At 43.0% G+C, this 223162-nt stretch overlaps 9 protein-coding genes, 2 long non-coding RNA genes and 2 other non-coding genes across 35 annotated transcripts; 7 read left to right on the forward strand and 6 right to left on the reverse strand.

The window, feature by feature from the left end:
* Positions 1-34449: 34449 nt before the first annotated feature.
* SLC31A2 (solute carrier family 31 member 2) lies at positions 34450-43361 on the forward strand. 2 transcript variants are annotated; one of them, XM_032478218.1, is made up of 4 exons: positions 34450-34749; positions 38325-38391; positions 40729-40918; positions 41966-43361. In XM_032478218.1, exons 1-4 carry the CDS (start codon positions 34744-34746, stop codon positions 42132-42134), a joined length of 432 nt encoding a protein of 143 aa, XP_032334109.1. In that variant the 5' UTR covers positions 34450-34743; the 3' UTR covers positions 42135-43361. The 2 variants fall into 2 exon arrangements, with proteins under 2 accessions (XP_032334109.1, XP_032334110.1); XM_032478219.1 differs by lacking the exon at positions 34450-34749 and adding an exon at positions 34812-35139.
* On the reverse strand, positions 35146-42083 carry LOC116663231. Of its 3 annotated transcripts, XR_004319418.1 has the most exons (4): positions 41945-42083; positions 41060-41273; positions 40639-40764; positions 35864-36726 (listed from the first exon to the last, which is right to left on the reverse strand). It is a non-coding gene; the product is annotated as an uncharacterized LOC116663231 (long non-coding RNA). The 3 variants fall into 3 exon arrangements; XR_004319419.1 differs by lacking the exon at positions 35864-36726 and adding an exon at positions 35146-35421 and having other exon boundaries at positions 41060-41970; XR_004319417.1 differs by having other exon boundaries at positions 41060-41970.
* Positions 43362-45479: 2118 nt separating the features above from the next.
* Positions 45480-91414, reverse strand: FKBP15 (FKBP prolyl isomerase 15). Of its 2 annotated transcripts, none has more exons than XM_014557520.2 (28): positions 91260-91414; positions 87405-87520; positions 82427-82511; positions 81912-81981; positions 78781-78855; positions 78354-78452; positions 76440-76589; positions 75470-75538; positions 74251-74397; positions 71982-72124; positions 71457-71514; positions 69189-69296; positions 67072-67174; positions 66497-66603; positions 64736-64850; positions 63183-63292; positions 62774-62881; positions 62229-62323; positions 61314-61386; positions 56539-56710; positions 54803-54939; positions 52969-53124; positions 52256-52408; positions 51138-51260; positions 50384-50491; positions 49414-50096; positions 48436-48532; positions 45480-46119 (listed from the first exon to the last, which is right to left on the reverse strand). In XM_014557520.2, the coding sequence occupies exons 1-28, from the start codon at positions 91310-91312 to the stop codon at positions 46042-46044; spliced, it is 3591 nt and encodes a 1196-aa protein (XP_014413006.1). In that variant the 5' UTR covers positions 91313-91414; the 3' UTR covers positions 45480-46041. The 2 variants fall into 2 exon arrangements, with proteins under 2 accessions (XP_014413006.1, XP_006182649.1); XM_006182587.3 differs by having other exon boundaries at positions 61284-61386.
* TRNAA-GGC lies at positions 58880-58951 on the forward strand. Its single transcript has one exon. It is a non-coding gene; the product is annotated as a tRNA-Ala (tRNA).
* Positions 91415-91501: 87 nt separating the features above from the next.
* On the forward strand, positions 91502-130844 carry SLC31A1 (solute carrier family 31 member 1). 2 transcript variants are annotated; one of them, XM_032478215.1, is made up of 5 exons: positions 91502-91710; positions 124248-124401; positions 124907-124979; positions 126216-126384; positions 127514-130844. In XM_032478215.1, the coding sequence occupies exons 2-5, from the start codon at positions 124282-124284 to the stop codon at positions 127713-127715; spliced, it is 564 nt and encodes a 187-aa protein (XP_032334106.1). In that variant the 5' UTR covers positions 91502-91710; positions 124248-124281; the 3' UTR covers positions 127716-130844. The 2 variants fall into 2 exon arrangements, with proteins under 2 accessions (XP_032334106.1, XP_032334107.1); XM_032478216.1 differs by lacking the exon at positions 91502-91710 and adding an exon at positions 92527-92550.
* A 2176-nt stretch (positions 130845-133020) lies between these two features.
* Positions 133021-140893, reverse strand: CDC26 (cell division cycle 26). 4 transcript variants are annotated; one of them, XM_032478238.1, is made up of 4 exons: positions 140701-140893; positions 138675-138782; positions 137980-138096; positions 133021-133452 (listed from the first exon to the last, which is right to left on the reverse strand). In XM_032478238.1, the coding sequence occupies exons 3-4, from the start codon at positions 138058-138060 to the stop codon at positions 133276-133278; spliced, it is 258 nt and encodes an 85-aa protein (XP_032334129.1). In that variant the 5' UTR covers positions 138061-138096; positions 138675-138782; positions 140701-140893; the 3' UTR covers positions 133021-133275. The 4 variants fall into 4 exon arrangements, with proteins under 4 accessions (XP_032334129.1, XP_032334130.1, XP_006195070.1 ...); XM_032478239.1 differs by having other exon boundaries at positions 140697-140893; XM_006195008.3 differs by having other exon boundaries at positions 137980-138100; positions 140701-140891.
* A 22-nt stretch (positions 140894-140915) lies between these two features.
* PRPF4 (pre-mRNA processing factor 4) lies at positions 140916-156110 on the forward strand. Of its 4 annotated transcripts, none has more exons than XM_006195011.2 (14): positions 140916-141069; positions 141843-142020; positions 143367-143553; positions 147466-147553; positions 147964-148043; positions 148220-148313; positions 148819-148913; positions 150077-150135; positions 150590-150713; positions 152097-152186; positions 154147-154269; positions 154380-154487; positions 154579-154697; positions 155207-156110. In XM_006195011.2, the coding sequence occupies exons 1-14, from the start codon at positions 141043-141045 to the stop codon at positions 155398-155400; spliced, it is 1566 nt and encodes a 521-aa protein (XP_006195073.1). In that variant the 5' UTR covers positions 140916-141042; the 3' UTR covers positions 155401-156110. The 4 variants fall into 4 exon arrangements, with proteins under 4 accessions (XP_006195073.1, XP_014423492.1, XP_006195072.1 ...); XM_014568006.2 differs by having other exon boundaries at positions 140942-141075; XM_006195010.3 differs by having other exon boundaries at positions 140950-141069; positions 141840-142020.
* Positions 145444-145573, forward strand: LOC116663404. Its single transcript, XR_004319655.1, has one exon. It is a non-coding gene; the product is annotated as a small nucleolar RNA SNORA11 (small nucleolar RNA).
* Positions 156111-159051: 2941 nt separating the features above from the next.
* On the reverse strand, positions 159052-165674 carry RNF183 (ring finger protein 183). Of its 7 annotated transcripts, none has more exons than XM_032478235.1 (3): positions 165250-165362; positions 162011-162097; positions 159052-160289 (listed from the first exon to the last, which is right to left on the reverse strand). In XM_032478235.1, the coding sequence occupies exon 3, from the start codon at positions 160249-160251 to the stop codon at positions 159679-159681; it is 573 nt and encodes a 190-aa protein (XP_032334126.1). In that variant the 5' UTR covers positions 160252-160289; positions 162011-162097; positions 165250-165362; the 3' UTR covers positions 159052-159678. The 7 variants fall into 7 exon arrangements, with proteins under 7 accessions (XP_032334126.1, XP_032334122.1, XP_032334123.1 ...); XM_032478231.1 differs by having other exon boundaries at positions 161884-162097; XM_032478232.1 differs by lacking the exon at positions 165250-165362 and adding an exon at positions 164469-164606.
* On the forward strand, positions 164682-180913 carry LOC116663232. 2 transcript variants are annotated; one of them, XR_004319432.1, is made up of 3 exons: positions 164682-164850; positions 167144-167240; positions 180804-180913. It is a non-coding gene; the product is annotated as an uncharacterized LOC116663232 (long non-coding RNA). The 2 variants fall into 2 exon arrangements; XR_004319431.1 differs by lacking the exon at positions 180804-180913 and adding an exon at positions 175138-175435.
* WDR31 (WD repeat domain 31) lies at positions 175801-190244 on the reverse strand. Of its 4 annotated transcripts, XM_032478226.1 has the most exons (11): positions 190121-190208; positions 187448-187542; positions 183953-184096; positions 183378-183510; positions 181844-181918; positions 181001-181145; positions 180801-180901; positions 179545-179612; positions 178431-178572; positions 176887-177049; positions 175801-176669 (listed from the first exon to the last, which is right to left on the reverse strand). In XM_032478226.1, the coding sequence occupies exons 3-11, from the start codon at positions 183997-183999 to the stop codon at positions 176509-176511; spliced, it is 1035 nt and encodes a 344-aa protein (XP_032334117.1). In that variant the 5' UTR covers positions 184000-184096; positions 187448-187542; positions 190121-190208; the 3' UTR covers positions 175801-176508. The 4 variants fall into 4 exon arrangements, with proteins under 4 accessions (XP_032334117.1, XP_032334119.1, XP_032334118.1 ...); XM_032478228.1 differs by lacking the exon at positions 187448-187542 and having other exon boundaries at positions 175801-176688; positions 190121-190244; XM_032478227.1 differs by lacking the exon at positions 187448-187542 and having other exon boundaries at positions 183378-183507; positions 190121-190242.
* A 6583-nt stretch (positions 190245-196827) lies between these two features.
* On the forward strand, positions 196828-214932 carry BSPRY (B-box and SPRY domain containing). Of its 2 annotated transcripts, none has more exons than XM_032478224.1 (6): positions 196828-197062; positions 200318-200416; positions 205366-205596; positions 206767-206792; positions 211119-211243; positions 212476-214932. In XM_032478224.1, exons 1-6 carry the CDS (start codon positions 196868-196870, stop codon positions 213000-213002), a joined length of 1203 nt encoding a protein of 400 aa, XP_032334115.1. In that variant the 5' UTR covers positions 196828-196867; the 3' UTR covers positions 213003-214932. The 2 variants fall into 2 exon arrangements, with proteins under 2 accessions (XP_032334115.1, XP_032334116.1); XM_032478225.1 differs by having other exon boundaries at positions 206770-206792.
* Positions 214933-215273: 341 nt separating this feature from the next.
* Positions 215274-218523, reverse strand: HDHD3 (haloacid dehalogenase like hydrolase domain containing 3). Its single transcript, XM_014568004.2, has 2 exons — positions 218393-218523; positions 215274-216347 (listed from the first exon to the last, which is right to left on the reverse strand). The coding sequence occupies exon 2, from the start codon at positions 216183-216185 to the stop codon at positions 215430-215432; it is 756 nt and encodes a 251-aa protein (XP_014423490.1). The 5' UTR covers positions 216186-216347; positions 218393-218523; the 3' UTR covers positions 215274-215429.
* Positions 218524-223162: the final 4639 nt, after the last annotated feature.

Consider the following 223162-nt stretch of genomic DNA (forward strand, 5'->3'; position numbering starts at 1 on the left):
AGTTTCAGAGCAGAAATGAGGGAAAGTACAGAGATTTCCCCTGTCTCTTCTCCCCACACATGCATAGCCTCACCCCGTAATGTACAGCATGGTACCTGCGTTACAATTGATGGATCTGCATCATGATCACAAGTTCATGCTTGATTTTGTACTTTCTGTGGGTTTGGACCTTAATTTTTAATGATAAAACTTCATGAGGGTAAATGACATATCTCTTTAATAACTTAAAGACAGATACAATTTTTAAATATTTAATTCTAGAACTCCTTTTAAATTTTTATTAGAATAATTTAATAATATGCATAATATTTTACAGCTGTAGTACATATATAATAATTTAAATTAAAATAAATGGAGGTAACTTTTCCAATTTTTCTGAAAGGGGTACAACAAAGGTGAAGGATCCAGGGTTCGGGCAGCATCTGATGTGCACAGAGACAGGCCCCTCTGGGACTTCATTCAAGCTCATCCCCAACCATGTACAGATGCAGGGCCCGCTGGACGGGGGGTGACTATGACACATGTAGCCCCGCCTGGCCTCAGTTCCCTGCTCTCCTCCAAGAAATGGAGAAGAAATAGTGGTCCCTAACCCACCCTGGACTCAAAGCTGACTCTGCCACTTGGCAGCTGTGGCCCTTGGGCAAGTCACTTCCCTGCTCAGAGCCTCACACTCAGATGGGGTGTGTGAACGCCCACCCCGTGCATAGGGAGGTCAGGGCCTATTTTCAACTCCTGCACTTCCCCTGAACTGGCCTGGTGTCCAGGCTGCGGTGATAAGTCCCAGCTCAGTTAGTAACTGGTGAAGGTGACACCGCTGTGGGGCTCCTGGCTGGACCCTCACCTGCCTTTTCCTAAGTCCCAGCCCTCATGTTCTCCCTTCCTCGTCTGGCACGTGGGAATCATCATCGCACTTGCTCAGAGGGTTCATGTGAGGATCAAATGGCGACAGTAAAATGGCATAAATAAGCCTCCGGAAAAAACCAGTGTTGTTGGAGGTCAGGAGAGGGTCAGCGTGGGGGAGGACAGGTGAGGTGGCCCTAATGACTGTGACTGTGGGAACACTGCAGAGGCTTCAGGTGTGGGGGAAAGCCCGTTTTTGACAAGCTGGTGGTTTCACAGTGTGTTCAGTGTGCCAAAATCACCTTGTACTCCTAAGATATTTGCACTCTTTCCAAAGGTGATTTTTAAAAAAATACTGCCAGAGGATTAGGAAAAATGACAGACATTCACAGGGGGAAGGGGAACCATGTAATACTGGGCTTCTAGTAGAGTGAAGAGAAAATGGTATGTGTGTGTGTGTGTGTGTGGTGTGGACCTATATATCCTGAACGGTAGACAGTGGACAATAGGAAGCCCCACAGAAGGTGGAAGAACCAAGAGCCAGGAGGGGCGGTGGCCGCCGGGCAGGATGGTGACCGAGTGACCTTGGGAGCAGGGTCCCTTCTGCCCCCTCCCAGGAGTCAATACCCCTGTGTGCTGTCCCACGGCTCTGTGATGGGGCCTGGACCCCCTGACAGACACACTGTCCACACCTGCCTCGCGGGGACCGCGGGCTGCAGAGACAGAGGGGCCGCGTGGGTCTCCTGCCTGCAGTGAGCGAGCCCCGGGGGTTGGGTTTGGCTTCAGCTGTGAGTGGACTGTGTGTCTTCTTCCTACTTCTTAATTCAGGAACATCCCTCTTTACCAGCATGTGGGGCAAGCACAGCACCACTGAGGTGAGGGAAGCCGGGGCGGGGGCGCGGTCAGTAGTGGCTCTTGTGTTCCTTCCCCCGTCGCCTCTGTTGTAAGCCAACACCAGAAGCGAGAGGAGTCGGCTGGGAATTCTGAGGATGGACTGGATCCTGACCCCAGGGGAACAGGGCGGGCCTGCAGGCACCACAGTGGGGACAGGGCTAATCTCCAAATGCCACCGGCCCTAGAGCCTCCTGAAAGACCCCTGCTCCCGCCTTCCCCGCTGACCCTGGGTGCCCAGCCTGCAGGGACCCCTGAGAGGCCCTGGGGCAGCACAGGAACAGGAACAACCCTGTCTGAGGAAAGGTGAGGGTTCTCCTCCATGACTCAGATACCCCTCTTCCTATCCAGACCCCCGAGTTCCGGCACAGCCTGGCCTTGACACAAAATGGGAGAAACACTGAGAAGGGGCTGTGAAAGCAAGCCTTGGGGGCGAGATGAAGGGGTCATGAAGCCAAGGCAGTGACGTGGGGACCTGGGACCCCTGCCAGGGTTGCCTGTTTCCGTCATACTCCTGGAGCGCTGGGCACCTCCTGTCCCCTGCAGGCACCCACACGAGCCTTCTTTTGAAAGTCACATCTCTGCTCTGAGGACTGAGACAGAGCAACCGTGGGAGCAGACATTCTAGGGTGGGAGGAGCAAGGGAAGAGCGGGCTCCATGGGTGTCACCTCGGCACCCAAGGGGCCTCCATCCTCCAGTGCCCACCCCCTCACTCTCCATATCACCACCTCCCCCACAGGTGCCCCTCTGCCCTGATCCATCTTCCACTGACTCCACACCCATCAGGAACCACCTGTCAGCCCCTACACTTGCCTTTTCCCTGCCACCCCCAGCCTACAGCCAGATTCTGGAAATGGGCCCTAAGGGACACCCCATTTTATCTCTGGGGTGTCTCTCCTCACCTGACACCACACTCTCTCAGGATCCAACTTCTCACAAAAACGTCCCCATCCCAGGGATTCCAGGGGCCAAGTGGGTCACGTGGCCAGGAGAGGGCCCCTCTCACATTGCTCTGAGCTCTCAGAGGTGCTTCTGACTTGGAAGGACAGCAAACAGGACAAGAATCTATCATCAAGTCAAGAGAGAGAGAACCCAGGAGACCCTTAGCAGGAGAGGATGAAAGAGGGGAGGCGGGAAAGGGGACCCCCACCTCAGGGAATAAAGCCCCTGGGGCAGGACAGAGGACAGAATCCTTTGAACACGGCTTCCCAGTGCCCGTCACGTGCTCCACTGAAGGGCACCTTCAAAATGGAATGAGGCCTTTTTTCCAGGGGCTTCACCACGGGAAAGCAGCAGAGGGTCCAGAAGACGCATGTCACAGAGCCAAGTGTGCCCCACTCCGTGCAGAGCCCAGGCCCACCAGAAATCAGAGGTGTTTCCAGAACACAATGGATGCTCAAACTCTGAAGAACAAGTCAGACATGGACTAGATCCTCACTTACAAAACAGGGGTAATTCGTGGAGCTAACATAATGAGAAAAGCCCACTCAAGGGTGTACTCAGAGCCCAGCAGGGCACCAAATAAAGCTCCTGTGATGACAGGCCTCCCTCCTTCCTTGAACAGGACATCAAATCCGTATCTGCTCCTGGAGCTGTCTCGAGGTTGAACACCCCGACCAGCAACAGGAAGGTCAAAGACAGGGATGCGAGCACGGGGAACTGAGAGGCTCTAGAATCAACACTTGTGTTAGACGGGACCATCTCCTGCTCCCCAGGGGCCTCCTGCCTCGAGAGAAGAGGCTCTGGGACCAGACCCGGGAATCAGCACAGATTCCCGGGGTCAGGAAGCTCCAACTCCAACACAGACTCTGTCCAAGGGCAAAATAAAAACGGGCTGAGGTGTTTGTTTCAGGGTCTTCATCCACCGAAACGAGGGAAAAGCAAAAAGAGCCTTGGTCCAAACCAAGATGGGTCGGGCTGCGTGCAGAGCCCAGGCCCCTAGACATCAGAGCTGCAAATCTGTGAGCAGTGGGCCAAGGCCGGCGGGTCCCGGCCACCCCAGCCAACCTCATGGCTTTGGGGAGGTTTTCTGTCACCAGCCCGCATCTGGCCAGACGTGGGCTCTGTGGCGTACAGTTTGTTCCGTGTAAAGGAGTGGGCTGGCAGCCTCTGAGGAGAGTCCCCAGCTACTACGAGCAGGGATTTTTAGAAATCCTGTTTCTTCTAACAGCCATGAGCTGTGCGCCGCCTGGGCTCAGGCTGGGGCTGCAGATTTAGGGTATCCCAGGCCTGGGGGCTCAGAGCCTGGAAGGGTCCTCTCCAGCCTTCCTGAGGGCCTGCTCTGGCTGCTCCTCCAGGGCCATGCGAGGGGGTGACAAGGGCCTTTACACTCACCTATTTCTAGGCTTCTTGTGTACCTGCTCAGAGGTCCGATTCCTTTAAAAAAAAAAATCTCATATTTTTCTTAGTAAATTTATATAAGTAAATACCACATGACATCAGAAGCCTCTCCTGGTGAGATGTCTAGGGCTCCACCCAAAGACAGATAAACCAGACCGCGTCCTGCTCCCTCACGGCCTTGAACGCACACAGCTGTGTGACAGGGCGCAGGTGAGGAGATCACAGGGGGCCAACAGAACTGGGGATCCCTTGTCCCCTTTCAGGATGGGAAAGGGACAAAGAGCTTCTCATTTCTCATTATTCGGAGGCAGGGGTCTGAGCAGCTGGGCCTGCCCTCACAGAGGCAGGAGAGAATGGAACCCACTGGTGAGGAACAGTGGCCAGAGGCCCGCAGAGCCCTGGCCACCCTCCTGGAGGCGGGGCCACCTACACGGGTGCCCTCCTCCCCCACTCAGGCCCCCAGAACAGAAGGGACCAGAAGCCCAGCTCCAGGCTGTGAGGTGCGGGCACAGGGGGAGGCGGCTGTGGCTGCCCCTCCCCACCTGGCCCAGCAGACAGGCGGCCCATTCAAGGTTCTGGAACAGTCTTTCCTCTCAGAGCCCCAGAGGGGGTTTGGACACCTGGTGGGAGGGACACAGGGTGTGACTACACGTGGCGAGACCGTGGGCAGCTGGGGTGAGCCCCACCACCAGGGTGGGGCTGGAGGAGGCCAGCGAGAGCCCCGGCTCCTCTTCCTGTCCCTGACAAGAGAGCGGAGAGGAGGGAGGGCAGAAACGCCTTAGTAGCAAAACTGAGAGGAGAGGCAGCTTCACTAGCATCTCGTGCTGCTCCCAGGAGTTCAGGTGACTTTCCAGCCACTGCTGTGCGGTGTTCTTCAGGGCTGGGGACGCAACATTAGACCTCTGCCCGGAGCACGTCTCCCTGCCAACTGCGCCCCAGAAGGGAGTCGGGACAGCAACAATGTCCATTGCCCCACGGACGCAGGGCTGGGTCAGTGCTGACTGGGGCGTGGGGGTCCTGGATCAGGTCAGGTCCTGTAAGTATCTGCTCTGTCTCTGGATTTCCTTGAACTGCGCAATGAGGTGTCCCCGCTGAGCGGGCACCTTGGAGAGGGATCCCCTGCGTACAGACTCTTCTCACTGGCTGGACAGCCTGTCGCAGGCTGAAAGGAGCCCCAGCCATCAGTGGTGAAGATGTTCCCCCTGAGTCCCACATGCACTTGGGAAAATGAGGCAGAGATCGAGCGAAAGGTTTTGGGTGGCCAAGTCCTCTGCTGGTGAGTGACAAGGACATGTGGAGGGCAGGATTCCACGTTGGCCAAGTGAATTGTCCCTGGGACCATAAAGACAGTGCCTGAAGGGAGGTCTTCAGACTGGAGACTCTTGTGCCCTCCCTATACCGCTGTCCATGACATCTTCTAGGAGCTCGTCCTCGGTGCAAATAGTGGGCCTTTGGGATGGAGGCGCCCCTGTGATTTTGTCTGAGTAGAGCCTGGAGAGATCTTCGGGGACAGGCACAGCTCATTCTCCAAGGTGAACCCACTGTCTGTCACAAGGGCAGTTCCTCTGGGCTCCTTCTGGACCACCGCTCTGCCCAGGGGGCCCACTCACCCACCATCACAATGAGACTTCTTACACCTGCACCTCCTCCTCATCTGCTTAACCCCATGGAAGGGCAGTGGAGGCACTGCTGAGAGAGAAGAGCCACAGGAGTGAATCGCCAAAATGAGGCACAGGTGTCCTGGGAGTCCCCATGAATCAGTAGAGAAAAGAACCACTGGGGCCACCAGTGTGCCTTTTATGCCAAGAGCAGAGGTGGGGGCAGTGTAGCTGGTCCTCAGTAGTTGTGACCAGGTAATACCTCATTTTCCCATAATTACATATTATAATTGCAATTGTCTCGCACTAATTACATCATTTTGGAAAATTTGAAGAAAATTTTGCAGGACTGAGGAAGTTTGCAAATTACTAGTAGGAATCTGAACCTAGCCAACGACAGCTGCCCTTGGTACTAATACAACCCACCTGGTCCTGGTCTCTGCAGCCCAGGTTCAAGGACAGAGAAGCTGTGGTGAGGGGGAGGGGAGCCCTCGGGGTCAGGCATGTTGGCACCTCCCAAATGGAACCTCCAGGAGAGGGGACCATCTGCAGGCCTGAAGGAGCAGGGCCCTGCTTCACGCTGGGAACTCAGTGCCTGCCGCAAAGCATCTGGAGATGCTTCAGGAACCAACTGGAAGACCCCATATTTGCATATTTTGCCCTCATTGTAGATAAGTTTCTCTGGATTTATGTCACCATCTCTCCCCAGAAACAATCCTGAATACGGAAATATAGCACAGCATGTGATGATTTCCAGCCTCCAAAGGTCTCAATAAATGAATGCTTTTATAAAATAAGCCTGGCTGAAATGTTATATGAGAAAGTCGAGAGTTAAGTGCAGAAAACGGGAGGTCCTATGCTCAGTATTTCAAGTAATTATCCCTGGAGATCTCAGCCACGGCCAAGTTCCCCTTGGGCAGTCAGAGCAAGAGTAAAGGTCGCTTTTTACTCACTATTTCCACAACCCCCAAGGAGGTCGCACAACCGGAAGGGCGACAAACCAAGCAGAGCTTCTCACTTCGGAATCAGGGCCACATCGCCAGGACCCAGGACCCAGGGCGCAGGCATGTTCTCTAGGCGAGTCGCGCGCCCTCTGCTGGCCAGTTGGTGAACGGCAGCCGAAGCTGTGTGCTCGCTGTTTAGTGCTAGTCGCGCGCCCTCTCGCGGCCGTCTCTTGAAATCATGGAAATTTGGGAGTCCTGATTCTCTGCTGACGGCCCCAGGGATGCTCTGAACCAGCCATACTTTTCCTGCAACATCACTGAGATGGCGAAAGAAAAGTGGAGAGGGACGTCCCCCGTAACAACATCTTGTTTCTCATCCTGGAATTTCACACACTGCAAGTCCAATCTTTTTTTTTTTTTTTTGCAAGTCCAATCTTGAAGAAGATATGTTTGTAATCAAGTAGCTATTTCTTTTTAATACTCTGCATGGTCTTCATTTATCACTTCTCTTGTAGAGACATGGAAAGTCACGATGTGTATTTACATCAACTATCTTTCTCTCAAATCCTCTATATGGTACACATTAGTATTCTTTTCTTATTTTTGCCATGGTTATTAAAGTATATTGACAGAGTCCCCCAAATGGTATTTATGGGCTGGATAGAGGAAACAAAGACTGGTGATGTGTTCTCTCTCCCTACAGGTACCTATGGACTCCCAGGGAGCTATTCTAAGGATTCACCAGATCAGGTCATCAAAAGCAATACTCCTGGCAGTAAAAAGAAAGAACTCAGCCACATTTAATCTATAAATGAGAATGAGCACATTAGTAGACAAACACAGTGAACCCAACTCTCTTGTTCCAGCCACCTGATTTTCAGCCGAAGTGGTGTCTGGATTATTACGTGCATAATTTTGGTATTTTGGATGGAAACGTAGTTCACTATGCCATACCTTGAATAAATGAATGGAAAGAACAAGAAGCAAAGTATTACCATTCATTAGCTTTAAAAATATTAATAGTTCTCTTGAAATATAATTCACAAAGCATACAAGTAATCATTTTAAGGTGGACAATGATTAGTGTATTCACAAGTTGTAGAATCATCTTAGCTATCTAATTTCAGACCATTTTCATTACCCTCAAAGAAACCCCATAGCCACTGAGCCATCACTTCTTATTCTTCCCTTTCTTTAGCAACCAGCAATCACTACTATACTTTCTGTTTCAGGATTTGCTTACTATGTACATTTAATTTAATTGTGATCAAAAGCAGGCTGCACAAAAAAAACAGGCACAGTTAGAGCAGAGCCTCCCTGGGGCCATCAGCAGAGAAGCAGGCCTCACCAATTTTCATAATTTCAACAGGGGGCATGTGGACAATCCTAAAATGCAAGCCTACAGCTTCATTCACCACTCACCAATGGCCAGCAGTGGGCCCTCACTCCCTTCAGGATCAGCTGGCATAACATTTTAGCTAGACACAAAAGCATCCATTTGTTGAGATCTTTGGAGGCTGGAAATCATCACAGGCTGTACTAATTTTCCATATTCAGGATTGTTTCTAGGGAGAGATCATGGCACAAATCTAGAGAAAGAGAAAACATATCTACAATGGGGACAAAATATGCAAATATGGGGCCTTCCAGTTGGTTCCTGAAGCATCTCCAGATGCTTTGCGGCAGGCACTGAGTTCCCAGCATGAAGCAGGGCCCTGCTCCTTCAGGCCTGCAGATGGTCCCCTCTCCTGGAGGTTCCATTTGGGAGGTGCCAACATGCCTGACCCCGAGGGCTCCCCTCCCCCTCACCACAGCTTCTCTGTCCTTGAACCTGGGCTGCAGAGACCAGGACCAGGTGGGTTGTATTAGTACCAACGGCAGCTGTCATTGGCTAGGTTTAGATTCCCACCAGTAATTTGCAAACTTCTTCAGTCATTCAAAATTTCTTAAAATTTTCCAAAATTACCTTTTATCTTCACAATTTTCTATGGGACTTACTGAAATTATTCTTTTTGGGTTTTTTTTTTTTTTTTCAGATGAGAAGTGAGAAAACTGTGGTCATATAACTGTGGGAGCCACCACCCATTTATTGCAAAATTGGGCCTTCTTCTTTTTTCTCTCCATTCCTCTTTCCTTCCATCCTTCCTACCTTCCTTCCATTTTCGCCCTTCCTTCCTTCACCAACAGATGAGACTGAGGTGGTGGCAGAAGGAGGGTGGGCCCCGGGGTGGCTAATGGGAGCAGCCGTTGTGGCTTTGCATGGAGGACAAGGGACAGGAAGGCCAGGTGACACCCGGGCACCAGCTGGTGATCAGGAGGGTGGTGCTTCAGAAGGGTGTAAGGGGAGAGGCGAGAGTGGGAGACTGGCGGCCTAGAAGGGATACAAGTGTATAAGTATCCCAAGGTTTATCCCCATGGAGGAGGGAGGCACATATCTGGAAAGGCAGTGGATGTGAGTTGGGTGGGTGTGGGTGGGTGTGGCTGGTGTGGTCACATATCCATATGCATAGAGACACTTGCTCTTGCCTTGCGCTGACTAGACCTACAAGTAAAAATACAGAGGAGTAATGCCTTCACGTGTGTGCAGATCATGCTTTAAAAACCAGTCTCCACTAATGGGAACCAGGCCTCCATGGAAGTAATTACATTACAGCCTGTGCCAGGGAATGTGCAAGAGGGAGCTGGAGCACCTGCTGTGGCCGTAAGAGGGCGCTCACAAAACCACAGGACGTGGCCAAGGACACGGACGCCTATTAAGGAGATCTGGCCCAGCGTGAGTGTAAAAATAAATAATGATGGTAACAGTTTATACCCCATTAAATAAAACAGCATTTCCGTCTACACTTATCTGTCTATCTATTACTGGGGAGAATACAAGGCTCTTTCTTTGGAATAGTAATTAATGAGTGTAGAATAAATGATGTGATTAGTGGAAGACAATTGCAGTTATAATGTAATTACTAGGATAATGATGTATTACCCAGTACAACTACTGCCGACTAGCACACTGCCCCACCTCGGCTCTTGGCATAAAGCGCACTTCTCGTGGCCCCAGTGGTTCTAGTCTCTGCTGATTTCATGGGAACTCCAGGGACACCTGCGCCTCATTTCAGTGACACTCCTGTGGCTCGCACTCTCCTAGAAGCCCAATATTAGATGGTTTCCCTTTTCCCTTGTGAATGTCTGTCATTTTTCCAGGATTTTTCCTAACCCCCCGGCAATTTATTTTTTTTTTAATCACCTTTGGAAAGAGCGCAAATATCTTAGGAGCACAGGGTGATTTTGACACACTGAACACACTGTGAAACCACCAGCTTGTCAAAAACGGGCTTTCCCCCACACCTGAAGCCTCTGCAGTGTTCCCACAGTCACAGTCATTAGGGCCACCTCACCTGTCCTCCCCCACGCTGACCCTCTCCTGACCTCCAACAGCACTGGTTATTTCCGGAAGCGTATTTATGTCTTTTTACTGTCGCCATTTGATCCTCACATTAGCCCTCTGAGCAAGTGTGATGATGATTCCCATGTGCCAGACAAGGAAAGGAGAACACGGGGGCTGGGACTTAAGGAAAGGCAGGCGAGGGTCCAGCCAGGAGCCCCACAGCGGTGTCACCTTCACCAGCTACTAACTGAGCTGGGACTTACCACCGCAGCCTGGCCACCAGGCCAGTTCAGGGCAAGTGCAGGAGTTGAAAATAGGCCCTGACCTCCCCGTGCACAGGGTGGGCGTTCACACACCCTGTCTGAGTTCTCTCCTCTCTCCAGGCTCAGAAGCCTCGGCGGGTGTGAGGCTCTGAGCAGGGAAGTGACTTGCCCAAGGGCCACAGCTGCCAAGTGGCAGAGTCAGCTTTGAGTCCAGGGTGGGTTAGGGACCACTATTTCTTCTCCATTTCTTGGAGGAGAGCAGGGAACTGAGGCCAGGCGGGGCTACATGAGTCTACAGTCACCCCCGTCCAGCAGGCCCTGCATCTGCACATGGTTGGGGATGAGCTTGAATGAAGTCCCAGAGGGGCCTGTCTCTGTGCACATCAGATGCTGCCCGAACCCTGGATCCTTCAACTTTGTTGTACCCTTTCCAGAAAAATTGGAAGTTACCTCTATTTATTTTTATTTAAATTATTATATATGTACTACAGTTGTAAAATACTATGCATATTATTAAATATATTCTAATAAAAATTTTAAAGGAGTTCTAGAATTAAATATTTAAAAATTGTATCTGTCTTTAAGTTATTAAAGAGATATGTCATTTACCCTCATGAAGTTTTATCATTAAAAATTAAGGTCCAAACCCACAGAAAGTACAAAATCAAGCATGAACTTGTGATCATGATGCAGATCCATCAATTGTAACGCAGGTACCATGCTGTACATTACGGGGTGAGGCTATGCATGTGTGGGGAGAAGAGACAGGGGAAATCTCTGTACTTTCCCTCATTTCTGCTCTGAAACTTGAACTGTGCTAAATAACATCAAAGTAATTTTTAAAATACTGAATTACTATTATTTAAATAATTGGAAAAATAGGAAACAAGTCCTGAGTATAATGGTATTTCAGTGACAGGGATGATTGAGAATTCTTCAGTTCCCTCCCTTGTGTTTAATTTCTGAATTCACACCTTAGGTAAGATATACTTAGGATAAAATGTTTACACCAAGAAAATTGACATTTTTCCCCCCTAAAATCAATATTGGCATAGACACACAAAATTATTTTATGTTGAAAGAAAAAGGAAAAAGTGACCCGATCCAGGGTGATCTCTTAGGATGCTTGTCACCCGCTGTAAATAAATGACGTCCCTCCCCCACCTCTACCTGAATATCCTCCTTCACTGCTTCTCAAACTGGAACCTGCATCAGAATCACTGGGGCAGCTTGTGTGACACAGATCCACGGCCCCACCCCCAGTGCTCTGCCCCAGGAGGTCTGGGCTGAAGCCAAGTGATGGTGATGCTGCAGGTCCTGGGACCACACTCCATGAGCCCCTCACCTCGCTGGTAGAACTGAAAAGACAAAGGCGCAGTGTCCTTGAGGGTCCTCAGCTCCCATGGTCCCATGACACTTGGGCAGAAGTGAGCACCACAGGCAGGAGACCTGGGGCAAGGACAGTCCTTTCCTCTCTTCACATTAGCACAGATTAGATGGTCCTTTTTCTACTTAGAAATGCTGGATGCAGAGACTATTTAAACAACAACAACCACCACAATGCCAGATGCTCCCGTATAACTGCCTTTTAGGGTACGTGATCAAAGCACTTTTCTTCCTGGAAGGGTTTCTGATGCTCATGCATGTGGTTGAGTGAAAGCAACACGGCTACCATAGCAACGGTGATGTGACCCCACTGGACACAAAATAAACCAAAACTCTGAAGTCGGGAGATTCCAGAGTGAATGTAATAAAATGATCCCATAATTTCTCGTGAGAAGTGAATAATGCGTGGTAAAAGAAAGAGATGTTGGCCTCATACTACTTACTGTTCTGATAACCTGAAGCCCACAGGGCTTCCCTGTCTTGGCTGTTCTGCACCCGCAAGGGTCCTACAAATGCAGGACCCGCACTTGCAGTTGGCCGTGACAGTAGCAGGATAAGGATGGTAAGATGCTAGTACCAGTTCCAAAGTCTCCGTGGGTTTTCCCCACACCACCAAGCACTTTCTGACACCAGTCTGGTGTCTTACAATCCTGACGCTATCTACCCAGAGGTAGCTTCAGAATCCCCAGGTTAAGGGAGGACCCACTACTGTCCAGAGGTTCCAACTACCCATCTTGGGTTCAACTGATTTGCTCACAGAACTCAGGGAAACATTTTACTTAGCAGATTACAGCTTTATTATGAAAGGATATAAAATAGGAACAGCCAGATGGAAGTGATGTCTAGGCTAAGACACGGGGGAAGGGCACAAACGTCCCTGTTCTCTGCAAGCGGGCCACTCTCCCCAGATCCCCACATGTTCACCAACCTGGGAGCTCTTCTAAACTCACCCTTTCTGGGCTGTAATGGCAGCTTCATGACTGATTAAATTATTAGCCATTGGATTCAGCCTCCAGGTCCTCTCCCCTCCCCGGTGGTAGGGGCATGGGACTGACAGATCCAGTCCTCTAATCACATGGTTGGGTCCCCTGGAAAGCAACCCCTATCCTTTGATTACTTGGGTGTTTCCCAAAAGTCACCTCATTAACATAACAAAAACATATTTATCACTCTTCTCTCTTAGGAAGTTGCAGTGGGTTTCAGAGCTCTGAGCCAGAAGCCAGGACAAAGACCAAATACACATTTCTGATTACAAATCGCTACGTTCCTGGCGAAGAGACAGCACCTTCACTCACTGCACGTGATCTTCCACATAGTACTGCTTTTATCTGTGAACTCTGGGGGTCTAAATTGTGTGCCCATTAAAGGCAAGTGTTTGGGGTATGTGAACTTAGCATATTTTGAGCAAAATTATGAAGAATACTGACTCCCCATGTGAATCTGATTGGGGAACCACATCGGATCATTGGATTTTAAAACTTCAGGAAGCCTGCTTTCACCTGGCCAATCACCAGGATCACAGTTCAAGGATTTACTTCCAAACATGGGATCCAGTCATAATGGTGACCCTGGAATGTGGCAGATCACAACCTTCCACACACCTGAGCGCTTGGAATTAATTCCCACTCTTATGACACACACACTACCTAGGAAGATTGTGACACTCTGTATCAGTATGTGGTCCAGGGTAACTAGCGCAGAAATATTATGCTACCGCGTGCAACCCCAGTGCGTGAGGAAGCCTCAGAACAGGTGGAGCGCTGTAAGCCCCTGCAACCACAGGACATTCTCATTAATGCGACTCAGCTCCTCCCTCTGAGGTCTGGGTACCTTGAGTCTAATAAGAATAGACTGTGATTGGCTTGTGCTGGTTCAGCCACAGGCAGCAGCATCCTGCCCTACAGGTCCCACTGACGTGGCTGGAGGCTGCATTGATGGAAAAGCAGCTGTGCAAAGGGACAGTGCGGTCTCATCCATACCCTCCTTCTGCTCATTCACCTGGGGTATCCCCTCTACAACTACACTGTGCCCGACTCTAGGAAACAAACATGCCCGTGGCATGCTTCAAATAACTCATGGACTGTTGTTCTCAGTGCTGTGCCCTAGGTTATTTCTGTCACTCTCCTAGTATGTTTTCTTTTTTAATTAGATGAACAGCTTTATTGAAGGAGAACAGAGCCCCTCTTCCCCCAAGGTACTGGCGGCATCAGCCTCAGGCTCTGAGCATCAAGGCTCCCTGCAACCTGAGCGTCTCATTATGGTTTGTTGTCCCTTTGGACCAGGTTGAACAATATGTCCACATCCACTCCAAAGAAAGAAGAATGAAAAAAAAGAAAAAGAAAAGAAAAAACCCAGAAAAGTTAAATGCAAAACTTGATACTTTGTGGAGAGCAGAGGTACGCAGCCATGGCCCTCGGGCTAAATGCGTTATGTACCTATTTTATAAAATACATACATTTGCAGCCTAAGTGTGTTCCTTCATCCCGTAGAGTCTATGGAGATATACCTGCCATGACGGCAGACCTGAGTAGGGGCCAAAGAGACTGCACGGACGACAGTCCAAAGGTTTTTAGTGCTAACTACCAACACCTTGTTGAGCCCTGGCACGGAGTGACCCACGCTGACACACACGGAGACACACAGAGCTGCTGAAACAAATAGGTGAAAAGCATGAAAGAAACAACCAAAAACGGCCCTTTTGTGAACTCAGCATTCAGCAGAGAGCCGAAATGCTGTGAAATTAGCAGCTAAAATATCCTGAGGCCCAAGAAAGTCAGCTGGACCCCAAAAACAGGCCTAATCTAATCATTCACTAACCTTCGGTGGGTGTGGCCTCCTACTGGCGCCAACCCAGGATCCAATCAGGGGGCCGTGGGGAAGTCATAAAAGGCCATGTCCCGGGCTCATCTGGCCATTCCCTGGTCTGCTCCTCAGGCCTCCACACGTGCGGCTCAGGCCGGAGGCTTGGAGACAATGGAAGGGGCTACAAGTGGCAGGAGGCCTGACCAGGAGCAGCGGAGGAGACAAGGCCTCTCCCACAGGAGAGATGGAAGGATTTCCTCCAAGGAAAACCTGGCTTTCAAAGGGAAGGGAGGAAATCGACATCCTTCAGAAAGACTGAGAGAAAAAGGAAGCGTGGAGACCCGAGAGGGCTCTTGGAGCGGAGTAGGTCAGATTCTAGATTCTGTTTTGAGAGACAGTTGGGAGGCTCTGAGAGACACAAGAGACTGGGCTGGGCTGGGCAAAGTAGCAGGTGCCAGCTGGGACCCTCACACCACTGAGGGTGGGAGGGAAGCCCAAGGTGAAGGCCAGGTTCCTTGTGGTCTGGGCTGTACCAGCTGTGCCATTCGCGGGGTCTGGACTGGAGGGAGCATTTCCAGGATCATGCTGCCAGGCAGTTCAGGAGCTGCCATGGTGACAGGGAAGGCCCGTTGCTGGGCAGCTGCCCAGGGAGGCTGTGAGCAGTTGGAGGAAACCGGTATTTGGAGGGGGGCTGTTATGGAGGTAGGGGGAGGGGTGGGACCAGGACCCCCTCTAATCCAGTCTCCCCCAGCTTCCAGAGGTCAGGCAGGGAACACTCACTCCTGTCCTCCTCTGCATTCACAGTGGTCACCAGGCAAAAGCGGGGGAGAAGCCCAGATGGCTCCCCTGACAGTTGGCACAAAAGAAAAGGAAACGGAGAAATGAAGGCGAGGGGACGACCATCCCCAGCCCACGAGACAGCTAAGGACAAGCCTGACTCCTCCAGAGCAGGACTTCACCGCAGTCCAGGTACGTTTCTGGGCTGGGCTTTGGCAGAGCTGGGGATGTGGTCCAGGGCCTGAGGGGCCAACCAAGCCCCCAGCTGGCAGAGAAAGACACTGGCCCTGGAAAGATGCCTCTACAGCCATAAGAGGCTGAGAGGAAGGCACCCAGGACTCGGTCCCGATTCCCAGCAGATCCTGGAAGCGGTCACCCGAGTCTTGCGCGGTAGGGAGTGTGTGGTGGGGGTGGTGGAGTCGCGACAGGGAAGGGGCGGTGGTGACCTTGACAAGGAATCCCCCAGGGCGGCGCGCATCACCAGAACCCCTCCCATTCTGTCTCCCGCGCAGGTTCTGCCCACATTCCGCGGCGTCTCCAGGACTGGACGACCCGGTTCCGATCGCCCCTGTGGGCCAGGGGCGGGCGACGCTGCCAGCCGGTCCCCGAGACCCAGCCCTCCTCCCCCAAGCGCCGCCGCGGCCACCTGTCGGCCGAAGCCCGCTCGCCCCTGGCGGCGCTCACGTCCAGGCTCTGCAACCAAGTGGGCGCCCTGGAGGTGGGCCTGGGCGAGCTGCTGGCCCCGGGGGGCGCCTTCCTGCCGGTGCCCCGCCGCTGCACGGAGCCCACGGCCTCGCAGCGCGCCTGGCTCACCTGGCAGCTGGCGCACGCGGGCGCCGCCCTGCACTGGGCGCTGGCGGCGCTCGACTCCCTGCTCGCCGCGCGGCCAGGACCCACCAGCCCGCTGCCCTCTCCGCCTGGCGCGCCATGGCTTTAGAGGGTAGTCACCCGGCAGCTCCCCGCCCTTCCGGGGCGGAGTTCCTCCCACCCACAGCCACGGAACACTGAGCACCCACCTCCGCTTGCAAGGCTCCGAGGCAGCATCGTGCACCCCGAGGAGACGAGCTTCCCCAGGGCCGACAGAAATCTACCTGTCCCGGGACCCACCCACCATACTGCGCTCTTGCCGCATCCCAGCTAAGGGAGATGGGTCCACATTTCCAGAAGATAGCCTGCCAGGATGAGCATTCAGAGGAAAACACTTGTTTTATTCCAAGGCTTAGATTACCACTTTACTGATGTGATTTGTTTCTCTTCATCCCTCCGTATTTTCCTATTGTATTTGAAAACTGAAATACCGGGGCGGGGGAGGGGAGCGGGGGGTTGCGGAGAGGGAGAGGGGTGTGGAGGGAGGGTAAGAAAGAGAGGGAGAGAGAGAGAGAGAGAGAGAGAGAGAGAGAGAGAGAGGTTCCTGAGGAAGCTTCCACTGAAAAGAACAATTGTCTTTCTTTGGGTTTTACCAGAGATTAGGTTTTTTCGAGGTTATTCATGGAAACCTATCTTGAACAAATCTTTACATGAAATGTGGGCAATCTCGCTTTTATGACCTAGCTTGTAGGTTTTTGGTGTTGAAATTAATATTACATTTTTACTTATTTGTGGACCAGTATGGCCCACATGTACAACGATAAATTGTTTAATATTGCAACCCTTTGTCCTTGTGATTTTGTGAGTCTGCTTGCAAGTGTTCTATGGGCGTCTTGACCTTTTTATTCATCCTGTATGTTCTTATCCAGTTTCTTCACTGCACCAACTTAAAGAAGTTTTACTTATGCACCTAGATTCCATAGCGATATAAGTGCGCACATCAATCAAATGTTCACTAAAGTGAGGATGATTAGCAGTTACTAGAATCAAGTGCTCCTACAGCTGCTACAATTTAGAACAGCATTCTGTTTATAGATAGGTTAGAATTTGTTTGGATTTGTGAGGAAACACTGATATCGTTAAAGAAAAGCCTGGAGAATCTGGCCTGCTCCCCTCACCAGCGTCACGGCCCACTAATCCTCTAATTACTGCAAATGGGGCACCTACTCAGAGCTCTCCCCCACCACACCCGAAGTCTGAGACCCATTGCCAGCCCCCAGCTTTCAGGCTGTCTTCCCTCTCAGCAACCACCAGCTGTCTCTGCAATGCCTTCCATATGTGTGATGCCAGGCAGTAGTAGGATCTAGGGGAAACAGAGGGCTAGGGGATGCCTGTGGGAGGTCTACAGGACTGCAGTTTTAGATATGGTAGTCGGGAGACCCTCTCCCACTGGTAATATCTGAGCTGGAAGGGTGGGAGCGAGCCACTGGCTCTCTAGGGAAAAGGCGTCCAGACCGAGGCACTCAGTGAGCAGGGCCATCCCTTGCTAGGAAAGGGAGAGCAGAGTAGAAGAAGTCATGCCGGAACAAAGAAATCATTAGCTGTGTCAGGCATTACCTTAATCTTAGCACCTAGGTTACACCACCCAGGACCAGTTCAGGACCTGGGACCTGACCAGGCTCCACACTGCCCATATGAGGAATCAGATTCTAAGGAGATTTGGAGTCGCACCGAGCAGACTTCCATTCTTCCACTCAGGATTTTAGGCAAGGATCCTGTCCACTTAGACATGGTCACGCCCTGACAGGTACACTCTCCTCCCGCCACCTGTAAGGGAGAAGCCAAATTCTCAGTCGTTCATGATTATGATCAAAGCTGGAGAGTGACGTAACCAGGAGGGTGTTATCCCAGGCAGCACTGTAGTCCTCTATTAAGCCGATTGAAAATTGGCTGGATGGTGGAAACAGGTGCCTTGTGTCTTCTGGATTTTGATATCCCCTCTGTTTCTCTTTAAACTTGAAGTCGGTCCTGACATTAGGACATGGACTTAGAGGAGATACTGTCCAGATATGTTAAAGGCATGAAGATTTTCTTGCTTTCCAAGCCATGGCTCAAAGGCATGTCCCAGGAAAGAGAAAAGGTATGACTGGAGCAGAGAGCAACCTCAGGGCCATTAGCAAAAACCGGGCCCTCAAAAATTTCCGTGATTCCCCGAGATGGTCGCGAGGGGGCGCTTGGCCACCGCTAAACCGTGAATGGTCTGTTAACAAAGCCTGGGTCTTCTAGCTTCAGGAGTGATTGCTAATGATAGGAATCTTTTTCAACTGGGAATGGTAGAAGGTTGTCCAAAGACTGCAGAGTCTGAGCAGGACCCCTAGATTGCCTTCCCATGGCTTAGAAATAGATGCTTCCTCGGGCAGACTCAGTGTTGTGAGGGTGGAACATCTGAAGACAACCTTACGCTGAGTCAAAGAACCTGGTAATAAACCACTATAAACATGTTTAAAAATACAAATTATATGTGTCCTTTGGATAAAAGTTGCAATTATTCAAAAGTGTTTAATTGGAAGTCCAGTACCCTCAGGCCCTCAGGGTTGAAACTGTTTCTTTCATCCCTCCCTGTCCCCAGTGCTTGACACTCAGAAATGCTAACCCCAAGTGGCATGAAGATCTGTGGGTCTGGTAATAAACAATACAGTTCCTCAGTCAACCAAGAGATCCTGTTCTCCTTAGACTGGAGTGACGCCTGACAGGCCTTTGAGTTCTGTGTCTAACCCCAAAGACTGATCAGACCCTCTCCAGAGTTTGAACTTCTTGCCTTATGAAGATGCTCAGGGACAAATTCTGCTGTTTATTTCTTTCCTCCTCAAGGATTTTCTTCTCCAGTCTTGAAAACATTGAAAATTTAGTAACCTGAATCAGTTAACATCGTCTAACAGATTTCATATTTTCTTTTTCACTTATTGTCCTAACAGCTGTGTGAGTCTGGAAAATAATATTGAGTCAGTAATTTTGTTTCCCACATTTGCCAAAATCATCACTTTGGTTTTGTTCAAGACTATAGAAAAGAGTTCAGAATCAGCAATTAGAGGACTCTCTTCTTGCTGATATGCTTGTAATTAACTTCATCATGGGAGACTGTCCCCATAATTGCTTCATGTAGCTCCTCTGAATCTATTTAGTAAACATTTATTAAGTGGTTACTGTATGTCAGACACCATGTTATTAACCGGGGATATGCAACCTGACCTTAAGGAGGTTTACAGTGTAGCAGGGCAAGAGGTAAAAACAGGTGCAGTAGAGTATAGTAGAGGTGTGAAGTGTTTGTAAGGTATGGTGTCCGGGGGTGGGGGGCAGAGAAGGGAGTGATCAATTCTACTGGAGATAATGAGTTTCTGCAAGTTCTTCATAGAAAACGTGTTGCTTCAGCTTTGCTTGGGGGAGGCACTGGGGAGAGAGCCGACTTGAAAACCAGTATCCTCAGTCCAACTGTGAAGCCTGCAGTTTTCTAACGGTGTTAACACTGAGCAAGGGAACCTCTGAGCCTGCTTCCAAGTTCTGTAACATTAGGATCATAGTAACAATCTCTTAGTGTAGTGATGAAGGTTACCTTAGTAACATATATATGAACATTGTTGTTAAAAAGCAGACAATTCGTGGCAGAGGAGGTGAGTGGGGAAAGGATATTCAGATCCAAACTGCCAGTGCTTGAAGAGACTCCTTTAAGTCAATCTGGTGTCTGAAAACTGGCTGCGCTGGGAGCTGTCCGTGGTGCTGATTTCATCTGGGCTTCACACTCATCTCGGGAAGGCCTGCTTCATGCCCTGCCTGGGTCATTCTCCTGGATTTTGAACTGTTGTCTCCATCTCAGCCAGAAGCCCGAACTGCAGCAACTGTACTGCCCCTACCTCCTCCCTGCCCATCCCCTGCCTGCCAGTTCAGCCCTTCTGTGAGCCTTGTGGAAGAAGTGCTGACACAGAACCATCATAATGGGATAGGGGTTCTCAGCATCCATACCAGCTGCCTGAGAGGAGTGCCAGGGTCCAACTCTAAACCTCTGCAAAGGAAACTCACCACACACACCCCAAAAAAAGACTAAGAAGTATTTAGCTCCTGCTGGAGCAATTAGGGGCAATTTTGTCCCCCCAGGGCACACTTGGCAATGTCTAGAGATATTTTTGGTTGTCACAATTCCCAACTCAAGGGTGAAGGAATTCATCACTGGCTACTAGAAGATAGAGGCCAGGGATGCTGCTAAACATTCTACAATGCATAAGACAGCCCCCTACAACCAAGAATCATCTGGCCAGTCTGGCCCAAACAGTAGTACTGAGGTCGAGAAGCCCTGCTCTAGGGGTTGAGGCAATTTGGTGTGGTGACTAGAATTTTACTGGATATTGAGATCTAGGTCCATATTTATTTACCAACTATGACCTTATATAAATCACTCAACTGCTCTGAGCCTCATTTCCTGTTATATGAATGTTTAGGTTCCTGGACTGGAAGGTCTCAAAGCACCTGCCAGTTCAAACTCTACATGTCTTCAAAAATACTTCCTGAGTACACTGCTAGGAACCAACATTCTGTGATACCATGAATACAAAATATAAGGGACTGTATAAAATATCCAAAGGAAAGGAGCAGAATGGGGGGAGGTGAGAGCTGGTAAAAGTTTACTACCCAAATATACACAGAAATTATGCAAGTATAAGTGTTTGGATAAAATACAGGCTGTCAATCTTCAACTGGTGACAAAAAAAACAAAAAAACAAAAACTTCACTAGCAACTAAAGAGAAACAAAATAAAATAACTATGCCACTTTTGCTAATCTTTTGGAAAAAACCAACTCAAAGTTCTTGGGACTGTGAGATAATACATGCACTTAGATATTCCTCTGTTTCCCTCTGAACAAACTCTCAGCCTGGTACTGTGAAATAGTAGCTACAAAATCGGTTAAGCTGCACAATCAAATCATCCCATCATAAAGAGTATAAAGTTTCTTTTTGTATCTATATAAAAATTCGTGCCAGCCTTTGGGCAGGAACTGAAACATCAGCTCTCCCGGCCCTCAGACTCAGACTGGAACCACGTTATTGGCTCCCTTGGGTCTCCAACTTGCTGACTCACTTGCAGACCTTGGGACTTGTCAGCCTCCAAAATAAAACGGGCCAGTTCCGTATAGTAAACATCTTTCTGTATATATAAAAAATTAATGGGAACTTGACATTCTAAAGTAAAGAACAAGGTGCTGGGTTACCCCACTCCTTATTCACCAAACAGTAAGACACTGTTTAAAGAATCAGTTTTCAGAATTAGGAATAAACCCCCTTATCACACCTTCCTCTAGTCTGTTAATTATCTTCAATACCACCTTCAGTGTTGATAGGAGTTGCAAAGGATGTAGAGATTCCAGAAGGAAAGGCGAGACATCCTGGTCTGTGAGTCCACTCTTCAGGAGGGGAAGATGTGATGCTGTCTCTCCTTCCACGTAGGGATCCCTGTGTGAGGCAGTCACGTGGATCTTCCCCGTGTGTCCCTGTACAAGAGGCTCTTTTATAAGAAAGACCAGAAACAGGTTGTTTCCAGAAATGGAGCTTTCAAGTTGAAGCAATTTGGAGATGAAGACCTCTACCACACTGATTTCAGTGATTTGACAAGGATGGGCGATCCTAGCTGTGCCAAGAGGGAGAGAACACACACCACGGTAACACTGTTAATTACCTCTCTTAAAACCATCCTTCCATGAGCCTCCATGGCATCACCACTGAGGAGTGTGAGAAAACAGACTTCTTCACTCTGCCTGTAGGTCAAGGAGAGAGAAGCAGCTGCCCCCTCACCCCAAAAGTCCTACCAGGGGAATGAGTCTAGTAAGTGTCCTTCTGCTGGGCACAGAGTGAAGGTGCAGGAGTTGCACATATTTGGGCCTGAGTGACAACAGAGGTGCTGTGGCTCACCGAGCAGTCCTTTATCTGGTACCTAGGACACTGCACGATCTGGGGAGTGCCAGCTGGGCTAAGGTAGAGATGTGGCTTCCCAGTGAGCTGTAAAAACCTGCCAGGGCTTGGGGCTTCACTCCCTCGCCAGGCTGTGAATTCATGTAGACAGGGACCCATGAATGACTTGGTCACCGTTGAGTCCTAATCACTCAGCTCTGTGCTTGGCACATACATACATTCCGTAGATGCTTTTAAAATATATGAACATATCATGTGACCTCTAAAGGAGTGTTTTCGACATGAAAGACACTTTTACTCATAAAACTGACCGTACTTTCAGCTCAAATCATGATCATATTTTGTCTTTATTTTCATAGGGGATATTCTTGTACCTCAGAGGTTGCTCACACATTCCCCAAGTTACACTGAAGGTAGCAGGGCTCTACAGAAGATAAGAGCAGTGATTATCCTTCCAATCATTGGCCTTGCTCAGCTGGTTTGGGGTGGATGCCCCAGAGAGGTGGTTTGGTGGGAGGGGAAATTCTATGGCCTGGGAGTCAGGAAACCTGTTTTCCAGGTGGCACCAGGGGTTGTGTGCACTGAGGCAGGCCCAGCCCTGGGACACAGATCTGTGGCACACCCCATCTTTCCCTCCCCAGAAGGCCCATCCCTTACCAGGAGCTCACACACAAAACATCCCTGTACCAGAGCCACGTGCAGCCCCTCTCCATGTACCTGTGAGAGAATTACTCAGTGAAGAAGCTGCCATGCTGGGCATTCTCAGTGCCCAGTGTCTTTTCTAAGTCAAGTGTTACAGATTTGTCAGCAGCAAGACTCTGGCTGAGGCAAGTCACTTCCTGGTTTCTCTCCCCGTGAAAGAAGAGCTGATTCAACTTCACAGTCCAGATGGGGAGGGCCAGCTGGAGCACCAGGTAGGACGGAGAGGCTTCTGGGTTAAGTCATTTCATAGAGAAAGAGCCAGGGGCATTTGGAAGCCTTCTGCCGGTAAATCAGGGCTGGGTTCCAGCTCAGCTCCGCCTCTAGTGCTCCTGGGTCCTTGACAAGCCTGCTTCCTAGATCCCTGGCCGGCACTCCTCTCTCCCTCTGCTGTGCCTCTGCCTTGGGCTCACCTGCAGAGCCACACCTAGAGGGTCACACTTGCGGAAATAAACTGCCTCCTAAGAGAGAACCCAGCTTGATCAGGGGCTCCTAACAAATCCAAGAAGCTCAAAGAAGGGTCACAGTGCAAGTGGTGGGAACTCACCCTGAGCTTCCTTTCACAGATGGTGGCAGGTGTTCTTCATGGACCCTGAGTGGGAAAGGAATGGAGAGTGGCCCCCTCAGCCTTCTGAAAGTTGGGAGCCAGAGTACTGCCTCCACTGTGGTGTCTTTTTGAAGATTCAAATCTCATGCTAGTGTCTGAAACATAGGAAGCTTAGGAGAATGTTATCTATAAATCAGAACATAGATGAAGTACTGAGGCCGTGTGTGTTTCAACCTTTCCATTCAATTCACACTTTTTGGGCTGCCTATAAAATGAGTACGAATACCCAGACTCAGAACACATTCACAGAGCTGTTTCAGCTTAAGAATAATGAATTTCCCATGAACTGTCTTGGGGTGAAACTAGGCAAACTCCATTTCTAGGCATAATCTTCTTAGATGCAAAATACATTTGTAATGAGTTTCTGTACGCCTGTCTCAGAAAGCAAAGAAAATATTAAAGCTTGTTTGCAAAACTTGCACAAGAAAGGACCTAGTGATTCCAGAGAAATTCCAGAGAACTCATGGTTAGCTAGAATTTCCTATCAGATTATCTAGCATCAGGCTTCTTTTCAAACAATTTTTCTTAAAAAATGGGTCACAGGTGTCTATTCTGCCTTAGATAACATCGGCTTGGATATCCAAACTCCTTTGTTAAATTCTGCACAAGTTTCCCCTGGGCATTGTAAGATGGCACTTCCCCTTGTGTAACTTGGAAGCCTGACACAACTGAAGGGCTTTTGGCTCCAGCGGGCATCTCTACCTGGCTCTGCTGAACCGCCCTAAGCCCCAGTTGCCTATGAGAGGTCACCTACTGCACTCAGGGAAATCTGTGCCTGGGCCAAGCTGCAGATCTTTCTAGTGGGTCTTCTGAAGGGGGATGGTGGTGGAGGAGGACAGGGTTGAAATACTTGTTACCTTGCTTTGTCTTTACTCCTGTGTCTGATCAAAATGGGTAACAGCTCCACCCAGTGGCCAATCCGCATTAAAACAGCATCACTTCTCTCTGGAGATGCAGCCACTAGCCACTCTTGACTATAATTACTTGAAATGTGGCTAGGCAAAGCAAATTCAGGCAGAGAGTGAGGCCCACGGAGTGATGCGGCATTCTCTTCTGCACACTAAGCACCTTGATGCTCTGGGAAGAGCTGACCCATCGTCAGCGAGCCAGGGCTGTAAACCCAGCTCTGCCCTTGCTTCCTAAGTGTCCTTGGAGAAAGCATTACCTTTGCTGGTATTAATTTTCTCTTCTATCAAGTAGAGAGAATTTAACAAGGGGATCTCAAGGCCCTATTAGGGCAAAATGTCCCATAATCTCTGTCGTTTCTTCTGTCTGCTCCTGACCAAGTGAACAGGGAACTTGTAAGGAAGTGCCTGGTTTCCTGCTCATTACAGGTTCCCAGCATTTCCTAGAGTCTTAGGAGTCATGAAGAGACAACAGATACACACACTCAGCATCTCAGCACAACACCCTCTTCACAGGATGCTGTCACAACAGCCCTGCAGGGAAGACTAGACAGAGGGTGATGGTCCCATTTTACAGGCGAGAAAACAGCTTCAGAATGACTATTTGACTCATCCAGAGTCAGAGATGGATGCACAGGAAGCTGTGCTGGAAAAGACATCAAAGATTAAAGGAAGATGGTCCCCACTGTAATTTTACTGATAGGGAAACTGAGGCCCAAGATCATGTGACCCAGTAGCAGCTTTGTTAGTGACAACATGGAATCCTCAGTTTCCAAGACTCCTAGTCCAATGTTCTTCCTTTTAAACTGTACCTCATGTTCCTCGTCTGTAAACTAAGGAAAATGCCCAACTCAAGATGGTGGTGAGCACTTAGCACTCAGAGGTAAGCTCTCAATAAATACAGTGAGTGGGAATGTTGCCTGAGCTCAACTTTTATCTCCAGTTAAGTTCATCTATCCCTGAAGTCTTTGGCTAGAACTACCCACAAACAGACTTTCCAGAAAATATTCACCCTTTTGTCATCTGCAGGGTGGGCTGAGAGTGAGTTGGCGATGAAGACCAGTGAGGGGCAAAAGAGTTGAAGACATACTGCCTGGAGGGAGGGGAGGTGGCTGTGATTTGGGGAATGATTCTCTTGCACGTGTAAAGGAATAAAGAGCCTGACAGTCCTCCTTTGCAGAGATGAACACGATGGAAAGAGACATCCATGCCCAGCTGGCAGTTCACAAAAAGTTATTGTCACTGCGTGTCTGACCTTTCCAGAAGTCCCCCGAGAGCCTGGCAGCTGGGTCCTTGCAGCAGTGAGTGCCAGTCATCAGAGTACAAAACAAGCTCTGTGTGTCTTCCCACCTCTCTCCACGTGGTGCTTTCTCACATTGCACAGCACTCTACAGTTTATCAAAGTCAGATTTCGACTTTATCTTAGCTCAGCTCACAGAATCCCTGTGCAGGGGGCAGAGAATGTCCATCTTCAATAAATCAATAGCCAAGACATGGAAACAATCTAAATATCCATTGATAGGTGACTGGATAAAGAAGTTGTGGTATTGTCTTTATTCCTGTCAGGGCCCAGAGGAGGAAAAATGACTTTTTTCCAGGGCAATGGCACAGTCTGGAGTCAGGCCTTCTGAGTCTTAGCCCAGGAGGGCTATCCCTTACTGTTCCTCCCTCTGAAGGAAAAAGACATATCTATCTTTGCTCCTTCAAATTCCCTAGAGCTCTGATTATAGTTTTCTGGAAACCGATGTCTCTGGGACTAGAGAGACAGGTTAGGTGACCCCTTTGCCTGGTCTTTGTGCTCAATCCATTTCTACAGAAGCAACTCTAGGCTGCTTTCTGGAAAGTGACAACACATCTCCCTCTCCGCAGACCAGGCAGGGGCCTGCAGATGGGGACTGTCCATAGAGGCGGGGTCTCAGGGCAGGAAGGATGAGAGGAGGCTTTCAAGAGCTGGTCTGAGAGTAGGAACAGACAAGCTGGCCTCGGGTCTAGAAAGGCACATCTTAGTCAACCCTGGCTCTGGCTGGGAGCAGTCCCAGCCCTGGGATTTGCCAAGTAAGAGGCTAGGGATATAGTTTGCCCATCCATCCTGCAGCATTCATGCACCAGATTTACCTCCTGACCCACATTCTCAACTCACACATTAGCTCACACTCACCACTCACTCTGACTCACAAGTACAGAACCATAAATCTACCCAATGCACATGAACAGTTACACACAGACTCTAACATACAAACACACTCACCATACACATATCCACAACTTCATTCACACGCAAGTGGCCCCTCATCCCCAGTGCTTTGCTGACTTCTCCCTGCCAATCACTTGTGATTACTCAGAAGGGGACATCCAGGCACATTTGAAAAAACTGCCTGGACCTCTGGGTACTCACAGCAAATAATCTCCCTGATCTGTAAACCTCCAGGTGGTTCTTTGTTTTGTGATACCAAACAGCACAAAGTGTCTGTTGAGTAAACAAATATTGTACCAACTGCTTATCATCTGACTCTTCCATTTGCCTCTGAGTCACTGTTGTGACATGACATCACGGGCCAATTTCAACTTGACGGAAACCCTTCAGGGCCTCTCAGTCTTCCTGCAGGAGGTAGGTGTGCAGGGCCTGGGAGCCCTCAGCAGCTGGAGTGGACAACTTCATAGCAGGTGCCCAGGGGAGACTGTCAAGACAAGTCCACAGTCCCCGTGAAGTTGGGCAGGGTGCCCGTGCCTAAGATGTCTTAGAGGTGTTGCCTCCTCAGCCCTGGCTTCAAGAATGAACAGATCTACCTAGAACTTCCCTTTCCAGTGAGGCCAAGACAAACTGTTCTTTTCTCTCTCATCTGTTTGTAGTCCTGTTGTTTGCTCTAGTTTGGTTAAAGGCCATTCTAGACAAGCAGGAAAGTTGGCAATGTTGATGTTCCCTATGATGGGCTGAATAATGGCCCTAAAATATATCCAGGTCCTAATTCCCAGGCCCTGCAAATGTTACCTTAGAGGGCAAAGGAGACTTTTGCTCATGTGACGAAATTAAGGGTCTTGAGATGGGGAGGTTATCCTGGATTATCTGGATAGGCTCTAAACGTAATCACGAATGTCCTTAAAAGAGGGAGGCAGAAGGGCTCGACACAGAGGAGACAAGGCAATGTGAGATTTGAAAAGAGATTTGAAAATGCTACACTGACAGCTCTGGAGATAGAGGAAGGTGACTGCAAGCAGAGGAATGCAAAGAATACAGCTCTAGAACCTGGAGTGTCAGGGAGGGGACTCCCCCACGGAGCCTAGGGAAGCAGTGACATCTTGATTTCATCTCAGTGAACTTGATCTCAGACTTCTGACCTCCAGAACTGTAAGACAATAAATCTGTGTTGTTCGAAGCCACTCACTGCGTGGTGATTAGTTACAGCAGCCCTAGGAAGTGAACATGCCCCTCGGGGCGGGATGGCAGGCCCACGCCCTCCTTCATCCCAGCAGGCTTCAGAGCCACAGAGGAGATGAGTGGGGAGCCCAGAGGCCCTTAAGTGCACCCTGCATTCCTGGGGGCTTTCTACAGGACCATGGGGGCACAGAGGCCTGGGGGATGCGGCATGGGAAGTTCCCCAGCGAGAAGAAAGCACACCAGGGCAGTCCTGGCTCCATGAGAACTAGGAAACAGGTAACTGGGACCCTCAGGATCCGCCTTTGGGTGCTCACTGGCCCAGGGTGAGTAGGGTCATGTTCAGGAGAAAAGAAAAGCTCAGGGTCCTGGTGGTGGCAGAGCCAGTGCAGAGCAACGTCTCAGTCAGGGAGGAACTGGAGCTCTGACCATCATTCTTAGGAAGAACAGAGCCCAGAACCACAGCTCCCAGTCTCTGGAATGGAGAGTCCCCAGGGTTGAAGGTAAGGCACGGCTGCTCACATGCGACTCCTCCTAGAACATTCCCTGCGGCCACCCTGAGTGTCCTCACTGGGATGTGCCCCTGCAGGGCCTGGGGGGGCCCTGCCCCCAAATGCTGTTACAGCTGCTGGTTGATGACTCCCGTGTGTGCTCAGTGCTAACGTCACTATCGCACGGGCTCTTCCGAGTAACTGTGTTGCTTCCCCGCCCCCCCACCACTGTGAATTTTCCCCCCACTTGTTTTCGTTTTTTCACCTTTTATTAACTGTCTCTCTGTGAGCTGCCTTCAGAGCCTTTGTGAGCAGGCAGGACACATTAGTAAATAAATAAAGTCAATTAACAAACAAATGAACATTCAAGAAAAAGAAAACGTTAAGGACGCTCTCTACCCTTGGCCTCGTCTCACCTCCCTTAAATGAACCCAGGGAGTGAAGAAAAAATTACCTGGATTATAAGTATTCCCGTTCTTTATTAATGCTTAACAGATCACCCCCGAACTTAGTAGTTTAAAACAACCGTTTTATTTTGTTCAAGATCTTGTGGGACAGGAATTCAGGAAGGGCTTGGCTAGACAGTTCGTGCTTAGAGTCTCCCACGCAGTTTCACGGAGATGTCCACCGAGGCTGCAGGCATCTGAAAGTTCACCCCAACTGGACCTCAAAGCTGGCCTCATTCACCTGACGCTGGCTGATGGCTGGGAGACGAAGCAGGCTGTCAGCTGGAGCACTGACCCACAGCCCCTCCATGTGGCTTGGGCTTCCTCATAAACGGTGGCCTCGGAGAACTCCAATTTTTTTTAATGCTTGGCAGCTCAGAGCCTCCAAAGTAAGAGACCCAGTACACAGAATGGAAACTTTGTTGCTTTTTAAAATATATATATAAATACATATAACAATTTTATTGAGATATAACTCACATACCATAAAATCCACTCCTTTAAAGTGTACAATTTTCGAATAGTCACCGAGTTGTGCAAACATTACCACTAATTTCGGAATATTTTCATCACTCATTACCAGTCTCTCCCTATTCCTCCCTCCCTCCAGTCCCTGGCCACCAATGGTCTGTTTTCTGCTTTGTAGATTTGCCTATGCTGGATGTTTCATATAAATGCAGTGATACACTATGTGGCCTTTTGTGACTAGCTTATTTCATTTAACACAATGTTTCTGTGGTTTATCCACATCGTACCATGTATCAAAACTTCGTTCCTTTGTATCGCCAGATAATACCCCATCATATGAATGGTGCCTGATTTTTTTTAATCGTGGTAAAATACACATAAGGTAAAATTTACCATCTTAACAGTTTTTAAGTATAACAGTTCAGTAGTGTTTGGCACATTGGCATGGTGTGCAACCCGCCTCCAGAACTCTTCTCATCCTGCAGAACTGCATTTGATGACCCAGCCTCAGAAGCCATGTAGCAACACTTCCGCTATAGTCTACTGGTTGTAAGTGAGTCATGAAGGTTGGCCCAGAGAGAACAGAGACTCCACTCCGGATGGGAAGAATGTCGAAGAATTTGCAGTTTTAAAACCACCATGCAAGGAAAGCAGGAGATCTCAAGGCCCTGTTTGGGGGTATCCCAGGAGCATCTCAGCTACATTTGGGTAAGATGTATATACCTCTGTCTCCCACTGGAGTCCGAGCTCTTGTCTCATATCCTACACATGCTAGGCTGGGGTTGTAACAGCTGCTCACAGCCTCCCAGAGTGGGACACAGCACTGGGCCAGGTGCAAGTAGAGAGGCCGGAGCCTGCCAGACTCACTGTAAACCCTGACAAGTCCCACCCTCTATCCGGGTGGCCATGTCTGACCTTCTGGCCCCTGGATTTCTACAAGGATCCAGGTTGACAGCAAGAGCCTCTGCGCACAGTGGGAAAGCGATTACAGGGGAGATCGTGATGCGGATCCAGCTCGAAGTTGACAGGAGAGAAATCAGGCTGATCTAAATGCCCTCAGTGATCAGTGAAAAGCAGTCACAGCACAGAATGTGAACAAGGGAGAGGGCTGAACGGTAAGGCGCCCTCCAGGGCACCTGCCTGTCCTCTGTTTTCCTAAGACCTCACAACTCAAGGCCAGGGCTTCTGAAAGAAGTTCTCGCTTTTTTTTTTTTTTTTTTCCAAAGCCACTCTAAACAGGTGGTATATTTATTTGTATGATTGGTGGTCTCTCTCCCCCTGGTCTGTGAGTTTGGGAGGCAGGGCCACAGTTGGGTTTGCTATCATTGTCCCGGGCTGTGAGGCTTCACTACATCTCAGCTGCTCCTTCCCTGTGCTGGGGCCCGGCCCTCTGGGGCCCTCCCCTGGTGGCCCTGCCCAAAGCTGGCCCAGAGCCCCCTTGCTCCAGGCGCCTCAGTTCTCGCTCCCTCTCCTATAAGCGGAGATATTCGATGGGTTGGGAGAGGGCAATCCTTCCTCTTCTCATGCTTCTCCATAAATTATTTTCTCATTTCTCCCACAAACTGCCACAAACCTGCCCCAACTTTCACAAGAAACAAAACCACCCCATCTCAGAGGCTGCCTCTCTTTCTGCCACTTCCTTCCTCTGAAGCAATGAAGCCCAGAGCGCATGCCTGCTGGGGTTCATTCACTCATTCAACAAATGTTTATGGATCAACTGTGCTGTGACATGAGCTATTTCAGGAGCTGGGAGTGCCCTCCTGGACAAAAATACAGAAACCCCTGTTCTCCTTGAGCTCCCATTTGAGTGCAAAGAAAGGAAAAATGAATAAGCTAATTCAACAGTAGGCCACAAGGTGACACATATCCTGGAAAAACAATAAAGCAGAGTAAGCAGGGTGAGAGATACAAGAAGAATTGCAGTTTTAAATAGGGTGGTCCGGGCAGGTCTTACCAAGACGGCGAAATTCGGGAAAGAAAAGGGAACATGCAAGGAGAAAAACCTACATTAAAAACACTTTAGTGGCTCTTTGTCCCAGAACAAGTTTCTGACTTTAAATGTGGCCTTCAGGTTGCCTGTGGCCTGGCTCCTGCTTTCCCCAGACTCACCAACACAAAGTTCACACCATACCACACACATACACACACACACACACTCTGTCTCCACACTCTGGCCAACCTCCAATGTGCATACTCTGCCTGCGCCACACACAGCAGATGCAGAAGGCTGTGTTATGTATTACGTATTATACGTAACGCTACTCATAGCATAACTGTAACATAATAGATGTTTGTGGGAGGAGGTTAGCTGAATGGAGCAACATGGCAAATGTGCAAAAGTCCGAGCCATAAAGTGTTCAACTCCAACCTCAAGCTCACTTATAACCACAGATTGGCAAGTGAAGGGGCAGTTAGAAGTCCTCCATTCCACCCCTCACTGAGGCCCAGAGAGGGATGGTGTTGTCCATGGGGTCACACAGTGTTATCTGAACATCCAGGCCAGACAGTCTGCAGAAATAACATTTTGGTGCATGTAAGCTTTTCATGAGACCTCAAGTTCCTCTGCTGAGCTTCAAAAGGAGAAATGACTGGTTGGATTTCCTTTCCACCAACTGACCATGCCTGAGCTGGGCTCTCTGTTTAAAGGGCCCCTGGCTGATCTCTGTGACACTCGAGGCAGCACCATCTTTTCCGACTGCAGATTCTGTCCTGTCCCCTGTCTCTAGGTGTGTGCTAGAAAGACAGGGCAGACTCCGTTGTTCCTTAGGAGGAGGGGAATCTACAGGCTGTCAAAGGACAGAATCTGGAAAGAATCTCTTGCCATGGGCCAAGGCTTGGCCGGCTGTGGTGTTATCTTGTGAGCTGGGATTCTGTGGCTGGCATCCGGTTCTCTGCCTGGGGGCCGGAGGAGGGGAGTCTCTGGTGGCTCAGAAAGAAAAGGGGCACTTTAGAACTTCAAAGCTGTTATAATATAATATACTCAAGGAAGTGAGAACAAAGTATGAAGGTCATCAGATTGTAACAAAGCCAACAAAAACAATCAAATGAATAAAGCTGTGTTGAAAATCCTTTGCTGGGTGATGGGGGAGTGGAGGAGTGTATGGGAGCCTGCTTGTGTGAAGGTCAAGTCTTTTTACTTCTACTGCCCAAAGAGGTGAAAAATGACATCCAAATACCAAGCTCTTGGGGCCCAGATGCGTCAATAATACGTCTTCTCTGCATTGCTTCCTTCATGGGCCCTAGCACATCCCTGACAGCAGCGGACCTCCCTCTCAGACCTCCTTGCAGTGTCAGCCCATACTCTTTCCCTGCCCCAATCCCTGACTTCCCTCTACCCCCACTATCTCTCAGCTTGAGGCCCTTAGAAGCCGTGTAATCCCGAGCAAGTGGCTTGACCTTTGCAGTGGCTTCCTCTCATAGTGTTGCTGAATCCAAGTCCCTATGCCTGACCCACAGTGAGGCTGAATAACCTGAAACATCGGAGTTTAGAGCAGAGAAAGGTTTATTGCAGGGCCAAGCAAGGAGAATAGGGCAGCTCACACTCAAAAGACCTGAATTCCTCAGTGGGTTTCAGGAAAGCATTTTTTTTTTTTAAATTGGGGAGGGGGGTAATTAGGTTGATTTATTTATCTTTAATGGCAGTACTGGGGACTGAGCCCAGAACCTCCTAGATGCTAAGCATATGCTCTACCACTGAGCTATACCCACCCCATACAGGGAAGCATTTTTAAAGGCAAAGTGAGGGAGGGGAGTAGCAGGGTGTGTGATCAGCTCGTGCACAATTCTCTGATTGGTTGATGGTGAGGTAACAGGGTGGTGTCCCTAGGGGTTAACATTATCAATCCTCAGTGTCCAGTAGGTCTAGGGGCTACTGCTCATGGTCATCAAGTAGTTAACCTCTTCCATTTGATGGGGGTTTTAGCATCTGTGAAAAAACTCAGGAAATGTGCATCGAATACTGTTATCTAACTACTTCAGGGAGAAACTAAAGATTCTGTGATCACCATATGGCTGATTTACTGTTTAAATTCTTACCAGTTTTCCTGCCCCAATTGCTATTTTTATCACTACAAGTTCACATCCTTTCAGTCACTAATTCTTGAGCCAGGCTTTCGTGACTCAGGGGAGGCCTGGAAGACTACACCTTTTCTACGAAGAAGAGATAGGCTGAGGAAACGGAAGGAGGGGTCTCTCCCAGGAAGGCCCTGTAGGGTACTGCTCAGTTACAATAGAACAGAAATATTTGCTGCTTTTGATGACAGTGGCTACCATTTTTTGAGCACACTCCCACTGCCAAGTCTATGCTGGGACTTTAACACACGAGTCTTCATTTAAGACTTACAATACCTCTATGACATAGATTCTATCATTCTTTCCATTTTACTGACCAGGAAACCAAAGCTCAGAAATTTAAAGCCATTTGCCAGAGGTCCCACAGCCAGTATTTGCTGGTTCAGGATTTGAACTGAGGTCATACTCCTGGTTCAAGGTCCTCTAGCACTGTCTCTAGTAAGGTTTTCCTGAGGAGCCACTTTCCTCATAGGAAGACTGGCAAAGAGTTACTAAATATATTTTTAAATTAAATACTGCTAAAATTCCCTCATCCCCTATAAAATTTACCCCCTGAAAACTGGATGGATGAAAATGGACGACAATACACAAAAATAAAAATACCAATAAGAAAAGAGCCTACCACCCTGGTTATCAAAGAAGTACAGATTAAAATTACAACTGTGTAGATGACTGGATAAAGAAGTGGTGCCACATGTATACAATGGAATACTACTCAGTCATAAAAAGAATTAAATAATGTCATTTGCAGCAACATGGATGGACCTGGAGATCATCATACTAAGGAAAGTAAGCTAGAAAGAGAAAGAAAAATACTATATGATATCACTCAAACGTGGAATTAAAAAAAAAAAAAAAGACACAAATGTATTTACAAAACAGAAACAGACTCACAGACGTAGAAAACAAACTTATGATTACCAGGGGGGAAAAGGGGTGGGAAGGGATAAACTGGGAGTTCTAGATTTGCAGATACTAACTACTATATATAAAATAGATAAACAAGTTTCTACTGTATAGCACGGGGAACTATATTCAATATCTTGTAGTAATAAAAAGAATATGGAAAGGAATATATGTATGTATATGTATGAGTGAAACATTATGCTGGACACCAGAAATTGACACAACATAGTAAACTGACTGTACTTCAATTAGAAGAAAAATACTACTGTGTATTGTTTTTCACTTAGATTGGAAAAGACATTTAAAAAAAGACAGACAGAATGGCTACATTTAAAGCCTGAGGCATAATTAATTTACTCCTAGTTTGTTGCTATCCAGCCCATAGGATGCAGTTTTCAGTATTTAACTCAACATATGTTAAACTTCGCACGGTTTACTACAAGGAGCAATAAACCTTATTTATGAGAATCACGAAGACAAGTGCAAAACAGGAAGGGGCTAAACGGAACGCGGGAGAGAGCCCGCTGGGCTGGCGGCTCTGGCCCCTCGGCTGTATCTGCTAGCGACCTGGGGTTCAACGGCGGCTTCGGATGCGCCCCAGGCCGCGGGGAGTGAGGCGCGCGGCGGGGACCACAACTCCCAGGCGCCCGCGCGCTCGCCTCGCCCCGACCACGTGACCTCGAGGCCCAGGTAGCGAACGCGGCGGCGGCGGCGGCGGCCGGTCGAACTCGGAGCCCGAGACCCGAGCGAGCACAGGCAGCCCCGGCGCCCGGCCGCCCAGCGCGCTCACCATGGCGGTGAGTCCCGGCGCCGCCGAGAGCAGCGGACGCGGGGTGGGCGCCGGGGCGCGGGTCCCTCTAGCAGCCGACCTGGCGCGCTCCCAGGTGCCCAGCGCCCCTGGCCCAGGGCTGGTGAGGGGTGTGTTGACAGCATTGTCAACAGCGGGAGGTGGGTTGCGGGGACACGGCAGGCAGAGCTGGCCGTGGCTTTGGGGCTTTATTTGTCCCTCCTGCTGAGAGTCATTCCGCCTCGACGAGCAGTCATTACTCCGCTGCTGTGGCTCAGCTGAGGGTGGAGGCGCGGTGGGTGAAGACAGGCGAGTCCCGGGGGAAGACTCCAGGAGGGCTCCGGCGAAGAGGGATTCCCCAGAGCATTTCAGCCTGCGACCGGGCCGGTCCCCTGTCTTGGCAAGTTCGTGGTCTGATCCTTTGCGGGGGGAAAAAAATACTAGACCCAGCTGCTTTCCATCCTCCCTACATCTGGGTCAGAAATAGCCTTTCAGATAAACTACTTTTCTAGGTAGAGTTCACTTGGGCTGGGGAGAATGACAGCTTGCAAAACTCCTTGGTCTTTGAATAAATCGTATACGCAATTTTCTTCATCCGGTGAAGTCTGCCATGGAACTGAAGATCCAGGAAGCCAATGCAGATCATTTATTCAAACACCCACATTCACCTCCTACTGGTCCTCTAAAAAGGGAAATGGATGGGAAGAGCTTATATGTAAAGTTCCCCAACCAGTCAGCAGCAGAACAGGGACCTTAAACTTCCCCTAAACTCTTTGGCTTATAAATGAGGGCACTTTTCTCAAAGTTTAAGTAATTCCAAATGAGAAAATGAAAGAAACAAGTCCTATGACTGCTCTCTTCTTCACCACAGCCCTTCCTGAGCAGGGTGGGGCCCTGAATAAGGCATAGATATATTAAATTCAGCTGCTGGAGGCCCAGATTTATCCTAAGCAGCGAAACAGTGTAAGAGGTCAGCCCTTTACATATCTGACCACAAAACTTTTTAACTGAAAACTGCAGCCCCAAGTCAGGGTGTGCTGATTTGAATTTTTTTCTCCTGTGAAAAGGCAAGAGAGGTGAGTCTTTGTCCCTGCCTGGCTCCTCACTCCCCAGTGGGGTGGAACCACATGCTCTGTGTGGACACTTCTACTGGACTGTCCTGCTTCCCCTGGCTGCCTCCTGCTCTTCCTGCTTCAGAAGATGTCTCAGCCATCTGCCTCCCCCGCTGGTTAGGTGTCTCCCAGGGTTCTTCATCCCCGGTACCCCGAAGGGCTCAGTGCCTCCCTTTCACTGAATACATACACCTCATTGTAATATTTGTTCCCTTCCTTCTCCCTTAACTGGCGTTAGCTCCCCGGGGGCCAAGGACTTGTCTCATTCATCTCAATCTCCAGCACCTGCATCCCTAGCACAACAGTTTATTGATTGAATTAATCCCACTGTTTTGTGGCTGTTGGGGTCTGCTGTTGATAACTGAGATAAATGGCCCAGGACCCAGGATGATAGAAGGAACCCAGTTATGGAACCTCTCTAATTAGCCACAGGGGACATTCCAATCATGCCACCTGCTTTATCAAGTGAACTCAGGGAAAAGCTAAAGCTGGGACACCTCCCTCCACCTCAAGTGCAGAGATGGTACTGGAGGCTTCTGCTAGTGTAAATGGAATTTCACAGGATTATTTGTACCTGTTTGTTTTTGCATATTAACCTTTTGTGAATATTTTGCCATCTCAACAGATACTCTTTTTGAAATCTTAACAAGAGATATTTCTGGAGTAGTAGGACTCAAAATGATTTTTACTTTCTTTTTGGTACTGTTCCAGCTTTTTACATTGAGCAAGTATTATAAGCTTTTATATTAGCGGGATAAAAAGCCATTTTTATTTTAAACTTCTTCAACATGATTTTTAAGACTGCATGGGCTTCCATTTTCTTCTGATGAGGTCTTGGACAAATCCCTTTCCCTCTTGGGACTCATTTTCCCCATCTTCAAATGAAAAGGGGTTAGAGAGGGACCAGAGTTGGACCAGATCAGTGTTTTTCACACTGAATTTCAGCAGAGCTCAGAACTCTCTCCCCATTTCACCCAGAGCCCTGTGTTTTATATGGTGGGGTTACAAGGAAGATTTTATTTGCTGGTGTTCCCTGGCAAAAAAGGTTGAAAACGAGGGGACTAAAAAGTCTCTGAGAATATAAACAAGGGGATGTAATGTAACATCTTGGTAACTGTAGTTAATAGTACTGTATTGTGTATTTGAAAGTTGCTAAGAGATCTTCAAAGTTCTCATCACACGAAAAAAAATTGTAACTGTCATAATGGATGTTAACTAGACTTCTTGTGATCATTTTGCAATATGTACATATATCGAATCATGTTATACACATGAAACTAATATATGTCACATATCTCAAAAAAAAAAAAAACTTTCTGAGGACACGTTTAGCTCTGACCTTTGAGAATTTTAGTATTTAACCATTGTCTTTGAAGGCAAAGGCTTTCACCAGCTGATCCCAACTCAGCCAGGATCTCCTTAGCTGGGTGAGCACCTACGGTGTTTGTAGAGCTGCTTCTGCTGGCTGAGGTCTTATTTGGTGACAAGAGGGAAACTTCCCTTTTCTGAGAGGGTAAACTAGGTTGATCCTTCTGGCTTTAATCTTGCCAAATACAGTCATTAAACCTGGTGTGGGCATTTAGAATCACCGTCCAGTTCCCATGTTGTCCTCCTTTCTTGGGCATTGAGAGGCAGCATAGACACATAGGGCTTTGGCATCCTTCTAGACTTGGGTTTGAATCCCAGCTCTGCCAACTTAGTAGCTTTGTGACCTTCAGTAAATTACTTAACTTTTCTGGGCTTACTTTCCCCCATTTTCCTTCCTAATTGGCCCTGTCACACAGACGACTATTGTGAAATGAAATAATGTGTGCAAAGCCCTTGATGCTGCCCTGAACACAGGGTGGACCAGGCACTGTTTGAGAAGAGCATTCAGACAGGCGCTGCATGGTCAGTACTTCTACCTTCGTTTTTTTCTAGAAGACTGAGCTCATTGAGGGCGAGACATTAACCTGTATCCATAATGCGGGGCACAGAATTGGACTCAGCAATACTTTGGTGAATTTCAAGTGAACAGGTGTGGGGCAGATTGAAGACAGCTGCCCCTAGGCCCCTCCGTGATAAACACCACTGGAGCGGAATGGCTGGAGCTCTGGGGGCTAAAAAGAGGCAGTCGTTCCTCAGGCTAGTGCTTCCCCATTGGTTTTGGAGGGCATGGGGAGTCATCTCATTGTGACCTGAGAGCACTGTGACCTGGCTGGCCCAGTGAGGATGGGTACCCCGCCAACACCTCACTTCTACCTGGAGCAGGGCCAGCTCAGTTATAGCTCTGCTGTTGACCCGCTGTGGAACCCTGGGCAAGCCCGGTCCTGTCTGTCCCCTGCTGTCCCTGATGACCACTGATGGCCCTTCCAGCACTTAAATCCAGTGACCTCATTTTCCTGCGCCTTTAGAAGAGGTTGCTGGAGACCACTACGGGACACAACTTCCACTGCCCTAAGCTACCTGTGATGCAAAGTCCTTTCTCTTTCAGATGCATTTCATCTTCTCAGATGAGGTAGTGCTTCTCTTTGATTTCTGGAAAGTCCACAGTCCTACAGGTAAGAATTGGGAAGCCCAGACTTGTAGATTGAGAAGCCTTATATCCAGACAGTGGGAACCTAGGTTCTCCTATTGTTTTGCTCTGTGGATATTTTATTTTGTTTTGTTTTGATTTGGGGGGAGGGGCAGGATAATTTGATTGATTGATTGATTACTGGGGATTGAACCCAGGACCTTCTGCCTGCTAAGCACATGCTCTACCACTGAGCTATACCTTCCTCCCCATCTGTGGACATTTTAGTGAGCCTGACTCCTCTTGCATAACCATTGGGCAGGAACTCTGCACTTATAATTCCATTTGCAGCCACTGCCCTTCAGATTGTAAAGGGCTCCGTTATGTCACTGATCCTCACTGATCTGCCAGAGAGAGGCTAAGGGATGCAGTTTTCCCCTCTGTTACAGGAGAAGGAACTGAAGCCTAGAGAGGGGAAGAGACTTTTCCAGGGTCACACAGCAAGTAGGCATCAGAGCCAGTACTAGATCAAGGCCTCTTGTCTCCCAGTGCCTCCTTCATACAGGGTTCACTGTCCAGCATCAGCTCAGAAGCACCGAGCAGCTGCTACAGCAGCCTTTGACCTCAAATGAGACACCAATTTGAAAGAGAAGAGTATTCCTTTGACCTGAAAAGGCAGAGCCAGGCACTAATTCATGATGGAATTATATTTCCACTTAAGTAATTGCATCTTTAAAATAGACTGGAAACAGCCCAAATGTCCATCATTGCAGGTACCGATCAAATAAATTATGGTCCTCCCTACAGTGTTACCATTCCAGTAATCTGTTGTGGAGCAGACCTAGTGGCTTAAGAGAACAGCAGTTGTTTTATTATTCTTTCTCAAGGTTCTGAGTTGACTGGGTTCAGCTAAGCGGTCCTCACTCAAAGTCCCTCACATGGGCAGGTGTAGTCAGACAGTGGCTGGAACTGGAGTCATCTTGAAGATTTCCTCATTCTCATGTCTACTGATTGATGCTGGTTGTTAGTTAGGACTTTAACAGGGGTTGTTGGCTGAGCACCTACATGTGGCATCTCCTATGGCCTGGGCTTTCTTGTGGTGGGGCAGCTGGGTTCCAAGAGCAGGCGAGTGTCCCAAGAGAATAAGGCAGAAGTGCGTGGGGTTTTTAAGACCTAGCCTTGGAAGTCACAGAGCACCACTTCCACCTTAATTGGTTGAGACAGTCACAAAGGTCTTCTCAGGCTAAAGAGTAAACACCCCACCACTTGATGGCAGGAGTGCTGACACTGTTAGAAGAGCATATTGGGTGGGATATAGTGAGGTGGCCATCTTTGGAAAATATAATCTGTCACAGATGATCTGAAGTCACAGAAATAAGGTAGATCCGTGTGAACTAAGGGGAATCCATGTGCCAGGTACAGTTGGATGATGATGTCAGATGCAGAAGAGTGTGCACGGATAGGAAGCTGTCATTTAGACAAATAAAGGTTTATATATACTTTGAGTATCCCTGAAGCTATATATACAGGAAACTGCTAGCAGAGGCTGCTTTTGGGAGGGGAACTGAGGTTTTGGGAGACTGGGCTGGGAAGAATACTTACTTTTCATAGTATACTCTTTTGTACTATTTGAATTTGTACAATGTGCATGCAATTACCTGTAATTTTGTACTTTAAAAACCTGCATCTTTTGCAGATGATTTCCTCCTGGAAGCCCAATAAAATATTATAGCTGGACCATTTAGTATCCCTCCACTTGTTAAGCAGAAGCAGCAATTAGCAGTTAAATTTACATAGCAGCTCTAGTAAGCATTTACTGTTTTCTGTAAAGTAACTTACTGGCTTTTTTGTCCACTATTATAAAAGTAATACACACAGTAGAAACTTCAGAAAATTCGGTGAGCAGAAAATGAAAAACTCCTGTATCCTAATTTGCTGAAATAATTATTACTCTCTTGCTGTATCTTTCCTTCCAGACTTTTCTGTATGCACACAGGTAAACAGAAACTTGCTATACATGCTCCTCCTTCACAAGAAGTCAGGACAGAGATTGGGGCCTCCTGCCAGGGGCACAGCTGGGGTGGTGGTATATGGCTTCGCCACCCTCGGCCCCAGGCTTTTCTGGGTGGCTCCTCCCTCTGATCTCAAAGCTACACTCCAGGAGGCCACCCCCACTGAGAACGGGCTGGACTGGGGGAGACAGTGAGGAAGTTCTGAGCCCAGCGAGGATGAGGAAGAGATGAGAGGGAGAAGTAGAGGAATGGATTCAGAGAGGGTAGGGGGAGGTGCTCACCTGCCACCTGTGCCAGGTCCCCGGGGAAACTGCCAGAAGGGAAGCAGTGCTTGCCTGGCCCAGCCTCTGTAACTCAGCTTCCTTTGACAGGCATGGCCCTTTCGGTGTTGGTGGTCCTGCTCTTGGCTGTGTTGTTTGAAAGCATCAAGGTTGGTAAAGTCAGGCTGCTCCACCAGGCCCTGGCAAGCCTGCCCATCCCCACCAGCCAGCAGCTCATTGAAGAGACAGACCAGGATTCTTCAAACTCAGACTCACCCCCAGTCAGCAGATCCCACCTCAGGTAACAGGCATGGCAGGTGGGAAATGGGAAGAGTCTTCACATTCACCCCGAGAGGTAGGCTGGGCCCCCAGGACATTATCCCCATTTCACAGAAAGGAAACTGAGGCCCAGGGAAGGACCCAGATTCGCCCAGGTGCTTACAGTTACTAAGTAGTGCGGTGAACTAGAGCTCCGGTCTCCTGCTGTCCAGGCTGGAGCTCTCTCTGAGCAGCTACTCGGGAAGCTCCAATCTTCAGAACTTTGGTGCAGGCCTCAGCCTAGCAACAGGGGTGGCTGCCCAGCCCTCCTCCAAATCTCAGCAGGCTTCCTTAGGTCACTAAGGTTTCCAAACCCAAGATGGAATCTGCGGCTGTCTCTACACACAAATGGTAAGAGTTACTGTCAGCAGTGTATCCAGCTTGGTGTGGGGCACCCCTTCTCTCCTCTCTTCCCTCCCCATGCTGATAGGACAAGCCCTTAGGATCCCCATTCTGCCCTCCTGGCAGCTCCAGCTGTGCCTAACCCGCCTGCCTGCTTTTTACATGGGTGTCTCAAATAGTCACAACCCCCCCGCAAGGGAGGAATTCTTATACCTGTCTTACTAATATATCTGTTTTACTGATGAGGAAATTTAAGTTCAGAGAGGTTTAGACATTTGTGCTAAGCTACAGCTAGTAAGTGGTAGAGCTAGGAATTGATCTGTCACTGAAGTTCATTCATTTTCCATTATAATACTGCCTCTTACAGTAGATTTGGGGGGGAAAAGTCTGCCTTACTGAGGATTTCATATTATCCCTTATCAGTATTATTCCTTTTTTTGCCTAGGACACCAGGAAGCTCAGAGATAAATGTGGTAGAGAAGTGATCACCCTAAACTTGTTGTACAGGTCTCTCTCCCCTCTCTCAATGGTTTCTGATATGCCTCTTTAAAAAGAAATCTCTCCTGGGTCAAGCATACAAATTAGAAATAAGCTGGTCCTGTAACTCAGCTGCTCTTTCTACTCCCTGACACCAGCTCCTAGCTTCCAGCTCAGGATGGACATTAACCTGGCTCTCCTTTTTATCTAGGTGGTTTTTGTGTCACTTCGGCCAGTCTCTACTCCACGTCACTCAGGTGGTCATCGGCTACTTCATGATGCTGGCGGTCATGTCCTACAACACCTGGATTTTCTTCGGCGTGGTCCTGGGCTCAGGTGTAGGCTACTACCTGGCCTACCCACTTCTCAGCATGACTTAGCTGGTGAGAACCGTGCAGGCACTGAGGGCTGGAGAGAGCGCTGGGACCTCTTCTTCCAGACACTGAACTTCCAGCCCCGCACCTCCTTTTTCTCCTGATGGCTGTTCCTCACCGCTTTCCCAGCTCCTGGAGACCCACAGCCGAAGCCAGCACTTGCTCCCTGGAGTTCGGAGGCCACTGCAGCTCCTCGGCCAGCCTGCAGAGAGCTCAGACAGTCTTTCTGTGCCTTAAGAAAGCGTCTGTGACCAGAGGGAAGTTGGAGAGGCCAGAACCTAGGGGCAGGTTTGCTGAGCCCATAATGACTTCTGACTCAAACTTAAGCATATCCAAAAATCTTCAAGACAGGGAGATGGTTCTGGGTGATAAGGGAACGGACCCTGGATACTCTGCTCTCCTGATCTGTGCCTTATCTAGAGGAGCATCTTCGAGTGAACTGACTTCTGTCCCTAGGGGACAGAGACCACCGGCTCCTTTTTCTTACCTTTCTGCCTTGGGATGGGTGACAATTGTGCCTTCTTTGGATCATGTTGACAAACTTAAGATTTCTCATTTTTCCCATTGAACTCCTGGTTGGCAATTTTGCACAATAATACAAAATTTTTACTGAAATGATTTTATTTTATTCAATGATGATGGCAGCATCTGCTGGGACCTGCTTCCCTTTCTTGGGGGAGAGAGTAAGTAACAGCAGATTAAAGGCAGAAAAGGACTGTTATCAAGGTCAAGGCTCTGACTTATCCTCTGAATAGAGTGAGCCCCTCACATTAGAGGAAGAAGATAGTTTAATGGCTTCAGGTGTCTGGGGAGCTCTTCATGGCCTTGATCCCAATGCCCCCTCTAATACCTGATCCTTCTTTTATGCAGAACCAAGAACTGCACTGAATAATATTCAGTACTGATGTTCTCTATTTATTACTTACTGCTCACCCATAATGATCTGGTGGGGAATCATGACTCACTCACTTAAAATACTGAGTAAGCCAAGGAGGGTACTGACTGAAGATGCAATAAGCCATCAAACCAAAGCATTACATTTGTAGAGTTAGGTGGGGCTCTCCAGGTATTTGAACCTCTTCCCTTTAAAGAAAAGGAAAGAACAGACCTAAAGAGAGGCAAATCACTGCTGTGTACTGTCTACACTTAGGTACCTCATGGGTTAGATGAAAGATGGTCTAAAGCTTTGAGAATGAAAAAAGAAATACACTGTAATAAACATATGTTTTTAAACAATGTGTGACCGTTCGTCTGTTTCTCCTCATTCAAACAGCAAGCACACGTAACTCTGATAACAGCTGCAGGAGCTGAGAGGGGCCAGTGGACCTGGTAGTGCTGGCAGGAGGGCTGTCCGAGGACTGAGTCAGTCTGTCTGTCTGCTATGAGGACAACTCTGTGCTCAAGGAACCCGCAGCCCTGAAATGCTGTGCCCTCAGGCAGACACCCCCGATATCAGCCAGCTCATCAAGCTGTTCTTTGGTTCATAAAATATTGATGGTGAACCCATGAGAAAAATTAAGTGTCACGTGGACTCAAAATGCCCATGTTGGCACAATTATTAGCACCTTCTCTCCCTGAGGGCAGAAGTAAAGATGTATCAAAACCACTTTTCAATTTACAACAAGAAAAAGCTATAACAGAAAATATAGTACGTGATGCCTTTGGTATTGATCAGTGCATTGTCCCCACATCATCGGGGAACTGGAGAGCTGCACAGTGTCACAACAGGTGTACGACTTCCAATGTCCAGTGGAGTCTGGCTGCTGGAGGCGCATACATCCATTTATGGGTCCTGACCAGCTGAGGCTCCTCCCCTGGGCACTGCCGAGAAGAGCATCTCCATGGGTGATCAGTAACCTCTTCAGTTTGATAGTCTCTTCAAATGTGGTAATACCTTTGAGGTTTCATAGCAGGCAGGGCGTCTTAAAATAATCTGTCCTCTAGGGAAATGGATTATATGGCTAGACAAAGTAGGCATTTCAACCTTCTTCAAAGCTAAGTCACAAAAGGTGGTATTTTCTCTACTTGAATTTTTTTTTTAAATTTAACAAACACCCGTCTAGTGTTTATTATGTGCTAGGCAGTGTTCTAAGCACTTTACAGTATTAACTCACTGAGTCCTCACAACAGCGTAGAAACTCTGTCCTTGTCTTAGAGATGAGGATGCTGGGGCACAGAGAAGTTAAATAAAGTCACCCAGCTCATAAGTGGCAGAGCCAGGATGCAGTGTCAGGCAGCCTGGCCCTGAGTCTGAGTCTGTTCATCATCTCAGATGGGGGTTGAGGCTGAGAGAGTGACTGGCTACGGCCACACAGCACCCAGTGGAACAAGGGTGTGAGTGCAGATTGTGGAGACTGAAAAGTCTATGCTCTGTGTATTTCACCCTAACAGAGTAAATTCTGTTTCAGGAGATCTGGGGTGGGGCCTAGGAGCCTGTATTTCTGACAAACATCACTGCCCTCCTCCCTCAACCCAGGACGAATGCTGCTGGGGTGGCCAAGAGCCCAGGCTCTGGAATCTGATGGTCAGGATTTGAATCCTCGTTCTGCTGCTTACTAGCTATGTAACCTTGGACAGGTTACTTTACCTCCCTAAGCCTCAGTCCCAGCTATAAAATGGGGATAACAGTATCTTCTGCAAGGGTTACTAAAGGTGAGACAGTCTGTGTAAAGTACTCCATGATAGTGCCTATTTATTAAACAACAAAGTTTAGTAAATGGTAGTTCTTATTGCCTTCCAGGCCCATATGGGAGACAGGCTCAAAGTTGTCATCACAAAGGATGACGTCAGGTCAGATGGAGTGGAATTTGAGTTCCTATCTCATAAACATTTTAAATCAAGGGACATTTTTATTAAAATTATTCTACTTTTTGAAGATTGGTTGCATGGTCTTTGGAAAATCCTGGAGTAAGTAAAATGATCACAAATATTTTCTCACTACTATTCCCTGCAATAGTCCTGGCCTTGAACTCAGGGAATGGAAGCTGCTCTCAAAGTGAAGACTCAATCTCTCAAGTGCTATGATGGGTAACAGAACACTGGGACCCTCCCACCTTCTCTGCATGGCTTCCTAGGGTGTAGGAGTAAGCTTGCAGGAGCAGGTGGACGACAGGACTGGTCCTCACACAACCATGCTGCCCTGAGCCTTGAAACAGCTGGGATGAGCTGGGATAGCAGAGTGGTGACTTTGAAAGCCTGAAATACCAGGGTTAGGTACCAAGAGGAACATGTTACAATGCCTTCAAGCATGTTAACTGACCCAGATCTGTTACAACTCTTGACTCTCAGATTCCCACAGAGGAACACAAATGGCCCTCAGAACCAAATTCAATTTCACCCCAAGAGCTTGAGTCAAGTTTCATTGCAGACATTTATTTTAGTTTTGTTAAAATCAAATATTCATTGACCTCTTATATCAGATTTAAGGCAAAGAAAAGACGTATGTCCCAGGACTGCAGGCAAGGCTGTTAACTGAACCGGGTTTAGATGGTGTAACCTACTCTCGGTTCTACTGGGGAGACCTCACCCCAGGTGACAGTCTTGTTGCTGGGACACAGCTGAGCACTGAGAGGCAGATCAGTCTGAGAGTTAAGAGAATAAAAAGCTTGGGAGAGGGCAGGACTGTCGTAGGGACTGGCTGGAGGGGAACCCCCCAGCCCTTACTCCATGGGGGACTCTGAGGTGGGATCATGGCGGGCTGTTGACGGTCGCCAGCGTTCTGAAGACAGGTTCATACTCCTCTTCACCCAGGCAGGCGGGGCTCAGAAGCTGGCTATCTCAGATATCTGAACTACTGTCCTCAGAATGCTCACCTTCACCTCACCCTGTGCCTCGTCTAGACCCAGGGCTGTTGTGCAAAATCATGCTTAGGGAAGGGTCAGCAGAGAAACCTTTGCACCAGTTTCCTGGGTCTTCATCCCAGCCAGTCAGTGTCATCGTCATCATCATCATCTCCAAAAAGGGGTGTTGGGGGCGGGCGTCCCTTCATGCTCTGACAAAACAGGAAAGAGTAGTCAGTCCTCACTTGTCCCGGCACCAGACGGACTTGCCACCTTTGTAAGGTGAAGCATGTGTTCCTGGCTCCGAGTTGAAAAGAGGTTGTTGGTTAGGGTCTTACTGAAGGGACTAACCCTGAGGCCAGCAAACCTAGGCTTCCAGAAAAGCTAAGACAAGCAGCCAGAGAAAGGAGGCAATCTCTCAACACAGAGACAAGAAGACCAACTTTGTTTGGCTAATTTTGTCATTTATTTATGAAACACAGGTATTGATTTGATAGGTTTCCTCTCATGCGGTAACTTATAAACATTTCATGTGGGAAAAGGAGAGAGTGGGAGGAAGATAAAGAAACAGAGAAGCAGAGCAGCCCTAAAAGAAGAGGATGCAGAAAAGTGAAGGGAGGCTGGGAAGAATACAGTCACATCTGAGAAAACGCTGTCATGGTCTGTCTAAGGAGGCCTGTCTGGCTCTGGAAGAGGCCCCACCATTTGAGAGAGAGTTGAATTTAGAGGCCAAATGGAGAATCCCAACAGATGAAGAAATCCCAGGGACACAGGGCCACAGCCTCCCACCCCTGGTCTCACTGACCCTACCCTCACTCCCTCTAACCAGGTAGGAGGATAAGGGGGAGTAATGGGCCTCAGCCCCTCGTGTTTTTCTTCTGGATTGGGAGGGAAAAGGTTCCCACAGGGGCAGCAGGGAGTGATGCTGGAGACAGGCACGCATGAGTGTCCTCTACTAAGGTATTTTCTACTCTGGTGAACTACCCTGGCCCAGGATCAATCTTTACAGGGCTGGCCAAAGGGAAGGCAGCGTGATGTGGTCAGAGGTCCCTGGGCTAATTCCATCTCCACCACCAACAGACCTTGTTCCTCTCTCTGGACATCAGTTAAGTGGTCTCTAAATTCTGATGGTACAGGATTTTAGAATGTGGCTCACTGCTTCTGTTTTGTTTCAGCTGAAGTTCTGGCTCTGCATTTACCAACTATGTAACTTTGGACCAGCTCTATAACCTTGGACATGTTATCTAATCTTCCTGACCCTCGGTCCTTTTTTCTGTAAAATGGGATAAAAATGCCTACACCAAACTGGACTGGTAGAGGATTAAGGATTAAGTAAGAATGTCTGTGAAGTAGTTTTCAGACTACCCAAGAAACAGACATTAACTTGATAATACTAGTATTAATACAAATAATATACTGCTAATGTAAAAATTCCATCTATATTTAAGGCAGTCACTTGAGACACTCAATTTTTTTTAATGCAGAATTCATATTCAGAGTTCTCAAATGAAAATTTAAAAATTCTTGGGAAGACAGACTAATGGAGGAACTGGTGCGCTCGCCCCCAGTGGAACGCAGGTGAGAGGGGAGGGTTCTGGTACATGCAAGCTGGATCCCAGCTCAGTCACAGCCATCTCCCCAAAGTTTTGGCTAAAGGAAAAACCCATTCTGGTGGATACATGAGAGAAAATTTGCCCCCATTCACCTCTTATTTCTGTTCCTGGGACAGACTGGCCCTGAAGCTGATCTGTGTTCTCCACCCGCGTTTCACTCCAGTGAAACTGCCATCACAACACTCTTGGACAGCCAAGGATGCTTGCACGTTGTGCACTGAGCACGATGGCGACAGTAGATGCAAGAATGAGGGTTCTGATCTAGGTTCTATTAGCAACTCATCTTCCTGGCCTTCACTCTGGTGCTTTGTAAAACGAAGTTGTGCTATCAGTGCTTAACCCATCTTCTGCCCAGGGATGTTGTGAGGACAAAACAAGGCAGCAGGTTGGAAAGCAGACTGAGGAAGCAGAAAATGCTCAGAAACAGGTGGTCTTATTAGGAGCCTGGGGTTTTAGTCCGAGCTCTGCCATTAACTCACTCTGTGGCTTTACGTAAATAAATCATCCTTCTGAGCCTCAGTTTCCTTGTCTATGAATAAGGATGCCAGAAAAAAAAAGATCTTCAAAGTCTTTTCCAATTCTAAAATATAAAAAATACCCTAGCAAATGTGAGTAAACCTGAGGCTTCAGCATTTTAATATAGGACTAAGCAGCCTGACTGTCTTCACTTAAAGCAGAAATCATGCCTGCATGAACGGAGATCATGATCCTTTCTCAAGAATAAAGTGGTATCTGGCCATCCCCACCATGCTTACAGAGCTGCCCCCTCCCAGCCCCGAGTCTGCTCCCACAGGGCCCTGTGCACAGAGCCCAGGGAGTGGGCCACAAACAGGCTCCATTCCTCTTCTCATGGCCAGCGGGGAGGGGCCCCCACGTGGTGGCGTGAGGACTCGGCAGCGCCTGGGATTTCCTTACCACCTCATCTTCATCCTCCTCCTCAGCCTGTGCTTTGGGCCTTGGAACTTTCCGAGTTGCTCCTTTAAACAGTTCATCCTCTTCATCCTCAGAGAGACTGAAAGAAAAATCAGGAACATCAAGTCACAGAAAAACGTTGTTTCTGCTCCAGGCCACAATGCCCACCGGCTCTGGGGTAAGAATGCAACAGGTGTGGTGACCACCCAGGATTCCTCCCATCTCCACACCGGCCTCCCAGCACTCGTGAATCCTCTGTAACCTACAGCCAGAGCGATCCTTTAAAACTAGTAAATCAGACCATGTCACCCTTCAGCTTAAATCCGTTTAACGGCTTCTCACTGCCCTTAACGCCCAAACTTCTAACAGTGACAACAAAGTCTCACAGGAGCATGGGAGACTCCTTTCCATCCTGCAGGTCTCAGTTTAAATCTTATCTTCTCAGAATCCTTCTCTAATCACTCTATCTAATGTAGTTAATAACTCCCACTTTATTCTCTATTACACACCCTGTTTTTTTCCCTAAGCACTTATCATAATTTATAACATACAGCTGACTCCTGAACAGGTCTGAACTGCGCAGGTCCACTTACAGGTGGACTCTTCAATAAATGCACACTGTGGTACCACACGACCCGCAGTTGGCTGAATCCAAGGATGTGGCACTGCAGCTGTGGAGGGCCAATCGTCAAGTTATACACAGAGGGTCAGCACCCCTACCCTCCACACTGTGCAAGGTCAACTGTGTAAGTGTCTGTCTTCCCCACTAAACTATAAGCTCCTCAACTCAAGAACCAGCTCTGCCTTGCCTACCGCACTACCACAGTGCCTACTGCAGGGCCTTTTACATAGTAAGTGCTGAGTAAATACATGAATGAATCAGCCAGTCAGTCTCTGAGGATGAGTCACCAGTCCTGGAAAAACCAGAGACAACCTCCACAGGCACCCAGCTGTTCCTGAAACTCTGCTCAGGGGACATACCTGGAACGCTGAGCACAGTGGCTGGATCCGGGCGCTGCTCCTACGGCCGCAGAGGCTGCCTCTGTGCTGCACGGCTCCTGGGAGGGAGCAGCAGGGCTGGTGACATCGTCTTTCTTGAGCCCTGGAGCCTGAGGCTCTGCTCCTGGACTTTCAGGCCCTGAGGTCAGTGGGTCCCCCTTCTCAGGGTCTGAGGTCAGGGACAACCTCATGGAGCGTTGCTGCTCCCCAACACAGGCATTTCCCAGCGGGCTGGCAACTAGTGTTTCCTCGCACTCAGAGTCCACAGTCACAGGGCCTGGAGGCTCGGGGGGAATTGAAGTCGGGGGCCTCAGAGCTTTTCCAGAGGGAGCGCCAGCCAGTTCAGAAGGGAAGGAGTCATCTTTTGCCTCTGAGAGCGCCTCTGCTTCTGAGGAGTCCCTTTCCCTTCCCTGCACATCATCCTGGGGACTGGGGAGGGCCTGAGGAGGCAGCGGGACAGCTTCCTGGACCCCATGCTCTGGTGGCACCGTGGGGGGCTCCTGCTTCTCCCCATTCAAGGGCGTCTGAGACCGTCCAGAACTGGCCAAGACAGGCAACTCCTGGGAAGGTGTCTGAGGTTGCTCCCCTCCCTCCTCTTCTTCCTCTTCATCGCTGCTCCCTCCCTTCTCTCGCTCTTGTTGGTTTAACAGCTCAAGAGTCACCATCTGTTCAAAAGCCACGGAGATAATCACTGAGAGAAAACAGGAGGCTCTCCTAGCCCCTCAGTCCTTATTAACACAACTGGTCATCTAGTCCAAGTAACTTTGTTTTTCTGCTTGTTTGATTTTTCTTTGTTCAAATGACTCTGCTTCTTCCTCCCAATGGAGGCTGCCCGTATCTGTCCAGATAAGTCGTTCCAGGCATCCTAGTTACTGATAAACATGAACCATTTTTTCACTTATGATCCCTCAGATGCCCACTTTTCAAGGAAACAATCAACAGCTGGCCGTACCTTGATGGTGTTCATGATGGTCCCCAGAATGGTCCTGCCATTGTAAGATTCCTCCAAGTCAAACTCTCCCCGCAAGGACTGAAACACCTGGTTCATGATCTTCTTGACCTGCATGAAGATGTGAGGGGAGAAAAACATTATCAAAACGTATGCTACCAAAATCAAGTGACTAACAGGTACATATAAATTCCAGAGAGAGGTTTGGGAGGCTAAAATGAAGCCCTCTTAGAACTCTGCTGTGGGACACAGCTGGTCAGAAACTGAGACACTGAAGGCTGCCACTACCCTGGAGAGGACAGTGTTCAATAATGAGCAGCACTTGACAGAAGGGCTGTCAAGGACGGGTAAGCTGTGGCACGTGTGCCCCAGACTACTTAAAGACCATCTGTTGATGCCTCCCTCCCACCATGGCCACCACTAGAGCTGCCATGGGCTATGAGGATTCACAGCTAGAAGATGCAGGGCACACTCCCCACGCTTCTTCTGCAATTTAGAAACACTTCCCTTATTTGTCAAAACCTTGGGATAGGGCCCTTTTGGGTTTGCCACCAAAAAGATAGGTTGCAAAGGGTTAAACTCTGACTTAAGTCAGACAACTGGTGTATGGATAGTTAGAACAACAAAAACAACAACAACAACAACAACAAAACTATCAACACAACAAATTGACCACATTCTTTCTGAAGGCCTGATATACCTTCCTTCAATCCCCTGATATGATCTGGTGTATTTCTTCTTTGAAATACCAGCTCACCTTCTCTGAGGGGTCAGTAGACGCAGCTTCAGCCGTGGACAACTGGGACTTGTTCTCCAGGTCCTTGATGTACTGTGCATTTTTCTCTGTCAGGGCTGTGACTTGGGCCTGGAGGGCTAAACACTACAAAAGGAACAGACTGTGGCTACGGCCTCAGAACCAGGACTTCCAGATGAAATTCTGGAAACCCAGGAGGAAAACCACCCTAAGCAGCAAGTGTTAACCTCATGTAGGTCTGCTGACATCCACACACTCCACCCCAACCCCGGGCCTGCTGACTCAAGAGCATTCCATTTCATTATCACTCAACCTCAAATCACAACTTCATCTCCTCTTTCCCAACAAGGTCACTTGCCTTATTCCTAATTAAGTCAAGAATATAATGAAAAAAAAAAGAGAGTTAATAACCCCAGTCACATAAACTTATGTACAGTGGACATTAGAAGCAACCTATTCACCTACAAGATTGCCTTCATCATTTCGGAGTCCAAGATTTTCAACTGGGTAGTTTAAGGAAAGAAACTGACCTCCAGATAAGAGGACTTTGATAAGTCCTAAGCCATCGCCCCCCTCTCTTTCCGGTCTTTGTGCTAGATGATCCCACCATCCCCGTGCTCCATCCCACCTCAGTGCCTTTGCCCAGGACACCTGCCGCCTTCCCCACCTCACCAAAGCTACTTGTCCTTCTTGGCTCTGCTCCCCTAGGCACTCCCTCTTCTCGGCCTCACAGCATTAAATGCTTATCTTTGTTCCTTGCTGTCTCCCTTTCTTGACTATGAGATTCTTGAGAAGAGTTCTGTGTAAGTCTCTCCCCCAGCCCAGTGTCTGGAACACAACTGGCACTCAATAAACATTTGCTTAAAAAATGAAGGATCACATAATAATGGGAAACACAGTCCAGAACACAAATGCTGCTTCTTCGTTTTCTAGGTCACTGACCTGTCATCCTAAGTGAGTATGTGAAAGATTCCTGACAAACTGGAGAGAGAAACAAGTATGATTCTGTTTTCAAGCTGTTAACATCTTTTAGGTTCAACAGGATCTACAAAACTTGAACAACCTGTTTGCCTCAAGCTAACTGGGCTGCCTGAGCTGTCTGGCCCAGGGAAAACACCCACCTTCTTTTCAAGCTGGAGCAGCTTCTGCTGGCTGGCATCCCTCTGCGCACACACCTCCTGGTACTGCTGCAGGTGTTCATCCTTGGCAGAGGCCAACAGGTGTTCACACTTGGCTTCCCACTGGGTCTGCAGCTCAGCCTGTACTAGAGACAGCTGCCAACAGAAAGTAATCACTGTATCCCGGGGGGCCAGGTGCAGCCAGGGAAGCCCACCTTTCACAAGGCCCAAAGAATAAGCCAACAGCCCAGATTTAACAGGGAAGCAACTGTCTGGAAGACTAAATGAACACACAAATGTGAATTTACACACTTACAAGGAGAAAGGATGCTGTCAAATGCACGAGAGATCCACTGCATCCTGCCACTACCCCTAGTTTCCCTGCCTGGGTACCTAAGTAAGTCCCTTCTTTTCAAGGACGATAATGTGCCTGAAGGATGGTGTCTGGTGGGTGAGGACTTTGGCCTTACCATGCTAGGAATGTTTTCATAAAGACTTTTTTTTTTCATGTTTTACTCATATAATTAAATTTTCAGTAAGCTTTTAAAAAAAAGGAAGAAAATTCTCCATTTGATTCCTGGCTCTTCTTCCACCTTTTTCCAAAATTAGAGCATCAACTATGAGAAATGTCATCCTAAAGGATAAAGAAGAAGCTAGAAGCTGTCCTGAGTCCTTCATGTCTTCACTTTATGTCAAAGCACTTCGGTTCCCATTACCTGCTCTGCAGCTGCCTGGTCTGTGGACACCCGAGCTTTTTTCAAGAGCTGTCGAAGTTTGTCCAATTCCTCCTGGTGTGACTTGCGAATTTCATCTATCTCCTCCTCAGCCTGACAGCGCTCTTGAGCTGACTTCTTTTTCCTTTCTGAGAGGTTCTTAGGAACAAGAGAACCATCATCAGCTCTAGCTGTTCGACAGAGGATAAACGGAGATGGTAATGGTGGTGACGGTTTATCAATATCATGGTGTCTTTACTTCGTTTCTGGAAATGATTCATTTTTCACTTTTGTTTCCCCTAAATATTTAACATTCTTGGCTACTGGAAGAGAAAAATTGTGACAAGAAGGAAAACAAGAAGAGCCTTGTCTACCATTAAGAGATGGGGAACATCTAAGCAGTGGTGAGGGTATAGGGAAGTGGATACTTTCATAAACTGCTGGTAGGAAAATCACAGTCTTGTGAAAGGACTTTCAAAATATGCACACACACCCAGAAATTACACAAATTATAGTTTGTCTTAAGGAAGCATTAGACAGTCTTCATAAAGATCGTGTGTTAGAAGGATGGTCACTGTAATGGTATCTATAACAAAGAAAAAATAAAAACAGCCCCCAAAATCAGAAGGAACTGGTTAAAAAAAAAACTGATGAAATCATAGAAGAAACTGAAAATACAGACCAAAATTTATCCCCTAAAAAGGAATTAGGCAGAAAGGGCTATAATATAGTTTTATTAAAACTTCAGAAACAGGTTGTTCTTTTCATACTTAAACTGTTCCAAAACATAGAAAAAGACAAAAATTGTCCCAATTTGTTCCACGGGGCTAGTAATACCTTCATGTTAAAATTTCAAAACAATAAAAGATACTATAAATAAAGTTAAAAAACAGCAAACTAGAAAAATATTTGCAACATCTATGATTGACAAAGGATTAACACCTTTAATAGTGTTTATAAATCCAACTAATATTACAATACAGAAGATAGCACAGGACATTAAAAAGAGAATTCACAGAAAAAATACAATCAGGCATTAAACATAGGAAAGCTTTACTACTAACAAAAACACATTAAGACAAAATAGCATATTTCACCTATTAGACTATAAAGGTTAGAAAAACTGATACATGCAGAGTTGAGAAAAGTACAGAGAAATGGGCTTGTTCAGACAGTGCTGGAAATGTAACACATTCACATACTTTTCTTTGAGGATAATCTGACAATATTTACTTTAAAAACTTAGGTGTGCAGCATGTCCTCTGAGGCAGCAATTCTACTTCAAGCAATCTATGCTATGGAAATGCTCGAATGAATTTTCAAAAATAGTTACATAGTACAAAGATGTCGACAACATCAGTGCTTGAGATAGTGAAAAAAATAGAACCATAAATATCCATCAACAGGTGAACAGTTAAATAAATTATGATAGTCTCACAGCAGACTACTATGTAGTAGATAAAAAGAATGAGAAAGTTCTCATTCTTATTAGTACACTCTCCACATTACAATTTTTAAAAAAGCATTAGACCTGATCCTATTATTGTTAAAACATCAGCATGTATACATATATGTATGTATGAGTGTGTATGTATGTTCTGTACACAGAGGATATAATCTGGAAGAATAATCATACATGGTTTATAGTTGTTGCCTCTAGTGTATGAGACTAGAGAGGGGAAAAAGATAAATTTAATTTTTTATTTTATATAATTTTCTGGATTATTTATATTTGTTACATGCTACTGTAACTTTTAAAAGGAAAATAAAAATGTTTAGTAAATAGCTAATCCTGGCCACTTGGGCCCAATAGAGAAACTTCGGTTGTAGAACTTACCTTTTCCAGAGACTCCTTCTCAGCTCTAAGGTCAGTCAGCTCCTCCTCCAAGGACGTCACTCTGAGTTCCAGCTGTCTCCGGCTTTGCTTTTCACTCTTGAATTTGGACTCTGCTTGCTCAGCGGTCTCCTGGAGCTCTGGGATACAACAGCAGGGAGACTGGCTGCAGAACCAGAGCTGCAGTGGGAGATAGGGCATCCCCCCAGCTCCTTCAAAGCCGCATTCTGCGGTCTCCCAATCCTACCACACGAGCATCTTCCACTCACTCCTTCCTGCATCATCTCACTGACCAGCAGTAGGTTTATCAAACCATAAACTGACTCCCTACCCACCTATATATATCTCTGTACATACATGTCACCTTAGACATGTACAGAATAGAAGAGAAGTGTTCCAAGCAGTCAGAAATCACCTTTGAATTATATCACTCCCACAACTCCATTCTAGTCACCACCTCAACACAATGAGATCTTTGTTTAGTATTGGTCCAGGCCCCTTCTCATCGCCTGGGTAAGAGATTCTCAGCTTTCTTGGTAGTTGGGACATTCCACCAAAAGTTTGCCTTCAAAACATCCCTTCTCAAATAAAGCTATTTGAAATGTTTCTTAAAAAGGTAATGCATCAAAATTAATTTTGTTTGGAAAACTTCTGAGACCTTTATGGTGTTTTTAATGTAAGTGTCACAGGTCACCAAAAAAATAGAAAACAGGCTATCTGTACAACATTCAAATCTAAGATTGTCCCTCATGTGCATCCAGGTGGTGCTCTAAAAGGGCAGGGATTTATCTTCAAGGTATCACTTTACCAACTGACATCAGTGTTTTTCAGCTTTCTTTCTGGGCAAGTGAATTTTGCTTCTTCCTAACCCTGCTCCTGTTCCAGCAGCACCCCGCCCACTGGTCCCATCTGGGCCTTCCAGGTTTGTTTCTATACACTGCGGTGGATGACTCAACATGCCAGTCTTCACAAATCTGCTATTTAGGTCACCAAGTCTTGAGGGGCACCTTTGTACCAGGCGCTAAACTAACACTAATTTGGAGGGAAGGACTTTACAAAGATGAGCAAGACACTGCCCTTGCCCTTCAGAGGCTTGCATTCCAGAAGGGAAAACAGACAAACAGTGCTGATCAAGCTAACTCTGACAATGGTCATAATAATGTACTCAGAAATAAAGGATTTTAGAGGAGGTCAAATAGTCTAAAATAAAAATGGGAAAATTTCTGAAAGAGGGAGATTTGGAGAGAACTGGAGGCAAATCTTAGTGGTGCTGGGCACACCAAGTCCAAAAAACAGCAGACAGGAAATGCAGGATGCGCTGAAGCAGCAGGTGGGCTAGAATGCCCAGAGCCATGATGAACTGAGAACAACATAGCAGGAAATAAGCCAAGCCGGAGGGGCCTTGAGTGCCGGGCTGATGGGTTACAGTCCATCCCCTAGGAAAGGGGCAACCACTGCAAGAAGCACTTCCTTCTTAAGCTTCTACTGAGTCACAAGTCCAATTAACTCTGCCCAAACAAAGCAGAACTATGGCCACTGATCAACTCTAAATGAACAGTCAGTTAAACTTTTGTCCTTTATGTCAAATAATCATGTAAAGTTTACACCAGGTCCACCTTAATTTTTGGCTCAGTCCACAAACTTCATGAGCATTATGCCAAATGGATTGAGAGGAAAGAAAGAGTTTAATTCCTGAAGTTTAGATGGTCAGAGTACCAGCCCCGCCCCCAAGGGCATACCGGAGAGCTCTGTCTGCAGTTTGGCGAGCTGGCTCCGGAGGAGGTCAGCCTCCTTCATGCTTTCTGTCAGCTGCACCTGCAGCTCCGTTTCTTTCTTTTGGTGGGCGGTCATTTTCAGCTGCAGGTGGGACACCTGCGCAGTGGCTGCTGCTAACTCTTCCGTCACCTTGGCCTGAACAGAAACAAAGCATGACATCACTTTAAACATGGTGCTGGCCCAACCTCACATACTCTATGCTGATGGAACTGGTAGGAAGGGAGCTAAGGCCACATTCAACCTGCATTAAACCAAAATCAAGCCCTCAAATGTGCAGTTTCTGACTCAGAAATTCCCTTTGCAAAAATTTGTCCTTAGGAAATACTTGTACAATCACAAAAATGTTGCTACAAGGATGATTGATGCAGCATTGTTTACAGTTACCAAAGGATGGAAAAATAAAATGATAAAAAATGGGCTTAAACAAATTATGACATATCCATCCTGTATGCAACTATTAAGAATAGTGTTACAAAAAATACTTAGTGACTTGGGATACAGTCACAACCTGTTATTAAATGATACTAAACTGACACATGAAAAATGGTATTCCTGCCATTTTCTAAGTTTCCTATGATGAACGAGTATTTTTTCAATAAGAAAAGGTTATTTTAAAATTTAAATGGAATGCCTTCAATGGCAATCAACTTCTCAATCTACAATTTTGCCCTAATACTACTATACTAATAGTAACACTATAATGTAAAGATCCACGATATGAGAGTAACTGCTTTGGGAGGTTCTTGAAAGAACAGAGATAATAAGAGAAGGGAATACTTCTTTGACAGCTCAATGTATTTTAAGTGGTGCTCTGTACTAGCCAAACAGGACCTATATATTCTTATGTAACATCTGATGAAATCAAAATGACTAGCCTGCAAAACCGTTTACTGATATTCTGTGTATTAAAGGCAATGATGAAAATGATGATTAAAGGATGGTCACTGAAAAGGAATGGTAAGCAAATGACAAATACCACACTCTCATGTGCCTGTAGGACACATGAGAAATCAGATGACAGGAAAGGCAGTGAGTGGCCACTCTGCTCGTATTGATTTCTAGACAGCAGTGTATTTACGGGGTTGGACCAGCTCTCCTACACCATGATATTGCTACTCCCATTACTCCCCCTATGCTACTATACTTAACATGCATTTTTACAGAAGTCTACTTTCTCATTATCATTTGTCCCTTCTTAGAGTATTCATTGCGCTCATCTCAGTTTTAAACTTATTTATTCCAACGTCTTAATCAGTTTTCCACTTTCCATTTAAAACCTGATATTTTGGCTTTCCGAAAGGTAGGCGAGATAAAACAAATAAAACAAATTAAGATTGTATATAAAATAAAGAGAAATAGGCTATGAATTGAGTAGTAGAGGGTCCACTGGCAAAGGCTCTCTCCTTGACTAAACTTCAGTAAGGCTCCTCTGAGCCCTTGACCTTGGCCTCCCGTCCTGTGTTTGGCCTGACCAGCCCCGTTTTAGCAAGAATCCTGCTAAGTCAGTTCAGCAAGAATCCCCCTATCCATTGGAGTTGAGCTCAATCATTCTTCCTTATTGCAACAATCTTGAATAGTGTCTTCCTTACTGTCTTAGTAAGTATTAGAATAACTTTTTAACAATACACAACCTTTAGAGTAAGCTCTAAGATACTGCTCAGCAGCCTCAGGTTTTCATCTGTTAAACACAGAGGATAATGGCAGCTTGAACTTCCTAACAGAAGAGAGTTTTCATTGGCTGTAAGTAGGATAAAAGTTTTACTCACTGTCCTAACAGAACTAACACAATGCTCAGAGAACTTTGCATCTATCCATGACTCCAGAGTTCACTAACATGAGAGAGAGGACCACTTGCACAAGACCTCACAGCAGCTCAGACAATTGGAGGGGATGAATTCCAGAAAAGAGGCAGTGGGGGGACAGTCACTTTCTCACCAAAGAACAAGCAAAGTAGAAGGTCATTCAAAAGCTCTTTTAATCTAAGGTCTTTATGGAGAAAGTCCTATTAGAAGCATGAAAAATAATACTCTTATCCAAACACACACACAGAGAAAACAGTGAAGGAATGAATAATACATTTAACAATGGCTATAACTGAGTGGGAGGATTATTGGTGGTTTTATGATTGCTTATCTGTATTTTCTAGAATGAACAGATGAAATGCTCAAAATCAGAAAAAACTATGTGTCAATACATATATTCTGTGTGCATATGTGAGTATATTTAATTATGATTTTTTTTAACTTAGGGTTTGCAAAATTAAGGTAGAAAGAAAAACATTAAAAACCTACACAGTAGTGGGTGGTGGATATAGCTCAGTGGTAGAGCATATGCTTGGCATGCACAAGGTCCTGGGTTCAATCCCCAGTGCCTATGTTAAGGAAAAAATAATAGATAAAAAACAGAAACTTTATAAAAAACAAAACAAAAAAACCCCCTACTCAGTGGTTATGATGGCTCCCTGGTTTTCACCCTGGATCAAATTCTGCTGTTGACATGGAAATCCGGGAAAAGAAAGCAACGACAGAAAGAACTAAGAATTCAGGAAAACAAGGGAAAGAGCATTCAGGTTAGGAGGAAAACGGCACCAAAGAGAGGTGGCAGTCTGGCAAAGGAAGAACATAGTTGACTGGAGGTGAGACCCTGGGCAAGTCTTTTACTCTTTGGGCCTCCGTTTACTCTTTTGTAAAATCAGATTAAACTAGATGACCTCTAACTTATCTTCCAGTTTTAACCATTATTCCATAGTTTTTATGTAGAAACATTAATACTGTCATAGAGAAAAATAACTAATTTCATTTACCAAATATTCATCGAGCACGTAACTAAGTTTCTGAGCTGTGTTTGAAGGCAGAGAACTGCCTCCAGGGATGAAAGGACGTTGATTATTTCCCTTTAACGGGAGAGATATCACAGGGAAGAGCGTTAAGGAAGAATGAAGTGAATCAAAAGAAAAACAGGAGAGTGTCAAGGCTTGAAAAGTTCCACTACAATAAAGGTGACCAAGTGAAGCATGTGGTACACGGTATCCCACTCGTCAAGAACAGTGATACTCAGCCCAGGAGGTGCCCTCAAACAGATCTGTGTAAAGCATGGTGCCTAGAACCTAGTAGGAGTTTGACAGGTGTTAGTTGGTGGTACTATTTTTGTTATTTGTTACTACTGTTTTTGCTATTATAAGTAAAACATCTACCAGGTTCAATGCACTGTTTCAGACATTTTGGGGGTTTATCAACATGAACATTTGGGTGGAATAATAAGATAATTTAGGGGATTGGCAAACTATCACCTGCAGGCCAAACTGGCCTGCTGTTTTTGTAAATAAAGTTTTAATGCCCTCCCCCACCCCACTGATACTCAGCATGAGTCACATGGTGAACTTGCTGAAAACAAAAGTGTCCAGCTGCCACCTCCACAGAATGTGGCAAAAGAGATCACTACTAAGAGCAGTGATTCCAACCTAGCTATGGATCAGGATCAAGGGGAGCCATTTAAGAGTTCAGATTCAGACCTCGGGTAGAAACCCTAGATTAGAATCTTAAGATGAAATTTTTTTAAAATTTAACAATTTTAAAAACAAAAAAATTTTAAAAATTTAAAAATTAACAACTAAAAAAAAAAAAGACTCTCAAGGTGAAATTTAATAACACGTATTTTTAATTAAGCTCCCCAGGTGATTCTGAGACAGCCAGACCAGTGTTTGGGAACCACTGATCTAGAACAAGTTATAGTAATCATTTTAGACTTGAACAGTAACAGCTAGATCAAACAATGTATTCACGTGCCCCTGTTAGGAAAGAGAGTAAATAAAAGCAGACAAAGGAGAAACAGTAAAAAGTACATTTAGTGGGGAGTGGTGATCCAGGCATTGGGAGCCAGTCACAGCAAACAAGGGATGGTGACAAGCAGCAATGGGAAAGAATCGGGGCAGGGCCGGACAGGGTGAGGCACTGCTTATCTGAAGATAAGGGGTCAGCTTTTTTTAATAACATGACTGGATACTACGGCTAAGAGAACAGCATGAGACCAAAGTCAGGAATCCTCATTGTTACCAGAACATGAGAAACTGTGTAAACTCCGCAAGTTATAAAGTGCCTTCCATTCAACTTTTCAGGTTTTCAAGAAAAATTCAAATACAAAATACAAACTATTTCTTAAACCTCTGAGAAAACAGCAGATGAAAGGGTTGCCATCTCCCATGGATCAGTGGGAGCGCAAACAAGAAGATACCCATTCCGGATAAACAGTGTCACTGGAGCAAAGATAACAGGAGTGGCTTCAGAATCAGTCGATCTCAACCCAAGACCCACTAGAGTCTCCCTTAGAGCTACTCCAGGAACAGGTCAAGATCCCTAATTCTGAACTGACTGAAGACAAACAGCAGTACTTTAAATATCTGCTACAGGGCATAAAAGATATTTTCAGTTGACTTTGTCAGCAGAATAGGTTTAGTTTTTAATAAACTGTGTAATCCTTACCTCAGCCAAATTACTAAGATCGGCGATTGTTTTTGAGTCAATTTATTGCAAAACATATTGCACAACAGAAATCTGGATTGTGGATATATTAAGATTTGTTGGAAGATTTCTAGTTCTCTTCCCAATGACAGCAAAAATTCTGCTGAAAAGCAGACTGGTCAATACGTACACAGGACATTTTTTAGCTCTACACATCCTGACTCGGGCTTTTCTCTCCCCAGTTACGTTACCTTCTCTTGCTCAGCATGCAAAACTCTTGCCTGTGTGTTTTCTGTGGCTGTTTGAAGTGAGTTGTTCCTCCTCTCCATCATCAGGTTACTCTGCTCAACATACCTGTGAAATAAATAGGGGAAAAGAAAACATTTCTCAAGCACTCACTGTATACCAGACACAATCCAATGTGCATTCAGTTGTCACAGCACTGCTCTATACATTCATCAGAAACAATCTGAAAGCATTTGTCTCCCTACGATCTGCAGTAATTAAGTTTGGAGGTAGGAACCTGAGCCAGGGATGAACTACTTTGAATTTGTGTAATGAGGAGGAGAGGAATTTAAAGATGTTTGGTGAGGGGAAATGAGAGAGGAAAGAGCCAGAAATCCGAAGGAGGGAAGAAAAGAAAGCTACTCCCCTTTCCTCTTTCACGTGAGAGACAAGAGACACTGGAGAAGAGAAATACGGGAGAATGATATTTTTAAAGTAAAATGCTATATGCTGTGACAAATTCCCCGACCCCTCCAACCAAAAAAAATCTTCAGAAGGATCTAGAAAAATTATAAATGCTTGGGTTTTATATGGAAATCAGTGAAGTTCTGGTTGATAAAACAGAATCAGCCCACACAGAAGAGAGAAGAGCTAACATCAGTTTTCCAGGCATGAACACCACTCTTACAGATGCGGAAACTAGGGCCAGCAGTAAAACACAGAATGCCCAAAGCCACAAAACAAATGAGGAGCAGAGCCAGGATTCAAACATAGGTCTGCCTTATGTCATGGCCCACTGAGCCCTTTCTCCTGAAATCCCTCTCAATCCCCAAAATTCACATGACAGGTAGGAAACAGAAAGAACAGAAATACATGTAAACTTTCCTAAACAGACATGTTGTTCAACTTGGGTATTTACAAATTAAACCCCTTTTCATCTGGCCGAGCCCATGCCCCGTACCTGTCATTACCTCTGATTTCGTTCAATTAGTTCACTAATCTTGTCATTCTGTTCTTCTATCCGACTGCTCTTCTCAAGGATCTCTTGTTTCAACCTTTCATTTTCCTAAATTCAAAATAGATAATGTGTAAGTTACATTTTAAGAGAAAAGCTCCAGATAAAAGGGAATCAATTTGAACTGACAGGTGACATTGATACGTATTTGAGACAAAAATCTAGAACTTAGGTCCACATAGATATAATACTTAAAACAACACATCAAGTTATACCTGATGGATACAAATCACTACACCCAATAGATTCAACATACAAATGGCTAAAAAATGAAGCAAAAGTTTGGAATATAGTTGAAAAAGAAATGTTTCCTTCTGACTATATAGTGATTAGTCACTTGGCCCAAGTTAAGCCACATGGATTTTTCAGGACTTCCCAACTCTGTGTAGCATTTATCACATGCTCTTATTCCTGGAGTTGAAGTTTTAAAGGGTAGTACATGCCTGGATAGAGCAGGGGCAAGATCTCCAAGCTGAGTGTTCTGTTCTCAATCATTCTCACCTGAACAATTCGCTGGATGTTGCTCATAATCATGCTTGTTTCCATTGTAACTGACATGCTAGGCATGAGCAGAGAATTGCCAGCACTATGTTTCTGTAACTCTTCAACCTACAAAAGGAGTGTCAGAAAGACTTTTTATGAAATTTTTACATCGAAAAATACGATTTACCCAAGATCTGACCACTCTTTTGAGGGGGCTAATGAGTCTCTGAGACAATCTCTAATATAAGCTGGAGTTTTATTCTACTAACTGGATCCCTAAAAAAAACGACCCTTCCAGGGAAGTAAGTACTAACTCTATGAATATGGGAAACCAAGGAAGGGTTTACCTATAAGCCCTAGTTGCTCCCTGTTTGTACCCCCATTTCTACCCCCACTTTCAACACAGCCCCAGCCCTGACTCAGTCACCTTAGTCATGAGATGATCCATTTTATCAGCCACTTTGCTGACTGCCATTCGAATTTCAGTGTTATGTTGCCGGGCTTCAGTCATGAGAAATGAAGCCATGTCACCTGATCCTAAACAGACACAAGCCAAGAAGAAACTTATGAACTGGAGCAAAGGATACTGTACAACGAAAAGCCAATAGCTCTTTTAGCAGGGGAAAGAAAGAAATTAACATTTCCAAATACTAGGAAATGCTGTAAGTGATTCACACCATCAGAAGACGTAGCAGAGACAGAGGCAAAAGGGCTCCAAAGCTAACAATAACGAAGCTATGCTCCTGCAAAATGCATCAAGGGATACAGTCTGGCTCAAGGGCACAAGCAGTGCACTAGCCACTCAGATTGCTTCTCCTTTCATCAAACTGCATGCCAGGTATTGGACCCCGTATCAGGGATACAGCAATGAATAAAACATGGTCCCTGTCCTTGGTGAGCTCAGTCTGGTGGGGAGACTTACATGTAAATAGATCATTACAATGAATGTTGTTAAGTGCAAAAAAAAAAAAAAAAAAAAAAAGGACCATGTACGCAGTTACAAGGTACAAAAGGATTAGAGAGAAAAGTAAGATTAACTCTTTGGTGACACACATATACAGTTATATCCCTGGGAGGAGAGGAAAGAGGGATGGTAACAGTCAGGGAAGACTTTACAGAGGACATGATAGATTTGATGGTTTCTCAGATGGAGAAAGGGCAGGGCTTCCAGACAAAGGACGCACCCAAGAAACTCTTACCATTCCAGGACCACAAATTATGTTGTGGGATACACTTGCTTCTTTCTACCACTGTCCTAATACCAAAGGTGATTACTATGCAAAAGACAAGCTGCAGAACAAGAAGGGAGGATACCATGCCAGCTTTGTGCATTTTATTTTGTTTTGTTTTTTTACACAAGACAACCACACTTGTACATACACACAAGATACCTAAAAAGTTAGCCAAATGACTGTCAACAACAGCTTCCTAAGGTCAGGGGGATTTAATGATGGAAGACAGTCACTTTTCATGTCACACACACCCTTTTGTGTTGTTTGACCTTTTTATAATAGTATATTCTTTATACAATTTAAAAATTTTAACAAAGTAGCTTTCATTTAAGACACTGAACAGTCATCATGCTTTTTCCCAACTTCCTCCAATGTTTTGCTCTTTTACTATTTGCTATGAACCCCACAGAGCCATTCTGACAGAGGAATTAAAAAAGGGCTGGTGGGAGAAAATGTAACAAACAAAACACAGAATGTGGGCGTGAGGGTTATGGGGAGGATGATGGAAATGTTCTAAAGTTGGATTACAGTGATTATTGCACAAGTCTGTAAACTTACTAAAAAAAGATTGAGTTGCACACTAAAAATGAGTGAACTGTACGTTATGTAAATTATACCTCAACTAAGCTGTTTGAAAAAAGAAAAGATAAAAAGGACAGAGATCTATTGGAATAAAAATGAAAAAGGGGATGGGAGGAAGGAGAGCACAGCAAGAGCAGAAGATGAGAAACCGAGGGGGTCATCCTACCTTGAAAATGGGGAGACTGCGAGAGAGGTGCTGGGTACAGGGGCCGAACGGGCTGCAGCTGGGAAGTGACAGCTGATGCCTGGGGATAAGCGTAGGCTTGCATACCTGCGTAGGGCTGAGAAAATGCCAAGGTACAGCTGGTTTATAAAACATTTATATCGCTCTTTTCTGCTTAATTTGTCTTTGATGGAATAAAGTGGGTAAGCTGGAAGGAGACTCAAACTGAAGGAAGCTGGGGGTGAATGAGTCCTGTGTTTGGTATTAGGTAAGAATCTTAGCCGGAGAGTTATGTATGTAATCCAGTGGTACCCAACCCAGTGACTGAAGTCCAACCCAGAGAGTGTGGAAAGTGTGCCTCAGGTCACTCCCCAGTCCTCTTGTGATATAATTCAATTAAGTGGGAATTCATCCCCCGACCACTGGGCCTATTGATGGCCTAAGAAATTTTAAAACTAAGCAAACTCTGCTTGGTTTCGCTGAGGTAAAAGAAGAGGTGTTCACTGTGATTCTGAACTAAATCCATCAGTTTCCACAGGATGCCTCTCCCTTGCTGGATTCTGATGCTTACCTGTGTGACCAAGAGTTCTCATTTTCCTGAGCCTCAGTCACTTTGACTATAAAATGAAAATAATAATACCACTTCTTAGGGTTGTTGCAAGGAATACATGAAGTGATATAAATGAAGCGATATGGTAAGTTAAGTGCCTGGCAGATAGTAAGTGCTCAATAAACAGCAGCTATCATTTTAATGATGATGGTTATTCTTCCTTGAATTAAGGAAATCCAGCTCATTTCCAGAGACGGATATAATTACCCATCCATTACTAAAAAATGAATCTTAGTCTACAGTAACTCTCCATTAGGTGCATTCTGGAGCGAGAAGAGGGCAAAGCAGGACTCTTCTCAATTCTGATACACACCTCCCTAATGGGGCATAACTTGGCCACCATTACTCTGACCCCTCCATTAAGAATCAAGGAAGAGAGGGCCTGTTATCATTGGGAGTCACGTCTTATGCAACAAATGTGTCAGGGCAAAAGAAAGAGTCCACTGTCCTGGCAAACAGTCAGCAGAGGCAGACAGGCTGTTGCCATAGTTTTCTGTGAAAACAGAAAAAAAAAATCTGCTTTTTTTAAATTATGATTTGTACAGGACAGTTCTTTTTTTGAGGGGGGGTAATTAGGTTTATTTATTTGTTGTTGTTATTATTTTTTAATGGAGGTACTAGGGATTGAACCCAGGACCTCGTGCATGCTAAGCACGTACTCTACCACTAAGCTCTACCCGCCCCTCAAAAACCTACTTTTGAGGGATCACTTTTGAAGGCTAACTAGACAACAGAGTTCAGCTATATTTCCGTACACCTTCCACCCACTGCCGCTCCACAACTCTTCTGCTGAGTGTAGTGCGGAATCTTAGCCTATTAACTGTTTGACAGAAGAGAACACAGAAGACTTGAACATATACCCCTTAACTAGCCAAGTGTGAGAAGGAAACAAACACTGGCTGGGCCTTTACTACGTGTCGGGCTTTGCTTGTTCCAGATGCTTTGCTTGTTCTTGCATTTAATCTTTACAACAACCTGTAAGGTAGGTTATCCTTTGCCTGTTTAGAAATGAGAACGTGGTGGTTCAGAAACGGGAAAAAATGTAATCTCTGATTGTGGGGAACTGCTACTGTATGAACTGTGCAAGAAGAAAGGAGACTGACGAGGCCCATAATAAATTATAGGTTATAACTGATATGGTTTAAAAGTGTTACCTGAAAGGACTGGGCATTTCCAGACACAGCTGAGTGGGAATCAAGAGATGCAACTTGCATTAAGGCAGGAGATGGTGCTTGGAGTCCAGAAACGGATGGCTGAGGTGCTAAGATAAAGCAAGAAGTTTTCACTGTTATCCAGCCCTTGTTTCTTGGTACAAGTCTGGACTACCTCCTTATATATCATCACCCTTCAGACTTGACCACTTTTCTCACCTAGTTGCCTAGAACCAACTCTCCTGGAGTCTCAGCAATGGGCTAGTGGAAGGAGACTGGGTGTTCTCAGGTGCACGTGACTCAGACCTACGATCCCATCAGCTGACAGGACGTGCAGAATTACACACAGGGAGATGTCTCATCAGCTGAGTGACAGTGCACCACGGCAATAGATACAGCAATCAGACCAAATACATCTCTAGGTCTGAAAATGCCCTAACCAGGGACAAACTGACAGGTTTTATACTCTAGTCCAGTCTTAATACTAAAACAATGCAGTCTAACAATTTCAGGAACAGTGATGACAACATTGGTGCTGACCCAATTCAAGGCCACAGAGCCTCAGAGAGGTTCCTTACCTTGTGAGGTCACCTGTGGTAGCACTGGATGGGCTGGCTGAACAGAGGGCTGGATGGACGAAGTCACCGTGGGCTGCCTGGCTCCTCGAAGAACATTCACATCCTGAAACAGGCACAAACATTTGGGTTATTATGTCTACGGGTCTTTAACTGAAGACTGAGGCTGACTGTCCACCCTAAACCTGCTTATGACCAGTGTTCTCAGGCAAAGAAGAGGAAGGGAAAGTAAGCAGAAAGGCAAGAGCTGAAGGCACCGGCTACAGAGAGAAAGCACTCTATTAAGTACCAGAGTAAAACCCCTTTTCCCTGTACATTACATCAAATAATTAAATATAGTTAATTTCCTCAAACAGTATAAGCTGTTGATGTTATTTTGTCTGAAGCAGCTAAAGTGACTGCTCCCCACGATGTACCATTTTCCAAACCAGCAGCTAGCTACCTTAAGACTGACCTGGTCTGTTCCTATAGAATCAGGGCATCTTACAAGGAAACCCAGGGAACAATGTAGCCTCTTATCTTCTGCCAAATAATCTTCACAGACCTCAAGGTACTCCCAGAAAATCAGACAGCATAGATTCACTGCACCTCATTACCCTGCTGTTTTTGACAGTAGAGAGTGTTTCCCCTCTCCATTCTTTCTTCTCATAAAAGCAAAGCAATGTTGGTCTCTACTGTAATTCTAATCAAAGTCAACATACAAATATCTTCCTGATTCATACAAGGAAAAGAAAAGCTTGAGTCATGATATACAGTGACTGTGATCTGCCATGCTACAGTTCAAGGGTTAAAATCTCTCTGACATTCTTTTACTTAAAACTTTCTCTTACTTTCCGATATTCTCAGAAGTGTATTATGCGTTTCTGGAAAAGTACCCAGTTTCACATCATACATAAATCAACCTAAATATCTAACAACAGAGTGAAAGGAATTATGATAAATAAGTGTAACAGAGCACTGGGTTACCTTTAAAGGTGATAAAGCTTTGCTTTATTTGTTTACATTATTTATATTATTGATATTAACATAAATGGTCACTATACAACATTAAGTTAAAAAATTAGATTACAAAGCAATATATAAAGAACGCCCTTTTTGTTAAATGTTTCTTTATAATTTAACTTATTCTACAATGAATAAGCAGTACTTAAAAATTTTAATAAGAATATTATCTTACCCAAATTTCATTTCCAGAAACCAGATAAAAATCAATCCTAGAACAATAGGCCCCAGAAATCCTATCTGCCTTTAAAATATTACATCTACACAGGGCTTTTCCATGAAGAAATAAAACAAAATTGTGAAAAATAAAACTTATTTTGGAAATGTTTTTTCTCAAGAGCATCACCTTTGCTCTGTTTTACATTAAAGTCAAAGAATCTTAAAAATTAATCACTGTTAAGTGTTTCAATTCAGCTGAGAAGTAATTATATTAGTCAATAAGGAGCTAACCAATGGGAAAAGAACTTAGTTGGAATTAAGCTACTTCTTATTATACACCAAATTCCAAACGGATTAAATATGAAATAATAGATCAAAATATAAAATAACAATAAATATTTTAAAAAGATATATATGTTTACAGCACGTGGAATTGGACGGCTTTCAAAGCATAATGTCAAAAGAAAAACACAAAAGGAAAAATTGATAGATCTGACTGCAATAAAATTCATGAAATTCAAAAAAATCATACAATGTACAAAGCCAAAAGATACAGGAGTATAATCTTAATATTAGGTTACATCAGTGGAAAAACCAACATTTTCCAAGAGAATCTAAACATTCAATCAACACATATGACCTGAACATTCTTTTATAGGTCAGGGAACATGCTGCATACACAGTGATTTTTACTCAAAATACAGATTCCAGCAGAAAGCTAAATTAACTACTTAAAACTGCCCAGTTCTTGTGGCAGAGGTACAGAATTGCTTCCATTTCTCAGGGGAAGTGCTAGTTACGGGAGAAACACATGTACCAATGCCAACCTGAATCATTTTGAATATAAGCTCTCTAAGTAGTGTTTCTGGGTTAGAGGCAGAAGAAGCAATAATTTCGATTAAAAGAACAGAAAACAGCAATGTCTGCACTATTCACTCTAGACAGCAAGTGGGACATACTTCAATTTCTGAATCGTTGGAATCCAGCTGTGGTGGAAGGATGGGCAGCATGGGCTGGCCCATTTTAGCCATCCGAGAGATCAACTTGGCCTTGACTGTATCAGGACTCTAAAAAGAGAGGAAAGCCACAAAAATCACTGTAATCAAGGTTCATTACCTTCAGTCAACTCTATGTCTTTGGCTCTTATATCAAATCTTCAATATCTATTTGAAATCAATGCTTCTAGAAGATGAGAATTAAAGATTAATTGCCAAAGAAGCATACACAGGTCACAGTTAATAACTGTAGTAAAAATAATTCCCTATATGTTGGAATGGACAAAGTGGCTTTATTTGTATTACTTCACTGCAATCAAGTCTTCCTACTAGGCATATGTATTTTCATTTTACAGATGAAAAACTAAAGTACAGATTAAGGGAGGAAGACATTTTAGATGACAGTACCCTCTCAAAAGCCCAGGAGCAATTCAGGAGATAAATATTCAGAAGAGATTTAGGGAGAGAAGAAAACAGGAGCTCTGTGTTCTAAATCCAGGTTCATTTAACTGTGACTTGGCATTGATGATACACTAGCCTCTGTGCTAGAAGCCTCTGCATCCATTAAGTGATTCGAAGTGCAGCCTTCAGAGTGGAGAGTACATGTCCTAAGGGTGCACAAGATCATCTATCGAGTGTGAAAAGAAATGATCATAATCTATATTTTAAAATTATTTTTAAGCTATAGTAAACATAAGACATGAAGTTTGTTTACAGGCATGGACAGTATATGTATATATGTATGCATATAATTTGTAAATAAACATATATTATGTGTGCTCATTTTTTCTTAATTAATAGAGACATATAATCAAAAAAAGCTGGGTCCATCAAAAGAGGACTAATTATATAAACCAATATCCATTTGCTTGCCCGGTTCTTGTATAAAGAACCATTGAAAAGAGTATGTAAGGAACTAACAAAAGCAGTTACCTAAGTTGGGGGAGTGAAATGAACAGGGTATGCAGGGGCAGGGCTAGGAATGAAGCTTCTCAATGTGTATCTTGTTATATTGTTTTGCTAACTGTACCACAAGAATGTAATTATCTATTCAAAATGAAAAATTAAAACTTAAATGTAAAAAGAACAAAAAGATGGTTCATTTTATGTGATGCGAAATTTATCTCAATTAAAAAAACAAAGATGTAAAGAAAGAAAACGTTGGAGACCACTAGCCTACCAGGAGTTACTGAAGCTGAGAAACAGGTAACAAAAGCAGCTGTGTCTAGAGAGTACAACAGAGCCAATACTGAACAAACTTTGTGACTATTCAAAGATCTGAGATCATAAATGTTTTTCAATTTTGATTCTTTGGCTTAACCTTCTGGGTTTAGATCACTTTTTATACATATTGGGTCAATTATTTGCTTAATCAATTTCTGCTTTGGACTGAATATAAACAAGTAAACTAGGGTTGGAGAGAAATGGATCATCAATTTCATTCCAGGCAATTATCCTGTTTCCCAGGTGGAGAAGGTGTGGTAGGTGAAGGCCACAGGGCTTGAGAACTTGAAGTGTGTCACTGTCATCTCACCCACACATAGCAAACTCAGATGCCTTCATAGACCAGGCAGGGCAGCAGCAAACTACAGTGTACGTCCTCCTAAAGGCCTTTAAATCCAAATTTTACAACAGAATGCTAGTCTTCTCATCCTAAAGTTGGGGAAACACAGAAGCCCAGCAACCTGCTCAAAGTCACCTAGCCAGGGAATTAGTGTAGCACATCTCTGAGCAAATGAAAGTATGAAGATACGTAGTGTTAGCAGCAATTAGGAGAACAAGAGCTAATGTTAATGACTTCTTACAACATGCCAGACACAGTACTAAAAATTCAGTAGGCATTATTCACTTAAACCTCATAAAAATCAGAGAGGTTACTGAAGACATGCTCTATGTAGGCTCTGAGCTTCACAAACACATCACAAGAATCCTATAGAGGGGCTGCGAGAATTATTCCCATTTAATAATGAAGAAGCTGAGGATCAGGGAAGTTAGATAATTTTCTCAAGGCCACATGCTTATAAGAATAGATTTGAACCCAGGTCTGTCTATGCAGAAGCCCAGGCTAATTTATACTGACTCCCAAGTAAAGAAAAATGAATAAAGTAACCACTGACTTCTAGCCTAAATCAACAGTTCTCAACACTTTTTTTTCTCTCTAACCTACCATACCCTAGGCACACGAAACCTTCCCAGAAAACTGGGGATAAGGAGACAGACTTGTATACTCACTGTATTCATTGTAAGCTGATCACTGAGGGAGTTAGATTTGGAACGAAGAGCTGACTCCCTGAAAGTAAATAAGACATATTCTGAGATTAAAAACAAAATCCATAATCACAAATCTAGATTATGCTGATAAACAAATTGTTTTTAAAAATGATTGCCAATTTAATGTCTGTAGAACAGAATTTTAACTCTTTAATTTGCACAATCTCTAAAAGCTAGTGAAAATGAAAATTTTCCATTCAGATGCTTATTTACATTTTTTCCCTAGAGTACATATTTTGTTATTTATGCCTTTTGCGTGATTTTCTTCCAAAGTTCGACAGGGATTCTTTTATATCTGAGTTTGCTTTTTATAGACTTTGACTATTAATCCTTTCTCAGAAAAATCTGGTGCAATTATTTTCCTTCATCCTATTTTTCCCAATTATTTAAAATTATTTCAGTTTTTAACTGTATCTATATTTCTGAACCCCTCTAAGAATTATTTTTATGGACAATAAAAGAGCTTGATACACTCCGGTATCTTACCCTGGTTTGAAAGGCACCGATGTGGACGGTGACATAACAGGATCAGCAGACAGGCTGTCAGCACCAGGTATGGGAGAAGGGGCTGCAGAATCCCGGGAACTAACACTGTGTGCATCAGAGCCAGAATCTCTAGCAAATTTGACCTAGGAACAGAACAGATCAACCACAGGTGGAACAGGCTAACAGACCATAAAAAAGGCACCCTTACCTGTTCACTGTAGCCAAATCAGAAAATGTAGCTAAGCAAAAAAAAAAGGTAACAATCATCGGCAATGCAACTACTAAGCAATAAAATTGTTAGAATTTTGGATTAGTATTTCATAGTTATATTATCTGAGTGTGTGTGTGTGTGTGTGTGTGTGTGTGTGTGTGTGTGTGTCTTACAAAAATGGGGACATATTGTTTTGTATCCTGCTTTGCTCACTCACTGACACATTAACATAGTTCCATGTTACTAAATTACTAATCAACAAAAATCATTTTTAACTACTGAAGACTGTCTAATCTCAAGGGTCATGCCTTAACTGCTATCATCTACAAGAAGTCTCCAAAGGATTTTGGGAACAGAAGTCACAAAAATCTAGGCTATTACAAAATATATTTCACCAACCCCTAGTTGTTGGAGATTCAGTTTGTTTCTAATTTTTCCTATTACAAACAATACTTCGATGAGTAGCTTTATCTCTGTATCTTTGCACATAATAATTTCCAAAATATAAATTCCCAGAAGTTAAATTGTTGGATAAAAGGTATACTTATTTTTTAAACTTTTGCTGCATACCATTAAATTTCACACCAGAAAGGGTGAACTACTTTATACTCCACAAGCAGTATATAAATCTTTCTTAACACTCTTGTCATCCTGGGTATTACCATTCTGTATCAGCCTTGTCAATTTAATAAGCAAATCAATTCATAATTCTTTGACTATTGGTAAAAGAGAGTATTTTTTCCCTTATGTTTACAAAGTGCCAGTCTTGATGGATTCAAGTTGGTTTGTTATCTATCACCAGCCATGATTTCCTCAAACTCAAAGGAAAACTGAGAAATAATATAAAAGCTGTGAAAAAGGAAGCTGGAAGCATGTCGGTCAAAGAAGGTTGGAATGCCCAGCAGAGATAAGGGTCTCCTACTAGGAAAGAGTCCTTGAGAAAAAATGCATATCCTTTGTTGCAAGCAGGAATAATAACCACAATGAAGATGACCGTAATATTTATTTGTATTGTATTCTATAGTTTATAGTGGCAAAACTATCATATTTGGGCCTAACAATCACAATGTAAAGCAAACAGTCTTTTTTTGGAGGTGGGGGAAGTGGAGCTTGGAGGGAGAGCATTAATTAACCACGATTTGTTGCAAATTTTATTATAGAAATTATTCACGATAAAAGTTTAAAATGGTACAGGAGGGTAGAATGTAAAAAGAAAAAGTTTCTGAACTTCGTTTCCATTCTCCAGAGAAAATCACTTCTAATCACTTCTTTTAATGCCTCCGGAAATTTAATACGAATCTTTGGGCACATATATGTATTTATTTGTATATACACATACATATAATATCATACTATCTACACTGTTTTGCAACTTGTTTCTTTCGCTTAAGAATAGATTTGGGGTACTCTTTAAGAACTACATTTAAAAAATTTTTTTAACTTAAAAATAAAAATAAAAAAGTTGGGGAGGGCATAGCTCAGTATAGAGCACATGTTTAGCATGCATGAGGTCCTGGGTTCAATTTGCTGTTGAACTTCATTAACCAAAAATAAATAAATAAATAAAATAAGAAAAAAGAATTACACAGACGTCCACTCTATGAAAACCATAATTTAACCAGTCTCATAATAATGGACACTTAACTGTTTCCAGTTTTTACTATTATAAACCACATGTCACAGGGAGGAAACTATATACCTATCTTTATTTATCTATACACAGGTATCTTTGCATTCTTATGTAAACATATTGATAAGATAAATTTATAGCCATGGAATTACTAAATCAAAAGGTATGTACTATTGGGTAGGAATCATTATTTTAAAGATAAAATACAAAGGTTAGTGTAGAGAAGTTACTATGAATACAGAGCCGAGAAGGACATAAACCTTGGCCTTTAGATTCCAAAAATGTTGTTCTTTCCAAATGTACCATTTCTACTTAAAAAAAAAAAAAGAGGTATCTTCAGAAGGCATTTTTCAAACATACTTATTTATTCATTTTACTTAACTAGCAAAGAGGACTCATCAAGCACAACACAACATGATTTCACTCACCCGCCTAATCTCCACCTCAAATACCAGGATTGAGTCCGTTGATTGAGTCCATCCTATTACTCCTTCAGAGCCAACAGCACAGGCTGGAGGGATGATAAGCAATCGCTTACCTCCTTTCTTCATGCCTACCATTCCATCCTCCCAGCCCTTTAGGAATCAGAGAAGAGGAAAAGCTCATCAGATACAAACCTCCTCATAAGACAAAATAAAGGACAGGATCATCAGGTTTATATCTCTCCCTCTCCCTTAACTGGTTATAAGAACATCCAAATCACTGCTTTTCAATTCACTTGTAAAAGCTAGCCTACCCAGGGCTATATGAAATACGATGAGAGAAATTGGGAGAAACAGAAGAATGGCGTTGAAAGAGAAATAAAAGCTTTCCTTTATTAAACATGTTTTCCAAATACCATGGTAAGTGCTTTATTTGCATTATGTTGTTTAATCCCCTAAATAATTTCATCAGGTTAGTAGCAATATCCTCACTTTTACAGATGAGAAAACGGAAGCTTAGGGAAGTTAAGTAACTAGTCCAAGATCAGAAAGTAAGTGAATTGGTAAGCCAAGATTACACTAGATCTGTCTGGCTTTAAGGGTCACATCCTAACTGCTATGCTCTACAGGAAAAAGCCTCCAAAGGATTCTGGGAAAAGGAGTCATAAACAAGCTATGGAGAAAACCGTTCTGCCACATGGATGACATGAGGACTTCACAATACATCGTATGTCCTGACACCATGATACCTACATGTGTAAAATACTCTTTATTTTATAAAACACTTGCACAGTTGGTAAAAACCCCAGGTCCTTGGACTCCAATCCCGGTGTTCCTCCTGCTATGTCGTAGTTGCTTCCCACAATGATTCAAAGCATTCCACACAGATTAGAATCACCCATTATGACACACTTTTAGAAGAAACAGTTTCACCTCTTTTCCTATTAGGTGATATGAAGGATATAATAGTTTCCTCAGAGTCACAGGATGAAAAAGAAAAGGTAGGGACTAAAGAAAAGAAATATACCCTTCCTCAATATATTGTCTCATAGGTAAAAATCTCCCAAATGCAGATAACGTAACACATTTGTCTCTTCCTATTTTTTAACCAAGCCTTTCCAAAGTCTCAGAAAATACTATCCAGGTTAGAAATTTCACAAAAGCCAGTCTAAATCAAACCCACTGCAACTGATAAACCCATATAAGAACACAGTTAAGCCTTTACCTTGATGACTTTTCCTGATCCTAATTTCAGACGAAGCAGCTTATCTTTGTTAGCAGTGGAGTCAAAAACCTGCAAGTTGATCAAAACAAACAAGGTCAGCCAATTTCAAAAATAATAATAATCATTATGATACTGAACTTCACATATACCAGTACAGTACTTCTGAAATAGGTAATGTCAAATACACTGGGAAAATACTTCTTAAAAAACCTGAAAAGAAGGAACCACATCATGGCTAAAGGGTTAACACCCTTTAGTGTTAATCACACTGAGTATCTTGGAGGCAAGGATATTCCAGGTTTGGGGGAAAATAAGCTTCTATCACCAAGTATTTAAAAAAAATTTTCATCTGTAAGTAACTTTCATAAATTATCTCATTTTATGCTGACAGCAATCCTGCCAAGAAAGCAGGGTAAGCACCACTAAGCTCCATTCACAGATGGGGAAAAAAACTTAACCGCTTAAACGACTCGACAAGGTCAAGTTAGGATGCAACTGGGACTTGAATCCATGTGTTTTTTTGACTCGCAGTCTAAAGCTCTTTCTATCATACATACTACTTTTGAGGGCTTAATAAAATAAAAACACAACAAAGCAAATTTATTCACAGAATCTAGTATAAGAAAAACAGAGAAATAACTGTGAGGAAAGTCTAAAAAGAAGTTTTTTAAGACCTAATCCCATAAGAATATATTCAAGTAGGAGGACAAGACATACATGTGAACAATTACTAAAAATGATACTTGGGAACTGGTTTCCATTTCTCTAAGAACAGACACAGTGGTACTAAGCAGATTTTATATATTAGCATTTCATGGCTATGCCCCAAAAGCAGCCGTAGAGACTAAAGCAGGGCTCCTAAAAGCTTTCTATTTGCCAAGAGCAGCAATTTATAGTAATTATACCTTACATTTGAATAGCTCTCATGCTATTTCAATTACAAAAGAACCTGCAGGGTACATTTTCTTACCTGGCCTAGCACATGGTTTTGAAAGAGCCAGCTAGTATAAGCCACTTCCAAAGAATCTCCAATTTCTACAGCAGGGCCCTCTGCTACAATGAGGTCCTGTGACAGCACTGAATCCAGGGAAGAGGTGCTGTTGCACTTGGCAATGCATACCTGTGAGACGAAATCAAAGCAGCATAAAACTTAGTTTAAGCTCAGCTAAGTACTCACTCCGTTATTGCTAATGCTCTTTTCCAAACAGTGGTGTCTACTAGCAAAACAGATTACATGTTTACATTCCAAAGTCAGTAATCTTGCCAGGAATCCAAGTGCCTAAGAGTATAGCTTTGGAGTCAGACTGTCTGGATATAGATCTCAGCACTGCCACTTATTAACTTGTGACCTCAGCCAACTAACTTAACTTCTGTGAACCTTATTTCACAGTGGTTTTTTGTAAAATGAAGATGAAAGCTTTGCACATTTCCTAGTAGTTATGGAGATTGAGCTAACACAAATAGAGAACTTGGCACAGTGCCTGGCAAATAACAGTTAACTACACAATAAACCTTAGCTACCATTACTATACTGATTTACTGCTTCAGTGTTTGGGAACCTATGAAAGATGCAGGGGGTTAAAAAAATTTTAAAGAGCATTTCTAAGGATAATAAAATAAAGGTCCTTTACAAAATCATGTTGCATTCCCAGAATTCGTATCTCTACCACCTACAGATTTACCTGTATTATCTAAATTATCCTAGCACTGATCCTAGGCAAAGAAGTCAGATACAGCTTTATGAGTAATTATTCTACAGTCAATGTTTAAACATAGTATACATTAGAAACCTGCTACTCATTTTCTTAAAAAAAAAGTTTCATTACTGTAATCAAATAAATGCTAACTAAAATAATGAGAAGTCATTTTTTTACCAAGCAAGTAAGATTAAAAAGAAAAAAAAAGATAATAATTCTAATTGTTGGCAAAGGTATAGTGAGAACTGATATGGATGCAAAAGCAGTCTCTGAAAAGCAGTATGCTAAAGTGTATACAGAACCTAAAAATTTAGGACCCCTTTGACTCAATCTTTTGCTTCTAGAAATCCAGCCTAAGGAAATAATCAGAAGGAAAAAAAAAACGACACAGACTTGTGTACAAAAATGCTTACTACAGTATCATTTATTCCAGAGCCTGAAAATAATCTAACTGCCTAAAAGTAAGGGAATGATTAAATAAATTGAGGAACATTCAAAGAATACGAAAACAAATATATGTGTGTATGTGTACACTACACACACATACATATGTATGACTGGGACATTATGCAGTACACCAGAAATTGACATTGTAACTGACTATAGATCAATCAAAAAAAGAAAAGGAACATTCACGTTATGAAGCTTTCAAAAATGTTTATAAATGATTTTTCATAAAGCAGGGAAAGATGTATTTTACATCATTAAATAACCAAGAACTCTTAAAGGATTATGACTACTTTTGTATATCATGCATATAAAAAAAAGAAACATAACATGTTAATAATGGTAATTGAGTCATTAAGATTATACATGATTTTTTTAAAAATGCTTTTCTACATTTTCTATAATGACTATGTAATAACTTTTAAAAAACTATTTTAAAACACTATTTTTAAAAGATAGTTTATGCCTTAAGATAATTTAAGTAGAAAATGTTTTACAGACATAAGTTTACATTGACCTTTTTTTCTTTTTTAAAAAGAAATTGCATTTTTAACCAATTTCAATAAGTACCCCTACTGTTTCCCTAAAATACAATAAGCTCAAGGGATGAATTTAGTGGGTTTTTTATGCTTGTCCCTAACAAAATGTAGCAAGTTATGGGTTTTCCACATACTTTCTTAAAATCAAGGGAAATCCAGACTAATGTTTGGCTTTTCACAGGAAGAATCAGATGGTATTACCTGTTTATTGAACTCCACGGCAGCCTTTTCCGACTCAAACATGATGGACCAGTTTTGTTTCTGGTCATCATAAAAGGTACTATAGTTATTGGGCCGAACCTGGGGAAAGGAGAAATGTTGGGGTAATTCAACCACAGGCAGCACAGCAGACGAAGCTGACTGCCCAAACTCACGTAGAAGGGCCTTGACCCAGTAGACCCAAAGAGAGTTATCAGGGAACTTTCTTCTTCCCTCCTACCCTCCACCAATCACCCCTTAGTCCATATTCCCAGAAGGCAGCCAAGAGACCTTTTCAAGAGGCTCTGGATATCCACTCTGATGTCCAGAGAGGAAGTAGTGGATCTAATTCCCACCAGGTATGTGAAGGCCAGTCTCTCCTGTATAGCAAACCCAGAGTAGCTAATGATTCCAATATGGGAAGTCTTACCATTAACTCAAAGTTCAGATGAATCCTGGCAACAGTGACTGGCTGTTGTTGACTGATATAAAGAAGAATCCTATACTGTACTCAAGCAAAAAAGGGCAGGAAAAAAAAGAGAGAACAGAAGTTAAAAGGCAGTACAAAATCAGCAGTAAGATGTCAGGGGTTGTGCTTCATACAGGCATAAAACTTAAAACTCAGTTCATCTCTTAAAGTTTAGAGTTTAAATTACATCTTCTTACTATCCATTTTAATCTATTCTCATTTTGACCTTTCTCTTTAACTGTAATCAGCAATGTCTTTATTTTGTTCGTGTTTTTATTTACATGAGGGATGATTAAGAGAAATACAAATGGCAAACAGGTACATGAAAAGATGTTCAACATCACTGATCACTATGGAAATGCAAATTAAAATCACAATAAGGCACCACGTCATGCTTATTAGAATGGCTATTTTTTTTTAAAAAGGAAAAATAATGAAGTATTGGCCAGGTAGTGGAGAAATTAGAATCCTCATATATTGTTTGTGGGAATGTAAAATGGTATAGACACTGTGGAAACACTTTAGAAGTTCCAAAAAAAGCTAAACAGAATTATCATATGACATAGCAATTCCCCTCCTAGTGTATACCCCAAAGAACTGAAAACAGCGACTCAAACATATACTTATACATCAATGTTCACTGCACTGTTATTCACAATAGCCAAAAGGTGGAAACAACCAAGTGTCCATCAAATGATAAATAGATATACATATAACATAATATTGTTCAGCCATAAAAAAAAATGAAGTTCTGATACATGCTACAACATGCATGAATCCTGAAAACATTTTGCTAAGTGAAATAAGCCAGACACAAAAGGACAAATAGTTATGATTCCACTTATACAAAGTATCTAGAATATACAAATTTACAGAGATAGAAAGTAGATTGTAAAGGTTACCAGGGAGCAAGGAAAGGGGCATGGGAAGTTACTGTTGAATGGTTACAGAAATTCTGTTTGGGGTGATGAAAAAGTGGAAATAGACAGTGGTGATGGTTGCGCAGTATTGTGAATTTAATTAATGCAACTGAATTGTATACTTAAAAATGGTTAAAATGGCAAATTTTATGTCTCATATATATTTACTACACACACACATGTGCACACACGTACACAAAAATCACAGGTAAACAAATTATTAAAATTCAACTCTAGAGAGGAGGGAGGGACTATAGGGTTCTCATACAATCTTGCACCAGAAAGGTCTTTCTTTATCCTCTGTTAGGCAGTTAAGTGAGAGGTGATCACCTCAGTCCAATCCAATTACAGACTTAGCTGGTCACGATAGGATGACAGATTTATTAAGAATCAGCCCACTTCTGGGTTATCCCTATTCTCAAGCATTATGTTCCAAGGTTTTGACTGAGAGCCTGGAAGGTCTCTGACTTCATCAGTCCTGAAATTTCTGCGCATCAGAGATTCTGAGCAGAGATTCTTTGGCCTCCTCCTCAAGAAGCTCGAAATCTAGCAAATGTATTGAGAAGGTTGTTGGTCGTTGCCTTCCCACCCTACAGGAGGATTTTATCTCCTATGCACCGTAAGAGGGCAGAAGTTTCCCTCTGCCTTTCTGGCACAGCCCCTGGACTTCCACACCATTCCAGAACTCCGGAAATCCCATGGGGAAAAACTGATCTTGTGTTTGGAGCTCTTCTAGCTTTGGCCAATGTCTCCTTCCCCAGAAGCCTCTCTGTTTGGGACATACCTGATGTTCAGTTTACTCCTAAGATCAGCCAAGGTCTCAAGGGAAGGAAAACACTCAGTTCACTGGCTCTTTCCTCTCAAAATTTTAGTCCATCTAGTCCTCATCATTTCCATGGTTCTCCAATGATTTTTAAAATACAATTTTTGCAATTTATCTTTTTTTTAAATTTTAATAATTGTTACAGTGGGAATGTTGTCTGCCACAACATATTGTATCTTATCTGGAGGTGAAGTGTGGTGATTTTTAAAATCCAAATGACAACTCCTAATGAATTAATAGATCTAGATAATAATCATCAGTAGCTGCTAATATAAAAAAATGAGAAATAATCAGACATTATTTGCCTCCTGATGGGAGAATGAAAGAGATTTAAGGAACATAGTAACCAACTATGATACACAGACCTTATTACATTAAAACAGAGAGAGAGAGAGAGGAAAAAACAATGAATTGGGGAAATCTGACTACTAACTGGTAGTGAATGAGATCAAAGATTTACTATGGGTTTTGTTCAGGTGTGATAATGGTATAGTGGCTATGTTTTTAAAAATCTTTATCTTTCAGATGCATACTAAAATATTTACAGCTAAAATTTTATGTTGGAGATTTATTCAAAATAATCTGAGATAGGGAAGAAGGAAAACAGGCTGGAATTAAGATGAAACAAGATTAATAACTGTTAAGAGTCTAGTAATGGGTATCTGGGTATTCATTATCCTGGACCCATTATTTTCATATGTATTTCCAAATTTGTTTGTTTGCTTTTAATACAAATTAGTGTTGTCTATTATATTAGTTATCCTGAGCAGGTCATCTTATCTCTCAGTATGTCAGAGTCTCTAAGGTGCATGGACTCTATGTTTTCTGGACCTCTGAAATTCTATTATTTCTTACGCATACTTCAAAACTTTCTGGAGCAGAATTTGAAGCTAGATGCAAGCCACACAAGGAAATTCGCCTCTGGGCTTCTAACCACATCTTATTGACTCAAACCAGTATTCTGCTGTGTGATCAACCGCCCAATTTTCCAAACTTTCAAAGGTTAAACACTGGTCATGCTGTCAGTAGTACACTAAGTGTTGTTATTACCTAACAAAAGGATGTCCTTGGTAAATGGTTTACTCTAAAACGCTCCAGATTCTTAAACTAGATCCACATCACAAAGGTCAAACTTAAAGATGTTGAGTGGCTGCTTAGATTTTAGTGCATAATAGTAAGCAAAATGTGACTACAAATGTTATTATATATCTAATATTAGAAATTCACATTCAGTGCAATCATTCTAATCCTCCAATATACAAGACATCAGGCAAGCTCGAATAAAAATCAGCTCATTGGTATGATCTAGAACACCTGAATATACATGAGACAAGGGGAAGCATTCTCACCTCTCTGGATGTGTGATTTCCTAGGACTGCGGCACCAAATTTGCCCTGCTTTACATATTGACCATTTGTGCTAGAGAAACAAGAAAACTAAGTGTTAATACTTCCTTCAACTAAGTAGAATCAGCTTGTCTGCCACACAGAAGTAGGGACTCTAATCATTCAGCCTCTAGAAGGGACAGAGGTGAGCAGCTTATAATTTAAAGCTCTTACCCAACTTCTTTACTCTTTAACTATCTACTATTCATGGTATCTCAGGGGAGTGGCTTTGAGTGCTTAAAAAGGCTGCTGCTGAGGGTATAAGCACTTCCCAGAGAGAGTATACAAGAGTAATACCAGTATTCAGTGTTTTCCGTGCCAAATTCTCCAACTGAAATATCAAGGAGCATTACTGATACTTTGTCTAGGGAGCAGCTGAGCAGCTATTTGGCAACCAATAGAGAGGCTTATTGTGAAAAGACGGGAGGTTACCCCACCCCGCCCCATCCTTCAGAAAGCTCTCCTTCTCAACTACTTACTAACGATATGCATAGACTGCTGTTGCAACCAATACTGTGGAAGTGCCTGTTGTGGTGGGTGCTGTTTTTGGTGTCACCTGATTTCCTGAAGATAAAGGAGAAAACAAAGTTGTCATTCATTTCTTGCTTGAAACTGATTTTTAACCATTAAAGTAGCTTCAAAATCTTCTTCTAACTTTGTAGTTAGTGGTACAGCACTTTCATGACCACGGTCCTCATTTAATCCATAAAACAGCCCTATGTCCTTGCCTGGGGATGAGGAAACTGAAGCCCTAAGCACCCAAGTGTCTTACACGATGACAGTAGCAAGCCCAGGACTGGAAGCCAGGACTCCACGCCAAACAAGCTTTCGGGCCAGACAAGAAGCAAGGCCACATTCCATACACTTTCTTTTCTCCTTCCAATATTTCTGACAGCTATAATAAACAAAAATAAAGTAGTTCTCCCTTCCCTTACTTCTGGGGGAGAAAATTTATGATATTCAGATTATAGCCATTACTTTACTTTCCCAGTGGCATCAAGTAACACTAACATTTTAAAATAGCATGCTTCGAGTAAATCACATATTTATACTCACCACATGAATCTGTTGATGGAATAGTGAGAACACGGGCATGGGCATGGATACAGCAACTAATAACTTATTTCCAAAAGTATCCTTGTTTGATTCTTTTTGTTGTTGTTAAAAACAAGACAACAGGCCCAAAATGGAGTCACTTAGCATAAGCCCTACCACATCAAAATGAGACTTAACATAATTACAGTTTGGGCCCTCCCAGAAATGGAACCTTAAACCAGACAATCATGAATGATCTGATCAGCACTAGTTAGGTAATCTTCCTGATAGACCTCTGTCATCCCCTAAAGGAAAGTAACCTTGTAATAACCAACTCACTGCTGCTAGTGTTACACTAGACTCTATTATGCCTGCAAAAGACCTTCATTTTGTATAGCTCTGCAGAGCTTCTATCTGCTAAAGTGGATGCCACTCAATTCAGGAGTCACTGAACACAGCCAGTAAGATCTTTAAAACTTACTTGGTTGAATTTTTTTTAAACATTGACATATTTTCCCCTGATTATAGAGTACATGTACATTGTAGAAAACTTAGCAAATACAGAAACACATAAAGAAAATAAAAATGCCCTGTAATCTCACCATCCAAAAATCAACATTAATAATTGATGCATTTATTCCTAGTCCTTTTCTAGACACATAAACTTTGCAGTTTTTTTATCTTTTTAAAAACAAAACTAATATGATTTGACAATCTCCTGTTCTCAGTTATTATAAGCATCTCCTTATACTCTTCAAAACAGTCTCTCAAACAAAGACAAAATAGTCATACAAATGCTTTTTGATGGTTATATAAAACACTATATTGACCCTACTAGAATTCACCCAATTTCCTATTGTTTGACATTTCTTTGGGCTGCTTCCTGTTTTTCTCTATGATAAATAATACTATGATGAACATCCTTAAAATGCACATTTTTATATGTATCTCTGATTACCTTCTCAGAATAAATTCCTAAAGGTGGAATTATGGGGTGAAGGAATGTAAGAAATTTCAAGGTTCTGTTACAACCTGCCCAAAGGCCCTTGAGAAATGCCATTACCGGTTTACACTCCCACCAGCGCTGTGGTATGCCGGTTTTGCATGCCTGCCAACAGGAGGAGGTTATCTTTCTAAATCTTTATCACTGGGTGGGGAGCATTAGGGAAAGGGGGATGCCATCTTACTGTTCCTTTTATTTGCATTTATTGATTTACAGGGAAGCAGAAATTTAACATTTTCTATAGATTTGTACTGGCCATTAATTTTGTTTTGTTTTGATGAATTGCCCATTTTATGTTGTTGCTTATTTTCATATTTTCCTTACTATTTTGCAAAAACCTACAACACAGTTTTTAATTCAATCAGTACTTTCCCGTTGTATGTAAAGCTACAATAAATCTTTTCTCCTGATACGCATTGTGTGACCGAAAATAAAGAAACTAAGGCCAGAGTTAGGTTATCAGGCCAAATGTGAAACACTAAGAAAAATTACTGTCTCCCCAAGGTCAGCCTAGCAGCCTCCCTCAGGTTAGTTCAGCTTCTCCCTGTACACGCTTACCTCTCTACTTAACGCCCTGGAAGTGGATCCATATGTTGGATCTCCTTTGCTATCTCCAGTATTTGTCACTTTCTTTTGTAAACTTTTAATCTCTTAAATTTTTTATTTCTTATTTTAAAAATTTCCTCCTGTTAACTTTCTATTTCTCTTAAGGCATAATCTATTGTGTTTATTCTTGTGTTCCTTCTAGTTTAGTCTTCACTTCTGAAATAATTTTTCTGACATCTCTAATTCTTGCCTGAGTGCTATCACTTACTACTGAGATTTTTGTAATTCTCATTTCATGTCTTACATCAGTTTCCTAATGATAACAGGTGGTGGCAGTTTTGATCTATTCAGTAAGAAACATTCTCAGAGAATAGAGCTCTCACTGTAGGGATATTATTCTTTTCCTTGTTCTTAAAATAACTTTTCATGGAGTTTGACTCTCATAGCCTTCTACTCAACTTTCTTAATGTGAAATTTGCTTTTCTGAACTTTTAGACACAGGCATGGTTCAGGGTATCTTTCCTAACTTCATAGAACTCACTTTTGTTGTCATATAGAGTTCTAAAACGGGTGGCTTCCTCCTGAGACTTCCTGATTCTATTTCTAGCTCTATTTTTATCTGGATCTTCTCTCCTTCACTTCTAATATTCCTATCCTCGAATTTTAATTCTACTCCCTGCAGGTCCTCCCCAGGGTGGGGACCTCTCCTGTAAGATCACCACGGTGACCTTCACAAGCCCATAAGAGCAACACTGCTCCAGTTCTTCTATTCCCCATCACCAACCCCTTATACTTACCCACAACCAAAACAGGCAAGATGCTTTGCAGTTTCAGCCTGGCCTGCCATACTTCCCATGAGCGTCTCTTGGCTATTTTGGGGTTCTCCCATTCTCAGATTCAGATATTCTCCCATTGCTTCCTTGTTCTCTCCTACGCAAATGTTGATATCATGCAAGCCTTCAGGCCATTAGTGGCTTGTCCATGCCTGCTTGTATTTTCATTTTTTTTAAATTTTTTTTAAATTTAAGTATAGTCAGTTTACAATGTTGTGTCAATTTCTGGTGTACAGCAATAATTTGTTTCAGTCATACATATACATACATATATTTGTTTTCATATTCTTTTCCATTATAGGTTACTACAAGATATTGAATATAGTTCCCTGTACTATACAGTATAAACTTGTTGTTTATCTATTTTATATATAGTAGCTAGTATCTGCAAATCTCAAACTCTTAATTTATCCTTTCCCACCCTCTTCCCCTCTAGCAACCATATGTTTTCTACGTCTGAGTCTGTTTCCGTTTTGTAAATCAGTTCATTTGCATCTTTTTTTTTTCCAGATTCCACATATAAGTGATAGCATATGTTATTTTTCTTTTTCTTTCTGGCTTACTTCACTTACAAAGATGATCTCCAAGAGAATACCTCTTCAATTGGTTTTGTTTTAAATATTATCCATAGGTTTACCTTTTTTTATCTAGCTGCTCTGTTTTTATAAAGATCTGCAGCTTTTCCAGAACTATGCTGCAGCCATGTCCTGTCCTATAAAGACTTCTTGTATAAATATCCCTTAAACAGAAAGGGTCCCCTGCATTGTTGGTTTATATTTTATTTGTAAATGCCTAATAAGATCGTACAGGCAATTTTTAAGTTGGAATACCTCTATAATTTCCCTCTAAAAGTATAATTAACTCATATTTGTTGCTGTTTCCTGCTTTTAAAAAATCAAATTACTTCACTGGGTGGGAACTGAGGTTGTTTGTTTTTATCCACATTTGTTAACTCAACCACTTTAAACTGAGTCAGAAGCACACTGCTGATGAAGAGGTGTGCCAGAGGAAATGCAAAGGCATAGCCTACTAGAAATCTCATTAAATTATGGCTTGGGGAACAGAACCAGCAATCCACAGCAAAGCTGCCAAAAAATGACAGGTAAGATTTAGAGCGCAGGTTAGCAAACATTGCCTGTAAAGGGCCAAATATTTTAGACTTTATGGGCCATATGGTATCTACTGCAACTATTCAACACTAAATATCCTAACAACATCCTCAGTGCCAGCACTGTGCCTAGCATGTAAAAGACACTCAATACTTTCATCTTCATTCAAAAATATTTAATTTGATGGACCTTACCAGCTGTTCTGCTCTGGGCTGTTTCTATCAGTCGCTCAACTCCTTTTCGGATTCTTACACAAAGACAGCAAAATGTAGAGGAGGACAGAAAAACTTTCAAGCGAGTCAGATCAGGGCTCAAATTTCAACTCTCTCACTTACTGCTGTACGACCTTAACCAAGTCCCTACACCTCTCTGAGCCTCTAAAGTGGTAGTAGTCTAACGTGTTTCATAGAATTGTAAGAATTACATAAGACAATCTAGCTAAAGCACCTTAGACCAGACCCATACCAGGCATTTTAGAAATATTAGATCCCCTTTCTCTCCTTTCATTAAAAAACGTTCATTAATATTTCTTGTGTCCATCATGATGAAAGGTACAAGGAATACAGCACTGGCCATCACTGTCTAGTGGGGAAAAATTCACTGTCAGCATATATCTAACCCATTCAGGTGAAAGCCATGAAAAGTAGCTCTTCCTTCTTGCCAAAACATTGGGCAGTGCCTACTTAGAGGGCCCTGGACAGAGTTTTGGAGAGTGGTGTCCACACGGGGCAAAAGAGCTTGCCTGTCATCTTCCTCTATCAGTTTCCCAAAAAGAGCGTACTTGCTAGCTGTCAGAATTCAGGATCTCAGAATAGCATTCACCACTGGTGGTGAGCTTGGTCAGACTGGTTAGGATGGAAGACCTGGCATGTCACTTTTGTTTACTATTCCAACTAACCTGTTAGGGGACAACCTTAATCTCTTAACTTACCTGTTGGTGCTGTTCCTTGGCCTTTCTTAGGCTGCTTTGGGGCTGTGTACTGGAAGAATTCATTTCCATGGCCAGCAGCTGCTTGATCCAGTACAAAAAGAGAAGCCAATCTGGCACTGTTAGTAGAAAATTAAAATGACATTTAATTTGACATATCTCAAACCTGGAACCAGTTTTATAAAAACTGCTCACCCTCTAACTTTGAACAAATACCTTCTTGACTATAAATCCCACCATTCAATACTGGAAATGGCACCTAAGTGTCTTGGAAATAAAGACTGTATTTCTGATCTGAGCAGCATCAGCTGGCCTTGTCCATCCACAGGACTTTGGTCAAGGCATCTCTTCTTTCTGGACCTCAGATGATTAGTCTAGAGGCTTTCTATGGTCTCTTCAAGCCACAAATTCTTGCCTTTAGCAAGTCACAGTTTCCTTTTTTTTTTTTATAGTTTATTACATTGAAGTAAAATTGTAATACAAACTTACTCCATGAAACATATCCCATTTATGATATCATCTAACAAGCAGAACCATTCTTTTATCATCCCTTGTGATGAATCTTATGCCTCAACCATTCCACTGAAACTGCTCTTGCTCAAGTCAGAGAACCTCTTTATTGACAAACACAGTTTATCGGTCCTTGTCTTATTTAGTCTTTGTGCTGCCCTTTTACACTGTCAACTAATTTGTTCTTCTTTAAACAAACTCTTCTTTTGACTTCTGTGGGGATACCTGCAGGGGTGGGAGGAGGGACTGGCCCAGATAAGACATCAATAAATGTTAGTAGGATCCCTCTCCTATTGTCTTTCCATCTCTCTGGCTCCTCATTTAACTCCTTGGACTCTTCTTCCTTTGCCCAATCTTTAAATATCCATGCCCCCAGGATTTCCTACTCTCTCTCCCTTGGCATTCCAATTTCTTTACCTTGATATCAGTACTGTCCAAGCGCTGATGATGCTCAAATGTGTGTGCCTAACCCACAATTTGCTCCTGAGTGCCAGACAACACAGACATTCATAGGTAACACAAATGCAGTATGTCCAAACCAGAACTCCTATCTTCCAATGCCCACTGTCCCGGCAAAACCTGTTCTTGCTCTTGTGCTCGCTTTCCTGATGAACGATATTTTGTGTCAGAGTCCTCACGACCACCCCAGGCTCAGTGATTTGCTAGAAGGACCCACTGGACTCAGCATATAGTTGCACTCAGGACTAAGATCTATTATAAGGAAAAGATACACAGCAAAATCAGCAAAGGGAAAAGGCACACTGGGGCAAAGTCCAGAAGAAACCAGGAGCAAACTTCCAAGAGTCTTCTCCCAGTAGAGCGATCCAGGACATGTTACATTCCTCCAGCAGTGAGTTTTAACAACATGTCAGTGTGGTCTGAAAGGAAAGCTCATTAGACACTCAGTGCCCAAGGTTTTTCATTGTGGGCTAGTCACACAGAAACCTTCCAGCATGTACCAAAATTCTAGACTCCCAGAAGGTTCAGTATAAACCATATCATTTGTACAAATAGTTTAGGCACAGTGAGCCATTCTTATCATTTGTGGAAAGCTTTATATCAGTGTGGGGAACTATTTACCAATTGAGTTTCTAGCTGCTAGCCAAGTGCCAACCTTGTGAGAGGGGTTTTCTGAGAATAACGGTCTCAGGTCTACTATGTTAATCCTTTTCTGCAAACATCCACAACCAAAACTGAAAACTGGGTATCAACCTTGACTTTTCTTTCCCCGAGTGTCCATGTTGGGAAAGGGTTGCTATAGTAACAACAATAAGAACAAAGCAAGTCTCCTGATTCTCCTGGTTACTACTTCTAGGTTAACCATGGACTTTAAGAGGCCTGAAAACTTCTAACACAGATTACCAATTGTCTACACAGCCACTGATACTCCCACTTCTATTAGGATTGACTATCTTATATGGAATCAAGAGAGTCACATATTGAAGTCAAAATACTTGAAAATTATCAATCAAGTATATTTACAGTAAATTACAGCAGTAAAAGAGGAACTGAAGAGTAGCTGCAGAGCTCACTGTCATATGTTCTACTTCCTTAGAGAAAGACAAAGGAGGAATAGTTGAATCAGGAAATGGTGGTAAAAAATGTCTATATTCTCAGTCTTAAACTTGATTTGGTTTTTCTGGTTATTACTGGGAACAGAAATAAATTATCTGTGTAACTTTGTTTACTAAGCCTCTTATCATTCTATTAGCTGTTCATGTTTGTGAGCACAGTCTCATGCTGAGAACTAGTGTCGCAGCTCCTTGAGAATCCTGCACAGGAAATTAGAATAGCTGAGCCACCAAAAACTTATCTTAGGCCAGGAACCTGGAGAAGAGCACATGACTGTCATTACCCGGTCAGGAATTTCTAGTCAGCAATGTACTTCTTGTTGCATGAAAACTGGGACATTCATTTAGACTTCCCTCTAGAACTTGAATTTAAAGTATATCTTGCAGATTTTCAAAAGGCACAGCCATATACAAAACAGGTTTGTATGAAAAAACATTAATTCAAATGACTGACTACACAGTCAACAGCAACAAGCTGGACTGTGTGGAAATTTCAGTAACTGTTTTGGGTGGAACAGGGAAAAAAGGAATCAAAGCACTGCTTAACCCTGAAACTGAGCAATTGAAAGAACCCAAGGAGGAACTATGTGGATATAGGCCATCCAAAGTTGGGGTAGGGGTGGAACAGGGTGGTGAGAGTGAAGAGAGAACTGAGGGTGGCTAATATTAAGCTAGTCACAGTGTAAGTCAAAGATCCTATTTAAGACCAAAAGAGAGCCAGTGTCATTTTATGTCACCCATGCACTGAACTCTCCACCAGGACTAGAAACAACTTGAGAGCAGACAGAGTAGCTTAATCATCTTTATAACCTCTAAGCATTTAGTAGAACGAGTGCATGTTAGTGTATTCATCATTCTTCAGTACATTCTGAAATTGGTTAAATAAATGTTCGAAGAGAGGCCCTGCAAGGATCAGAACTTGGCAGCTTTCAAGTCGGAAGGGAGTCAAGGTGTCTGCTGACACCACACAAGGGAAAAGGCTTGTGTTCTGCCTTTTCAGGCAAATTTTACTGGATTACTGGAAGAGACAAAGCCCTGCCTCTTGAAGACCTGGACTGCAGGCTGGAATATACAATTACTGGGGACAGGGGATAGCAACTTAAGTTTCTTACATTGGTTTTAAGCTTTGGAGTGCAATTTCACAGCTATTATTCACTCAACAGGCACCTTCTGAGCACTCGCTATGTCCCAGGTACTGTACTGAGTGCTAGACCAGAGATTAACAACATAAGCACTCCCTGTCCTGCTAAGGCTTATAATCTAGTAGATTTGGTGTGCAAAGATAGACACCCCTAACTGTGGGAATAATGAAGAGAAAGCAATTTATTCTGCCTGAAGTCGTGGGAGAAGGGAGAGCACCAAATACGTGACATCCGAGCTAGGCCTTGCAGGATGCTGAAGCTGACACACAAGGGTCAATTCTGAAGTTTGACTGCCTTGTCCTCGGAGGAGAAAGTCTCATTATCAGCCCCAGCTGACTCATAAAAAGTCTGAGAAAGGTATTTTCATCAACAATCACCCCCATTTCTCAGAAGAAGAAACTGTGACCCAGAAAGAAAAAGGTGAAGAGATGCCGGGGGAGATGTCAGGTGCAGAATTCAGGTGGAAAGACTCCGCAGTTTCGAGCTCTGCCAGGATTCTGAGACCTGCAGAGCACGCGAATGTGATAAGGGTCCGGACCCGGAAGTTGGGAAGAGATCTGATGAGAGAGCGACCCCTCCGACCGTATGCCAGGCTCTCTCAGCCACGCCCTCTGCCCCACGCTTCCGTCACTCACCCGCCGCTAGGCGAGAGGAAGTCGGTGTCGTCTTCGTCGCCCGCACCGAACATCGCGCTGGCTAGCCCTCGCCCTGCTTCGGGAGGAGGTCGGAGGTTTCCAGGGCCTCTCACCGCCGACGTCGTGAAATGCCGCGGCGGCGTGCTGCTTTCCGGCAGGACGAACTCTCGCACGGTTAGCGGGCCAGGAGGAGACTAGGTTCTGGAGGCGGAGCAAAGGCAAATGAGAGGACCTGGCGTGGGAGGCACGCCGCGTGGCGAAAGGCTTAGCCAGCCCGAAATTCTGCGCGGCGATTGGCAGCTAGGCCGAGGGCGGAGTAGGGGCGGGAATCGGCGGCTTCGGTGGCGGTCTTCTGCGGGCAGAAGTCGAGGGGGCTTCGCAGGAGTCGTGGGGGAGTGACGGGTTAAGGGTCTGAGAGGGAAGCTCCGGTGGCGGGACTCGATCTGGTAAGGTAAGATCTCTCTCTCTCCCCTCTCGCAACCCTGGCGAGAGCAGAGTCCTTTCCCCTCCGGGACGAGGACCTGCCACGCCACTCTTCTCAGCTCGGCGAGAGGAGAAACGGCCCGGGAGTGGAGGTCTGGAGACCTGAGCTTTCGGCCTGGCCCCTACAGTGACAAAGCTGGAGTGACCTTGGGGCAAGGTGTTCCGTGTCTCAGTTTCCCCGTCTGTAAAACGGGCCTGATCCCCCTACCACTTCTACCCTGTGGCCGAACTCTATTTATTCAACGGGCTATTTGTCCAGTGTTTCCATGTTCCCGCTGGTCAAGAAGCTTTTCGACCTCAGAGGTCATTGAATTCAATCCCAGTCTCCCCCTAATCCCAGAATTTACAGATAGGGAGAGAGAAGAACTCAGCACTTGGATGACTAGCCCGAGGTCACACAGAGTAAAGGGCAGACTGGGGCTGGAGTCCTGGTCTCTTGATTTGGGACTTAGCAAGCTGCCGGGTCAACAATAACCTTATGAGCCTCTTAAGCACTGTGTGCCTTTACAGAGTGGTTATTGCTACTGTGGCATACATCTTGAGAAAAGTCCCCTCCCTAGAGTCCACCTATCCAGGTGACGTGCAGGAGGGCTGGGATATTCTGGAGGTGGGTGACAGAAAGGAGGAGACTGTAAAAGCTGAAAATCCCCAGCTCCAAACTTGGCCTGGGTTTTGCTTAGTCTTCCTGCCACAGACTTAAGTCAACATTAATTGTTTTCGACTTCTCTGCCTCTAGTTTCCACCCTCTCTACGTCGTATATAAGTACTTCCTTGGTTAACCTGGTGTAATTCCTGGGACAATCTCCAGGTAGGCCTGGCCTGGTGGAGGTATGCAAAAGCAGATAATATCCCATTGTAGCATCCGTTTCCATAGATCTCACGAGTTCTTTCACTCAGGGCCTCTCCTCTCAATCAGATTAGTACAACAGGTGTCCCTTACCTGGATGTTTTGATCTGTTAGCATGAAATCAAAGTGAAGTGATTGGTAGCTCCCTCCCAGAGACTTCATACCTCTTGGCACTTACCTTGTTCTGCTGTAATAAATAATAAATATAGTCTGTGTGTGTCTACTAAATTGCAAGCTCCTCAAGGACGGTGACAGTTTTATTCTTCTTGGTGTCTCCTGTGTCACAGAGCACTGTGCCTTCTTGCCCATAATGAGTTCTCATTAATTCTTTGTTAGACTGAGTAATGCAATTCATCCTTGTCCCCTTATTCCTTAATTTACTCTCTTAGAATATTTATTCCTGTGTAACCCAGAGAGCCCAGCAATGGTTCTTGCCTTTTATATGTAGCTTCCAGAAAGATAAAAATACTGTACTGGATGTGAACTGTCTGAGTTGCTTAGTCTCTTTGGTTAATTGAAAATGATTTTACTGTTGTTTAAAGCTCTAAGGGAGGGGAAAGAGAGGAATGGGATAGCTAGGTCTATATGTAGGTCTAATTTTTGTGAGTAAAGTATTCCTCTGTTGAACTGAAGGATAGGCCTGTTGTCTGCTTCCTGTGTTTATTTTACAGATTAAGATGGTTAAAGCAGTGAAGGCTGACAGTGTTAAAGCAATGATGCAACTGGAATCTAAGCACTGGAACTGGGAACCCTTTGTAGTAGCTCTCTTTAGAGTTTGGCTACCTCTCAGGGAAAAAAAAAAAAAAAGAGCTGCACAAGTAACATAGCTCTTTCTTCCTCCTTTCCCCAGTACTGGTGGTTGCCATTCTAGCATTGAAACATCTGAGCAGTGCTTTTCAAAATTTCTAGAGGGGAACATTGAGCACTTATCTTACGTTCCTGATTTGGGAGTGTTTTTATCCAGGGTGTTTAAGTTATCTTTCTAGATAGGCAGAAATGCTAAAATCTGGATCAGCCTTTTTGGTGATGGAGACACCACAGATATGTAGGCCCAGATTACCATTGTGGGAACACAGCTGCTGGTTCTGACTGGCAGTATGAGGAAGGGGAAGACAGTGGGGAGGCTCCCTCAGCCTTTCAGGCTTTGAACTGCACCTAAAAAGCCACTGTCTTCCTAAATTAGAATATTGGACTAAGAATCAGGAAACCTGAATTCCCATCGCAGCCCTTCTAACTCACTCTGCACTTAGTCCAGACTCCCTAAACTCTCCCAGACCTCTATTAAGTAGTACTGCTGGGGATACAGAGATAAATGGTCACAACCCTGATCTCGGGTTTGAATAAAGCATTTTTATTTGTTTGTTTTGCATACATATACAGCTTTTGGGTATATTTATATAATGTACTGACCCCCCTGAAGATTAACCAGAAAGCAGCAATTTTAATAATTGCTTCAGAATTGTCAGCAGTATTGCTACAGGGGTGATAATTTTTATATACACATACACCTGTACGAATCTGTTCTGGTGAATGCTTTTTAAAATTAATAGTTTAAAATTATTACCAAGTTAGATCTTAGGTGTGGTGATAGGGATATGAATTGAATATAGATTTAGGGGGTCAGTATAGTGTTCTTTCTGTTCAGTCACTGAAAACAGAAGAATGTCAGAACACAATTCAAGAAATATCACCTAAAAATCTGCTATGTATAATGCACTGTGCTGGGTGTTGCCTGGAGTAGGGAAATAAGTAAGTAATTGTTTCTGTCCTCAAAGTGCTTATAGTTGAATTGTGAGGATAACTGAAGTATACAAATAGCCATAATGGAAGACAGCAAAGTAAGGCCCATAAGTAGAAATTAATGATTGTACAATTTTGAAGGAAGAAGAGATCAGGTCTACATAGTTTGGAGAAAGGTGTAGGTTGGATAATGGGCTTTGAAGATGAGTGAGATTCCAAGTGAAAGTGAGGAAGTAAGACTTTTCAAGTTGAGGGGGTGGCTCTGGCAAAATCACAAAGGCAGGAAAGCACAAATTTCTTGTAAGACAGGAGTTGCCCTTTATCTGATGCAATTAGGGCCAGTAATTGGTGAACTGAAAAAAAAAAAAGTTAACTGTAAAAAGTTAGTTAAAGCAGGGAATCATACAGATATGAGTTGCCCATAGACCTTAAACATTTTATTTTAACTTAAAACATAAACATCTTTTTGCCACTCTTTTAACATAAGCCTTTTCTTGGAGTATGGGTCTCAGGGATCTGTAAACTATAGTGTGAGGGCCAAATCTTGTCCAAGCCTGCTGCCTGTTTCTGTAAATAAAGTTTTGTTGAAACACAGCCACACTCGTATCTTATCTATGGCTACTTTTGTATGCAAGGTAGGGTTGAGTATAGGTATATGTATCTGTGTGACTCATATTTATCTAAGCTTTCCTAACCTTTCAACTTGGTTTTCATAGAAACATCTTACAGAGAATCTATGTAGCATAGCAGTTAAATTCTTAAGCTCTGGAGCCAAATGATTTTGCCATTTATCAGTTGTATTGGCCTTGGGCACTTTGTTCAGTCTCCTTCTTTGTGAAATAGGCACAATAATAGTGTCTCGTTCCTAGGGTTCTTGTGAAGGTTATATGAGTTAATTCATCACTTAGAACAATGCCTGACAAGTAGTAAGTGCTCAGTTAATAGTAGCTATGCTGCTGTTTTTCTCTTCTCATTTGTACTTCATTGCTTTACATAATACTGCATTAAATTATGTATTTACAGTAATAAACATAATTGGCATAAGTTGGTTTGTGAACAAATACAACTGATACCCTGGACAAGCACACAATTTCACTGAGAGGGAGAGCAGAATTGTTGCTCCCATGACGTTGGAGAATAGCCTAGCTAATGTGTTATCAGTTAAATTGGTTAAGAGAGTCGTGTGCAATAGTTTGCTAAGAGTTTAAGACAACAGTACACATAGGGAAATAGTTGATTAAAATTGTAAAGGAGACCAGGGCCATATTTGTCAAATACCTTGAAGGCCAACCTGTCAAGTTAGTAATTAGCCCAGTAGGAAATGGAATCTTTTATTCTAAATGACATGAAAAAATAAAAGATGTAAAGAAAATACAAATGGTGGGGAAGGTATAGCTCAAGTGGTAGAAAGCATGCTTAGCATCCACAAGGTCCTGGTTCAATCCCCAGTACCTCCTCTAAAAATAAATAAACCTAATAACCTCCCCCCTGTACTGCCAAAATAAAAATAATTAAATAATAAATAATTTTTTTAATTGTAAATGCAAATGGTTTAGGAGTGTTCAAGGTAAAGTAAATAAGTTTCTCAGCCCTACTCCATGGGAGTAGCCACTGCATTTTTTTTCTAATCATTCTTAGAATGTGGAGTTGATGTGAGAATTGAGTGAGGTAAGGCATGATGAACACCACTTAGGGCACTGATATTCATCTGCTAGAAACCTCAGTCCAGTTTTTCTTTGGATTATGATCTCAATTTTGAATTGAGAAAAATTAATGTTTTAGACTGAATGTGAGTAAAATTAAATGACTTCTTTTCTTTAAGGGTAACAATTTATACCATACTCTTAAGAGTGTCTGATCCTTAAGTATGTTCCTTTGCTTGTTCTAGTTTTCTCAGCTCTTGATTCTTCTTTTCACCTTCCTCACCAGACATGCTGCAAAAGACAAAAAGATGACATACTTATCACTGAAAAAGCAAGTGTTTACAACAACTAGATGACTTCAACTAGTGGAAGATGTCTGATAAGTCAGTGGCCAGGCAGTACCCAGATAACTGCCATTTAAAGTTGACAAGCCAGGAGCGATTGGGGAAAAGCAAGGGAGGAGAGAGGGCAGGCTGCTGCTGCTTATACTCCCATGTGCAGCTTTTAGCATAATAAAACCATCAAAAAAAATCAAGAGTTTTCTGTAGTTTGTGACTAAGTATAAGAAGTCAGCAAGAGTCTGATTCTTAATCCATTAAAATTAGCAGTTTATGCCAAAAGGAATCTTAGAGTAGGCACAGGGAAGGAAATGCTTTTGAAGTTCCATTGCTTTGTGTAATATCATTTCATGATTTAGGTAACATCCCCAAACAGAGGAGGGGCCCATCCTTAGGAATACAAAACCCTGCAGAGAAGGAAAGGGTTGAGAAGGGTCCACCCTACCTCTTTTCCTTTACACAAAGGCCCTAGGTTTTTGTATACAACCTACTTTTGTAGGCTGAGGACATTGTGCAATACAGCATAATGAGATGGAAACCTGCATTACAAATGTAAATAGGAGAAATGATTTGGGGGATGGGACACATAAAGAGAGCAAAACACTAGCAACTAGTGAAATGTTAGCAGACCTTTTTTAGCCAGTTTGAGTCTTACCCCAAATAGGTAGTAGAGTGTTAGAGAACTATACTGTTAATATAATTTTGAAGCAGTTTAGAGCATCTAGAATGTAGTAGTTCAGTTTATGAAATGAAAAAAGAGGAATGCTGCTATGTACCTGCAGATGTCAGTTCCTCTCTCCTACCTTTTCTGATAGCTTTTTTTTTTTGTCAGTTCCCACACAACCCTGTGCATAATCTATATCTTAGTACATCTCATACTATATTTTAATTATTTGTATGTGTCCCTCCTCCACTAGACTGGGCTTCTTGAGAATAGATAAAGTTTCATCCTAGTTTCTTCACTCAATAGGTACACAATAAATTGGAAGGAAAGAATGAAGGAATGAATGAATGAGGAGACCAAGTTCCTTGGGTCATAGATAATAAGCCCCAAGAGCCAGGTATAGAACCCAGGTCTCTGGTTCCTAGCCCAGTACTTTTCCACCATGCCATGCAGCCTGTATCTGAGGTTTTGAACAACTTTCCTCATTTTCATTTACATTCTCTCAATGCATTTTCTTTAAGTCATCCTTTATTAAAAGGAGGGAGGAGTAAGAAACGAACAGTTAAAATGTTTTCTAGTTTCTGCCTCACACCAACCTAATTCCCAGTATTCTTCACAACACCATTGTGATCAAGATGATTGAAATCCTATATAATGTAACCAAATGGAAAGTTTAGCAAGGGGGACCTTTGTCTGCCTTTGGTTATAACAAGAAGGCATTTAAAGCAATGCTTTGCAGATATATATGTATCTGACTAGCTAGTGTTCTTTAAATCTGTTGAGAGTCTTTATATTTTAAGTGACATGAAAGTGAGCCCTCTGTGTGACTTGGACATCCCCTTTCAGAGATTTTGTCCTCTCATGAGAAAGAAAGCTATTAATAGTAATGTATTTACTATACCTTCTAATTAGAGAGTATTTTGATATATTTTATTTGATCCTCATCATCCTGAGATTGGCAGCATAGGTATTTTTATATCCATGTTGCAATTAAGGAACTGGTACCTGTTGAGTTTAGGTGATTTGCTTAATGTCCCCTAGCTAAAATATGGCAAACCTGTGTCTATAGCTCAGAGCCTCTGATGTCCAGTCCAGGGCTGTCTCCAGTCTTATCACAATGTTTATAAAACATTCTGAGATCTTTGCATAAACCATACTTAAGCTTTCATGGTTAGCACATTGGAAGTATGTCTAAGACTACAGAAGGATCCAGTAAGAGGAGTAAGAAAGGATGCATCTCGTGATTGCTTTATACCAGGATATGGCTTAGCTAACAACAAAAGGTACCAGAGAAGTGGAGTATAGTAGCTGGGAGATCCACTCCCCATTGGACTTAGGCCCTTCTATCGTTGCATAACTAAAAGACCTTTTCAGTTTGTTTGTTTGCCATATCAAATTTGAGTTGTCCTATTCGGACCAGGCAAATAAAAGCTTTTCTAAAGGCCTTTGTGAGGAATGTAGTTCTGCACTTGATCTTCTTTATACAGAAAGGTGAGAGTGGGCAAGAGAAACAGGAGCTTCTATGTTATTTGCCGCTAAAGCAGGATATGTAGAGCTCAGAAACCCCTCCTGCTTAGCTGCTTCCCTGCAAACTATCTGGAGAAATGGGAGGGCTGGGGAACGTGGTTAGCCTAGAGTTACAGAAGCCTCATAAGAAAAGCAGATGTTATGGTTTCAAGTAACTAAGGAGTACATTAGCTTTATTATCAATAAAATGGGCTCCAGTTTCCCCATCTGTAAAATAAAGGACTTGATAATTTCATTTTTCAATAGGAAGTATATTCACTTGGTTCAAAATTCAAAAGGTACGCAAGGACTTTTAGTGAAAAATGTTCCTTCTAGTCCTACTCACATCTGACCAGTTCCCCTCCTATGGATCACAATGTTACTACTTTCTTATGCCCCCACCTCTATAGGTAATATAGGTGTTTACAAACAATATGTATATACATTTTGCCCTTTTAAAACTTTTTACAAATGATAGCATACAGTGCATCTTCTTTTTTTATCTCATAATATATCTTGGAGATCAGTCTATATCAGCATATAAAGGAGCTTCTATATCTCTGTGGGATGGCTCTGATAAACTGCGTGACAGGAGATGACCAGGCTCACTTATGGGCTATAACTCCTGCAGTTAAAGATGAGGAGAGTGTAGGGCCCAACGTGCAGCTTATCCAGGTAGGCTCCACCTTTTCAAATGTAAGCTTTCTTTAATGCCAGATTCCCAGGGAAGATTACTGCTGGGTAGGTCAAATTAGATGCCTCACCAGGCTTCTTTCTGCCTGTTATTAGGGCAGCTTGTAAAAAGCCCAAGAGCTTTCTAGAAACTAACCATGAAAACAGTTTCCTTTATTATGGTTTCAGAAATACCACAAGGTATGGTGCTATGTTATAGCTTAGAATTAAGGGGTAGAATTACCTCCCCTTACCTACTCTCAAAAAAAAGTAGAAAGTAGAAAAGATAGGATCTTAGAATGTATATATTTTCATTTCAAGATGTCATTTTAAGCATATGTCTTTTCCTTCCCAAAATCCTAATGAAATGACTTTAGGAATATAAAAAATAAGAAAAAGTATGATATTGTGGTTTATAATAAATATGTATTTGGTCTTTGTCCCATTTCTGACCCAGAGCTGATCCAAGGGATTTTCAAAGTGGTGAGGGCTATAAAAGGTGTCTTTTGTTATGTTAATGAGGCAACATTTCCGAAAGCCTTAGGTCTCCTAAGCATGGGGGCTGGTTGCCAGTGAAGCCAACCAATGTGCCTAGAGGGTTGGAACTTTCAGCCCCTGACCTCCTGGGAAAGGAGAGGGGCTGGAAATTGAGTCTGATCACCAATGGCCAGTGATTTAATCAATCATGCCGCTGTAATGAAGCCTCCATAAAAATTCAAAAGGATAGTGTTCCAAGAGCTTCCAGGTTGGAAACCAGAACTTCCTCTTGCCACCATGCCAGCCCCAAGCTACAAGGGCAGAAGCTCCTTTGTTCAGGATCTCGCTCTCTGTGGCTCTTCATCAGGCCATTGATTGTCTCCTTTAATATCCTTTGAAATAAATCGGTAATCTAGTGAGCATATGGATTTCCTTAGTTCTGTGAGCCAGTCTAGCAAATTTATGGAACCCAAGGAGAGGGGGTTGTGGGAACCTCTGATTTATAGCCAGTGGATCAGAAGCACAGGTGACATCCTGGGCTTGCAATTGGCATCTGAAGTGGAGGGCAGTCTTGTGAGACTGAGCCCTTCATATGTTAATCTGATGCTATCTCTGAGTAGAGGGTATCAGAGTTGAGTTGTAGGACACCCGCTGGTGTTGGAGAATTGCTTGGCAGTGGGGAAACCATCCACAAAAAAAGTCTTTTATCATTAGAAAATAGAGCGATAGAAGCCTGAAATTTTGAGACATTTTAAAGAATATAGATGCATCATGGAATCGAATTGAAGCAAATTACTGACCACATGATTCAACAGAGGCGAAAGACATCCCTCTTGGTAAAGTGAGGTAGTTAAGATTCACTAGCACACCGCGAAAACTCCCAAAATGAGAACAGCAAAGGGTAGAAAGAAAGGTTAGCTATGGAGTAATGGGTGAGGGACAAATCAAAGGCTTTGGGGGATTGTACTTATGCTACACTTAGAACAGTAGATTAAGAAGTAACAATAATGAATGTGGAGGGCTTAGTGTATTTAGCCACTGTGCGAAGTTGGCGTGTAAATGCCCATTGTCATGAGGTCGGGGCTACTGTCATCCCTATCTTAGAGGAAACTAACTTGCCCTCTTAACCACTATGCTGTTGCCTCAGTGAACTCTTCATAACAATCCTATGAGTTAGGCTGCTTTTACTATCCTGAATTTAGAGCTGAGGCCCAGAGATATGAAGTAGTTTGCTCAAGGGCCCACAACCAGTAGGTACAGTTTTACCAGTTAGAGAATGAGTATAGCTTCCTTGTGTACTTGGCGAGCCGCCATAAAAAAAAAAAAAAAAAAAAAAAAAAGGAAAATAACTTTTCTGCCCACGGCTTCCTGCTCATGTTTTTTTTGTTTGTTTTTGGTGACCTATTTAGGATCTCAAAGTGAATTCTCATTCTCAGAAATCCAGGAATTGATGGTTATGGACAGACTTTGGAGTGCTCAGCTCGGAGCAAATCTTAATTTCATTAATCATGCTGGGAACTATATCCAACATTTTCTTCATGTAGAGGGTTTTTTGGAGTTTTTATAGTCAGCAAAACAGTACACTTCCTATTTGAAGTCTGTTTTTCTGGTAGTTCAATTTCTGTATTTCACAACTAATCTAGAAAAGTAAAACTGTAGAAGATATAGAACTTCCCTTTCCTCTGGAATTCAGAGATTTTTATTCACACAGCGGGTGAAAAAAACCTCTCTCAAATTCCAAAGGTGAGCCATTTGGTATTAAATTTCATGTTAGCCCAGAAAGTTCTGTGATTATTAGGTGGCAGTATGTGTAAATTTTAAGTGAGTCTGGGCTAGCTCTGTGCCCTTTTGGAATATCAGAATAAACAGATGCTTTATTTTAGTTCCTGATTGGATCTTGACTTTTCTTCCCCAAGCTCTCTCTTAAACATACAATCCTCAGACTCTATGCACTGTATCTATGCTGTACATCTCTATAATTCAGAAATTTGGTTGTGAGTTTTAAAGCACATAAGAATTGCCTGTATATCTTGATCTATGTCTAGATTCTGAGACCCCATTCCCTGAGAGGAGAGTCTGGAGTGGGATCCGTAATTTTCATTTTTAGCCAGACATCTCAAATGAGTCTAGTTCAGGCAGTCCTTGAACCACTCTTTGAGAAAACCTTGAGTTAAGAAGAAAGTAATTAACATTTATTATTTACTATGTATGTTATTAATATGCCAGTCACTTTCATATGTATTTTCACATTTGATGTTCAACAATATATTGTAAGATTTTATTATCCCAGGTTTATATATATGTTTTATCCCCAAAGAGTTTTAATAATTTGTTCTGAGTACTAAAGATGGCATTGCTTTATGATGGTCAGCAGTCTGACTCCAAGAACCAGGAAGTCATTTACTCTTGCTAATTCTGCTTCAGCAAGGTGTCGCTCAGAAGACAGAATTGTTTAAGATTGGTGAATTGGAAAATTTAGAAAGTGATACGAATAGTATGTTCTGAAATGTGTTTGACAAGTTAAAGCCACTGAAATGTTAGAATATCTAAAACATATTCAGAATGCCCCTAGAAAAGACAAGAATGCATTTGTTTTTCATTGAAGCAGTATTATACACACCTAAACTTTTCTGATTGAAATAGGTCCTAAAGATGAATTATTCCATTTCTTCACAAAGTAAATTTGTAACCATAAAGATTAAATTGCATAAGATAACGGAAAAACCTGGGCTAGAACCAACATTTCCTGATTTCTAGTCTTATTTTCGTTCAAGCTGTAATAATTGTCAAGATTAAGGTGGGCTCCAACCCATATCTTGCCTGAGAATTGCTCAGGAGGCTGTTGAATCAATGATTGGGAGTGATGACTCTGTGACAACATTCAGCATTTGGAAGTTCACACAGAGGCATAGTAATCAAAGGTGATCTGGTATTTTAAAGGAGTAGAATAAATGATGACTTTTTAAAAAAATTTTTTTTATTGAAGTATAGTTATAATGTGTCAATTTCTGGTGTACAGCACAATGTCCCAGTCATGCAGATATGTATATATTCATTTTCATATTATTTTTCATTGAAGATTATTACAAGATATTGAATATAGTTCCCTGTGCTATATAGAAGAAACTTGGTTGGTTTTTTTTAATCTATTTTTATATATAGTGGCTGACATTTACAAATCAAACTCCCAAATTTATCCCTTCCCACTTCCTTTCCCCAGTAACCATAAGATTGTTTACTGTGTCTGCAAGTCTGTTTCTGTTTTGTAGATGAATTCATAGTGTCCTCTTTTTTTCTTTTTTTTAGATTCCACCTATGAGTAATATCATATGGTATTTTTATTTCTCTTTCTGGCTTACTTCACTTAGAATGACGATATCCAGGTCCATCTATGTTGCTGCAAATGACATTATTTATTCTTTCTTATGGCTAAATAGTATTCCATTGTATAAATATACCATAACTTGGACATTTAGGTTGTTTCTATGTCTTGGCTATTGTATATAATGCTGCTATGAACTTGGGGTGCATGTATCTCTTCAAATTGGAGTTCCCGTTGGATATATGCCCAGGAGTGGGATTGCTGGATCATATGACAAGTCTATTTTTAGTTTTTTGAGGAATCTCCATACTGTTTTCCATAATGGCTGCAATGGTGATTTTTTTTAATGGTGACATTTTTATGTGTTATTTTTTAAAAATTCTGTTTCTGACACTGAAAATATGTATTAGAATGGCATCTAGGGCTTTTGGAATTTTAACAGAATGCTGAAATGTGGCCTGGAGCTCAGGCTATCTGGGGGCCCATTCTCACTTTACTGAGAGCTATATGGAGGTAGAGCAGCCAAGAAAACTGCAGGTAATAGTTTTAACATAAACTACGCCATAGCACAGTGTAAAGCATGGCAAGAGACAGCTACTCTGGAGGTAGGTAACAACTAGGTTTAGCTCCTCCTGGACAACTTGATGGGCAAGGACTTCATAGACTTGACAGGGCCCTTGGATGGATAACTTGACATTGGTTTACCCTGAATGTAAGGAATATCCACTTGTGCCTCCTGATAGAAATAGGTCTACATTTCTTTCTAAATCTCTCTAAAAACTACAACTCTCTTTCCTTATTTCAGTTTTTTGGGATTGCCCCCAGAAAGCAAAATAGCTAATTTTGTGTTAAGAGGCAGAGACACAAGGTAGTTGGGTGAAAGTACAATGATACAAGTAATAGGCTGCTGGACTTGATGTCAGCATCTGGATTCTAATTGTAGACTGCTGCTAGATGAGTGCCGCGTGACCTTGGCCGGTCAGTTAACCTTGTGTACCTCGATTTTCCAGCTGTAAAATAAGTAGCCATTCTTGTTTAATCCAGGCCTGTCCTTCAAGTGCAGTTAGGTTTAGAAACATAGTACATTGCTGTAGCTCACCAGAAAACCTGAGAACGTGCCAGAAGAGTAAATGAAGTTATTGTTGGACCCAGACTTATGATCATTCAATTGACAAATATTTATTGAATACCAACTTAAAAGGTGCATTAGACTGCACACAGACTAACTTAGGCCTTATAATGCATTCCGTAAACAAGATGTGAGTAGTTTTCTTCAGCCTTATTATTGAACACTCATGGAACATAATAATAGTAACTCGCAGAATAGTAATAATGATTTTATGTGTGTTATATGATCTTTTTTTTTCTCTCAGTATTTGTTCCCATTCATTATCTAATTAGAATCATGTAATAACCCTGAAGAACAAGACAGATGTTACCTCCATGTTCCCCTGAGTTTTAGATAAGGTGCTGAAACTCGGAGATCAAAAGTGGTTCTCAAAGGGATAGGGTGATTCTACCCACCAGGGGACATTTGACAAAGTCTGGAGACATTTGGAATTGTCACAGCTGGGATGGTGCTACTGCCATTTAGTGAGTAAAGGCTAAGGATACTGTTAAACATCCTCCAGTGCACAAGAGAGCTCATACAACCAAGAAATTATTTGGCCCCAAATGTCAATAAAGCCAAGCCTAAGAAACTGACATGGGTGTTTTACCCAAAAGAACACAAAGTGATAGAGCTGAATAAAACAGAATTCAGGTCTTGAACTCAGTCTAGTGTGTTTTCCACTGCCCCTGGAACAGGACATTAAAAACTGAAATCAGATAAATTCTGGATTTATTACTAATGTTTTGTGGAGGTATGAGTGAAAAGTGAGGTTTGTTTATATCATTGTTGAAGATTTCTGTGTACAGATTGTATAATCCAGTAAAAATCTGTTAAGCACTTGTGTGTCTTACAGTCAGCTGTCCATGTCCCACAGAGAGCTTAAGTCTACCTTCATCATATTTTTAAATTTATTGAGCAACTACCAAATTTGAGTCAAATTTGAATCATTTACCAAATATTATTGAAATCTGGACACAGCCCCTTTAGCAGCCTCCATGCACAGTACCATGCCAACCTGAAGAGCCATGGGACTTCAATAGGACATGTCACCAGGATACTCAGTGAGAAATTAGCAGAGCCACGATTTGATTCCTGTGTGACTCCAAACTCATGCTCTTAACAATATTTTGTAAGCTTAACTCTCTCCTACAAAGGGTGGCATGTGACTTAAGAAGCTCTTACAATCCAGAGTAGTCCTTGTAGAATATTCTTCAGTTTTGCTTCTTGAAACATTGTATAACCCAGAAATTAGAAGGTTTGTCTAGTCCTTCTAAAGTTCTAACAGATATCTTTCTGGATTCTGGCTAATTAAAGAATTATGGCCCATAGCTCTGTGAGGATTTTTTTTTTCCATCTACAAATGCCTCACAGAAGAACTTGAGCAGGAAATATTATAGAGAAGAATAAATAAAGGCCAGTTATTCTACACAGCAGTCAAAGTAGTCTATTAAAATATAATCTGATCACATCACTCCCCTGTTTATTACCCCTAAATAGCTTCCAGTTGCCCTTGGAATAAATTTAGTCTCCTTTAAATGACCTATAAGGCCTTCTTAACTGACGCCCCTCTTCAACCTCATCAGCTTCTCTTTCTCTCATTCAGTGTGTTTTATTCATACTGACTTGAATGACCTTGATTCTTTTCTTGCCTCAACAATGCTATTGTCTGCTCTTCTACCCAACTCCAATAATTTATCAGTCTATTTAAATGTTACCTCTTTAGAGAGGGCTTCTCTCTTCTCTCTCCACCTACCCGCTCCACCTAAATTAGTTCTCTCACTGTTATTCTCCTACCACAGTACCATGTTTACTTCATTCATGTTACTTATCACAATTTATAATTATATATACTTATACATATTTATTTGTTTGCATATTTAATGAGGATTTCCTCCTCTAGAGTAAGTTCCACAAAGGCAAGAATCTTGTCTTTTGCACCTGGCTCCTTATAAGTAGATATGAAACCTACATAGATTTGTAAGAATGAAATACTTTTTGAATGAATGAATATTTGTTCAGTGTTCTTCCAGGTGCAGTAAGGAGGTAGAAATTAGTTACTTGCTGTCTGGGAACTTGCTATGTGTACATACGGAATTTTTTATCTTGTATTTTAAGAACTGTAAGTCAAATTTTCCATGAGGAAAAATTGCTAGGGAAATTCAGGAAAGAGAGGAATTTCTTCTGTGAATAATTTAGGAAAACGTCATAAAAGAGATGGTACTTGAACTAAGCCTTCAAGAATTAGCTAGATTGTAAACTCAGAACAGCAAGAACCATATTTTAACTTTATCCTACTTTTAACACATTTCAAGTGCATGATAAATGTTGAATAAATAATGATAGGATTTGCTCATATTCAGAAAATGTGGGGCGGAAGGGTGTTTACAGAGAGTGACAGCCAAAAAGGCATACAAGTGCCAAAGTACTAAGTTTATTCAGGAAAAGGGAGTGGATCAGTTTCAGTGGAATATTTGAATGTGAAGAGGATTAGATTGAGATAAGGCTAGAAGGTAAATAAATCTGCAACAGAGACATAAATGTCAGGTAGTGAACCTCACATAAGTATATCAATATGAGAAGCTGGAGGTGAAGATACTTTGCAGAGAGATTAGTTCCCGGGAGTACAATCTAAAATGCAAATTACAGCTTGAGAAATACATGCAAATGGTATCCGGATACTAGTTTAGCTGGGAGTACTGGTTCTATTTTCAACATCACCACCATGATGCAGGCGCCTATGGAACATCTTCTGTACTTGGCTTGGCTGGAAACAGAGTGTTTGCTTCCTTTTATTTCTGGAAAGAAGCAGCATACTAGCCTGACGAATCCTGAGGGGTGTTGGAACAGTTACTACAGAATGTGTATATTACTGAGGAGCTCCGTGTAATGACTTCTAAGGTCCTTCCAATTCTTAGTGAGATTTCTGTGACCCACAAATTAAGAGACAGAACACTAGGTTTCAGTTTCAGGTGTTCTACCTATAGATGAAGAAATGGCTCTTCCATCTCTTTCCAGGCCTAATTGTTAGAACCAGACTTCTCTCCTTAGCTGGATCAAGAAGAGAAACATGGGGCAAAGGGTATACCTCAGTGGTAACGTGCGTGCTTAGCATGCATGAGGTCCTGGGTTCAATCCCCAGAATTTCCATCTTTTTAAAAAAGATAAATTCTTGACTGCTTTCTTGGGAGGAGGCCAAGATGGTGGACTAGAAGGACGCTTGTAGCTCACCCACAAATATACCAAGACTCACATCCACCAGAGCACCTGCGGAACTCCGACAGAACACCATCCTCTTCAAAAGACAGAGACACCAAAAATCTGGTAGGAAAAAAGGAAAAAAGAAGAAAAGGCAAAACAGAGCGGGACAGGTCCCGCGGGGAGGGAGCGGGCAAAGGAGTACTGGAGCTCGCTCGCTGGGTCTTCCCTCTCCAACAGGGACGGAGGAGAAACCTCCGAGGCTCAGATCTGTACAGAGCAGCCCTTGACCGACAGAACTAAGTTAAACGGGCACAGAGGGTCGCCGCGACACCCAGCCTGAGACGCGGGCTGGCAGCTGGGGGTTGGGCCATGCTGCCCGAGCCGGGCGGAGGACAGGGATGGCTGCACTGAGGCAGCCCCTGGGGACTGCAGGGGGCTGCGTGCCATGGCTGTGGGTGCACAGGGCAGAACAACCTGGGCCCTCCATAAAACAACATGGCTGATGTGCCCTGGGGGGAAGGGTGCATACCCCCATCTCTGAAAACCTGCGGAAAGTTTTGGGGTGAAGAGAGGCGGGGCTCAGGCACAGCTGCCATATCCTCTGGGACTTAGCACCCGGCAGGGGCGGGGTCGAAGCCTGCATCTGCAGCTAAGGACTTAGCAGCCTCAAAGGCCAGAGGGAGACTTGTCTACAGCCTGAGGCAGATAGGATCCTTCCATCCTGATCCCTCAGAGAACTTTCTCCCCCAAGACAAACAAGGAGCTGGGTTTTGGCCCGGAGCAGGGACGGGGCTGTTTCTCGGTCTTCCCCGAGCCCGCCCATGGAGCGCGCAACGGCACACAGCTGCAGAGCTACCAGCGCTGGGAGAGGGCAGGCAGCTCCCCGCCTTTCTGGCAGTAACGCAGCCCCTGACTGCAGTGCTAGGAGGGGGTGCGACCTGCCCTCCTACATGGCCAGTCTGCAACATCTGACTGCAGCATCGGGAGGGGCAGTGACCTGCTCACCCACAGCAAAGGAGAACTGCACCTGACCCAGTGTTGGGAGGGGGCGCGATCTGCATGCCGACAGGCAATGGGAGCAGCACAGACGAAGGCGCCAATGGAGGGCCTCTGGAAACAGTCAGCTGAGCTTCCAGAGCAGGGTGAAGACAGATCTCTTCCCATTAAGAGCACACAGTCTCCAGGAGAACACCCCCCCTTTTTTTAAATCTGTTTTTACCTGTTCTGTTTTCTATTACCCTATTAATTTTTACTTCTTAAACAATTATATATACTCCCAGTTTTAATCCCTTTTAAATTTTTTAAAAATATTTTTATTATTATTATTTTAAAAAATCCACATCATTTCATTTTTATTTCTCTTGGTTTTGATGTCCTGTTATTGATTATACACAGGTTTCAAATACATTTTTCCCTCTTTTCTCCTTTTTTAAAGGTTTTTAAAAGATGTCTCAATCCGATTGCTATTCTGCTTCAACTCGCTCTTCTATTATTCATTATACACTGTTTTCAAACCTCTTTCTCTCCCTTCTTTTATTTATTTATTTATTTTTCACATAAGCAATGTTTACTAGACCCATAATTCAAACCCAGATCTTCTTTTTCAAAAAATTGAAGTATAGTTGATGTACAAATTATACAAGTTACAGGTATACAAATAGTGATTCACTTAAAAATTTTGGGGGGGCAATTAGGTTTTTTTTAACATTTTTTATTGATTTATAATCATTTTACAATGTTGTGTCAAATTCCAGTGTAGAGCACAATTTTTCAGTTATACATGAACATATATATATTCATTGTCACATTTTTTCCTCTGTGAGCTACCATAAGATCTTGTGTGTATTTCCCTGTGCTATACAGTATAATCTTGTTTATCTGTTCTACAATTTTGAAATCCCGTCTATCCCTTTCCACCCTCCGTCCCCTTGGCAACCACAAGTTTGTATTCTATGTCTATGAGTCTATTTCTGTTTTGTATTTATGCTTTGTTTTTTTGTTTTTGTTTTTTAGATCTCCCTTCTTTTAAAATTCTCTCTCTCTCTTTTTTTTTTAAGTGTTATTTCTACATAGGCATTAGATAGATAAATAAATAAACTCCGTAAGGACCACAATAGATAACTGATACTCCATAAACCACAGTGCCAGAGAGGTATGAGAAAGATGAAGAAGCAGAGAGACCATTCCCAATTAAAAGAACAAGAGAAATCCCCTGAAAGAATGATCAATGAAATAGACATCAATAACCTACTAGATCAAGATTTCAAAAAAGGAGTGATTGAAGTACTGAAGGAACTAAAAGAGAGAGTGTTTAGAGATATAAAGTATGTCAAAAATGAAATTGAAGCTATAAAGAAGAGCCAAGTAGAATTGGTAAACTCACTGGCTGAGATGAGAAATGATCTAAAGACTGTGCAAAGCAGACTAGATAATGTAGAGGAACAAATTAGTGACCTAGAAGACAGGGCAACAGAAAGCACCCAATCAGAACAGCTACAAGATAAACAAATAAAAACAAATGAAAATAGCATAAGGGACCTACGGGATAATATAAAGTGTGCCAGTCTTCACATAATAGGGGTCCCAGAAGGGGAAGAAAGATCAAAGGGGATTGAAAAGGTATTGGAAGAAATCATGACTGAAAACTTCCTGAACTTAAAGAAGGAATCAGATATCCAAGTACAGGAAGCTCAGAGGGTCCCAAACAGGAAGAACCCAAATAGACCCACACCAAGACATACCATAATCAAGATGGCCAGAGTCAAGGATAAAGAAATGATCCTAAAGGCAGCAAGAGAAAGCAAAGAGTAAGTTACAAGGGAACCCCCATAAGGCTCTCAGCTGATTTCTCTACACAAACACTACAGGCCAGAAGGGAGTGGCAAGATATATTCAAAGTGAAAAAAAGATGCAGCCTAGGATACTTTATCCAGCAAGGCTATCCTTTAGGATAGAAGGAGACATAAAGAATTTCACAGACAAGAAAAAGCTGCAAGAGTTTAGCAACACTAAACCCATGCTAAAAGAAATTGAAAGGTCTACTCTAAATAGAAAAGCAGCAGGATGCTACAGAAATGAGAAACTCACAACTGGAAAGGTGATAACTCAAATAAACACAAAATTGTAAAAGAAGACATCTAAATCATTGGGAGAGGGAGGCAGGAAAATATAGAATTTTTTTTCTTTCTTTTTAAAATTTTTTGTTCTCGGTAGGATGGGTTTGAGATCATGTTACTATCAGTTTAATAAAAACAGTTATAGTAATGGGCTAATAGACTTACAAAAAAGGATAACCACAAGCCAAAAACTTACAAGGGAGTCACAAAAACTAAATAAAGTCCATGATAATACAAAGGAAAATTACCAAACCACAAAAGGAAGAAGAAAGGAACAAAGAGGAAATACCAAATCAACTGCAAAGATAAGTTCAAAATGGCAATAAACACACATCTATCATTAATTACTGTAAGAGTTAATGGACTAAATGCTCCAGTCAAAAGACATAGAGTGGCAGACTGGATAATAAAGCAAGAACCTTTAATATGCTGCATACAAGAGACCCACTTTAGGGAGAAGGACACATATAGATTGAGAGTGAAAGGATGGAAAAGGATATTCCATGCAGATGGAAAAGCCAAAAAAGCAGGTGTTGCAGTACTGAGTTCAGACAAAATAGACTTTAAAACAAAGGCCATAAAGAAAGACAGAGAAGGACATTTTATAATGATTAAAGGAGTGACACAAGATGAGGATATATTATACTCGTTAATATATATGCACCCAATATAGGAGCACCTAAGTACATAAATCAATTACTAACAGAGATAAAGGGGGATATTGATGGGAATACAATCATAATTGGGGATTTTAACACTGCATTAACGTCACTAGACAGATCTTCCAGACAGAAAATAAATAAGGCAACAGAGAAATTAAATAATACAATAGAAAAATTAGATTTGATGGATATTTTCAGAGCATTACACCCCCAAAAAATAGGATATACATTCTTTTCAAGTGCACATGGAACATTTTCTAGGATTGATCATATACTTGGGCACAAAAGAAACCTCAACAATTTTAAGAAGATGGAAATTATCTCAAGCATCTTTACTGACCACAATGCCATGAAACTAGAAATCAACAACAGAGAAACAAAGGAGAAAAAAAGGAAAGCATGGAGATTAAACAATATGTTATTAAAAAAAACCAATGGGTCAATGAGGAAATCAAAGCTGAAATTAAAAAATACCTTGAGACAAATGAAAATGAAAACACAACCACACAAAATTTATGGGACACAGCAAAGGCAGTGCTAAGAGGGAAGTTTATAGCGATACAGGCCTTCCTCAAAAAAGAACAATCTCAAATAAACGATTTAACCCACCAGCTGAAAGAACTAGAAAAAGAAGAACAAAAAAACCCAAAAGGCAGCAGAAGGAAGGAAATTATAAAGATTAGGGAGGAAACAAATAAGATGGAGATTTAAAAAACCATAGAAAGAGTCAATCAAACCAAAAGCTGGTTTTTTGAAAAAGTAAATAAAATCGACAAATCTCTGGCCAAACTCACAAAGAAGAAAAAAGAGCACAAATTAGCAAAATAAGAAAGGAAAATGGAGAAATTACAACAAATAAAATAGAAATACAGAATATCATATAAGAATATTATGAAAGACTATATGGAACCAATTTGGATAACCTAGAGGAGATGGACAAGTTTCTGGAAACATACTGTCCACCAAGACTGAATCAAGAAGAATCTGAACACTTGAACAATCCGATCACTAGAAAGGAAATAGAAATAGCAATTAAAAACCTCCCTACAAATAAAAGTCCAGGACCGGACGGCTTCACCGGGGAATTCTACCAAACATATAAAGAAGAACTCATACCAGTCCTTCTCAAACTCTTCCAGACGATTGAAAAGGAGGGAATACTCCCAAACTCATTCTATGAAGCCACCATCACCCTGATACCAAAACCAGGCAAAGACACTACAAAAAAAAGAGAATTATAGGCCAATATCACTGATGAACATAGACGCCAAAATCCTCACCAAAATTTTAGCAAATAGAATCCAACAACACATAAAAAAGATTATACATCATGACCAAGTGGGGTTCATCCCAGGGACACAAGGCTGGTTCAACATACGCAAATCAATCAATGTAATACATCACATCAACAAGAGAAAGGACAAAAACCACATGATCATCTCAATTGATGCAGAAAAAGCATTTGATAAAATTCAACACCCATTTATGATAAAAACTCTCGCCAAAGTGGGTATAGAGGGGACATATCTCAACATAATAAAAGCTATATATGACAAACCTACAGCCAGCATAGTACTCAACGGTGAAAAACTCAAAAGCTTCCCACTAAAATCTGGGACAAGACAAGGATGCCCACTATCACCACTCCTATTCAACATAGTCCTGGAAGTCCTAGCCACAGCAGTCAGGCAAGAGAAAGAAATAAAAGGGATCCAAATTGGAAAAGAAGAGGTAAAAGTGTCACTATATGCCTATGACATGATACTATATATAGAAAACCCTAAAAGGTCCACACAAAAACTACTAGAATTCAGCAAGGTAGCAGGTTACAAGATTAACGTTTAAAAGTTAGTTGCATTTCTTTACACTAACGATGAATCAACAGAAAAAGAAAGTAAAGAAACAATCCCCTTTAAAATAGCACCCAAAGTAATAAAATATCTAGGAATAAATCTAACCAAGGAGGTGAAAGAATTATACACAGAAAACTATAAACCATTGATGAAGGAAATTAAAGAAGACTTTAAAAAATGGAAAGATATCCCATGCTCTTGGATTGGAAGAATCAATAGTGTTAAAATGGTCACACTGACCAAGGCAATCTGCAGATTTAATGCAATCTCTATCAAATTACCCAGGACATATTTCACAGAACTAGAACAAATCATAATAAAATTTATATGGAACCATTAAAGACCTAGAATTGCCAAAGCATTACTGAAGAAAAAGAAAGAGGCTGGAGGAATAACTCTCCCAGACTTCAGACAATACTATAGAGCCACAGTCATCAAGACAGCATGGTATTGATACAAAAACAGACATATAGACCAATGGAACAGAACAGAGAGCCCAGAAATGAACCCATAAACTTTTGGTCAACTAATCTTCGACAAAAGAGGCAAGAATATACAATGGAATAAAGACAGTCTCTTCAGCAAATGGTGTTGGGAAAACTGGACAGCAGCATGTAAAACAATGAAGCTAGAACACTCCCTTACACCATAGACAAAAATCAACTCAAAATGGATCAAAGACTTAAACATAAGACAAGATACAATAAACCTCCTAGAAGAAAATACAGGCAAAACTTTATCTGACATACATCTCAAAAATGTTCTCCTAGAACAGTCTACTCAAGCAATAGAAATAAAAGCAAGAATAAACAAATGGGACCTAATGAAATTTACAAGCTTCTGCACAGCAAAGGAAACCATAAGTAAAAACAAAAAGACAACCTACGGGATGGGAGAAAATTTTTGCAAATGAAACCGACAAAGGCTTGATCTCCAGAATATATAAGCAGCTCATACGACTTAATAAGAAACAACCAAACAACCCAATCCAAAAATGGGCAAAAGACCTAAACAAGCAGTTCTCCAAGTAAGACATACAAATGATCAATAGGCACATGAGAAAATGTTCAATATCACTAGTTATCAGAGAAATGCAAATCACAACTACAATGAGGTATCACCTCACACCAGTCAGAATGGCCATCATTCAAAAATCCACAAATAACAAGTGCTGGAGAGGCTGTGGAGAAAGGGGAACCCTCCTACACTGCTGGTGGGAATGCAGTTTGGTGCAGCCACTGTGGAAAACAGTATGGAGATTCCTCAAAAGACTAGGAATAGACTTACTGTATGACCCAGGAATCCCGCTCCTGGGCATATATCCAGAAGGAACCCTACTTCAGGATGACACCTGCACCCCAGTGTTCATAGCAGCACTATTTACAATAGCCAAGACATGGAGACAGCCTAAATGTCCATCAACAGATGACTGGATAAAGAAGAAGTCGTATATTTATACAATGGAATACTATTCAGCCATAAAAACCGACAACATAATGCCATTTCCAGCAACATGGATGCTCCTGGAGAATGTCATTCTAAGTGAAGTAAGCCAGAAAAAGAAAGAAAAATACCATATGAGACTGCTCAAATGTGGAATCTAAAAAAAAAAAAACAATGCAAAGCATAAATACAAAACAGAAATAGACTCATAGACATAGAATACAAACTTGTGGTTGCCAAGGGGGCAGAGGGTGGGAAGGGATAGACTGGGATTTCAAAATTGTAGAATAGATAAACAAGATTATACTGTATAGCACAGGGAAATATACACAAGATCTTATGGTAGCTCATGGAGGAAAAAATGTGACAATAAATATATATATGTTCATGTGTAACTGAAAAATTGTGCTCTACACTGGAATTTGACACAACATTGTAAAATGATTATAAATCAATAAAAAAAGTTAAAAAAAAGATAAATTCTTAAATAAATAAATAAACCTAATTACCTCCTCCCCAAAACAAAACAGAATAAAAACAACAAACAAACAAAAAAAAAAGAAAGGAGAAGCATCCAAGAGGAGTTCATTAAATGTCTACAGTTGGTGAAGATTAGAAGGAAGTTTGGAAAATACTCTGTTCAACTGTTTCTCCTACCTTTTCTTAATACTGTCCTATCAGCGTGACATCAGAAATAGGCACAGATTGAAAAAAGCATAAAAAAAACATTTCAGGGTATTTTGTGAGACCTAGTTCCAATGGAGTTATTAGGAAGGGCACATTGTGCTATGAATGTTCAGAGGTGTTTAGTTCTAAGACCTTGCAAGAGGAGGAGGATTTGTTGCATTAGAGACTGTAAGGACGGGCATTGCAGACTAAAGAAACAACCTTAGCAAAGGTAACACAGAGAAAAGTGTGGGGTATGAGGAACAATAGAAACTTTGGCTATTGGACTTGTTTGGTTGGAACACAAGGTACATGTAGGCAGAAAGGTAGGTTGGGGCCTCTGTTTTAGAGGTCTGTGATCTTAGAACAAGGAGGTTAATAGACAATGGAGAGATTGGTAGGTGGTGGACTTCTGGGGGCAGATAAGTAGAGCCATGCCTTAGGTAGATTAATTTATCATTGTTGTATCATATCGGATGAACAGAGGGCAGGAGTACCATGAGAAAAACTTGTGTTTGTAATAGAGCTGGAGGGGGAAGGGTATAGCTCAATTGGTAGAGCTCGTGCTCAGCACCCAAGAGATCCCGGGTTCAATCCCCGGTACCTCCTGCATGCAGAACTCAATGAATAAACCATATTACCTCCCCTTCAGTAATAGAGCTGGAGATGGTAAAAACTAGAGACAGGCTGAGTGAATCTTCTAGTTTATTTGGGATTAGGAAAAGGGACCAAAACTGTGATATTTATGGATACAAAATTGACCGTGGATGAATAGTAAGGCAGGTTTAACAAAATAATCGCTGGGCCAGGAGTGGGGATACACAGGTTCTTCGCAAGGTGCCTCCATAGCTTTCTAGAATAACATCTAACTGGTTGCTTAAGCTCTCTGTGCCTTGGTTGCTCTGAACCAAGAAGAGTGATTGTGAAGGTAGGAGAAGATAACGGAGTTGGATTTATAGGAAGGAAATGCCATTGTTTCATACCGTGTCATTTGCTCAGGTTCCACGTGCTTATTCATTTGGTAGATGTACAGAGTAAAAAGGGTTTTAAGTTGATCTGATCTTACAGCTTGCTCTGTTTTCCCTACTGTCCTTTTATGTGGCACTTGTCCAGGTTTAGTGCCCTAGAGACTTAGTTTATATAAGGGATCTGGGTTTGGTGTTTCAGACTACGTAAAAGTCAACAGGAGTATATTCTCTTCCTTTCTTCCACTTCTATAAACAGGCGTGAGTTTTATTTACAATCCCCTTGCATTTGTCATAAAACAAATATTTTACAAAAGTACCTATGAAGGCATATTAGGTCAGAAAATGTTAGATTCTCCCAAGAGCTTTGTGGTCTCATACATTAGGCTCCTATGAAATGAACAGGTATAAAACTAGATGAAGTCACAACACTCTTCCAACTCTTAAGAAGTTCAACCGGTTTATGTTGCTTCTATATTGACTGTGTTTTGCTACTTCTTGATACAGAGCTACTGAATAATTTCTAAGTATATTCATCAAATACTATTATATAGCATTTCAGACTCACCGAGGTGATGGAGAAGATACTGAGGTTTGCATTGTATCATTAACAGATTTAGAAAATAATTTTTTATGCCTAAGTTGCACGGGGAGAATGGAGAGAAAAGCAGTTTATTTCAGGAAACACTTAACCATAATCAACCACTGTGTGGAGGGTATTAGAAAATGCAGGAGATTCATGGAAAAATAAGAGTCCCCATAGAACTTAACAATCTAATAGTAAGGATAGGCTTAGGGAAACATTCTGTTCTGGAAACTGAACTGAAAAAAAGTAGAATTAAGTTTTAGCTCTGAGCGGAACTTTATCAGTCATTTCATTCAGTGTTTATAGTTAAGGAAAATGAAACTCTAAAATATCAAAGACTTGCCTAATACAGTATTTATCACCCTATCTCTTTCACACTGAAATTAGCTCTCGTTCCTTTATATTTTGTTGCTTATTTTGTAATTGCATGGTCCATTCATGTTTGCCTGGAAGGCATAGGGGATCTAGAGATTAGACACTGGGCGTAAAAATTAAGTTTGTCCTTATCATACTTTCTCTAGAAAATGCTAGCCCTTCATTATCATATAGCTGTATAATTCTCCACGTAATCAGTTCCTCCAGGATCTGTCTTACCCAAACAGATTTCTTATCTCCTTTGCCCAGCCTGAGCTGCTTAATATGGTGCAGTGGAGATACGGAAAGATAAAAGTTGTGATAGAAGGGGGAGACCTTGAACCAGTATCTGTAAACAAAGCCTTTCCACGTCTTTCTCTGATTAGAATCAAATCACAGGTTTGCTTTCTGTCTTTTCCTTTGCTTATCTAACGGATAGTTAGAATGAGATTCTTGGGGCAGCTCCTGAGTTATCACTTTTTACTAAAATAAATATTCTTAGTCAAGGACTTCTAAGCGAAAGAGCTACTCCACACAACATTGTAAAATGACTATAACTCATTGAAAAAAAGTTTAAAAAAAAAAAAAGAGCTACTCCCACTAATTCACAGCTGCTCTTTTTATTCTTCTAAACACTTGTCAGTCCATGTAATGTTTCTTGTTTGCCTAGATCATTGGCCACTCATAAATGAAGGCCCTTTAAGGTTTAAGTGTAACTGAAGTAGTTTGCTCCTTTATGTCTCTGGCTTGCGTCGGTTGCCTTCTTTGCACCCCACTAGTCTGATGCGTGAGTAACACAGCTACACGGACTGCTGTTACTTGATGCTGTTACTTGAATATGTAGCCTCTGCCTAGTTTGGTTTCTTTCCATGAAAAATGCTTTCAAGGAATCCTACAACTGATTCCTCATCTTTGCTATGGTTACTTCTCTTGTCTGATCACAGTCCTTTGTTCTTTTGTTCCCTTAAGATCATTATTACTGAGACCTATTCAAGGGCAAGCGTTATGGCCAAGCTTAGATCACAAAATGGCTTAGGCCTAAAATGGCTTCTCTTAGTCAAAAAGCTATATCTGGTTCTTTTCCTCTGGGAACCCCCCACACTATCTGCTTACAGTAGGGCTTTGGCATATGGTAAAGAAAGAAAAAATAACATTGAATTCTGCAGGTAATTACTAAATTAATTCTTTGCCAGTTTTGTCAACTTCCTCCTTATCTCAGCCCAACCACTGACATGAAGAAAAGTAAGTGAGAATTTGTTGCTATTGTAGATGACCCCTGGGAGTTATTTTTATTATCAACAAAGGCAAAAAGTTAGAAGGGAAAATGGTAGCCTTAGTTTTATTGAAGGATTTTTTAAAAGATAAAATCTAAGATTTCTTTCTTTATTTTTTGGTGGTAGTGATAGTGATGGTGGATTTGGGGCAATTATTTTCCTGAGTTCTATCTTTATAAACCTACTATTGTAGCAAGTGCCCTGTCAACTCCCATCACCTGCCATATTTGATCTGGGGGTAACTCTGTATGTGTGTGTATGTGTGATTTTAAGGTCTTTTACATTTCTTTATTTCTTATTGGCCTGACCTAGTTTCTCTCTACCTCTACTGCCTCATTTTCCTTAACTGTGTTTAGTACACTGATATGGCAGAACTTTGAGGGTCCTAAGTTTTTGCCAGTTCTGGCTAGAACCTGGGTAAACCTATGATTTATTCAAGCCTAATAACCTTTGTAAATAAAATTGGTATAATTAAGTACCCTTATGATTACTGCACCTCAAGGAGGACACAAGCCAAGGAAGGGCAGCTAAAATACCCAAATTATCGTGTGGTGACGTTCACACAATTATGACCACATTTCTGCCAGTTAATTTGGAGTAAGAATGTGAGGCCAGGGTCTACGGGGTGAGTGAAACAGTATCATAGTCTTCAAGGGGAAGGGTCTTCCCCATATATATTCATCAAATTGCATTTCTCCTCCCTGGGAACTACTACATTTAAAAAAAAACAACTCCAGTATATTGAGCTGAAATGCCATGTTCTGAAGAGCACATAGGCCCTATTTATTATTGCATTAGATCAAGGTTTCCCCTTTACTCCTACTTCTCCTTTACCACCTCCTTCCCCCAAAGAACAACGTAAGTGCAGAATTCGTAAAACTGTCAAGAGAATTTCAGAGTTCACCTATAAGGGCACTTGAAACAAAGCCAGAGCCATTTCTCAGAATATCTGCTGACCCAATACAGGTCATCAAGAGGCAGGATTATTCCAGTTAAACTTATTGCGTGATCACATGAACATAGTCCGTAAGCACAAATCCCTGTTTATGATAGTATGCTGTCTTTGACCTTGAATTTCCTCTGTCTGTACTTGCCAAAACTTATGTCACCAGTCGTAAATAATGACTGGAGAAAGCAGAAGAGTGACCAGATAGATTTCCCTTTGTTTAATGTTTTTACAAATCTAAAAAGGAACATGACCCTAATCATTTTAAGAATAAAAACTTTCTTCCTTATCATGGAAGTCAGGAAAGACTAGCAGTAGTCTCCAAAAGAATTACCTGAGGCTCCAGATTACCTCTGTCTGAGCTGGAGGAGAGGGGCCTTGTGACCTCTTCTGTGTAGTCTTTCTGTGGGGTCTAATCTCCACAATCCCTATGGATTACTGTTTCTCATTCATCATTGTGCAATACCAGGAAAATAAAAGAGAATTAAAAGGTTAGACTAAACCTATTAGAAGTAAAGTCAGTGCCGAGACTCAGAATGGGCATCAGAATTTAGCCTTCTGTCTAATTCCCCAACTTGTCTCCATAAATCCATATTTACTTTGCTAGAGATGCTAGATTTTGCAAATAATCTGGTCCTCTGATTAAGCTTTACAGTGTATGTGTTTGGGGGGGTTGGGGGGCAGGAATAGGGGAAACTTCTTTTTTGATGATCATCAGAAGTAGACTAAAAAGAATTAGACCCTTGAATACAAGTTTTGAAGCCTATTTTTATAAATACTGCACCATACTTATTAAATGAAGGAAAGGGGAAAACAGAAAGAAATGCAAAGCTATGTGACACTCAGTGTAGAATGTCATTTCATTTTCCATATCTAATTGTATTCAGGGCAATAGAAACAAGGTGGCATATAGCCAGTTTCAGGCACCCAGCTGAAAATGAATAAGATAAATGTTGCCTAGAAACTGAATAGTGTAAAGCCTTCCTGAGAAATAAACTTCTCACTAATTTTATTGGAACTAAGTTCTGTAGAAACTCTTGACTTTTTTTTTTTATAGCCAGTTCCTAAACCATTTCTCTTCTGTTTCCTTAAAGATCTAAGAAGTTTCCTGCTAGAAGGAGGAGCTATTATGAACTACCCACACGAGTGTTAATAGTCATTTTGTGGTCTCAGTTAGGAGATAGGATAGGCAGAAAGGGGCTTGAAAGTGGTCTTGGCTAGAATACTCTGCAGGAGAGAAGCTAACAGAAAGCTGACATTTTGATAAATGTTTTCTCCCACAAAACTCATTCATTGGATTTTCCCTATCTTAGGTATTTTATCCCCTCATATTCCATGATAATAGCTACCATTTGTCAGGCACTTGGCTAGATGCTTAAGTCTGTTCTCTGATTGCTTTCTCCCAGCAGCCCTCCAAATTCTACTGCCTGGAAACCAGTTCCAGAGAGGCTAAGTAACTTTCCCAGGTTATACAATCAGAGCACCTTCCAAATTCTTTGACAGGTATTTTCCAACTATGTAGTTGAACTCTTCACTCCATTAGCTAATGCAAAGGTACTTCTCCAGTGTGGGTCCCTCTTGAATTCTGTTAGAGATAGTTTGCCTGCATTGGCAAAAATGTAAATGAAAGAACAGTATTCTAATCTTCCCACCTACTTATGAACCCAACTTGATGAGTAAAATACTATAGATGGATTTTATTACAGATTGAATGCTAGGAATGCTAAGGTTTTGTTGTTGTTGTTGTTGTTGTTGTTGTTGTTTGTTAGTTTGTTTTTCAGTTCTATCCTTGAGCTATATATTCAGATTTTTTTTAAGTACTCTTCTTTAGAAATAACTTGTTAATTTGATAAAGTGGAAGAATAAGAAGAAAAGTAAACAGCAGGGGTTTTAAACAAGAACAGGAGTGTTAGCCTGGAATTAACATATGCAGATAAATTTTCCTAAAACCAGAAATCTAGTGAATAGATAAACACAAAAATTTTGCTAAGGTTCCACCTATCACTCATTACTAACTCTTCCACAAGTTCCATTGATTGTAATCGCTTTACAAATCAAGAAACTTGATTCCATAAAAGTACAGTACAGTGACTTTGTGGACTTTGAATCGAGTTTTTAGAAAGAGACAGTGGGAAGGAGCTAAATTAGAGAAAATAGTTGTTGGAGAACAAGTAGTTAAAGTTGGCTGTGGAGTTTAGAGAAACTTGAATAAACCAAAGATGAAACAGCACAGCTCCTGATTAAACCATTTTCTTCAGATTACAAGTTAAGACAGCAAATGGTATTGCTGTGTCACTGTTCTTTGCTTTATTCTTACTTCAGTACCCATTTTTATTCTGCAAGAAGCTGAGCTAAGATCTTAGATTAAAGCTATTTGAAGGCAATAGACTAACACTAACCGACTGCCAGTTTACCTCCTGTAAACAGAATTTCTCTTCTAGAGAAAATGGGTTGTGTGTTTGCTATAGAAGATGAGTTATCCAAATACATATGGCTGGCACATCACTGAAAAGCCAAATAGGAAGAGAAAAGAACATAACTTTTATTTATTATGCCTTAATAGTAAATTTCTAAGTTTTTCCTTTTTTGATGTCATTTGAATTTGGCATATTCCCCCTGGGATCTTTTCTAGACCAAGGCTTTCAGTGAGCATAAGGACTTGCCAGGATTGGTTTGAGTTTGTGCCTACAGTGTATGTTATATGTTAATTTCCACCATATTTGTACCTTCCAGTTCATATTCCACTAGGCAAGCCTTGCACAGGACTCCATTATAAGAAACCCTTTGTCCATGGACAATGAAAAGAAGTAGATTCTATTCTTGCTGTGTTTCCTAGTATATTTGAAATGTATCCTATAAGATGACACTTCAAAGCAAGTGCATACTTTGAAAGGTGTTTTTGAGATTTGGATATATGAATTATTGGATCATTGACATCTCTGAAGAGATTTGATCCCGTATCTTCATTGAACAGGTGGCTCTAGTTGGTAATGAGGTTTGGTGCCTGAACAATCATGAACTTGTGGGTCTTCAAAAAAAAACCTGTTCATGGGAAAAATATGTAAAAGTCCATCAAGGAAATCAAGGATACAAATCTTAAGTAGTTTGTAGTGCTGTGTTCTTGCTGTTTAAACTGTCTTTTGCACTTCAACTTATGCCCCCAAATGAAAATGAAGACTATTCAGTTTCCTCTTCTATCTTTTTACCTCCATGAGGAAAGACTCTATGTCTGGTTCGTCTCTGTATGTCCCTCAGTCTCTTACACCACAAGGCACTCCTCACATAGTCACTGACTCAGTGGCCAGGACTCATGCTGACAACATGAAATGAAATTATCCTTTATGGTTTTCTTATGCTATAATCACTTTCTAGACTCTTATTAAAAGAGAAAAAAAAATCTGTGACTTCTACTTCAGTCTCTTTATGAGGATGTGTTATCAGCTTTCCTGACAGGCAGAAGTCTTTTTAATCTTATTTCACTTCATTTGCTTAGTTCAAAATCATAATTTATGATCACCCAGAGACCAGTGATCTCTTCATCCTACCATGTTTCTTTGTCTGAAAACTGCTGTGCACTTACCATTTGTTCCATCATTGAAACTTTGTGTGTGCTCTCATTGATTATTTTTGTGTATTCTTTTTTGTTTTGTTTTGTTTCACAATAAAAATTTTATGGACAAAGATTTTAACTATATATCTCTGTACCTCCAATCTAATCCCTTTATGGCAATGATATTAATAGCATTAGCTTGTCATGCTCCGTAATTATGAAGTAATATAGTGTCTGCCATCAAAGTTATTTATATTCAGAGTTGAACTTTGATTATCCGTACTGAGGTTTTGCCTTGTCCATTGCTGGAAATAAGAATCTCTTTCTTAAGCTTGCTTAAGCATAGAATCAAGGGATGGGAGTTGAAGAGAGGAAAATAGATGGCTAAATATTTGTGCCTTTGATTAGACATACATGACTCCCTGAGTCTATGTAAATTTCCTATCTAAAGTATGCTTCTTGTCAGTCTCTTAGTAATGCTGCCATATTACCCTGTTTATTTCCTTTGCAGCCCTAGTTACCACCATGAAACTGTTCTATTTATTGTTTTTCTTTCCATCAGGTACTTGTTTGTCTTATTCACTACTGAATTACTAGAGCTTAGCTCAGAGTTTGGCACATAGTAAGAGCTTGATAAATATTTATTGATTGGATTAAAGAGAGGCACACTCAGGCTTGTGAACATAAATAACTACTTGGCATTTCGAAAGCACTCTTTCCCTCACAAACTGGAGTTGAGGGACACAAAGAGAACCCACCAACAGCTCCCTCTCTACCCTCTCCAACTCCCCACCCCGACTACAGGAGTTTTTGCTCCTTGGTTTATGTCTCGGACGGACATTTGCAGTAAAGCAGTGAAGAGGTGGTAAAGACACAAGACTGAATATGCAGTTGTCTGGACTTAATTTAATATAGAATATCCAATTTATACCTTGCTTTCAGTGTTCTCAGCTCTAATGCTCTGCTAGGATTGTAATTTTATCAAATTCTGAGCACACTGCTTGCCTAGGGCAGCGGTAGACCTTTTCTTCCAATTTAAATTAGCTGAAGGCTGGTTGTCCCATATGTGAAAGCGTATTCTTAATATCCTGATTGAACACAGGCCATCCAGTTAGGTGAATTATCTTGAAATACTTGCTTTTTATCTACTGACATTTATGATTAGAAAACCTTAGAGCAGTTAAATTTCATTAATGGCATCAATTTGTCTGTTACTACAAATTGTTTCCTGAAACCCAAAGAAGCTACTTTTCTTTTCCTTATTTCAAATTTAAATTTGTACATTGATTATATCTAGTAAAGAAATGATTCTGCAGAATAAGGGTTAGGTTTCTGAAATCCTACATACAAATCCCTTCTGCCACAACCTCCAAATGTGGTCCTTAATAGCACAGTTTCTTCTCTCTCGATCTATAGATTGTAAAAAGTAATTCTGAGTAAAGATGCTCGGAGGGCATTTAGTCATTGGCAGAAATCCCACGTAGGCAAAGTATTTATCAAGAATCAAAATTTTACTTTAAAAAAAAAGCTTTCATATCCTTGAATTATTATATATAATTCTTTTTCTTAAAGGAATCTACTGCTGACTCAACTTCTCCTGGAAAAAATGGACCATTCCCACCATATGGGGATGAGCACTATGGACCACAACAGTACCATGTCACCTTCTCACCATCACACGACAACCTCAGCCTCCCACTCCCATGATCACATGATGATGATGATGGTAAGTGCCACAGGAGAAGCAGCGTAGGCCCTTTCCCACCCATTTGAGTAACAGAGATAATCGAAGTTTAGGACTGGAAGGTTATCATCTTTAAAAATCAATTTACCAATGAGGAAAAACACTAAGGCCGACCTAGACAAGTCAAGTGATTTGTTCAAGGTCATGTGGCAGGTTCATTTCGGAGCCACACCAGAACCAAGATTTCTGTGCTTCTTTCTTCAGTATTCCTTTCTTTGAAAATTGACCCTTTTCTGAATGAAGTTCTGGTCTTTCTACTTTGTGTAGAAAAGAGAAACAGACAAAAGTTGATGGTGGGGGCAAAGGAAAGTACTTGTGGAGAATGCCTGTAGTAGTAATACTAAAATGAGGAAGAAAGCCTCCCACTTCGATGAGTGTCTCTTATTATCCAGATCTGCTGCTTTTAAATGTTCTAAGCTTCTTGACCTGAAATTCTCATTTAGAATCTTCACTTGTTTCTAATTGACTTGTTTTGATTTCCTGGCAGCCCATGACCTTCTACTTTGGCTTTAAGAATGTGGAACTCTTGTTTTCTGGTTTGGTGATCAATACAGCTGGAGGTGAGTAAGCCATCAGGTGGTGTTTGAAGGTGATACAGACCTGCGAGCCAGTGACAAACAACCTGGAAACCCAGCACCTCTTTCTGCCATAATTACTGAATCATTATAGTTATGATCCTAACCATCTTGCTTCCTATTTCCTACCTGGAAGGTGAGGATACACAATGTTTCATTGGGCCCTACAGTAAACCTCCCTTAAATATCATGTGTATGTTTTAGAGTTTCTGAAATGTAATTTAGATACCAGATAGGAGTCTTTTGCAATCCATTTCCTTTCATCCTTTTCCAAAGTGTTTCCTTGTTTGATTAAGTTATCAGTCCTGGATATAAGAATATAAAAGACATAAGAGGCATTTTATATTCATAACCACAAAATAACCCTAGCTTAAAAACTATTAATCTAGCACAGTTCTTCCACTATACAGATAAATTAAGCCTCAAATAATGAAATGATTAGCCCTACTCACATAGAGTTAGTATGTCAGAGCTAGGACAAGGACCTAGACCTTCCATTCCTGCCTAGTCCAGTGCTCTTTCTAGCTTACCAGACTGGTCTACATCATTCCTGATTCTTGGCATGACCTGTCTTAGAGTCAGTCCTAGTTTTGGGGATAGCTAGTTACCCATTTTTTGTGTGTCTGTCATGTTGGGTTGGTGTGCCTTAAATTCAGATTACACTACTGCAGTAGTTAGATGGACCACTTTAGATACAAGATAAGTCTTTGGATCCACAAAACCAATTTGTTTTGGTTAGCAGGGAAGTGTTTAATTTAGGTAGTATGTTAAAATCAGTTTTGAATACATTCATATTGTTACTAACTCTTCACAGTGTGGAAGGCTTAGAATTGAAATGCCTATTCAAGGAATCGAGTCTGCACTTAAAGATAAGTTGTTTCATTCATTCCTCTTTTGCATATTCTACATTGTGCATTTCAGTGTAACAAGTTAATTTAATGACATCAAGCAGCCAAACCAAAAGGTTATTGTTGTTCAGATGATTTTTTTTTTTTTTGGTATCTTTATCAGAAAATGAGTATGTTCTTCAGTTGAGGCAATGGTTTTCATTAACACATCTTAGCTCTTCTCTTGCCTCTGTACAAGTGAAGAGGTTACAATATAATATATTTAGAAATTGAGAGTAGCAGTTTTCCTATGTTGCCTTTCTAGCTTGAAAAGCACACCAGCTAAGGATTTTGCATGTTTGACATAACCACCATCTTTTCCCTCCCTACTTAGAAATGGCTGGAGCTTTTGTGGCCGTATTTTTACTAGCAATGTTCTATGAAGGACTCAAGATAGCCCGAGAGAGCCTCCTGCGCAAGTCGCAAGTCAGCATTCGGTACAATTCCATGCCTGTCCCAGGACCAAACGGAACGATCCTTATGGAGACACACAAAACTGTTGGGTAAGAAGACTAAACAAATCCAGGTGGAAGTCCTGGAGAGCTGGATTAGTTATATAGCAAAGCAGCTATTTTGTTAGCAACAGCCCCCTTCTGGAGTTAGTGATTCCATATGGCCTTGATCTGATCAAAACTGTCTTTGGAGGCTTGAGGTTGTGGATCATTAGGAGGCCAAAGAAGGAACGATAGGAATCCTCTGCAAACATGATTGTTTATTCTAAATTCTAAGTATTGGTCACTTTGAAAGAAAGTAAAGAATCTTTATTTTAAAATATTTGCCAAAACAAAAATCAGAAGAAGAAAAGAAATTCATGTCAGGGTATAGAAGAATGGCAGAATCCAACTGATTCCTTTCTACAAAATGTTGTACCATCCCAGCTCTAGTCTCCTTTTGTTCTAATATAAGATTGTGCAAATGTCTGTATTCCATCTAAGAAAGTATTTGGATGACTACTGGTTTTTCCCGCAGATTAGTAAGTGCTTTCTGAGATTCAGTTATAATAGAAATACAGGTCTTAAAGCTAAATTGGTATTCAAGAAATCCTATAGACTAATGTCCTGCTTTCAAGTAAGCACAATATTATTTATGCCCATTGTACTGATGGTTGGGCTTATTGAGAACCAAACAGATTGTGACTTACCTGAGGTGAGAGAACCAGTAGTAAGTGACAGAGGGTTAAATGATCAGGTCTCCTGGTCCCTAATTAAGAGCTTGCCACTGTACCACCCAACCCTCAATTCTATTTCCATTTTTTTAGAATGTGAACTTTGCAAAAGTGGAAGGCCTGAAAATGTTCAGGCCAATAAGTATGAGGGGGTTTGGGGCTTCCCTTTCAGGATGCAAAGTGGAGGTGAGTCAGAGCATTGCTCTTCCTTCCGGTCCCCTCCTCCTGAGGAGGGTTCCTCCTGCTGACCTATACTGTATCTGGCCAATGCTTATAAATGTCACAGTCGTATCATATTTCCTTTCCAAAGGCCAATAAACAACCTACAAAGACACAAGTGCCCGCGAGTTGCCAGGGTGGCTGTGAGGGAGTCCAGCTCAAGCTGAGCTCATGACTACAACTGTTCCCCCTTTCCCCCGAGAGCACGTGTGGGGTCCCTGACTGCTGTGTCCCTGTTTACTTTCCAGGCAGCAGATGCTGAGCTTTCCTCACCTCCTGCAAACAGTGCTGCACATCATCCAGGTGGTCATCAGCTACTTCCTCATGCTCATCTTCATGACCTACAACGGCTACCTCTGCATTGCTGTAGCAGCAGGGGCCGGCACAGGGTACTTCCTCTTCAGCTGGAAAAAGGCAGTGGTAGTGGACATCACAGAGCATTGCCATTAATGTCAAACTCCATGATGTGGCCTTACCCATTGCAGTGGGAAGCAGTTCAAGACTGGAAAACAGGATTCCTAGTCCAATCTTCCCTTCTTCCTCCTTGTCTCCTTACACACAGATACCCACACGCACGTACTCCTGCTCAATGGGTTTAGTCTCTGATCTAAAGTGGTACCCTCCCTTTTCTTTCCCTAGTGAGCTGAGTTTCCCATTTCCCTTGAAGTGAAGCCACCCATGAGATGTCCTGTCTTCCCCCGTCATCTTAGATCCAAGCTATATGTTCTTATTTCATCCAGCTAGCTTTCTGTTTGATGGCTTGATCACCTGCTTTTCTAGTCTTCTGTTCTGTTCTTAAAAAAAAAAAAAAAAAAAACTATGTGAATCTGGGGGGTTTTTCCTGGGTCAGTGATGGAAACGGATTAACTTTAGCCAGGACTTACACCAGTTGAGGGAAATTCTTGCCCAACTAAATTCAGAACCCAAACTTAGCATTAAAAAATATGTTCTAGTCTTTGGACTCAGTGAGTGGGAGATACATTGTGCCTTTCCCTAGGTGTGATGTGATGCACCGAAATCTTTGTAGTGGGCAGAGGGGTAGTTTGAGGCTGTATAAACACAGGCCTGGAGCTCGCAGACATGTGCATTCTTGGGTAGCTCATCAACTTGTGTTCCAGCTTAACATTTTGATTAGCATGAATTTCTCAATTAAAAAAATGACAATCAATTTGAGAAAATAGATATTTCTAAGTGAAACCACTGACATTGTGCTTTGACTTGGTACCTTCGTATGTCTCAGCTGAATGAAACACGCGTTTTAGCCCTTGTCTCCTATTACTGTTTTCACGTGTCTGCCTCTAAACCAGTGGTTTTTCAAACTTTAGTGTGCATCAGAATCACCTGGAAAGCTTGTTAAAACACTGATTGCTGGGCCTCCACCCAGAGCCCCCAAATTGGCATTTTTAACAAGTTCCCAAGTGATGCTCCTGCTGATGGTCAGAGGACCACACCGAGAATCTCTGCTTTAAACTAAGGGAGTATCACCTGGTGGGTGAGCTGCCTGGTACTGGGCACGGGAATTTGACTTGCTTTTAGCAGGCCGTATGTTTGGGCTTAACTCGTGTACTAAATCCTGCTGGTCAATATTTAATCATTCCACAAGCATTTATTCAGCCCCAGCTGTATGTATGTGTGCCCAGGCACACATGCATAAAAGGCAGTAGCCAAAGTAACATTTATTAGCATGTATGAAATCACTAGTCCGTATTTTTAAAGATCTGTGATTTCTTGGAAGTATCTTGAAGGTTGATAAAGCCCTTTGATCTGCACTGTAAGTCAGCCAGTCATGGGTCAGAAGGGCAAAAGCCCAGCCCTCTCTTTGGAGAGGCTTAGGGTGTGGTCTGCTGATGGCCAGATTTTGCTCAACCTCCGAGATCCATGCCCACACCAGGCAGATCCTCATCCTTTACTGACCATCTTTTGTTACTCCTGGGGGCTTAATTAGGTAATGAGTGGACAGAACTTCTTTCCTCAGTGAAGAATTAAAATTGAATTTTTATTCTGCTCAGTTGTTAGTCTACATTGCAGTCTTGTTCCCAGTCCAACCTACCTCTGTGAAGTGACTCTTCTTGTGCTGGTCTATTAAATCCTGCCCTCCTTGGTGCTAGACTCAAATTGTGCCTCCGGGCAGAAGAGACAAAACACAGCTATCCTGTTGGCCTCTGTTGTGTTTGAAGTTTATACTTTCTCTGTTAGTGCCAGTTAAATATTGAAGGGCAAGAAATGTGTACTTCCATGGCTTTGAACCAAGAGAGGGTTATGAGCTTACTGGATCAAAGTTAAAATCTAAGAACCAACATTTAGAGTTTCATGCTTTTCTCTCCTTCCAACCCGTTGTAGTGCTGATACTTAGCATAAGCAGAGTGAATGACAGGTACTGACAGAATCCAGCATTAAGGTACAAATAGCCTATCATTGTCTCAGAAGACAAGAAATAATAAAACCTTTAATAATGAAATAAGAATCAATGTTTAGTAGTGACCCTGGTACTCTAGAAATCTTGACATGATCTGCTATAAAACACCCTTTCAGGTACAGGACCTTATCAGTAAGGTAGGGAAAATCAAGGCCAGTTAAGACAAAATGCTGTGAATTTCAAAGTCTCAGAGAGAAACATTGGTTTGGGATAGGCCTTCGGGTATTCAAGGTAGAGTCTCATGAAAAACCTAAATTCCAGCAATCTTGGGCTAGGTTGCCAAAGGAAGAAGCTAATGAAGGGAAAAAAAAACAAATTAAAGCTTAAATTTCATCTTTCTTGAGCTCTTGGATCGTGATAATGTAATGATCTTATTGACTTTCTTTTCTGTATCCCTGTTCATTTAGAATTTAGTGCCTGGCTTCTTTGTTCCTTTGAGATCCAAATTTCTCTTCTCCTCCTGTTCACATCTATTAGAAGCTTGTATCCCCATGTCTTCAGCCCCTTATTCTGCTTTCCACTTCTCTTTCTGTCTTTCAGGCTTTCATCCCATATATCTGGTTTATTCAGTCTCCCTAGCCCTTCCGGTACAGTGGACAGTGCTGTGCAGTGGCTGTGGATAGACACCAACCAGAAGTTGTACAACAAGTTTGAGGAGCAATTGTCCCATTGGAATTTCTATGAGGCTGGGTGATGGGTTACCTGGTACTATCTGCAGAATTACAAAATCTATGTGCCATCTCCAACCTACGCTGGAGGAGCACCAGCCTCCTCTTGCCCACAAAGAGGGACTCCTCTGTGTCCACCAGGAAATTAGAGATTGAGGTTTCTTCACTACTTCTGTGGAATTCCCATTTAGGCTGTGGGGCACTGGTTTTGCATTCTAGCCACAGGGGTTCCTTCTAGAAGGTAGAAAGGGAGGTGGCAGGGAGTACACTTTCATGTCATTTAATGTTGATCCTGCCTTCTCCAGCTACTTCTTTCAGAAGGTACATCTAAAGATACAAAATCCGCATTTGATATAATGCCTTAATCACTGGGTCTACAATTAATGTTGACTGTTTCAGATTGTAAGCTCCTGGAGAGCAGTATTGCTGTAGTAGGAATGTTTTAACAGTGTCATGTGCGAAAGAACAAATAAATATTCTGATTTTGTGATTCTATGCATGTCTTTCTACCCAGAGTGATATTATAAGTGGTTTCTTCGTTGTCTGCATGGAGTCTGGCCATTACCATCAGTTCTCAAGATGTCAGTCTTTTAGGTGGCATGATCCCTTTATGTTTTCATCTCATTCTCCACCTAATCTACTTAAAATGACAAGCCCATACATGCCAGAAGAGCTACATGACCTTTTGTACAGGAGACAGTGTCTTCATGAAGCTGCAATACCTTGGTACACCAAGGATTTCTGAATTTAAAAGCTGATTTGTTGTATCATACTCCCTTCCCTATGCTTATGCTATTGGGCCAGAAGCTCTAAGTTGGTCTTCTAGGAACTGCCAAGTCTTGAGACAAGTGTTGGCCCTGCCTGTCCCCTTCATGCCAGAATGCTGGTGTTAAGTGCCTTTCCTTTGGCTCCTACACGGGGATCTCGCCATCAGCACCACTCCTAGTCTCTTCCACAGTGTAGTATGATGGGCACCGGCTTTGAAGTCAGGAACACCTGGGTTTGAATCCTGGCTCCACCACTTACTATAAGTGTGACCTTAGGCGTGTTATTTTAATAATCCCTAAGCCTTAGTTTTCTCATTTATAAAAAGGCAATAATAGTACCTATTTAAATTAGCAATGCACATAAAGCCCCCAGCAGATACTAATAGGTATCCAAGCCATAGTAAGTGTATTTTTATTATCTCCTGATTATTATCCCGGCTCTCAGAAAAATGAAAGGTACACACTTCTGGCTAAGGCTGGTATCTCTTCACAAGCACTTGACCATCTTCTTGAGTTTGGGCAATCCAGAAATGAACACTAGGACCTAAGAAATATAGAATCAATGCATGTGATTTCAATGGTGTCAGAAGACTTGCGGCTGCAATAAGCTCTTATCTACTGATCTGGTAATTGTGTCATTCTTTATAAATAAAATGGCATGGAAATTTCCTGAGAACTGAAACAGCAACATCTCACCGTACCCTAATCACTCCATGTTCTTAGACCAGGCAGTGGGAGACTAGGAAAGCAGGTAGCAAGTAAGTTTACAAGCATAGGTTGAAATCATTTCTGCCTGGGTTCAAATCTCAGCTCTACCCCTTAAGAGCTAAGCATTAGTTTCACTTTTCATAAAATTAAAGTACTTTTCTCCTAAGAGTTACAAATTAAATGAGATAATCTGCATAAAGCACTTGGTATCGTATCTTAAACACAGAGTCCTCTTGAGTATTGGCTAATGGGAGGGGAAGCAGCTCAGGAGACACTGTGTTTTCATGCTTCTGTGCCTATTTGTGCTGAGAAGTCAGTGCGGTTGAGGCAGGGTTTTTTGTAGTTGGTTTTTTTTTTTGAGACAGTTCTTGTTTGACAGCATTCCCCCTCGTTTGTTTTTGCTTTTTTGCCCTTCCATACTGGCCTTTGCAGGATTCAAAACAGAACACAATTTTCCCTATCTGGAGCCTAACACTTGCTGTGTTTGAAAGATTAAGATAACAGAATTGAAAGGCCTAGATAAAACTGGAAGAATAAAGTTTTTTTAAGAATGGTTGGAGGAAGAAGGGAAACTATGTTCTCCTGTCCCTGCTTCTCCCACATTCTGATTACCCAGACTTAAACTACCCCAGAAAGGCTGGGTAAAATCCTGCTGAGGGGTCTCTCCATGATTCCAGAGGTTCTTTCTACTACAATTGGCAGTTCCCAGTAGTTGAATTAAACAGTGAAAACAAAAAGACACGATTCTAAATTACCCCTCTGAGACTGACTCCTAGTGGGAAAAATTCTTAGGTAAGTTGGGAAAGGAAGGAAAATTGGAATGATGGTAATACTGATACTCCACTGCCTAACCTCCAAAAATTATACCCAAACGAGTTACAACGCCATCCTGTAGAGATTTTGGAAATCCACAATCTGATCAAGTTTACACAAAATCATGAGAATCTCATCTCTCTAAGGGCAGGGATCTTTGATTTGTTCCCTGATGTTACTGAGATGTTACACTGATGTTACTAGAATGGTAGCTGGTACATAATAAGCACTCACTAAATACTTGGTGAATAAATGAGTTAAAGGAAAGTCAGTGATGGGGATCAACTGGAAGTTTTCTGTGCTTAGTGTCTTTTAGTAAAAATGGGAAGAAATGATGTAGCAATTTAACAGTGCTATTATATTTCATTAAAGATGCTGCACACTTTTCCAAAAATATATTTATTTTTAAAAACAAAAATCAGACAAGTTTCACAGAGTCAAAGTTTCCAGAGACAAAGCAGAGTTTGAATTTCAGCTTAAAGTGAAAGTTAAGCATCAGTAATCTCACACGGAAGTATTTCTCTCTGCAGGAGGCAAAACATTCTGCTTGACTGCAAACACTCAATTCTCTAAATCTTGTTTGTACTTCTGCCATTATTTTACTCCATTCCAGGCTCTGGCACGCAAGATAATCACCTCTAAAATTCAAAACTTCCAAATTGAGATGAACGGTTGTTGGGCTTAGGCTGGGGCTTATAACCAATTCGATCATTAATCATCTGTTCTCGGCTCTTGGGGTCACTGCTAAGCCCAATGGCACCTTCTCCATCACTGATTCCTACAACATCAACATCTTCCTTTTGTTTCTTACGGGTCTGAAAGTATAAAAGTTTTAGTATTAAAGCAATATCCTTTCTGTTGACATTTATTTAGCACCTACTATGTATTAGGCATAGAGTAAAGGATAGAGTTCAGGTCTATAGAACAATAAACTGAAATCTCAGGTTTAGATGGTTAGGGGGACAAGGGATACAAGGATACAGTAATAAAAGATATAACAACCCTTACCCTCCAGGATGTCACAGTCTAACAGAGAACAGGTAAATAAGATAATTACAACATGGGTATGACAGGAAAGTCCTCACAACAGATGGGGAAGGGGAGTGACCAGTAAAATAATAACCACCAGAAATCAACAACTTAGCTGACACAATGAGATTAAATGTAACACTGGAATAGAAAAAGGTTCTGTGCTGTATTATCATGAGGCCTGATATGGAGGGTTTTATTTTGTTTTCAGATAACAGGTTTGGCTCTTAAGCCACAAGTGACTGCAGAATTCACAAAGTCTATATCTCAGTTTGATCATTTTCAAAAAGAGAGACTAACACTTAACCCACAACTACCACTACCTGCCTGTAAAGATGATACTAGATGATGATAACTTTCTCTGGAGTGAACAGACGTTTTAATTAGAGTTTCTTACTAGAAGAATGGCTCAACTATACTAATCCCTGGACTCATCACCATTCTTCACCACTTACTGCTGAACTGTGAGCCTTTAAATGCCAACATCAAAGTATTATAGTGAATAAATAAGGTATTACTTTATATACATAAACATAACGACCTTCCTGAGTTACTCTCTAGTTAGTCTACACTACCTGATAAATAACATTAGAAAGTTCTCCCCAAACACCTCTGTGAAAACAAGCTTTAAAAGGCAAAAGATGATACCATTTTATAAGCTGTGAGAAATTGAGAATATCCAAGTAGAATGAAATCATTTAAAAGGCTTCCTATTGTGAACAACTGCTGGCTGTTTCAAAATCTAGAGTCATCAAAATGTAATCAAACTAATTTCAGTAACAAATGAATTACCAGGTTTCTACTGTTTCATTTTAGTGCAGGGTAAAAACCAACCCTCCCTCTTAAGTTGCTCTAAAATAGGTCAAACCCACTGGATAACTGCCTTTTGTAGAAAGATTAACTCAATAGTAACAAAAAGAATAAAATATCTAGGAATAAATTTAACTAAGGGGGTGAAGAGACCTACACATTGAAAACTGTAAGACACTTGAAATAAAATGAGGAAGACACAAAGAAATGAAAAGACATTCCATGCTCATGGATAGGAAGAAACATTGTTAAAATGTCCGTATCACCTAAAGCAATCTACAGATTCAATGCAATCCCCATCAAAGTCCAATCACATTTTTCACAGAAATAGAAGAAAAAAATCCTAAAATTTATATAGAACCACAAAAGACCCCAAGTAGCAAAAGCAATCCTTCATAAAAGAACAAACCTGGAGGGATCACACTTCCCGATTTCAAATTATTTTACAAAGCCATAGTAATAAAAACAGCATGGTATTGGGAGAAAACTGGACACACAGATCAATGAAACAGAACTGAGAGCCTAGAAATAAACCTACACATATATGGAGAATTAATTTATGACAAAGTAGCAAAGAACATACAAAGGAGAAAGGACAGTCTCTTTAATAAACGGTGTTGGAAAAACTGGGCTGTCATGTGCCAAAGACTGAAACTAGATCACTATCTTACACCATATACAAAAATTAAATTTAAATTAAAATGGATTAAAGTCTTGAATATAAGACCTGAAACCATCAAACTCCTAGGAGAAAACATAGGCAGTACTCTATTTGACATTGGTCTTAGCAGTATCTTTCTGGGTATGTCTCCTCAGGCAAGGGAAACAAAAGCAAAAATAAACAAATGGGATTATATCAAACTAAAAAGCTTCTGCACAGCAAAGGAAACCATAAACAAAATGAAAAGACTGCCTACTAAATGGGAGAAGATATTTGCAAACAATTTATCTGATAAGGAATTAATATCCAAAATATATTAAGAACTCATACAACTCAACAACAAAAAAAGACAACCTGATTAAAAAATGGGCAGAGGATATGAATAGATATTTTTCCAAAGAAGACATAAAGATGGTCAACAGGCATATGAAAAGATGTTCAACATCACTAATTATTAGAGAAATACAAATCAAAACCACAATGAAATATCCCCTCATGCCCATTAGAATGGCTATTATCAAAAAGACAAGAATTAAGTGTCAGAGAGGATGAGGAGAAAAGGGAATTTTCACACACTGCTGGTGAGAATGTAAACTGGTGCAGCCACTATGGTAAAAAATATGGAGATTCCTCAAAAAAATTAAGAAGAGAACTACCATATGATCCAGCAATCCCATCCTGGGTATATATCCAAAGAAATCAAAAACACTAATTTAAAAAGTTAAGTGCACCCCTGTGTTCATAGCATTATTTACAATAGCCAACATATGGAAACAACCTAAATGCCCCTTGACAGATGAGTGGATAAAGAAGATATGGTATGTCTAGACAATGGAATACTACTCAGTCATAAAAATTATCTCAGTTAAAAAAAAAGTAACTCAACAGTGAGCTGACTCTAAAGAGTCAAAGTTCAGCATGAGAATAATACTTTATGAGACTCGTTACAACTGAAATTTAAACTATACAGGGCATTTAAGGAAAGGGAACACAGTGTTCACAGGCACTGAGATTGAAGTTAAAGATTGCAGTGGAAGAAGATAAAGTGGAGAGATGAACACGGGCCAGATTACCAAGGGCGTTATATGCCACCCTAAGGAATTTGGACTTTATTCTGAAGGCCAATAAAAAACTTAAGTCTTATCAATGGACATCTAATAACTTGGGGTAAGGTTATACTTAAAGATATAACTGACTATATTCTAGAAGCTGGGAACTCAACAGTGAAGAAGACAGACATGATTCCACAATCAAGGTTCCTAATGTAAATGACTTTACAATAAACAAACATATCTCTGTAAATTATAATAAGTGCTATGAAAGAAACAAATAAAGTGCTTTGAGAGAGACCCTAATGAGATGAAGGCAGCACAGATAGGAGTGACACACCTAAATTGCGTAAGTTTGAAAGAGGCCTCTCAGACTGCGGAAGTGACATTCAAACTGAGATATGAAGAAAAGGGAAGCACTCCAGGCAGAGGGGAATAGTATGTGCAACAGCTATGAGTTATAAATAGTTAGCATGTTCAAGGAGACGAAAGAAAACCAGTGTGCCTAGGATACAGAGGGCAAGTCGAAAAGTGGCAAGAGGTAAAATGTGAGAGGGACCAGAACAAACAAACTCTTGCAGGCCATGATAAGGAATTGAGATTTTGCTCCAAGTGCAGGAAGCCACTGAAGAGCAGGGGAATGACACGATCTGAAAATTTTTAAAGATCATTCTAGATACCTGATGGAAAATGGGCTGAAGAGACAAAGATGGAAGTAGAGAGACAACTTAGGATTCTATTGAATTTTTTTTTTGGTTGGGGGAGGTAATTAGGTTTACTTATTTATTTATTTTTTTAATTTTACTTATTTATTTTTCTCTTGGAGGTACTGGGGATTGAAAACCCAGGACCTTGTGCATGCTAAGCATGTGCTCTACCACTGAGCTACACCCCTTCTCTGATGCTACTGAAATTTGTACAAAGTGGGATAATGGTTATTTGGACTAGTGTTCTAACAGTGGAGATGAAAAAAAGGTATAGGTAGATTCTAGAAATATTCTGGAGCTAGAATCAAAGGATTTATGGACAGACTGAATATAAAAGGTGAGAGAAAGAGGGAACTCAAGAATGATTCCTAGGCTTCTGGCTTGAGCAACTGCTTAGATACTAACACAGGGAACACAAGGTGCAACTGGTTTCAGGAAGAAATCAGGAGTTTTGGGTTTTACCATGTTAAGTCTAGTGGGCTGAATAATGACCTCCAAAGCTAGGAGGTTTTAATTCCTGGAACTCAAAATTGTTGCCTTGTATGTGAAAAGGGTCTTTGCAGATGTGATTTAACTAAGAATGTTGCGATGGGGATATTATCCTGGATTATGTGGGTGGGCCCTAAATGCTACCACATGTGTCCTTATGCATGTGGTATAAGGGGCAGAGGGGGATTTCAGACAGAAGAGAAGGCAATGTGATCACCGAGGCAGAGACTGGAGTGATGCAGCCACAAGTCAAAGAACCCCAGCAGCCACCAGAAGCTGCAATACTCAAGGAACAGATCCTCCCCTAGAGCCTCTGGAGGGAGCCTGGTCCTGCTGACACCTTGATTTTGGACCACTAATACCGATTTCAGATTTCTGGCCCACAGAACTGTGAAAGCATACATTTCTGTTGTTCTAAACCACCATGTCTGTCGTGATTTGTTACAGGAGCCACAGGAAGCAAATATATTACATTTGAGACGCCTGTAAAGCATCCAAATAGAGATTTCAAATAAGCTGTTGGTAGAAGAATCTGGAGTTCAAAAGTCAGAGTTACTGTTTTAAACATTCCTAAGGATTTGAACGCTGTACTCTTACCTCTAGGTCCTTTCGAATGCTCTCAAACTCCTCAATGTCATCAAGCTTCAGCTCCAGACGGGTTGGTTTTCGTCGCAGCATAATGAAATCAACACTAAGGGAAGACCCAGTGAACTACTGGCTGTTAAAAACGGGCAGAGAGGAGAAAGAATTGGAAGGGATAAATCTCAGCTACAAATATTAGACAGATTTGTAAGCATACACAACCAAAACGAATGGCGATACAAAAGACTCATTTGGATTCACAGATTGACTTCTAAGCTTTTATTTGTATGATTATTACATTTTCAAGAGATGATGGAGATCCATAACTCTTTAAATTCAAAAATCTCTTTCTTCAGAGGGGAGGGTATAGCTCAGTAGTAGAGCATGTGCTTAGAAGGCACGAGCTCCTGGGTTCAATCCCCAGTATCTCCATTAAATAATTTAAAAATCTTTCCTCAAGAACTTAAAATAGCAAGCTGCCTAAAGAAGAGGATTCTAGGCAACAAACATTTTAATCTTATGCTCTAGTCACAAAGAGGTACTCTAGCTAAGAGAATAAAGTTAAAATATCACATCTTAATTCAGTATAGTTAGTGGGAGAGTATAAAAGCCATTATATTCGATCAATGTGGGAACTGTGAGGGATATCTGATCACTCCCAAATGCTAAAGTCAGTTTATTAAATCTTACAAAAACTCCTTCTAACTCACCAATTCACAGTTATCCTCAGGGTCTAAATAGGTCCCAGATGGATAGGTCATTCATGAAACAAACATTTCTTGTGCAGCAGCTATAGATTTAAAAGGTATAGTCGCAGTCTGTGGGGAAAACAAACATGTAAATGGAAAATTGCAATACAGTGCAATAAGAACTCTGATGAAGGTAATGCAATGGCATCACACAGGCCCCCAGTCCAGTGGGGTGACCCGGGAAGTGGCAGACTTCCTGGAGATGATGTCTTTACTTGTGAAGGGCAGCCAGAGAGAGGGGATTATGGGCATCCCAGGCAGAGAGAAAAAGTACGCAGAGAGGCTCAAGAGAACACTCTAGAGTCTGAAAGCCCATCTTAATGCTTATGCTAAAAAACAAAAGCAAACAAAAACCCTTTTTTTAAAGAAGAAAATAAAACTCCTCAACTGAGTTTGAAAGCTCCTGATGGCATAATCTTTATGTTCTCAACAGCATCCAGTAGAATATGTAATATTCTGCAATAATATTCTGTAATAACCAGTCAGTAAATGTTTTGTTGAATTAACTAAGAGGTCCAAATTTAAAAAGTGAAATAAGTTTTTCTTGAGCACCGTGCTACACTTTTCTTTTACATTCTCATTTTTATTTTAACACAGAAACTCTGTAACATTGGCTAAATTACCCCTATTTTACAGATAAAGTCAAACCTGTTGATTAATAAATGCTAGCTGTCCATAAAAATTATAAATAGATCACATGGTGAGGATTAAATCAGAATGATGCAGGCGAAAGTTCCTTTAAAGTATATACAGATATAAATTATTATTACATGTATCTAGGATGTAGCTAGTGACTGTGAAGTATACAAAGAAGAAATGTCTCCCTCTCCCATGAAGCCTGGGACAAATACAAGTGATATTATCACACAAGCACAAAACACACACAACACAAAACACTAGCACATTACATTTCAAACTGCTTTAGTGGGGAGGGTATAGCTCAGTGGTAGAGTGCATGCTTAGTATGCAGAAGGTCCTGGATTTAATCTTCAGCACCTCCATCAAAAATAAATAAAGAAACCTAACTACCTCCCCCCACAAAAAGATCAAACTGCTTTGTACTAAATCAGATACTATCTTGATTCCAATGTAGACAAATGGTAGAGGAAGCCGAAGTTCCAAGGGAGGAAAATGTTTAACAGAAAAAAAAATAACTGTTCTGCAAACTATAAAAATCTCGCCACTAGGGAGCAGTACAGAGTAATGGGTAAAAGTGCTTGCTCTGGAGGCGAAAGGGCAGAGGGCAGGTTCTAATCCACTGATGTCGGACAATTAACTTCACCTTTCACTAGATCTTAGTTTCCTCGTTTGTACCTGGATTCTTTTGTTGTGCGGATTGAATGACGTAATGCAGAGTAAGTTCCTGGTACATAAATTTGACATTTAGTAAAAGCTCAATAAATAACAGCCACTATTATTGAAATTGTCCTTGGGGAGGGTAGGGGGGCTCTGTCCAGCTCCGGAAATACCAATATTTTGAGCATCTCTACCCCCGACAAGGGGGCAAAAACATTGTCTTGCTCATCTCTGACGCCCCACCAACCAGCGGAACACACGGCTATGCAAAGTTGCTTGCGTGCAGTATACCTGATGCCTGACATACATCATCTCACTCTGAATAAAATACGAAGACCATGCTGAAGACAGCAAAAGCAAGCCATGGCTCCTCCGCCGGGTCTTTATCATACTTTGGCGCTAAGGGGCTCTTCGAGCATATTCCTTCGTCGTCGCCGCCCAAATTCACCAAAAATTCACCTAGCTAAGAGGAAGCCACCCAGAGAACTTCCCAACAGAGAAGACCACAGCACTCCTTCCGCAGCCCCAGGGCTGCACTCCTAGGTCCAGGGCAAGGGTTTCCATGCCAACACGGTCCTTCGCTCCAGGAGGATTTAAAGCCCCTCGCAGGGCCGGAAGAGACAGCAGGCCCCGAAAGCCCTCGATTCGCTCCGGGAGTTCAGCCCGGAGCCGCGCGACTCAACGCACCTACCTCTTTGCAGGCCTGTTCAACCCCTTCCCGGAACCTCGGCACCCACCCCGAATCGTCTGCTCTACCAGCTGGACTACACTTCCCAGACTGCTCTAAGCCTCTCTCCTCGCAGAACTTCGTCCTCCGCGTGCTATTCTCGGAGGCTCACTGGGTCACACTTTTCGACGCTCCCAGACGCTTTCCTACTACGATTCCCATCATGCTCCACGCCGCCCAGGACGCTGCGTCGGCCTCCGGCCCCCTTCCGGTTGGTGACGTAGTTCCGCTTTGCTGGGCGCGCGGTGGACGGTCTGAAAGGAAGAGCACGGTTTGCTTTGGGGCTTCGCGGCCCCGGAGCCCAGCATGGCTTCCTCACGAGCCTCCTCCACGGTACAGGTCTCAGCTCACTCTTGCAGGGAGCTCGGAGGGGTGGGGGAGTCCCTGCGGAACGGGGCCGTTAGGGAACGGGCTCCGGCGATGGAGGGCTGAGAATGGTGCCAGACTCAGTTTGTTCTTAGAGAGTGGGGCAGCGTTTTCCTTATCCCTAAGTGCTTTCATATATTTTAGCTCATTAACGTCTCAGTACCTCCCCAGCCCACGAAATTTAAATAACCTCTTCCATCTGATCCAGAGACGGAGTTCTGAAAGGGAGTAGTGTCTTGTCCAAGGTTTTTGTCAATGTCAGACCCCTTAATTGTAATGAGGCCTCCTAACGTCATATCTACTGTCTTACTTCTGAAAACGTTTGAAATATATAGGCCAGTAACTGTAACTTGTTCCCCCTTAACATCGCGTTGGTTATTTCAGTTATCCTTGAAATCCCCTGTGATGAGCAGTCACCCTGGATGTTTCATAAAACCCAAGAGAGAGTGAGCGCACTTTGACTGAAGTAAACATGTTCCAAAGCAAACCTTTGCTAGAAAAATCACCAAGATAAATTCATAGTTTTATCCACCTCTTCCTATGTGCAAAACTTAGGTGATTGAGAGACTGGAATCCCCCCCCCCATCCCCATCAGTGAAAACAAGTCTTAACTGGTGTCCAATTTGTCCTTTTCTTTGGGGAGGAAATAGGATTGAAGCTCTGCATGAGCTTCATCCTTACGGGAAGCCTAGTAAATTGCTAAAATTAAGCTTTGTTAATCCAGGTATTTGATTTAGCAGGCAACCAAAACTAAGGCACCTGATGACTTAGTCGCTTCTGTTGTGAAGAAACCACACATCTATTATGGCAGTTTGGAAGAGAAGGAGAGGGAGCGTCTGGCCAAAGGAGAGTCTGGGATTTTGGGAAAAGAAGGACTTAAAGCAGGAATTGAAGCAGGAAATATTAACATAACCTCTGGTAAGATCCAAATTGTGAGTCCATCTTTACCTTTGGTGCTCAAATTTTCTGTGATGATTAACTTCCTAAACCTAGATATCATTAGTATCAAAAAATTTCAAATTTTAAACTTTCACTTAAGTAAGGCTGAACTCTGCCTATCCCATTTAGCATTATCTAGAGAACTGTTTTCTTAAAAATTTTTATACAGTTTTTCTTCTATGAATTGTTAGTAATTTTACAAGGAATTTATCTAGTGTGTATTTGGATTCAAACTGATTCCATTTATCTTCTGGAGATGTAGCATAATTCTGGCATTGGTTTGGAGCTACTGTGGTTCATAATATTCTCCTTTTTTCAGTTTTCTAATTATTTTTCACCCAAAATGAAGTATCTTTTAAATTAAAAAAGTAATAGCCATTTTTATTTTGAAAGGCATTAAACAGTGTAGAAATGTGTGAAGTAGAAAAACCCATAATTCTTTTCAATACGGGCTATAGCTTTATAAGAAATAAAACTATAAAAATACAATTTTTTTCACAAGTGAAACCATGATAAATTGTAACATGTATTTTTTACTCTATATACTGTTGAGGATATCTTTTCATGTCAGTAACTAGTGGTCCACAGTATTTTTAAAATAAAATTGTTCATGTTTGTCATAAGAAATTCTAACAGTAGAGAAGCATATAAAATCAAAAGACTTCTCTGTAGATAGGACTTCTGTCAGATTTCTCATTGATCCTCCCACACATTTTCTTTTCTATACACATGCACTTTAGTGACTTTAACCTTTTTATGTTGTTTTAAACATAACTGCATCACCACTGTACTTTTTCACGCAAATGCTTTTATTTGGTGTGGGGTTTTAAAACTAACTGCTAGATTATCCAAAGAGACACAGTCAAGGAATATCACTTTCATGGTAATTATTTTCAGTTTACAAGTTACATTTGTAATTGCCCCTACACTGAGACTGTTTTAGAGAATAGTTTTGGCAGTTGTTAAAATAATTTTTCTATTTATCTTGTGGATAGAAAGCCTAGTTAACTCATTTGCTAAAGGTGCTTCATACTCATTTTCTCTTGTAAACTGTGTGTTTTTATAGGTGTAAGGTTGCCAAATGAAACAAAATGACTTGAACCATTTTCCTGCTCTCCCCCGCCCCCCCTTTTAAAACTGTCATTAGTTTTCTATGTTTAGCATATCTAAATAAACTGAGAAACAGTTAGCTGTGAAGTGTGTAATAGATTAGATGGTAAATTTTCCTTCCAGGCATACAGACTCTAATTGCAAGACATTCTTTCTTTCTCCCTGCTTAAAGAAGATCTGATAATTATGCCCATGTTGCCTGTTCTTTTTTGTAGGAGAAGTGTTTGAAATTGAAGAGCACATCAGTGAGCGACAGGCCGAAGTATTAGCAGAATTTGAGAGAAGGAAGCGAGCCCGGCAAATCAATGTTTCCACAGATGACTCAGAAGTCAAGGCTTGCCTTAGAGCCTTGGGGGAGCCCATCACACTTTTTGGAGAGGGTCCTGCTGAAAGAAGAGAAAGGTACCCTTTCTGAATATTTACTCTCTTCTCTTTTATTCACAGAGTTTTAGTTTCAAATTTCCGTTGGTCCAAAGCTAGAACTTTAGTAGAATGTTGACAGAATATCTTATTAAGTTGTGTTAATGTAATTTAACCCATAATCTGAGTCTTGGGCCAATTTTTACTCCACTACTGATTATTTTTTGTGAACTTTGAAGAGGATATTAACGTGCTCCCTCCCTTTTTCTTCTCAGTGTGGAGTTGTGAGTTGTTACTAAACTCACTTGTTACTGAACTCTGAAAATGTAAACAACAAACACATTCTTTGTCAACAACATGAAACATATAGTAAGTTTTTTGGGTGTTATTGAAAAGAGGCGCTGTCCTCAGATAATGCTCCTCTTGTGATTTTAAGGTGACAAAATCTCTTACTGGCAGGCTATTCATACACAATAATGAGGACCTTCTCTTGTTTTTCTATCCACTATTTCATCTTTCCCCTTCATTATGTCTTTTTTTTCTTAGTTTTTGTAATTGACACGTTTAATCTTCTGTTCATTTAAATAGAACCAACAGTGCTGGGCATGTTTAAATTATAGGGGAAAAAAAATCTCTGTGCACCAATCCAGTATCTTGCAAAACCAGCTGGGCTGGCCACAAGAGTGGATGGATGGGAGAGGTGGAGGCACCCCTGGGCAGGTGGCTGGGTGCCAAGAAGGGCTAGAGGGGAGAGAGTAAAGGGGTTTCCCAGGTGGAAGGGGACTGATTGTCCTAATGGGAGCGGTGCAGAAGGTATGTCAGAAGAGGGGGTTTGGGGGGCAGGACAGGTCAGTGCTTTCTCCACTAGGGCACAGTGTTAGAGGAGGCTCGGTGCCACCACCTGCCCACCCTTTGCCCTTGGAGAACCAGTGACCCATAAGCTGTTGGCACAGCAAGTCCCTTTGGAAATACAGATAACAGCCTACCCCTCCCACCATGAGCCCCCTTTCCTATGGCCTGCCTGCCTCTTCAGAACTTGTAACGACTCCTCACTCGTTACATTTACTCTCTTAAGGCCCTTACTGCTCATTTACCCTTCAACCCACTGCAAACTGATTGACTGTTACCACACTGAAATTGCTCTATATTAAGGTCATCAACTCATCTTTACTAAGATAGCCCTAGTACACTGCCCGCCACCCATTCCCTGCTTCAAACACTCCCTTTTCTTGGCTCTCATAAGACCAGATCCTCTCAATTTTCCTCCTATTTCTCTTACTGATTCTTTTAAGCTTCTTTTTCCCCTTCGTAGCCCTTATATACTGCTGTTCTTTGCCTTTATCCTACACTAACCCTGAGTGATCAGATCCATTCTCATGACATGTTTCCCATGTATTCTGATGACTCCCAGATCTCTGTAGCCTAGCTATTCTGCAGATACTTCAAACTTGAAATATCTAAATTGAACTCGTCTGTTTTCCATCCTTTTCCTATTCTCCTTGTGAATACTACTACCATTCACACAGTTTGCAGTTGAAATCCTGCCTCACCTTTTGTGTACCCCATCAGCAAAACCTAGTCTATTCTACTTCTCAAATGTACCTCCAGTGTGTCCTCTTCTGTCTATCTCCATTGCTTTCACATTTTGACTGTTAGAATAGCTCCAAGCATGTGTTAATTGCTTGCTTAAAATCCTATAGTGTCTTCTTATTGAACTTAGAGTGAAAAACTCCTAATCATACTCTTCATTCTTACCTTGTGTCACCTTTCTTTAGCTTATTAGACATAGTAACCATAATGAGCCTTCTGGGATACTCAAGCTCTTTTTCTGTCTTTCCACTTAATTTTTCTCTTTTCCCTCTCTTGCCTTTTAGGGAGAGCCCTTTTATTCTTTTCGTTTCGGCATAAATGCCACCTCAAAGAAGCCTTTCTGGGGTGTGCTCAGAGCAGGGAGCCTGAAGAAATGGCTCCTCTGTTTACAACACACCCAACAGGAATCTGGGTTCATTGTAATAAGGGGCACAAAACTTGTGACCTTCCTATTAGCAAATGCCCTACACATGTGCCCCTGCACCTCCACTTTGCTCCTGGGCATAGTGCTCAGTATTGGAAGAAAAGCTACAGTATTTAGTGGCAGAGTTTGCCACCAAGAGCCTATCCAGTCCATGCATAGGTAGGCTGATAATAAAGGCTTTGAACCTCTCCTTTCAAGGGAACCAAAAAAAAGAAAGATTCTATACGTCATTCTGGAAAAGGCAAAACAGTGGAGACAGTCAAAAGATCAGTGGTTGCCAGGAGTTTGGGGAAAGAGGAGAGATGAATACACAGAGTACAGAAGTCTTTTAGGGCAATGAAAATACTTTATATGACATTATAATGGTGGATATATGTCGTTATACATTTGTCCAAACTCACAGAATGTGCAACACTAGCCACTGTATTAGCATGAACCCTAAGGTGAACTGTGGACTTTGGTAACTAGGATGTGTCGGTGTATGTTCATCCTTGGTTTAAAAAAAAAAACAAAAAACACCACTGTGGTGAATGATGTTGATTATGGCTATGCATGTGTGTGGAGAGGAGGGGGCATATGAGAAATTTGTGTACTTTCTTGTCAATTTTGTTGTAAACCTAAAACTGCTTCCACCCCCCAAAAAAAAAGTCTTAAAAAAAAAGAGAACTCTCAGGGTAGACATTTTTGGCAAAACTCTTGTTTCAGTTCTGTATATATGTATACAGATTATATGTGTGTGTGTTTGTTAGATTGTGATGTAAAATGTATTTTTTAAGCAAGAAAAGTTTACATTCCACTGTAGTTAAGTTATACTGGCAAATAAAAGCATAAATTACCCTCAAAAAAAAAAAGGAAGAAAGAAAGAAACCCTTCGTAACACCTGACTCCTTGTAAGGTAGGCCCCCCATTAGGCTCTATCATGATAGGTTGTTTTCTTGCTAGCCTTTCAAAAGTGTACTTTTATTGTTGTTTATTTTTTGTCTTCAACAACAAAGTCTGTCTTATTGTGTCCCTTAGGTTATTGTCTTGAGTCCCCACTGCCACTGTCCTAATTCGGTCCACCGTTAAGGCTCGGGATTCGTACAACAGTATACTGTCTGATTTCCCCGCCTTTGTTTATCCGTCTACAGTCCATTCTCCATACTTCTCCGGGAATCTTTCTCAAATGTAAATCCTCCTTATCAGGGCATGAGGAGTGGTATGTGACCTGGCTCCTACTTAGGTTTGCAGCCTTATCTCTCTCACCATCCCTTTTCCAGTACTCCTTGCTCCAGTCGTACTGAACTGTTTGTGATTCTGAGCTCAATATGCTTTTCTTTCCTCTAGACTTTTACATTGGTTGAATCCTCTGCCTCAACTGTCCTTTCCCATTCTTAACCTATTAACCTGATAAATTGAGGACTCAGTTTAGGTAACACCTCCTCCACGAAGCCTTCCTGATTCTCCCTCCAAGCCTAGGTTATTTACTCCTTATATGATTACTGTTAGCACCCTGCACTTAACACTGTTACAATGCTTAATGTAAAATACTATGGTCTCTGTCACTTTCTGTCTGTCCATTCCCCACCCCCAGTTATGCTACTTGAAATCAAGAACTGTTTCTTACTCATTTTTTTGTACTTAGCATCTGAATCAGTTTCCAGCGCATGGTGGCATTGAGTGAAGGTTATCTGTATTCACAGCCCAAGTGGTAGCAGATGGCGCTAGCGGACTGTAAATTGAGCAGGGTAATTGCTTATAGTTCAATTTAGGAAATCTTCAGATAAAGACTGTTGAGTAGGAGAAATCACACTGGAAGTTTAAGGATTACAAATTGACTCTTAAAGAAGGTTGCTGGGGGTTTGAATGGTGAGAGAGTAGAAAAAGTCTGCTCCCTTCTTAGGTATACTTTTCACAATCTCATCTCAGCTCTGTTTAAATTCTGATCTTTTTTGTTACAGGTTAAGAAATATCCTCTCAGTAGTCGGTACTGATGCCTTAAAAAAGACCAAAAAAGATGATGAGAAATCTAAGAAGTCCAAAGAAGAGGTAAAATATGTCTCTAGCTTCATAGTACAGACATGCAGGACACAAGGGGATAGCTCTCATTTTCTGTTTTCAGTGTTTTACTTTGTTAGGGGAAGGAGGGCGTTGACCTTACTGTTCAGAAATAGTTGTTGAAAATAGTTTGTGGCTCCTGTGTAGATATAAACAGAGGTAAGTGAGTTTCTCATTCAGGAAAGAACCATAGTATTCCTGATGCCACTTTTAACAAGGAACCAGAAGCCATCCAATAGGAGCTCATAGAAAGAAACACAGTAGAAAGCACATACACCTGATTTCATCCTGTTGCTGAACTAATTCTCCTTTCTTCTGGCAGTTACAATAGCAGGTTGACAGCTATGAAAGGGGCAGAAATGCTTCAGACTTGACATTTCTGCTCTTACTTTAACTTTCAGTATCAGCAAACTTGGTACCATGAAGGACCAAACAGCCTGAAGGTCGCTAGACTATGGATTGCTAATTATTCACTGCCCAGGTAAGGAGAGCCTAAAGAAGGAGAGAGAAGCATACTTTTTCTTATTTCCTCCCAGGGACTGCAAATCTGCTTTATAAATTGTGGTGGTTAATTGAAATTAAGTGGAAGAGAGACTTGTGTGGACCTTTGTTTCCAGCCTGTTTGCTCATAGTAGTAGTGTTGTTACTGTGTCACAGGGCAATGAAACGCTTGGAAGAGGCCCGTCTTCATAAAGAGATTCCTGAGACAACCAGAACCTCCCAGATGCAAGAACTGCACAAATCTCTTCGGGTAGGATGCTCTGGGCGATGGTCCAATATTAAAGATTCTTAGATGTTTATTAGCTGTTGTCCTGAGCCCACCCCTAGGAAGGGGAAGGCAGCTGTACACACTCCTCCCTGCTTACACTGTTTCTGTTTGGGAGGAGCCGCCAATTCAGGTGGCAGGCACCCACTGTACTCTGCACTTGGCAGAGGCCAACGGCCCTGCTCTTTAATTCTCCCTTTTAACGTGTCAGACTGTACTTTAGACCTCGCCACGGCTTTCCTGTTTGTATTAGCTGACACAGAGCTAGTGATATTACGACTGAAGAAAACAGCATGCTGGGGTTCCAGATGAGCTTTGACTCCATTCATTCATTCAGATAAGAGTCTCCTAACCAAAAAAAAGTGAAAGAATCTTGGGGTGGGTTAAAACGAGCAAGTTTTTTTTTTTTTTTTTTTATGATGGGAAAACCAAGAAAGTTTGGATTAGCCTGTTAATGATCCCTTGTTTGCCTTTTTTTTTTTTTTTTAAGTCTTTGAATAATTTCTGCAGTCAGATTGGGGATGATCGGCCTATCTCCTACTGTCACTTCAGTCCCAATTCCAAAATGCTGGCTACAGCTTGCTGGTAAGTCCCATTTTACAGTGATCTTTTTTCTTACTTGGGGTTCAGGGAAAAAAAATCAGCATTTGTCTTAGAAGGCTGTTTCTGTACCATTTGCCTCTGTTTCTCATGACCACACCAAACTAGAGCTGCTAGTGGTTAACCATTGTATTTTACAATACAGCCTTCCATTGCAGTTCTTACTATCATAAGGGACCCCAGAGATCCATGACACTAGCATCGTTTTGGAGCAGATGTATAGTGAGCTCATAGACTGACAGGTATACACACCTCAGTATAGCTTTTCTTCTTTAGTTTTGTGACCTAGGTAAGATACTTAACCTCTGTAAGCTTCAGTTTTCTTATCTGTAAAGTAGGATGAGATACTGCATTTTGCCTTGATAGTTCCTAGTGTAAAGACTTGGTAAACATGACTTATACTGTGGTTTTTTTTGTTTTGTTTTTCGGAGGGAGGGACTGGGGATTGAACTCAGGACCCTGTGCATGCTAAGCATGCGCTCTGCCACTGAGCTATACCCTCTCCCCCTTTGTTTTCTACTTGTCACCACATAAGCAAAAAACTCTTAGGATGTGTTAACTCTGTTGTTTTGCTCTGTTTAGTTATTTAGTTGCTTTTGTGGGACATGGTCATCTGGTGAGAGGGGAAACTTTGTTACGTTGTACATGCAGGAACTACTTGACTAGGCAGAAGTTGAGACTGTGGTTCAGGAGAAAGCCAGGGACGTATACAGATCCCTCCACCTGTGCAAGTCTCAGTTCCCTTCACTGCTTCACTGTAAAGTAGAAATGATCATTCATTTGAAATGATAGGTATGAAAGTAATTTGTTGGAAATTTTCCCAAAATAAAACTTAAAAAAAAAATTTAAGTACTTTGTGAGCAGCAAAATGCTATGAATACTTAAGGAGATAGTCTCATTATTAGTATTACTATTGGATAGTTTAATTTATCCTATGTTTCCTTACAGATTGATCCGAAATAGTCCAGTAGAGGCCTCTGGTTGCATGAGACCTGGATATAGCTTTCTTCTCTAACCCTTTTTCTTTTTTGTTTGCCACTGTGACATTTATTGAGAGTGAGAAGAGATTGTCCTTTAGTAATGTTACCGAGGTACCTTTTCCTTCCCAGACCAACCCTGGCTGAGATGCTTTCCTTTGTGTTTGATAGGAGTGGGCTTTGCAAGCTCTGGTCTGTTCCGGATTGCAACCTCCTTCACACGCTTCGAGGTGAGTTAGAATCTTCCCTAAATCTCAGCCTTTTTCCCAGTGTGAACTCTGTCAAACACTACTCTCAAACTCTGTCTGACACTCAGACCCAGTACACAGAAGATTGATTCTTGATTTGATTTGACTTGGCTTGATTTTCTCTGACTGCGGGGCTGGATTATAATGACTTCATATACATAACACTTTTCGTTCATGTCCCGCCCTACTCTGGCGTTTGCAATCTCTAAACTAAAAAAGTTTTATTGTGTTTTTCTTTTTCAATGTCATTTATATGTTAAATTAGTTTTTTTAAACAGTTAAATAGCCACTTTAAAACTCTATGTCCACATGTTCCCGGATATATATATGTATGTGTGTGTGTATACATATATATAATATACTCATTGTCTGTGTTTACATGTAAGTTATAAGGGAGCAGGAACCCTTTAACTTTCATCTCTTAACACTCCTTCAGGCCATAACACAAACGTAGGAGCAATTGTATTCCATCCTAAATCTACTGTCTCCTTGGACAAAAAAGATGTCAATCTGGCCTCTTGTGCTGCTGATGGTTCTGTGAAGCTCTGGAGCCTTGACAGGTGACTATTACTGTTCTGTTCTGTCCACACTGCAGTCACTAAAGTAAGTAGTTGATTGGTCGGTCCTTGAGGCCTGAAAATATGGCTTTTAACCCCAGAGATGCTAAGAGTCAGAGTAACTTGATGAGAAAATGAAAAGGAGGGTTTTTTTCTTAGACCTTTTCTCATCAGAGGAGTTGTGTAAGGTTTTCCCTCTTGTTAACTTTGTACCTTGATTTTTGCCTCTAACATAATAGCCACTGTTTCCTGGCTCCAGTTATTCTGGAAGGATCCATCATACTTCCCATGCAATAGATTGACATTGGTGAAATGCACTATTTGGTAGGTTGACTAAAGATAATTTTCTAGGCAGCGCATTGGTCCTTAGCAAACAGCCACAGGGGAGAGGAAAAAGGTTCTCCCTGGCAGTATTGCCAGAGAATTGACAGCCCCTCCCAACAGCATCATCCTTTACCTAGACTGTATTTTCCAATTACAACAGGTTTTTTTTTTAATTTGTTTGTGATTATTATTTTCCGAGAAATTTTTGGAAGCATTTTGTTGGCTAAAAGACATCTGAGTGCAATTGTTTAGTTTTCTTTGGGAAAAAAGCACATGAGACTTTTGTTCCAGGATTTTGTAAAGAGCTAATTAGTGTCTCTCCTCTTTGCCAGACAGGGTCTTACCTCTGAGCACAGCAAGTTTTAATTGGCTTTGGTAATAACATAGCAATATTTGTTCCCCTAGGGCTTTGACTAGTTCTTTGTATGCACACTGACATTGTTCCCTTTTTAATTGCTCTCTTTAGGGTTCATGTTTACTTCCTTTCGCTGGTGTTTCAGGTATTCTTTCTGTGGTTGCTGGGTAGTAGAATTTAATGGCCACCAAAAGGAAACTAAGCCTTGATTTAGGAGTTCCTTCTTTCATGTGGATCCTTGAACAAGCTAAAGTTTGAGAAAAATTTATCTGTAATCCACTTGCACCAGAACTGTTTGATATAGCCTCACGTCTCTATAGAAGTTTGTTTTCTTTCTAGAATCTGAACACTTCTTTGGTGCAGAGAGATTATTTTGCTTGTCAGGCTGAAATATCTCTTACTTTCTCTAATGGTATAGCATTAAGAGTTTATTATCATAGTGAATTGAAACAGAAAGATGGTGTTTATTGAAGTGCTATGGACAGTTTTGCCCTGTAGGCGCATGAAATAGTCCCAAAGCTTGTATAACCCTGGGAAGTGAGTAAAAATATCATTAGCCCTAAAATTTTAACAATAACAAGTTAAGTTGCATTCTGGCTTGTCAAATCATGTAGAATGGGTGCATCTGTGCACAACAGTTAATAAATTTAATGAGTATTTACATGACTGTAAGAAAGTTTACATACATATGTTTGATTTCTTTTCAGTGATGAACCAGTGGCAGACATTGAAGGTCATACAGTGCGTGTAGCCCGTGTAATGTGGCACCCATCGGGACGTTTCTTAGGTACCACCTGGTAAGCCATCCTCTTACTGTTCTGTCCATACAGGCCTTTGGCATCTTGCTAACCCTTTATAGCTAACTGCCAGGTAAATTTCTAGAGCAGAGATCTTTCAGGTAAGAATTTCTTGGACTACAATAAAGCAGATGGATCAGAGTATTATAGGGTAACTCACTCACAGGGTGGGATCCAGCAGACAGCGATCCAGAAGGATTCACAGCTGCACCCCACTCCCTCAAGGGGCCACTGGGACAGTGTTAGAGTTAACCTAGGGTGTGGGGGTACAGGCTTGGAAACAGGAAGTACATTCCTAAGTCAACATTTATGAATGGGTAACTAATCTTGTGGTCCCTGGGAATACATCCGCAAAGGTCTTCCTCATTGTTTGGGAACTAACAGAGCATAGAGGCCACCTAGTCCTAGTGATTCTGTTAACAACATAGCCCTTGACGACAAAGAAGTGATTACTGCACAGTACAGTTCTGGGCAGGGTCAGCAAGATAAGGAGGAATTGTACTGGCCCAAGACTGCGTCAGTTACGCTAACAGCTATACCCTTGTCAATAGAACATTTACATCACCCCAGAAAGTTCCCTCATGCCCTTCCTTAGTCAGCTCCCCTTTCTAAAGCAACCATTGACCTGATTTCTGTCACCATAAATTAATTCTGTTTGTTCATGCTGTATGAACTCATTTGTGGCTTTTTTTTACTCAGTGTGACATTTTTAAGATTCATTCGTGTCATTGCATGTATCCTTTTTTTTTTTTTGCTCTTTTTTTTTCTTTCTTTCAGTAGTTCCTTTTTATTGCTGAGGAATTTTCAGTTGTATGGCTCTGCCAGTTTGTTTATCCATTTTCCTATTGATGGACACTTGGGCTGTTGCCAGGTTTTGGCTAGTCAGAATAAAGCTGCTATAAATATTCTTGTACGGTTCTTTTTGTGGACATGTTTTTCTTTCCTTTCTCTTGAATAAATACCTAGGAATGCAATTACAGGGTCATGGGGTAAATGTATATTTAACTTCTTTTAAACTTCCAAGTGGTTTTCCATAGTGATGGTACCATTTTACGTTCCCAGAATTCTGGTTGCTTCACATTCTTGCCAACATTTGGTGTTGTCCATCGTGTCATTTTGCCCAGCCTAGCAACTGTGTAGTGAAATCTCATGGTTCCAAACTTTTTTACCCTAAGGACTGTTGGTTTTGAATATTCTGTGCTATGCTTATTGACCATTTGTATACCCTCTTTTGTTCAATCTCCACGTGCTTTGCCCATTTTTTTTTATTGAGGGTTCTTTGTTTTGTCTTTATTTCCATGTGTGTAACAGTCCTACCACCAGTTATTGAAGAGACTTTCCTTTCTCTGTTGAAATTGTTTTGGCAGCCTCATTGAAAAAACATTTGACCATGTCTTTGGGTCTGTTTCTACTCTCTTCTGTTCTATTGATCTATTTGTTTATGATTGATTTTTATATCCCTAGCATTCAATTTAGAGCCCAATAAATGCTCAGTGAATAGAAGGACATAACAGTGGAACCAAGGAAGAAAGAAGGCACAATAGAATCTTTGCTGGGCCATTCTTGTGGAATTCTCTCTTTAAAATAGCCACTGAAGTGGGCTTACAGGAAATCCATGGTTTCCCAGTTAGCACTCAAGACACATATGCTTAGTTACTGAGGCATTGTTTATGTCAGAAAGGAATTTCTTATTAATACGGTTATGTGAATGGCTTCAGAAACATAGCTTGAACTACAACTATAGTACTTTGCACATTGTAGGAACTGAATATCTGCTGGTTAATTGTTGTTGTTTTTTTTTGAGGTGGGGAGGGAGGTAATTAGGTTTATTTATTTACTTTCCTTAGAGGAGGTATTGGGGATTGAACCCAGGACCTCTTACATGCTAAGCATGCGCTCTGCCACTTTAAGCTGTACCCTCCCTGCTATCTACTGGTTAATTGTTAGTTTGACTTCTTAGCTATGACCGTTCATGGCGCTTATGGGATTTGGAGGCTCAAGAGGAGATCCTGCATCAGGAAGGCCACAGCATGGGTGTGTATGACATTGCCTTCCATCAAGATGGCTCTTTGGCTGGCACTGGGTAAGGCTTTTTCCACATAGCCGGGGCAGCTCAGTAGTCTCACCTCTTACATATGCCTGCTTCCGCAGACAACTGGATTAAAGATGTTCATTCATAAATTCTTTTATCAGGGGACTGGATGCATTTGGTCGAGTTTGGGACCTACGCACAGGACGTTGTATCATGTTCCTAGAGGGCCACCTGAAGGAAATCTATGGAATAAATTTCTCCCCCAATGGGTAAAATAAGCTCATTGAAGGAGGGGTGGAGAGGGTTATTGGTTAGAAAGTATTCTTTGTTTCTAACTTGGATACTACATCTGATCCACAGCTACCACATTGCAACTGGAAGTGGTGACAACACTTGCAAAGTGTGGGACCTTCGACAGCGGCGTTGTATCTATACCATCCCTGCCCATCAGAACTTAGTGACTGGTGTCAAGTTTGAGCGTAAGCTTTCCTCCTATTGTAGGCTTAATTGCCAGACAGACAGATTGCTCTTCTGGGGAATGCAGGCCAGGCATTAGCTTAACTAGGAAGTGGAACAGGAGAGAATTTGGACTCTGTTGAAGGAACAAATTGTAATTTCCTTCTGTCTGGCACACTTTCAGAGCCGTGGCACAGCATGCTGCTTGTTTCTAGGAAGTAAGGAAGACTACCATGAATGTTTTGCTTCATTTTTTTTTCCACAGACGTTCCAAGCACTTAATCCTTCATGTTTTTCTGGATAGATTGTCTTTTGGGGAAAGAACCGAAAGACCCTAATAATGTTATTTCTTCCCCTAAGTCTGCCTGTAGTTGTCCTTGTCTTCCTAGAGGCCTAGTAGAAACATAGATCAGAGTGTTGGGTTTTTCTGAATGTGAAAATACCTTCTTTTATGTTCTAGCAGATTTTTGGGCTTTTATTTTCTTACGCTCTTTTGAATTCCTCAAGCAGCACCCCTTCTTTTCTTTTGTAGCTATCCATGGGAATTTCTTGCTCACTGGTGCCTATGACAATACAGCCAAGATCTGGACCCACCCAGGCTGGTCCCCACTGAAGACTCTGGCCGGCCATGAAGGCAAAGTGATGGGCCTAGACATTTCCTCTGATGGGCAGCTCATAGCCACTTGCTCATACGACAGGACCTTCAAGCTCTGGATGGCTGAATAGGCAGGACCATGGAAAAGGACTCTCTAAGCTCATCTCCCTTAAGAGCGATTTTCAAAAGAAAGGAATTGATGTGTTTTGTTCTATCATGTTTTTTGCCAATTACCATGTATAGATCCTCAAAAGAATTGGATTTCCACATCAGCCCCAACTCCAGGCAGGCAGCCCAGTCCCTGGGTGTTGGTGAATCCCTTTCATGGTTGAAATTTTAATTTTCATTGTTGAGCCCTGCCATGAACTACGTAGACATTGTTTAATTAATATTTTGTTTGAATACCCTATTGCCTCCCTCACAGCACTCAGGATTGTGACTGGCTCCATTTTTAATTCTTGAAACTTGGCTTTGCATTACGTGGTACATGCTTCAGGACTATGTGTGAACCACAGAGCAAGATGGCTGGACTACAGTCTGGGAGCCCTCAAATTGAGAGGCACGTTTCAACGCACAAGGGCTTCACAGTGCCTGACAGAGCGAGAGCCTCGAGAACAGGAGGTGAAGAGGCAGGCACAGCTCCGCTCACGGTTATGCCATAGAGGAGATTTTACCTCTTCTGTCGAGTTCACTTGGAATGCTAACTGCATCAGGAAGCTCAGAGCTGAACATTTGCCTTATCAAAACAATTCTCCCATTTTGCTTTGAGGTTTGGCATCCTTCATGTTACCCCAAAACTAGACGATTGTGTCAATATTCAATGAAATTTTTAGAAAACAAACATGTCTCTGTTGTGCAACTTCTTTTCTATTGGGTATTTAAAGAATGTAACCTTCAGATCATGGTAACTCTGGAAAGAATCTCTAATGGGTATTACTAAACAAACCTCCCTTATTCTTCATTACACACTTGTTACAGAGTGAAATCCCATGGTAAAAACTGTCCTTAAAATAATTTTTTTGTGTAGTTAAGTGTTTTCTGTATCCCAGCCATTGGTCCCATCTTTTTAGTTTGAGGTATAACAAATGAGCTCAAATATGGCGTATTCTTTAATAAGCATTCTGTTAGTGATTTTTTTTTTTTTTTAATAGAGGACTGTCGCATTGTCACTGGGCCAGACTGCCAGTGAACTGGATCTGGACTCTTAATTCTTACTTATTGGCCATGTAGCAGTTACCTTCAACCTCTTTCCACCCCAGGTATACAACCACTGAACTATGTAAGTTTGCAGTAAATTGATACAAAAATATAGGAATTTGGGAGAAGAAAGTATTGTGTGTAGAGAATTCAAGAAGGGCTTCTATGATGGCTTCTCCTTTAACATGCAAAACACTTGACTGTTGCAGGGAAGCTGAGAGTGACGTGTCTGCCGCTGTTGTGCAAGCTGGTGTGTGGTATGTAGCTAAATAGTCTATCTAACCTGATTTCAGTTATAACTAAACAGTTGTGTATTCTATGTCCTGGTAAGCTTCTGGATTATCAGCTGTGCCCTCCTTTGGGCACTTCACTATTATTTAAGTATTAATAGACTCTATTCCTCAATAGTTAGCCATGAAAAGAAATTATTTTTCATTACTACTTTTGTAATATGAATAAACTAATAATGAACATTAGTGTATTAGCATGCAATCTGAAAAAAATGTTAAAGATTTTCAGGTTTTCTAGTTGAAATTTTACCATTCATTCCATTAAACTCTTTTTTTTTTTTTTTTTCCTGGTCCAGGAGATTTAGAGGTAGCAACTAGGTGAAACCGTTTCATCTAAGCCTTTGGCAAGACAAATGTGGTATATATATTCACTGGAAACGTTGTCAGAAAGCAGTTAACTGAGGAGCATAAACCAAGTGTGGCGTTTCATGACCGTAGTGAGAGAAATACAACCGCTGTCACTTAACAGGGCACTTAATTCTCTGCCTAGACACTGCCAGTCACGTTGAGACATATCATTTAATCCTCACAGTCTTATGAGTTAATTATTATTCTCTCTTTTTTTTTTTTAACAGATAAAACTGAAGCTCAAAGAAGTTAAGTAACTTGCTCCAGGTTACCTAATTAGTGAGCTGTGGAGCCTGGTCTGTCTGTGACCTTATAAGAGATTTCATGGGGCTTTATTGAGTATGATGGCAACACTGGCCACACAAAAAGGCCAGTCCAGCCAGCGTGGCCTGTTCCCTGTACAAAGCCTGAGCTAACCACTCTACCTTTTATACTGCCTTTTTGATGAGTCACTGTATCTTATTCTGACTTCATGCCAAAGGGAGTTAAAGTAATTTCACCACTTCTACCTCATGAACTTACAAGTTGCCTATAGTGTTATTCAACAGGAAACTATTTGCATTTTGGGACAGATGATATTTTCTTGTGTAGAACTGTCTTAAGCATTGTAGCATGTCTTAGCATCCCTGACCTCTGGAGTGCTGAAAGCCAGAAGCACAACCCATCCCTTCATTGGAGTACCAGAGATTTCTAAATGCTTTCTGGAAGGATGGCACTCACTGCCCCCAAGTTTAGAACTATTGAATGTGAAAACAAGATGCCCCAGGTACCACAATGTTAAGTGTATCCTTCCCTATCCAAGAATGCTCAAAGCTGTGTCTTTGGTGAATCAGCCACTTGAAGAGTTTGAGTTCTCCTTGGACTGGAAGGCCTCCAGCACATACTAGCTGGGTGACCTTGAACAAGGTAGCTGAACTTGGGGAGCCTCAGTTCCAGCTATGAAATAGGAGTGAAGCTTGCTTAACTCTGAGCAGTAGGCCCTAGTACAGAGGCAAGTGTTCCTTCCTGAGCTTCCCCCAGCTCCTCTGTTCTTCATGGCTCTGAGAATATGGTGAGATCTTTGCCTAATTTACCTGCCACAAGGTTAAGGAGTAAGGATGTGTAAAGAAATGGAAGTCAATGGGGAGAGGTCGAGCCCCAGCTTTAGTGTAATTATCTTTGACGGTGCAAATGGAGAGGTAGGTGCTAGTTCCCTAGTGGGATGTGTGGGTAGCTTTCTAATTTCATAATGGAGAATTTTTTCTTCACAGCAGAGCTTAAGACTGGTTTTACTAAATGTGAAATATGTGTCTTGGCTATTTTGGACTATCTTGTATATTAAGACCCCTAAGAATTTACAGAAGCTAGTTTCATTAAACTCACAAACTGTTTTTCAGAGCAAATAAAACCAACTCAGTTTCTGGCCTCTGAAAGCTTCATTCTACAAATTCCAAAAAACTCAAAAAGTGTTATCTTTTTGTTATGGTGTTTTCACTGTTTTGAGATTGTTCCAGAGCCCTGAGCTTTATCTACCAGGCAATATTTAAAGTGGGGAGGCAGAAATCAGGATTTTAGACACTGCAGAGGTGGCAACTTGTAGTCAAGTAGCAGCCCAAGCATCCAAATTCTGTCTAGTTTTCCTCAGTTCTAGATTCTGTCATACAGAATAAAAACCCGGGTCCGCTTCCTTCGTGGTCTGTGATGGGAGCTAAGGCTTTTACTCTGTCCAGTTTTCTGCCATCTTTCTTGAGGCCAGGATTACAATGGCTGGAGTTGCGGGAGTCAGGGCTGTACCCTGCACCTATCAGGAGGAGTCAAAACCTTTTCCTCTAAATCCCAGGTTTCTTTTGACCCACTGACCCTGGCTTCTTTCACCTTGAAACTTCTATACACTTAACACCCCATAAACCGCATGCTGACGAGATCATCTTGTACAAGAAGTAGCTGAGTAAACAGGCCCTCCTTGCTGGTGGGAGGACTCTCTGCCACCCCTGGATAATCCTGTCCTCTTCCCCTAGTTCTGACAGAGCACCTGTCAACTGGTTGTTGAATGAGTAAGTGAATGAATTAATGAATGCAGATCATTTCTACTGGGACTGGAAGCAAGAGATCCAAAGAGAAAACTAAAAGGGGAAGACAAAACAGATTTGCTCACAATTGAAAGTGCATGTTCCAAATGTTTTAGCAACAAGTAGTAAAAAGAGCAACTCAAAAAAAATGTGATCCAAGTTCAAAGCAGCTCCAGTAAGAAATGTAACTTGCTATTTGAGCTGGTCAGGTTTCTGGATACCATTGTCCAGCACTTTGGCACAACTTGCTACATAACGCTGTAATCACAGGTCTGCTTTTCTGTCCTTCCATGGCCCGTGGTTCACACCCAGAGGTCTCTTCTCATCTTTTCCCAGTCCTTTAGCTGTTAGAGGTTTTTCATTACAGTAAGACTCTCTGTTTCCAGAAGCAGACGAACAGCCTAGATCACCCCTGGATTGTGAGAATGAACAATACTACAAAAGAAGACAGCTCCAAATGAGGCTCTATAGTCCCCATACCCAGCAGCAGCCAAGAAGGGCTTGGTTCTTTGTCTGGAACAGATTCTCATCCCATACCCCAGAGGAACTGCTTGGTCCAAAAGATGGAGAAGATGAGCAACAGAGAGACACTGAGGATGACAGCCATCAGGTAGGCAAAGATCCGGAACTGAGGGTTGCGGAAACACTCCCTGAGAGAGTAGTGGCTGGGGATGGGAACAGGCATAGGCCTGGCAGAGGGGGCCATGTCCTGGGGGGGCCCAGTCTGGCTCCCAGGCTCAGGGCCCAGGTCCAGCGTGTAGACCCGGGGCTGGCGCAGGAAATAGCGGCTCTTGGGCTGGTCCTTGAGACAGAGCTGGCGGCCTTCCAGGATGACATGGTGGGGCTCCAGGCGGAGCAGGGTGAGCATGGCAGTATCTGTGGGCAAGTCAGTGACAGGCTGCCCAGAGGCCAGCACAGTGGGCTGGCGACAGAGGGGACACAGCAACCGGCGCCGAGCCGGAGTCACCAGGCTGAGGTGGGCCAGGCATTCCACGCAGAAGGAGTGGCAGCAGTCCAGCACTTTGGGGGTGTGGAACGTGTTGTTGAAGGGGTTCCAGCAGACAGGGCACTCAGGCTCCCGGCCCTGTGGCTCTGCCATCCTCAGACCAGATGCTGGAAGATCTGGCAGGAGATGTCCTGGCAGAGAGGGAAAAGGAGCAGAGGGACACCCATTAAGCTCCGTCCCTGTGTTTGGCCCTAGGCTGTGTTCTGTGGGTTGTTAGAAGGTATTGTCACCCACATTCCACAGATGAAGAAACCTAGGTTCAAAAAGATGAAGCGATTGTTCCAGATCACTCAGTCCTAAGCTGTAGATGCAAGTGTGGTGCTCCGGCAGCATCCTCTCTATTGGGCGAAGACCTGCGCCACCCACCATTATCAAGCTCCCAGGGGAGGAGCATGCACTCTGGCTTTAGAAATCGATAAAAATGCTCCTTGCGCTGCATGTGATCGCCCTTGGCTTCTCGGACTCCAGGGAGAGGAAAGGGAGCCACAGTCAGTGCTTCATGCTAGCGAGCAAACATTTCCTTCCTGGCTGCCTCAGAGCAGAGATGGGCTTCGTGAATTCCCGTCTTAACCTCCTCTGGGGGCAGATGCCAGGCCCTCTCTCCTTCCTCCCCTTGGGCTGCAGGGCCATTCCTCAGAGCCCATTTGCCCAGTCTTTGTGCAGGGTCTTGCAAGGGGGCCTCTGGGAAGGCTTTTCCCCTTGACTGGAAGCTTGGAGAGGTTCCCTTCCCCAGCTCCCCAGATCAGCCCTTTCAGAGCCTCCTTCCAAGAGTCGGCCTCCCCTGGCTCCTCTTCCCTCCCTTTGTCCCAGGAAATCCCCAAAGCACCCACCTGGGCTTCCTTGGCACTAGAGTGGTTAGGCAGACTACCCTGAAGGGCCTGAGGCTCTAGTCTCTTCCTCTCCAGAATCCGCAAAGCTTTGGGAGACTGCTTTCTCACCACCAACACTGGGGCCCGTCTCCATGGCAGCACATACGCAGCACCTGGAGCTGCCAGGTGGCCCAGGCTGCAGCCTCTGGAGCACACCTGCCTGCAGCGAAGGCCAGAGAGCTGCCCAGGTGGCACAGCGGGGAGGTGAGGGACAAGGGTTCCCCTGGGGCGCGGCGACCAACCAACCCTAGAAGCCAGGTGTCTGCGAGATTGTGGGCGGTCTCTTCAAGACCTCGATCCCTGGCCTGGAAAGGCAGGGGCGGCAATTTCCTTTTTCTAGATTAGGGGAGGGTAAGTGAGCCTTCTGGGCTTCCTCTCTCCTGGGCCCTCATTTCTTTTTTTTTCTAAAATGGCTGAAACCTCCTTCTCACACAAAGGGGCTGCCCCGCCTTGCAATCGCTGCGAAATTCATCTACTGCACAGCCTAAAATCTCTGAATAGTGTCTGAATATCAGATTCAGAAAGTCCTCTCCTGTTCTCTTCTGATCATTTAATGTGCCCAAGGAGCTGTAACCAGAACATGCAGGCCTTGCTGCCTCCTTTGTTCTCAGAACACAGATGGTCAGCCTGGCAGGCACTGACCGCTGAGATCCCAGAGTCCAAGACGTGGCCATCCCACCACCCTTGGGGGCTTAATTAGAAGGGGAGTCAGGGAGGAGGCGTGCTGCAGCCCTACTTCCCCATTTCAACCAGAAACACTTGGCTTTTCTCATATTCGTCATTTGAACAAGTTGAAGAGTTGAGCTTCTAAGGAAAAAAAAAGTTTAAAAGCCACTTCTTCATCTTAATCACTCACTCTGCAAATGGGAGGCAAAAAGTGACTGTCACCCAAGGCCATCCAGCTAGTTAATGGTGACACCAGGACTTCCAGGCCACCACCGTGCTGCTGTCAGAGAGGCAGAACACTCATTCAGTCCACCTACTGGATGTGTGTTATTAACTGGATAGTAGGTGCTTGCATTTCATTAGGAGGTTCCTCTTAAGTCTCTCACGGTACGAATCCAGGAACCCTGCAAAGGACATTTGGGGGCAGTGAGTCTCCTTTGTGTCCCTGATACGACATCATCTACCGTGACTGAGTTGGCACCTAAAGCAAAACCTGCTTACACTCTCTGATTCATGGCTTCCTGGTTTCCTTCTGGACCCTAGAACTCTGCCACTGCTCCATATAGGGAAGAGGAAATGAAGACATGCAGGAGGAGGATGGAACAGCTCTGGCCAAAGCTGGGATAGTTTGCCAAGGACCCTTACCAGTGGCCCATTTGCCCTTTCAGCAAACAGTCATTGAGTTATTGAGAGCACACCATATACCAGGCACTATGCTAGGCACTCAATAAATAATGGGGAACAAAATAGACATGGTCTTTGACCTCATAACATTTAGAGTCTAGTGAAGGAAGGAGACATTGATTGAGTGATAGGCAATAAATAAGTATAATTTTAATGAATACCATAAAGGACAAAAAGGAAAACGGACTTAAAGGGCTGGCTGCTTCAGATGAGACCACTAGGGAAGCTTTCTCCAAAGAGGTGATATGAAAGCTGAGACTGGAGGATGAGAAGAATCCAGCCATGCAGGGTGGAGGAAGAGCAAGGGAACAGCATGTGCCAAAGCCCTAAGGCGAAAAAAAGCTCTGCCCATTGAGGAAGTGAAAGGAGGCTGGGTGACTGAAGTGTAGCAGGTGGATCTGGAGTGGGAAGTGACTCAGGATGAAGCCAGAGAGGTAGGAGGCGAGCCCTGGAAGCTGGGGAATGCATCTGGATGTGATTCTAGGACTGAGTGTGTGTGTGTATGTGCGTGTGTGTGTATATGCATGCACGCACATGCTGGCAGGGTTTGGGGGTGATGACTAAAATAAAATGCACAGCCTAAAAGTTGAGAGTTATGTTTTATTTGGCGGACATTTCTAATGACTCAAACCGGAGATAACAGCTTCTCAGATGGCTCTGAGGGACTGCTCTGAGGTAGGGGAGGAGCCAGGATATATAGGAGTTTTTACAACAAAGACCAAGTGGTTGGAACGTCAAAGGATTACTGTTAATTAAAGAAAACCAGACATCTCAAGTTAAAGAATTTAGCACTTTTCTATGCATGGGAAGGTACAAAGGTCTGGGCTCAGTAAAATCATTCCTTTGATATGCACCTAGCTATCTAGGGCCAGTCTCCTGTTCTTTCACATCCTAAGTTCCCTCAGGGAGCACCACTGGGGGTGGCTGCAGAGGCCAGGCTGCCTGCTTGTCTGCATCCTGAGTTCCCTCTGCTCACTGTCAGGGGAAGATGGTAGCGGCTAATGACTTGATGGCCACAGAATTCTTTGTTTACTGATATGGCTGGCAATATTTTTCGTTCACAGGGGTGGGGGTGACCTAATCCTATTTCCATTTTTAAAATACCATTCCAACTGCAGAGCAGAGGACAGACTGATAAGGAACAGGGTGGAAATGGAAGACCAGTTACGGGTTTTAGCGGTGGTCCAGGCTGAGATGGTGAGACAGATGAGGCAATGATGGAGAAGAACAAAGGGACAGGGCAAAATGGAGATGGAATCAAAAGTAGTTCCCAAGAAGCAGTGGACAGCATAGATTCCAGAGCCAGGAGGTCAAGGCCCACTGTTCACTGGGGCTGTGATTTCAGTTGAACTGCTTAACCTCTCTGTGCTTCAATTTCTTCTGAAAAGGAAACTAAAAGTACCTTGGAGGGTAAAGCTCTTAGACAGAACCTGGCACCCAGTAAAGATTATACATGGGCGGTTGCTTTATCCCTGCAAATGGTTTTGAGAGAGAGGAAAGCTCAAGGCTGACTTACAGACCATGAAATTTTCTATGTTGAGCTTTGAGGAGCCCCTGAATCTACAGTGTGTCAGAATCAGACCTTTAGTACTTATCAAAAGCCTTAAAATGTACATAATCTTGATTCAGCAGTTTCCTGTGAATCTGTCCTGTGGAAATCTATCCTATGGAAATAATCCAGGACCTGTGCAAAGATTTGATTATAAAGCTACCCACTGAAGCACTGTTCTAATGGTGAAATGCTGAAGATTGCCTAGTTATCCAATTGTAGGACACTGACTAAGTAAATTCTGCTCCATCCATATGAAGAGACATTCTGCAGCCTTTAAATGATGTAATAAAACACTTATTAATATGGAAATAATGTTCATGATATGTCATTAAGTGAAAAGAACCAGTAATAAAACCATATTACAATGCAATCTAATTTATCAGTATATGTGTGCAATGGAAAAATGTCAACAGTGTTTATCTCTGGAGGTAAGATTATAGGCTTATTTGTTTAAATTCTCTTTGAAAATTCTAACTTTACTGCAGTAAGCTTGTATTACTCCCTTTAAAGATCTTCCCCTCCCCACAAAGCAGACCTACATTTTCTGAAGTTCCTTGGCCAGAGCTGTAAAGGGCTGCTCAAGAGGAAGGACGATCACTGTTGCATCAGGACCTGGGCCCTTATTTGCCGTGGTCCCTTCAGGCCTTGTCTGTGGTTTCAGAGTCTGTCTCCAGGAGGAACTCTGGCCCCTTGTCACCCACCACTCACTCTCGAGCCAGGACGTCCCAACACTACCCAAGAGGTATCGCTTCAGTCCGTGACCAAGTCAGTCAGCCAAATACCGATTGTCCGCAGCATCATCCCAACGCTTTCTACCTCAAGAGGAGAGAGGTGAAGAACTAGCATTTTTATAGCACTTCCCGGTTTACAAAGAGCTTCAGTCCTGGCTAGGATCTAAGTGTGGCGACTCACATCTAGAAGGTATAATTGCTTATTATCATTTTTTTCTATTTGTATAGACCATTTGATTCTTTAAAACCACCCTGTGAAGGAAGCAGGATCAAGAGTTGAAAGTGTGCAGCTTAGAAACCAGGCTTCTTTGTTGTGAGGTCTTAGAAAAACGGCTTAACCCCTCTGAGCCTTGTTTTCCACTATAACATAGGCTAATGATCCCACCTTATGAGCTTGCTGTGAGGAAGGGATAGGGACTGTAATGTGCCCGGCAAAGCATAATAGATGCTCAGTACATAGTGAGCATGCTATTACATCCATTTTATAGATACGAACATCAAGGCTCAGAATGGTGAAGTGACCTGCCCAAGGCTTCACAGCCCCAGAACCCTGTGATCCGGCCCCCCACGACCCTCTCTGGCTCCTTACCTGCTCCCTCAGAGCCTCCTTTTCCTCCTTTCCCAAGCTCAGCCCCGCAGCGTGTGTTCTGGGCTCTGACTTCTCCCGGGGTTTCCAGGCAGTTGTGGGCGGGCCTTATTTGCATGGTCTTCAGGCAGCTCTTGGCCAGCTCTCTGTCTCAGATTTTCCTCTTCTTCCTTCTGATGACTTTGGACTGTCTGCGCTCACCAGGGACAGCTGGGAAGCTTTGGTTTCATCTTCCTCCTGTGAGTCAGTCTTGACTTTTCTCTAAGGGGTCAAAGTCCACTCTATCTTTGCAGGCCTCTGTTCTGAACTGGCTTGGTCTCCTGCCATCATATCTGACTGCACTGCCTTGGCTCACAAAGAGCCTTAGGTTGACGGGCAGGCAGGGTGTCTCCGAAGCCACTTCTGCCCCGAAGCCCAGACAGATTCTTTCCTACTCTGACCCCTACAGCCAAAATGCAAAGGGAGCTTGCAAAATATTAATGAAAGGCAAATAATCCAATAGGGAAACAGTTACAGGAGAGTCATAAGCATGAAGAGTCTGGGTTCTCAATCAAGTCAGATTTTTGGGTCAGAGTCAAGTCCTCACTTAGAACCAAGACTCTACTTACTAGCAATGGAGACTTGAGCAAATTCACTTCTCTAAGTATTGGGTTTTTTACCTGAAAATGAGCATAATCATTTTGCCTACTTGATCTGCAGGTTACATGAGATAACCCATGCAGAGATCCTAACACAGTGCCTGTATTAAGTAACATGCAGTAAATGTTAAGTGCAACTATTGTTTTGATCAGGCAAATCACAGAAAAAGAAATACATATGGAATATATATGTAACTGTTCAACCTCGTTTATAATTAGAGAAATTCAAATTTTAAAAAGGTACTGCTTTATTTTCCTATTAGACAAATAAACATTAAAATAACAGTAGCTAAAAATACTAGTATTAGTAGCAGTTTTTGATGTTTTATTAAATGCTCCTGATCTATGACAATGAATCCTCTCAGCACTCCAGGACACACTATATGGAATACATTAAATCAATGACTTGTCCTTTTTCTTCCACGGATAAGGACTCAGAAGCTCAAAGCAAATAAGGGATTTATTTGCCCAAGAGCTCATGAGAAACAAGTTAAAGAGCTGGGATTGCAAGTCTGACCCTGGAATCTCTGCCATTGCCTCATCATACCCCAAAAGTGTGTTCATAGGACACATTTTTGTTCCCTGTCGAATTCTCTGTATTCATGGCCCTCTTCTTTTATCCCTTTAATGACTGTTGAAATGGGGTTTGGAGAATAAACAGAAATAAATGTTATCTGATGGTTGATGTAATCAAATCCCTAGTCCCTGATTTTGTTTAAACTTTTTATTTTAGAGTAGGTGATATATTCATGTGTTCAGCACATGAAAGGTTAAATTTTGCAAAGAAAATACTCTTCTAGCTACCTGGTTTCCCTGAAAACTGGGTATTATACTGTCGATTTCTTGTGTGTCTTTCCAAAGATGCTTTATGAATACACAAACAAAACTCCTATGCCAAAACGTCTATGTATTCCTCTTCCTCCTTTTTACACAAATGTGCATATAGTATACATGGTTCTACACCTTGCTTTTTCCTTTAATGATATACCTGAGATATCATCTATATTAGTACATGAAGAGCTTTTTCAGTTTTTTTGTATCATTTTTCATTGAATGGCTCTACCATAAATTACTTAACCATTCCCCTATTGCTCTAATCCCTTCATTTTAAATATATAAATGTTGGATGGAAAAATAAATGCCAAAATGATTGCAAGATTTAGATTAGCTTGGAATTGTCTGAAAAAAAAAGTTGTGTGCTTTGTGAAGTTGTAGGTTCTTAACAAAGATCTCTAAGTATTTTTCTTCTTTCTGAACAGGAGACAGAGAGACCCCTCAAGGCAGGCCCTGGTGGCCTGGAGGTCCCTCTCAGCCCTGGAATTCTCTGGTTTCTGGTATCACTTCTCATTAACTAAGGTTAGTGGGGATTCAAAGACACTGATTCAAAGGATCTGGTTTGTATTTGAGAGTTTAGAAGCCATGCTTTCTGGTTTGCCAAATCACACAAACCATGGAGAAGTTTATACAGTATCCAAAAGATATACTTAATAGTGTGATTTATAATAAGAAATATGTATTTGGCCATCATTCTGTTCCTGGCACAGAGTTTTTCCTAAAACTCTTGGAATTTTTTAAGTGATGAGAACAATAAAGTTGTCTTTTTTATGTTGAGGGAGCTGTTATGTTAATACCCAAGGGTAACCTAAGGGTGGGGGCCAGTTGCCAGGGGAACCAACTGTGTGATTTTGGGGTTGGAACTTTCAGTCTGGTCCCAACACCCCCTCTCCTCCACCTCTTGGGAGGGGAGAGGGGCTAGAGATTGAGCTTAATCACCAATAGCCAGTGATTTAATCAACCATGCCTGTGTGATGAGGCCTTCATAAAAACCCGAAGGACAGGGTTCAGAGATTTCTGGATTGATGAATACATGACGTGTGGGAAAAAAGCGTGCTTGGAGACGGTATGCAAGCTCCACGCCCCTCCCCACATCCCTGCCCTGTGCATCTTTTCCATCTGACTGTTCATCTTTTCCATCTGACTGTTCATCTGTATCTTTCATAATATCCTTTATAATAAGCCGATAAATGTAAGTAAATGTTTCTCTGACTCCTGTGAGCTGCTCTAGCAAATTAATCAGACCCAAAGTGGGGGTCATGGGAATTTCTGATCTATAGCCAGTGGGTCAGAAGCACAGGTGACAACTTGGACTTTCAATTGGTGTCTGAAGTGTATATGGAGGGGAGGCAGTCTTGTGGGACTGAACCATTAACCTGTGGGATCGGATGCTAACCCCAGGTAGGTAGTGTCAGAACTGAGTTGAATTGTACACCCAGCTGGTGTGGAAGAATTGCTTGGTGGTGTTAAAAGATACAGACAATCAGAATTAGTGTCACAGCAGGAATATGCCTTTATTTTTTGGTTAAGTGAGGGTGCTCACTGCAGTTTTAGTTTTACCATAAATTACTGGGAGAAAAAAAAAGTAAGAGTCCAGCTGTAGCACATCAATTAAGTGGAAAACTACACAATCATTTAAAATGATTTTGCAGAAGAATTTTTACTTGGGAAAATGGTCACAATATACTGTAAATAGAGGGGGGAAAGCTTTACAAAAAGCTGTATGTAGTGTGCACCAGATTTTGTAAAAAAGAAAAAATTATATATAAAGACTGAAAGGTCATGAGATAAAGTGTCACAATGGCTATCTTTGGGTGGTAAGTTTACCAGTAGTATCATTTTCTTATCTATATTTTCTAAACTTTCATTAATAAATATGTATTACTTTTGCAATAGGAAAATTCACTAGGGAAGTAAGTTAAGTCTGAGTTTGCTGCAACCAGGGAATCCAGAACTTAAAAAGAAAAGCAAGGAGGGCATGTAAGAAATCAGTCAGGGCATTGCAAGCATTTAAATAAAAAGGAAATAAGCCATGGCCCTTTCCCGGATCACTAACTGTCTAGTGAGCAAATGCATTATCATAATGTCTCTGGGTGGTCAGGGTTAGGGAGTACTTTGCAAACAGTGGAAATTTTTCTGGGGAGATACCCAGGAGAGATAGTGAGGCATCTCAGGAATCTGAGAGTTGGAACTAATTTAGTTCATGCTTGGGAGGTGAGGTAAGTCAGCCAGAAAAGCACCTCGCCTAAGCAGTACCTTGGAACCAGTTGAGTGAAGAGTCATGAGACTTCGTGGAGCCCAGCCACCGTCTGGAGTGGAGGCAGAGGGTGATACGAACCCATGTGGGGAGGAAAGGCAGCAGAAGGCAGTAGATGGGCAGTGGAGGATGGAGAGAAGGCGGTGACCAGGCAGGTTTGGGCAGGTTTTGGTCAGGTGGTCGGTGTTTAGTGAGCCCCCACCCCGCCAAGGGCAGAGGGCAGCTCTCCCTGTGGGGCATCACACTGTTATCACTTGGAGCCTTGCCTAGGTCTGTCCAGAGGTTAGAACAGTCCCAGCAGCAGAGGCATCACTGGAAAGTGACAGAAATGCAGAACCTGAGGCCCACTCTAGACCAACTGACTTGCATTTTTACAAGACCACCAGGGGGGTTGAGAGACACACTGAAGTATGAGGAGGGCTAATTTAGGAAATTGCATTCATGCTCAGACTCATAAAGGCTTCGTAAGGACCTGACACAGGAAGAAGATATCTTAGACAGGGTGGGAAGACTCCCAGCCTGGGAAAGGACATCTGCCCTGCATCCCTTTTTGCAGCATCCGAATTTGTTTTACAAAGTCACAATCCCTTATGCAAGACCCTTGAGGCCAGATGCGTTTCAGAATTCAGAATGTTTCATGTTTTAGGAAGATAATCTGATGCATTTACTATATACTAGTGAGACCTGAGACAGCACCCTGTAATCAAATGCATTAATATTCTGTCATCTATTATAAAGATTGATACCCAAAAGAATAAGCACCATCAGGTCAGGTCAATTTTGGCACCAAATTTAATGAAAAAAAACTTTGTCTCCAGAGTGTGGGAATTTTAGGATCATGGATAAGGATTATGAACTATTTTATTATTTTATTTCTGAAAGTGTCAATTGAATTAGGTTAGAAACACTGATACGGTACTATTTCTTGGCCCTTGTTTACCTCAGACTTTTCAAGAACTACAAGGTCTAGATATTCCTTCAAATATACAGTGGTTCACATTCTTCCTCTCATCAAGCAGTTCACATCTGGCATTGCTATTCCCAATCTGCTCAAGGGGTTCTATGAGAAGTGACTGGATTTTGCTGAAATTAAGAATTCATCCCAGCTAACATCAATGGGAAAGGTCAGAGCAGAGACTGGGTCCCAGGGCCTCCAGCTCCTGGTCCCACCGAGCTTTCCTCCCCTGCTTTCATCTGCTCTCCAGCAGCTTCTCCCCTCTCTATCTCCAGGCAGAGGATGGGCTCCAGCTGAGGACACAGGACAGTAGGCCTCCAGCATGTGCCGCCTGTTGTGTTTACAAACACGCAAGTGCAATTGGACGGTTCTTTCTCCAGCTGGGCTGTGAATGAAGCATCTTTCAATCCCCCAGACTTGCAGCCACTTCAGGTGGCAGTAGTTGCCCCTCCGAAGGTCCCTGGTGTGCGCTGGGCCAGGCACAGCTAGGTGAGTCCTCACACTTGCTCTGAAGCTGTTCTCCAGGTGAGCCCTGCTGGGAAGACAGTGGCCAAGAGTTGGCAAGAGGCCATTTGTACAAGGAGGGTCCAGGGAGTTTCCAGGAAGCTCTCAGAGGCCTTCTCCAAATGCCGGGGAGAAGGCTCCTGGACCAAAGTCCAACCCTGCTCTTGTCATGCTCAGCTGGCAGCGCTGGCAGAGCGACCCTCACTTGGAGCTTTTAGAGTTTTCAGGAAGTGCACTGTTTTGTAGGCTTTTTTTCCTCTTATCTTTCCACATCATAAAATAGTCTTCTACAACCTTTTCTTCAAAAGGAAAATAGTCTTTTTTTATCGTAAAAGTGATCAAAGAAATAGCAGATTTATGTATTTGCTTGTAGTATATGCATGAGATGTCTCTGCAAGGGTATACGAGATGCTGGTAACACAGGTTACCTCTGGAGGGAGCCAGACAGATGGCAGACATGGATGGGAGGAGGACTATCATATAACTGGCTGTACTTTTTTAAAACATACTATTTTAAAGCTCTTTTTGGGGGGAGGGGGTAAAGTTATTTATTTATTTATTTTTAATAGAGGTGCTGGGGATTGAACCCAGGACCTCGTGTGTGCTAAGCACATGCTCTACCACTGAGCTCTGCCCTCCCCCATTTGTACTCTTGATTGTGACTATGTGACGTGTTAACGATTTAAAAAATAAATACTGTTTAAAATGAAACTCCCAGTACCTCCTCCAAAAAATAAATAACTAAACCTAATTACCTTCCCTCTAAAAAAATTTTTTTTAATTAAAAAAAAAGGAAACTGCAAAAAAAAAATCAATACAGAAAGGCATAGAGAATAGAAAATAAATTCATCTTTAAACAAATACTATAGAAAGGCACAAAGTAGAAAATAAATTCATCTCTAAACTCAAAACCCAGAGATGACGCTGTTAACATTTTTGCTCTGTTCTTTTCAGACTTTTTTCCATGATGTATAGACATATATGAGGACCTATTTTTACCAGGATAGGATGAGTCTGTCTGGGGCTGTTTTGTCACCTGTGTTTTTCACTTAGGGTGAATCACAGACAACATTCCAATGCAGCCTCATTTTAAATGTCTGCAAGGTTATTAGTCACGTGACACGGTGGCCAGTTTCTGAAAGACTATTTCTGGATACACTGAGAGAGGTCAGCATCTGGACACAGTGCTAGCTGGCACCAATCCCCATCACCCCAGATCTGGGCTTTTCAGTTTGCTGTGTGCAAGAGCTTGACTAAGTGGGATGTTGTGTCCCAGACCTGGGGAGATAACATCTGGGGATGGACTGGATACTCCTCCTGTTTAACCTGTGTCACTTAACCCATAGGTGCAGATATCTCCTTACCTGCCTCCCTTCAGTCTTTGTGCCCACCACACCACTGAAAGTAGAGGGTCTTGACGGGAAGAGCCGGTCGGTCTGTGCATCCAAAGGCCTGGGCTCCCCTCGGGGCTTGGCCACATGCTGTGTGCTCTTTGCAAGTCACTTTCCTTCTCTGCACAATGCAAAAAACACTGCCTACCTCACAGTGTTATTTTATTGGACAATTCAGGTGAAATTATGATTGTGAAAGTAGTTTGTAAAGTATAGAGCACTGTATACATACAAGGCTGTGTTGTTAATTTCTGGCTTCCTAACCGGAGGTATCAGGAAGAAAGTTAGAATCAAAACCGGTTGGTCCAGCTTTTTTTTTTTTTAATGGAGGTACTAAGGATTGAACCCAGGACCTCGTGCATGCTAAGCACACACTGTACCACTGAGCTATACCAACCCCCACCAGCTTCTTTCTAATGTTGGCCTGTGGAGCTGACACTTCCCTAGTGCAGCTCATAAGTGAAGTGGATAAATAATAACACTGTCACGCAACAGAATATTATCCAGCAATGAGAAGGAATGACATTCAATGACATACAATAATATGAATCTCTGTCACACACACGTTGAGCAAAAGAAGCCTGGCCAAAACTGAGCAGACAGTTTCACTTAAATTTATTGCTGGATAACAAACTGTCTCAAAACTTAGTGTCTTAAGGTGATTATTATTTTTCATGATGTGTGGGCTAGTTGTGCAGTTTCCTCTTCTGAGTTCATCTGTGGCTGCGTCGGCTGCAGGTTTGGCAGGGTTGGAAGGTCCGGGGTGACCTCGTTCACATATGTGGTGATGCTGGGTTCTTTTCCACAGAGGCTGGGTCACCTCCCTGATGTGGAGACTTCAGAGCAGCATTCCAGCAGGGGGAAGTGGAGCTCCTTAAGGCTGCACCTCAGACTTGCAGTGTTTATTCCTCTGCATTCTGTCAGTCAAACCAAGTCAAAGACCAACCCAGATTCAAGGGGTAGGAAAACAGACCGCACCTTTTAATGAGAGGTCACCTTGCAAAGGGTCACACGTACAGGGATGGGAGAAATCTGTGGCCGTATCTTCCATGTATTATAATATGATTCCATTTGTATGAAGTGGAAAAGCAGACAAAACCAATTGATGCTGTTATAAATTCCTTGGCAGATAGGCCTGGAGGGGAGTGCGAGGGAGGCCATCTGGGTTCCTGGATGTATCACATGTCTTCATCTAGGTGACCAGAGTCTGTTCAATTTATGAAAATTCAGCTATCAGCTTTAGACACCTGAAACTTTATGATTGCTATACTGAATTCAAAGTTAAAAATACACATAGTGGCTTCAAAAGGATGAAGTTCACTTCTCTTTTAAGTCACAGTACATTTGGTCAGGCTGTTGGAACAGCTCAGTCCCTGGAAGTTATTTGGGGCCCCAGCTTTCTTGCTGTTCCATCATCTTGCCCTTGCCTGAATAGCTGAAGCTGTTCTTGGCGGTCTGTATTCCACCTAGTGGGGAGGGACTCATAGGGGGAATCCTGGACCAACATGTTCCTTGTGAGCTAATAAGGTGGAAGTTACGCACATCACTTCCACTCACAATCCACTGATGCGAGCTTATTCTCATGGCTGTGCCCAGCTGGGAATGTAGTCTTAGCTGGACAGCCTGTGCCAAGAAGCGCCAGTTTCAGGAAAAACTAGCAGTCTGCTGTGTTTTTAATGATGAAGCTGTTCTTTAGGGAAAGGGGGTGGGGATAAATTAGGAGTTTGGGATTAGCAGACACAAACTACTATATATAAAATAGATAAACAGCAAGGTCCTACGGTATAGCACAGGGAACTATATTCAATATTTTTTAATAACCCATAATGAAAAAGTATGAAAAAGAATATGTGTATGTATACGTATCATTGAATTACTAAGCTGTATACCAGAAACTAACACACTGTAAATCAACTATACTTCAGTTAAGAGAAAAATTGTTTTAAAAAGTCCACTCAGAAAAAGCTAAGTTCCTTTTTCTCAGTGTTAAAAGATTAAACACACCAAAAGACCTGAGTTCTACCCTTATAATTCCTGTGTCAAAATGAAGTAAATGAAGGCCATTACAGACTGAAAACACTGCCTCTCAATACCAATATTGAAAACATATCTGAAGATAAATTTCTGCCGCTACCAACTAAAAGATCAGCAAGTATTTCTTTCTTTTTTTTTTAAGCAAGTATTTCTTTAGTGACTGTGAATTCAGAACTCCTGGGCAGCTTTCTTTTACAGTCATCGTTCAGGAAGACAGTGATAACAGGGACTTGTCTGATACTTTGGTGCTACCAATGATCCTATTTCCTACATCACAAACCCTGGCAGCTGTTTTAGAGAAAACACTGTTTCCTAAGTCATTTCTAACCTTTTAGTAAAAATAAAGTTCCTCTTATAAGATAGTTTAAGCCACCAAAAAAATAAATAAAAAGTCAAGAATAATTACCACTCATTTTCCTTAAATGTATATTTTTAACTTATAAATATGTAAGTAAATACATAAATTTTCAAATATATTCTTGGGCAGATTTCAAGAGCTTATATGCTTTCCTAGAAAAAAAGTGAACTGTCTTTGGAAAATTCCTTCTATGATTTTAGAAGAGCAGCCTCTACAATGAAGTGTTCAATGAATAAATGAATGCATTTTAGCAGCGTGTATCTTACGTGCTGAGAGTACCTGATTAGGGCATATAAGACGAAAAAAATCCTATAAAAACCTTTGCATTTATTAGTCTATTATATATATATATTTTTAATTGAAGTATAGTCAGTTTACAATGTTGTGTCAATTTCTGGTCTACAGTATAATGCTTCAGTCATACATGAACATACATATATTCGTTTTCATATTATTAATCTATCTTCTACTTACAATGCACTGGTGAGGAATTTTTACATACAGCACATGTGTAGAGTATAGGGGAAAATTTTATTGGTAATAGAATTGGGCTAATGCATCAGAGGCCTTCTATTTTCTCACATGTATGTTCCCTCTGTTCCCCTTCCCAACCCACTCCTTTGGATTTTCTGGCTTCCTTCTAGAAGAAAGGCTCAGCTGTAGCACTAACAGTTCAGAGTACACTAGAACTTTCCCTGAGACACCTGTTTCCTGCTCCCAGGCACCTGTCCAGGAGGATCTCCTTGGAACCAAGAAGTTAATAACTGGTCTAGAAAATACACAAACAATGTCATGGTCTACAAATTTCTAAAATGAACTTTGTGACATCATGCAGAGGCAAAAGGGGTGAGGGGGAAACTCAGGCAGACCCAGGTTCAAATCTCCGTTCCTCCCCTTCCTCCCTATGTGTGTATCCTCAGGCAAAGGACTGGGTGTTCCTGGGCCTCAGCTTCCTCAGCGGCAACATGGGAATAACAGAACTGCAGTGAGAACACACGTATTCGGCCGTCTGTGGTGCTCAGTGAAGCAGCTTCCTCTCCCACTACCCACTTTGTCCCTCTAGAGCTCAAAGATCGGTAACCTAAGGAATTGCAGGGAAGCTAAACAATGACTAAAGGTTTAGAAAATAAGATCTAAGGAGAACAGGTGAAGGAATGGTAAGTGTGTCATATGGGAAGGAGAGCCCTTACTCTGGACAGAGAGGGCAGTAAATAACCATGGCTGCCATTTGTAAGCAAGGAAGATGGCTGTCAGCCACTGGCAAGAGAGGACAAAGGCTACATCTTTCTTTGGGACTCATTAGAAGGGGACTCTCCAGGCCTCAGCTGCCTTATGTGTGGGTTGCATGAAGGCAGGCGTGATGATTTTCCCTGGGGAAACGGGCTTGTGAGCACCAGGCTGGGGACTGATCTCCTGGCCCGAGCACCCTGCCCCTCCTCATTGGCCGGGGCTCGGGGGCTGGCACAGTTGAGTGCGTCCTTCTGTTTTTTCTGTATGTTCCACTGTTACTGTGGAGATTCCCTTTGCCTCACTCTAGTCATTCCCCAGGAGTTTGTATAAAACTAAATAAAAATATCAAAATATACAAATGAAAAATTTTAGCTTTAATCTCTCCATTTTCTTATCCACAGAACAGGTTTGATAACTCATGTAACCCTGGGTGAGGGCCGTGGTCATCAGCCTCCTCGAGCCGTCTCAGGTCTCATTTTCACGCAGCCCCAGCACCCGTGTAGGAGGCTTCCGAGGGCAGGCAGGGTTTGCCTCCTCCCGCTCCGCGACTCCGAGGAGAGGCCAAGGCTTTTGCTTTCTTGCCCTAACTTTGATCTTTCACATTGTTAAGGGTCAGTGATTAGAGCTTAATCTCATGTCTACAATCCATTTCATCTATGTGTTATTCTTTCTCAGTCAGATAATTGTGAGGCAACCAAAACAGAGTTTCTCTCCCCTCTGCATTTTTTTCTTTTGTAGAGACATGGAAAAGGTCAGTTCAATAGACTCAGACCCTGTGTTCTGAGCCATGAACTTTTTTTTTTTTGAAGAGCAGTCCCCAAAGCTCATTAGAAATTGCATTTGGATTTAACTTAGATTGAGAACTTTATGTTTCTAATCTGTGCACCTGATTTTGAACCACTGGACTTAAATTGACTTCTAATACTGCCATACCTTCTAAGGGAACCTAAGCAAAGAACACCAGCCCCACATTGCCCTCCCAGGGTAACAGGGACAAACACAGTCACACTGAGAAAGGAAGGGGCCACAGTTTGCTATTGTCCAGGGAAGGTCTCTTGGCCTCAGAATGCTGCCACTTCCCGCAGTTCCAGTCCTTGGCTGTGGTCCACCCTGAGTAAGTGAATTCCTCTGCTGAAACTTGCACACAATGAGGAGGTGGTGTCAGCAACAGCCAGGGAAGTCAAGGGTCCTGATCCATCCAGAGACAAGGTGGAAAGGCAGGCTGGGGAGGGAGGGGGAGCCTGCAGGTTAGGCCAAGAGTGCAATATCTTGAAACATCCTTGTGAGAAACCCACAGAAATAAAGCACATACTACGTGCATCTAACCCAGATGAGAGGCACCACGTGCTTCAGAGGAACGTAAACTGGCAGGGAAGTCAACCCCAAGACTTCAACTATAGAAAGGAGCAGGAGGGGGACAAGGAAAGATGGCTCCTTACCTCCAGTATCTTGGTTCCAGATCTTCACCTTGCAGTCATGTGATGAGGTAGCAATTACAGGCATCAAGGCTAATGCCCTTGGTAGAAAGACACAGGATGCAACAGTCTGGAAATGCCCCTTATACTCACAGATTCTGTTCCGCGTCTGCCGAAGGTCCCACAACTGCAAAGAAGTGACAGAGGCTAGCTCACATATACATATTTCTCTAGCTTCATATATACTTCATTCACTGATACCCGTCTCACCACCCTCTCATGATGCATCGCTTCCCTCCACTTACCTCCTCACATGGCCACCCCTTATCTTCATCCATCCCATCCACACATCCAAACATCCAGCCACGCAGTGACTATTCTGAGCATCAACTAGGTCTCAAATAATCTGGGTTAAGGATGTGCCAGAGGGTTGCTTCCTTCCCCATCAACATCATGGTTAGGGAAGTGAAGGTTCCCAGTCCTACAGCCCAGTGGGGCAGTAGGGGGTTGCCTACTTTCTATGACAGCTCACGAGCTGCCTTATATCAGCTTCTTGGCATCTGTGGATGAGAAGTACATACAGGTGCAAACCCTCTGATTTAATGCCTAGATGCTGAATCTCAGTATAGGAAGACTAGATTCTACAAGGGAGGCAACAGTCATGCCATCCCACTCTTGTTGATACAAATCAGACCACACCTGGCAAATAATATGCATGGAAGGGAACAAATGGAATTGTGTCCAAAAATAATGAAATCATTGGACACCATGTCATCCAGGGAACAGCTGCAGGAGCTGGAAATGCTTGGAGACGAGATGCTACATCAACAGCCTGAAATTCAACACCTCAACCTACCACTTACTAGAGGTGTGGTCTTGTACAAGAGATTTCAACAAGAGATGTCTCTATTTCCTCATCTGTAAAATGGGAACTATAATAATACCTAACTCATGAGGTTGTTTTAAGGATTAATGAGATAATGCATGGAATGTGCTAAGCCCGGTGCCTCGCACATAATGAATATTTGATAAAATGGGAGTTCTTAATGTTCTATTTGGATTAACTAGATAAGCCTTTTAACTGACATTCTACAATTAAGAATCTAAGGTAATTTGGAGGAGCCTAGGCAATCTATCCTGAAATTAATTGCAAGGAAAAATATATGGGTAAGGGTTGGGGTGGGCCCTTGACTGACACTGGAGCTCCGAACTTCCTGAAGAGCTTGGACGTCCTTTACTGTGGCCACATGTACAATACGGATGTACTTGGTTCTTCCCCTTTCTAAGCTCTGTTGGGAGGAGGGACATTAGCAGGCTGATTCTGTGTTTAGCACCTTTCTATCTTGACTCCCATCACATTTGTCTTTCTATGACCAATGCAGAGAGCCCTAGGCAATGGATGTTTCTGGAAAGAAGCATCTGAAATGCAAAGAAGCGCTTACAGTATGCACTTGCAATAGGCCTGAGACGTTAGAAGAGCCTGCCTGTGTAGCCCAGAACATGTATGAGCCCAGAGGAAGTAATTTCTCATCAGCAACCCAACACCTGGACCCCACACAGTCTCTTACTGTGGCTTCACAGCCTTCTCCTCCAAAGCCGCTGCTGCAGGAGATACACCTGTGTCCATCCTCACTGACCTCGCAGTAGGTCTGGATGTGCTGCTTTACGGGAAATACATGAGCTACATGCAGCCCCCGACTGTCCCACAGTCTGAAAGAAATTACAGCAGGAAATGGGTTTGCAGTAAATGTGCTGAAATGCACCTGGAATAGCCCGCCAACATAAAAGTCTTGGCTCTTTGCTGCTGCGGAACGTCACGATTTACCTAAAAACAGCAACATGAACCAGATCAGTCTCAGAGATTCCAAAGCTGGCAGGAAATAACCAGATTGAATGACATCTGAGTTCTTTCTATTTTGAGATCTAATTACTAGGAATCTAGACCAAGCATCTTCATTGTACAAGTTAATTTGTTAATTTGGTCCTTTGGGATACTACTTTCAACAGACAGGATATTTCTGTGCCTGTGATTTAAAATTTTTTAAAAAGACAGTTATCATAATAGAGAGGAACAGTCATCGTTCTAGAATCAGATGCAAAGCATTTACAGGTCTTGGCCAGCCTGGGCCATGGGATCCACTAGGGAGTGTTTTGTTTTACCTCTTGTCTCATTTTTACCTCTTTATCTCATTCCTACATTTTCTAAGTAGAATCTCTTCTGAGATCCAAAGTTTCTAGTTGTGCTTTCTAGTCTAGAAAAATTTACTTATTTGACTCCCCTGATGGTGATTCTGACCCTGCTTCCACAGGGAGAGCTTCACCTGAGGGCTGGGTGATTAAGAACATCTGGAGCCCAGCAAGGGCAGCTGGTAGACTTGGGCAGCTTGAAGGGGTGGGACGAGCAAGTCACTGACCCTGAGGTTAATCTGAACACGTTCCCACTACAGGGCCTCGCAGAATCACCTGCTTTGAAACTAACCAGAACAAGCTGACCTCCTGCCATTCAGTCTCCACTCAGATGATCCGTGGAGCCAGATCAGAGAGGCCCCAGCACCAGCGAGGGGCGGAGGGGTGGAAGGTGCGGGGAAGGGCACAGCAATGTAGAGAAGCAGAGTAGGAACAGAGTCATGGGTGCCACAAACCTTCACCAGAAACACCTTCACTGCTGCTCAGTAAGCCCACCTGATGGTTTTATCTTCAGAGGTCTGGAGTATATATGGTTCTCTGGGGACCCAGCACAGGTGAGTGACCTGGAACAAGCAAACTTTTCAAAACTTCTCCATACCATGTCATTCCTCTGCTGTTAATTCCTGTAGACTTTGCTAAATAGCCTCTCTGCCATCACTTCTCAAGGATGCTGAACTAGCAATCTGACTTAAGGGATTTGATGTTTCGCAGACACCCACTAGTCACGCTGTACCTGCATCTCGCAGGTTAGCAGCAGCAATGGTAGTAGCTGGGCCAGTTGTGAGTACTGAAATGCATGCCGGCACTCTCAAGAGTGCCTAAAACCCAAACACATGGGTGTTTGGTGCCTGAAACCACTAAAGAGAGCAGCCCCTGTTTTAAAGTGGGACCAGTGAAACCCTAGCCCACAGCCTCGCAGGGTTCTATAAGCATTCTTGTTTCTTTATCCCTGCAGCCCTCTGCTGGACAGGCATGAAACAGTTCTCAAAACCACCCAAGGTGTCAGGATTTTCTTTCCTTCCCAGCAACTTGCACAAATATGGAAGGCACAGGGCAAGCACACCTTACCATTGGCGGTTGTCTTCAAAACCAGAAAAGATGACTATGACTGACATTTGATGACCACTAAAGGAATGTTAATGTGTCAGGTGATAGAATTCTCCCCATTTTATAAATGAAAACACTGAGACTCTAAGTAAGTTTCTTGGGGTCACACAGCTTAAAAGTGACAAATCCATGATCTGAAACTATGTATGACTAACCCCAAAGGTTGCAGAACTGATGTATGAGTCTGCTACCAGAAAACACTAGTCTTCATAAACAGAGCAAATTATACATAAAGCAAAAAGATCATGCCTGTTTCTCTGCATAATGTTACAGAACACACAATAACCATAAGCTGTGAGCTCCTGGAGGACACGGACAGTGTCCTGGGTCACTAATCCTGCTTCTAGCACAGTGTCTGGCCCCCAGAAGATATGGAATAACTATGTCTTGAAGGAATAAGTGAGGATACCACTTAAAACTCCAATATAAACTAGTGGAGTTGTTCTCTGGAGCAGAAGACCTTAAGAGCTCATCTAATCGAATAATCCTGAGAGGCTGGGGTCTGATGGAGGGTTAGAGGTGAGCAGTAAGTAGGACCCAAGCCTCTAATGCCTGGTCCTGGGACTCCCGACCTCTCTCCCAGGCCCTTCCTCACCCCACGCTCCCTTCTGCTGCCCTGCTCTGTACCATGTCTGACTTCGTACCAGGTTCCTGGAGACTGACACTCTCTCGGCACACTGTCCGGTCCCCACATCCCACAGAAGCAGGCTGTTGTCACGGGAGCCAGTGCACAGCTGTGATGAGTCTTGGGAGACAACGGCAGGAAAATGGTCCATGAGATGGGCCCGGAACAGAGCTTTTCAGAAAGCACAGCGGTGCTGGGAAGAGATTGGATTTACTTTACCTGGACTCACAGCCAACCCAGTGACCACCATGGTGTGGCCAGAGAACTGCTGCCTTGGTTGTGAGGAGCCTTCCAAGTCCCACATCATGACCATCTTGTCGCGAGAGGCGCTGAAGAACTGGTCTGATTTGCGAACACAGGCTATCTGCTCAAGAGAAAAAAGCTCTGGTGTGTGTGCTTGTTTGCCTGGAAAAAAGACCCGAGGGTAAGTGTGCTAGAGCCTTGAGGGCTCTCAGTCTGGTTCAAAATGCACCGTGTCTGGCAGGGAAATATACTCTGTGCTATGTGATGGTCGCTGATGCCTAGTTTCATTATGATGGAGTTTGCATCTGAATTTCTGGTTCATTTTGGTACACTTCCGAGAGGGGACTTATAGAAACTGGCATTCTCTTATCATTTTTGCTGTAAGCTCACTCTACTCTGCAGTGCTATTTAACAAATTAATTTGTATTTAACTATTGTTGGCTTTTAAAAAAATTTCCCCAACTAGACTACAAGGTTCCTAAGCATGGAGATTGTGACATTTTTCTAGCCCTAGTAAACACTGTGTAACCCTTTAATACACGTCTCTGTTAAGTTAGGTCGGGAAGAGTTATTCTCAGCTGTCCGCTATTCATCACCTGTGCTAGGAAGGGCTTAATAATGAAAGACAAATTGTGTCTAATACCTGTAACGACGGCTCAGTGAACAGTTTGCTCTGCTCGTCCTGGAGCAGGGCTTCACAGCATCGCATGAAACCCTGCATTTTTCCTTAACACTGGATAGTTACTCTTACTACCTAGAGCTATTAGATACTAATTCAGTTCCAAATTTTCCTCATGGTAATAATCATATGACAATTACCTTGGTAATTTCACGTTCATGTCCTTTGAACCTTTTCACCACATTTCCAGCTCTCCAGTTATAGGCCACCACTGTCTGCAGAGAGTCATTAGAATATTTTAGTTTAACTGAATTTCTGTTTAACCATAAGCCTTTACCCCATTCTCTACATAATGTCTTCCTCTCTGTCAAGGTTTTATTATTGCACCGCTCCTCACAGCCCCCTACTTTGAGTCCCTCTGTCTCCCCCAGAGACACTGGGCCCCTTCTCCAGGCCTTACCGATGGGTTTGGGATAACACTCCCCAAGGGGAACTGATCTGGGGTGAGGTTGTGGTTGTAGATGCTGAAGGAGAATCCACATGGGATTAGATTTTTTTTCACTAACTGTATCATACTTTTCTCTTTTTTTAAATTTACCATCTTAATCATTTCTAGGTGTCCAATTCAGTGGTGTTAAGTATGTTCACATTGTTGTGAAACAGATCATACTTCTTTTTCTCATTCCAAAATAAAAAATCTCATCCATAATCCCATCTGCCAGAGAGAATCATTGTTAAAATTTTCTTTCTATCCTCTTTCCAAGTATATACTTAAATATTTTGTTATGGGTGTTTCTTCCCTTAAACAGGATTTCAGAAGCATTCTCTGGCCCAGTCTCTGTAGTGCATTGCATGAGAGGAAGGAGCATGTTAGCACTTGACCTAGTTAAATCCCAGTTTCTTAATCTGCAAAATGGAGAGGATAATCCTTGCGCTATCTACCCCTCACAAGTGACAATTATGTAAATAAAATTCCATATTTCTCAGATGACATAGATGTTGAGACAAAATACTGCCAATTAAATTATGATATCGTGCTTTATCATCAATTTTTAGATGCATCCTGATTTCAGAGGTGTTAAAATGTGGAAACATGTGTATCTTAGAATCAGTGAAATACACTAAGAAAATGGAATTTGAATATTCTAAATGGCTACTGAAAATGAGAGACATTATTTATTACAAAAGAATCAATGTTTTTGCTACTGAGATCCTAGCTCTGAGTGCTCTGATAGAGCCAAATACATGGGGGGAAGAGAAAGCAACCAGATTCAAAGTGACAACTGGGATGCACCCCAGTGCAGACATTTTGGCAAAAGAGATGCATAGAAGAGAACAGAAGCCTCCTTTTGCTGACAGGTATGTCCTGTGTCTGCACATAGGTGTGAAAATGGATTGGCTGGAATAATGATATTAGTCACTTATAAAAAGCATGTGGGTGGTATGGCAGAGTGCCAAGGATCTTACCATTTAATCCTCATGACTGTTCTGTGCAGTTGGCATCACTATCCCCATTTAACAGATAAGGAGACTGAAGCTCAGGAGAATTAAAAGACTTGCCCAAAGTAATAGGAAGGGGCAGAGCAGGAATTTAAACCCAGTGTTTCTAATTGTAAAGCTGATGTTTTTACATACTCAACGTTGCTGCCAGAAATGCAAAACCAGCATTTCCTTTCCAAATATCTTCCCTTCTCTGCAATAAGCTTGTTCCCTGGGAAGCACCGCAAACCCCACCTTATCTTTTCCTCCAGAGACACAGAGGTCTGAGTTCAAAGCGGCAACAACAGAGACGGTATCCACGTGAGCTGGGCTGTACTCTTGAAAAGCTTTAGTTTGAATTCTCTCTTCTATAATTCCATCAGGCCTGCTAAAGAGAGGATGAAAAATGAGGGGCCCAATGGTATGGGGTGCACAGCGGAGCCAGGGGAAGAAGAGTGTGGGCTATGGTAGCAATTCAGGCCAGGCTGAGGAGAAAGACAGAAAAAGAGTAGAGAAGGCAGACCCGCTGACATTGCCAGAAATGGTGTTATTAACTCTGTAAATGCTCAGAATGAGTGAATGACTGGAATCTGATAAAGGAAGAAGCCGGAATCTTTGCTCACTCTAGAGATGATTCCCAAAGATGTAGGGGCCCTCTCTGTGTGGCTGCCGATGCTAGCTACTAAGCTGTTTCTTATCCAAAAGGAAAAAAGGCCAAACCAACTGTTCAGAGAAGGTCATCAATGATCGCTGTGGGCCTTCTCTTTCTTTAGTGGAGAATTTTAATGCAGGCTGATAAAACTTGGGATCCCGAGGTAGGACTACTGTACCTGTATTTATACGTGCTGTGTTTGAGTTTGCTTTGCAGTTTCCCCATCACTGCACAGAACCTGCACGAAACCTTCTGGGGAAGAGCTCATTTCAGATGGCACCTGCATAGCAGCATCCCTTGTGGCTGCTGGAAGTTGTGTTCCCTGTTTAGTAAAAAGGAGAATACATACCGTTAACTGTGCTAGGCACGATAATGGTAGGTAGTATGGTTATGTAATAATAATTCCTTGTTTTTGAAAAAGACTAATTGTACGCATTTGCTTTTCCTCCTTTCCCTGCCTCACTCTTATGGCCCTGGGAATGCATCCTCCAGGAAAGCATTAGCAGACAAAAACAAAAACAAAAGTGGTTTAAAAAATACTAAGATGTTCCCCAGTAAGTCAAATACAGAATTCCCATGTGATCCAGCAATTCTGCTTCTGGGTATATAGCCAAAAGAATTGAAAACAGGTGTTCAAACCAAAATTTATACGTGAGTGTTCATGGCAGCACCGTTCACAACAGCCAAAAGGTGAAAACAACCCAAATGTCCATCAGTGGATAAATGAATAAATAAAATGCTATGTTATCAACAGAATATTATTCAGCCATAAAAAGGGATGAAGTACTGATAAATACTGTATAACATGATGAACCCTGAAAACAGACTAAGCAAAAGAAGCCAGTCACAGAAGGCCACATATTATATGAATCTATTTAAATCTAAAGAGACAGAAAGCAGATTAGTGGCTGCCAAGAAAAAGGGGAATGCAGAGTGGCTATTTAATGGGTACAGAGTTGCCTTTGGGGCAATGAAAATGTTCTGGAACAAGACAGTGGTGATGGTTACATAACATTGTCTATTAAAAAGAATAATAATAAAGTTTATGTTATGTATATTCTGCCACAAAATAAATACAGAGAGTGTGTATTTGAAAATAATGAATAATTTATACTAGTGAAGCTTCTTGAAAAGGAGCCGTAGTTATTCTAAAAGGTTATAACCTTTCTAACTTGCCAGATTGCTGTTAAGTAATTTCACTGTGACACTTCGCTAAATCAGTGTGCCAGGGTCATGAGGTTATTCTGTAGTAAGAATGAGATGCAGAGATAACGACGCTAGATGAGACAATACAGGTAATGACCTGACCAGCAGTTCTCAAAGTGTCATCTCAGGACAGCTGGGGATTCCTGAGAGCCGTTCAGGGAGTCTTTGAGGGCCTCCTTTTTCCAACTATGTCTGCGTGAGGCCTGACTTTCTTCTTATACTACAACCCACACGACATACTGCACTAGACTGAATGCAGAAGCAGACATGAGAATCCAACTGTCTTCTGTTTAAGCCAAACAGTAAAGAGATTTGCAAAAATGTAAAACAATACCACCCTCTCATACACTCATTCAGGAAACACCCCCTAACACTGACTGTGTGCAGGTCCAATACTAGTTGTTGGTGAAACAGAGGGAAAAAGAGACGGGGAGAAGTGGCCGGTGTAGACATCTTGTTGGGACTGAAGGTATGTGGCTAGGACCTAATCGCAGCTACTCTGGATCATGTTCCTCTGCAACTAGCTGTCCCCTGAGATGCCAGAGGACAGAGGGAAGAAAATGGGGAGGTAGGAGTACCCAGTCCCCATTTCTTCTGGGGCTCTGCTTAAAGAAATTCTAGGAGATGAGTGTCTTATGAGCACAGTTGAGACAGGAGGGAAAGGGGCAAGACACAGACCAAACACGAGATAAAAGAACAAGGGGCACAGCTGTTGGGATACGATAAAGACCAGCTAGAACCAGCTGAGACCAAGGCGGCTTTGCGAACAGTCCGGTCATTGACCTTTAGCTTAATATACCTTCACTGTAATACCAAAAGCCACTCCCCTTAGGCCATGACAGTTCTGAGGTGGACCATAAAAGGTCAAAAAGTGGCCAGTGGCCCAATTCCTGGGACATCCTCAAAATAGCAAGAATATTCCTCCCACTCGTTAGCCTACGAAATTACGTCACCCGTGAAAACACTATGACCCTGTGCCCGGGGGCTGCTCCCACTTTCTGCGACGGTCTGCATTCTGCCTCTGGAGTGTGTATCTCTCTAAATAAGCCTGCTTTCCCTTTACTACAGCTCACTCTTGAATTCTTCCCTGCGAGAAGCCAAGAACCCTCACTTAGTGGCCACCCTAAGCAATCCTGCAGGCCCCAGGACATGACATCTCCCTCTCCCGAACGCGATCAGCCTAGTTCTAGGAAGAACAGTCTACAGGGAGCCATGGCAGCTAAAATTCACCAGGTATTCTCAATCATATCACTACTTTTAAACCCCAGAGTTTTCCAGAAGAATTTCAGCCTATGCTTTGAGAAGTTGCCAGAATTTACCTCCTGACAAGAATCGGTAACCAGTACAGAGGCAATGCTGTGAAAAGAACACTGTGAGTGGCATCAAGAGCCCTGGGCTGTAGCCCCGCCTGCCTAGTCTCACTTTCCTCCTCCATAAGAGGAAGGACTCTCGTATTCATCTTTGTACCTCAACTACCTTGCACAGTGTGACAAAGACATTTACTGTGAAATAGTGAACCTAAGGTCTCTTCCAGGTCAGACATTGTAGGCTTCTCTAGAACAAGCACAAAGGTAAGCAGATAGGGCAGGAGGTAGGTCCCCAGAGGAAGAGAATCAGCCATAAGTTCCTTGATATAAGAGAAGCCATTTTAGGTCTGAGTCACACTGTGATCTAAGCCTGGCCACAAGGCTTACTCTTGACTAGGCCAGGGAGACAATAAGTCAGTTGTAAAGACTCCCAGTTCTATTTGATTAGCCTGAGGCACATTCTTGAGCTATTTTGCACAATCCCAAACCCCCTGGAGCATTCAACCACCAGACTAACTAGAACCTAATGAATGGTGATGCTGACCTTTGCTGATCCTCAGTGACTTCAATCAACTAGAGCTGGGACTCTTGTCAACCTCTGCCCCAGTTCTATGGTGAATTCTCCTCTGCCCAAGCCCCTCATGAATATGTATACACCACCTGAGCCCCTTCATAAATATGCATACACCCTTAGCTTAAAACTTCCCCAATTTTGTTGTTCAGAGACACTGCTTTGGGAAAGATCCCCAGTGTTCTCCTTGCTTGCTGCAAGGAATAAATCCTTTCTTCTCCTGCTCTTTGGCTTATTTGTGTCTTTTGGCTGGACAACCACCAAGAGGCAAATCCAGGTTTCCTGGTAACACAAGCATGCGCACAAGAAAAATTCCAAGATAGTTTTCAAAAAGCTTGGAATATTGCATTGTTGGTAGACAGACAGATGTTGCAGGGCTTCCTGTCAATCTAACCCACTTTTTCAACACTGTCATCAAACTAAGGACAGATGCCATCCATAGATCTAGGTCACTGGAAACTGCAGATGTTATAAATGGATTGGCTCTGCTTAAAATTAATTGGATTCTTAGCTGGTATTTCAGAGAGTCACTTCCCATCTGAAGAGTATTCATGGGACATTCTAAGGAAAAGATAACATTTAGAATTACCTCAAACCAGTAGGATCTTCTTGGTGAGCTGCCATATTCAATGCTTTGTAATGTTTATCCTTTGGAAAATAGTTCAGGCAGCCACTTCCTAATCTCTATAATTAGTGAAAAGACACTTAAATTAATCTCTTCTCTGTCTAAGCTTATGTTTGCACTGAAAGGAGATTTACAAGGTAAATAAGAGATTGCTAAGTGTAGTTTTTCCTCACAAAGAAAGAGGTATCTTACAAAATTCCAAGATTTTATAACTTGCACATTTCCAATAATTAGGGAAACTATACTATAATTATACAACTTTTTAAAATATGCAAAATAAGGTATGTTTAAGCTCATCATTAAACATTTTTATTTTACTCATAGAATTTCTGTTCATCAAAAATCTTCAGAGGTGACTGCTTACTTCAGAGCTTATTGTTTTTGTGAGAAAGGCAATTTCTCATGTTTAAAATAGTGCTTTAATAAGCATGAATCACAGAACTTGAGAGTGGAAGAGCTTTTCAAAATCATCACATACAAACTCTTTATTTAAAAATCTGGAAAATGTGAGGAGAAACATTGTTTGCTGCAAATTATAATTAGGTAGCTCTCTTCACTTCTAGTCCAGAATTTCCATTATAAACATCTACAAAGAAGAAACACAGTTTTACTGCATTTTAACAACTCTATTTTTAAAATTCAAATAAATATAATTATCAGTTGACAGCATAGCTTATTCTAAAAATTAAGAGCAGTACAAAATAGAATAATATTTAATTAAGTGCATTAGCCTCTAAATGAGGCCTGGGTCTGAATTACAACTCTACTGCAACATAGGGCAAGCTGCTGAACCTCTCTCTCAGTTTCCTGTATGTAAAATGGGAAAATAACTCTATCACTGGGCTTCTGTGAAGATTAAAAATAGCACTTAAAATGTGCCAAGGACTGTTCTAAATGCTTTATATTTAAATCATTTAACCTATTCCACAAGCCTCTGAGCTAGACATTGTTAGCATCCTCATTTTGCAGATAGGAAAAATCAAGCACTGAGATGTCAAGTAACTTGCCCAAGTTTACAAATAAGTTGCAAATAAGAGCCCAAGCTTAAACTTGAATCCAGGCGTTCGGACTCCAGAGGCTTTGCTCTCAACCACCTTACTATACTGCATCTCCATAAAAGCTAGTAGGTCTAAAGCTCATAGTTCAACCAGGCAAACTGTTAGTAACAAATGAGGACTACTGGCATGATTACTAGATTAACAGTGATAGCAATGCCGAAAACAGCAATTTCACTCTTATTAATTCTACTCTTATTACACATACATTAAACTTACATTACAGATATGCACAGAGAACATATACAAGTGGATATGAGTCTAGAGAATATTAAACTGAAGCCGATTATGTCTCCTGAACAGAGTGACTGATCACACTAAGGCTAAGAATTTGTTATTATGTTAGATAATATATAGCAAGGCAATTTAAAAGCTTGAAAACAAAATATTTGTACTTAGATATGTCCATGTTGTTGTAATTTATTATGAAGTAGACTAAGAAATGAAAATACTATTCAGTTGTCTGCTGTTGTTTATATTGTGAACATACACTATACTTGAGAGGAGAGATAGTATCTTATTTATTTTTGTATTTGCACTTTAAGTATAGCCTGGGAGAAAAGATGCAAGGCAAACATCTCTTCAGTGAATGAATGCCATACTAAGGTGGGAGTCTGCTTGGCAAGAAGCTTTTTAAGGACTCAGCAACATGAGGGTCCTTTAAAACTGCCCAACAACAAACCCTTTAGGGAGTAGTTGCCCTGCCCTGTCCCAGATTTCAGGTCTGGAAAGGCTGGAGAGGACTTGGGAAATGGCTCTCAATGTACTTGTTGGTTCCAGATGGAACCAGGCCTAAATCTGAATCCCAGGACCCATTTCTGCCCCAGTCTGTCTTCCAAAGGCCTTGATATATCCAGTGTTCACTCTAAACATAACTCACAGAATTCTCTTTTAACTCTGCAGTACAACATTCTTTGATATACTCCAGCACATATTCACCTGTTATTTTCCACGAAGAAGCTGGGACTCAAGAATTGTAACTTGCTAAAGGTCACACAGGTGCGAAACTGAGGTACAGGACCCTATTCCCCTAGACTCCTGGCCCACTGTTCACGTAAATGATGATTTCGTATCTCCCTCCCTCTCCCCAAATCTCTCTCTCCATACATCTAAACTACACTCTAAGAGACCAAGGAATCTAAACCAAAGCTCAAACAGAAATAAAACCACAAGGACGTGGGAAATGGTTTGATTTGAACTTCTAATGGTATAGATATGGGAAATTGAGCCCCAGAGAATAAGCAAGTCTTGCCCGAAGTCATTCAGGTGATCAGTACTAGGCCAGAAGTCCCAAGGTTGCCCCAAGTTTGAGGACAACCTGTTCGCAGTTTTTCTTTTCTGGCCTTTCAGATCACAAATGCCCCTTGCCCTCCAATGCGAAAGGCCAAAGCTTATTTTTGATGGGGGGGGGGGGGGGCGTTCGCCCAAGATGGGAACGTAGCGCCACCCAACCCAAGGCCGGTCCTGGGAACCCCTTCCCTGCTTCAGCCAGGTGGGCGGCTGCGGCTCAGAGAGCGCGAGGGCTCCCACCTCCCCGCCCGCCATATGCACCCTTTCCTCCCGCCTCGTTCTCCATACCCACCAGCGGACCAGCCGGGCCAGGAGCCGAGGCCGACTGGGGGCACCAACCCCGAGGGCATCCACAGCCTCCCGCGCCTCCGCCCTTAGCAACGAGGCGCGCGTTGCTAAGGCGGGAGTCCGGGCGAAATGCCTCCGGGCGCCCTCGCCAGCCGCCGAACCGCGGTTCCGCCCGCCTGACGTCTCCCAAGGGTCGAGCCGAGAGCGCCTCGCCCTGCTTTCTTACTGCAGCAATGCGTGGATGAAGTTCCAGAGAATAAGACAGATGTGCCAAGACCACGCCGCCAGAGAATCTATATTATCCAAAGAAAGCAGGTATCACTGTAATATACACAGAGAAAGCACTTAATAAATGCCACCTTTTAAATTTTTATTCGCCCAGATAGAAATGTTGCTTTTTTCCTTTGGAGTTTCCCCTGAATCCACCCAGAGATCCCTCCTTTGTAAGCTTCCCCAGATCTCCCACTCCCCTATCCCTTTCATTCTTTCTTTCATCAAACCTTTGCAGCCCAGCACCACAGCAAAGAGACCCCTCAGTACCTTCTTGAGATCCAGTGGAAAGACAGTTCCAGAAATAACAGCAGCTACAAGACGAAGATTTTGTAGTTGCAGTCACATTGCCTCTAGACTAGAGTCTATTCATCTCTGTATTCCTAGTACATAGCACTGGGTTTACTAGGTGGTTGTTGAATGTTGAATGAATGAGTGAGTGAATGAATGAATGAATGGCAGGGACTCTAGCCAACATTTCTTTTGCACTCTGGTAGGTACCTCCTGCAGTGAGCAGAACTGCCTTCAGTGAAGAAATGGAGTTTCTGAAAGTTAGGTGCCTATGGCAACAGGGGTTGGGGTGGTGAGGAAAATTTACCTTCACAGAGTATCAGGGCTGGCCATTGTGTCTATCTTCCAACCCAGAGAGGGAATCCCCTCCACAGCATCCCTGATAGGGGTTCTTCCATCCCTCAGTGATGATGCATTCACTAATTTACTAGTCAGTGGCCTGTTGTTAGGAGACTTCCTTCTGGCAGGAGCTGGAATCTACCCTCATGCCCACTTGTAACACTGATCTTAGTTGAGAGTTTAGGATTCTCCCTAAAAACTTAATCCCTCTTCCCCAAAACAATCTGGCAACTCTCAACCAGGAGAGACTGATTGCTTTGTCCTGGGGCCTGGGTGTGGCTACAAAGTGGACTTTCTGGATCCTTGCCTATAAGATGCTCCAGCTCTGACGATGCAGCCCCCTGGAAGATGCTTTAGGCTTAAAGCACCTGAGACTCCCATACTGGTATCTCTAGCCAGATTTCTCTTTAGAGCTGCATATTCACCTGCTTCCTGCTCATCTCTACCTTGCTGTCTAAAAGGCAACTCATCCTTGACATGACTCATGCTGGAAACATCATCTTCCCCCCAAACCGGTTCTTCCTCTTTTCTCTCTGAGTGCTGGGCACCACCATTCATCAATCACCCATGCCAAGGATCTAGGAGTCACTGGTAACTTTATCTTCTCCTTGTTTGAGAACAATCTCCAGGACTTCTCAATTCTGACTCCTAAATATTCCCAGAATAAAAACCTCTCCACTTCTCTCTACCTACCAACTTGGGTCAGGCCCACATTATCCTAGGGTGTGATAGATTAAAAATGGCCACGAATTCTTTGTAGCTTCTCCCGTCAGAGCTGGCCTTATAATTTGTTTTGACCAATAGAATGTGGTGGAAGTGACATTGTGCAACTTCTGAGTTTAAGCCTCAAAAGCCCTAATAGTTTCTGCTGTTGTCTTCTTGGAACACTACCACCATGGGAAGAAGCCCAGCCCAGCCTATGTTAGACGTGTGGCCCATCCAACAGGTAGCACCAAACGCCGGACATATGAATGAGACTATTGTAGACCGTCCAGCCCCAGTGGGGCAATCAGATGACTGCAACCACATGAGTAAACATCAGAAGAACAGCCCAGCTGAGCCCAGCCCAATTTGCCAACCCACAGAATTGTGAGCAAATCAACAGTCGTCATTTTTAAGCCACTAAGCTTTGGGGTGCTTTGTTATACACAATAGATAAGTAATATCCAAATTCCTTCATTAGGTCTATGTGTCTTGGGATACAGCTCTTGAGCCACATCTTCCACCTCGGCCACCCACACTGTAGGCTTCAGTGGTCGAAACTACTTGCAGCTGCCTGGCTCATTTCACTGTCACCTTTGATTCCTCGCACAGGTGTTCCCTCTGCCCGGCTCCCTTATACCCTTCACCTATCCTTGTCTGGCTATTTAACCTCAGCTTAGAGGCCATCTCCCTCTTTACCTTCAAGTCTTCCCTACCATCCCTGTCCTTCTCCAGACTGAGTTAGTAGTCCTTCCTTTGTGCTTACAAAGCCCCCACACTTTCCCCAACATAGTATAATTTTTCATTTACTTGTCTCACTCACTTACTGTGAGTTCCATGTGGGCAGTGACTGATTTTACACTTGGATTTACTGCTGGTGTCTAACACAGGGTCTAACACAGCACTGCAATAAAAAATTCCATTATGATGTTAGCGTTCTATATCTGTGCTGTCTCATATCCTAGCCCTGAGCCACCTGTGGCTATTGAGCACCTGAAATGTGGCCACTGCAGCCAAAGAACTGGTTTTTAAATTAAATTTCATTTTAACTTTAAATTTAAGTAGCCACATGTGTCTAGTGGCTATGGTACTGGACAGCAAAGGTCTAAAACATAGCAGATGCTCATTGAGTACTTTTGAATAAAAAAATGAAAGGGGAAGAGAGTCATGGACAGCCAATTAGGACATGAGATAAAATGCTATGGATGTAAGCAACGTAAATTCATGTTTCTCCACCTCCCCCCTCACTTATCCTCCCCTCAGCTTACCACTACCAGTGCCTCTAACTCTGCCTCATATAAATAAATATAATCCTAGTTATTGGCTCTTTACTTCCAGAGCTGGTTATTCCAAGCTGGACTTGCCCAGTTTGATCTTGTCCCTCCTCTGAGGTGGGCTAGTCCTGAGAGCCTTCCAGACACAAGATCTGGTCTCATCCAGTCCCTTCTGGTCTGGCCAGAGCGGAGAGGATTCTCTCTCCTCCTCGGGGGCCTAAACTTCATCACATAGAACCCATGTGGTCTGAGTGTGTCTGCACTGTCAGGCTGCCAAGTCCCTCTAAAAGGAGACAGTTGAAATTGGTTGTTCCGGGAATGCATCACAGGAGAAAAGAAACCACAGCAATAAGAGCCTTCTTGCCACTCCTGGAAACCATGCAAACCCCAGTCAGATGACTTCCAGCCCTGACACCAGAGTCAGGCAGGCAGACAAGGGGATGGGTCTTCCATTAATGTGCCAGCCTGAGGGAGAGTAAAGATCAGAAAGGATAGTCCTTTCCCAAATATTCACTACCAAGAATTAAAAAAAAAAAAAAAAAGACCAAAACTCAGTGTCATAAACAAGCAAGTGAAAAGTCATGTTAAAGAGCAGAATGTACAGATAATCCAATTTTATTAAAAAAAAATCAATACATTTCCCACCTATATCATACAGTAGGGGCTAATAAATATTTTATCATGTGTGTGAGGATTTGTAAATATACTTGTAGCATCTTTTCGGTTTGTGAATTGTGTTTGATTCTTTGGTGAGAGGAGAGCAGAGTTTGTGGCATAAAAATAAATTTTGCCCTTTCTGGTCCCTGTGCCTAGAGAGCTCCTTCCCCAGATGCTCCTTCCCCGGTTTGCTTGCTGTCTTTATCTAGGGCACAATTCAGTGCCACACCTCCAAGAGACTTCTTCCGTCATCCTTTCTAAATCAGCACCTCCATCCAGCCCTCTTTCCTATAATGCTTGAGTCTTTTTCATAGTTCTTACCACTTACCGACATTATATTACATTTCCATTTGTTCTATTTGTCTGGGAGAGTAGACTTTGTTCTTTACTGTTGTATCCTCAGTGTCTTAAACATGGCCTTGCACAAGGGTAGGTGCTCAATAAATCTGCAGAATGACTAAAATGTAACAAAGGTGTCCATTCTTCTCTGTCCCCAGCTCAGGGTGCCCTGCCTAGGCAAACTCTAAAGTCCGAGCATAGTCCTCCCCACTCCCACCAAGGCTCCGGAGGTCACCTTAGAGCAGCAGCTTTCAAACTTTTTTGACCATGACCTTCAGTAAGAAATACATTCAACCCAGTGCTCACACCTGCACATGTATATGTAGCGGCAACAAACTAAAAAACCCTTACTATAAGCAATGCTTTCTACTTAAAAAAAAAAAAAAAAGATGCTGGTCTCCATTCTTTGAATAGATTTCTCCACCTACTAATGGGTTACCAGTGCCTTCAGGCAGTGTTTCTAGGAGCAGAGGGCTCCTTTGTTTCCTAGTCTCAGGACAACTGCCACAAACACAGATTCCTGGGTCCACGCCAGACTCTGTGAATGAGAATCTTCCTGGAAAGACTGCCTGCTTAACCACCCCTCTCCCCCACCACCCCAGGTGATCCTGAAGCCTGTTAAAGCTTGAGGGCCACCACTTGGGAGTTTATGAGTATCCTGAGGCTCCATGTGGGGACCTGTGTTGGGCAGGGTTTGATGCACAATAAGGGAAGGGGCTGATTCTCCATTTCCAGTCCATTTCAGCCCTGAGTGATGGAATGGATGATCCCAGTTTTATAAAAGTAAATCCACTCCCACCTAAGCCCCTTGCACTCTCTAGTCCCTCTGCCTGGGAGCACTTCCGGTGATTTTGCCAATGCTTTCTTGACTCCAGGGCTGCTACAGCTCCAGGGCCACCCCCAGTGAAGGGGCCCCACTTTCTCCAAGGACCTTAACCCCTTTTTACTCCCCATGCTCTTCCCAGTCTCTTTTCTATTCATACAAAATCATCTCTTTCTGTTTTCTTTGCTCTTACCATAAGGTTTAATAGCCCTCCCTACCTTCAGCCCTTTGAACAACAAAAAATTCTAACCACAATGTCTTTGCTGGCCCATTTCCATCTCCATCCCCAGAAGAGGATAAACACTGTTATGAGGCCTTCACTCTTTCATTGGGATGCACCAAAAATTTCTTTTGATGCCAGGAACATTGCACCTCCTTAGCTGAAGAACCTCACACAATTTACATCCTGAAGACTTGCTACAAGTATATTTACAGATCCTCATATGTATAATAAAACATTGATTAGCCCCTAGTGTATGCTATACATCCAAGCTAAGCATTTTGTAGGTAAGGTCTCATTAAATTCTTGAGGCAGCCTTCAGGGATAGATACTATTATCACCCCCATTTTAGAGATGAGGGAACTGAGGCTCAGAGGGACTAAATAATCTGACCAAGATCCCATAGCTGTAAGTGGTGTAGCTTGGGGGCTGAATCCATAGGGGCTGAGAGTTGGGAAGGGTTCTCTTCCTTTTGTGCAGGATAGAGGTACCTGAAATCCTAACACACAGCGGGATGTAGTGATGTGTCTCTTTCAGATTTTGTTCTCACAAGTGTCCAGTTTTCTGATCTCAGAATGCACTGTCACCCAAGGCCAGGCCCCTTCCCCCTTTGGCTGAGTTCTCTCCCTGTCAAGACCTCCTAAAGTGGAGGTTGGGGGTTGGGGAGCTGCCCTCTCCCTGTTTGCCCTGGCAGACCCGTCTGGATCTTCTGCAGAGGGTTCACTCTGACCTTAGATTCCTTTATCAAATCCTAAGAAAAAAAGCCCCAGGATAGCTCAGGTATTAGCAGTAGTTCTTTCTGGATGGATTTTTCATCCATGGGCTTATTTGTACACTTCACTTTCTTCAATAAATGTGCATTACTTTTTTCAATGCTAGTTTGATTGTTTTCAAATTAAGAACGTTTGGCTGGGGTGGGGGTGGGGTATAGCTCAGTGGTAGAGTGAGTGCTTAGCATGCACGAGGTCTTGGGTTCAATCCCCAGTACCTCCACCAACAAAAAAGAAAAAAGAAAGAAAACAAAAGGAAAAAAGAACATTTGGATGTAAATACTCTGGGGAAATCAGCCTAACACAGATGTTCCTCCTTGGACCTTAAAATATAATTTAAAAATTATTAATCATATTAACCACAAGTCAGACTGCCTGAATTCCAATCACATTGGTACCAAATAGTAACTGTGACCCCCTGGCAAAGTACTTAACCTTCATAAAATTAGGGATCATAGTGGTACTTTCCTTGTGCTATTATCAGATGATTAGCAATTGCAGCCACTTTGCTCCGGATACTGTTTTGTGTTTTAACTCATTTAATCCTCAGCACAAGTCTGTGAGGTAATTACCCATGTAATTCCCATTTTACAGGTGAGACCCTGGAGGATACTCAGCCAGTGAACAGCTAAATGGGATTTCAGCCCAGACAGTCTGATACCAGAACCTAGGTTTAAGCTCCTTGTTTCAAGTTGCCTGTTAAAAAGAGCTGTTGTGAGTATTACATGATGGAACGCTTGTAAAGCGCTTAGCAAAATTTTGGCACTTAATAAGTGCTCAATTAATAGTGCTCAATTTCCTACAGTCGCATTAATATTTGGTGTTTTATGTTTATAAAACAAACACGCATACGATGCAATTTAATTCAGCAAAAAAATCAAAAAGACTGCTGAAGCCGGCGCGATCCGGTCCGGGTGCGGGCGCCCATGGGGCGGCAAAAGTCCGGCGGGAGGAAGCGCAGCCGCCCGCTTGCTGCGCGCTCCGCAGGGCCCGGGGGCGGGGTCAGGGAGGCCCCGCCCAGCCGCCACCTGCGACAGGTGGAGCGCGCGGCGCCGGGCGCTCGGCCATGTCCGTGGAGAGCTTGGGGCCGGGGCCCGGGCCGGGGTCCGAGCCGGGGCCGCTCTGCCCAGAGCACGGCCAGGCTTTGAGCTGGTTCTGCTGCTCTGAGCGACGGCCCGTGTGCGCCGCCTGCGCGGGGCTGGGCGGCCGCTGCCGGGGGCACCGCATCCGCCGGGCCGAGGAGCGCGCGGAAGAGCTGCGGGTGAGCGGGTGTGGGCGCTGGCGGGCGGTGGGCTCCGGAAGAAGGGGGGCGCCGGCGGGGAGGCGCTGAGCGAGGCCCGGCGCGCACCCAGCAGCCTGGGGCCAGGAGCTCCCGGCGGCCCGTCCGGGAGTCCGGTCACTGGCTGTAGAGCGAGGCGGTTACGGGTGTGGCTTCTGGAGTCAGGCTGACCGGAGTTCGAATCCCTCCTCTGTTAGGTCCTCCCGGTGAGTCTCGTAAATCTCTGAGCCTCAGGTCCTCATTTTTAGTTTGGGGGCAATGATAGCTCGTATCTGTTAGAGTTGTGCGATGGGTCTGGCCTTGGGCAGTAAAGGGCCCCACTCTCTCCAGTTGTGCGGGACAAGGTGTACCCCAACTTCCGCGCCGTTGGAAACTGACCTCTAATAAAACCCGGTGCCTCCTTTCTCCTCAGCCCCTCGACTCAAAGCACCTCCCCTTGTCCACCCTTCAGACTTCCTGGTGAGGTGATTTCTTTTCCCTTTCAAGGTTGACCTGGAGTGTACTTCAAGCTGATTTCACTAGGGTAAGCGAAGAGGGCGGGGAGGATGTGGGGAGGTTCCTACTGGAACCCTTCACCTAGGATTTCTTTCTCCTCACTTTCAGCTTGACTTCAAGCTAGTCACTTTCTTGTCACCAACCTGCCCTAAGCTGCTGAGATTGGAGAGTCAAGTCACCGTGGGCTTCCTCCCTCTTTCCACCCTAGCTGTGGCCCCTGGGGATTTCCTTGCAATTTGATTAACCGACTTGATTCTGCCAGCCTCTCCCTGGAGTTCTGCCCATCTGTGAGGCCTGAGGGCTCTTGCTGAGGACTTGAGTACTCAGACTGGATTGTAATAAACACAGTGGACAGGGTGCAGGGGCCGAGGGTTTCAGTTATTCAGCCTCGCCTGAAAACTCCTGATTGGTCCTACCTGTCACCACTATCCACAACAGTGATGATGAGAAAAGGCTTGGACAATATAGGGTAACGAACTTGTACAATGGATAGAAACTTTGCAAATTCTCAAGCACTTAAATATCCATCATCTCATCCCATCCAGAACAGGCCTTTGAAGTGGTGGTCCAAGCTACATTTTACAGATGCGGAAACTGAGGCCTGGAACAAGGCAATCACTCCTCCAAGGTTACTAACGTTCAGAGGCTGGACCATGGCAGTCATTGACTAGGCCAGAAAAAACCACTTCTTTGCTTCAGTGGTTGGAGGGAGGAAGTGATGCTAATGGAAGTGAGAATTTAATAAAAACCTTAAAAAAAAAAAAAAGTACCATTGAAGTTGAATTTGAGTGGTAGAAAGGGTGAAGGCTGGGCCAGGATGGCAGGCCTGGTGTTTGTTTTGAAATGCACTCTGCTCAGGAAGGAGCACCTTCCCTGAACCCTCCTGAGGCCATTAGCATGTTCATCTCTTTGCCTGGAGGGAGATGAGTCTTGCCCTTTCTCCCTCCAATTTTTAGTAGAGTATGGCTTTTGTAGGCTTCCCCATCCCTCTAGCCAGCAAAGAAATTTTGCCTCTGAGCAAGATTGTTACTGAACTGGGCAAAAACAACACCAGTTCAACAACCCTCTCTTACCTTCTGAATACCTGCCCTGTAGCTTTTCAGAAGCTAGTCTCAATCCCATGGTGGGTGGTGGTCACAACTTCCTACCAGTCAACTCCATTCTTTAACTTCGTATTTTGACCGATAAAGTGTAAGACTAATTCCTAATTGTGTGAAGAAGGATTTACAAGAGCTGCCTAGAAGAGATAGCTGAGTTTCCTTTCGGCAGATGTAACTGGGGCAAAGCTGTTAGGGGAAATGGTGGGGGCGCTGCTGCTTGGAAGAACTCCAATTGTTACCTGGAGAAATGGTGTTGGCGAAGCAGGGCCCTGGCTGTATCTCCTTGGGCAAGTCAGCGTCTTCATTTCTAAAACTCTCTCCTGCTCTCACGAGAGATGCTTACAGCTTCAGGAGCTGTGAACTGCTGAACCTCTTGTGGCCAAGGAAGTGGGTGTTCATTCGTTCAACAAATATTTATTCAAGGCCTTCGATGTATAGGAACTTTCTTCTAGGAAGTAGGACATAGAGAACAAGTCAAAGCCATGGTGCTTTTGTTCCTGTGATGGAGGAGGGGAGAAATTAAAAAAAATACACAAAAAAACAGACTGATAAAATACAGTCAGAGAGTGAAAGGTGCAAGGGAGAAAAATAAAGTAAGGGAATGGAGTATGGCGATGGTCAGGTGACATCTGAATGGAGTCAGGGAGTGAGACATATATATGAGAGAGAAGACTGCTGGAGACAGAAGAAACAACAGGTGCAAGGGCACTGAGGTCAGGACAAGTTTGGTGTATTTATTGAAACAGAAAGAAGGCCAATGTGGAGAATGGTAGGAGGTGACATAGGAGAGATAGGCAGAGTCCCATCAGGTAGGGCCTTGTTGGCTACCATCTCACTGTGGGTGAATTGGAAAGCCATTGTGAGGATTTTGAGTGGGGATGTGACTTGATCTGATTTCCTTACAAAAGGTGACAGTGGCTAACTAGGGTGGGAGGGTTTCAAGAATGGAAGCCCAGTTAGGAGGCTGTCACAGCAGTTCCTGTGAGAAAGGATGGTGATGTGGGTGGAACAGCAGAAGTAGAGGTGAGCAGAAGTGGCCAGAGGAGAGAGAGAGGAAGACTCTAGAAATGCTACTGATAGGACTCACTGATAGGTTAGGTGTGGGGTTGGAGAGTAACTCCTGGGTTTGTGGTTTGGGTAATGAGACTGGTGATTGACAGCGCTGTTTAATGAATGGGGATGTTTTGGGGAAGAGCATTGTGAGAAACCATGCACCTTCTCCTCAGGTGCAGGTGTGGAGAGTCAGGGAGCTGGGTATGAAAGAAGGGTTGAGAGTGTATGTAAGAAAGTGATCTTAATGATGGACCACAGGATTTCAGGGTAAAGAGGGAGGCAAGGCCACAAAAGGGGATGATGGACAGTGAAAAGTGGTAAAACTAGTGTATTGGTGACTCCAACTAAGCTGAAGAACTGTTGGAATGGAGACTAGAGTTTGTGCTCAAGAAGGATGGGAAGTGGTGGGCAGGGTGTGGGATCCTTGAAATGAAGATTTTGGCTGTGGTATAGTTTTTGATAATGATGAGGTCTGAGATATGACCATGGGAGTGGGTGGCTGAGGTGGGGTAAAAAGAAAAAAAAACACTAGAATGGAGTGAATGGATCAACATAGATCAAGATGCCATGGGTGTCATTTGTGTTACAGAACAAGATTGTGGACCAGTGTGAGAGGCTGCAAATACAGAGTGCTACCATCACCAAGTATATGGCTGATGTCTTGCCAGGGAAGAACCAGAGAGCAGTGGTAGGTAATTCTTCCCCTTTCCCCTCTCCTTTGGGCCCCCTCCTAGGATAGGACCTCAACTTTAGGGGCTTGGACCAGTCTAGGGTCCCTTCCCAACTTCACAGACTCATTGTGCTACTAACACAGCTGGATGCCCAGAAAGGATGGTTCCACTCTCCCTGAGCTTGGTTTTACGATCTGTGCAGAGAGTATTATTCCCAGCAGACACTTGGTGCAAGACTCTGATAGAAGACTTTTTGCGGGCAAAGGATCAGGAGGGGTAGCATTTTTCTACCATCTAATTATTTTGTGCTCAACTCCAGTATGATAAAGTGAGCTATGGACTCTTTATGACAATCTTATGCAGTAGGTGGCAGTAACATCCTTGTTTACTGATGGGGAAGTGGGTCCCCTAGAGGTTAATTGACTTGTCCAAGGTCTCACAGACTCCTGCCAGAGTCAGTTCTATGGCCTGGATCTCCTGACTCCTAGGAGGTGCTCTTTCTGCTACACCTCACTGCTGATCCTTTATTCAGTTGACCCATTGCCACTGCTACATCTTTACTCTCAAGCATGCCCTTCAAGGGCGGGGGCTATGAAATTCTTTCTGCACATCGCCTCCCTCCTTCCCCAACAGTACATGGAGCAGGCTTGGCACTATTTTGGTCAAAAAATAAATGATTTTGTTTGCAAGTTAGTTGCAGTTAAACTAGCATAAGCAAAACGGGGAATTTCCTGGCCGGATACAAGAGTCGTTCAGAACCTAAAGGGGACTAGAACCAGGAAAGAGAAAGCTGCTAGAAGTCCAGGCAGCTATTCTGTGTCCATCTCTACTTCTCTTTGCATGATAATTTCTCCGTCTCTCTCACACTCAAATAAAAAGATTTCCTCATCCTTTTTATTTTCTTGTCTTAACTGCGCTGGCTAGGACCTCAGTACCTCAGTCCAATGTTGGACAGACCCTTTTGTATTAGATGCTGACTTAAGGGGACTACTTACAACATTTTGCCATTTGTTTGATTATTTAATAAATCCCTAGCCTACCACATGCCAAGCACTGCTCTTCTATGTCCTAGAGATTCCACAGTGAATAAAACGTATGAAAACTCTTGTTTTCATGATGCCTACATTCTATTTAGGGGAAAGGGATAATAACAAATAAAATATATACTATGTCAAAAGGTGATAAGCGCTATGGAGAAATATAACGCAGGAAGGGGACTGGATGTGTTGAGGATGGGGGTTGTAGTTACATATGCTGTGATTGGGAATCACCTAATTAAGAAGAATGATATTTGCATGGAGTTTAAGGGGGGACAGGGAATGGACCATATATCTGGGGAAGAGTGTTACAAAAAGGGGGAAAGGCATGTGCCAGAGCCCTGAGGTGGGAGCATACCTGGCATGTTGGAGTAGCAGCCAGGAGGCCTGTGAGGCTGAAGCAGAGTGAACAAGTGTGAAGGCAAAGGAGGTGAAGCCAGAGAGGTGAGCAGTGGGGGGAGCTGGGTAGAATCCTTGCTGACCACATAGGGGCTTTGTCTTTTATTTGGGGAAAGTGGGAATTCATTAGAAATTTTTGAGCAGAAAGATGATATGACTTAAGATTTAAAAGAAGCGCTCTATAAATCAACTATTTTAAAAAGTTCAGTAAAAAAATTAAAAATTAAAAAAAAGAAATACTCTTGCTGTGTGTTGAGAAGTGACCAAGTGACCAGAGGCAGCAAAGGTAAAATTAGGGAGACCCAATTAGAAAGCTGTTGCAGTAATCCAGATGAGAGACAGAGGGGTTTGGACCTGAGTGATGGTGGTAGGGATGGTGAGATGTGGCTGGATTCTGCATATATTTTGAAGGAACAAACAGAAGGATTTGCAGATGGATTGGATGTGGGCAATGAGAGAAAGGCAGGAGGGATCAGGATAACTTAGGTTTTTGGATTTGAGTGACTGGAAGGCTGGGGCAGCTGTTTACCAAGGTAAAGAAGGAGTGATGGTTGGTGGAGGAGGAGATTAGGAGTTTAGTTGTGGACATGTTAAGTTTGAGACGCCTATTAGACATCCCAGTGAAGATGTTGAGTAGGTGGCTGGATATGTGAGTTGGGAGAGGACTGGGCTGGAGACATAAATTTGAGATTCACCAGTGTGTGAGTGTATAATGTGAAAGCCATGGGGAAGGATGAAATCACTAAGTGAATAAGTACAGGAAAAAAGCAATATGGTCAACTTAAGTGACTGCTTCATATTCACTTGAAAAAATGTGTAGGATTTTATATACATCTATTAATTAAGCTTATTAATTGGTTCAAATCTCTACACTTACTAATTTTTTATTGCCAGATTTATTGATTACTGACAGAGGGCATTTACATTTTCATACTATGCTGTGGACTTGTTTGTTTTTCCTTATAATTCTGTCAATTATTCTTTTTATATTTTGGTCCTATCCATTAAATGTGTATATTTAGATTTGTTACATATTCTTGGTAAAACATTCCTTTTATCACTTTTTAGTGACCTGTATACCTCGGAATTCTTTTTGCCTTAAAGACTATTTTGTCCTTTATTTATTACTCTACCAACAAATGTTTTCCAGATATATCACTATCTTCCCTTTTACTTTCAACTTCTTATGTTCTTTGTTTTAGGTATGTCTTGTAACTGGATTTTGTTTCATTTAAAAAAAAAACAAACTCCAATCTGATAATCCCTGCCTTTTAACTAGGGAGTTTAATCAATTTCGCACTATTGTGATTGCTGATATACTTGGATTTATGGCTATCATTTTATGTTTTTATACAGCCTGCTTTTTTTTAATGCCTTTTTTCTTCCTTTCTGCTTTCTTTTGAGTAAATCAACCCCTTCTCCTTTTTCCATGTGCTAGCTTGAAAGTTATATATTCTATTGTCCATTTTTGGTCCCCTTAAGATTTTAACACAAATGGGAGGAGAGTATAGCTCCAGTGGTAGAGTGCATGCTAGGCATGCATAAGGTCCTGGGTTCAATCCCCAGTACTTCCATTTAAAAAAAATAAATAAATAAACCTAATTACTACCCCCCAACAAAAAACCTAAAAATAAAATAAGTATCTTTAAAAAAAAACATTTTAACACAAATAAGTGTCTAAAATGAATCAACCCAAATAAGTACCCTAAGAATGCTTCACTCAGTAACCCTCTGGCCTTACAGTCTGTTGTCCAGTATTTTAGTTAAAGTACATCTTTTAATAAATTCCCCCATTCATAGGAAATTTTCCACTTTTGATTAGAGACATCTTTATTGTGCTCTCATTTTTGTATGATGGTTTAGATGAGCATAAGATTCTGAAGTGAATCACAAGCCACACTCAGGGCAACTAGTTGAGTCCTTGGCTCTTGATTACACTGGTTTTCAGTTTCCTTTCTACTTTTGGACTGCACAGGGTTTCCTTTTCTGAGCTGCCAGCTTCACTTTTACAAGGATGCTTTGGACTATTTTCCCAGCATTTCTGTGTTTTTTTCTAGGAAAGATTGTGGTTTATTCTGGCATATCTTTGGAAAGCAAAGTTTTCTTTTTTCTCTGCTATTATTTTCTGGGAATGACTCAAGGAGATTGTTGAAATTGACTGCAGTCTTCTAGTCAGGGAGTATCTGATGCATCTTGGGTCTCTCCTTGATGCTGATCACATAGCACAACCATGGCTGCAGAAACGCACCCGTGGGTAAGGCATCGAGGTGGGATAGAGAGAGAGCAACAGCCAGTGTCATTGAACATTAACATTATGTGCCAAGCTTTGTTCTATTTACTTCATATGTATTAATTCATTTAATCATCACAATAACCTTATGAGGTTGGTAGTATTAGTATCCTCATTTGACAGATTAGAAAACTGAGGTACAGGGAAGATAAGTAATATGCTTAATGTTCCACAGATAGTAAGTGGAACAGGTAAGATTTAAACCTAGTCACTGTCTCTACAGACTATTTCCTAACCACTGTGTTATGTGGCCTCAAAAAAACATTGAAGTTGGAGTCTGAACCCCTGCGTTCACTTGGCCATTCACTCAGCCACTCTCTTCCCCATTGGGCAAATTGTGGGTCTTAGTTTCTTCTGAAAAACAGGGATAATAGTGCCCTGCACTGTACGTAGCAGGTCTTCAGGGGCAGGGAACGAGGAGCGCTGCTGGCTATCCCTGGCTTTCTGGCATGAAGGAAACTATTCTACTCTTACTTGTCTAGCAAGAGTGCAGGTGCTTCATGCAACAGATGCCTTTGGGGAGGACTGGTTACCAGATGGCACTGATGTGGGGGAATAGCGTTGGTCTGAGAATCAAGAGATCTGGGTCCTAGCCCCAGCTCTGCCACTGATTTGGCATGTGAGCACTACCAAGAGATTTTTGACTAAGTTAGAAAAAACTTTCCCATTCAGTAAATATTCAAGTACCTACTCTGTGCCAGACATTGTGCTAGATGCTAGAGGACACATGTCAACTTCATTGACTGAGAAATAACTTCAATCCTCTCATGTGGCAGAAAAGACTTCTACCATGGAAGCAGTTGGAACAGACAGATTTGGAAAGTAATGAGCTTTTTGTCCTCAGACATGGTCAAAATAGCAACTGAACTACTGTTGGTATTCAGACTTCTTAAACCTTTCTGCTCTGCAATTCTGTGATTCTCTGGCCTTGGTCTCTGGGCTTTGGGATTGCCAACTGTGAAATAGGCAGGTGATTCCAGCTAATCTCTAAACCCTGTCCAGCTCTTCCATTCTGTCATCCTGGCTCCATGAGATATGGTCTGGATGTCTGGATCTCACATTTCTTTACCCTAAAGCGGATTTGGGATGGTTCAGATGGTTTAAGCACTATTACTGCCCTTACTGTGCCCATGGCAGACATTGCTAATCAATCTCAGCACACCTTCCAGCTGATTCCAAACTCTCCTAATCTTGACTGGGGCTCTACTAGGACCCAACTTCTTATTTTATCCCTTGTCAGAGCATGGCCAGTGCAGCACGGGAACTGGTCATCCAGCGGCTGGGTCTGGTGAGGAGTCTGTGCGAGAGTGAGGAGCAGAGATTGCTGGAACAGGTGCATGATGAAGAGGAGCGGGCCCACCAGAGCATCCTGACGCAGCGAGCACACTGGGCCGAGGCGCTGCAGAAGCTCGATGCCATCCGCACCAGCCTGGTGGACATGCTTACCCATCTGGATGACTTCCAGCTGATTGTAAGTCAGGCAAGCGTGAGGACACAGCTAGTTGGCCAGACTCCCCAAAAGTCTGAAAACACGGAGAATGTTTATTGGTTGGAAGTAGGTGGAAAATGGTAATTTGGAATAGGGATGAGGCAGGGGAATAAAATTATATGGATTTTTTTTTTTTTTTTTTGCACCTGGTAACTGTTCTTTCAATAGGGAGCAAATATTTGCTGAGTCCCTACTGTATGCTAAGCATTGTGCTATGAGGTGGAGTTATAGACTACAGCTGTCAGCCACTCACAGCCTTATGGAAGAGATGAATATAAACTGATAATTAGGATATGGAGGGATATGTGCTGTGGCAGAGGACATTCCTGGGAGCTGGGGTCCCTGCAGTCTAGACCTGAGGGGTGTGGTAGTCCGGGAAGGCTTCCTGAATGAAGTGACTTAGAAACTGATGCCTGAAAGGCAAGAGTGACAGCTATGTTAAAGGAAGTGCGGAGGTGTGCTGGGGGGGATGGAGAGAGTCAGAAGCTCACAGAGAGAACACCGCACTGACAAGGGGTCAAATACAAATACAGAGCTCACCCTCAATCCTACCACCCGGAAAGTACCATGATCAATGTTTTGGTACATATCCTTTCAAAGTATTTTATAGAGATATGCGGATACGTGCAGTTTTAAGGTGACAATTTTAAGGTACACTGGACAGTTTTAAGGTACTATCTGAGGAGATAACGCCAAGCAGACAAATGAGAACATGGAACAACCGAGCTGTCCCACTGCAGCTCAAGTGGGGCGGTTTCCATGGCTGTCCCAGACTGTGTTCATTTCATCAGACAGCCTCCATGTACTGAGCACATTCTGTCCCAAACCCTGGGGCAGTCACAGCAGAAGATTCAGAAAGAGTCCCAGCTGTCAAGCACCTGACAGTCCTGGTGAGGGATGAGATGCTGGGTAAATATGTGGTTGTCCTGAAGTGTAGTTGAGGGAAAGCCAGGACCCCGTGGAACACGGGATGGAGGGATTCATTCGTGTGTGTGGTGGAGGAGGTATGGGAAGAAGGACCCATACAGCTTTGTGCTGGGTAGAAGTTTTTATTCTAGAGTCTCTGTCCACATGGAAACTTTCATTCATGTTAATTATATTTAAGTCTTGACTGTCTGGAGCCCAGCCTGACTCTGTTTTCTTTCCTCACAGCAGAAGGAGCTGGAGATTTTTGAGCGGTAAGTGTGGCCCCCGGTGTTTGCTTGGCCAGTCACGGGAAGCATGGCCTCAGGCCTCTCTACCTAGTCCATTGCCGACAGGCTCTGCCACTCCTGGGAGGAAACTCGGGGGAGGCAGCTGAGTGGCTTCCCTGGAGCCAGGCTTGACGGACAGGGGTCTTCCTGCCCCTAACTTGGAGAGCTGCTTTAGATCCATGTGGAAAGGCAATGAAATAAATAATTATGGTCAGAGGCTTACCACAGGCTTTCTTAAACATTATTCTGTTAAAAAATATACAGTCACCCATTGGAGGGTTTTACCACCCCTATCTACAGATGAGAATGCTGAGGCTCAGAGTGGGGCAGGGGCTTGACTAAGACCCACACCTGATACCTGACCCAGTACTGTCTTCTCTGCCTCACTTCCCCTTTCTCTGATGAAAAAACCTTTGAAATCTAAGTCTACATTACCACTCAAAACTTCATTTTACTTATGCAATAATAAAAGAATTTCACCAGGCCTTACCTGGGTTCTGAAAGGTTCTGAAAGATTCTGAGACCCAAAAACCTGAGAAAGCAGCCAAGAAGATGTAACTTTCCAGGCAAAGAGATTAAATTCTTACACTGTCTGTGTGAGATTTCTGAGCTGCCTTTGGGGACCACAGCCCTTTCTTCTTATCATTAATTTAAGTTTAATGACAATACATGTGCACAAGAGAGAGAAAATTTTCACCAATATAAAACCACTTGAAATTAACAGTGTCTCCATCACCTCTTCCCAGCCCTGTTCCCTAGAAGTGATCAGTTTTTAGATATGTGTCTTGTGGACTTTCCTATGTTTAGTCAGAGGAGAGTATGTAGCACCTTTTTTTTTTTTTGCCTCTTAAAAATTTTTTTTAAACACAGATTGCTTTATACTTATTTTATGACTTATCAGGCTGTCTATCTTTGAATCTTTTCATGTCAGTTCATGTAGATTTGCCTCACTTTTTGGAAAGTATGTGAGGTATTCCACAGTGTGGGTGTACCCAAATTTAGTTTACTGTCTCCTTTTAGTGCATGCTTGGCTTGCTTCTACTTTTCCCCCTTACAGTCTTTCTGTACTTCTGCTGGACTTCTCTTTCTCTGTTATCTTCATCATCTTCCTCTAATACAGTCTGATCTCAATATCAAGCTGATCTGGTTTTTGAAAACAATTTTATCTTTATTTTTTGTTCTGAAAAATTTAAACTTAAAGAAAATTTGCCAAAACGTTATAATGAACTTTACCTAGCAATAGTCATTGAAAACATTTGGTCACGTTTGCTGTCTGTCTTTCTTGTCTGTGTCTTTCTTCTTGTCTTTCTGTCTGTCTATCTATCTATATCTATCTAACCATCCATCTAGTATAGGTATATAAAGCTTATTTTTTTCTGACCTATTTGAGAATAAGTTTCAGAAAGCATGACATATTATTCCTAAATACTTCAGCATGGATCTCCTAAGAAAAGATATTCTCTTACATTAATACAGTATAATTATTAAATTCAGGAGCTCAAATGTTGATATAATACTATTATATAACATATAGATATAGTCCATATTCAAATGTTGCCAGTTATGACAAAAATGTTCTACACAATGTTGAGATTTTTTTTTTAACCTGATGCATCTGGCCTCTTTTAATCTGTAATTGTTCCTTAGCCTTCTTTTTTTTTTTTTTTGCCTAAACACCTTTAAAGAGTCTAGGACAGTTTTATAGAACATTCCTCAATATAAGTTTATCTAATGATACCTCATGATTAGATTCAGGTTATGTATTTCTGGCAGGAACATCTCATAAGTGATGTGTCCTCAGTCTGTCACACCAGGGGGCACATGATGTCATTCTGTTTCATTATGAGGGATATTAATTTTTTAAATTAAAGTATAATTGACATACAGTATTATATTAGTTTGCTTGTTTATTCACTTGCTTAGTATCAATACAGACTCATTGATTTTTTTTTTTTGACTCATGGGTTCTTATTTTATTCAATGCATTATAATCTGTTACTACTATTAATTTTGATCTTCAAATCATCCCAGATTTGAAGATCCCTTTAAGCGGGATCCTGTGTCCTTTTGACAGCTCCTCATCATTCTTTGAGCACTTTCTTGCTGTCCGGCACAAGAAGATACTTCAGGCCCAACTTGTTTGTTTCCTGCGTCAGCCCTGGAATCAGCTATTTCTCCAGGGAATCTTGGTTCCAGTTAGTGGGGAATAGTATTTAAAAACCAAGATTTGGGCATTAGGTGTGTTAATTGCTACTGATGTGTCGTGGCTTCCAGGCCTTCCCAGTGGACAGCAGACAGAGCTAGGAGTGCGTGTGCACGTAGCGTATTTATTCATGAGTTTGTATCACAACTTCTGAGTCCAGTCAGACATCACAGGGCTTTTCCTCTGCCTTCCCCCATTCTTTATTTATGTCATTCTCCTTTCGCAGTGCAAACCCAACAACAGCAATATATTTATTCATTTGTTCATTCCTACGATCTGTGCAAAGTTGCTTGACAGTTGCTAAAGTTTTGTTTGTAGTTCTCTGTGCCTTTAGACTGAGGGTGCCTATTCTCAAAGCACAGTTGGCCCTCGGTTGCCATGGGTTCCGCATTCACGGATTCAACCAACCATGGATTTGAATGTTTTAGGATCTGCACTTGGGGAACCTTGGATACAGGGAGCTGACTGTAAGGGATTTTAGTATCCATGGGGGTCCTAGAACCAATCCCCACCAGGATAGAGAAGGATGACTATACTGTTTTCAAAACCTGTCAGGCGCCTTCTAGCTGGGAACTCACTTGTCTGATAAATGCCTTTGTTGGCCCCAAGGTTGCCTCCACGTCCATGGCTGAGCTCAGCCCTGGCCTGGCTCGGCAGCAGGTCCCACTGCACATCCTGGGACTTCTGGTCCCAGCCACCGCCCTGCTGTGTCCCAGCCCCAGTTCACTCCCACTCCTTTGAGGCCACAGGTTTTCCCTTCTGTACCCTGAGGTAGCTGGACCATCTGATGATGACTTAGCACTGCTGACACTGGCTCTTTTTTCCTCCTCACCTGATAGCTGGAGCTCCTCCAGTGCCAGCCTTGGTGCTTTGAGAAGATGGCAACAGACCCTCTCTTGTCCTGAGTACAAAGAGCCTTTGTAACCAGAGCCTGCTCTCAGCTTTTCCAGGGCCCTGTTCACCTCATTCCTCCCAAGCCAGGCCAGTCAATGACAGTCTTAAAAACAGCTTGCATCCATGAGGGGAGACATGCCCCACCCTCTCTCTCCCCACCTTCGTTTATGGACAGAGCCATGAGATTTGGGGAAGAGAGTGTGTATTTTCAGAACTGCTGCCTAAACTCAAAGCCATCTTCAGGATTAAAGGCGGTAAGAAGATTCTTTCTCAGAAGCCAGTTCAGAGGTCTGCAGAGCTCTGTGACAGAGCCTCACTTTGCCCTACACCCCTTCAGATTTCACTTCAGGTCAAGGGAAAGATTATGTTGAATGGTGCCTGGACTCTAGCCTGGGTTTGTTCTGTTTTCTCATGAAGGCAAGACTTGAATCTAACTCCTGTAGTTAGCTCAGTGCTTTCTCTGAATCTCTCTTCTTTCCTGACAAATGGGATAACAACTACCTCCCAGGTTACAGCAAAGATCACATGAGATTCTATATAGAAAACAGCAAACCCGAAGTCTGGCTGCCTAAAAACTGGCAGTACTCCCCTCCTGGGCATCTCATGTTCCCAAATTCCTTCGAACAAAAGCCAGTCCCCTCTGCGAGCTGAAGAGAGGTAGTTATTGGGAGCAAAGCACTGTGACTACTTTATGGCTGGAGTGATAACTGGTAGTTCTTTCCTGCACGATCTTTCAGCAGTGTTTGCATTATAAGCGCAGAGGAGTGGCTGTGCCTTCTGACCACACCAAGAGGCTTTGCTGCAATAGGTCTTAGAGGGAGGCGGAATTTTCTCCATGCAGGTTGGTGGATTGGAAAGACTTCAGTACAAGAGGCTCAGGTCCTAGTCCCAGCTCTGCTACTAACCTACTGAGACACACTGGTGAATTGCTTCCCCCACAGAACACACTCCAAGTTCTAACACTGGCACCAAGTACTTACCTCCCTGTAAATCATCTGCCTTGCTGGCTCCAGGGCACAGAGGGAATGCCCACCTTTCCTTGTGGCTCCAGCCCCTTTTCAGGGCTCCTTCATGAGGCCTGGCTGCCATTCTTGGTGTCACCCTCACGGGAAGAGGATTTTACTTCTGTCCCCATCCCATCACCCTGTATTGATCCAGATATATTTCCAGAACCTTCCTAAATCTCTGCTTTTGCTTTTTCCTTCTTGCTAAAGGACCGAGGAAGCAGAAGGCATTTTGGATCCCCAGGAGTCAGAAAAGTTAAACTTTGATGAGAAGTGCACTCGGAGCCCACTACTGACCCAACTCTGGGCGACAGCTGTTCTCGGGACCCTCTCAGGTTAGGAGCTGCTAGAGCCTGGTACCAGTTGGAGCAAGTGGGCTTCTGTCTGTCTGGGGTTTGCTGCTGGGTCACAGTGGGGACCAGTGCATCTGGGATGGTGGCTTAAGCAACCAGAGATGCTAGATGCAGGCTTGTCAGTAGAGCCCAGGTTCTGGACAGGCCTGGGGCAGCTGGGCCAGGTCCTTCCTGTTTGCAAACCACCCTGCTCCGTGGTTAGGTCTGTGAAAAATCTTGTTCCTATAAATCACATCCTCCTTTTGTCCTGCCCTAGTGCAATAGCTCAGTATGATTTCTTGGAAACCTAGTTTCTCTTTAAGAAGATATAATTGATGGACAACTGGAGAGCATCTGGAGCAAGAATTAAGCTGCCTGGATTTGCCTCACTTACTCACTGAACAAACATTGACTCAGCCTGACTGTGGGCCTGGCCTTGTGCTGCATGCTAGGGCTGCAGAGGTGGAAGTGACATGGTCTCCTGCCTCCAGGAATTCCCACGTAGTCTGAGGCTTCCCCCAAGCTAGATGGACGCTTCCACACTCCCACTTGTGGTATTTGCACAAGTTACAGGAATGTTAGGTTAATGGATTGAATTCTTTCTCAATTTTATCCCTCCCTCCCTGCACATTATCCTTAAAATGTTAGTACAAGCTGTAGCTTGTCTTCTCTAGATTCTAGTCTCCAGCAGTGCCTGATGTGCCAGCAGTCCCTTTTAGTTACTTGCTGGAATCTGCATATCTGATGCTTCTAAGCTTCCAGGGACCATGTCACTAGGACAAGTCTGATCTGGAAACTGAAGATAATGCCCAACTAGAATGCAGTATGATCAGTGCTAGATGCTAGATGTAGGAACAAAATGCTGGGTCTTCATTTTGTCCCTGCCACCAACATGGATTGTAACTTTGGGCAACTTACTTCTTGTCTCTGGGCCTTATTTCTGTGAGAGTTTATAGATGAGGGTCTTGGACTAATAAGTAACTCCTGTTGTTATGGCCACAATTTATTGAGCACCTATTAACGCTAGGCACTTTATATGTATCATCTCATTAGATCCTCACATCCACCCTGTGATAAGTCCTATTTTGATCCCCATTTTACAGATGAGGAATCTGAGGCTCAGGGAGAGTGAATGGCTTGTCTGCCAGTGAGTGGTGAGGAAGCCCTTTGCTCTGTGACAGGACCAGGTCAGGGCTAAGGGTGGGCCTTGGGTAACTGAGAATTCTTTCTGGCAGGCACGGAGGATGTGCGTATTGATGAGAGGACTGTCAGCCCCTTCCTGCAATTGTCAGATGATCGAAGGACCCTGACCTTCAATGCCAAGAAGTCCAAGGCCTGTACAGATGGCCCGGAGCGCTTTGACCACTGGCCCAATGCCCTAGCCACCACTTCCTTCCAGGCTGGGCTGCACGCCTGGGTGGTGAACGTCCAGAACAGTTGTGCCTATAAGGTGGGTGTGGCCTTAGGCCAGCTGCCCCGCAAGGGTTCAGGCAATGACTCTCGTCTGGGCTACAATGCCTTCTCCTGGGTCTTCTCCCGCTACGACCAGGAATTCCGTTTCTCACACGGTGGGCAGCACGAGCCCCTGGGGCTGCTGCGTTGCCCAGCTCAGCTGGGGGTGCTGCTGGACTTGCAGGCACAGGAGCTGCTATTCTACGAGCCGGCCTCAGGCACGGTGCTCCACACCCACCACGCATCCTTCCCTGGACCCCTCTTCCCAGTCTTTGCTGTGGCTGACCAGACCATTTCCATCGTCCGCTGACCTTTGGCCATGGAGAGGCCAGGTCTGCCTCCCCACCACCTTTTCAGGCCATGTTTCTACCCAGTGTCCCTTCCTCAAATGTTGCCTGTGCCTAATGGGCAGTTTTAGGAGGGGTTCTACGTACAATGGTTAAATGCTGGGTATCTGTGAGGAACCTGCTACATCCCCGGCCTTGGTCTCCAGAATCCACCATGCATCTGCCCCTTTGAGGGTCTTGTTCACCTCTTTAACTCTGGCATCCAGCATGGTGACTGGTGCATAGTGAGTATGCAATAAACATTTGGCAAGCGAGCGGATGGTTGGATGGATGGATGGATGGACGGGTGGGTGGACAGGTCACTGAGTGCATGTGATGGATTCTTCTGGAGAATCACCACCCCCAGTATAAGCCGTTCTCTGGCAGAAAAGCCTGTGACTGAAGCTCTTTCGTCCCCTTAATTCAGTGCCTCTCAATCCTTTTCATGACATGGCACATAGAGAAACTATTTTTCTAACACACAAAACAATCTGGAAGGGATTTAGAACTCCTGCCAGGCTGCTGCTGGCCAGAGGACTGTGGCCTGGTGGGGGCTCTATCCTTCCCCAGGTCCTGCCTGTCTACTCAGAAGGCTCAGGGGATCCTGTCTCCAGGTAACCTGTCTGCAACACACCCACCGGCCACGCAGCCTCCAGCCCGTGACCGCCTGTAGAAAAAGGGACAAATCTTCCCCCAACTGCAGCTGAGTGCCCCCACCTAAGCCTTCTCTTACATAATATGGAGACCCGGGGTGAGGTCTTCAAACCAGAAAGAGCTGAGGGAGTAAGAGGGCCAGCCTTAGGGAACATGTACTTTATTAAAGTTTTTAAAAGATTTCTTTCATGTTCTTTGTTGGTAATTGGAAAAAGCCCCCACGTGCCAGCTCAGAGCTTAGCGGTGCATTTGCTGGGAAATTGATGCCTTCTTCGTCCTCATCCATATTCCCAGATATAAGCAGGAGGCAGCTCAGCATACATAGCTGAAAGAGCCTGAGACAGGGTTCGGTGCCCTGCGTAGCTGGGTCCAAGGGCAAGTTCCTTACTGTTCTCTGAGGAGGCCACGTTAAAACAGGGGTCCTCCTATTTTTGTTTCATCTGGGAACACAGTTCATAGGCAATCTTACCTACAGGGCTCCTAGGCTCAGAGATGGGGGCCAGAGCCCTCCCCACCCTTAAGTTTGCTCAATAATTTACTTGAAACAGTGGGTGGATCAAATCAACTTGTTTGGTAGACATGACTTCTGAGGCCCTTGCAGCTCTTGAGACCACAGCTCATGATCCATGTCCTCACTGCCTGACACTTGGGAATTAATTCTGAATCACCTGGCCTTGGCACCAAGCCCAAGGAAGACAGACCTGCAAGAGGTATGGCCAAGTCTGAAAAGAGCTTCAGTCCACAGTTCACGGGCCCACTGCCCAGAATGCCCCTCTTACCCCTTTGCCCACTTACATTCCACCCCCAGTTCAGGGTCCCTCCAGAGCCCTCCCTGTGCTTCCCCACCTCCATGCTATATCCCTACGAGTAGGGTGCCCTTCAGGCTGCCCCCTAGGACACCTTCCCTGTTCTCCCTGAATCTCCACTGCATTGTCTCACGTGGCACAGATCCCTTTCTACTTGCAACCTAGCAGTCAAGCTGATGGGCTTTGGAGTCAGAGACATGCCTACACGGGAACCCCAGCTCCAGCAGGTACTTGCAGTGACCTCAGGCGGGCTACTTAACCCATGAATCCGTTTCCTTGCTTGTAAGGTGGAAGTCACACGACTTGGGCCCACTTGGTAGCTCTGAAGGTTATATATGCATATAAAGGAGGCCTTAGCAGAGTACCTGCCACACGGCAGGTATACATCAAGTTTCTTCTCATGACTATAATTAGGGTGTTCTTTGTCTAAATATTTCCCTTCAGACTACGTGTCCTAGAGGACAGTGTCCCCACAGTTCAGTTTAGCTCTGGGTGTTCAAATTAAGCTCCTCTGACCTCAGGCTTCCCAGGGGGAGAGTTGCAAAGGCTTTGGGGCCTGAATGAGGGGCCCCAGGACCTCTGCTTCAACCCTAGCTGTTTCTCATTTTGCTGGTTTTGCATGTTGGGGTTCCACATAAGCTCTCCTAGGACAAAAGACCCTGCTATTAAAACAAAGTTTGAAAACTGCTAGTTTTGAAGCCAGTTGGGCTCTCATGAATCTTGGGGGAGGTGAGGAGGACTCATGATGGAAAAGGGACACAGGTGTGATGAATGAAACATCTCAGAGACCAGGAGCTGGTTAGTGGGGCGGGACTGAAAGCCCCGCATTCACTGCTTTATAGTCAGAATGCGATATGGAGGCTTCAGGGAGAGGGGCAAAGGCCAGATCTTGAGAAGGAAGGGGCTCCTGCTTCCAATGATTGTTGGGACCAGTCACTTCCCCTACCAGACTCAAAGCTGTGGGGGTGAGCTCTCTAGGTGGTCAAGGGCAGGCAGGAGATGGGGTAGTGAGGGAAGAATGTGTTCTTGGGGTATAGAATCCTTGACCTCAGGGTCCAAAGGCTCCGGGCCAGCCACCAGGAAGCTGTGCATGCCTATAGCACGTGCTCCCTTGTAATCAAGTGGGTAACTATCTCCAACATGGGCTGCTGCCGCCGGTTCCACCTGAGCAAGGCGCAAGGCCTCACGGAAAATGCGGGGGTCTGGCTTGGGCCAGCCAGCAGCCTCAGAGGTCAGCACAAATTCAAAGTGTTCCCGCAGGCCAAGACCCACTAGGATGCCCTCCAGCCGTCGGTCAAAGTTGGAGACCACTGCCAGCCTCAGACCCCGTTTTTGGCACTCCCTCAAGGTGGCCTCAGCCCCCTGCAACACCTGCCAGGTGCAGGGGTTGCTGAAGTCTTTGTACAGCTGGTCAGCGATGGGGGCCACAGCCCGGGCATCCTGAACACCGGCGCGGTGGAAGGTCTGCAAGACCACATCCAGCCACCACTGGCGGGAGGTGAGGCCATGGCTCAGGCCATAGTTGGGGAAACTGAGGCTCTGAGCCCTGTACACCTGCCAAAAGGCTTGTTCCAGGGCTGCGGCCTCTACCTCCAGCCCGTGGGCCCGGGCCTTGGTGGCATACTCCTCCCCCATGGGTTGGTGGGGCCGAAGCAGTGTGTCCTTCACGTCCCACGTCAGCAGTCGTAACTGTAGCCGGCGTGCCATGGGTCTGCAGGAGGGGGTAGTTCACCCCAGGTCTGCCTCAGATCCCAGGAGCCGAGGGGAGACTGAGCTGGACAAGACCACCCACAACCTGATGGTGTTCTCTTTCCAGGCTATGTGGGTCAGATCTGCTGGCACTTGGGTAATGTCTTCACAGCAGAGATCCTAGAATGAGACGGCAGATAAGGTGGAAGTTCAGGCCTTACAATCAGAGACAGACTGGGTTCAAATTTTTTTTTAATTGAAGTATAGTTGATTTACAATGTGTTAGTTTCTGGTGTATAGCATAGTGATTCAGTTATACATATATATTCCTTTTCATTATAGGTTATTACAAGATATTGAATATAGTTCCCTGTGCTATATAGTAGGAACTTGCTGTTTATCTATTTTGTATATATAGTAGTTTGTATCTGTTAATCTCAGACTCCTGATTTATCTCCCTCCACATCTCTTTCCCCTTTGGTAACCATACATTTGTTTTCTATGTCTGTGAGTCTGTTTCTGTTTTATAAGTTCATTTGTATCATATTTTAGATTCCACACATAAGTGATATCATATGATATTTGTCTTTCTCTTTCTAACTTACTTTACCTAGTATGATCATCTCTAGGTCCATCCATGTTGCTGCAAATGGCGTTACTTCATTCTTTTACCCTCTTTCCCCTTTGGTAACCGTAAGTTTGTTTTCTATGTCTGTGAGTCTGTTTCTGTTGGTAAATAAGTTCATTGTGTCATTTTTTAAGAATCCACATGTAAGTGATGTATTTATCTTTCTCTGACTTACTTCACTTAGTATGATAATCTGCATTCAAATTCTGATGCTGCCAACTTACTGTATGACCCTCTAAGTGTCACTATCTGAAGCCCTGTCTCCTTATTTGTAAGAAGAGCACAATGACCCAACCTCACAAGATTGCTGGAATAAATGAAATTATCTGTTCATTCTACCTATTATGTGCCAGGTGCTGGGAAAGGGACAGATTTCTATCCCTCAAGGCATTTACAGGCATTAAAGAAGAGAGGATTCAGATATTTGAAAAGAAATACAATAATACTTAAGCATAATGAAGGCAGCATGGACCATGAGGATACAAATCCAGAAACCCAATCTAGTCTTTGTTGTTGGAGACACTTCCTAAGCAACTGAAGTTTCAGTGGAGAGCTGAAGAATGACTGACTATTCAGGAAATGGAGGTGGTTAAATGTTCCTGACACTGGAAACAGTAAGTGCAAAGGTCCTCAGGCAGGGCAAGGAGTCTGGTGCTTTAGGTAGACAGGGACCAGCTCAGACAGGGCCTTGTAGGTCAAGGTAAGGAAACAATTACTACTACTGCTATTACTATTGTTAGGAATGCCAAAGACAGAAGAGTCTTTGCAGACCATCTGACCAACTGCCTGGCTGTTCAACTGGGAAGACTGAACCAGGGAGGGGCAGATACTTGCCTAAAGTCACAGCAAGTCAGTGGCACAGCCAGGACTAGAACCCAAACCTCCAGTATTAGACATATTTGGATTTTTAAAAACTGATTTTGGTGAACCTGTACAGCACAGGATAAAAGGCAGGACAGAGCCTGGCTGTGCTTGTTTTAAATCCTCTCTGAGCTCCAGATGATTTGCCTGCCTGGGTGGAGAGCCAGTGAAAGGATTACTGACTCAGTGCACAGAAAACAAGTTCCTCAGACTAATGTCTAGAGATTGGAGGCTGCTTTTTGCTCCCAGACAGAGCTGATTGCAGAAATCCAACTTGTTCAGCTGAAACCTGAGGGGCCAGAGTTCAGAGTGCAGCCAGGTTGTTGCTGAGGGACGGACTTGGCTGGTAAATCAAGGGACAAGTCTTAAAGGAAGTTTGTCAAGGAAATGAATTTAAGACAATCTGAAACTTAGGGAGACCTTATCCAAAGGCCCTCTCACTTTGCAGGTGGTAGACGGAGGACAGTGAGGGGCGGGAATTCGCCCCGAGTCAAGCAGGGAGCCACTGGCAGAGCTAAGACTAGAACAAAGTTGCTCTGGCTCCCGATCCACAGCGTTTTCCATTTCTGGACGCTGGAGTTGGGGACTCTGGCTGCAGGCCTGAATTGCTCACCCTCTCTCCCCACCTCCAGGGCTCGGTGGCGGCAAAGTCTAGGTAACCCGCGGCTCGAGCGACATCTCAACCGCTGCCGCATCTCAAACCCTGCGGCGCCAGTCCTCGGGGCCCACGACCTACCTGCCTCGTGGGGGAAAGCCGGTCAAGAAGGAAGCCGTAGCCTCATGTCCGCTTGGGAGACGGCGCACATGCTCAGCGGCACCCTTATACTCCGGGATCCCAGCCCTCCGACCGCCCCCCGCCCCGCCCCGCCCGCCCCTCGCCCCGCCTCGCTCCGCCCCCTCTTCCTCCCCTCCGCTCTTTCCCTCCGCACCGTCGCCTCCTTCCACTCGGCGCTCTTGTTACCCGTCCTCACGCACTCCTCTGTCCTTCCTGTCCCTTCTGTGACCCTCTGCCCCTTCGTAAGACTCCACAGCTCTCAGTTCCCAGTCCCGTATCCTTCCGTCCTCTACCTTGCGTCTCACCGTCACCTTGCACCCTTTACGCCTCTTTACGTCCCCCATGCCCTAGCCATCCCTCAACTTTGCGCCCCTTTCTGTTCTCTTTCTGCTGTGTCTCCTCCTCCACTTCCAGGCTCCTCCGCCTCCCTTGGGTGTGGACCCCAGCTGGAAGGTGCTCAGGCTGACTTGGGGAAGAGGCGATTTGGGTCCCTGTCTGACTTGCTGAGTGCTGGGTAAACTTGGATAAGGCGTTGCCCCTCTCTGGTCTGAGTCCCCAGCCCGTACCAAGAGGGAATTGCTTTCACCTGGAAACTTGTCTTAACGCAAAACGATTTGCTGAGGGTACTGCCGTTTGCAGTAACCTGCTTTTTTTTTTTTCTTTTTTTAATGAAAAAAAAAGTAGTCATACTCATCTTATGTTTAAAAATACACAGTGTACAAAGCAAAAGGCAAAAACCTAACCTCATCCATTCACTTACTGAACATCTACTTCGTGCCTGACACTGCTCTTCACTGAGGATACAGTGAAAAACAAGAAGGAATTCCTGCCTTCATGGAACATGGGAGGGGCAGAAATCAGGTAAGTATACAAGATTTCAGAAGTGATAAAAGCTATGGAGGTAGAAAACAGTGGTTTCATGCACAGTGACAGGGGACATCTTTGGATGAGCCAATTTGTTACTGAAAAATCAGCCTTCGTAACCTGGAAAGACGAATTCAAACTCAGAGACAGAGTTCTTGGGAGCAAAAGAAAAGAATAGCTTTATTGCTTTGTCAGGCAAAGGGTACCAGAGCAGGCTGAAGTCTCAAAGACTGTGAACCCATCTGGGGATTGGGGCTTTGTGATTATATAGACAAAGGGGTTGGAGCATAAAGGTGACAACAATCAACAGGGGTCTCTGGTGAAACTTCCTCCTAAATCTTAATGAGTCCGTCTGGTGTCATGGGACGTTCTGGTGGTCTAGGAGGTCATCAGCCCGTGACCTCCTTTACCTGGTCAGGCTTACCTGGTGCCACAGAGAAACTCTGGAGGTCATTCTCCTGTGGTTATTGTTCCTTGACTCTTCACCTGAAACATAGCTCCTGGCTTAAGGGACGAGTTGTTTAGGGCATGATACAGTCATTGGGGTGGGGTTGCTAAGCATGTAGGCAGTTAAGCAGCTAAAACAGTGACAGGGCCATTGTATAGCAAGAGGGAAAACAAGTTAGAGTGAATCATGCAGAGGGAACTATTAAGCAGTCGTAGCATTAAGGAAGCCATTTCGGTAGTTAGGCTTTTCACTCTTTCAGATCCCCACTGTTAGTTCATTCCTTCCGTTTCTATGGAAATAGGGAGATGGGCGTCATTCTCATCTGTTGAATGGGGGCGTTGTCTGGGGCAGTTTTTGATGGAAGGAATGAACGTGATCAGACCAACTATTAGGGGGTTTTAAAAGAGTCTTAGTGGTTTTTATTCACAAAGGTGAAGTATACAGCATAGTACTAATCTAATTAGTATATAAACAAAGAAGTCCCATTATTAGTATAGAGAGCAAAAACTGAAATGTTCCAAGAAAGATAGACCGAAGGCCTTGAGGAATCCAAGAAAATAGGCCTGAAAACCAGTTGGTGACCTTGGTATTTCTTTTGCATAAGCACTGGCATCCCTGATATTCTGGATCTGAGATTTCATGTCACTTAGAAGTGAGGTTATGTTACCTGATTCATCAGATATGAATGTACAGCATGTGGTGTGAATTACAGCACAAGTTCCTCCTTGTGAGGCCAGTAGGATATCTGAGGCCATTCAATTTTATAAAACTGCCTTTCTCATTAGCTGAACTTTAAAAGAGTTTAAAAGAGACAGGCCTCGTTGGCTGTCATTTAGGGCTTTTTGGGTAAACTTAGCCAGTGCTTCTACATGTAAAGCTACGCTTTCCAACCCAATATTGGGGACAAAGAAGTTTGGCAAGTGATCATACCATTTGAAAACAGAATGGCTCCATCAGGAATTGAAGTAAGGCAGGTTGGCAGTAAGTGTTTTTGGCAGGGTAGCATATTTATGGCCTTGGGCCCAAGGGAATCCCAGTGTGTACCTTCCTATCCAGCCAGGGCCAAAGGTTGGTGCCACATGGGTTCCAGTTGGAGCCATCCAGACAAATTAGGCCTCTCAAGCCTGTTGGTAGCCAACCAATCACTGGCTTTTAAGAATATGAGGTGATCACATCATTCTAAAGGAGTCCACCCACATTGTCTAGTAGAGTTTGGCCAGTGAGAATGGGTATGGTTTTGTTGTTCCCAACCTAAGGGGGCTTTCATATTTAACCTTCCATATTCAGGAGTAAGCCAGCAGCTGCCATCCCATATGTGATTAAATCCTTCTTTTATTCTGTATGGATTTTGTGGATTTTAATTTTTTTCAGGGTTTTTTATCCCCATAATTCAATTGCCACAGTCATACAATTCTCAAGGGTGGCACTTAAGGAGAACGAGAAATTGTGAACTGACATATTCACAGTCTTTTGTTTTTTTTTTAATAGGCCACTTTAGCAGCTCAGAACTGGTCATTTCAGCAGGGAGTATATGATCACCCAAATGATTTTTATTTCCATCAAAGCCCAAGGCATATTTTTGTGCATGAATGAATTTTGTCAATATTTCTCTTTGAGAAGCCAAGTTTCTCACATGAGGGCTTTTTTTCTTGAGAGTCTCATCCAAAAGCACTAAGTAAATCCACGCTGGGCATATGAGACACACATGTCTCTTTAAAATTTCATTTACTTATTTTTTTCAGTTAACTTTTAAAAAGATATGTCATACATAGAGGAAAGTGCAAAGAAGTGTACAAGTCCTTGAAGTCTTACAAAGGGAACATACCTATGACCAAGAAAAAGAACATCTCCAGACCCTGGAGCTCCTGTCCTGTCTCTGTCACTTACCCCACAAAGGGGAGTCACTACCTTGACTTCTTACTGCATGGTTATACTTGTTCTGAACTTGCTTCCTTTGCTCAAAATTTTACTTGTAAGATTTATTTGTTGCTATGAGTAGCTGTAGGTCATTCATTCTCCTACCTGTGATATCCCATGATATGAACATACCACATTTTATTGTTGATGGACATTTGGGTTATCTCTAGTTTTTGGTTATTACAAATATTAGAAAATGTTGCTATGGACATTCCTGAACATGTCTTGGTGACGTGTGCACACATTTCTGTTGGGTAAATCCTTTGATGTGGAATCACTTAGCCCAGGTATGCCGATGTCCAGTTTCAATAGATGGGGCCCGTTTTTCTGAAGTGGTTATACCAGTCATGTCTGAGAGTTCCCCTTGCTCCACATTTGTGACAGTTGGGACTGTCTCTCTTTTTAAAATTTTAGGCATTCTGATGGATGTATGGTGGTATCTCGTAGTTTTAATTAGAATTTCTCCATTGTATTGGCCTTTTTCATATATGTATTGGCTAAGTTTTCATTTAATTTACACAAGTAACAAGACTATATCCTTGTTAGATATAATACATGAATATAGAAATGTACTTGAAGCTGAGGTCATACATAAAAGGTAATACATAAAAAGATAAAGTCCCTCTAAAAGCAATCCCTTCCCTAGTTTTGAGCACTGGGCTTGGAGTTAAGAGGCCTGAGTCCAGCGATGGTCTGCCACTGGCTTGTGTAAATTTGGACAAGTCCCCTCTGAGTCTGCCTCTTGTCTATAAAATTAGAGTGTTAACTAGATGGACCATAAGAAGCTCTTTACTTTGATATCCTGAGCACTGTTTCCGTGATTACAAGAAACTCCATGTGGTGGGGATGGCCGTTTGCCCCCATCTCTTCTCTTCATCTTCCTTAGTAACTGAACCTGAGTTTCAGTTGAGCATGCAGCTGCCCCACCTGACTGTATTTTCCAGCCTCCCTTACACAACTAGGTGTGCCCATGTGATTAAGTTCAGACAAGGGCAGAGGGATGTGTGCAACGTTTGAGTTGTGCCCTTATAAAAAGGCATCTTGCCCTCCACTTGCCCGTCTCCTCTTTCTGAGGACTGAAGAGAGGGCCTGATGGTGGAACTGGACCCACCCACCACCTGTGATCACGAGGTGAAGCTGAGATATGCTGAGGATGGTAGAACAAGGCAGGAGCCCTGACCCTCATACCATGTAACTGACATCGCCTGGACAACTTAGAAACATTTCCATCTGAAGCTATCGTTATTTTGGCTTAGAGCACTGAACTTGAATCCTAATACAGGGTGACTGGGGAATGACTTCAAATTGGGTGTCAGGGCAGGTTTCTTTAAGAAAGTGACACTTAAACCAAGATCTTAACAATTGAAAAGGAGACAGCCATACAGATTTGGAGTGAAAGCATTCTAGGCAAAGAGGATGACCACTGGTGCATAATCTCTGAGATCCCACCAGCCTTCTGTGTGAGGGAGACCTCACCAATCATGGTGCCACATCTCCAATGC

Source organism: Camelus ferus, chromosome 4, assembly GCF_009834535.1.
Source record: "Camelus ferus isolate YT-003-E chromosome 4, BCGSAC_Cfer_1.0, whole genome shotgun sequence".
Lineage (NCBI taxonomy): Eukaryota > Metazoa > Chordata > Mammalia > Artiodactyla > Camelidae > Camelus > Camelus ferus.

Excerpts from the sequence above, each read along its gene's own strand:
- RNF183 (XM_014568007.2), bottom strand. The coding sequence starts at position 165,364 with ATGCAAATAAGGCCCGCCCACAACTGCCTGGAAACCCCGGGAGAAGTC. Across the intron at positions 160,290-165,249 it reads AGGAGGCTCTGAGGGAGCAG|GACATCTCCTGCCAGATCTT; the intron begins GTAAGGAGCCAG and ends CCTCTCTGCCAG.
- SLC31A2 (XM_032478218.1), top strand. Across the intron at positions 38,392-40,728 it reads GAAAGTCCACAGTCCTACAG|GCATGGCCCTTTCGGTGTTG; the intron begins GTAAGAATTGGG and ends TTCCTTTGACAG. Across the intron at positions 40,919-41,965 it reads GTCAGCAGATCCCACCTCAG|GTGGTTTTTGTGTCACTTCG; the intron begins GTAACAGGCATG and ends CTTTTTATCTAG.
- PRPF4 (XM_032478221.1), top strand. The coding sequence starts at position 141,043 with ATGGCTTCCTCACGAGCCTCCTCCACGGTACAG. Across the intron at positions 148,914-150,076 it reads ATGCTGGCTACAGCTTGCTG|GAGTGGGCTTTGCAAGCTCT; the intron begins GTAAGTCCCATT and ends TGTGTTTGATAG. Across the intron at positions 152,187-154,146 it reads CGTTTCTTAGGTACCACCTG|CTATGACCGTTCATGGCGCT; the intron begins GTAAGCCATCCT and ends TTGACTTCTTAG.
- HDHD3 (XM_014568004.2), bottom strand. The coding sequence starts at position 216,185 with ATGGCACGCCGGCTACAGTTACGACTGCTGACGTGGGACGTGAAGGAC.
- FKBP15 (XM_006182587.3), bottom strand. The coding sequence starts at position 91,312 with ATGTTCGGTGCGGGCGACGAAGACGACACCGACTTCCTCTCGCCTAGC. Across the intron at positions 52,409-52,968 it reads ACCAGGCAGCTGCAGAGCAG|CTGTCTCTAGTACAGGCTGA; the intron begins GTAATGGGAACC and ends TTCTGTTGGCAG. Across the intron at positions 51,261-52,255 it reads TGCTCCAGCTTGAAAAGAAG|TGTTTAGCCCTCCAGGCCCA; the intron begins GTGGGTGTTTTC and ends TTCCTTTTGTAG.
- CDC26 (XM_032478238.1), bottom strand. The coding sequence starts at position 138,060 with ATGCTGCGACGAAAACCAACCCGTCTGGAGCTGAAGCTTGATGACATT. Across the intron at positions 133,453-137,979 it reads GCATTCGAAAGGACCTAGAG|ACCCGTAAGAAACAAAAGGA; the intron begins GTAAGAGTACAG and ends TTATACTTTCAG.
- BSPRY (XM_032478224.1), top strand. The coding sequence starts at position 196,868 with ATGTCCGTGGAGAGCTTGGGGCCGGGGCCCGGGCCGGGGTCCGAGCCG. Across the intron at positions 200,417-205,365 it reads GGAAGAACCAGAGAGCAGTG|AGCATGGCCAGTGCAGCACG; the intron begins GTAGGTAATTCT and ends ATCCCTTGTCAG. Across the intron at positions 211,244-212,475 it reads TGTTCTCGGGACCCTCTCAG|GCACGGAGGATGTGCGTATT; the intron begins GTTAGGAGCTGC and ends TCTTTCTGGCAG.
- WDR31 (XM_014568008.2), bottom strand. The coding sequence starts at position 183,999 with ATGGGGAAACTGCAAAGCAAACTCAAACACAGCACGTATAAATACAG. Across the intron at positions 183,511-183,952 it reads CACAGCACGTATAAATACAG|CAGGCCTGATGGAATTATAG; the intron begins GTACAGTAGTCC and ends TCCTCTCTTTAG. Across the intron at positions 181,146-181,843 it reads ATGAACGTGAAATTACCAAG|ATAGCCTGTGTTCGCAAATC; the intron begins GTAATTGTCATA and ends TCTCTTGAGCAG.
- SLC31A1 (XM_032478215.1), top strand. The coding sequence starts at position 124,282 with ATGGACCATTCCCACCATATGGGGATGAGCACTATGGACCACAACAGT. Across the intron at positions 124,402-124,906 it reads ATCACATGATGATGATGATG|CCCATGACCTTCTACTTTGG; the intron begins GTAAGTGCCACA and ends ATTTCCTGGCAG. Across the intron at positions 124,980-126,215 it reads GGTGATCAATACAGCTGGAG|AAATGGCTGGAGCTTTTGTG; the intron begins GTGAGTAAGCCA and ends CTCCCTACTTAG.